The 213312-nt window shown below is 43.1% G+C and overlaps 4 protein-coding genes and 152 non-coding genes across 156 annotated transcripts; all 156 read left to right on the forward strand.

Annotated features, from left to right (window-relative positions):
- Nucleotides 1-3281: 3281 nt before the first annotated feature.
- Nucleotides 3282-4263, forward strand: LOC149644259 (uncharacterized). Its single transcript, XM_089850337.1, has 3 exons — nt 3282-3307; nt 3393-3537; nt 3658-4263. The coding sequence occupies exons 1-3, from the start codon at nt 3282-3284 to the stop codon at nt 4261-4263; spliced, it is 777 nt and encodes a 258-aa protein (XP_089706463.1).
- A 25-nt stretch (nt 4264-4288) lies between these two features.
- Nucleotides 4289-6544, forward strand: LOC149644260 (uncharacterized). The gene is made up of 5 exons (XM_089850338.1): nt 4289-4293; nt 4359-5422; nt 5489-5607; nt 5666-6364; nt 6521-6544. Exons 1-5 carry the CDS (start codon nt 4289-4291, stop codon nt 6542-6544), a joined length of 1911 nt encoding a protein of 636 aa, XP_089706464.1.
- Nucleotides 6545-41622: 35078 nt separating this feature from the next.
- Nucleotides 41623-41694, forward strand: TRNAP-AGG (transfer RNA proline (anticodon AGG)). Its single transcript has one exon. It is a non-coding gene; the product is annotated as a tRNA-Pro (tRNA).
- Nucleotides 41695-42428: 734 nt separating this feature from the next.
- Nucleotides 42429-42500, forward strand: TRNAP-AGG (transfer RNA proline (anticodon AGG)). Its single transcript has one exon. It is a non-coding gene; the product is annotated as a tRNA-Pro (tRNA).
- Nucleotides 42501-42749: 249 nt separating this feature from the next.
- TRNAP-CGG (transfer RNA proline (anticodon CGG)) lies at nt 42750-42821 on the forward strand. Its single transcript has one exon. It is a non-coding gene; the product is annotated as a tRNA-Pro (tRNA).
- A 414-nt stretch (nt 42822-43235) lies between these two features.
- TRNAP-AGG (transfer RNA proline (anticodon AGG)) lies at nt 43236-43307 on the forward strand. Its single transcript has one exon. It is a non-coding gene; the product is annotated as a tRNA-Pro (tRNA).
- A 411-nt stretch (nt 43308-43718) lies between these two features.
- On the forward strand, nt 43719-43790 carry TRNAP-AGG (transfer RNA proline (anticodon AGG)). The gene has a single exon. It is a non-coding gene; the product is annotated as a tRNA-Pro (tRNA).
- A 734-nt stretch (nt 43791-44524) lies between these two features.
- Nucleotides 44525-44596, forward strand: TRNAP-AGG (transfer RNA proline (anticodon AGG)). The gene has a single exon. It is a non-coding gene; the product is annotated as a tRNA-Pro (tRNA).
- A 249-nt stretch (nt 44597-44845) lies between these two features.
- On the forward strand, nt 44846-44917 carry TRNAP-CGG (transfer RNA proline (anticodon CGG)). Its single transcript has one exon. It is a non-coding gene; the product is annotated as a tRNA-Pro (tRNA).
- Nucleotides 44918-45492: 575 nt separating this feature from the next.
- TRNAP-AGG (transfer RNA proline (anticodon AGG)) lies at nt 45493-45564 on the forward strand. Its single transcript has one exon. It is a non-coding gene; the product is annotated as a tRNA-Pro (tRNA).
- Nucleotides 45565-45975: 411 nt separating this feature from the next.
- On the forward strand, nt 45976-46047 carry TRNAP-CGG (transfer RNA proline (anticodon CGG)). The gene has a single exon. It is a non-coding gene; the product is annotated as a tRNA-Pro (tRNA).
- Nucleotides 46048-46459: 412 nt separating this feature from the next.
- Nucleotides 46460-46531, forward strand: TRNAP-AGG (transfer RNA proline (anticodon AGG)). The gene has a single exon. It is a non-coding gene; the product is annotated as a tRNA-Pro (tRNA).
- A 1216-nt stretch (nt 46532-47747) lies between these two features.
- On the forward strand, nt 47748-47819 carry TRNAP-CGG (transfer RNA proline (anticodon CGG)). Its single transcript has one exon. It is a non-coding gene; the product is annotated as a tRNA-Pro (tRNA).
- A 412-nt stretch (nt 47820-48231) lies between these two features.
- TRNAP-AGG (transfer RNA proline (anticodon AGG)) lies at nt 48232-48303 on the forward strand. The gene has a single exon. It is a non-coding gene; the product is annotated as a tRNA-Pro (tRNA).
- A 411-nt stretch (nt 48304-48714) lies between these two features.
- Nucleotides 48715-48786, forward strand: TRNAP-CGG (transfer RNA proline (anticodon CGG)). Its single transcript has one exon. It is a non-coding gene; the product is annotated as a tRNA-Pro (tRNA).
- A 412-nt stretch (nt 48787-49198) lies between these two features.
- Nucleotides 49199-49270, forward strand: TRNAP-AGG (transfer RNA proline (anticodon AGG)). The gene has a single exon. It is a non-coding gene; the product is annotated as a tRNA-Pro (tRNA).
- A 411-nt stretch (nt 49271-49681) lies between these two features.
- On the forward strand, nt 49682-49753 carry TRNAP-CGG (transfer RNA proline (anticodon CGG)). Its single transcript has one exon. It is a non-coding gene; the product is annotated as a tRNA-Pro (tRNA).
- A 412-nt stretch (nt 49754-50165) lies between these two features.
- TRNAP-AGG (transfer RNA proline (anticodon AGG)) lies at nt 50166-50237 on the forward strand. Its single transcript has one exon. It is a non-coding gene; the product is annotated as a tRNA-Pro (tRNA).
- A 1975-nt stretch (nt 50238-52212) lies between these two features.
- Nucleotides 52213-52286, forward strand: TRNAP-AGG (transfer RNA proline (anticodon AGG)). Its single transcript has one exon. It is a non-coding gene; the product is annotated as a tRNA-Pro (tRNA).
- A 2294-nt stretch (nt 52287-54580) lies between these two features.
- On the forward strand, nt 54581-54654 carry TRNAP-AGG (transfer RNA proline (anticodon AGG)). The gene has a single exon. It is a non-coding gene; the product is annotated as a tRNA-Pro (tRNA).
- A 2474-nt stretch (nt 54655-57128) lies between these two features.
- Nucleotides 57129-57202, forward strand: TRNAP-AGG (transfer RNA proline (anticodon AGG)). Its single transcript has one exon. It is a non-coding gene; the product is annotated as a tRNA-Pro (tRNA).
- A 1670-nt stretch (nt 57203-58872) lies between these two features.
- Nucleotides 58873-58946, forward strand: TRNAP-AGG (transfer RNA proline (anticodon AGG)). The gene has a single exon. It is a non-coding gene; the product is annotated as a tRNA-Pro (tRNA).
- A 2794-nt stretch (nt 58947-61740) lies between these two features.
- On the forward strand, nt 61741-61814 carry TRNAP-AGG (transfer RNA proline (anticodon AGG)). The gene has a single exon. It is a non-coding gene; the product is annotated as a tRNA-Pro (tRNA).
- A 1051-nt stretch (nt 61815-62865) lies between these two features.
- TRNAP-AGG (transfer RNA proline (anticodon AGG)) lies at nt 62866-62939 on the forward strand. The gene has a single exon. It is a non-coding gene; the product is annotated as a tRNA-Pro (tRNA).
- A 1349-nt stretch (nt 62940-64288) lies between these two features.
- On the forward strand, nt 64289-64362 carry TRNAP-AGG (transfer RNA proline (anticodon AGG)). The gene has a single exon. It is a non-coding gene; the product is annotated as a tRNA-Pro (tRNA).
- Nucleotides 64363-65413: 1051 nt separating this feature from the next.
- TRNAP-AGG (transfer RNA proline (anticodon AGG)) lies at nt 65414-65487 on the forward strand. Its single transcript has one exon. It is a non-coding gene; the product is annotated as a tRNA-Pro (tRNA).
- An 890-nt stretch (nt 65488-66377) lies between these two features.
- On the forward strand, nt 66378-66451 carry TRNAP-AGG (transfer RNA proline (anticodon AGG)). The gene has a single exon. It is a non-coding gene; the product is annotated as a tRNA-Pro (tRNA).
- Nucleotides 66452-67503: 1052 nt separating this feature from the next.
- Nucleotides 67504-67577, forward strand: TRNAP-AGG (transfer RNA proline (anticodon AGG)). The gene has a single exon. It is a non-coding gene; the product is annotated as a tRNA-Pro (tRNA).
- Nucleotides 67578-72001: 4424 nt separating this feature from the next.
- On the forward strand, nt 72002-72073 carry TRNAP-CGG (transfer RNA proline (anticodon CGG)). Its single transcript has one exon. It is a non-coding gene; the product is annotated as a tRNA-Pro (tRNA).
- Nucleotides 72074-73449: 1376 nt separating this feature from the next.
- Nucleotides 73450-73523, forward strand: TRNAP-AGG (transfer RNA proline (anticodon AGG)). The gene has a single exon. It is a non-coding gene; the product is annotated as a tRNA-Pro (tRNA).
- Nucleotides 73524-79878: 6355 nt separating this feature from the next.
- TRNAP-AGG (transfer RNA proline (anticodon AGG)) lies at nt 79879-79951 on the forward strand. Its single transcript has one exon. It is a non-coding gene; the product is annotated as a tRNA-Pro (tRNA).
- Nucleotides 79952-80091: 140 nt separating this feature from the next.
- Nucleotides 80092-80164, forward strand: TRNAP-AGG (transfer RNA proline (anticodon AGG)). Its single transcript has one exon. It is a non-coding gene; the product is annotated as a tRNA-Pro (tRNA).
- Nucleotides 80165-80251: 87 nt separating this feature from the next.
- Nucleotides 80252-80324, forward strand: TRNAP-AGG (transfer RNA proline (anticodon AGG)). The gene has a single exon. It is a non-coding gene; the product is annotated as a tRNA-Pro (tRNA).
- Nucleotides 80325-82017: 1693 nt separating this feature from the next.
- TRNAP-AGG (transfer RNA proline (anticodon AGG)) lies at nt 82018-82090 on the forward strand. The gene has a single exon. It is a non-coding gene; the product is annotated as a tRNA-Pro (tRNA).
- Nucleotides 82091-82230: 140 nt separating this feature from the next.
- Nucleotides 82231-82303, forward strand: TRNAP-AGG (transfer RNA proline (anticodon AGG)). Its single transcript has one exon. It is a non-coding gene; the product is annotated as a tRNA-Pro (tRNA).
- A 729-nt stretch (nt 82304-83032) lies between these two features.
- TRNAP-AGG (transfer RNA proline (anticodon AGG)) lies at nt 83033-83105 on the forward strand. The gene has a single exon. It is a non-coding gene; the product is annotated as a tRNA-Pro (tRNA).
- Nucleotides 83106-83245: 140 nt separating this feature from the next.
- TRNAP-AGG (transfer RNA proline (anticodon AGG)) lies at nt 83246-83318 on the forward strand. The gene has a single exon. It is a non-coding gene; the product is annotated as a tRNA-Pro (tRNA).
- An 87-nt stretch (nt 83319-83405) lies between these two features.
- Nucleotides 83406-83478, forward strand: TRNAP-AGG (transfer RNA proline (anticodon AGG)). Its single transcript has one exon. It is a non-coding gene; the product is annotated as a tRNA-Pro (tRNA).
- A 1693-nt stretch (nt 83479-85171) lies between these two features.
- Nucleotides 85172-85244, forward strand: TRNAP-AGG (transfer RNA proline (anticodon AGG)). The gene has a single exon. It is a non-coding gene; the product is annotated as a tRNA-Pro (tRNA).
- A 140-nt stretch (nt 85245-85384) lies between these two features.
- On the forward strand, nt 85385-85457 carry TRNAP-AGG (transfer RNA proline (anticodon AGG)). The gene has a single exon. It is a non-coding gene; the product is annotated as a tRNA-Pro (tRNA).
- Nucleotides 85458-86186: 729 nt separating this feature from the next.
- TRNAP-AGG (transfer RNA proline (anticodon AGG)) lies at nt 86187-86259 on the forward strand. Its single transcript has one exon. It is a non-coding gene; the product is annotated as a tRNA-Pro (tRNA).
- A 140-nt stretch (nt 86260-86399) lies between these two features.
- TRNAP-AGG (transfer RNA proline (anticodon AGG)) lies at nt 86400-86472 on the forward strand. The gene has a single exon. It is a non-coding gene; the product is annotated as a tRNA-Pro (tRNA).
- An 87-nt stretch (nt 86473-86559) lies between these two features.
- TRNAP-AGG (transfer RNA proline (anticodon AGG)) lies at nt 86560-86632 on the forward strand. Its single transcript has one exon. It is a non-coding gene; the product is annotated as a tRNA-Pro (tRNA).
- A 729-nt stretch (nt 86633-87361) lies between these two features.
- Nucleotides 87362-87434, forward strand: TRNAP-AGG (transfer RNA proline (anticodon AGG)). The gene has a single exon. It is a non-coding gene; the product is annotated as a tRNA-Pro (tRNA).
- A 140-nt stretch (nt 87435-87574) lies between these two features.
- On the forward strand, nt 87575-87647 carry TRNAP-AGG (transfer RNA proline (anticodon AGG)). Its single transcript has one exon. It is a non-coding gene; the product is annotated as a tRNA-Pro (tRNA).
- An 87-nt stretch (nt 87648-87734) lies between these two features.
- TRNAP-AGG (transfer RNA proline (anticodon AGG)) lies at nt 87735-87807 on the forward strand. The gene has a single exon. It is a non-coding gene; the product is annotated as a tRNA-Pro (tRNA).
- Nucleotides 87808-87894: 87 nt separating this feature from the next.
- TRNAP-CGG (transfer RNA proline (anticodon CGG)) lies at nt 87895-87966 on the forward strand. Its single transcript has one exon. It is a non-coding gene; the product is annotated as a tRNA-Pro (tRNA).
- A 1375-nt stretch (nt 87967-89341) lies between these two features.
- On the forward strand, nt 89342-89414 carry TRNAP-AGG (transfer RNA proline (anticodon AGG)). The gene has a single exon. It is a non-coding gene; the product is annotated as a tRNA-Pro (tRNA).
- Nucleotides 89415-89501: 87 nt separating this feature from the next.
- TRNAP-AGG (transfer RNA proline (anticodon AGG)) lies at nt 89502-89574 on the forward strand. The gene has a single exon. It is a non-coding gene; the product is annotated as a tRNA-Pro (tRNA).
- Nucleotides 89575-89661: 87 nt separating this feature from the next.
- TRNAP-CGG (transfer RNA proline (anticodon CGG)) lies at nt 89662-89733 on the forward strand. The gene has a single exon. It is a non-coding gene; the product is annotated as a tRNA-Pro (tRNA).
- Nucleotides 89734-90198: 465 nt separating this feature from the next.
- TRNAP-AGG (transfer RNA proline (anticodon AGG)) lies at nt 90199-90271 on the forward strand. The gene has a single exon. It is a non-coding gene; the product is annotated as a tRNA-Pro (tRNA).
- An 87-nt stretch (nt 90272-90358) lies between these two features.
- Nucleotides 90359-90431, forward strand: TRNAP-AGG (transfer RNA proline (anticodon AGG)). The gene has a single exon. It is a non-coding gene; the product is annotated as a tRNA-Pro (tRNA).
- An 87-nt stretch (nt 90432-90518) lies between these two features.
- On the forward strand, nt 90519-90590 carry TRNAP-CGG (transfer RNA proline (anticodon CGG)). Its single transcript has one exon. It is a non-coding gene; the product is annotated as a tRNA-Pro (tRNA).
- Nucleotides 90591-90842: 252 nt separating this feature from the next.
- Nucleotides 90843-90915, forward strand: TRNAP-AGG (transfer RNA proline (anticodon AGG)). The gene has a single exon. It is a non-coding gene; the product is annotated as a tRNA-Pro (tRNA).
- Nucleotides 90916-91055: 140 nt separating this feature from the next.
- Nucleotides 91056-91128, forward strand: TRNAP-AGG (transfer RNA proline (anticodon AGG)). Its single transcript has one exon. It is a non-coding gene; the product is annotated as a tRNA-Pro (tRNA).
- Nucleotides 91129-91268: 140 nt separating this feature from the next.
- On the forward strand, nt 91269-91341 carry TRNAP-AGG (transfer RNA proline (anticodon AGG)). The gene has a single exon. It is a non-coding gene; the product is annotated as a tRNA-Pro (tRNA).
- Nucleotides 91342-91751: 410 nt separating this feature from the next.
- On the forward strand, nt 91752-91824 carry TRNAP-AGG (transfer RNA proline (anticodon AGG)). The gene has a single exon. It is a non-coding gene; the product is annotated as a tRNA-Pro (tRNA).
- Nucleotides 91825-91911: 87 nt separating this feature from the next.
- On the forward strand, nt 91912-91984 carry TRNAP-AGG (transfer RNA proline (anticodon AGG)). Its single transcript has one exon. It is a non-coding gene; the product is annotated as a tRNA-Pro (tRNA).
- An 87-nt stretch (nt 91985-92071) lies between these two features.
- TRNAP-CGG (transfer RNA proline (anticodon CGG)) lies at nt 92072-92143 on the forward strand. Its single transcript has one exon. It is a non-coding gene; the product is annotated as a tRNA-Pro (tRNA).
- Nucleotides 92144-92608: 465 nt separating this feature from the next.
- TRNAP-AGG (transfer RNA proline (anticodon AGG)) lies at nt 92609-92681 on the forward strand. Its single transcript has one exon. It is a non-coding gene; the product is annotated as a tRNA-Pro (tRNA).
- An 87-nt stretch (nt 92682-92768) lies between these two features.
- On the forward strand, nt 92769-92841 carry TRNAP-AGG (transfer RNA proline (anticodon AGG)). The gene has a single exon. It is a non-coding gene; the product is annotated as a tRNA-Pro (tRNA).
- Nucleotides 92842-92928: 87 nt separating this feature from the next.
- Nucleotides 92929-93000, forward strand: TRNAP-CGG (transfer RNA proline (anticodon CGG)). Its single transcript has one exon. It is a non-coding gene; the product is annotated as a tRNA-Pro (tRNA).
- A 465-nt stretch (nt 93001-93465) lies between these two features.
- TRNAP-AGG (transfer RNA proline (anticodon AGG)) lies at nt 93466-93538 on the forward strand. The gene has a single exon. It is a non-coding gene; the product is annotated as a tRNA-Pro (tRNA).
- A 140-nt stretch (nt 93539-93678) lies between these two features.
- On the forward strand, nt 93679-93751 carry TRNAP-AGG (transfer RNA proline (anticodon AGG)). The gene has a single exon. It is a non-coding gene; the product is annotated as a tRNA-Pro (tRNA).
- An 87-nt stretch (nt 93752-93838) lies between these two features.
- Nucleotides 93839-93911, forward strand: TRNAP-AGG (transfer RNA proline (anticodon AGG)). Its single transcript has one exon. It is a non-coding gene; the product is annotated as a tRNA-Pro (tRNA).
- Nucleotides 93912-93998: 87 nt separating this feature from the next.
- TRNAP-CGG (transfer RNA proline (anticodon CGG)) lies at nt 93999-94070 on the forward strand. Its single transcript has one exon. It is a non-coding gene; the product is annotated as a tRNA-Pro (tRNA).
- Nucleotides 94071-94696: 626 nt separating this feature from the next.
- TRNAP-AGG (transfer RNA proline (anticodon AGG)) lies at nt 94697-94770 on the forward strand. Its single transcript has one exon. It is a non-coding gene; the product is annotated as a tRNA-Pro (tRNA).
- Nucleotides 94771-95711: 941 nt separating this feature from the next.
- TRNAP-AGG (transfer RNA proline (anticodon AGG)) lies at nt 95712-95784 on the forward strand. Its single transcript has one exon. It is a non-coding gene; the product is annotated as a tRNA-Pro (tRNA).
- Nucleotides 95785-95924: 140 nt separating this feature from the next.
- Nucleotides 95925-95997, forward strand: TRNAP-AGG (transfer RNA proline (anticodon AGG)). Its single transcript has one exon. It is a non-coding gene; the product is annotated as a tRNA-Pro (tRNA).
- An 87-nt stretch (nt 95998-96084) lies between these two features.
- TRNAP-AGG (transfer RNA proline (anticodon AGG)) lies at nt 96085-96157 on the forward strand. Its single transcript has one exon. It is a non-coding gene; the product is annotated as a tRNA-Pro (tRNA).
- An 87-nt stretch (nt 96158-96244) lies between these two features.
- Nucleotides 96245-96316, forward strand: TRNAP-CGG (transfer RNA proline (anticodon CGG)). Its single transcript has one exon. It is a non-coding gene; the product is annotated as a tRNA-Pro (tRNA).
- Nucleotides 96317-96781: 465 nt separating this feature from the next.
- On the forward strand, nt 96782-96854 carry TRNAP-AGG (transfer RNA proline (anticodon AGG)). Its single transcript has one exon. It is a non-coding gene; the product is annotated as a tRNA-Pro (tRNA).
- An 87-nt stretch (nt 96855-96941) lies between these two features.
- On the forward strand, nt 96942-97014 carry TRNAP-AGG (transfer RNA proline (anticodon AGG)). The gene has a single exon. It is a non-coding gene; the product is annotated as a tRNA-Pro (tRNA).
- An 87-nt stretch (nt 97015-97101) lies between these two features.
- On the forward strand, nt 97102-97173 carry TRNAP-CGG (transfer RNA proline (anticodon CGG)). The gene has a single exon. It is a non-coding gene; the product is annotated as a tRNA-Pro (tRNA).
- Nucleotides 97174-97425: 252 nt separating this feature from the next.
- Nucleotides 97426-97498, forward strand: TRNAP-AGG (transfer RNA proline (anticodon AGG)). The gene has a single exon. It is a non-coding gene; the product is annotated as a tRNA-Pro (tRNA).
- A 140-nt stretch (nt 97499-97638) lies between these two features.
- TRNAP-AGG (transfer RNA proline (anticodon AGG)) lies at nt 97639-97711 on the forward strand. Its single transcript has one exon. It is a non-coding gene; the product is annotated as a tRNA-Pro (tRNA).
- Nucleotides 97712-97851: 140 nt separating this feature from the next.
- Nucleotides 97852-97924, forward strand: TRNAP-AGG (transfer RNA proline (anticodon AGG)). The gene has a single exon. It is a non-coding gene; the product is annotated as a tRNA-Pro (tRNA).
- Nucleotides 97925-98011: 87 nt separating this feature from the next.
- TRNAP-AGG (transfer RNA proline (anticodon AGG)) lies at nt 98012-98084 on the forward strand. The gene has a single exon. It is a non-coding gene; the product is annotated as a tRNA-Pro (tRNA).
- Nucleotides 98085-98171: 87 nt separating this feature from the next.
- TRNAP-CGG (transfer RNA proline (anticodon CGG)) lies at nt 98172-98243 on the forward strand. The gene has a single exon. It is a non-coding gene; the product is annotated as a tRNA-Pro (tRNA).
- Nucleotides 98244-98495: 252 nt separating this feature from the next.
- TRNAP-AGG (transfer RNA proline (anticodon AGG)) lies at nt 98496-98568 on the forward strand. Its single transcript has one exon. It is a non-coding gene; the product is annotated as a tRNA-Pro (tRNA).
- Nucleotides 98569-98708: 140 nt separating this feature from the next.
- TRNAP-AGG (transfer RNA proline (anticodon AGG)) lies at nt 98709-98781 on the forward strand. The gene has a single exon. It is a non-coding gene; the product is annotated as a tRNA-Pro (tRNA).
- Nucleotides 98782-98921: 140 nt separating this feature from the next.
- TRNAP-AGG (transfer RNA proline (anticodon AGG)) lies at nt 98922-98994 on the forward strand. The gene has a single exon. It is a non-coding gene; the product is annotated as a tRNA-Pro (tRNA).
- An 87-nt stretch (nt 98995-99081) lies between these two features.
- TRNAP-AGG (transfer RNA proline (anticodon AGG)) lies at nt 99082-99154 on the forward strand. Its single transcript has one exon. It is a non-coding gene; the product is annotated as a tRNA-Pro (tRNA).
- An 87-nt stretch (nt 99155-99241) lies between these two features.
- TRNAP-CGG (transfer RNA proline (anticodon CGG)) lies at nt 99242-99313 on the forward strand. Its single transcript has one exon. It is a non-coding gene; the product is annotated as a tRNA-Pro (tRNA).
- Nucleotides 99314-99565: 252 nt separating this feature from the next.
- TRNAP-AGG (transfer RNA proline (anticodon AGG)) lies at nt 99566-99638 on the forward strand. The gene has a single exon. It is a non-coding gene; the product is annotated as a tRNA-Pro (tRNA).
- A 140-nt stretch (nt 99639-99778) lies between these two features.
- On the forward strand, nt 99779-99851 carry TRNAP-AGG (transfer RNA proline (anticodon AGG)). Its single transcript has one exon. It is a non-coding gene; the product is annotated as a tRNA-Pro (tRNA).
- Nucleotides 99852-99991: 140 nt separating this feature from the next.
- On the forward strand, nt 99992-100064 carry TRNAP-AGG (transfer RNA proline (anticodon AGG)). Its single transcript has one exon. It is a non-coding gene; the product is annotated as a tRNA-Pro (tRNA).
- An 87-nt stretch (nt 100065-100151) lies between these two features.
- TRNAP-AGG (transfer RNA proline (anticodon AGG)) lies at nt 100152-100224 on the forward strand. The gene has a single exon. It is a non-coding gene; the product is annotated as a tRNA-Pro (tRNA).
- An 87-nt stretch (nt 100225-100311) lies between these two features.
- On the forward strand, nt 100312-100383 carry TRNAP-CGG (transfer RNA proline (anticodon CGG)). Its single transcript has one exon. It is a non-coding gene; the product is annotated as a tRNA-Pro (tRNA).
- A 626-nt stretch (nt 100384-101009) lies between these two features.
- TRNAP-AGG (transfer RNA proline (anticodon AGG)) lies at nt 101010-101083 on the forward strand. Its single transcript has one exon. It is a non-coding gene; the product is annotated as a tRNA-Pro (tRNA).
- Nucleotides 101084-102024: 941 nt separating this feature from the next.
- Nucleotides 102025-102097, forward strand: TRNAP-AGG (transfer RNA proline (anticodon AGG)). The gene has a single exon. It is a non-coding gene; the product is annotated as a tRNA-Pro (tRNA).
- Nucleotides 102098-103039: 942 nt separating this feature from the next.
- TRNAP-AGG (transfer RNA proline (anticodon AGG)) lies at nt 103040-103112 on the forward strand. The gene has a single exon. It is a non-coding gene; the product is annotated as a tRNA-Pro (tRNA).
- A 247-nt stretch (nt 103113-103359) lies between these two features.
- On the forward strand, nt 103360-103431 carry TRNAP-CGG (transfer RNA proline (anticodon CGG)). Its single transcript has one exon. It is a non-coding gene; the product is annotated as a tRNA-Pro (tRNA).
- A 2017-nt stretch (nt 103432-105448) lies between these two features.
- Nucleotides 105449-105520, forward strand: TRNAP-CGG (transfer RNA proline (anticodon CGG)). Its single transcript has one exon. It is a non-coding gene; the product is annotated as a tRNA-Pro (tRNA).
- Nucleotides 105521-106094: 574 nt separating this feature from the next.
- On the forward strand, nt 106095-106166 carry TRNAP-CGG (transfer RNA proline (anticodon CGG)). Its single transcript has one exon. It is a non-coding gene; the product is annotated as a tRNA-Pro (tRNA).
- A 256-nt stretch (nt 106167-106422) lies between these two features.
- TRNAP-CGG (transfer RNA proline (anticodon CGG)) lies at nt 106423-106492 on the forward strand. Its single transcript has one exon. It is a non-coding gene; the product is annotated as a tRNA-Pro (tRNA).
- A 571-nt stretch (nt 106493-107063) lies between these two features.
- On the forward strand, nt 107064-107135 carry TRNAP-CGG (transfer RNA proline (anticodon CGG)). Its single transcript has one exon. It is a non-coding gene; the product is annotated as a tRNA-Pro (tRNA).
- Nucleotides 107136-107224: 89 nt separating this feature from the next.
- TRNAP-CGG (transfer RNA proline (anticodon CGG)) lies at nt 107225-107298 on the forward strand. The gene has a single exon. It is a non-coding gene; the product is annotated as a tRNA-Pro (tRNA).
- Nucleotides 107299-108670: 1372 nt separating this feature from the next.
- On the forward strand, nt 108671-108743 carry TRNAP-AGG (transfer RNA proline (anticodon AGG)). Its single transcript has one exon. It is a non-coding gene; the product is annotated as a tRNA-Pro (tRNA).
- A 410-nt stretch (nt 108744-109153) lies between these two features.
- Nucleotides 109154-109226, forward strand: TRNAS-AGA (transfer RNA serine (anticodon AGA)). Its single transcript has one exon. It is a non-coding gene; the product is annotated as a tRNA-Ser (tRNA).
- Nucleotides 109227-109313: 87 nt separating this feature from the next.
- TRNAP-CGG (transfer RNA proline (anticodon CGG)) lies at nt 109314-109385 on the forward strand. The gene has a single exon. It is a non-coding gene; the product is annotated as a tRNA-Pro (tRNA).
- A 1217-nt stretch (nt 109386-110602) lies between these two features.
- TRNAP-AGG (transfer RNA proline (anticodon AGG)) lies at nt 110603-110675 on the forward strand. The gene has a single exon. It is a non-coding gene; the product is annotated as a tRNA-Pro (tRNA).
- An 87-nt stretch (nt 110676-110762) lies between these two features.
- TRNAP-CGG (transfer RNA proline (anticodon CGG)) lies at nt 110763-110834 on the forward strand. Its single transcript has one exon. It is a non-coding gene; the product is annotated as a tRNA-Pro (tRNA).
- A 574-nt stretch (nt 110835-111408) lies between these two features.
- TRNAP-CGG (transfer RNA proline (anticodon CGG)) lies at nt 111409-111480 on the forward strand. The gene has a single exon. It is a non-coding gene; the product is annotated as a tRNA-Pro (tRNA).
- A 737-nt stretch (nt 111481-112217) lies between these two features.
- Nucleotides 112218-112289, forward strand: TRNAP-CGG (transfer RNA proline (anticodon CGG)). The gene has a single exon. It is a non-coding gene; the product is annotated as a tRNA-Pro (tRNA).
- Nucleotides 112290-112863: 574 nt separating this feature from the next.
- TRNAP-CGG (transfer RNA proline (anticodon CGG)) lies at nt 112864-112935 on the forward strand. Its single transcript has one exon. It is a non-coding gene; the product is annotated as a tRNA-Pro (tRNA).
- A 1700-nt stretch (nt 112936-114635) lies between these two features.
- Nucleotides 114636-114708, forward strand: TRNAP-AGG (transfer RNA proline (anticodon AGG)). The gene has a single exon. It is a non-coding gene; the product is annotated as a tRNA-Pro (tRNA).
- Nucleotides 114709-114795: 87 nt separating this feature from the next.
- TRNAP-CGG (transfer RNA proline (anticodon CGG)) lies at nt 114796-114867 on the forward strand. The gene has a single exon. It is a non-coding gene; the product is annotated as a tRNA-Pro (tRNA).
- Nucleotides 114868-115441: 574 nt separating this feature from the next.
- On the forward strand, nt 115442-115513 carry TRNAP-CGG (transfer RNA proline (anticodon CGG)). Its single transcript has one exon. It is a non-coding gene; the product is annotated as a tRNA-Pro (tRNA).
- A 737-nt stretch (nt 115514-116250) lies between these two features.
- TRNAP-CGG (transfer RNA proline (anticodon CGG)) lies at nt 116251-116322 on the forward strand. Its single transcript has one exon. It is a non-coding gene; the product is annotated as a tRNA-Pro (tRNA).
- Nucleotides 116323-116896: 574 nt separating this feature from the next.
- TRNAP-CGG (transfer RNA proline (anticodon CGG)) lies at nt 116897-116968 on the forward strand. Its single transcript has one exon. It is a non-coding gene; the product is annotated as a tRNA-Pro (tRNA).
- A 1701-nt stretch (nt 116969-118669) lies between these two features.
- TRNAP-AGG (transfer RNA proline (anticodon AGG)) lies at nt 118670-118742 on the forward strand. Its single transcript has one exon. It is a non-coding gene; the product is annotated as a tRNA-Pro (tRNA).
- An 87-nt stretch (nt 118743-118829) lies between these two features.
- Nucleotides 118830-118903, forward strand: TRNAP-AGG (transfer RNA proline (anticodon AGG)). Its single transcript has one exon. It is a non-coding gene; the product is annotated as a tRNA-Pro (tRNA).
- Nucleotides 118904-119959: 1056 nt separating this feature from the next.
- TRNAP-AGG (transfer RNA proline (anticodon AGG)) lies at nt 119960-120032 on the forward strand. The gene has a single exon. It is a non-coding gene; the product is annotated as a tRNA-Pro (tRNA).
- Nucleotides 120033-121248: 1216 nt separating this feature from the next.
- Nucleotides 121249-121320, forward strand: TRNAP-AGG (transfer RNA proline (anticodon AGG)). Its single transcript has one exon. It is a non-coding gene; the product is annotated as a tRNA-Pro (tRNA).
- Nucleotides 121321-121408: 88 nt separating this feature from the next.
- Nucleotides 121409-121480, forward strand: TRNAP-CGG (transfer RNA proline (anticodon CGG)). The gene has a single exon. It is a non-coding gene; the product is annotated as a tRNA-Pro (tRNA).
- An 89-nt stretch (nt 121481-121569) lies between these two features.
- Nucleotides 121570-121643, forward strand: TRNAP-AGG (transfer RNA proline (anticodon AGG)). The gene has a single exon. It is a non-coding gene; the product is annotated as a tRNA-Pro (tRNA).
- Nucleotides 121644-123658: 2015 nt separating this feature from the next.
- TRNAP-CGG (transfer RNA proline (anticodon CGG)) lies at nt 123659-123731 on the forward strand. Its single transcript has one exon. It is a non-coding gene; the product is annotated as a tRNA-Pro (tRNA).
- Nucleotides 123732-123979: 248 nt separating this feature from the next.
- TRNAP-CGG (transfer RNA proline (anticodon CGG)) lies at nt 123980-124052 on the forward strand. Its single transcript has one exon. It is a non-coding gene; the product is annotated as a tRNA-Pro (tRNA).
- Nucleotides 124053-124301: 249 nt separating this feature from the next.
- TRNAP-AGG (transfer RNA proline (anticodon AGG)) lies at nt 124302-124375 on the forward strand. The gene has a single exon. It is a non-coding gene; the product is annotated as a tRNA-Pro (tRNA).
- Nucleotides 124376-124781: 406 nt separating this feature from the next.
- TRNAP-CGG (transfer RNA proline (anticodon CGG)) lies at nt 124782-124853 on the forward strand. The gene has a single exon. It is a non-coding gene; the product is annotated as a tRNA-Pro (tRNA).
- Nucleotides 124854-125582: 729 nt separating this feature from the next.
- Nucleotides 125583-125655, forward strand: TRNAP-AGG (transfer RNA proline (anticodon AGG)). Its single transcript has one exon. It is a non-coding gene; the product is annotated as a tRNA-Pro (tRNA).
- Nucleotides 125656-126223: 568 nt separating this feature from the next.
- TRNAP-AGG (transfer RNA proline (anticodon AGG)) lies at nt 126224-126295 on the forward strand. Its single transcript has one exon. It is a non-coding gene; the product is annotated as a tRNA-Pro (tRNA).
- A 409-nt stretch (nt 126296-126704) lies between these two features.
- Nucleotides 126705-126776, forward strand: TRNAP-CGG (transfer RNA proline (anticodon CGG)). Its single transcript has one exon. It is a non-coding gene; the product is annotated as a tRNA-Pro (tRNA).
- Nucleotides 126777-127505: 729 nt separating this feature from the next.
- On the forward strand, nt 127506-127578 carry TRNAP-AGG (transfer RNA proline (anticodon AGG)). The gene has a single exon. It is a non-coding gene; the product is annotated as a tRNA-Pro (tRNA).
- A 569-nt stretch (nt 127579-128147) lies between these two features.
- TRNAP-AGG (transfer RNA proline (anticodon AGG)) lies at nt 128148-128219 on the forward strand. The gene has a single exon. It is a non-coding gene; the product is annotated as a tRNA-Pro (tRNA).
- Nucleotides 128220-130531: 2312 nt separating this feature from the next.
- Nucleotides 130532-130605, forward strand: TRNAP-AGG (transfer RNA proline (anticodon AGG)). The gene has a single exon. It is a non-coding gene; the product is annotated as a tRNA-Pro (tRNA).
- A 1047-nt stretch (nt 130606-131652) lies between these two features.
- TRNAP-AGG (transfer RNA proline (anticodon AGG)) lies at nt 131653-131726 on the forward strand. Its single transcript has one exon. It is a non-coding gene; the product is annotated as a tRNA-Pro (tRNA).
- Nucleotides 131727-134051: 2325 nt separating this feature from the next.
- On the forward strand, nt 134052-134125 carry TRNAP-AGG (transfer RNA proline (anticodon AGG)). The gene has a single exon. It is a non-coding gene; the product is annotated as a tRNA-Pro (tRNA).
- Nucleotides 134126-135491: 1366 nt separating this feature from the next.
- On the forward strand, nt 135492-135565 carry TRNAP-AGG (transfer RNA proline (anticodon AGG)). Its single transcript has one exon. It is a non-coding gene; the product is annotated as a tRNA-Pro (tRNA).
- Nucleotides 135566-139482: 3917 nt separating this feature from the next.
- TRNAP-AGG (transfer RNA proline (anticodon AGG)) lies at nt 139483-139556 on the forward strand. The gene has a single exon. It is a non-coding gene; the product is annotated as a tRNA-Pro (tRNA).
- A 2161-nt stretch (nt 139557-141717) lies between these two features.
- On the forward strand, nt 141718-141791 carry TRNAP-AGG (transfer RNA proline (anticodon AGG)). The gene has a single exon. It is a non-coding gene; the product is annotated as a tRNA-Pro (tRNA).
- Nucleotides 141792-142359: 568 nt separating this feature from the next.
- Nucleotides 142360-142433, forward strand: TRNAP-AGG (transfer RNA proline (anticodon AGG)). Its single transcript has one exon. It is a non-coding gene; the product is annotated as a tRNA-Pro (tRNA).
- Nucleotides 142434-151186: 8753 nt separating this feature from the next.
- Nucleotides 151187-151258, forward strand: TRNAP-AGG (transfer RNA proline (anticodon AGG)). The gene has a single exon. It is a non-coding gene; the product is annotated as a tRNA-Pro (tRNA).
- Nucleotides 151259-153923: 2665 nt separating this feature from the next.
- TRNAP-AGG (transfer RNA proline (anticodon AGG)) lies at nt 153924-153995 on the forward strand. Its single transcript has one exon. It is a non-coding gene; the product is annotated as a tRNA-Pro (tRNA).
- Nucleotides 153996-156177: 2182 nt separating this feature from the next.
- TRNAP-AGG (transfer RNA proline (anticodon AGG)) lies at nt 156178-156249 on the forward strand. Its single transcript has one exon. It is a non-coding gene; the product is annotated as a tRNA-Pro (tRNA).
- Nucleotides 156250-157301: 1052 nt separating this feature from the next.
- Nucleotides 157302-157373, forward strand: TRNAP-AGG (transfer RNA proline (anticodon AGG)). Its single transcript has one exon. It is a non-coding gene; the product is annotated as a tRNA-Pro (tRNA).
- A 1213-nt stretch (nt 157374-158586) lies between these two features.
- On the forward strand, nt 158587-158658 carry TRNAP-AGG (transfer RNA proline (anticodon AGG)). Its single transcript has one exon. It is a non-coding gene; the product is annotated as a tRNA-Pro (tRNA).
- Nucleotides 158659-161635: 2977 nt separating this feature from the next.
- On the forward strand, nt 161636-161709 carry TRNAP-AGG (transfer RNA proline (anticodon AGG)). The gene has a single exon. It is a non-coding gene; the product is annotated as a tRNA-Pro (tRNA).
- An 85-nt stretch (nt 161710-161794) lies between these two features.
- On the forward strand, nt 161795-161866 carry TRNAP-AGG (transfer RNA proline (anticodon AGG)). The gene has a single exon. It is a non-coding gene; the product is annotated as a tRNA-Pro (tRNA).
- A 732-nt stretch (nt 161867-162598) lies between these two features.
- Nucleotides 162599-162670, forward strand: TRNAP-AGG (transfer RNA proline (anticodon AGG)). The gene has a single exon. It is a non-coding gene; the product is annotated as a tRNA-Pro (tRNA).
- Nucleotides 162671-163722: 1052 nt separating this feature from the next.
- Nucleotides 163723-163794, forward strand: TRNAP-AGG (transfer RNA proline (anticodon AGG)). The gene has a single exon. It is a non-coding gene; the product is annotated as a tRNA-Pro (tRNA).
- Nucleotides 163795-165970: 2176 nt separating this feature from the next.
- Nucleotides 165971-166042, forward strand: TRNAL-AAG (transfer RNA leucine (anticodon AAG)). Its single transcript has one exon. It is a non-coding gene; the product is annotated as a tRNA-Leu (tRNA).
- A 1530-nt stretch (nt 166043-167572) lies between these two features.
- Nucleotides 167573-167646, forward strand: TRNAP-AGG (transfer RNA proline (anticodon AGG)). Its single transcript has one exon. It is a non-coding gene; the product is annotated as a tRNA-Pro (tRNA).
- An 85-nt stretch (nt 167647-167731) lies between these two features.
- TRNAP-AGG (transfer RNA proline (anticodon AGG)) lies at nt 167732-167803 on the forward strand. The gene has a single exon. It is a non-coding gene; the product is annotated as a tRNA-Pro (tRNA).
- A 570-nt stretch (nt 167804-168373) lies between these two features.
- Nucleotides 168374-168447, forward strand: TRNAP-AGG (transfer RNA proline (anticodon AGG)). Its single transcript has one exon. It is a non-coding gene; the product is annotated as a tRNA-Pro (tRNA).
- Nucleotides 168448-168692: 245 nt separating this feature from the next.
- Nucleotides 168693-168764, forward strand: TRNAP-AGG (transfer RNA proline (anticodon AGG)). The gene has a single exon. It is a non-coding gene; the product is annotated as a tRNA-Pro (tRNA).
- A 1692-nt stretch (nt 168765-170456) lies between these two features.
- On the forward strand, nt 170457-170528 carry TRNAP-AGG (transfer RNA proline (anticodon AGG)). The gene has a single exon. It is a non-coding gene; the product is annotated as a tRNA-Pro (tRNA).
- A 4137-nt stretch (nt 170529-174665) lies between these two features.
- On the forward strand, nt 174666-175612 carry LOC149644407 (uncharacterized). The gene is made up of 4 exons (XM_089850339.1): nt 174666-174916; nt 174979-175164; nt 175225-175287; nt 175345-175612. The coding sequence occupies exons 1-4, from the start codon at nt 174864-174866 to the stop codon at nt 175610-175612; spliced, it is 570 nt and encodes a 189-aa protein (XP_089706465.1). The 5' UTR covers nt 174666-174863.
- Nucleotides 175613-189639: 14027 nt separating this feature from the next.
- Nucleotides 189640-189711, forward strand: TRNAS-AGA (transfer RNA serine (anticodon AGA)). The gene has a single exon. It is a non-coding gene; the product is annotated as a tRNA-Ser (tRNA).
- Nucleotides 189712-191548: 1837 nt separating this feature from the next.
- On the forward strand, nt 191549-191620 carry TRNAS-AGA (transfer RNA serine (anticodon AGA)). The gene has a single exon. It is a non-coding gene; the product is annotated as a tRNA-Ser (tRNA).
- A 3852-nt stretch (nt 191621-195472) lies between these two features.
- On the forward strand, nt 195473-195544 carry TRNAR-UCG (transfer RNA arginine (anticodon UCG)). The gene has a single exon. It is a non-coding gene; the product is annotated as a tRNA-Arg (tRNA).
- Nucleotides 195545-197996: 2452 nt separating this feature from the next.
- On the forward strand, nt 197997-198068 carry TRNAR-UCG (transfer RNA arginine (anticodon UCG)). The gene has a single exon. It is a non-coding gene; the product is annotated as a tRNA-Arg (tRNA).
- Nucleotides 198069-200522: 2454 nt separating this feature from the next.
- TRNAR-UCG (transfer RNA arginine (anticodon UCG)) lies at nt 200523-200594 on the forward strand. The gene has a single exon. It is a non-coding gene; the product is annotated as a tRNA-Arg (tRNA).
- A 714-nt stretch (nt 200595-201308) lies between these two features.
- TRNAP-AGG (transfer RNA proline (anticodon AGG)) lies at nt 201309-201380 on the forward strand. Its single transcript has one exon. It is a non-coding gene; the product is annotated as a tRNA-Pro (tRNA).
- Nucleotides 201381-206061: 4681 nt separating this feature from the next.
- LOC149644414 (ATP-binding cassette sub-family C member 2-like) lies at nt 206062-209277 on the forward strand. The gene is made up of 9 exons (XM_089850340.1): nt 206062-206091; nt 206203-206727; nt 207213-207412; nt 207578-207704; nt 208138-208154; nt 208384-208712; nt 208779-208954; nt 208999-209138; nt 209208-209277. The coding sequence occupies exons 1-9, from the start codon at nt 206062-206064 to the stop codon at nt 209275-209277; spliced, it is 1614 nt and encodes a 537-aa protein (XP_089706466.1).
- The last annotated feature ends 4035 nt before the right edge of the window (nt 209278-213312 follow it).

Below are 213312 nucleotides of genomic sequence, written 5' to 3' on the forward strand. Positions count from 1 at the left end.
ACGCGTATGATTAGATGCACGAGAGAGGGAGAGAGTTTGCTACGGTTATCATTATAGAGTACATTATCATTGATAACATGTTTTTTCTATTCTCACAGGTTAAGTACGTCATCTACGCTGACTTCGAGTCGATTCTCCGCAAAGTTCACCGATGCGACCCCGACAGTGACCTCTCTTCTACCACGAAAACTTCGCAGCACATCTCCTGTGGGTTCAGTTATGTGATCGTTGGTCACGATGGTTCGGTGTCCAAACCGGTTACTTATCGTGGGGTAGAAAACCTTTTACGTGAAGATGCAATTATTCAGGGTAAAATTAAAGTTAACACTCCCATGAATTTATCGGACTTGGAAAAGGCGCAGTTTGTCGCGGCTCGAGACTGCTACGTTTGTAATGAGGTCTTTACCGTAAATTACTGTAAAGTACGTGACCACGATCATACTACCGGGGCCTACAGGGGCGCCGCTCATAATTCGTTTAACCTGAAGCTGAGGACCAGGAATTTCGTTCCGGTTTTTATGCATAATCTCTCTCGTTACGACGCCCATCTTATAATGGATAAAATAGGGCTGGTTAAAGATCATGAGATTAAGTGCTTTCCGACAAATTCGGAAATTTATATTTCATTTTCTCTTGGTAATCTTAGGTTTTTAGATTCCATTAGGTTCATGCCTGCATCGCTGGAGACACTCGTGGCAAGTCTGGCTAGAGGAGGAGCTGACAAGTTTAAGTGTTTAAACTCTGTGTTCAGCGCCGAGGAAGTACCACACCTATTGAAGAAACAGGTCTACCCATACGACTACTTTGACTGCGAGACGAAATTCAGCGAGACGGAGCTACCACCCAAGGATGGCATTTTCAATACCCTGACGGACGAGGAGATTAGCGATGCGGATTATTCCCAGGCTCAAACAATTTGGGAGAAATTCCAAATCGCTAATCTGGGCGTGTGGAAACTTTCTTAGAATTTGGTATTTTTATCTTTCTTTAAATATCTGTTGTTTAAATATCACTTGTTTTGGACAAGGCCTTGGGTTAGGAAAATTTTTGAATGACCCCCGTAATACAGGTGCAGCGGGTCACCGGCCGGTCATGCTATATTTTTTTAAGCATGTTTGTCGAGAGAGAGTTCCTCTGGCTCGAGGCTTTCCCCTAAAGTGAAAGTGTTTGCTCACCTGACCTTTGGGCTTGTCCAATGAAAGTGAGTCTTTTGAATGTTATTGTTCAAATAAGGGGTAGGAATCTCTTCGTGTGGAGGGTATTTTTGCTTTACTCTCGCTTTAGCTGTTACTCGGGCTAGTTCGCTACCCAAAATAAACCCTTTTTATTCAGTCTAAATTTCAACATGTAATTTAATTATATTTATTAACATTAAAATTTCACTTGTTATTCAAATCTCAAGTTGAGCTAGTTGCGATGTTTTTTATTCACATATAATTAACAAAAAATATATCGCGAAGGAGAAGTTACGACATAATTTGGTGCCGAAACCCGGGATAGGGCCACTTTAGATTTAACTAAAGTATTATCAAGTATGTGTAAACGTTTTCGTGTTATAATCGGCGGCGGATAGAGTAACAGAACCTTGCGGATACGTATCATAATAAAGTACGGAGCTTTATTTAATCTAAACAACGGCGGAACTTTTGAACTTTAATTTAATCGGTAAATTAAATCGGAACTATGGCAACGGAACAAGCCAAACAAATACGGAAGCGTGCGGTAATTAGAGGACAAATTACCACTAGCTTAAAAAAGATAAAATCCTTACTTCAGTCGGTACCAGTGGACAGGGACGAGTTGGAAGAAGGACTAAACGTTATATTAAGGAAGGAAGCGGCCCTTCGACCTTTGGATGATATAGTACAGGCTCATATAACAGACCCGGATCAAATGAAAGATGATGTGGAACAATGCGAGAAAATATACGACGACATTTCTGTATGTAAAACAAAGTGTTCTCGTAAAATTCGAGAAATAGATGCCACCCTAGCTACCGGAGGGGCAAGCGGTTCTAGCACCCCATTAACTCTCTCCAGTTCCGGCAGGAGTAACGGAAGCTCGGTTAAACTACCGAAGCTAGAGCTCGCCAAGTTTGACGACGAAATGACGAAATGGCCAAATTTTTGGAATCAATTCAGCTCCACTGTACACCAGAACGTGGATTTGGATGGGACGAAGAAGTTCTCGTACCTAAAAACTTGCTTGGAAGGTCTAGCAGCTACCGCAATCAAGGGTCTCACCGTCTCCGACGCCAACTATATCGCGGCTATAGATATTTTGGAAAGAAGATTCGGACGCAGAGATCAAACAGTGAACACCCACTTGGATAACCTGGCAACGATTGACCCTGTTACCAGAACTTCGGATACCGCGGCATTACGAAAGCTTTACGACTCGCTAACGGTAGAAATGCGCAGTTTAAGTGCTCTCGGAATAAGTGAAGATAAATACGGTATATTATTGTGCACGATTCTGCTGAAACGGATCCCAAAGGATATAAATCTTGAATTTAGTAAAAAGCAAGATGGGCAGCGCGAGTATGATATCACGGAGCTTGTCCAATTCCTCGGGGACGAAGTATCAAGTCGCGAGCGGGCGTTCATTATGAGTGAACCGGTTCGAGTCGCAACGGCGGGCGCCAAGGAGCCAAATTCGAAAACGTGGGAAGAGCGTAAGCCTAAACCTAAAGGTTTTCAACAACGTAGCGGCGGGTCTACGTCATCGGCCATGGCTTTACATACGGGTGTAGCACCTTTGTCGAAAGGTTGCATATTTTGTAGTGACACCGGTCATTTTTCGGGTGAATGTGATAAAATATCGGTTCCGCGAAAACGGGAAATAGTGCGGGAAAAGGATCTTTGTTTTGTATGCCTCAAATCGGGTCACAGTTCGAAGTCATGCTTCAAAAGGAATAAAGTTTGTAAACATTGCGGCTATAAACATCATTCAAGTATTTGTGAAACTCAATACAAGAAGGATGAAGGAGCGGATTCCACTGAAATCACAGCTTGCCATCTAAGCACTAAGGGGGATAAAATGTCTTCTTGAAACGGCCCAAGTAGATTTGTCCAACGGCGGAAACGGAAAACCCCTAAGAGTGAGATGTCTCATGGATGGAGGAAGTAGAGCTCGGCATTTTCGATCAATTATCCACAAATTGGTGGATAACCGATTATTTATAAACAAATGTGCGGATTATAATACGATTTAACATGTTAGTTCTGTGGATAATTTTCGGGTATGGATAAAGATAAAATAAAGTAGATAATTGATCGAAAATGCCGAGCTCTAGGAGGAAGCCAACGTACCTTCATTAGAACGGAAGTTTCACGCCAGCTAAACTTGCCGGTAGTAGGGGAGGAAAATTTGAGGGTCGTAACCTTCAATAGCGATAATGCTAAGGAAGAAACAAGACGTCGCGTGCGACTAACCCTCACTAACGTTCGGGATCCCTCAAAGAAGATAGAGCTAGAGGCTCTAGAATCCCCGTCCATCAGTTGCAGCAGAATTTGCGTATCACAAAAAGAAGCCATAGTAAATCTTCAAAATAAGGGATTTCAACTGGCAGATAACATGAATGATAATTCATCAGGAGAGCTTCAATTGCTCATTGGAGCTGATTATTATTGGATGATCGTTACGGGCAAAATATAGCGCTTGGGTCCAGCATTAGTAGCACTAGAAACGCTCTTTGGTTGGACCATTTCGGGCCCCACGGATACATCGGAGGTAGTCGGTGCGCATACGGTCGCGGTTTCGAAAGTCCTTATCTATAATACTGAAGCCAAGATCTCGGAACAAGTCGAGAGATTCTGGAGTCTTGACGCAATGGGCATACAGGATTCTGGAGTCAAGGAGGATGTCACTGAAATGAAAGTTCTAGAGATCTTCGAAGTCTGTCTACCTTGGAAGCCAAATCGAGACAATCTTGGTGACAATTATAAGGAAGCAAGGAAAAGGGCTCAAGGCTTTTTCATGAAATATCGGGAGATCATACATGATCAGAAAAAACGTGGTGTCATTGAGAAGGTCGAAGCCATGGACCAGGGTTTCACCGGGAATCGTCGCTACTACTTGCCACATCATGGTGTAGTTAGAGAAGACAAACAAACGACGCCATTACGAGTAGTATACGACGGTTCGGCTCATGAGTGCCTGGAAATCGGGCCCAACTTAAACCCGGATATCTTGGAGGTTCTCCTACGATTTCGCAATTTCAAAATCGCGTTCGTAGCAGATATTGAACAGGCCTTCCTGTAGATCTCATTAACAGCGACGGATCGAGATGCAGTAAGATTCTTATGGCCGGAAAACCCTTCTAAACCTAACGAGCTAACGGAATATCGCATCACGAGAGTTCCATTCGGAGTCGCCTCAAGTCCGTTTCTTTTAACGGCCACTATTCGGCATCATCTCAAACAAAATGAAGAGAAATATCCAGAAGTTTGCGAGCTTATAAGATCTGGGCTTTACTACGACGACCTGGCTTCTGGATCGTCGGAAGTATCGGAGGGTATAGCGTCAGCAACCGAAGCAAAGGAGCTAATTCTGGGAGCAGGTATGAACTTGCGGAAATGGCTGTCAAATTCACGGGAACTCCAAGAGACAATGAACGGGAAAAGCTCATTGGCTGGAGAATCAGTAAACTTCAGTATTGACAGCAGCCAAGGCCCAAACGTCAGTCAAAAGGTTTTAGGCCTAGCTTGGAACAACTCCGAAGATCATTTCTCGTTTGATTTAAAGGGATTGCTCCAATTTCAAACTACCAGAGTAAACACGAAGCGTTTCATACTACAATGTGTAGCACGAATCTTTGCTCCCATTGGCTTCTTAGCCCCTTTCGTTATCAGGATGAAAGTTCTCTTCCAAAGCCTCTGGAGAAGCGGGGCAAATTGGGATACCAAGCTAGGGTTTGAAATCACGGACGAATTTGATCGATGGTTTGAAGAGCTCCCACAGCTTCACCAGTTGAAGATACCTAGGCATTACTATGATGGTATTTCTGAAGATGAAATTGAAAGTCGTCAACTAATCGTGTTCTGTGACGCAAGTAAACAAGCATACGCGGCGGTCGCGTACATTCGGTACATTCAGACGGACGGTACAATCGGAATAAATTTCGTGTCGGCAAAATCTCGCGTCGCTCCTTTAAATGAGATGACAATCGCGCGGCTTGAGTTAATGGGAGCACTCCTAGGCGCACGGCTTCTTAATTACTTGAAGCCAATCTTCACGGAAAAACGGTCCGACATTCGGCTTTTTAGGGACAATACCGCAGCACTCTATTGGATTAGGGGTTCTCCATCACGTTGGAAACCTTTTGTGGCTAATAGAGTCACGGAGATTCAAGGGCTAACGGAGCCACGAATTTGGAGTCACGTCAGGGGACCCGAAAATCCCGCAGATCTTGCTACCAGAGGCAAGTCGGTAGACCAGCTGATCTAGTGCGAGTTGTGGTGGAGTGGACCGGAATGGCTTCGGTTAGACGAAACTGAATGGCCTTCTACATCAGGGGCGGAGCAAGTTCAGGAGGATCTGGAGGTAGAACAACGGGTGCAGTTGCATTGTAAACGCTGGGAGCGAGCCATTGTTGGACGTAGGAAAGTACAGCTCTCTTTCCAAGGTCAAAAGAATTATGTCCTACGTAATCCGTTTCACTGAGAACTGTAGAAAACATAAGAATCTACAACAGCGGGGAGCGCTCACAACGGAAGAAATTCTACAGGCAGAGAAGGTCCTGATACGCGAGGCCCAATCACTGGACTTCCGGGAAGAGAAGACACGGCTTCAATTGAAGGAAAGAGTTTCGCCTCAGTCCAACATCTCCAATTTGAACCCCATAATGGACGAAGATGGGATAATGCGCGTCGGTGAACGTTTGGAAAAAACGAGATTGACTTTTGGTGAGAAACACCCAATCATTTTAAACTTAAAAAACAAGTTATCGGAGCTAATCGCTGGGTTCCATCATGCTAGGTTAATGCACTCAGGTTTAAGGGACACTATTACCGAGATAAGGGAACGGTTTTGGATAAATCGCGGCAGGCAAATGGTAAAGAAATTAATAGGGTCTTGCGTCACCTGCAAACGCTTTTCGGTGAAGCCTGGCGCCGCGGTTGTAGCCCCTCTCCCTAGCGATAGGATCAACGAAGCGCCTCCTTTCAAAATTGTAGGAGTAGATTTCGCTGGTCCAGTTATAGTAAGAGTTGGAAAGCGTGGTACTCAAAAGGCTTACATAGCTTTGTTTACATGCGGAGTAACCCGAGCCGTGCATCTAGAGCTGGTTTCTGACCAAAGCACGGACTCCTTCCTCATGTCGTTCAGGCGGTTTATCTCGCGTAGGGGTGTACCTAGTACTAGAGTGGGATATAGACCGAGTGGGGAAAGGTGAAGCCCCGCCCATTGACATGCGCGGTAACTACTGGATGTTTTACTTCCAACAGTAACAGGTAGATGGCGGGAAAATTTGGTCTTTGGCGCGAAATTTAAAATACTTTTTTTAAGATCGTCTGCTTAGGAGTCTGCTCAACATTATGTGTAATCTGAGACTGTACTATAGAATTTGGGCAATAGTGGCATGTCACGCACCAAGTGCATTACAAGACTTTTATTATATGCATATTACAGAGCTGATGATCTGGTGTAATGTAGAACATCTTTTTTCATTTTAAAGGTAAGGAATTTGTTTCTAATGTGCATTCTTAGCCTTACAAACAAGTTTACAATTTTTCGCTCGATATTGCAACAACTTAGCTCAACCTCCAATTGATTGTGGAGCATTCTAGTTATGAAAGAACTTAATTCTTCAAGTGGAGATTTCATGCTTGTAATGTTTTGTAGAACTGTGTCCAGGAATTGTTCAGACAGGCTAACGAAGTCTAATAGTCTCGATAAAGGATGTTTGAGGTTACCAAAAGCCTTGTGCTGTGTAACAACTGATGATGAAGGCAATTCGTACGTTTTATTTTCATGTGAAATTACGTTATAAGAGGATTCGAAAATGTGTTTCTGGAGTTTAAAACAAATATATCCTGCTATATGGTAAATTGTCAACTCTTTTGCCTTTTCCTTTGGGTCTATGCTCTCTACTTTAGTAATTTTTAGGTCTTTTTGTGCCAAGCCTGCAAGTCCAAGGAATTCCACCAAGTCTTCTAAATTATCACGGCATGTAAACAAAATTTAACTAGCGCCACGACCAATTTTTAAAAAATATCGCTTTAAATCTCATTTGACATTTAGAGTGTCAAGTGAATTTTGTTATCGAGAAGGCAGGGCGTTACGCGATTGTTCAGAGGAGCTAATTTCAAATCGTCGATGAGATTTCAAACTAATTTGAATTTTAAAATCATTCGTAGCTGGTATTCCCTCGACATTTCACTGCGCAGATTTACCTTATAATTAGTAGAAGAATCGATTAAAATTGATTCATTTTCCTTTTTACCTTCCCTTTAAAACAGGATATAAGTAAATACACAACTTATTTATTTTCCACGAACTGTATTGCGAGAAACAATTGCCTCGAGTTGAATCGACCTTGTTAGGCAGAGTAATGGTATTTAAACGGTATGTAACGTTTCCAGTCTGGTCTTTATATATAACAAAACTATTGTTTTCTATTTAATTATTCAAAATTTTCATTTCAGTTACCGTGGCAACTGAAACATTTGCAAACAAAATAGACCTGGCAGTTAAAATTATACATCAGTTTCGTTACGCAAACTCTGTCCTTTACGAGACTATAGGCATATCTTACAAGCCACATCGGTACTCAAAGGAGATTACTAAATTGTCTTAAAATTATATTAAATTGTTGGATCGTTGTACTTTGTGTCTTCGCCTTTCAGATTTAATACGTTATGATTTAAGTGGACCCCAAAATGGCGCTGAACAAAATGGAATTTCGGGGAAATAATCGATATTTCAAATACAGGTATATAATTTGCATTTTCAAATCGGAAATTTTATTTATACCACATTTAAAAAAAGCGTCAATTGGGTAGTGATTTTAGACTAAAAGAAGAACACTTTAATCATAATTTAACAAGAAGGCAGGGAGTTACGCCATTAGTTTGATTTGCTAATTTCAATTAATAATCAAAGAAATCTCAACGTAATTTCAATTTTAAAATCATTCGGAGGTATAATTTCCCGTATGTTTCATTATGCAGAATGGTTTTATAATTATAGTAGAAGAATCGATAAAATAAATCCATTGATTTTACTTTTCACCCTCCCTCGATCAAAACCGCGTAATAATTAAAGCCAAAACTTATTATTTTGTCACGAACTGTAACTTACGAGAACACTTTCCTCGAGATTGTTGAACAACCGACCAAACGTAATGGTCTTTAAATGGTACGTAACACGAGCCTGTCTATAGCAGAATTCAGTCTTAGAAGGGGGAAAACCCGTTCCCTTCTACGCCTAAGCTTTCCAACAGTAACTCTTCTAATCTTGGAGTTATTAAATTACCAGGAATATTGACCACCTTCTCTGGGTTTAAGACGCCACGCAAAGGATTAATACAACTCCAATTAAATTCTAAATTGAGTCAAGCTTCGAGATTTCTTTCAATTACGCACTTACGCTTTTAGCTCCAAAAGCTCAAGAACCATGTGGGGTATAGCGGGAAATACCCAGATTCCAAAATACTATTCAACGCCAAGTACAAAATATTCTTATAATTCTGTTAAATTATTCTCCCTAAGCACTATTAACAATCTCATTAATAATTAACAATCGAAAATCTATCAGGAACAATTTACAGTCTTTGAAGATTTCGGATTGTAGATGCTAGAAAAACCTGGGCTCCAAAATGGCGCGATTTTCTTGATGACAATTTCACTTTTATTTCTTATCAGGAAAAATGGAACGCAAAAACCCGGGTCGAAATGATGGCGGATTATTTAAAACGATCCCTGAACATGAAGTAAATTCCATACTTTGTACTTTATTAAACGACTATTAATTGGGGGCGAGCGGGAAAGAATCGCCTTAAGGCGCTCGTTTAACTTTGACATAATGGTTCTGAGAAAACTGAAAAACTCGAAGGGTGAACCCGTTAAGTTGCGATTATAGACAAAAATATATGAAAAATTCTTTAATTGTAATCTCAACTATCTCTCAGAAACAAATATAATTCAGTTTATGAATACTCGTGAGGTTATGTTATGTTCATTATATAATTCATTTTGCCGATTCAATAATACAGGGTCAAGTGGGAAAAAGTTGCCATTTCTGTAAGTAATTCTACGCCTAATATTAAAACGCTTTGATTATTTCCCGATTAACTAAGTCAAAATATTTAATCTTTATGATGGTTTTAGAAAACTCACATCTTCACGGTAGACACGCCACGCTCATTTTTCGACACTCGACTGGAAAATTACACTCCGTCTTCTCCCTATGGAACGACCGACATAAAAATCCTTTCGGGTGCCCAGAAGAGAGTCACGTCCACTTCATTGTCCTTCTTAAATATGGACACTCCCGTAAATTTCCCTCAATAAACATTCCATTCACCACACAATTCATTAATTTCCATTCTCGGTTCAATTAGGTGGTGATTTTAATTGTGTTCACTTTGGTCCTTCTGTCTCTTTTGCTCGTCGTTCACTCCATCGTAACCAACAAATACAAATCGGTGCCCATCAAGAGAAGGGCCAAGAAAATGGCCCGAGACACCCTGGAAAATGTTTGGAAGAACGCGTCGCTGTTATGCCTCGAACGTAAGCGATTAAGCGCACCCCAAACAGTTGATAACAATTCACCCTCGCGTGAGCCAGTTTCGCATGAAGGATTCAATTACCAAAGATTTTCTTCAAAGCAAATGATTTCTGGCGCTTTAATCAGACATAAAGACTGGATAATTTTGTTCCCCCACAGCGATTCCCTCCATTTTTCCCCACATCACTTGTCGTCTGCTGGCTTCGTCGTGGCTGATCGGAGTGACTTTCATTCTGTTCTACTTGGGTTTCTTCTTGCGGACGGAGTTCACGATAGAAAGCTACAATCGCATCGACGCTCTCGCGGACTTGGTCAAATCGGGAATTCCAACAGGAATGATGCCGAGTACATACAAACGCCTCCAATTTTTGGTGAATATCCTTCTGTATGTTAAATTTCTCAATTCTTTTGCAATGTTCCGTATCTATAGGCAGCCCAGGACCCCTCTGTTAAGGAATGGCTAGGCGAACTAGATCAGAATAAATGTTTGACCGATTTTAAAGATATCTCCGGAAATGCTTTCATTCCCATTGTTTCCGGGCAGAAAGCTGCAATCATGAAGGTCGAAAATTTTAATACTTTCTTCGAACTCATTATGAGATACGAAAAAGATATGTTATACGCGATGAAAGCGGGACTTTATTTTTCGGAAGAAGACGTCGAGTTCGACTGCCTACACACCATATTCAACACCTCTTGGGTGAGAAGCAGCCCCCAACTGCACGAGTCCCTCCAACTGAGGTCGGTAACAATCGTGTGGTAAAATTATGAAGGGGTTTTGACAAATGTTCTATCGCAGCCTTATTCGAAACGAAAGTTTTCAAATTCCTGGACTTTGAGCTCGATTACATGATTGAACAGCTGAAGTGGGAGAAACCGCCGGAAAGCGTGACTGATTTGGACCTGAAGAGCGTCTGCGTTCCTTTCTACTTTCTTCTCATGTTGTTGTCGGGAACAGTAGGCGTCGCCATCACCGAAATTATCTTCTATTATTTAACATGAACTCGTAAAATGTAATACGTCACCACACTAGAGACCAGATCTAACACAAACTTTGAATTTACTTCGAAATGTATAGTTCACCAACGAAATCACTGCGTGTTGCGATCTACTCTTGAACTTATTGAGGGTAATTATGCACTTATGACACGAATGCGATTAAATATTTACTCACTCTCGTGTGAATTTAAATAAAATTAATTAAACTTTTAAAATATATGGATCTGTGGTTTTCGTTTCATCAAGAAACTATAGCGAATAGAATAGTTTGTCGTCATTTTTGAAAATTTTAACTATTATTGAAAAAGTACAGTTGTGGTTTCCGTTTGAAAGTTAAAAACAATTGCGAAAATTAAAATTTTGTTTCTTGTAAATAAGCGATAAAATATATTTTTTTTTTCAAATCTAAAATGTTATCAACGATTAAAAAATATAAATAGATGCATCAGAAGCTTAATTACGATTAAACACTTTCGCACGAGTAAAGTTAGTTAAAAATATTGTATTTTCAAAGATTAAAATTGTAATAAGGGCTTGAAAGCATTCGATAAAGGCCTGATCTATAATAATTATTCAATCCACAATTCTAATCGTCATGGTTTGAATTCATGGGATTATCATGTTAATATTCTCGAGTTACTGAAATTAACCTAACCTAAGCTTCAAAACAATTGACTACCAATTATTTAGATGAAGACCACAAATCAAATTTGATTGATGTATATTAAACTGAAATGATACTGATATTTCATCGGGGGCTATAATTTGCTCCCTGCCCTCAAAATTCTCGTTTACACCATTACTGTTAAATTTCAAATTCCGTCTGTAATCATTAATCTTATTGTGGGTGAAATAAAAAGTTAATTTGACGCGAGATATTTTCGCAGTTGCCAATCATTTTTTATTAAACCTTATTGTCCATTTAATTCTTTAACAACAAAGGTTTTCGGGGAATTATTTATGTTAAAATCAAATATGCTATAATTAAGTCAACCCATAAGTGCATCTACCACATCCACAACCAATTGCAAATGAGGGAACTACAAGGTGGCCAAGTCAAAATCTTACAATTCTATTCTACAATATTTTTCGTCTGCTACATGCATTTAGAGAACGATTAATCGTTTCGAAACGAATATTTTGAAAAACGAGTAATATTCGTTTAAACGAATACTCTATTCGGATTTCGAATAGGAGATCTGATAAAACCGAGGGGATAGACACTTGAGAACTCAGGTGTTCATTATGTCTTGAACCATGAGTGAATCATATACTAGCTCCCTATAAGTTACTCAGCCACACTGGCCTAATGTATCCAGCGTTTTCTTCTCGCCAAAAAAGTGTTACCTATATGCGACCTACAGTGAGAGAAAATAACACTTCTCCCGGCGCTTACGTATTTCCGGTAAAAAACCGGAAAAGGAGATCAACCAATGAAACTTTGAACTGAAAGGTAGTTAGTATAAGCATACGACGTTTTAGAAATGTTGTGATTGTTTGTGGACGGTTCAGAGTCGTATTTTATCTTTGAAATTATTTTAATGGGTTAGGGTTGGCGCAATAGGAAGTTTTATTTTTTTCGCATTAAAATGGCAGAATTTTGGATATTTTTTGACAAAGCCCAAATGATAGAAACTCATTTAAATTCAGACTTCAGAGCGTTGCCTACGGAATAAAAATTTTTATTCCGTAGGCAACATTCAGAGGCAGGAACTATTTATGGAGAGAGAACCAAACTTTATCAAAAAAAAAGAGCTAAACAACAACTTAATAGTCATCTCGAAAACCTTACTAAACGTTTTAATAATGCGTCTAAAGAACTAATAGAAAAACTTAAAGACAGGCCCAACCCATTTTTAACGAAGCCTGTTGTGAAACCAAATTATTTTTCAATAAGCAAAAGAATGAATGTGACGCAAAGAAGTCAAACCTCCAAAACCGTTAATACCATTTGGAACTATCATCACTTTCAAGTTCTCGATATATTAATTTCAAAGCCCTAAGAGAGAGCGCCGTCTACTATCACTTTCACCCGCCTCCCCTCCTCTCGACTACTATTCGGAAGAAAATGCTGGAAACATTAGGCCAGTGTGACTCAGTAACTTATAGGGAGCTAGTATATGATTCACTCATGCTTGAACTCAATGTACTGTCGAAGCTGAACTCTGAGTTCCGAAGGCTTTGAACTCAATGCATTGTCAAAGCTGAACTCTGAGTTCCGAAGGCTTTGAACTCAATGCACTGTCAAAGCTGAACTCTTTTGACCTCGGGTGTACACGGAGATCCAAAGTGTCTTCCCCCTCGGATAAAACGTTTAATACAAACACGCGAGCGACGATGTTTGGCTCCTTCAAGTCTCGAATTGAATAATAAAGCCATAGGAAAATATTATATAGCTTCCTATAAGTATGAAACGTACTTCATTTTCATACTACAGCATTTGTTTCCAGATTTAACGCGCTTACGCTTTTACGCCCCCTGCGGGACGTTTTAGAACTACGAGTAAAAGGGGGGGGGTTAAACCGCCACCAAACTCATTACCTCCTACCAGTGTATTGGCTCTGGCCTTGATCGTCCAAATCAAAAAATTCCAAGCTAGTTTTTCGCGTCATCTATTATTATTATTACGATAATATTGTCAAGCACTTAATCACTTATAATTATCATAATAATAAGTTCAAGACCTTTAACGATTTAATTAAAATATGAATTTTAATAAACAAATATTTAATTTTTTTAACGTCAGACAATCTCTAAAGGTCGCAATGGAAATATTTTTACAAATTTTAACCGAAGAAACTGCTGTTTACATGGCTTAAATGAAGAGATTCATACTTATATTATTTTCTTATGATAAAACCAAACTCTATTACGAGAATAATAAATAACTTAGTTGAAATAGAACCTGTTCTCTTCCAAACGAAATATTTCCAAAATTCAATTGTTCTAGTCTGGTCTTTATTTTTAATAAAAATCGTTTAGATAGCTTAATTATCTTCATTTCCGTTACCCTGGCAACCGAAACATTAGCAGGTGTGTTTTGTTTGGCACAAATAGCTGTAAAAATGATATTTTAAATTGATTGGGCAAACTCTGTTCAGCATGAAGCCTGACTGTTATATTAGGGATATGAAAATTAGGGAAAAAAGTCAGGGATTTAAACGTTTTTCCTAAAAAGTCAGGGATATGTCGGGGATTTCGTTTCGTATATCAATCCATGCTTCGAGCGATAATAAATATGAGACAGATGTGAAAAAGTGGGCTCTGGTAAACTCGTACTTAAAATGGTCAGGGATATTGGCATAATTTGGTCAGGGATAACCTTGAAAAGACAGGGATTTTCAATGTAAAAATTTCGTACGAACCCTGCTATACTTTTGGAGCTATTATCCTATATTTTCGACGAAAAGATCCTAAAGTAATTAATATATTTTTTAACCCATTTTTATATAATTTTGCAAAATATCCTTTAGAATTCTATTAGTTTAACCAGAAGGGGATAATTGAAGAAGGGTGACACTCGGTGTCCTTTTAAAAGTTTGGTTTATGTAACAAGATTCTTCAAAGGCTGACTCACCCTTTCTCGTTGGCCCTTCACCTTATCAAACTTCAGATGGGTAACTATCGTATCCTGCTAGGCTGAATTCTATGATTGTTTGACACTAAATGCCCAGCAATCAACCCATAAACCTTGTCTTGATGTGGGACACAAATGCACTAACGCATGCGCATAGGCAAAACGTTAAGCAGCGCTAATAGAGTAGTCATGAGGGGGAACTATTTATCGCGTATGTGATTGGGTTTAGTAACCTCTCGCACTCCCAATTTAAAATTATGTTGGGAAGCATCATGTTACAATTAGCCACCCGCTTTGTGGTACATATACTTCTCTTGAAGAGAAGTATTATATACCTTTCATTTAACTCATTCACCTTTGATTTCATCAGGGATAGATATAATTTTAGAAGTAGGAACGGAGAACAGAGTAACGTGGGCCCGCGTCAAAGTCCCGGACCCCTTTCCCCTTCCCCGTAACGGGACGGGATGGGGTATGAAAGAAGAGGCGGGTCATAGCGACAGAGGTAAAAAGGAGTTATGTGTATTTTTTGCCGTCCCCGTCAGCAACATCATCAAAACGTAGTTTAATCGAGCTGCGAGCCAGCCAATGAGATAATGTATACTTTTCGTTACGTCTTGGAGCGAGGGGCTCTATACTGGGCGGTCTATGAGTAGAGACTTGAGTTGGTAATTTACCATCCGTAATATACCGGTAATTTACCAAATAAATTACATATTTATATCTTACCGTAATTTTTGAATGGTAATTTACCGGTAAATTACAAAATTACCGCGGTAATAAGCCTATTAAAGCATAAAATACCATATATGACGGTAATTTTTGTAATTTGAAAATTTTAATCGGTCGGTAATTTTTCGGTAATTAACCCCGTAAATTACCATTTTTAAAAATTACGGTAATTTCACATCTCTATCTATGAGTCGGACTGAGGTAAATTCTAACCGTTCGCCATTCCTACATTCTATAATTAAATCTATCCCTTATTTCACTTAATATCCTTTTTTCGTTTGTCAAGTCTAACTTTCTAGTTTAATTATTTTAGCAGGGATTAATTTATTTAATCCACGCTATCCGAAGTTAGGCTTAGCACGGGATTTAATGGGGGTGAGTAACGGGAAGAAATTGGTCTGTCGTCCGCTACAGCACACATTTTTGGCTTTTGTAGCAGACGACAGAAGGCGAAGTATTTTTCGAAAGGTCCGCTTCTTTCGTTCTTGGCGTCTTGGGACTCTAAAAAGGGCATCAACAGGTTGGTAGAAGCTATTTCAATTACGACACAGGCACCACATGACGCAGAGATACAAGGACTCCACATGGAGTGGGACTGGATGCACCTAGCCCTTTTTTTACCAGTCTGTGACCATGGTAACTTGACGCTTAAGAGTAATAGTTTACCGCTTTGGAACCAAATCCTTATTTGGGAGTTGCTTTAGTATCCCTTTTAATTATCTGACGTTTGTCACGTGACAATTAGTAATGAGTCGCTGTTAGGCACGGTGCTTGAAATATCATAACAATGTCAAGTGCTCGTAATCTGACCAATTCAGATGAGAAAGTTAAGAAGCGAACGAACGAATGCACTTCTTTCTTATCTCTCTTTCTTTCATTAATTATTAAAATTGGGGACAATTACTTATTTCCGCTTGTAATAGATTAAATACTTGCAGAAAACCAACACACAGGTCGGAGGATATTTCACTTGTGCCAAACAAGAGGCAACGCCAGACAGATCCAGAGTTCAGTACAAGCTGAGAGAGGCAAGCCGACCTGTAGTGCCTCTAGCGATAGGTAACCCAAGATGGGGACCCCACCCCTGTGGTGTTTGCTTCTCTAGTGGCATTAAAGGGAGGGTGAAATGAAAATTAATTAAGTTTCTTTTATCGATTCTTCCAGTAAGACCAATCTGTATAGTGGAACATTCATGAAATACAGTCTCCGAATGATTTTAGAATTAAATTCAAAGTCTAATTATTATTAAACAATTTAAAATCCTACTTCACGTATTTGAAACTAAGGCCCAGAGGTCCGTTCATGCACTCGAGCTTAAAAACTCCTAAAGTTTTTCGTCTCTTGACAGCACGAAACAAATCTAAGTTGAATAGGGACGTAGCTTTGCTCGTGCTGACAACCGATGTTGTAACAGCATATACAGAATAAGCTGTCTTTCGAGATAGGGAGTTGCCTATCCTGTAGAGTGAAAACATTTTTTTTCACGTGCATTCTTTATCCATGGTATAATGCTTCTGCCTCGGCGTGCTGTACGTATTTTGAGGGGTTTTATTTCTACGGGGCTAACGCCCTGACCCAACCCCCTCACAGCTTTTAGAGAGAGAAAAATAGTTCCCGCTAAACTAGCTACGAGCTTAGAGGCCCCAGGATCCCTTAAGCAGTGCTACTTTCCGTAAAGTACAATATCAAACATCTAGCCTCCTGATTGGCTACTTGGAGTTGGGGGGGGGGGTAAAAACCGGACGACCCTCAAACGAGGTAGAAAGCGGGGGTAAGGTTTTTGACCCAAGTGTTATACTCTCTTCTATTTTCTCTTGCTATCGATGATATTTATTGATATTTTCCTGAAATTCTTTTATTGAGGTGAAAACACCGGAGTCAGTTGAAAAACGAAAAACGAAAAAATGCCTTGAAATGAGAATATCATATCGAATATTTTCCTTAAAATTTCTGATATTTTGGATATCTGGAAAAAAATGCCAGGAAACAGGGCCAATTAAATGCCAGGAAACTGGACCAATTAAATGCCAGGAAACTGGACCAATTAAATGCCAGTAAACTGGACCAATTGAATGCCAGGAAACTGGACCAATTAAATGGTAGGAAACTGGACCAATTAAATGCCATTAAACTGGACCAATTAATTGCCAGGAAACTGGACCAATTAAATGTAAGAAATATGGAATAGAAATCGTAAGCGGCGTCAGGGAAGATTTTTTGCTTTTAATTATGGTAAAATAATATTTCAGTTGGAATTCTGAATGAACTACCCCCTCCCCTCGACACTAATAGTTGAGTACAGAACTAATTTTGCTTGTACAACAAAAAGGTGATAAAGAGGTCATTTCAGTAATTTTAAAATATAGGGAAAATACGCAAAATATCCCATATGATAACATGACTATGTTTTCAAAGCGTACTTACGATTTTATTAATAATCCTGTTAAACCTAATATTACAAATAATTTCATATAAAATCCATCAAAGTCTCATATTTGTAGACATACTCTAACTTTTTCTTATAATAGTTGTGCTAACTTAGCAAAGTAAATAATTGACGTATCCCTCCGCGTATGAGACGAATGTCATTCATTGCTCAATCTACTTCCCCCTACACACGTGAACTAATTAAGTATGTAAACCAAATCCATCATTTCTTGTTCAAAGTAAATATCGGTGTCTTTTGATCGATCTTAGGTTAACGAAGAAATATTCGGATTTTCTATCATGAAGTGTCTGTCACGCTTTTAAACATTTGTACATTTACTCCCACCATGGTCAACAAATTCAATTTATATGATTCGGCTACTGTATCCAATCAATATATCAGAAACAAAATTTACTTCCTATTGGCATAACAGCCTAAACAACTTAAAGGAAAAGAGCGGGTAAAGGGAAAATATTACAAAAAATCACTGATCTTTTATAACAAAATTACTAGCATTTAATTAGTCTTAAAAATAATCAAGGACTACTGCGCCATCCACCATTGATTTAGTGCAGGCGTCTGCTAAATCTAACCTACCTTGCCCCTACGGGATTGGTTGAATTGTCACAGGCTGAGAGATGTAAGGGCTAAGAGGTTCGAATTAGCAGACGCCATAAAAGCAATGTCTTTGATTTTTTTAAGACTAATTAAATGATAATTATCGTTTGTAATATGAGATGATTTATTTTTTTATATATATTTAATTCCTTGTATATTTTGAAAAAGGCCATTATTTTAAGGTGTAATCAGTTATGTTATGCGTTCTTTTCCTTTAAACGTTTTGTCAGTCTGTTTAAGGTGTTTAAAATTTCAATAGAGTTTCCTCATCTTTATAAGATATCAGATATTGAACCGATAGATTAAGGAGATAATAAAGTTAGGTCTGTCAAGGTAATTGGACTTTTGCGCCGAAATATTTATTTCGTTGTTATAAGTTAATATTATCGAGCCATCAATTGGTGAAGCAAATTTTTCTATCGAAGCATTATATTAAATAATATTCCCATTAAAAATAAATCGTATATTCTTACCTTGAGCGGTGTTAAGCGTAAATACCAGTGGGTTAGCGAGGACTAGAATGACTCTAGTCCTGGAGTCCATCGTGTCTTGTTAAAAACCAACTTAAGTGAACGCCGAACAAACCTTTGCCCAACTTTCAATATATTATCCGAACCCTAAACGGTAAATTCTATGGAATGGCATTAACAAGCTAGAGTTGCGTTTAAAAGAAAATGCAACGCTACCGTAAGTAACGTACTAACCATAAGTGTGCACTCTTGCCATCCATTTCCCTCACGGTATATTTCTTAGAGGTTTTGTTTGTGTCCTGTTATCCAAAAATGTGGGATTTTTAGTTGATAATATTCTGTGGCATTAATGGACGCCCCCAAATCAAGTTATGAAAACTGCAGTGTTTTACTGCTGACCCCCTCAAATTTTAATATAGAAACTGAGCAGAGAATGCTAATTAGAAAGCACACTAATCATACCTTGTTTAGAGTCACCATGGGTGCATAAATTTCTTAAAAGCATAAGTTCATGAGATATGTTGGCCATAAGTATGTCACTGGTAACTTAGAAACTGGAGCTTGAAATTTTGAGGTGAGTGAGGTAGGTTATAGATTAGATAGAGTCGCTGATGTCATAAGCCTAAATAGTAATGCGGACTAAATAGGACCTAGATGGAAGTCCTGCAAAATTGATTAATCATCGAGTGTTGTCAATTCAATTGACTCGCTTCGGTCGTTCTCCCTCGAACTAGTTTTCTCGAGCCATAAGTCTCTCAGTAACATTACCAAGTATTTGTAGTGTCATTCTATGGAACATATAAGCTTATGGCACAAGTTATACATTTTTCACTCAAGATCTCTCACAGAACTCTTGGTACTACGATTCTCTCTATATAGAGCTATCTCAGAATCCTTAGTGTGACGTCACACATGTTATTTGCCCATAGAACCAATCAAAGCGGTACCAAACATGGCCACCGCCCACTGCTAAAGTTAAGCCCGTGACGTTTTACCTAGACACTGACGTCACAACCGAGATAGCTCTTAATTATTAGTCTCCTTTTTTAATTTTATTAGTTGAAGATAGTGTTAGTGTTAGTTGAATCTTTATATTTAATTTCATTTCATACTTTTAGTTGCTACGTTATTTGTGAGTGATATTGTCATTTTGTCGCTCTTTGCTCTCGAGGGGAAATCAGGGATCGAATAATCTTTCTCTGTCGTCGTCGTTCGAGCGCGTGTCATCAATTGAAAACCCTTCAAGGAACCTCCTTATCTTTAAAGAGAAATTACCAAACACCGATTTGGAGTATTCGTAAGAAAACACCAACGCCGTTTTGAATCGCTGCAAATCTTGTTCAGGCTCTGTCAGACGATCCAACTTTTTGACTCATCTCGATGGTTCAATAAGTTGTATAGTATATGTACCATAAGTTTATGCTATATGTTCCATGAGTTTATAGTAATGTTCCATGAGTATATAGTATAGGTTCCGTGAGTTTATAGTATATATACCATGAGTTTATAGTTTATGTACCATGAGTTTATAGTATAGGTTCCACGAGTTTAAAGTATAGGTTCCATGAGTTTATAGTATAGGTACCATGAGTTTATAGTATATATACCCTGAGTTTATAGTATATGTACCCTGAGTTTATAGTATATGTTCCATGAATTTATGGTATATGTTTCATGAATTTATGGTATATGTTCCATGAGTTTATAGTATAGGTTCCATGAGTTTATAGTATATGTATATACCATGAGTTTATAGTATATGTATATACCATGAGTTTATAGTATATGTACCATGAGTTTATAGTGTATGTACCAAGAGTTTATAGTATATGTTCCATGAGTTTATAGTATAGCTTCCGTGAGTTTATAGTATATGTACTACGAGTTTAGAGTATATGTACTACGAGTTTAAAGTATAGGTTCCATGAGTTTATAGTATAGGTACCATGAGTATATAGTATATGTACCCTGAGTTTATAGTATATTTTCCATGAATTTATGGTATATGTTTCATGAATTTCTGGTATATGTTCCATGAGTTTATAGTATATGTTCCATGAGCTTATAGTATATGTTCCATGAATTTATGTTATAGTTCCATGAGTTTATAGTATATGTTCCATGAGTTTTTAGTATATGTTTCATGAGTTTATAGTATAGGTTCCATGAGTTTATAGCATAGGTTCCATGAGTTTATAGTATAGGAGACGTTAATTTTGGGGGAAACTTCTAAAGGGGGATCACACTCGACAGAATGTCGCCTTCCAAGTCCTATCGTATGGATTGAGGACTCTATTTAGGGGTTAAAGGTCACCTTCCGAACATTCTTGAACTTTCTCTATTTTTCCAAGTTTGTTTTTTGAGGCGATATATTTCTAAGCAACTTTGAAAGAAAATTGAGCGTTACGAAGTTTTTGTAAATTAAAATTAAAATTCAATTGAAATAATGAATCGTTAGAAATCCATCGTTACAACCAGAAGAATTTTAAGAATCGTCTATTTGTTTCGAAAGTGGGCGTGGTTTTGCTCTCCCGCAACTTGAACCCAAAATAATAAAAGAAGCAATTGACCATTGGAGAAAAAATTCCAAATAAATTTTTAATTAAATGATCAGGACAATTGTAAGAACGGAACCGTCCCTGGCCTGGCCAAGTTAAGATTAGGTTTGGTTAGGTTAGGTAAGGTTTAGTTAGGTTAGGTCTGGGAGTGGGTCCTTGGGTTTGAAATTGACAGAATTTCCATTAAAATTGAACGAAAATGAAACTTAAAAAAATAACATTGGAAATAATTAATTCCAATATAATTCAAAATGTCCTGGAATAATTTGGAAAATCCCAGGAAACTAAAGGGACAGTAGCACTCAATTTCAACAACAATAAATAAAGGTTTTCAAATAATTTAATATATTACACACTGATAAATTAAGTTTGTTCAATTCTTCTTTGAAACAAAATTTAAATATCGATTATTGCTCTCCATTCTCTTTAAGTTAAATTTAATCGTTAAAAAAGATATTTTAATTTTCATAGAAAAATACTCGCAAATTCATGATAAAAAGGTGAATATACCTAGCAAATAATTTGATTCATTAGTTCTTGAAAATGCCCATTAAGTGTACTAGACATTATTTAAAGTCAACAGAAAATAAAATCTTCGTTGCATTTGTGAGACTCGCCAATAAAAAGGCTAATGAACTATTTACAAGGTTGAAATAATTGGCGAAAAAGTTAATTCAAAATGCATGAATGAATTATTTGGTCCGGAATTATCACGAAACCTTACACGGGAAGTTCTTGAAAATGTTCACCAAGACTCGCAACACAAATTGATAAAATGTTAAATATGAAAAACTCCTTTAAATATTTTAAAATCCGTAAATGGTTTTAAACGTTCGTGAATCTCGTCACTAATTCTTGAAATTGTTCAAAATAAATAAAGACTAAATTGGTAATGGCGTCAAATCGTCCAAGTCAAATTGTTGAATCCCGAACTGAGGAAAGAAGTAACTGAAGTTGGTGATTTACTGGAAGGCAGTCCAATGATGAGGAAGGTCAAAGGTCGATTGTGGTCAAAGTATAGAAGAGGGAACACTTTTTCGCGGACACCGTTTAGTCGGAGGAAGAAGGTGGTGTCCAGTTGTCGGGACAGTGGTCGAATTGGCCGATAACAATTCCAGATGAAGGGAAAGTGAACGGAACCACGAGAAAGAACTGCGAGAAGATATTTAAAGGGAGAATGAACTGTCCACTATTATCAAAAGAGATTTAATAATGGTCGTCTGTTCATTTCCCTTTATCAACCTTTACAGGTTTCTTATTTCTTGACCACCATGTCCTTAATCTCAAGCAGAGCCTGTCTCCTCAATAGAAGGGGAGGCGATAGGTTGGATTAAGGTAAATATTAGGTTTAGGTTAATTATGAGGATAGGCTAGATGCGGGGTAAAGGTGGTTTGGTTTAGGATTAAGGTTGGTGGGTTCTAAGAGGTTTCCGCTTCCCAAAGCTCAGACTTCCTAAGTTAGTGGTCACATTGCTTGTCTTAAGAACTGGGTCAAAAATTCGAAACGTAGTTCTTTCCCGTGGTACTTCACTCACTAAATTTCTTACGGTTCATTTCCCTTCATTAGATAGTTCAGCGACTTCCGTCTGACGTCTGACTTGAAGTCGTTAAACTTGTGGCGTTTCACGTCTGGAATGCTGCCCCGCGTACGCGTACACGTTCTTTCTTCTCCGCCAAATTGATCCTAAAAAGAAAGGGAAGGACGCGTCATTACGAGAAGATGAAATTGTTTTTCTTCCCTCACATAAAAGGCTCGACGAACAATGTTACGTTTTGTGCCTTATGAAAATTTTCAAAATATATCCTATTATTTGGGTGCATTGCAAACACCATTCAGTATTTGTTAATTTTGGTAGCAACTAGGGATGCGCGAATACTCGAGTTTTCGAATAGTATTCGTTTAATTCGAATCGATTATTCGATTCGACGGATCGAATTTGCCATTTGGAGAAAAACGAGTATTCGAATTAAGAAACGATTATTCGAAAAGAAATTTCAATAACCGATTTACATACGAATACAGCTCCCTAAACCGAGTAAACGCTTCCAAGGGGCTAAATTCGAATAAAAAACGAGTATTCGATTGGAAATGGGATGGACTGTGGTCACATGACATATATGAAGCTGTTTCGTTTATGGAATTTCATTGCGATTGCGCAATTCGCGATGTTTGGTTTTTCTCTCACCAATTACTCAGTCTTAGGAAAAAATCCATTCTATGTGGAACTACAATATTTTTAGACTGCTATAGATGTATTTAGAAAACGATTAATCGCTTTGAAACGAATATTCGTCTTGTAAAACCGATTAATAGAAAAAAACGAGTACTCGAACCAGAATTTTTGAAAAACGAGTAATATTCGTTTGAACGAGTACTCGATTCGGATTTCGAATAGGAGATTTACTATTCGATTCGGTTTGAAAAACCACTATTCGCACAGCCCTAGTAACAACTTTAGTTGTGTGAACTGAACCAAAGGAAATATTGAATAGTTTGAACGCGCCTCAACTCACCATTAAGATGAAATTCAACGCTTGTTTGATGAGATGTTGATGTTGGCTTGTCTGGCGTTGGGTGCCGCGTTGTAGCTGTTTACTTGCACTGGCGCGTAGACGTAGGTAAAGTTTGTCTCCATTTCTTGTTTCATGTTCATCAAAACAATTTTTTCCCTTCTTTTTCAACGGAATCATCCGCGCAGGACAAAGCGGTTCGGCCATCACAGTCAGTCAAGTGAACGTCGGCGCCGTTTTCCAGCAACAATCTGACGATATCCAAGTGGCCCCTCACAGAAGCGGACAAAAAGAATGTCCAGCCATTTTTCAGTGCCTGATTGACTTGCGCCCCCTTTTGGATCAGGTGAGTCACGACATTCAAGTGACCATTAAGGGAAGCGATGGACAAGGGTGTCCAGCCATCTTTCTGCGCCTGATTGAATAGCGCCCCGTTTTCCAGCAGGTGTCTGACGATATCCAATTTGCCTTCTTGGGATGCCCAGTATAAGGGTGTTCTGCCTTCATTGTCGATCGTTCCGATTCGAGCTCCTTTTTCAAGAAGTAGTGTGACGATTTCTACATGTCCATTTTCGGAAGCGACGTTTAATGCCGTAAAACCATCATCCCGCTTGTCGGGGTCTTCTCTATTCAACAAGGCCTTTACTCTTTTTACGTCACCATCCCGCGAAGCTTCGTGTAAGTTCGGTGAATGCCGTTTTCTTCTGAACCACTCCATCGGTTTCCAAACGTTTGATTCCTAAGAAACTTCTTGTTTCATTTCGAGAGGGCGATTGTGGACCTTAATTTTAAGGACGGCTGATTGGTGACTGCATAATTCGGGACAAGATTATGTTTTAAGAAAATAACTGGAAGAGATGTAATTTTAAAACGTCCAAATTACACAAAACCACGTCAGGAGGGCCGAGCGTTCTAAGGCGCTGGACTCAAAGGGATTAGCTTCCTTCGTTCACGATGTGAATCTCTGTATTCTGGTCCTCGTATGAGGGCGTGGGTTCGAATCCCACTTCTAACACGATATGTTTTACGAAAATAAATGGATGTGATGTAATTTTAAAACGTCCAAAATACACAAAAACACGTCAGGATGGCCGAGCGGTCTAAGGCTCCAGACTGAAGGGGCTTAGCTTCCTTCGTTCACGATGTGAATTTGTGCACTCTAAGAAATCGAAGTGTTAAAAATGTGTTAAAAGGGTGTAAATTTAGAATACTCTTTTTTTTACACCGTAAAAACACCCAAAAGAGAGTTTTTATTACCTTGAGTTTTTGTGGCCAATTTAAGGTGTAAATACAGTGTAAAGTAACACTTTAAAAACACCCTTTGAAATTAAACATGGAAATTTATAATATGGCTGGTTTCTTAAATAAGGTCTTTTATTTCCATTAATGTTTGAATATAAGAGTAAAAAATTATTTGTTAAACATTTATTTAAAGATGATATTCATGAAAGAACATATCTTGCCTTTAAATAAAATAACTAAGAAATTGGTAATCAGGCGGTATTGTACCATTATAAAACACTGCTAAACGTGTTAAGCGACACTCTTACAGGTGTTAGGCGACACTCTTAACGGTGTTAGGCGACACTCTTAACGGTGTTAGGCGACACTCTTAACGGTGTTAGGCGACACTCTTAACGGTGTTAGGCGACACTCTTAACGGTGTTAGGCGACACTCTTAACGGTGTTAGGCGACACTCTTAACGGTGTTAGGCGACACTCTTAACGGTGTTAGGCGACACTCTTAACGGTGTTAGGCGAGAATCTTAATAGTGCTAGGCGACACTCTTAATAGTGTTAGGTGACCTTCTTAACGGTGTTAGGCGACACTCGTGCTAGGCGACACTCTTAATAGTGTTAGGCGACACTCCTAATAGTGTTAGGCGACACTCCTAATAGTGTTAGGCGACACTCCTAATAGTGTTAGGCGACACTTTTAATAGTTTTTGGCGACACTCCTAATAGTGTTAGGCGACACTCTTAATTGTGCTAGGCGACACTCTTAATAGTGTTAGGCGACACTCTTAATAGTGTTAGGCGACACTCTTAATAGTGTTAGGCGACACTCTTAATAGTGTTAGGCGACACTCTTAATAGTGTTAGGCGACACTCTTAATAGTGTTAGGCGACACTCTTAATAGTGTTAGGCGACACTCTTAATAGTGTTAGGCGACACTCTTAATAGTGTTAGGCGACACTCTTAATAGTGTTAGGCGACACTCTTAATAGTGTTAGGCGACACTCCTAATAGTGTAAGGCGACACTCTTAATGAGATAAAATAAAAAACTTACTAGAAAAATTAAACGAATAGAAAGGGTTTTTACCTCTCCGTGTGACGTAGTCCAGGAGAGGTTCTGTAACGGCCGTGTCTGTGTGTGTGTCTGTCTGGGTGTGTGTCTGTGTGTCTGTCTGTGTGTCTGTCTGTCCGTTGTTACACCCACGTGACCGCGTCGCAGTTTGCGTATCGGAGCAAACGTGTTCGCCATTTCCGAACTGCTTTCACAGTCACGGAAATGGCTCCTCTACTTGAGTTCTCACACCACCATCTTCTGGTCTTTGTCCATCCCACACGAACACCAGTCTGTACTTACTGGCTTCTAATCACCCCACCATCTTCTGGTCTTCGTCCATTCCACTTGGACACCAGTCTGTACATACTGGCTTCTAAGCACCACCATCTTCTGCTGGTCTTTGTCCATCCCACTTGGACACCAGTCTGTACATACTGGCTCCTAAACACCACCATCCACTGGTCTTCCGTCTACTCCACATAGACACCAATCTGTATCATTGGCTTCTAACACCACCATCCACTGGTCTTCCGTCTATTCCACATAGACACAAATCTGTATCATTGGCTTCTACTCCATTATCATCGTTTGGTTTTAGGATATACGCGGCGATCAGCTAGGGTTACGAGAAACGTCTAGCCTCCCTAAGGTGGGATCGCCACCAAAGGTTTTCGCAATTGCGCTTTTTCCTTACTATTATAATGGAAACGAATCGTATATATACCCCAAAATCTGAAGAAAGCGGGCAAGAGGGGTACCCTTCACTTTAAACGTCAATATTAGCAAAGTTTGAGATGATAATAGGTATAACTTTATTTTAAACGATTTAACTATTATTAATGTTAAATATTGAAGATTAAAATAATTAAAAATAATTATATTTATTTAATTATTAAAGATAAACCTCTCGTGCAAAGAGAGAGATTATCATTGCCTCCTATATCTACCAAGGCCCGTGCATGCGATATATTTCCTTCATTGCCTCCTATATCTTTCAAGGCCCGTGCATTGTGATATATTTCATTCATTGCCTCCTATATCTATCAAGGCGCGTGCATTGTGATATATTTCATTCATTGCCTCCTTTATTTATCAAGGCCCGTGCATTGCGATATATTTTTCAAAACAACAACAAAAATGGGAACCTCCTCTCAAAAACATAATAATTTCTTTTCTCTGTATATGAAATGAAAATATGGATAATATTGCGCTCCTTCTTTAACGGTATGAATCCTTGCCTGTCTATTAATATTTTACGTAGGAGTAAAACGTTTTTAGCGAAGTCTAGAGAGGATAAACGTAAGCGAAATTGTTTCGAAAAAAAAATACTGCTTCCACTAATGGGTTTATACTCCTTGTTACTGTTGTATAGAGTAATCATGATAAAAGCTTAAAAAATACGAGAGGACCATGGATTAACTAACGCTAGGGATAGTTCGTTCCCCCAAAAAGATAACGCACGCATGTTCCAAACGCCCCCTAGCAGCAGCTACTATCCCTAACAGGAAGTTATAAGAAAATTGGACCAAATATCACGTGATCTATGACGTCAAAATTGAAATACTGCCTAAATTGGGCAAAAACGATTTATTTTGCCGAGAGATGGCGCTATATCTACATCCGCTTTGGTCCAATAAATTGGGGGAATGAAGAGGGGAATCAAGGAATAATTCGGAACATGTAGTTGGCGATAGAATTACATGGGAAACCTAGTTAGTGAACAATCCCTAGCGTTAGTTAATCCATGAGAGGACAGACCTTTTTTATCCTCTTGTTTTATTCTTAATAAGAATATAAAACATCTATTTTTTTATGCTAAGATTGCTTTAAAAAAATCCAAACGGTTAGGCATTGGTAAAAAAGACAAATGATATTTTTCAAATCTAATGAGATAACGCCCACCTAGTTGAAAATTGGCCTTTTTTATCCGCGGGAGCCATTCTTAATGAGAATTTCGATGCTAGTAGGTTGTCAATTAAACTACCGGTATATTATTGTTGTTGGAAATTGGATATTAAGTCAAATTAAGTGGTTGTAAAGAGCCAGCAGGTTTTTGCCACTTCTTTTTGTGAGTATTTGATTTTTGTTTGTAAGATAATGTAAATAAGATAATGTTGAGAGTAAGGATGAAATGCGGAAGCGCAAAGCGCGGGAAAGGATGAGGGCAAAAAGGTCGACGTTTTCATTGGATACTTAAGTTTATATAATCTTCTCGACACGGAGAGGTAATATTTTGGTTTTCCCAACTTGTTTCATTCTTAAATTCCTTATTTTATATTTAGAAGTTACAACGATTCCATCCCTAAAAATCTAATAATTCTTGATGTTCTATTATCTAATCTCATCCCTCAGCCCTTTAAAAAAAGAATGACCATCGTCTACTATATGGATATTCACGCCAAGTTTTGCTGCGTTTCAAATTTCGCGGGAAATTTAGGTTCTAAAGCGTGCCCCTTGCGGACGCATTCGGCGAATTAAAGGGTACTGAAAAAAATTGTCGAAATAGGCCTGAATTAATAATGTTGGCGAAGTTACAAGGTCAGGTTTTCTGGTTGTTTAACGTTAAAGAGTTACCAATAATGAAAATATTTCTCTGATGGTCGTGTTTTTTCCCTACCCTTGAACAGAATTTACAATGGAAACCAACCTTGGGACGTACCATTTAACCGAACTCCCGCGCCTAGTTCGGCTTTACCAAAGTACGAAATAGCGTCAAAAGACGGCACTTACTGAGTGTGTATAATGCTAATATATCTCCGATAATAATAGAGTAGTAAAGAGATACCTTGTTTAACGATTTGCTAGCTTATCTATATATAAAAGAAAGGTGAAATAAGCCATAATCAATAACATATCCTTTGATATTATTGCAAAATGATGCTTAAAAGGATAAACTTATATTTAAATCGGGGAAAATAAACAATTTACAGTAAATTGTTGTGATTTTAATGGATTTTTAATGAAAGTTTTGTTTGTATTTCAAATTTATATCAGCAGAAGCAAGCAATTTTAGATCAGAATAAATTTTGTTATTATTAGGGTTTTCTAAAAAATTTTTATTCGACCGAAGCCCAGCACTTTGAGCCTTTTAGGAAGAGTGTGGGCGCCGTGTACACTTTAAATTAAATTAACCTTCTTTGTTGCACCATCTATAATTAGTTCAGCTTTTGATGATTTTTTTATATTCATTTCCTTGGTTTTGAGTAAATATAGACATAGTTCATTATTATTGGCATTAGGCAACACCAGACGAAGCCCCGGTCACTACACGCAAGCTACACGCGGAAGGCTGGCCAACTCCCACTGCCTCTAACGGTGCTTCTTGGTGCGAGGGAAACCACCTCCGATGGCAGCCCTGCCCTGTTGTGTTTGCTAATCTTATGGCAATAATCAAATGGTCTCTGATGGTCTCTAGGTTTTAAAACCACAACGGTAGTATTTTTATTCTATAAAAATTAGGATTGAAGTGATATCATAAGTAGCGCCATGAACGCTGAATCTGTAAAGGGACTGGTAAACGGGATAGATTTTTCTCTATAGCACGTTTCCTTTGTAAAAAAATAAACCATAATACACCTAAATTTAAACTACTACTGGTATGATGTTTAAGTTTAAACCATGTAGAGACCATTTTCAGACCTCTAGTCTAGTGTTGACAGGCCAACTTGTGGGGCACTTGCCTTTTTGACATGTTTTATCATCATTTTGAGAAAAATTAGAGTACAAAAAGGGTTTTGCTTTTGTAAATGTTGTAGAGTAAATTAGATTAAACGCGTTTCTGGTGCTCGAAAAACTCTTAGTGAAAAGAGATTATTAAATTTAAGAAGAACGTCTAAATCTACTGCCTGAATATTATGGCCTCAAAAACCAATTTAATTTCCATTGCATTTGTACAAATCGCAAACTGTCTGCCTTTTTTCAAAAGGTTTAATACGGGAAAATTTACCGATTTTTCCATGCAATTTTACACTGCATTTTAAGATGATCAAATGGCTGACTTAATGCATATTAAGTTAGCCATTAGCACACTTCACTCCTGAAATACACTAACTTAAAGGGGTATAGTTCTGCACGTGAGAAATATTCCTCCTATGCGACACTCCGAGAGGTGTTAAACGACATTCTGAAAGGTGTTAAGCGACACTCTTAAAGGTGTTAAGCGACACTCTTAAAGATGTTAAGCGACACTCTTAAAGGTGTTAAGCGACACTATTAAAGGTGTTAAGCGACACTCTTAAAGGTGTTAAGCGACACTCTTAGAGGTGTTATGCGACACTCTTAGAGGTGTTATGCGACACTCTTAGAGGTGTTATGCGACACTCTTAAAGGTGTTATGCGACACTCCGAGAGGTGTTATGCGACAATCTTAAGGTGTTATGCGACACTCTGAAAGGTGTTAAGCGACACTCTGAAAGGTGTTAAGCGACACTCTGAAAGGTGTTAAGCGACACTCTTAAAGATGTTTTGCGACACTCTTAAAGGTGTTAAGCGACACTCTGAAAGATGTTATGCGACACTCTTAAATGTGTTATGCGACACTCTTAAGGGTGTTATGGAACACTCTTAAAGGTGTTATGCAACACTCTTAAAGGTGTTATGCAACACTCTTAAAGGTTTTATGCAACACTCTTAAAGGTTTTATGCAACACTCTTAAAGGTGTTATGCAACACTCTTAAAGGTTTTATGCAACACTCTTAAAGGTTTTATGCAACACTCTTAAAGGTTTTATGCAACACTCTTAAAGGTTTTATGCAACACTCTTAAAGGTGTTATGCAACACTCCGAGAGGTGTTAAGCGACAATCTTAAGGTGTTATGCGACACTCTGAAAGGTGTTAAGCGACACTCTGAAAGGTGTTAAGCGACACTCTGAAAGGTGTTAAGCGACACTCTTAAAGATGTTTTGCGACACTCTTAAAGGTGTTAAGCGACACTCTGAAAGGTGTTAAGCGACACTCTTAAAGATGTTTTGCGACACTCTTAAAGGTGTTTTGCGACACTCTTAAAGGTGTTTTGCGACACTCTGAAAGGTGTTAAGCGACACTCTTAAAGGTGTTAAGCGACACTCTGAAAGATGTTATGCGACACTCTTAAATGTGTTATGCGACACTCTTAAATGTGTTATGCGACACTCTTAAGGGTGTTATGGAACACTCTTAAAGGTGTTATGCAACACTCTTAAAGGTGTTATGCAACACTCTTAAAGGTTGCATTGACACCCATTGCTTAAAAGTGTTATTAAATCCTTTCAGGGGTGTAAAGAAACAACTGAAACGGTGTCAAATTTCGATCCATATAAACTTATTTTAAAGGTGTTAAAGAACACCTTAGAGTGTGTAATTTAACACCCTTTGGGTTGTAAACCAACACTGGAAATGGTGTTGAATTTAGCACCATCAAAAAGAGTTAAAAAGGTGTAGACTTACACCTCTATTTCTTAGAGTGTGTATTCTGGTCCTCGTTTGACGGCGTGGGTTCGAATCGAGGAGGCTGGAAACCAAGGCGGGATTTAATATTTTATCTTACTCTATATTTTCCACCAGCTATCTCTTTTACCTTTTCGTTAAGCCTTGGTTTGGTTTTTGGAACTCACGAAATCATAAGTATAGTACACTTGATTCGATTTAGAAATAATTATAGAACGAACGATTTTCACGTAGAGACACGTATTCAAAATCCACCAAGTTAGGTTCAAAACCTTTATCTAACTTGTTAATGCCAATTAAAAACCATTCCCAAACCGTTTCAGCACCGCTGACAGCCTCCATTTTCTGTTTACTTTGCTCGAGGTTTCTTTTCTCTATTCGGAATACGTCAATCGCGTCTGTATGACCTATCCCCACGGGATCCAATAGGAAAGCGCAGAGCAATGACGAACATGAAAGGGGTGGGGCTTATTTGTCCACTAACACCGGCGTGAGAGTAGAAGCGTAAAATCTAGTGACTTAGGCATTCTTATAGTAAATTAATTCTTGATTCTACAATAGCATAAAAAAGGTTAAACAAGATAGTACGTATTAGATGGAAGTACTATAATATCGAAATATTGCAACTAGTAAGTGTAACGCATGGAGATGCAAGTCGGTAATTTGCCGTCGGTATATTACCAGTAATTTACCAAATACCGAGTAAATTACCGTTTTATATCTTACCGCAATTTTATAATGGCAATTTACTGGTAAATAACGGCGGTTAATTACCAAACATTTTTATAACGCATTAAAAGTTCATTTTACACTTAAATGATCAATTATTTCTGTGTTTACTTCCAAAATGACTCACCAGACGCTATTCGCTAGTCAGTACTTACAAAGTTGCGGTGGAAATTAGTCCTTGAATAAATCTTTAGTTAGAGATCAGATTAGAAAGCCACTGCTGCCGCTTTGGTAGCAAAAGCCGCAAATACGTGTAAAGCAGTCAAGATAGTGCTCACAATTAAACGTTGTTTAAAGTAAAGGATTGTAACACGGGATAATATAAATTACCAAAAATTACCAATTGAGAGGTAGCTTTTGTTTTCCCAAAATTTCAATCGGTAATTTATCGTTAAATTTAAAATTACCGTTTTTAAAAAATACGGTAATTTCTTATATCTAACAATGAATAAGACATGAGTTATTTGAACTTTTAAAGTAAATTGTAATAACGCGTGGTTCAGAATTATCTAGAGAACTATAACTCGTTGAATTACGTTTTTGAGTACCTTCAGTCTTCAGAGCTGGTGTAATATTGGAAATAACGGGTTGAAAAAGTAAGTATATTCGTAGTATAGTGTAATATTTGAAGTTGGGAGAATATTCCATAAATTGTGTAATTTCGAAATATCCAGTAATATTTTGAATTCTCCCGTAATATTTGGAAATATCGCGTAATATTTAGAAGTAAATTCGTAGTATGACGAATTATCGTGAAATATCTGGAAGTATATTCGTAGTACCGTGTATTATTTGTAGTACCAAGAATTTCGTAATATATTCGTAGTACCGAGTAATATTTAGTATGGTGTACGTTGAAAACGCTAATGGTTACCCCCTCGTTTCATTGCCTCTTAAAGGTGCATCAGACTGCACAAAAGGAACTATCTTATCACAGGTATATTTTAAAAAATCAAATGCTAGTTTTGACAAATATAACAACCCTCCTCTATCTTGAGTTGCAGTCCACTGGTGATTTGCTTCGGTTGCATCACTTTTATGCGTTATAAAAATGTTTGGTAATTAACCGCCGTTATTTACCAGTAAATTGCCATTATAAAATTGCGGTAAGATATAAAACGGTAATTTACTCGGTATTTGGTAAATTACTGGTAATATACCGACGGCAAATTACCGACTTGCATCTCCATGCGTTACACTTACTAGTTGCAATATTTCGATATTATAGTACTTCCATCTAATACGTACTATCTTGTTTAACCTTTTTTATGCTATTGTAGAATCAAGAATTAATTTACTATAAGAATGCCTAAGTCACTAGATTTTACGCTTCTACTCTCACGCCGGTGTTAGTGGACAAATAAGCCCCACCCCTTTCATGTTCGTCATTGCTCTGCGCTTTCCTATTGGATCCCGTGGGGATAGGTCATACAGACGCGATTGACGTATTCCGAATAGAGAAAAGAAACCTCGAGCAAAGTAAACAGAAAATGGAGGCTGTCAGCGGTGCTGAAACGGTTTGGGAATGGTTTTTAATTGGCATTAACAAGTTAGATAAAGGTTTTGAACCTAACTTGGTGGATTTTGAATACGTGTCTCTACGTGAAAATCGTTCGTTCTATAATTATTTCTAAATCGAATCAAGTGTACTATACTTATGATTTCGTGAGTTCCAAAAACCAAACCAAGGCTTAACGAAAAGGTAAAAGAGATAGCTGGTGGAAAATATAGAGTAAGATAAAATATTAAATCCCGCCTTGGTTTCCAGCCTCCTCCAACCCATGAGGGGGGATTGTCGACTATCACGCGCACACCGGACGCCTTTTTAGACCTTCTTATAGTAGATTCCTTCTTAGTAGAATATAACTTTGTTTTTGGGTAGAAAAACTGATGGTTCGTCGATCGTGTTTTCATAGAATTTTTGGCTTTTTCCTAAGGCGCTCATGGGCTCATAATTACAGCCAAGTTATAATTAGGAGTTATGTGAGTTGGATCGTATTTTAATAAAACCTTGTTTCTAACTAGAAAAACCAACCCTTAAGCTACCCTGCTCCATATTTAGGTTTAGATTGAGGTTGTGATTAGATTAGCCGTTAATATTAACCCTGATGAGGTTTAGGTTAGAGCTTGCCTAAGATCTGATCACAAAATCTATTCAAACGATAGTATGGATTCTCGATGAACTCATGGGCGCAATGCTACTTTTTTGTCCGAAAATCTCGCAAAAACTAGTGTCATTGCTTAGTCAAGAAGACCGAAATAAATCGAGACTAAAATTACAAGCCTTTAACACGTATAGATAATAGACAGATTAAGTATAGGGCGAAAATACGTCTGTAAGCTCAAGCTCACTTTATGTAATAGAGATATGATTTCGTATTCATATCTTTATTACGTTAAGCGAGCTAAAGCTTATAGTGATGTTAAATATCACAGGAATTAATGATCATGTGCGCCCGAACATAAAATTAGGAATCAAGCATCTTGCTTAACCTCTCTCTTTAAAGCTTCCCTTTACCATTATATGCGGCTTTAAAGTGTAGGTGGAAAAGGGGTGAAACTCCCCAACTAAACGTCAGATCACAGCTTAAGCCAATCGAAAACCTTGCCTTACCACTCTCCTACTCTGTAAAGCTATATGCTCGGTATCTACCGCGAGAAAGTTCGGGAATTTGGACTAAAATCCAAGATACTCTGTTTCCCACCGTTATAATATGGGATGGAAACATAAAATTCTGCGAGACTTCTCGATTTTATAAAATATTACACTAAGATTCTTAATATTCGTAACGATTCGCGAAATACTTTGAATATTTACATCATACTTTTCATATTCTCAGTATACTCTTCGTATTACATGTATTAATCTTAATACACCATACTTTGCAATATTTCAATATTTCGAATATACTTCACAATACTTTTCGATATTTTTTAATACTTAAAATATTACAAAACCAAATGTACACCTACTTCACGTAGTGGCTACCCCCTCGCTTAAAACGCCTGTCGGTTAAGTTCTTGAATGGTTCTAATTAGAGTTCCTTCTTTGTAAAGAATGCGTAGGTGTTAGAAATATTCAAGATGTCTCTTCCGCTTTATCTCCAACCAATTGCTCGACAGCGTTGGCGGTAGTACTGCTCAGGATTTGGGTTGAAAGCTTTACTCTCATACAACTGTGTGCATTAGGATACACATGATTGTATGTCAACTTAGGCGCTGACCTTAGCAAGGACTTTGAATCAATTTCATAAGCATCAACTATATGCTGCCATTGCAAATGTTTTCCATTTTATTTAAAAAAAATCTGATTGGTTTAACTGAACCATCTTTGTGTTCCTTCATTTTACCTTTGTTGTTTAGTCCATTTTTAGATGTTTTTTGTGACAAACATCCGACACGAAATACAAAGGTTCACAGTTATTGAAAGGATTTTTGGTTTTATACCCCACTCTGTGATTGTTTACTTCTCTATCAATCTCCGTACAAATTTTAATTTATTTAATATTCGTGGAAGCTTTATCACATACCACAGCGATATTTGAAATCCCGCTGCCTGTAAATTCTCGATCCCCTCCCAAATTAAGGAATATAACTCTTCTGCGTGTAGATTTCCACAAGGAAAAAACGCGAATGGATATTTAAAATTGGTCGTCAGTCCTCGGTCCATGAACTGGAGAATGTGATTGCCAAGTTTGTGTTTGCAATTTCAACCTTTCCTTTAAAGTTATTTTCTAATTCAATCATTTTATTTCGGAATTCATTAAGATTTGCAGCTTCAATTAATTCTCCTGTACTGCTGTTGAATACCAGGTTCTGTTTTATTTGAATTTCGTCAAGGATTACCGTGAAATACTTTTGGTGTTCGTCCAATATTTCTATATCAATTTTTCCTCTCATTTCCAAGAGACTGGCATCGTTAAATCCACTTTTTGTAGTTAGGTCCACAGAGTAATTATAAAGTGTTCGCTGAGAAGGCAATGAAATTACTTGACGCACGGCTTCGTATGCACAAGGAACCTAGCCTTTATTGAAATACACCACTTTATTATTGCTGGATGCCATTTTCTTGGCCTGGATGTTTTGGTTTGGAGTAATTACAATTGTTCGCGCATCAATAACTTTTGGAAAACCGATTTGCTCTCAAATGGATTTTTTCTGATTATTTCTTCAAAATCAAGACTTGCCTCTTCAGACATAAAACTTGCGTCCTTTTTAAAGCTCTTCTGTACCTTCAATTCCAATACATTATTCCTTTTTTTAACGCCTTATTTTTTATTTAATATTTTAATTCTGTCTTTCATCTGCACCGCCGTGATGTTAAGAAAATTGGCACGTTTTCCAAAGAATTTAACCCTTCGTTTCCGATTCTCTAAAACAATCTTCGTTTTCTGGCAAGACCGGCAAAGTCTTGAAAATTGGCTAAGAAATAATTTCTCACAATTTTGGGATCGAATTGATTGGGTTACCATGCAAACATATGCAGGCTTTAGATTTTTGTCTTTTAAACACGTAAGCAATTCTCCATCAATGCCTTGACGAGTTTGCCAATTTTCAATTTCAAGTAACACATCCAGCAGATCTTTGAAACACGTAATGGAGTTGCTGAATTTTACAGAACTTGACGAGAAAACCAAATGATCGGCAGGAATTTTTGAATTGCAAAAAAATGTTTGGTGTAAGATTTTTCGATAATTCAACTACAAATAAACTATTTCCACTTCTTCTAAATCTTAGGCATTTTAAATCATGTACATTGGCTTCAGATTCGTGCAAAATTTCCTAGAACCAATCACATGTATCTATGTTTTCCATCTGATAACTTAAACATTCTCGGGCTAGTTTTTTCTGAGAATATACTTCCATTTCAAGTGTAGGAACTCTGATTCCGAAGTGCGCTCATTTATCAAAAATGATGCAGTTTCTGTATTTGTGAAATTTGAAGGTTGATCTAAAACTGGAGTTGTTCCACTCAGCGGTAATGTAGCAGTTGTAGCCCAAACTGTACTTTTTTCAGAAGATTCTTCATTTTCTACCATTGGCTCAGTTTTATTTAACGGTGTTCCAATATTCTTCTCAGATAGCAGGCCTAGGCCATAGATTTGGTCACCTGAAGCTCAATTTCGAACAACTTGAAAAATTTGAACCCTGTTAAAATATGCACAACCTAGGTTAACTATTAGGAAACTTACGTATTCATTGGGCTTGCTGAGAATTTGAATAAGAACTGCTTTCCAAAGTAATGTTCGCCTATCATAAATGGTTATGATTGTAATTTTAGTAGTACAGTAGTACAATTTTAGACTAAAACAATTACCTGCAGGTTATCATTGTAGGGATCAGGATAATCACCTGTGGGCCCATTCCCACCAATAAAATGCATAGAGCAGGCATAATGATGTGACTTAACATCATTATGAGTTCTTATATCCTCACGGTTTATAGCCATAAGCAACCGCATACATTTGAAACAGTTTTTCCTGGGTTTTGGAACTGGATAATATTTTATGCCTTGAGTACGGGACTCAACTGACGTGTTGTAGTTTTTATAACTTTTGTACACACAATATTTTTCCATTTTCACATTAAAAATTTGTTGGAAAAACTTTCAATCAAAGACAGATGAAGACCTTGCCAAACCCAAAACCGCCAAAACTAAGCCTTTTTTCTATTTTATCATTATATCTCCAAACCGCGGCACTAGATGGCGCGAGCTACAGAGTTCTGGCAAGAGGTTTGGTTTCTATGGTAACGTAGAACTTGGGTAAACGTTTTACTAGTATGCGATCTACACTTTTTCAACGCACCCCGTTCACCCGTTGTGGGAGTTCACATCACAGCTAGGTACGATTTCTACTCTTCAAAACGACTCCGTACCCCATTCTCCTTGGCCCGGTAAAGGAGAATTTCAAGTAACGAGTGACGCAAATTCAATTATAAGATGAATGATTACATGCTCACCAATTCTCTTCAATGACGTTACTATTGAAGATTCCAACAAATAAATTAACTGGTGAAGAACTCCACCAGCAAGTGAACAAGCAAAAAAAAGAAATACGGCAGCGAGAAACGGCGCGAGGCAAAAAGGAGACTTAAGAGAGAACCCACATCGCCTGCCACCGGATAGCCAGCACCCATTTTGTCTTCCACCGGATATCCAGCACCCAATTTGCCTGCCACCGGATCGCCAACATCTTCTTCGCCTGCCACCGGATCGCCAACATCTTCTTCGCCTGCCACCGGATCGCCAACACCCTCTTCGTCTGCCACCGGATCGCCAAGATCTTCTTCGCCTGCCACCGGATCGCCAACATCTTCTTCGCCTGCCACCGGATCGCCAACATCTTCTTCGCCTGCCACCGGATCGCCAACATCTTCTTCGCCTGCCACCGGATCGCCAACATCTTCTTCGCCTGCCACCGGATCGCCAACATCTTCTTCGCCTGCCACCGGATCGCCAACATCTTCTTCGCCTGCCACCGGATCGCCAACATCTTCTTCGCCTGCCACCGGATCGCCAGCCTCCATTTTGCCTGCCACCGGATCGCCAGCCTCCATTTTGCCTGCCACCGGATCGCCAGCCTCCATTTTGCCTGCCACCGGATCGCCAGCCTCCATTTTGCCCTGCCACCGGATCGCCAGCCTCCATTTTGCCTGCCACCGGATCGCCAGCCTCCATTTTGCCTGCCACCTGATCGCCAGCCTCCATTTTGCCTGCCACCGGATCGCCAGCCTCCATTTTTCCTGCCACCGGATCGCCAGCCTCCATTTTGCCTGCCACCGGATCGCTAGCGCCCATTTTGCCTACCACCGGATCGCCAACACCCATTTTGCCTGCCACCGCATCGCCAGACCCATTTCGCCAGCACCGATTTCATCTGCCACCGCATCGCCAGCACCCATTTTGCCTGCCACCGCATCGCCAACATCTTCTTCGCCCGCCACCGCATCGCCAACATCTTCTTCGCCCGCCACCGCATCGCCAACATCTTCTTCGCCCGCCACCGCATCACCAACATCTTCTTCGCCCGCCACGAAATTGTTTATTATGGTGTAAGCTTGCCCAGCTGGGTTATATGAACTCAAAAAGAACTAGGTTGATATTTTGGTTAGGTTAAAGTTCATTATTTCAACTAAATATTAATAGGTCAGGTTAGGTTAGGTTTTGATTCGTTTAGTTAGACTTAGGTTAGTAATATTTTGGAAATGGTGCAACAATGTTACACTTTTTCCAAAAACTTAATGTTTTCAATTATCTATTTCTGAAATAAAATAACCCTTCTCGAATTATAATATGCCATTTCCAAAACATTACTATTTGCAATTATCTTCTTCCGAAATAAAATAACCTTTCTCGAATTATAATATGCCTTTTCAAAAATAATACTGTTTAGAAATATCTAATTCCGAAATAAAACAACCTTTCTCGAATTTAATTATGCCTTTTCCAAATTATTGTAAACTGATACAGCCTGAAGAATAGTACAATATTTAAATGTACTTTTAAAAAAAATCATAAACACGATCCGTTAGTAGGTCACATTACTATATAATAATCACAGAAAAAGGTTGTTTTAGAAACCAACGAATACAACTGTATTGTTAAAAAATGCTCAAAACCCAACACAAAAACTGCTATTTCCCAAAACAGCAGCCGCTATTTCTAAAACAGCAGTTTTTAAAAACTCCGCTGTTTTTTTTGGAATCGTGGTTGCTATTTCGAGAACTGCTCTACAGAGAACTCCTCATATGAGGTACACCCGGATCGCCAACACCCTCTTCGCTTGCCACTGGATCGCCAACACCCTATTAACCTGCCATCGGATCGCCAACACCCTCTTAACCTGCCACCGAATCGCCAACACCCTCTTAACCTGCCACCGGATCGCCAAGACCCTCTACGCCATGCATCGGATCGCCATCACCCTCTACGCCATCCATAGGATCGGCATCACCCTCTACGCCAGCCACCGGATCGCCAGCGCCCTTTTCGCCTGCCACCCAATCGCCAGCGCCCTTTTCGCCTGCCACCGGATCGCCAGCACCCTCTTATCCTGCCACCTAATCGCCAACACCCACTACGTCAGCCATCGGATCGCCAGCACCCTTTTCGCCTGCCACCGGATCGCCAGCACCCTTTTCGCCTGCCACCGGATCGCCAGCACCCTTTTCGCCTGCCACCGGATCGCCAGCATCCTCTCCTCCTGCCATCGGATCGCCAGCATCCTCTCCTCCTGCCATCGGATCGCCAGCACCCTCTTATCCTGCCACCTAATCGCCAACACCCACTACGTCAGCCATCGGATCGCCAGCACCCTTTTCGCCTGCCACCGGATCGCCAGCACCCTTTTCGCCTGCCACCGGATCGCCAGCACCCTTTTCGCCTGCCACCGGATCGCCAGCATCCTCTCCTCCTGCCATCGGATCGCCAGCATCCTCTCCTCCTGCCATCGGATCGCCAGCACCCTCTTCTCCTGCCATCACAAGAGCGGATTTCATAATAGCGGTCCTCATAGCAACAGTTCTCTAAATAGCGGTTCCCGAAATGGCAGTTTTCCCCATACAGCAATTACCGTTACAGCAGTTGTCTAAAGAGTGGGAAAATAGATATGCGAAAAACCATAGTTGTTTATCATGGTGTAAGCTTGCCCAGCTGGGTTATATGAACTCAAAAAGAACTAGGTTGATATTTTGGTTAGGTTTAAGTTGATTATTTCAACTAAATATTATTAGGTCAGGTTAGGTTAGGTTTTGATTCGTTTAGTTAGACTTAGGTTAGTAATATTTTGGAAATGGTGCAACAATGTTACACTTTTTCCAAAAACTTAATCTAGACCTAGAACATTTGAACATAAAGATGAAAATTGGTACATGTGCTGTTTTTGACCCAACAAAAAATATACTAAAAGTCCCTTGCTGTAGGGCGCGAGCTTTCGCCGCCATCTTGGAAAATGGCCGTCGGGAATGCCAGCATCAATTATAAGCCTTTTCTTTATGCTCTTTAAGATTTTATGGGGGTAAGGTGGGGTGTTCTACGTCTTACTAGAGGGGTTAGGAAGATGCAAGACAAACACCTACCTCTTTTCACTTATGATTCAACCTCGCTAACGCTAGACAAAATGTTAGAATGCAGTCAGTTGTGGAGAGTTAGGCCTTTTAACGGGAACGAGGGGCTTATAAAATTTCTGAATCAAAAGTGACCGCGTTTTGATGGTATGTGTCAATTGAGAGTCAAAATAGATTCTAATCCAAATTTTAATATTCAACATAATATTCAATCTGGTTCATAAATTTTCACACACTTTTTAAGGGGTCAAAATAAAAAAATTAAACAAAAATCAAAAGTTAAGATTTTAAAAAATGAATCAATCCGTCAACCATAATCTCAATTCTTTAACCATTTGTAAGGGTATGATACTCGCTTAGGGTGTGAGTGGTCCTGGGTTCAAATCCCGGACGGACCCAAGTTTTACCAGAAGTAATTCAGTGACTATTTAAATGCAACTAACATCAAGGTAGGCCTACGGGATGAGCATGTTTCAGGGTCATACATGGTCCGTTGGTCTAGGGGTATGATACTCGCTTAGGGTGTGAGTGGTCCCGGGTTCAAATCCCGGACGGACCCGAGTTTTTCCAGAAGTAATTTAGCGACTATTTAAATGCAACTAATTAAATTGCAGGCCAACGAGCTGAGCATGTTTCATTGTCATACTTCGTCCGTTGGTCTAAAGGTATGATACTCGCTTCGGGTGTGAGTGGTCCCGGGTTCTAATCCCGGACGGACACGAGTTTTTCCAGAAGTAATTTAGCGACTATTTAAATGCAACTAGTTAAATTGTAGGCCTACGAGCTGAGCATGTTTCATTGTCATTTTTCGTCCGTTGGTCTAGAGGTATGATACTCGCTTCGGGTGTGAGTGGTCCCGGGTTCAAATCCTGGACGGAAACGAGTTGTGCAGAAGTAATTTAGCGTCTATTTAAATGCAACTAATTAAATTGCAGGCCAACGAGCTGAGCATGTTTCATTGTCTTACTTCGTCCGTTGGTCTAAAGGTATGATACTCGCTTCGGGTGTGAGTGGTCCCGGGTTCAAATCCCGGACGGACCCGAGTTTTTGCAGAAGTAAATTAGTGACTATTTAAATGCAACTAACTATAGGGTAGGCCTATAAGTTGAGCGGGTTGTTATTTAGCACACATGGTCCGTTGGTCTAGGGGTATGATACTCGCCTTGGGTGTGAGTGGTCCTTGGTTCAAATCCCGGACGGACCCGAGTTTTACCAGAGGAAATTAAGTGACTATTTGAACGCAACTAACATCAAGGTAGGCCTACGGGATGAGCATGTTTCAGGGTCATACATGGTCCGTTGGTCTAGGGGTATGATACTCGCTTAGGGTGTGAGTGGTCCCGGGTTCAAATCCCGGACGGGCCCTGAGTTTTTGCAGAAGTAAATTAGTGACTATTTAAACGCAACGAACTACAGGGTAGGCCTATCAGTTGAGCATGTTTCTGTTAAACACATGGACCGTTGGTCTAGGGGTATGATGCTCGCTTAGGGTGCGAGTGGACCCGGGTTCAAATCACGGACGGACCCGAGTTTTGCAGAAGTAATTTAGTGACTTTTTAAATCAACTAACTACAGGGTAGGCCTATGAGTTGAGCATGTTTTAGTTACACACGTGGTCCGTTGGTCTAGGGGTATGATACTCGCTTCGGGTGTGAGTGGTCCCGGGTTCAAATCCCGGACGGACCCGAGTTTTTGCAGAAGTAAATTAGTGACTATTTAAATGCAACTAACTACAGGGTAGACCTATAAGTTGAGCGGGTTGTTATTTAGCACGCATGGTCCGTTGGTCTAGGGGTATGATACTCGCTTCGGGTGTGAGTGGTCCCGGGTTCAAATCCTGGACGGAACCGAGTTTTGCAGAAGTAATTTAGCGACTATTTAAATGCACCTAATTAAATTGTAGGCCTACGAGCTGAGCATGTTTCATTGTCATACTTCGTCCGTTGGTCTAAGGGTATGGTACTCGCTTCGGGTGTGAGTGGTCCCGGGTTCAAATCCCGGACGGACCCGAGTTTTTGCAGAAGTAAATTAGTGACTATTTAAATGCTACTAACTACAGGGTAGGCCTATAAGTTGAGCGGGTTGTTATGTAACACACATGGTCCGTTGGTCTAGGGGTATGATATTCGCTTAGGGTGTGAGTGGTCCCGGGTTCAAATCCCGGACGGACCCGAGTTTTTCCAGAAGTAATTTAGCGTCTATTTAAATGCACCTAATTAAATTGTAGGCCTACGATCTGAGCATATTTCATTGTCATACTTCGTCCGTTGGTCTAAGGGTATGATACTCGCTTAGGGTGTGAGTGGTCCCGGGTTCAAATCCCGGACGGACACGAGTTTTTCCAGAAGTAATTTAGCGACTATTTAAATGCAACTAGTTAAATTGTAGGCCTACGAGCTGAGCATGTTTTATTGTCATTTTTCGTCCGTTGGTCTAAGGGTATGGTACTCGCTTAGGGTGTGAGTGGTCCTGGGTTCAAATCCCGGACGGACCCAAGTTTTACCAGAAGTAATTCAGTGACTATTTAAATGCAACTAACATCAAGGTAGGCCTACGGGATGAGCATGTTTCAGGGTCATACATGGTCCGTTGGTCTAGGGGTATGATACTCGCTTAGGGTGTGAGTGGTCCCGGGTTCAAATCCCGGACGGACCCGAGTTTTTCCAGAAGTAATTTAGCGACTATTTAAATGCAACTAATTAAATTGCAGGCCAACGAGCTGAGCATGTTTCATTGTCATACTTCGTCCGTTGGTCTAAAGGTATGATACTCGCTTCGGGTGTGAGTGGTCCCGGGTTCTAATCCCGGACGGACACGAGTTTTTCCAGAAGTAATTTAGCGACTATTTAAATGCAACTAGTTAAATTGTAGGCCTACGAGCTGAGCATGTTTCATTGTCATTTTTCGTCCGTTGGTCTAGAGGTATGATACTCGCTTCGGGTGTGAGTGGTCCCGGGTTCAAATCCTGGACGGAAACGAGTTGTGCAGAAGTAATTTAGCGTCTATTTAAATGCAACTAATTAAATTGCAGGCCAACGAGCTGAGCATGTTTCATTGTCATACTTCGTCCGTTGGTCTAAAGGTATGATACTCGCTTCGGGTGTGAGTGGTCCCGGGTTCAAATCCCGGACGGACCCGAGTTTTTGCAGAAGTAAATTAGTGACTATTTAAATGCAACTAACTATAGGGTAGGCCTATAAGTTGAGCGGGTTGTTATTTAGCACACATGGTCCGTTGGTCTAGGGGTATGATACTCGCCTTGGGTGTGAGTGGTCCTTGGTTCAAATCCCGGACGGACCCGAGTTTTACCAGAGGAAATTAAGTGACTATTTGAACGCAACTAACATCAAGGTAGGCCTACGGGATGAGCATGTTTCAGGGTCATACATGGTCCGTTGGTCTAGGGGTATGATACTCGCTTAGGGTGTGAGTGGTCCCGGGTTCAAATCCCGGACGGGCCCTGAGTTTTTGCAGAAGTAAATTAGTGACTATTTAAACGCAACGAACTACAGGGTAGGCCTATCAGTTGAGCATGTTTCTGTTAAACACATGGACCGTTGGTCTAGGGGTATGATGCTCGCTTAGGGTGCGAGTGGACCCGGGTTCAAATCACGGACGGACCCGAGTTTTGCAGAAGTAATTTAGTGACTTTTTAAATCAACTAACTACAGGGTAGGCCTATGAGTTGAGCATGTTTTAGTTACACACGTGGTCCGTTGGTCTAGGGGTATGATACTCGCTTCGGGTGTGAGTGGTCCCGGGTTCAAATCCCGGACGGACCCGAGTTTTTGCAGAAGTAAATTAGTGACTATTTAAATGCAACTAACTACAGGGTAGACCTATAAGTTGAGCGGGTTGTTATTTAGCACGCATGGTCCGTTGGTCTAGGGGTATGATACTCGCTTCGGGTGTGAGTGGTCCCGGGTTCAAATCCTGGACGGAACCGAGTTTTGCAGAAGTAATTTAGCGACTATTTAAATGCACCTAATTAAATTGTAGGCCTACGAGCTGAGCATGTTTCATTGTCATACTTCGTCCATTGGTCTAAGGGTATGATACTCGCTTAGGGTGTGAGTGGTCCCGGGTTCAAATCCCGGACGGACACGAGTTTTTCCAGAAGTAATTTAGCAACTATTTAAATGCAACTAGTTAAATTGTAGGCCTACGAGCTGAGCATGTTTCATTGTCATTTTTCGTCCGTTGGTCTAAGGGTATGGTACTCGCTTCGGGTGTGAGTGGTCCCGGGTTCAAATCCCGGACGGACCCGAGTTTTTGCAGAAGTAAATTAGTGACTATTTAAATGCTACTAACTACAGGGTAGGCCTATAAGTTGAGCGGGTTGTTATGTAACACACATGGTCCGTTGGTCTAGGGGTATGATATTCGCTTAGGGTGTGAGTGGTCCCGGGTTCAAATCCCGGACGGACCCGAGTTTTTCCAGAAGTAATTTAGCGTCTATTTAAATGCACCTAATTAAATTGTAGGCCTACGATCTGAGCATATTTCATTGTCATACTTCGTCCGTTGGTCTAAGGGTATGATACTCGCTTAGGGTGTGAGTGGTCCCGGGTTCAAATCCCGGACGGACACGAGTTTTTCCAGAAGTAATTTAGCGACTATTTAAATGCAACTAGTTAAATTGTAGGCCTACGAGCTGAGCATGTTTTATTGTCATTTTTCGTCCGTTGGTCTAAGGGTATGGTACTCGCTTAGGGTGTGAGTGGTCCCGGGTTCAAATCCCGGACGGACCCGAGTTTTACCAGAAGTAATTTAGTGACTATTTAAACGCAACTAACATCAAGGTAGGCCTAGGGGATGAGCATGTTTCAGGGTTCTACATGGTCCGTTGGTCTAGGGGTATGATACTCGCTTCGGGTGTGAGTGGTCCCGGGTTCAAATCCTGGACGGACCCGAGTTTTTGCAGAAGTAAATTAGTGACTATTTAAACGCAACTAACATCAAGGTAGGCCTAGGGGATGAGCATGTTTCAGGGTCATACATGGTCCGTTGGTCTAGGGGTATGATACTCGCTTCGGGTGTGAGTGGTCCCTGGTTCAAATCCTGGACGGAACCGAGTTTTGCAGAAGTAATTTAGCGACTATTTAAATGCACCTAATTAAATTGTAGGCCTACGAGCTGAGCATGTTTCATTGTCATACTTCGTCCATTGGTCTAAGGGTATGATACTCGCTGAGGGTGTGAGTTGTCCCGGGTTCAAATCCCGGACGAACCCGAGTTTTTGCAGAAGTAAATTAGTGACTATTTAAATGCTACTAACTACAGGGTAGGCCTATAAGTTGAGCGGGTTGTTATGTAACACACATGGTCCGTTGGTCTAGGGGTATGATATTCGCTTAGGGTGTGAGTGGTCCCGGGTTCAAATCCCGGACGGACCCGAGTTTTTCCAGAAGTAATTTAGCGACTCTTTAAATGCAACTAGTTAAATTGTAGGCCTACGAGCTGAGCATGTTTCATTGTCATACTTCGTCCATTGGTCTAAGGGTATGATACTCGCTTAGGGTGTGAGTGGTCCCGGGTTCAAATCCCGGACGGACACGAGTTTTTCCAGAAGTAATTTAGCAACTATTTAAATGCAACTAGTTAAATTGTAGGCCTACGAGCTGAGCATGTTTCATTGTCATTTTTCGTCCGTTGGTCTAAGCGTATGGTACTCGCTTAGGGTGTGAGTGGTCCCGGGTTCAAATCCCGGACGGACCCGAGTTTTACCAGAAGTAATTTAGTGACTATTTAAACGCAACTAACTACAGGGTAGGCCTATAAGTTGAGCGGGTTGTTATTTAGCACACATGGTCCGTTGGTCTAGGGGTATGATACTCGCTTCGGGTGTGAGTGGTCCCGGGTTCAAATCCTGGACGGAACCGAGTTTTGCAGAAGTAATTTAGCGACTATTTAAATGCACCTAATTAAATTGTAGGCCTACGAGCTGAGCATGTTTCATTGTCATACTTCGTCCATTGGTCTAAGGGTATGATACTCGCTTAGGGTGTGAGTGGTCCCGGGTTCAAATCCCGGACGGACCCGAGTTTTTGCAGAAGTAATTTAGCGTCTATTGAAATGCACCTAATTAAATTGTAGGCCTACGAGCTGAGAATATTTCATTGTCATACTTCGTCCGTTGGTCTAAGGGTATGATACTCGCTTAGGGTGTGAGTGGTCCCGGGTTCAAATCCCGGACGGACACGAGTTTTTCCAGAAGTAATTTAGCGACTATTTAAATGCAACTAATTAAATTGCAGGCCTTCGAGCTGAGCATGTTTCAGGGTCATACATGGTCCGTTGGTCTAGGGGTATGATACTCGCTTCGGGTGTGAGTGGTCCCGGGTTCAAATCCTGGACGGAACCGAGTTTTGCAGAAGTAATTTAGCGACTATTTAAATGCAACTAGTTAAATTGTAGGCCTACGAGCTGAGCATGTTTTATTGTCATTTTTCGTCCGTTGGTCTAAGGGTATGGTACTCGCTTAGGGTGTGAGTGGTCCCGGGTTCAAATCCCGGACGGACCCGAATTTTACCAGAAGTAATTTAGTGACTATTTAAACGCAACTAACATCAAGGTAGGCCTAGGGGATGAGCATGTTTCAGGGTTCTACATGGTCCGTTGGTCTAGGGGTATGATACTCGCTTCGGGTGTGAGTGGTCCCGGGTTCAAATCCTGGACGGACCCGAGTTTTTACAGAAGTAAATTAGTGACTATTTAAACGCAACTAACATCAAAGTAGGCCTAGGGGATGAGCATGTTTCAGGGTCATACATGGTCCGTTGGTCTAGGGGTATGATACTCGCTTCGGGTGTCAGTGGTCCCTGGTTCAAATCCTGGACGGAACCGAGTTTTGCAGAAGTAATTTAGCGACTATTTAAATGCACCTAATTAAATTGTAGGCCTACGAGCTGAGCATGTTTCATTGTCATACTGCGTCCATTGGTCTAAGGGTATGATACTCGCTGAGGGTGTGAGTGGTCCCGGGTTCAAATCCCGGACGGACCCGAGTTTTTGCAGAAGTAAATTAGTGACTATTTAAATGCTACTAACTACAGGGTAGGCCTATAAGTTGAGCGGGTTGTTATGTAACACACATGGTCCGTTGGTCTAGGGGTATGATATTCGCTTAGGGTGTGAGTGGTCCCGGGTTCAAATCCCGGACGGACCCGAGTTTTTCCAGAAGTAATTTAGCGACTCTTTAAATGCAACTAGTTAAATTGTAGGCCTACGAGCTGAGCATGTTTCATTGTCATACTTCGTCCATTGGTCTAAGGGTATGATACTCGCTTAGGGTGTGAGTGGTCCCGGGTTCAAATCCCGGACGGACACGAGTTTTTCCAGAAGTAATTTAGCAACTATTTAAATGCAACTAGTTAAATTGTAGGCCTACGAGCTGAGCATGTTTCATTGTCATTTTTCGTCCGTTGGTCTAAGCGTATGGTACTCGCTTAGGGTGTGAGTGGTCCCGGGTTCAAATCCCGGACGGACCCGAGTTTTACCAGAAGTAATTTAGTGACTATTTAAACGCAACTAACATCAAGGTAGGCCTAGGGGATGAGCATGTTTCAGGGTTCTACATGGTCCGTTGGTCTAGGGGTATGATACTCGCTTCGGGTGTGAGTGGTCCCGGGTTCAAATCCTGGACGGACCCGAGTTTTTGCAGAAGTAAATTAGTGACTATTTAAACGCAACTAACATCAAAGTAGGCCTAGGGGATGAGCATGTTTCAGGGTCATACATGGTCCGTTGGTCTAGGGGTATGATACTCGCTTCGGGTGTCAGTGGTCCCTGGTTCAAATCCTGGACGGAACCGAGTTTTGCAGAAGTAATTTAGCGACTATTTAAATGCACCTAATTAAATTGTAGGCCTACGAGCTGAGCATGTTTCATTGTCATACTGCGTCCATTGGTCTAAGGGTATGATACTCGCTGAGGGTGTGAGTGGTCCCGAGTTCAAATCCCGGACGGACCCGAGTTTTTGCAGAAGTAAATTAGTGACTCTTTAAATGCTACTAACTACAGGGTAGGCCTATAAGTTGAGCGGGTTGTTATGTAACACACATGGTCCGTTGGTCTAGGGGTATGATATTCGCTTAGGGTGTGAGTGGTCCCGGGTTCAAATCCCGGACGGACCCGAGTTTTTCCAGAAGTAATTTAGCGACTCTTTAAATGCAACTAGTTAAATTGTAGGCCTACGAGCTGAGCATGTTTCATTGTCATACTTCGTCCATTGGTCTAAGGGTATGATACTCGCTTAGGGTGTGAGTGGTCCCGGGTTCAAATCCCGGACGGACACGAGTTTTTCCAGAAGTAATTTAGCAACTATTTAAATGCAACTAGTTAAATTGTAGGCCTACGAGCTGAGCATGTTTCATTGTCATTTTTCGTCCGTTGGTCTAAGGGTATGGTACTCGCTTAGGGTGTGAGTGGTCCCGGGTTCAAATCCCGGACGGACCCGAGTTTTACCAGAAGTAATTTAGTGACTATTTAAACGCAACTAACATCAAGGTAGGCCTAGGGGATGAGCATGTTTCAGGGTTCTACATGGTCCGTTGGTCTAGGGGTATGATACTCGCTTCGGGTGTGAGTGGTCCTGGGTTCAAATCCTGGACGGACCCGAGTTTTTGCAGAAGTAAATTAGTGACTATTTAAACGCAACTAACATCAAGGTAGGCCTAGGAGATGAGCATGTTTCAGGGTCATACATGGTCCGTTGGTCTAGGGGTATGATACTCGCTTCGGGTGTTAGTGGTCCCTGGTTCAAATCCTGGACGGAACCGAGTTTTGCAGAAGTAATTTAGCGACTATTTAAATGCACCTAATTAAATTGTAGGCCTACGAGCTGAGCATGTTTCATTGTCATACTTCGTCCATTGGTCTAAGGATATGATACTCGCTGAGGGTGTGAGTGGTCCCGGGTTCAAATCCCGGACGGACCCGAGTTTTTGCAGAAGTAAATTAGTGACTATTTAAATGCTACTAACTACAGGGTAGGCCTATAAGTTGATCGGGTTGTTATGTAACACACATGGTCCGTTGGTCTAGGGGTATGATATTCGCTTAGGGTGTGAGTGGTCCCGGGTTCAAATCCCGGACGGACCCGAGTTTTTCCAGAAGTAATTTAGCGACTCTTTAAATGCAACTAGTTAAATTGTAGGCCTACGAGCTGAGCATGTTTTATTGTCATTTTTCGTCCGTTGGTCTAAGGGTATGGTACTCGCTTCGGGTGTGAGTGGTCCCGGGTTCAAATCCTGGACGGAAACGAGTTTTGCAGAAGTAATTTAGCGTCTATTTAAATGCACCTAATTAAATTGTAGGCCTACGAGCTGAGCATGTTTCATTGTCATACTTCGTCCGTTGGTCTAAGGGTATGATACTCGCTTAGGGTGTGAGTGGTCCCGGGTTCAAATCCAGGACGGACACGAGTTTTTCCAGAAGTAATTTAGCGACTATTTAAATGCAACTAGTTAAATTGTAGGCCTACGAGCTGAGCATGTTTTATTGTCATTTTTCGTCCGTTGGTCTAAGGGTATGGTACTCGCTTAGGGTGTGAGTGGTCCCGGGTTCTAATCCCGGACGGACCCGAGTTTTACCAGAAGTAATTTAGTGACTATTTAAACGCGACTAACATCAAGGTAGGCCTAGGGGATGAGCATGTTTCAGGGTCATACATGGTCCGTTGGTCTAGGGGTATAATGCTCGCTTCGGGTGTGAGTGGTCCCGGGTTCAAATCCTGGACGGAACCGAGTTTTGCAGAAGAAATTTAGAGTCTATTTAAATGCAACTAATTACATTGCAGGCCTACGAGCTGAGCATGTTTCAGGGTCATACATGGTCCGTTGGTCTAGGGGTATGATACTCGCTTGTTTTTGCAGAAGTCAATTAGTGACTATTTAAATGCAACTAACTACAGGGTAGGCCTATGAGTTGAGCATGTTTTAGTTACACACGTGGTCCGTTGGTCTAGGGGTATGATACTCGCTTCGGGTGTGAGTGGTCCCGGGTTCAAATCCTGGACGGAAACGAGTTTTGCAGAAGTAATTTAGCGTCTATTTAAATGCAACTAATTAAATTGCAGGCCTACGAGCTGAGCATGTTTTATTGTCATACTTCGTCCGTTGGTCTAGGGGTATGATACTCACTTCGGGCGTGAGTGGTCCCGGGATCAAATCCCGCACGGACCCGAGTTTTTGCAGAAGTGAATTAGTGACTATTTAAATGCAACTAACTACAGGGTAGGCCTATAGGTTGAGCGGGTTTTTATGTAACACACATGTCCGTTGGTCTAGGGGTACGATACTCGCTTAGGGTGCGAGTGGTCCCGGGTTCAAATCCCGGAGGAAGCCGACTTTTGCAGATGTAATTTAGCGACTATTTAAATGCACCTAATTAAATTGTAGGCCTACGAGCTGAGCATGTTTCATTGTCATTTTTCGTCCGTTGGTCTAAGGGTATGATACTCGCTTAGGGTGTGAGTGGTCCCGGGTTCAAATCCCGGACGGACCCGAGTTTTTCCAGAAGTAATTTAGCGACTATTTAAATGCACCTAATTAAATTGTAGGCCTACGAGCTGAGCATGTTTCATTGTCATTTTTCGTCCGTTGGTCTAAGGGTATGATACTCGCTTAGGGTGTGAGTGGTCCCGGGTTCAAATCCCGGACGGACCCGAGTTTTTCCAGAAGTAATTTAGCGACTATTTAAATGCACCTAATTAAATTGTAGGCCTACGAGCTGAGCATGTTTCTGTGTCATACTTCGTCCGTTGGTCTAAGGGTATGATACTCGCTTACGGTGTGAGTGGTCCCGGGTTCAAATCCCGGACGGATCCGAGTTTTTCCAGAAGTAATTTAGCGACTATTTAAATGCAACTAGTTAAATTGTAGGCCTACGAGCTGAGCATGTTTTATTGTCATTTTTCGTCCGTTGGTCTTAGGGTATGGTACTCACTTCGGGTGTGAGTGGTCCCGGGTTCAAATCCTGGACGGAAACGAGTTTTGCAGAAGTAATTTAGCGTCTATTTAAATGCAACTAATTAAATTGCAGGCCTACGAGCTGAGCATGTTTCATTGTCATACTTCGTCCGTTGGTCTAGGGGTATGATACTCGCTTAGGGTGTGAGTGGTCCCGGGTTCAAGTCCCGGACGGACCCGAGTTTTTCCAGAAGTAATTTAGTGACTATTTAAACGCAACTAACATCAAGGTAGGCCTAGGGGATGAGCATGTTTCAGGGTCATACATGGTCCGTTGGTGTAGGGGTATGATACTCGCTTCGGGTGTGAGTGGTCCCGGGTTCAAATCCTTGACGGAACCGAGTTTTGCAGAAGTAATTTAGCGACTATTTAAATGCAACTAGTTAAATTGTAGGCCTACGAGCTGAGCATGTTTTATTGTCATTTTTCGTCCGTTGGTCTAAGGGTATGGTACTCGCTTCGGGTGTGAGTGGTCCCGGGTTCAAATCCTGGACGGAAACGAGTTTTGCAGAAGTAATTTAGCGTCTATTTAAATGCAACTAACATCAAGGTAGGCCTAGGGGATGAGCATGTTTCAGGGTCATACATGGTCCGTTGGTGTAGGGGTATGATACTCGCTTCGGGTGTGAGTGGTCCCGGGTTCAAATTCTTGACGGAACCGAGTTTTGCAGAAGTAATTTAGCGTCTATTTAAATGCAACTAATTCAATTGCAGGCCTACGAGCTGAGCATGTTTTATTGACATACTTCGTCCGTTGGTCTAGGGGTATGATACTCGCTTCGGGCGTGAGTGGTCCCGGGATCAAATCCCGCACGGACCCGAGTTTTTGCAGAAGTGAATTAGTGACTATTTAAATGCAACTAACTACAGGGTAGGCCTATAAGTTGAGCGGGTTGTTATGTAACACACATGGTCCGTTGGTCTAGGGGTACGATACTCGCTTAGGGTGCGAGTGGTCCCGGGTTCAAATCCCGGAGGAAGCCGAGTTTTGCAGAAGTAATTTAGCGTCTATTTAAATGCAACTAATTCAATTGCAGGCCTACGAGCTGAGCATGTTTCAGGGTCATACGTGGTCCGTTGGTCTAGGGGTATGATACTCGCTTCGGGTGTGAGTGTTCAAGGGTTCAAATCCTGGACGGAACCGAGTTTTGCAGAAGTAATTTAGCGACTATTTAAATGCAACTAGTTAAATTGTAGGCGTACGAGCTGAGCATGTTTTATTGTCATTTTTCGTCCGTTGGTCTAAGGGTATGGTACTCGCTTAGGGTGTGAGTGGTCCCGGGTTCAAATCCCGGACGGACCCGAGTTTTACCAGATGTAATTTAGTGACTATTTAAACGCAACTAACATCAAGGTAGGCCTAGGGGATGAGCATGTTTCAGGGTCATACATGGTCCGTTGGTCTAGGGGTATAATACTCGCTTCGGGTGTGAGTGGTCCCGGGTTCAAATCCTGGACGGAACCGAGTTTTGCAGAAGTAATTTAGAGTCTATTTAAATGCAACTAATTACATTGCAGGCCTACGAGCTGAGCATGTTTCAGGGTCATACATGGTCCGTTGGTCTAGGGGTATGATACTCGCTTGTTTTTGCAGAAGTCAATTAGTGACTATTTAAATGCAACTAACTACAGGGTAGGCCTATGAGTTGAGCATGTTTTAGTTACACACGTGGTCCGTTGGTCTAGGGGTATGATACTCGCTTCGGGTGTGAGTGGTCCCGGGTTCAAATCCTGGACGGAAACGAGTTTTGCAGAGGTAATTGAGCGTCTATTTAAATGCAACTAATTAAATTGCAGGCCTACGAGCTGAGCATGTTTTATTGTCATACTTCGTCCGTTGGTCTAGGGGTATGATACTCGCTTCGGGCGTGAGTGGTCCCGGGATCAAATCCCGCACGGACCCGAGTTTTTGCAGAAGTGAATTAGTGACTATTTAAATGCAACTAACTACAGATTAGGCCTATCAGTTGAGCGGGTTGTTATGTAACACACATGGTCCGTTGGTCTAGGGGTACGATACTCGCTTAGGGTGCGAGTGGTCCCGGGTTCAAATCCCGGAGGAAGCCGAATTTTGCAGATGTAATTTAGCGACTATTTAAATGCACCTAATTAAATTGTAGGCCTACGAGCTGAGCATGTTTCATTGTCATTTTTCGTCCGTTGGTCTAAGGGTATGATACTCGCTTAGGGTGTGAGTGGTCCCGGGTTCAAATCCCGGACGGACCCGAGTTTTTCCAGAAGTAATTTAGCGACTATTTAAATGCAACTAGTTAAATTGTAGGCCTACGAGCTGAGCATGTTTTATTGTCATTTTTCGTCCGTTGGTCTAAGGGTATGGTACTCGCTTCGGGTGTGAGTGGTCCCGGGTTCAAATCCTGGACGGAAACGAGTTTTGCAGAAGTAATTTAGCGTCTATTTAAATGCAACTAATTAAATTGCAGGCCTTCGAGCTGAGCATGTTTCATTGTCATACTTCGTCCGTTGGTCTAGGGGTATGATACTCGCTTAGGGTGTGAGTGGTCCCGGGTTCAAGTCCCGGACGGACCCGAGTTTTTCCAGAAGTAATTTAGCGACTATTTAAATGCAACTAGTTAAATTGTAGGCCTACGAGCTAAGCATGTTTTATTGTCATTTTTCGTCCGTTGGTCTAGGGGTATGATACTCGCTTAGGGTGTGAGTGGTCCCGGGTTCAAGTCCCGGACGTACCCGAGTTTTTCCAGAAGTAATTTAGCGACTATTTAAATGCAACTAGTTAAATTGTAGGCCTACGAGCTGAGCATGTTTTATTGTCATTTTTCGTCCGTTGTTCTAGGGGTATGATACTCGCTTAGGGTGTGAGTGGTCCAGGGTTCAAGTCCCGGACGTACCCGAGTTTTACCAGAAGTAATTTAGTGACTATTTAAACGCAACTAACATCAAGGTAGGCCTATGGGATGAGCATGTTTCAGGGTCATACATGGTCCGTTGGTGTAGGGGTATGATACTCGCTTCGGGTGTGAGTGGTCCCGGGTTCAAATCCTGGACGGAAACGAGTTTTGCAGAAGTAATTTAGCGTCTATTTAAATGCAACTAATTAAATTGCAGGCCTACGAGCTGAGCATGTTTCATTGTCATACTTCGTCCGTTGGTCTAGGGGTATGATACTCGCTTCGGGTTTGAGTGGTCCCGGGATCAAATCCCGGACGGACCCGAGTTTTTCCAGAAGTAATTTAGCGACTATTTAAATGCAACTAGTTAAATTATAGGCCTACGAGCTGAGCATGTTTTATTGTCATTTTTCGTCCGTTGGTCTAAGGGTATGGTACTCGCTTAGGGTGTGAGTGGTCCCGGGTTCAAATCCCGGACGGACCCGAGTTTTACCAGAAGTAATTTAGTGACTATTTAAACGCAACTAACATCAAGGTAGGCCTAGGGGATGAGCATGTTTCAGGGTCATACATGGTCCGTTGGTGTAGGGGTATGATACTCGCTTCGGGTGTGAGTGGTCCCGGGTTCAAATCCTTGACGGAACCGAGTTTTGCAGAAGTAATTTAGCGTCTATTAAAATGCAACTAATTAAATTGCAGGCCTACGAGCTGAGCATGTTTCATTGTCATACTTCGTCCGTTGGTCTAGGGGTATGATACTCGCTTAGGGTGTGAGTGGTCCCGGGTTCAAGTCCCGGACGAACCCGAGTTTTTCCAGAAGTAATTTAGCGACTATTTAAATGCAACTAGTTAAATTGTAGGCCTACGAGCTGAGCATGTTTTATTGTCATTTTTCGTCCGTTGGTCTAAGGGTATGGTACTCGCTTAGGGTGTGAGTGGTCCCGGGTTCAAATCCCGGACGGACCCGAGTTTTACCAGAAGTAATTTAGTGACTATTTAAACGCAACTAACATCAAGGTAGGCCTAGGGGATGAGCATGTTTCAGGGTCATACATGGTCCGTTGGTCTAGGGGTATAATACTCGCTTCGGGTGTGAGTGGTCCCGGGTTCAAATCCTGGACGGAACCGAGTTTTGCAGAAGTAATTTAGAGTCTATTTAAATGCAACTAATTACATTGCAGGCCTACGAGCTGAGCATGTTTCAGGGTCATACATGGTCCGTTGGTCTAGGGGTATGATACTCGCTTGTTTTTGCAGAAGTCAATTAGTGACTATTTAAATGCAACTAACTACAGGGTAGGCCTATGAGTTGAGCATGTTTTAGTTACACACGTGGTCCGTTGGTCTAGGGGTATGATACTCGCTTCGGGTATGATACTCGCTTCGGGTGTGAGTGGTCCCGGGTTCAAATCCTGGACGGAAACGAGTTTTGCAGAGGTAATTGAGCGTCTATTTAAATGCAACTAATTAAATTGCAGGCCTACGAGCTGAGCATGTTTTATTGTCATACTTCGTCCGTTGGTCTAGGGGTATGATACTCGCTTCGGGCGTGAGTGGTCCCGGGATCAAATCCCGCACGGACCCGAGTTTTTGCAGAAGTGAATTAGTGATTATTTAAATGCAACTAACTACAGATTAGGCCTATAAGTTGAGCGGGTTGTTATGTAACACACATGGTCCGTTGGTCTAGGGGTACGATACTCGCTTAGGGTGCGAGTGGTCCCGGGTTCAAATCCCGGAGGAAGCCGAATTTTGCAGATGTAATTTAGCGACTATTTAAATGCACCTAATTAAATTGTAGGCCTACGAGCTGAGCATGTTTCATTGTCATTTTTCGTCCGTTGGTCTAAGGGTATGATACTCGCTTAGGGTGTGAGTGGTCCCGGGTTCAAATCCCGGACGGACCCGAGTTTTTCCAGAAGTAATTTAGCGACTATTTAAATGCAACTAGTTAAATTGTAGGCCTACGAGCTGAGCATGTTTTATTGTCATTTTTCGTCCGTTGGTCTAAGGGTATGGTACTCGCTTCGGGTGTGAGTGGTCCCGGGTTCAAATCCTGGACGGAAACGAGTTTTGCAGAAGTAATTTAGCGTCTATTTAAATGCAACTAATTAAATTGCAGGCCTTCGAGCTGAGCATGTTTCATTGTCATACTTCGTCCGTTGGTCTAGGGGTATGATACTCGCTTAGGGTGTGAGTGGTCCCGGGTTCAAGTCCCGGACGGACCCGAGTTTTTCCAGAAGTAATTTAGCGACTATTTAAATGCAACTAGTTAAATTGTAGGCCTACGAGCTAAGCATGTTTTATTGTCATTTTTCGTCCGTTGGTCTAGGGGTATGATACTCGCTTAGGGTGTGAGTGGTCCCGGGTTCAAGTCCCGGACGTACCCGAGTTTTTCCAGAAGTAATTTAGCGACTATTTAAATGCAACTAGTTAAATTGTAGGCCTACGAGCTGAGCATGTTTTATTGTCATTTTTCGTCCGTTGGTCTAGGGGTATGATACTCGCTTAGGGTGTGAGTGGTCCAGGGTTCAAGTCCCGGACGTACCCGAGTTTTACCAGAAGTAATTTAGTGACTATTTAAACGCAACTAACATCAAGGTAGGCCTAGGGGATGAGCATGTTTCAGGGTCATACATGGTCCGTTGGTGTAGGGGTATGATACTCGCTTCGGGTGTGAGTGGTCCCGGGTTCAAATCCTGGACGGAAACGAGTTTTGCAGAAGTAATTTAGCGTCTATTTAAATGCAACTAATTAAATTGCAGGCCTACGAGCTGAGCATGTTTCATTGTCATACTTCTTCCGTTGGTCTAGGGGTATAATACTCGCTTCGGGTGTGAGTGGTCCCGGGTTCAAATCCTGGACGGAACCGAGTTTTGCAGAAGTAATTTAGAGTCTATTTAAATGCAACTAATTACATTGCAGGCCTACGAGCTGAGCATGTTTCAGGGTCATACATGGTCCGTTGGTCTAGGGGTATGATACTCGCTTGTTTTTGCAGAAGTCAATTAGTGACTATTTAAATGCAACTAACTACAGGGTAGGCCTATGAGTTGAGCATGTTTTAGTTACACACGTGGTCCGTTGGTCTAGGGGTATGATACTCGCTTCGGGTATGATACTCGCTTCGGGTGTGAGTGGTCCCGGGTTCAAATCCTGGACGGAAACGAGTTTTGCAGAGGTAATTGAGCGTCTATTTAAATGCAACTAATTAAATTGCAGGCCTACGAGCTGAGCATGTTTTATTGTCATACTTCGTCCGTTGGTCTAGGGGTATGATACTCGCTTCGGGCGTGAGTGGTCCCGGGATCAAATCCCGCACGGACCCGAGTTTTTGCAGAAGTGAATTAGTGACTATTTAAATGCAACTAACTACAGATTAGGCCTATAAGTTGAGCGGGTTGTTATGTAACACACATGGTCCGTTGGTCTAGGGGTACGATACTCGCTTAGGGTGCGAGTGGTCCCGGGTTCAAATCCCGGAGGAAGCCGAATTTTGCAGATGTAATTTAGCGACTATTTAAATGCACCTAATTAAATTGTAGGCCTACGAGCTGAGCATGTTTCATTGTCATTTTTCGTCCGTTGGTCTAAGGGTATGATACTCGCTTAGGGTGTGAGTGGTCCCGGGTTCAAATCCCGGACGGATCCGAGTTTTTCCAGAAGTAATTTAGCGACTATTTAAATGCAACTAGTTAAATTGTAGGCCTACGAGCTGAGCATGTTTTATTGTCATTTTTCGTCCGTTGGTCTAAGGGTATGGTACTCGCTTCGGGTGTGAGTGGTCCCGGGTTCAAATCCTGGACGGAAACGAGTTTTGCAGAAGTAATTTAGCGTCTATTTAAATGCAACTAATTAAATTGCAGGCCTACGAGCTGAGCATGTTTCATTGTCATACTTCGTCCGTTGGTCTAGGGGTATGATACTCGCTTAGGGTGTGAGTGGTCCCGGGTTCAAGTCCCGGACGGACCCGAGTTTTTCCAGAAGTAATTTAGCGACTATTTAAATGCAACTAGTTAAATTGTAGGCCTACGAGCTGAGCATGTTTTATTGTCATTTTTCGTCCGTTGGTCTAAGGGTATGGTACTCGCTTAGGGTGTGAGTGGTCCCGGGTTCAAATCCCGGACGGACCCGAGTTTTACCAGAAGTAATTTAGTGACTATTTAAACGCAACTAACATCAAGGTAGGCCTAGGGGATGAGCATGTTTCAGGGTCATACATGGTCCGTTGGTGTAGGGGTATGATACTCGCTTCGGGTGTGAGTGGTCCCGGGTTCAAATTCTTGACGGAACCGAGTTTTGCAGAAGTAATTTAGCGTCTATTTAAATGCACCTAATTAAATTGTAGGCCTACGAGCTGAGCATGTTTCTGTGTCATACTTCGTCCGTTGGTCTAAGGGTATGATACTCGCTTACGGTGTGAGTGGTCCCGGGTTCAAATCCCGGACGGATCCGAGTTTTTCCAGAAGTAATTTAGCGACTATTTATATGCAACTAGTTAAATTGTAGGCCTACGAGCTGAGCATGTTTTATTGTCATTTTTCGTCCGTTGGTCTAAGGGTATGGTACTCGCTTCGGGTGTGAGTGGTCCCGGGTTCAAATCCTGGACGGAAACGAGTTTTGCAGAAGTAATTTAGCGTCTATTTAAATGCAACTAATTAAATTGCAGGCCTACGAGCTGAGCATGTTTCATTGTCATACTTCGTCCGTTGGTCTAGGGGTATGATACTCGCTTCGGGCGTGAGTGGTCCCGGGATCAAATCCCGGACGGACCCGAGTTTTTCCAGAAGTAATTTAGCGACTATTTAAATGCAACTAGTTAAATTGTAGGCCTACGAGCTGAGCATGTTTTATTGTCATTTTTCGTCCGTTGGTCTAAGGGTATGGTACTCGCTTAGGGTGTGAGTGGTCCCGGGTTCAAATCCCGGACGGACCCGAGTTTTACCAGAAGTAATTTAGTGACTATTTAAACGCAACGAACATCAAGGTAGGCCTAGGGGATGAGCATGTTTCAGGGTCATACATGGTCCGTTGGTGTAGGGGTATGATACTCGCTTCGGGTGTGAGTGGTCCCGGGTTCAAATCCTTGACGGAACCGAGTTTTGCAGAAGTAATTTAGCGTCTATTTAAATGCAACTAATTAAATTGCAGGCCTACGAGCTGAGCATGTTTCAGGGTCATACATGGTCCGTTGGTCTAGGGGTATGATACTCGCTTCGGGTGTGAGTGGTCCCGGGTTCAAATCCTGGACGGAAACTAGTTTTGCAGAAGTAATTTAGCGTCTATGTAAATGCACCTAATTAAATTGTAGGCCTACGAGCTGAGCATGTTTCTGTGTCATACTTCGTCCGTTGGTCTAAGGGTATGATACTCGCTTCGGGCGTGAGTGGTCCCGGGATCAAATTCCGGACGGACCCGAGTTTTTCCAGAAGTAATTTAGCGACTATTTAAATGCAACTAGTTAAATTGTAGGCCTACGAGCTGAGCATGTTTTATTGTCATTTTTCGTCCGTTGGTCTAACGGTATGGTACTCGCTTAGGGTGTGAGTGGTCCCGGGTTCAAATCCCGGACGGACCCGAGTTTTACCAGAAGTAATTTAGTGACTATTTAAACGCAACTAACATCAAGGTAGGCCTAGGGGATGAGCATGTTTCAGGGTCATACATGGTCCGTTGGTGTAGGGGTATGATACTCGCTTCGGGTGTGAGTGGTCCCGGGTTCAAATCCTGGACGGAACCGAGTTTTGCAGAAGTAATTTAGAGTCTATTTAAATGCAACTAATTACATTGCAGGCCTACGAGCTGAGCATGTTTCAGGGTCATACATGGTCCGTTGGTCTAGGGGTATGATACTCGCTTGTTTTTGCAGAAGTCAATTAGTGACTATTTAAATGCAACTAACTACAGGGTAGGCCTATGAGTTGAGCATGTTTTAGTTACACACGTGGTCCGTTGGTCTAGGGGTATGATACTCGCTTCGGGTATGATACTCGCTTCGGGTGTGAGTGGTCCCGGGTTCAAATCCTGGACGGAAACGAGTTTTGCAGAGGTAATTGAGCGTCTATTTAAATGCAACTAATTAAATTGCAGGCCTACGAGCTGAGCATGTTTTATTGTCATACTTCGTCCGTTGGTCTAGGGGTATGATACTCGCTTCGGGCGTGAGTGGTCCCGGGATCAAATCCCGCACGGACCCGAGTTTTTGCAGAAGTGAATTAGTGACTATTTAAATGCAACTAACTACAGATTAGGCCTATAAGTTGAGCGGGTTGTTATGTAACACACATGGTCCGTTGGTCTAGGGGTACGATACTCGCTTAGGGTGCGAGTGGTCCCGGGTTCAAATCCCGGAGGAAGCCGAATTTTGCAGATGTAATTTAGCGACTATTTAAATGCACCTAATTAAATTGTAGGCCTACGAGCTGAGCATGTTTCATTGTCATTTTTCGTCCGTTGGTCTAAGGGTATGATACTCGCTTAGGGTGTGAGTGGTCCCGGGTTCAAATCCCGGACGGACCCGAGTTTTTCCAGAAGTAATTTAGCGACTATTTAAATGCAACTAGTTAAATTGTAGGCCTACGAGCTGAGCATGTTTTATTGTCATTTTTCGTCCGTTGGTCTAAGGGTATGGTACTCGCTTCGGGTGTGAGTGGTCCCGGGTTCAAATCCTGGACGGAAACGAGTTTTGCAGAAGTAATTTAGCGTCTATTTAAATGCAACTAATTAAATTGCAGGCCTTCGAGCTGAGCATGTTTCATTGTCATACTTCGTCCGTTGGTCTAGGGGTATGATACTCGCTTAGGGTGTGAGTGGTCCCGGGTTCAAGTCCCGGACGGACCCGAGTTTTTCCAGAAGTAAATTAGCGACTATTTAAATGCAACTAGTTAAATTGTAGGCCTACGAGCTAAGCATGTTTTATTGTCATTTTTCGTCCGTTGGTCTAGGGGTATGATACTCGCTTAGGGTGTGAGTGGTCCCGGGTTCAAGTTCCGGACGTACCCGAGTTTTTCCAGAAGTAATTTAGCGACTATTTAAATGCAACTAGTTAAATTGTAGGCCTACGAGCTGAGCATGTTTTATTGTCATTTTTCGTCCGTTGGTCTAGGGGTATGATACTCGCTTAGGGTGTGAGTGGTCCAGGGTTCAAGTCCCGGACGTACCCGAGTTTTACCAGAAGTAATTTAGTGACTATTTAAACGCAACTAACATCAAGGTAGGCCTAGGGGATGAGCATGTTTCAGGGTCATACATGGTCCGTTGGTGTAGGGGTATGATACTCGCTTCGGGTGTGAGTGGTCCCGGGTTCAAATCCTGGACGGAAACGAGTTTTGCAGAAGTAATTTAGCGTCTATTTAAATGCAACTAATTAAATTGCAGGCCTACGAGCTGAGCATGTTTCATTGTCATACTTCGTCCGTTGGTCTAGGGGTATGATACTCGCTTCGGGTTTGAGTGGTCCCGGGATCAAATCCCGGACGGACCCGAGTTTTTCCAGAAGTAATTTAGCGACTATTTAAATGCAACTAGTTAAATTATAGGCCTACGAGCTGAGCATGTTTTATTGTCATTTTTCGTCCGTTGGTCTAAGGGTATGGTACTCGCTTAGGGTGTGAGTGGTCCCGGGTTCAAATCCCGGACGGACCCGAGTTTTACCAGAAGTAATTTAGTGACTATTTAAACGCAACTAACATCAAGGTAGGCCTAGGGGATGAGCATGTTTCAGGGTCATATATGGTCCGTTGGTGTAGGGGTATGATACTCGCTTCGGGTGTGAGTGGTCCCGGGTTCAAATCCTTGACGGAACCGAGTTTTGCAGAAGTAATTTAGCGTCTATTTAAATGCAACTAATTAAATTGCAGGCCTACGAGCTGAGCATGTTTCATTGTCATACTTCGTCCGTTGGTCTAGGGGTATGATACTCGCTTAGGGTGTGAGTGGTCCCGGGTTCAAGTCCCGGACGGACCCGAGTTTTTCCAGAAGTAATTTAGCGACTATTTAAATGCAACTAGTTAAATTGTAGGCCTACGAGCTGAGCTTGTTTTATTGTCATTTTTCGTCCGTTGGTCTAAGGGTATGGTACTCGCTTAGGGTGTGAGTGGTCCCGGGTTCAAATCCCGGACGGACCCGAGTTTTACCAGAAGTAATTTAGTGACTATTTAAACGCAACTAACATCAAGGTAGGCCTAGGGGATGAGCATGTTTCAGGGTCATACATGGTCCGTTGGTCTAGGGGTATAATACTCGCTTCGGGTGTGAGTGGTCCCGGGTTCAAATCCTGGACGGAACCGAGTTTTGCAGAAGTAATTTAGAGTCTATTTAAATGCAACTAATTACATTGCAGGCCTACGAGCTGAGCATGTTTCAGGGTCATACATGGTCCGTTGGTCTAGGGGTATGATACTCGCTTGTTTTTGCAGAAGTCAATTAGTGACTATTTAAATGCAACTAACTACAGGGTAGGCCTATGAGTTGAGCATGTTTTAGTTACACACGTGGTCCGTTGGTCTAGGGGTATGATACTCGCTTCGGGTATGATACTCGCTTCGGGTGTGAGTGGTCCCGGGTTCAAATCCTGGACGGAAACGAGTTTTGCAGAGGTAATTGAGCGTCTATTTAAATGCAACTAATTAAATTGCAGGCCTACGAGCTGAGCATGTTTTATTGTCATACTTCGTCCGTTGGTCTAGGGGTATGATACTCGCTTCGGGCGTGAGTGGTCCCGGGATCAAATCCCGCACGGACCCGAGTTTTTGCAGAAGTGAATTAGTGACTATTTAAATGCAACTAACTACAGATTAGGCCTATAAGTTGAGCGGGTTGTTATGTAACACACATGGTCCGTTGGTCTAGGGGTACGATACTCGCTTAGGGTGCGAGTGGTCCCGGGTTCAAATCCCGGAGGAAGCCGAATTTTGCAGATGTAATTTAGCGACTATTTAAATGCACCTAATTAAATTGTAGGCCTACGAGCTGAGCATGTTTCATTGTCATTTTTCGTCCGTTGGTCTAAGGGTATGATACTCGCTTAGGGTGTGAGTGGTCCCGGGTTCAAATCCCGGACGGACCCGAGTTTTTCCAGAAGTAATTTAGCGACTATTTAAATGCAACTAGTTAAATTGTAGGCCTACGAGCTGAGCATGTTTTATTGTCATTTTTCGTCCGTTGGTCTAAGGGTATGGTACTCGCTTCGTTTGTGAGTGGTCCCGGGTTCAAATCCTGGACGGAAACGAGTTTTGCAGAAGTAATTTAGCGTCTATTTAAATGCAACTAATTAAATTGCAGGCCTTCGAGCTGAGCAAGTTTCATTGTCATACTTCGTCCGTTGGTCTAGGGGTATGATACTCGCTTAGGGTGTGAGTGGTCCCGGGTTCAAGTCCCGGACGGACCCGAGTTTTTCCAGAAGTAATTTAGCGACTATTTAAATGCAACTAGTTAAATTGTAGGCCTACGAGCTAAGCATGTTTTATTGTCATTTTTCGTCCGTTGGTCTAGGGGTATGATACTCGCTTAGGGTGTGAGTGGTCCCGGGTTCAAGTCCCGGACGTACCCGAGTTTTTCCAGAAGTAATTTAGCGATTATTTAAATGCAACTAGTTAAATTGTAGGCCTACGAGCTGAGCATGTTTTATTGTCATTTTTCGTCCGTTGGTCTAGGGGTATGATACTCGCTTAGGGTGTGAGTGGTCCAGGGTTCAAGTCCCGGACGTACCCGAGTTTTACCAGAAGTAATTTAGTGACTATTTAAACGCAACTAACATCAAGGTAGGCCTAGGGGATGAGCATGTTTCAGGGTCATACATGGTCCGTTGGTGTAGGGGTATGATACTCGCTTCGGGTGTGAGTGGTCCCGGGTTCAAATCCTGGACGGAAACGAGTTTTGCAGAAGTAATTTAGCGTCTATTTAAATGCAACTAATTAAATTGCAGACCTACGAGCTGAGCATGTTTCATTGTCATACTTCGTCCGTTGGTCTAGGGGTATGATACTCGCTTCGGGTTTGAGTGGTCCCGGGATCAAATCCCGGACGGACCCGAGTTTTTCAAGAAGTAATTTAGCGACTATTTAAATGCAACTAGTTAAATTATAGGCCTACGAGCTGAGCATGTTTTATTGTCATTTTTCGTCCGTTGGTCTAAGGGTATGGTACTCGCTTAGGGTGTGAGTGGTCCCGGGTTCAAATCCCGGACGGACCCGAGTTTTACCAGAAGTAATTTAGTGACTATTTAAACGCAACTAACATCAAGGTAGGCCTAGGGGATGAGCATGTTTCAGGGTCATACATGGTCCGTTGGTCTAAGGGTATGGTACTCGCTTCGGGTGTGAGTGGTCCCGGGTTCAAATCCTGGACGGAAACGAGTTTTGCAGAAGTAATTTAGCGTCTATTTAAATGCAACTAATTAAATTGCAGGCCTACGAGCTGAGCATGTTTCATTGTCATACTTCGTCCGTTGGTCTAGGGGTATGATACTCGCTTAGGGTGTGAGTGGTCCCGGGTTCAAGTCCCGGACGGACCCGAGTTTTTCCAGAAGTAATTTAGCGACTATTTAAATGCAACTAGTTAAATTGTAGGCCTACGAGCTGAGCATGTTTTATTGTCATTTTTCGTCCGTTGGTCTAAGGGTATGGTACTCGCTTAGGGTGTGAGTGGTCCCGGGTTCAAATCCCGGACGTACCCGAGTTTTACCAGAAGTAATTTAGTGACTATTTAAACGCAACTAACATCAAGGTAGGCCTAGGGGATGAGCTAGTTTCAGGGTCATACATGGTCCGTTGGTGTAGGGGTATGATACTCGCTTCGGGTGTGAGTGGTCCCGGGTTCAAATCCTTGACGGAACCGAGTTTTGCAGAAGTAATTTAGCGTCTATTTAAATGCAACTAATTAAATTGCAGGCCTACGAGCTGAGCATGTTTCATTGTCATACTTCGTCCGTTGGTCTAGGGGTATGATACTCGCTTCGGGTTTGAGTGGTCCCGGGATCAAATCCCGGACGGACCCGAGTTTTTCCAGAAGTAATTTAGCGACTATTTAAATGCAACTAGTTAAATTATAGGCCTACGAGCTGAGCATGTTTTATTGTCATTTTTCGTCCGTTGGTCTAAGGGTATGGTACTCGCTTAGGGTGTGAGTGGTCCCGGGTTCAAATCCCGGACGGACCCGAGTTTTACCAGAAGTAATTTAGTGACTATTTAAACGCAACTAACATCAAGGTAGGCCTAGGGGATGAGCATGTTTCAGGGTCATACATGGTCCGTTGGTGTAGGGGTATGATACTCGCTTCGGGTGTGAGTGGTCCCGGGTTCAAATCCTTGACGGAACCGAGTTTTGCAGAAGTAATTTAGCGTCTATTTAAATGCAACTAATTAAATTGCAGGCCTACGAGCTGAGCATGTTTCATTGTCATACTTCGTCCGTTGGTCTAGGGGTATGATACTCGCTTAGGGTGTGAGTGGTCCCGGGTTCAAGTCCCGGACGGACCCGAGTTTTTCCAGAAGTAATTTAGCGACTATTTAAATGCAACTAGTTAAATTGTAGGCCTACGAGCTGAGCATGTTTTATTGTCATTTTTCGTCCGTTGGTCTAAGGGTATGGTACTCGCTTAGGGTGTGAGTGGTCCCGGGTTCAAATCCCGGACGGACCCGAGTTTTACCAGAAGTAATTTAGTGACTATTTAAACGCAACTAACATCAAGGTAGGCCTAGGGGATGAGCATGTTTCACGGTCATACATGGTCCGTTGGTGTAGGGGTATGATACTCGCTTCGGGTGTGAGTGGTCCCGGGTTCAAATTCTTGACGGAACCGAGTTTTGCAGAAGTAATTTAGCGTCTATTTAAATGCAACTAATTAAATTGCAGGCCTACCATCTGAGCATGTTTTATTGTCATACTTCGTCCGTTGGTCTAGGGGTATGATACTCGCTTCGGGCGTGAGTGGTCCCGGGATAAAATCCCGCACGGACCCGAGTTTTTGCAGAAGTGAATTAGTGACTATTTAAATGCAACTAACTACAGGGTAGGCCTATAAGTTGAGCGGGTTGTTATGTAACACACATGGTCCGTTGGTCTAGGGGTACGATACTCGCTTAGGGTGCGAGTGGTCCCGGGTTCAAATCCCGGAGGAAGCCGACTTTTGCAGATGTAATTTAGCGACTATTTAAATGCACCTAATTAAATTGTAGGCCTACGAGCTGAGCATGTTTCATTGTCATTTTTCGTCCGTTGGTCTAAGGGTATGATACTCGCTTAGGGTGTGAGTGGTCCCGGGTTCAAATCCCGGACGGACCCGAGTTTTTCCAGAAGTAATTTAGCGACTATTTAAATGCAACTAGTTAAATTGTAGGCCTACGAGCTGAGCATGTTTTATTATCATTTTTCGTCCGTTGGTCTAAGGGTATGGTACTCGCTTCGGGTGTGAGTGGTCCCGGGTTCAAATCCTGGAAGGAAACGAGTTTTGCAGAAGTAATTTAGCGTCTATTTAAATGCAACTAATTAAATTGGAGGCCTACGAGCTGAGCATGTTTCATTGTCATACTTCGTCCGTTGGTCTAGGGGTATGATACTCGCTTAGGGTGTGAGTGGTCCCGGGTTCAAGTCCCGGACGGACCCGAGTTTTTCCAGAAGAAATTTAGCGACTATTTAAATGCAACTAGTTAAATTGTAGGCCTACGAGCTGAGCATGTTTTATTGTCATTTTTCGTCCGTTGGTCTAAGGGTATGGTACTCGCTTAGGGTGTGAGTGGTCCCGGGTTCAAATCCCGGACGGACCCGAGTTTTACCAGAAGTAATTTAGTGACTATTTAAACGCAACTAACATCAAGGTAGGCCTAGGGGATGAGCTAGTTTCAGGGTCATACATGGTCCGTTGGTGTAGGGGTATGATACTCGCTTCGGGTGTGAGTGGTCCCGGGTTCAAATCCTTGACGGAACCGAGTTTTGCAGAAGTAATTTAGCGTCTATTTAAATGCAACTAATTAAATTGCAGGCCTACGAGCTGAGCATGTTTCATTGTCATACTTCGTCCGTTGGTCTAAGGGTATGATACTCGCTTACGGTGTGAGTGGTCCCGGGTTCAAATCCCGGACGGATCCGAGTTTTTCCAGAAGTAATTTAGCGACTATTTAAATGCAACTAGTTAAATTGTAGGCCTACGAGCTGAGCATGTTTTATTGTCATTTTTCGTCCGTTGGTCTAAGGGTATGGTACTCGCTTCGGGTGTGAGTGGTCCCGGGTTCAAATCCTGGGTTGGAAACGAGTTTTGCAGAAGTAATTTAGCGTCTATTTAAATGCAACTAATTAAATTGCAGGCCTACGAGCTGAGCATGTTTCATTGTCATACTTCGTCCGTTGGTCTAGGGGTATGATACTCGCTTCGGGCGTGAGTGGTCCCGGGATCAAATCCCGGACGGACCCGAGTTTTTCCAGAAGTAATTTAGCGACTATTTAAATGCAACTAGTTAAATTGTAGGCCTACGAGCTGAGCATGTTTTATTGTCATTTTTCGTCCGTTGGTCTAAGGGTATGGTACTCGCTTAGGGTGTGAGTGGTCCCGGGTTCAAATCCCGGACGGACCCGAGTTTTACCAGAAGTAATTTAGTGACTATTTAAACGCAACGAACATCAAGGTAGGCCTAGGGGATGAGCATGTTTCAGGGTCATACATGGTCCGTTGGTGTAGGGGTATGATACTCGCTTCGGGTGTGAGTGGTCCCGGGTTCAAATCCTTGACGGAACCGAGTTTTGCAGAAGTAATTTAGCGTCTATTTAAATGCAACTAATTAAATTGCAGGCCTACGAGCTGAGCATGTTTCAGGGTCATACATGGTCCGTTGGTCTAGGGGTATGATACTCGCTTCGGGTGTGAGTGGTCCCGGGTTCAAATCCTGGACGGAAACTAGTTTTGCAGAAGTAATTTAGCGTCTATGTAAATGCACCTAATTAAATTGTAGGCCTACGAGCTGAGCATGTTTCTGTGTCATACTTCGTCCGTTGGTCTAAGGGTATGATACTCGCTTAGGGTGTGAGTGGTCCCGGGTTCAAATCCCGGACGGACCCGAGTTTTTCCAGAAGTAATTTAGCGACTAATTAAATGCAACTAGTTAAATTGTAGGCCTACGAGCTGAGCATGTTTTATTGTCATTTTTCGTCCGTTGGTCTAAGGGTATGGTACTCGCTTAGGGTGTGAGTGGTCCCGGGTTCAAATCCCGGACGGACCCGAGTTTTACCAGATGTAATTTAGTGACTATTTAAACGCAACTTACATCAAGGTAGGCCTAGGGGATGAGCATGTTTCAGGGTCATACATGGTCCGTTGGTGTAGGGGTATGATACTCGCTTTGGGTGTGAGTGGTCCCGGGTTCAAATCCTTGACGGAACCGAGTTTTGCAGAAGTAATTTAGCGTCTATTTAAATGCAACTAATTAAATTGCAGGCCTACGAGCTGAGTATGTTTCATTGTCATACTTCGTCCGTTGGTCTAGGGGTATGATACTCGCTTCGGGCGTGAGTGGTCCCGGGATCAAATCCCGGACGGACCCGAGTTTTTCCAGAAGTAATTTAGCGACTATTTAAATGCAACTAGTTAAATTGTAGGCCTACGAGCTGAGCATGTTTTATTGTCATTTTTCGTCCGTTGGTCTAAGGATATGGTACTCGCTTAGGGTGTGAGTGGACCCGGGTTCAAATCCCGGACGGACCCGAGTTTTACCAGAAGTAATTTAGTGACTATTTAAACGCAACTAACATCAAGGTAGGCCCAGGGGATGAGCATGTTTCAGGGTCATACATGGTCCGTTGGTGTAGGGGTATGATACTCGCTTCGGGTGTGAGTGGTCCCGGGTTCAAATCCTGGACGGAAACTAGTTTTGCAGAAGTAATTTAGCGTCTATTTAAATGCACCTAATTAAATTGTAGGCCTACGAGCTGAGCATGTTTCTGTGTCATACTTCGTCCGTTGGTCTAGGAGTATGATACTCGCTTCGGGCGTTAGTGGTCCCGGGATCAAATCCCGGACGGACCCGAGTTTTTCCAGAATTAATTTAGCGACTATTTAAATGCAACTAGTTAAATTGTAGGCCTACGAGCTGAGCATGTTTTATTGTCATATTTCGTCCGTTGGTCTAAGGGTATGGTACTCGCTTCGGGTGTGAGTGGTCCCGGGTTCAAATCCTGGACGGAAACGAGTTTTGCAGAAGTAATTTAGCGTCTATTTAAATGCAACTAATTAAATTGCAGGCCTACGAGCTGAGCATGTTTCATTGTCATACTTCGTCCGTTGGTCTAGGGGTATGATACTCGCTTCGGGCGTGAGTGGTCCCGGGATCAAATCCCGGACGGACCCGAGTTTTTCCAGAAGTAATTTAGCGACTATTTAAATGCAACTAGTTAAATTGTAGGCCTACGAGCTGAGCATGTTTTATTGTCATTTTTCGTCCGTTGGTCTAAGGATATGGTACTCGCTTAGGGTGTGAGTGGACCCGGGTTCAAATCCCGGACGGACCCGAGTTTTACCAGAAGTAATTTAGTGACTATTTAAACGCAACTAACATCAAGGTAGGCCTAGGGGATGAGCATGTTTCAGGGTCATACATGGTCCGTTGGTGTAGGGGTATGATACTCGCTTCGGGTGTGAGTGGTCCCGGGTTCAAATCCTGGACGGAAACTAGTTTTGCAGAAGTAATTTAGCGTCTATTTAAATGCACCTAATTAAATTGTAGGCCTACGAGCTGAGCATGTTTCTGTGTCATACTTCGTCCGTTGGTCTAGGAGTATGATACTCGCTTCGGGCGTTAGTGGTCCCGGGATCAAATCCCGGACGGACCCGAGTTTTTCCAGAAGTAATTTAGCGACTATTTAAATGCAACTAGTTAAATTTTAGGCCTACGAGCTGAGCATGTTTTATTGTCATTTTTCGTCCGTTGGTCTAAGGGTATGGTACTCGCTTAGGGTGTGAGTGGTCCCGGGTTCAAATCCCGGACGGACCCGAGTTTTACCAGAAGTAATTTAGTGACTATTTAAACGCAACTAACATCAAGGTAGGCCTAGGGGATGAGCATGTTTCAGGGTCATACATGGTCCGTTGGTGTAGGGGTATGATACTCGCTTCGGGTGTGAGTGGTCCCGGGTTCAAATCCTTGACGGAACCGAGTTTTGCAGAAGTAATTTAGCGTCTATTTAAATGCACCTAATTAAATTGTGGGCCTACGAGCTGAGCATGTTTCTGTGTCACACTTCGTCCGTTTGTCTAAGGGTATGATACTCGCTTAGGGTGTGAGTGGTCCCGGGTTCAAATCCCGGACGGATCCGAGTTTTTCCAGAAGTAATTTAGCGACTATTTAAATGCAACTAGTTAAATTGTAGGCCTACGAGCTGAGCATGTTTTATTGTCATTTTTCGTCCGTTGGTCTAAGGGTATGGTACTCGCTTCGGGTGTGAGTGGTCCCGGGTTCAAATCCTGGACGGAAACGAGTTTTGCAGAAGTAATTTAGCGTCTATTTAAATGCAACTAATTAAATTGCAGGCCTACGAGCTGAGCATGTTTCATTGTCATACTTCGTCCGTTGGTCTAGGGGTATGATACTCGCTTCGGGCGTGAGTGGTCCCGGGATCAAATCCCGGACGGACCCGAGTTTTTCCAGAAGTAATTTAGCGACTATTTAAATGCAACTAGTTAAATTGTAGGCCTACGAGCTGAGCATGTTTTGTTGTCATTTTTCGTCCGTTGGTCTAAGGGTATGGTACTCGCTTAGGGTGTGAGCGGTCCCGGGTTCAAATCCCGGACGGACCCGAGTTCTACCAGAAGTAATTTAGTGACTATTTAAACGCAACTAACATCAAGGTAGGCCTAGGGGATGAGCATGTTTCAGGGTCATACATGGTCCGTTGTTGTAGGGGTATGATACTCGCTTCGGGTGTGAGTGGTCCCGGGTTCAAATCCTTGACGGAACCGAGTTTTGCAGAAGTAATTTAGCGTCTATTTAAATGCAACTAATTAAATTGCAGGCCTACGAGCTGAGCATGTTTCAGGGTCATACATGGTCCGTTGGTCTAGGGGTATGATACTCGCTTCGGGTGTGAGTGGTCCCGGGTTCAAATCCCGGACGGACCCGAGTTTTACCAGAAGTAATTTAGTGACTATTTAAACGCAACTAACATCAAGGTAGGCCTAGGGGATGAGCATGTTTCAGGGTCATACATGGTCCGTTGGTGTAGGGGTATGATACTCGCTTCGGGTGTGAGTGGTCCCGGGTTCAAATCCTAGACGGAACCGAGTTTTGCAGAAGTAATTTAGCGTCTATTTAAATGCACCTAATTAAATTGTAGGCCTACGAGCTGAGCATGTTTCTGTGTCACACTTCGTCCGTTTGTCTAAGGGTATGATACTCGCTTAGGGTGTGAGTGGTCCCGGGTTCAAATCCCGGACGGATCCGAGTTTTTCCAGAAGTAATTTAGCGACTATTTAAATGCAACTAGTTAAATTGTAGGCCTACGAGCTGAGCATGTTTTATTGTCATTTTTCGTCCGTTGGTCTAAGGGTATGATACTCGCTTAGGGTGTGAGTGGTCCCGGGTTCAAATCCTGGACGGACGGACCCGAGTTTTTCCAGAAGTAATTTAGCGACTATTTAAATGCAACTAGTTAAATTGTAGGCCTACGAGCTGAGCATGTTTCATTGTCATATTTCGTCCGTTGGTCAAAGGGTATGATACTCGCTTAGGGTGTGAGTGGTCCCGGGTTCAAATCCCGGACGGAAACGAGTTTTGCAGAAGTAATTTAGTGACTATTTAAACGCAACTAACATCAAGGTAGGCCTACGGGATGAGCATGTTTCAGGGTCATACATGGTCCGTTGGTCTAGGAGTATGATACTCGCTTCGGGTGTGAGTGGTCCCGGGTTCAAATCCTTGACGGAACCGAGTTTTGCAGAAGTAATTTAGCGTCTATTTAAATGCAACTAATTAAATTGCAGGCCTACGAGCTGAGCATGTTTCAGGGTCATACATGGTCCGTTGGTCTAGGGGTATGATACTCGCTTCGGGTGTGAGTGGTCTCGGGTTCAAATCCTGGACGGAAACGAGTTTTGCAGAAGTAATTTAGCGTCTATTTAAATGCACCTAATTAAATTGTAGGCCTACGAGCTGAGCATGTTTCTGTGTCATACTTCGTCCGTTGGTCTAGGGGTATGATACTCGCTTCGGGCGTGAGTGGTCCCGGGATCAAATCCCGGACGGACCCGAGTTTTTCCAGAAGTAATTTAGCGACTATTTAAACGCAACTAACATCAAGGTAGGCCTAGGGGATGAGCATGTTTCAGGGTCATACATGGTCCGTTGGTGTAGGGGTATGATACTCGCTTCGGGTGTGAGTGGTCCCGGGTTCAAATCCTGGACGGAAACGAGTTTTGCAGAAGTAATTTAGCGTCTATTTAAATGCAACTAATTAAATTGCAGGCCTACGAGCTGAGCATGTTTCATTGTCATACTTCGTCCGTTGGTCTAGGGGTATGATACTCGCTTAGGGTGTGAGTGGTCCCGGGTTCAAATCCCGGACGGACCCGAGTTTTTCCAGAAGTAATTTAGCGACTAATTAAATGCAACTAGTTAAATTGTAGGCCTACGAGCTGAGCATGTTTTATTGTCATTTTTCGTCCGTTGGTCTAAGGGTATGGTACTCGCTTAGGGTGTGAGTGGTCCCGGGTTCAAATCCCGGACGGACCCGAGTTTTACCAGAAGTAATTTAGTGACTATTTAAACGCAACTAACATCAAGGTAGGCCTAGGGGATGAGCATGTTTCAGGGTCATACATGGTCCGTTGGTGTAGGGGTATGATACTCGCTTTGGGTGTGAGTGGTCCCGGGTTCAAATCCTTGACGGAACCGAGTTTTGCAGAAGTAATTTAGCGTCTATTTAAATGCAACTAATTAAATTGCAGGCCTACGAGCTGAGCATGTTTCATTGTCATACTTCGTCCGTTGGTCTAGGGGTATGATACTCGCTTCGGGCGTGAGTGGTCCCGGGATCAAATCCTGGACGGAAACTAGTTTTGCAGAAGTAGTTTAGCGTCTATTTAAATGCACCTAATTAAATTGTAGGCCTACGAGCTGAGCATGTTTCTGTGTCATACTTCGTCCGTTGGTCTAGGAGTATGATACTCGCTTCGGGCGTTAGTGGTCCCGGGATCAAATCCCGGACGGACCCGAGTTTTTCCAGAATTAATTTAGCGACTATTTAAATGCAACTAGTTAAATTGTAGGCCTACGAGCTGAGCATGTTTTATTGTCATATTTCGTCCGTTGGTCTAAGGGTATGGTACTCGCTTCAGGTGTGAGTGGTCCCGGGTTCAAATCCTGGACGGAAACGAGTTTTGCAGAAGTAATTTAGCGTCTATTTAAATGCAACTAATTAAATTGCAGGCCTACGAGCTGAGCATGTTTCATTGTCATACTTCGTCCGTTGGTCTAGGGGTATGATACTCGATTAGGGTGTGAGTGGTCCCGGGTTCAAATCCCGGACGGACCCGAGTTTTTCCAGAAGTAATTTAGCGACTATTTAAATGCAACTAGTTAAATTTTAGGCCTACGAGCTGAGCATGTTTTATTGTCATTTTTCGTCCGTTGGTCTAAGGGTATGGTACTCGCTTAGGGTGTGAGTGGTCCCGGGTTCAAATCCCGGACGGACCCGAGTTTTACCAGAAGTAATTTAGTGACTATTTAAACGCAACTAACATCAAGGTAGGCCTAGGGGATGAGCATGTTTCAGGGTCATACATGGTCCGTTGGTGTAGGGGTATGATACTCGCTTTGGGTGTGAGTGGTCCCGGGTTCAAATCCTTGACGGAACCGAGTTTTGCAGAAGTAATTTAGCGTCTATTTAAATGCAACTAATTAAATTGCAGGCCTACGAGCTGAGCATGTTTCATTGTCATACTTCGTCCGTTGGTCTAGGGGTATGATACTCGCTTCGGGCGTGAGTGGTCCCGGGATCAAATCCCGGACGGACCCGAGTTTTTCCAGAAGTAATTTAGCGACTATTTAAATGCAACTAGTTAAATTTTAGGCCTACGAGCTGAGCATGTTTTATTGTCATTTTTCGTCCGTTGGTCTAAGGGTATGGTACTCGCTTAGGGTGTGAGTGGTCCCGGGTTCAAATCCCGGACGGACCCGAGTTTTACCAGAAGTAATTTAGTGACTATTTAAACGCAACTAACATCAAGGTAGGCCTAGGGGATGAGCATGTTTCAGGGTCATACATGGTCCGTTGGTGTAGGGGTATGATACTCGCTTTGGGTGTGAGTGGTCCCGGGTTCAAATCCTTGACGGAACCGAGTTTTGCAGAAGTAATTTAGCGTCTATTTAAATGCAACTAATTAAATTGCAGGCCTACGAGCTGAGCATGTTTCATTGTCATACTTCGTCCGTTGGTCTAGGGGTATGATACTCGCTTCGGGCGTGAGTGGTCCCGGGTTCAAATCCTGGACGGAAACGAGTTTTGCAGAAGTAATTTAGCGTCTATTTAAATGCACCTAATTAAATTGTAGGCCTACGAGCTGAGCATGTTTCTGTGTCATACTTCGTCCGTTGGTCTAAGGGTATGATACTCGCTTAGGGTGTGAGTGGTCCCGGGTTCAAATCCCGGACGGATCCGAGTTTTTCCAGAAGTAATTTAGCGACTATTTAAATGCAACTAGTTAAATTGTAGGCCTACGAGCTGAACATGTTTCATTGTCATTTTTCGTCCGTTGGTCTAAGGGTATGATACGCGCTTAGGGTGTGAGTGGTCCCGGGTTCAAATCCTGGACGGACGGACCCGAGTTTTTCCAGAAGTAATTTAGCGACTATTTAAATGCAACTAGTTAAATTGTAGGCCTACGAGCTGAGCATGTTTCATTGTCATTTTTCGTCCGTTGGTCAAAGGGTATGATACTCGCTTAGGGTGTGAGTGGTCCCGGTTTCAAATCCCGGACGGAAACGAGTTTTGCAGAAGTAATTTAGTGACTATTTAAACGCAACTAACATCAAGGTAGGCCTACGGGATGAGCATGTTTCAGGGTCATACATGGTCCGTTGGTCTAGGGGTATGATACTCGCTTCGGGTGTGAGTGGTCCCGGGTTCAAATCCTTGACGGAACCGAGTTTTGCAGAAGTAATTTAGCGTCTATTTAAATGCAACTAATTAAATTGCAGGCCTACGAGCTGAGCATGTTTCAGGGTCATACATGGTCCGTTGGTCTAGGGGTATGATACTCGCTTCGGGTGTGAGTGGTCCCGGGTTCAAATCCTGGACGGAAACGAGTTTTGCAGAAGTAATTTAGCGTCTATTTAAATGCAACTAATTAAATTGCAGGCCTACGAGCTGAGCATGTTTCATTGTCATACTTCGTCCGTTGGTCTAGGGGTATGATACTCGCTTCGGGCGTGAGTGGTCCCGGGATCAAATCCCGGACGGACCTGAGTTTTTGCAGAAGTCAATTAGTGACTATTTAAATGCAACTAACTACAGGGTAGGCCTATAAGTTGAGCGGGTTGTTATGTAACACACATGGTCCGTTGGTCTAGGGGTGTGATACTCGCTTAGGATGCGAGTGGTCCCGGGTTCAAATCCCGGACGGAGTCGAGTTTTGCAGAAGTAATTTAGCGACTATTTAAATGCACCTAATTAAATTGTAGGCCTACGATCTGAGCATGTTTCATTGTCATTTTTCGTCCGTTTGTCTAAGGGTATGGTACTCGCTTAGGGTGTGAGAGGTCCCGGGTTCAAATCCCGGACGGACCCGAGTTTTACCAGAAGTAATTTAGTGACTATTTAAACGCAACTAACATCAAGGTAGGCCTAGGGGATGAGCATGTTTCAGGGTCATACATGGTCCGTTGGTGTAGGGGTATGATACTCGCTTCGGGTGTGAGTGGTCCCGGGTTCAAATCCTTGACGGAGTCGAGTTTTGCAGAAGTAATTTAGCGTCTATTTAAATGCAACTAATTAAATTGCAGGCCTACGAGCTGAGCATGTTTCAGGGTCATACATGGTCCGTTGGTCTAGGGGTATGATACTCGCTTCGGGTGTGAGTGGTCCCGGGTTCAAATCCTGGACGGAAACGAGTTTTGCAGAAGTAATTTAGCGTCTATGTAAATGCACCTAATTAAATTGTAGGCCTACGAGCTGAGCATGTTTCTGTGTCATACTTCGTCCGTTGGTCTAAGGGTATGATACTCGCTTAGGGTGTGAGTGGTCCCGGGTTCAAATCCCGGACGGATCCGAGTTTTTCCAGAAGTAATTTAGCGACTATTTAAATGCAACTAGTTAAATTGTAGGCCTACGAGCTGAGCATGTTTCATTGTCATTTTTCGTCCGTTGGTCAAAGGGTATGATACTCGCTTAGGGTGTGAGTGGTCCCGGGTTCAAATCCCGGACGGAAACGAGTTTTGCAGAAGTAATTTTGTGACTATTTAAACGCAACTAACATCAAGGTAGGCCTACGGGATGAGCATGTTTCAGGGTCATACATGGTCCGTTGGTCTAGGGGTATGATACTCGCTTCGGGTGTGAGTGGTCCCGGGTACAAATCCTGGACGGAAACGAGTTTTGCAGTAGTAATTTAGCGTCTATTTAAATGCACCTAAATAAATTGTAGGCCTACGAGCTGAGCATGTTTCTGTGTCATACTTCGTCCGTTGGTCTAAGGGTATGATACTCGCTTAGGGTGTGAGTGGTCCCGGGTTCATTCCCGGACGGAAACGAGTTTTGCAGAAGTAATTTAGTGACTATTTGAACGCAACTAACATCAAGGTAGGCCTACAGGATGAGCATGTTTCAGGGTCATACGTGGTCCGTTGGTCTAGGGGTATGATTCTCGCTTCGGGTGTGAGTGGTCCCGGGTTCGAATCCTGGACGGAAACGAGTTTTTCCAGAAGTAATTTAGCGACTATTTAAATGCAGCTAGTTAAATTGTAGGCCTACGAGCTGAGCATGTTTCATTGTCATTTTTCGTCCGTTGGTCTAAGGGTATGATACGCGCTTAGGCTGTGAGTGGTCCCGGGTTCAAATCCTGGACGGACGGACCCGAGTTTTTCCAGAAGTAATTTAGCGACTATTTAAATGCAACTAGTTAAATTGTAGGCCTACGAGCTGAGCATGTTTCATTGTCATTTTTCGTCCGTTGGTCAAAGGGTATGATACTCGCTTAGGGTGTGAGTGGTCCCGGGTTCAAATCCCGGACGGAAACGAGTTTTGCAGAAGTAATTTAGTGACTATTTAAACGCAACTAACATCAAGGTAGGCCTACGGGATGAGCATGTTTCAGGGTCATACATGGTCCGTTGGTCTAGGGGTATGATACTCGCTTCGGGTGTGAGTGGTCCCGGGTTCAAATCCTTGACGGAACCGAGTTTTGCAGAAGTAATTTAACGTCTATTTAAATGCAACTAGTTAAATTGCAGGCCTACGAGCTGAGCATGTTTCAGGGTCATACATGGTCCGTTGGTCTAGGGGTATGATACTCGCTTCGGGTGTGAGTGGTCCCGGGTTCAAATCCTGGACGGAAACGAGTTTTGCAGAAGTAATTTAGCGTCTATTTAAATGCAACTAATTAAATTGCAGGCCTACGAGCTGAGCATGTTTCATTGTCATACTTCGTCCGTTGGTCTAGGGGTATGATACTCGCTTCGGGCGTGAGTGGTCCCGGGATCAAATCCCGGACGGACCTGAGTTTTTGCAGAAGTCAATTAGTGACTATTTAAATGCAACTAACTACAGGGTAGGCCTATAAGTTGAGCGGGTTGTTATGTAACACACATGGTCCGTTGGTCTAGGGGTGTGATACTCGCTTAGGATGCGAGTGGTCCCGGGTTCAAATCCCGGACGGAGTCGAGTTTTGCAGAAGTAATTTAGCGACTATTTAAATGCACCTAATTAAATTGTAGGCCTACGATCTGAGCATGTTTCATTGTCATTTTTCGTCCGTTGGTCTAAGGGTATGGTACTCGCTTAGGGTGTGAGAGGTCCCGGGTTCAAATCCCGGACGGACCCGAGTTTTACCAGAAGTAATTTAGTGACTATTTAAACGCAACTAACATCAAGGTAGGCCTAGGGGATGAGCATGTTTCAGGGTCATACATGGTCCGTTGGTGTAGGGGTATGATACTCGCTTCGGGTGTGAGTAGTCCCGGGTTCAAATCCTTGACGGAACCGAGTTTTGCAGAAGTAATTTAGCGTCTATTTAAATGCAACTAATTAAATTGCAGGCATACGAGCTGAGCATGTTTCAGGGTCATACATGGTCCGTTGGTCTAGGGGTATGATACTCGCTTCGGGTGTGAGTGGTCCCGGGATCAAATCCTGGACGGAAACGAGTTTTGCAGTAGTAATTTAGCGTCTATTTAAATGCACCTAATTAAATTGTAGGCCTACGAGCTGAGCATGTTTCTGTGTCATACTTCGTCCGTTGGTCTAAGGGTATGATACTCGCTTAGGGTGTGAGTGGTCCCGGGTTCATTCCCGGACGGAAACGAGTTTTGCAGAAGTAATTTAGTGACTATTTGAACGCAACTAACATCAAGGTAGGCCTACAGGATGAGCATGTTTCAGGGTCATACGTGGTCCGTTGGTCTAGGGGTATGATACTCGCTTCGGGTGTGAGTGGTCCCGGGTTCGAATCCTGGACGGAAACGAGTTTTGCAGAAGTAATTTAGCGTCTATTTAAATGCAACTAATTAAATTGCAGGCCTACGAGCTGAGCATGTTTCATTGTCATACTTCGTCCGTTGGTCTAGGGGTATGATACTCGCTTCGGGCGTGAGTGGTCCCGGGATCAAATCCCGGACGGACCCGAGTTTTTGCAGAAGTCAATTAGTGACTATTTAAATGCAACTAACTACAGGGTAGGCCTATAAGTTGAGCGGGTTGTTATGTAACACACATGGTCCGTTGGTCTAGGGGTTTGATACTCGCTTAGGATGCGAGTGGTCCCGGGTTCAAATCCCGGACGGAGTCGAGTTTTGCAGAAGTAATTTAGCGACGATTTAAATGCACCTAATTAAATTGTAGGCCTACGATCTGAGCATGTTTCAGGGTCATACATGGTCCGTTGGTCTAGGGGTATGATACTCGCTTAGGATGCGAGTGGTCACACATGGTCCGTTGGTCTAGGGGTTTGATACTCGCTTAGGATGCGAGTGGTCCCGGGTTCAAATCCCGGACGGAGTCGAGTTTTGCAGAAGTAATTTAGCGACTATTTAAATGCACCTAATTAAATTGTAGGCCTACGATCTGAGCATGTTTCAGGGTCATACATGGTCCGTTGGTCTAGGGGTATGATACTCGCTTAGGATGCGAGTGGTCCCGGGTTCAAATCCCGGACGGAGTCGAGTTTTGCAGAAGTAATTTAGCGACTATTTAAATGCACCTAATTAAATTGTAGGCCTACGATCTGAGCATGTTTCAGGGTCATACATGGTCCGTTGGTCTAGGGGTATGATACTCGCTTCGGGTGTGAGTGGTCCCGGGTTCAAATCCTTGACGGAACCGAGTTTTGCAGAAGTAATTTAACGTCTATTTAAATGCAACTAGTTAAATTGCAGGCCTACGAGCTGAGCATGTTTCAGGGTCATACATGGTCCGTTGGTCTAGGGGTATGATACTCGCTTCGGGTGTGAGTGGTCCCGGGTTCAAATCCTGGACGGAAACGAGTTTTGCAGAAGTAATTTAGCGTCTATTTAAATGCAACTAATTAAATTGCAGGCCTACGAGCTGAGCATGTTTCATTGTCATACTTCGTCCGTTGGTCTAGGGGTATGATACTCGCTTCGGGCGTGAGTGGTCCCGGGATCAAATCCCGGACGGACCTGAGTTTTTGCAGAAGTCAATTAGTGACTATTTAAATGCAACTAACTACAGGGTAGGCCTATAAGTTGAGCGGGTTGTTATGTAACACACATGGTCCGTTGGTCTAGGGGTGTGATACTCGCTTAGGATGCGAGTGGTCCCGGGTTCAAATCCCGGACGGAGTCGAGTTTTGCAGAAGTAATTTAGCGACTATTTAAATGCACCTAATTAAATTGTAGGCCTACGATCTGAGCATGTTTCATTGTCATTTTTCGTCCGTTGGTCTAAGGGTATGGTACTCGCTTAGGGTGTGAGAGGTCCCGGGTTCAAATCCCGGACGGACCCGAGTTTTACCAGAAGTAATTTAGTGACTATTTAAACGCAACTAACATCAAGGTAGGCCTAGGGGATGAGCATGTTTCAGGGTCATACATGGTCCGTTGGTGTAGGGGTATGATACTCGCTTCGGGTGTGAGTAGTCCCGGGTTCAAATCCTTGACGGAACCGAGTTTTGCAGAAGTAATTTAGCGTCTATTTAAATGCAACTAATTAAATTGCAGGCATACGAGCTGAGCATGTTTCAGGGTCATACATGGTCCGTTGGTCTAGGGGTATGATACTCGCTTCGGGTGTGAGTGGTCCCGGGATCAAATCCTGGACGGAAACGAGTTTTGCAGTAGTAATTTAGCGTCTATTTAAATGCACCTAATTAAATTGTAGGCCTACGAGCTGAGCATGTTTCTGTGTCATACTTCGTCCGTTGGTCTAAGGGTATGATACTCGCTTAGGGTGTGAGTGGTCCCGGGTTCATTCCCGGACGGAAACGAGTTTTGCAGAAGTAATTTAGTGACTATTTGAACGCAACTAACATCAAGGTAGGCCTACAGGATGAGCATGTTTCAGGGTCATACGTGGTCCGTTGGTCTAGGGGTATGATACTCGCTTCGGGTGTGAGTGGTCCCGGGTTCGAATCCTGGACGGAAACGAGTTTTGCAGAAGTAATTTAGCGTCTATTTAAATGCAACTAATTAAATTGCAGACCTACGAGCTAAGCATGTTTCATTGTCATACTTCGTCCGTTGGTCTAGGGGTATGATACTCGCTTCGGGTGTGAGTGGTCCCGGGATCAAATCCCGGACGGACCCGAGTTTTTGCAGAAGTCAATTAGTGACTATTTAAATGCAACTAACTACAGGGTAGGCCTATAAGTTGAGCGGGTTGTTATGTAACACACATGGTCCGTTGGTCTAGGGGTTTGATACTCGCTTAGGATGCGAGTGGTCCCGGGTTCAAATCCCGGACGGAGTCGAGTTTTGCAGAAGTAATTTAGCGACGATTTAAATGCACCTAATTAAATTGTAGGCCTACGATCTGAGCATGTTTCAGGGTCATACATGGTCCGTTGGTCTAGGGGTATGATACTCGCTTAGGATGCGAGTGGTCACACATGGTCCGTTGGTCTAGGGGTTTGATACTCGCTTAGGATGCGAGTGGTCCCGGGTTCAAATCCCGGACGGAGTCGAGTTTTGCAGAAGTAATTTAGCGACTATTTAAATGCACCTAATTAAATTGTAGGCCTACGATCTGAGCATGTTTCAGGGTCATACATGGTCCGTTGGTCTAGGGGTATGATACTCGCTTAGGATGCGAGTGGTCCCGGGTTCAAATCCTGGACGGAAACGAGTTTTGCAGTAGTAATTTAGCGTCTATTTAAATGCACCTAATTAAATTGTAGGCCTACGAGCTGAGCATGTTTCTGTGTCATACTTCGTCCGTTGGTCTAAGGGTATGATACTCGCTTAGGGCGTGAGTGGTCCCGGGTTCATTCCCGGACGGAAACGAGTTTTGCAGAAGTAATTTAGTGACTATTTGAACGCAACTAACATCAAGGTAGGTCTACAGGATGAGCATGTTTCAGGGTCATACGTGGTCCGTTGGTCTAGGGGTATGATACTCGCTTCGGGTGTGAGTGGTCCCGGGTTCGAATCCTGGACGGAAACGAGTTTTGCAGAAGTAATTTAGCGTCTATTTAAATGCAACTAATTAAATTGCAGACCTACGAGCTAAGCATGTTTCATTGTCATACTTCGTCCGTTGGTCTAGGGGTATGATACTCGCTTCGGGTGTGAGTGGTCCCGGGATCAAATCCCGGACGGACCCGAGTTTTTGCAGAAGTCAATTAGTGACTATTTAAATGCAACTAACTACAGGGTAGGCCTATAAGTTGAGCGGGTTGTTATGTAACACACATGGTCCGTTGGTCTAGGGGTTTGATACTCGCTTAGGATGCGAGTGGCCCCGGGTTCAAATCCCGGACGGAGTCGAGTTTTGCAGAAGTAATTTAGCGACTATTTAAATGCACCTAATTAAATTGTAGGCCTACGATCTGAGCATGTTTCAGGATCATACATGGTCCGTTGGTCTAGGGGTATGATACTCGCTTAGGATGCGAGTGGTCACACATGGTCCGTTGGTCTAGGGGTTTGATACTCGCTTAGGATGCGAGTGGTCCCGGGTTCAAATCCCGGACGGAGTCGAGTTTTGCAGAAGTAATTTAGCGACTATTTAAATGCACCTAATTAAATTGTAGGCCTACGATCTGAGCATGTTTCAGGGTCATACATGGTCCGTTGGTCTAGGGGTATGATACTCGCTTAGGATGCGAGTGGTCCCGGGTTCAAATCCCGGACGGAGTCGAGTTTTGCAGAAGTAATTTAGCGACTATTTAAATGCACCTAATTAAATTGTAGGCCTACGATCTGAGCATGTTTCAGGGTCATACATGGTCCGTTGGTCTAGGGGTATGATACTCGCTTCGGGTGTGAGTGGTCCCGGGTTCAAATCCTTGACGGAACCGAGTTTTGCAGAAGTAATTTAACGTCTATTTAAATGCAACTAGTTAAATTGCAGGCCTACGAGCTGAGCATGTTTCAGGGTCATACATGGTCCGTTGGTCTAGGGGTATGATACTCGCTTCGGGTGTGAGTGGTCCCGGGTTCAAATCCTGGACGGAAACGAGTTTTGCAGAAGTAATTTAGCGTCTATTTAAATGCAACTAATTAAATTGCAGGCCTACGAGCTGAGCATGTTTCATTGTCATACTTCGTCCGTTGGTCTAGGGGTATGATACTCGCTTCGGGCGTGAGTGGTCCCGGGATCAAATCCCGGACGGACCTGAGTTTTTGCAGAAGTCAATTAGTGACTATTTAAATGCAACTAACTACAGGGTAGGCCTATAAGTTGAGCGGGTTGTTATGTAACACACATGGTCCGTTGGTCTAGGGGTGTGATACTCGCTTAGGATGCGAGTGGTCCCGGGTTCAAATCCCGGACGGAGTCGAGTTTTGCAGAAGTAATTTAGCGACTATTTAAATGCACCTAATTAAATTGTAGGCCTACGATCTGAGCATGTTTCATTGTCATTTTTCGTCCGTTGGTCTAAGGGTATGGTACTCGCTTAGGGTGTGAGAGGTCCCGGGTTCAAATCCCGGACGGACCCGAGTTTTACCAGAAGTAATTTAGTGACTATTTAAACGCAACTAACATCAAGGTAGGCCTAGGGGATGAGCATGTTTCAGGGTCATACATGGTCCGTTGGTGTAGGGGTATGATACTCGCTTCGGGTGTGAGTAGTCCCGGGTTCAAATCCTTGACGGAACCGAGTTTTGCAGAAGTAATTTAGCGTCTATTTAAATGCAACTAATTAAATTGCAGGCATACGAGCTGAGCATGTTTCAGGGTCATACATGGTCCGTTGGTCTAGGGGTATGATACTCGCTTCGGGTGTGAGTGGTCCCGGGATCAAATCCTGGACGGAAACGAGTTTTGCAGTAGTAATTTAGCGTCTATTTAAATGCACCTAATTAAATTGTAGGCCTACGAGCTGAGCATGTTTCTGTGTCATACTTCGTCCGTTGGTCTAAGGGTATGATACTCGCTTAGGGTGTGAGTGGTCCCGGGTTCATTCCCGGACGGAAACGAGTTTTGCAGAAGTAATTTAGTGACTATTTGAACGCAACTAACATCAAGGTAGGCCTACAGGATGAGCATGTTTCAGGGTCATACGTGGTCCGTTGGTCTAGGGGTATGATACTCGCTTCGGGTGTGAGTGGTCCCGGGTTCGAATCCTGGACGGAAACGAGTTTTGCAGAAGTAATTTAGCGTCTATTTAAATGCAACTAATTAAATTGCAGGCCTACGAGCTGAGCATGTTTCATTGTCATACTTCGTCCGTTGGTCTAGGGGTATGATACTCGCTTCGGGCGTGAGTGGTCCCGGGATCAAATCCCGGACGGACCCGAGTTTTTGCAGAAGTCAATTAGTGACTATTTAAATGCAACTAACTACAGGGTAGGCCTATAAGTTGAGCGGGTTGTTATGTAACACACATGGTCCGTTGGTCTAGGGGTTTGATACTCGCTTAGGATGCGAGTGGTCCCGGGTTCAAATCCCGGACGGAGTCGAGTTTTGCAGAAGTAATTTAGCGACGATTTAAATGCACCTAATTAAATTGTAGGCCTACGATCTGAGCATGTTTCAGGGTCATACATGGTCCGTTGGTCTAGGGGTATGATACTCGCTTAGGATGCGAGTGGTCACACATGGTCCGTTGGTCTAGGGGTTTGATACTCGCTTAGGATGCGAGTGGTCCCGGGTTCAAATCCCGGACGGAGTCGAGTTTTGCAGAAGTAATTTAGCGACTATTTAAATGCACCTAATTAAATTGTAGGCCTACGATCTGAGCATGTTTCAGGGTCATACATGGTCCGTTGGTCTAGGGGTATGATACTCGCTTAGGATGCGAGTGGTCCCGGGTTCAAATCCTGGACGGAAACGAGTTTTGCAGTAGTAATTTAGCGTCTATTTAAATGCACCTAATTAAATTGTAGGCCTACGAGCTGAGCATGTTTCTGTGTCATACTTCGTCCGTTGGTCTAAGGGTATGATACTCGCTTAGGGCGTGAGTGGTCCCGGGTTCATTCCCGGACGGAAACGAGTTTTGCAGAAGTAATTTAGTGACTATTTGAACGCAACTAACATCAAGGTAGGTCTACAGGATGAGCATGTTTCAGGGTCATACGTGGTCCGTTGGTCTAGGGGTATGATACTCGCTTCGGGTGTGAGTGGTCCCGGGTTCGAATCCTGGACGGAAACGAGTTTTGCAGAAGTAATTTAGCGTCTATTTAAATGCAACTAATTAAATTGCAGACCTACGAGCTAAGCATGTTTCATTGTCATACTTCGTCCGTTGGTCTAGGGGTATGATACTCGCTTCGGGTGTGAGTGGTCCCGGGATCAAATCCCGGACGGACCCGAGTTTTTGCAGAAGTCAATTAGTGACTATTTAAATGCAACTAACTACAGGGTAGGCCTATAAGTTGAGCGGGTTGTTATGTAACACACATGGTCCGTTGGTCTAGGGGTTTGATACTCGCTTAGGATGCGAGTGGCCCCGGGTTCAAATCCCGGACGGAGTCGAGTTTTGCAGAAGTAATTTAGCGACTATTTAAATGCACCTAATTAAATTGTAGGCCTACGATCTGAGCATGTTTCAGGGTCATACATGGTCCGTTGGTCTAGGGGTATGATACTCGCTTAGGATGCGAGTGGTCACACATGGTCCGTTGGTCTAGGGGTTTGATACTCGCTTAGGATGCGAGTGGTCCCGGGTTCAAATCCCGGACGGAGTCGAGTTTTGCAGAAGTAATTTAGCGACTATTTAAATGCACCTAATTAAATTGTAGGCCTACGATCTGAGCATGTTTCAGGGTCATACATGGTCCGTTGGTCTAGGGGTATGATACTCGCTTAGGATGCGAGTGGTCCCGGGTTCAAATCCCGGACGGAGTCGAGTTTTGCAGAAGTAATTTAGCGACTATTTAAATGCACCTAATTAAATTGTAGGCCTACGATCTGAGCATGTTTCAGGGTCATACATGGTCCGTTGGTCTAGGGGTATGATACTCGCTTCGGGTGTGAGTGGTCCCGGGTTCAAATCCTGGACGGAAACGAGTTTTGCAGTAGTAATTTAGCGTCTATTTAAATGCACCTAATTAAATTGTAGGCCTACGAGCTGAGCATGTTTCTGTGTCATACTTCGTCCGTTGGTCTAAGGGTATGATACTCGCTTAGGGTGTGAGTGGTCCCGGGTTCATTCCCGGACGGAAACGAGTTTTGCAGAAGTAATTTAGTGACTATTTGAACGCAACTAACATCAAGGTAGGTCTACAGGATGAGCATGTTTCAGGGTCATACGTGGTCCGTTGGTCTAGGGGTATGATACTCGCTTCGGGTGTGAGTGGTCCCGGGTTCGAATCCTGGACGGAAACGAGTTTTGCAGAAGTAATTTAGCGTCTATTTAAATGCAACTAATTAAATTGCAGACCTACGAGCTAAGCATGTTTCATTGTCATACTTCGTCCGTTGGTCTAGGGGTATGATACTCGCTTCGGGTGTGAGTGGTCCCGGGATCAAATCCCGGACGGACCCGAGTTTTTGCAGAAGTCAATTAGTGACTATTTAAATGCAACTAACTACAGGGTAGACCTATAAGTTGAGCGGGTTTTTATGTAACACACATGGTCCGTTGGTCTAGGGGTTTGATACTCGCTTAGGATGCGAGTGGCCCCGGGTTCAAATCCCGGACGGAGTCGAGTTTTTCAGAAGTAATTTAGCGACTATTTAAATGCACCTAATTAAATTGTAGGCCTACGATCTGAGCATGTTTCAGGGTCATACATGGTCCGTTGGTCTAGGGGTATGATACTCGCTTAGGATGCGAGTGGTCACACATGGTCCGTTGGTCTAGGGGTTTGATACTCGCTTAGGATGCGAGTGGTCCCGGGTTCAAATCCCGGACGGAGTCGAGTTTTGCAGAAGTAATTTAGCGACTATTTAAATGCACCTAATTAAATTGTAGGCCAACGATCTGAGCATGTTTCAGGGTCATACATGGTCCGTTGGTCTAGGGGTATGATACTCGCTTAGGATGCGAGTGGTCCCGGGTTCAAATCCCGGACGGAGTCGAGTTTTGCAGAAGTAATTTAGCGACTATTTAAATGCACCTAATTAAATTGTAGGCCTACGATCTGAGCATGTTTCAGGGTCATACATGGTCCGTTGGTCTAGGGGTATGATACTCGCTTCGGATGTGAGTGGTCCCGGGTTCAAATCCTGGACGGATCCGAGTTTTTCCAGAAGTAATTTAGCGACTATTTAAATGCAACTAATTAAATTGCAGGCCTACGAGCGGAGCATGTTTCATTGTCATACTTCGTCCGTTGGTCTAGGGGTATGATACTCGCTTCGGGCGTGAGTGGTCCCGGGATCAAATCCCGGACGGACCCGAGTTTTTGCAGAAGTCAATTAGTGACTATTTAAATGCAACTAACTACAGGGTAGGCCTATAAGTTGAGCGGGTTGTTATGTAACACACATGGTCCGTTGGTCTAGGGGTGTGATACTCGCTTAGGATGCGAGTGGTCCCGGGTTCAAATCCCGGACGGAGTCGAGTTTTGCAGAAGTAATTTAGCGACTATTTAAATGCACCTAATTAAATTGTAGGCCTACGATCTGAGCATGTTTCATTGTCATTTTTCGTCCGTTGGTCTAAGGGTATGGTACTCGCTTAGGGTAAGAGAGGTCCCGGGTTCAAATCCCGGACGGACCCGAGTTTTACCAGAAGTAATTTAGTGACTATTTAAACGCAACTAACATCAAGGTAGGCCTAGGGGATGAGCATGTTTCAGGGTCATACATGGTCCGTTGGTGTAGGGGTATGATACTCGCTTCGGGTGTGAGTGGTCCCGGGTTCAAATCCTTGACGGAACCGAGTTTTGCAGAAGTAATTTAGCGTCTATTTAAATGCAACTAATTAAATTGCAGGCCTACGAGCTGAGCATGTTTCAGGGTCATACATGGTCCGTTGGTCTAGGGGTATGATACTCGCTTCGGGTGTGAGTGGTCCCGGGTTCAAATCCTGGACGGAAACGAGTTTTGCAGTAGTAATTTAGCGTCTATTTAAATGCACCTAATTAAATTGTAGGCCTACGAGCTGAGCATGTTTCTGTGTCATACTTCGTCCGTTGGTCTAAGGGTATGATACTCGCTTAGGGTGTGAGTGGTCCCGGGTTCATTCCCGGACGGAAACGAGTTTTGCAGAAGTAATTTAGTGAATATTTGAAAGCAACTAACATCAAGGTAGGCCTACAGGATGAGCATGTTTCAGGGTCATACGTGGTCCGTTGGTCTAGGGGTATGATACTCGCTTCGGGTGTGAGTGGTCCCGGGTTCAAATCCTGGACGGAAACGAGTTTTGCAGAAGTAATTTAGCGTCTATTTAAATGCAACTAATTAAATTGCAGACCTACGAGCTAAGCATGTTTCACTGTCATACTTCGTCCGTTGGTCTAGGGGTATGATACTCGCTTCGGGCGTGAGTGGTCCCGGGATCAAATCCCGGACGGACCCGAGTTTTTGCAGAAGTCAATTAGTGACTATTTAAATGCAACTAACTACAGGGTAGGCCTATAAGTTGAGCGGGTTGTTATGTAACACACATGGTCCGTTGGTCTAGGGGTTTGATTCTCGCTTAGGATGCGAGTGGTCCCGGGTTCAAATCCCGGACGGAGTCGAGTTTTGCAGAAGTAATTTAGCGACTATTTAAATGCACCTAATTAAATTGTAGGCCTACGATCTGAGCATGTTTCAGGGTCATACAGGGTCCGTTGGTCTAGGGGTAAGATACTCGCTTAGGATGCGAGTGGTCCCGGGTTCAAATCCCGGACGGAGTCGAGTTTTGCAGAAGTAATTTAGCGACTATTTAAATGCACCTAATTAAATTGTAGGCCTACGATCTGAGCATGTTTCAGGGTCATACATGGTCCGTTGGTCTAGGGGTATGATACTCGCTTCGGATGTGAGTGGTCCCGGGTTCAAATCCTGGACGGATCCGAGTTTTTCCAGAAGTAATTTAGCGACTATTTAAATGCAACTAATTAAATTGCAGGCCTACGAGCTGAGCATGTTTCATTGTCATACTTCGTCCGTTGGTCTAGGGGTATGATACTCGCTTCGGGCGTGAGTGGTCCCGGGATCAAATCCCGGACGGACCCGAGTTTTTGCAGAAGTCAATTAGTGACTATTTAAATGCAACTAACTACAGGGTAGGCCTATAAGTTGAGCGGGTTGTTATGTAACACACATGGTCCGTTGGTCTAGGGGTGTGATACTCGCTTAGGATGCGAGTGGTCCCGGGTTCAAATCCCGGACGGAGTCGAGTTTTACAGAAGTAATTTAGCGACTATTTAAATGCACCTAATTAAATTGTAGGCCTACGATCTGAGCATGTTTCAGGGTCATACATGGTCCGTTGGTCTAGTGGTATGATACTCGCTTAGGATGCGAGTGGTCACACATGGTCCGTTGGTCTAGGGGTTTGATACTCGCTTAGGATGCGAGTGGTCCCGGGTTCAAATCCCGGACGGAGTCGAGTTTTGCAGAAGTAATTTAGCGACTATTTAAATGCACCTAATTAAATTGTAGGCCTACGATCTGAGCATGTTTCAGGGTCATACATGGTCCGTTGGTCTAGGGGTATGATACTCGCTTAGGATGCGAGTGGTCCCGGGTTCAAATCCCGGACGGAGTCGAGTTTTGCAGAAGTAATTTAGCGACTATTTAAATGCACCTAATTAAATTGTAGGCCTACGATCTGAGCATGTTTCAGGGTCATACATGGTCCGTTGGTCTAGGGGTATGATACTCGCTTCGGATGTGAGTGGTCCCGGGTTCAAATCCTGGACGGATCCGAGTTTTTCCAGAAGTAATTTAGCGACTATTTAAATGCAACTAATTAAATTGCAGGCCTACGAGCTGAGCATGTTTCATTGTCATACTTCGTCCGTTGGTCTAGGGGTATGATACTCGCTTCGGGCGTGAGTGGTCCCGGGATCAAATCCCGGACGGACCAGAGTTTTTGCAGAAGTCAATTAGTGACTATTTAAATGCAACTAACTACAGGGTAGGCCTATGAGTTGAGCGGGTTGTTATGTAACACACATGGTCCGTTGGTCTAGGGGTTTGATACTCGCTTAGGATGCGAGTGGTCCCGGGTTCAAATCCCGGACGGAGTCGAGTTTTGCAGAAGTAATTTAGCGACTATTTAAATGCACCTAATTAAATTGTAGGCCTACGATCTGAGCATGTTTCAGGGTCATACATGGTCCGTTGGTCTAGTGGTATGATACTCGCTTAGGATGCGAGTGGTCACACATGGTCCGTTGGTCTAGGGGTTTGATACTCGCTTAGGATGCGAGTGGTCCCGGGTTCAAATCCCGGACGGAGTCGAGTTTTGCAGAAGTAATTTAGCGACTATTTAAATGCACCTAATTAAATTGTAGGCCTACGATCTGAGCATGTTTCAGGGTCATACATGGTCCGTTGGTCTAGTGGTATGATACTCGCTTAGGATGCGAGTGGTCACACATGGTCCGTTGGTCTAGGGGTTTGATACTCGCTTAGGATGCGAGTGGTCCCGGGTTCAAATCCCGGACGGAGTCGAGTTTTGCAGAAGTAATTTAGTGACTATTTGAAAGCAACTAACATCAAGGTAGGCCTACAGGATGAGCATGTTTCAGGGTCATACGTGGTCCGTTGGTCTAGGGGTATGATACTCGCTTCGGGTGTGAGTGGTCCCGGGTTCAAATCCTGGACGGAAACGAGTTTTGCAGAAGTAATTTAGCGTCTATTTAAATGCAACTAATTAAATTGCAGACCTACGAGCTAAGCATGTTTCACTGTCATACTTCGTCCGTTGGTCTAGGGGTATGATACTCGCTTCGGGCGTGAGTGGTCCCGGGATCAAATCCCGGACGGACCCGAGTTTTTGCAGAAGTCAATTAGTGACTATTTAAATGCAACTAACTACAGGGTAGGCCTATAAGTTGAGCGGGTTGTTATGTAACACACATGGTCCGTTGGTCTAGGGGTTTGATTCTCGCTTAGGATGCGAGTGGTCCCGGGTTCAAATCCCGGACGGAGTCGAGTTTTGCAGAAGTAATTTAGCGACTATTTAAATGCACCTAATTAAATTGTAGGCCTACGATCTGAGCATGTTTCAGGGTCATACAGGGTCCGTTGGTCTAGGGGTAAGATACTCGCTTAGGATGCGAGTGGTCCCGGGTTCAAATCCCGGACGGAGTCGAGTTTTGCAGAAGTAATTTAGCGACTATTTAAATGCACCTAATTAAATTGTAGGCCTACGATCTGAGCATGTTTCAGGGTCATACATGGTCCGTTGGTCTAGGGGTATGATACTCGCTTCGGATGTGAGTGGTCCCGGGTTCAAATCCTGGACGGATCCGAGTTTTTCCAGAAGTAATTTAGCGACTATTTAAATGCAACTAATTAAATTGCAGGCCTACGAGCTGAGCATGTTTCATTGTCATACTTCGTCCGTTGGTCTAGGGGTATGATACTCGCTTCGGGCGTGAGTGGTCCCGGGATCAAATCCCGGACGGACCCGAGTTTTTGCAGAAGTCAATTAGTGACTATTTAAATGCAACTAACTACAGGGTAGGCCTATAAGTTGAGCGGGTTGTTATGTAACACACATGGTCCGTTGGTCTAGGGGTGTGATACTCGCTTAGGATGCGAGTGGTCCCGGGTTCAAATCCCGGACGGAGTCGAGTTTTACAGAAGTAATTTAGCGACTATTTAAATGCACCTAATTAAATTGTAGGCCTACGATCTGAGCATGTTTCAGGGTCATACATGGTCCGTTGGTCTAGTGGTATGATACTCGCTTAGGATGCGAGTGGTCACACATGGTCCGTTGGTCTAGGGGTTTGATACTCGCTTAGGATGCGAGTGGTCCCGGGTTCAAATCCCGGACGGAGTCGAGTTTTGCAGAAGTAATTTAGCGACTATTTAAATGCACCTAATTAAATTGTAGGCCTACGATCTGAGCATGTTTCAGGGTCATACATGGTCCGTTGGTCTAGGGGTATGATACTCGCTTAGGATGCGAGTGGTCCCGGGTTCAAATCCCGGACGGAGTCGAGTTTTGCAGAAGTAATTTAGCGACTATTTAAATGCACCTAATTAAATTGTAGGCCTACGATCTGAGCATGTTTCAGGGTCATACATGGTCCGTTGGTCTAGGGGTATGATACTCGCTTCGGATGTGAGTGGTCCCGGGTTCAAATCCTGGACGGATCCGAGTTTTTCCAGAAGTAATTTAGCGACTATTTAAATGCAACTAATTAAATTGCAGGCCTACGAGCTGAGCATGTTTCATTGTCATACTTCGTCCGTTGGTCTAGGGGTATGATACTCGCTTCGGGCGTGAGTGGTCCCGGGATCAAATCCCGGACGGACCAGAGTTTTTGCAGAAGTCAATTAGTGACTATTTAAATGCAACTAACTACAGGGTAGGCCTATGAGTTGAGCGGGTTGTTATGTAACACACATGGTCCGTTGGTCTATTGGTTTGATACTCGCTTAGGATGCGAGTGGTCCCGGGTTCAAATCCCGGACGGAGTCGAGTTTTGCAGAAGTAATTTAGCGACTATTTAAATGCACCTAATTAAATTGTAGGCCTACGATCTGAGCATGTTTCAGGGTCATACATGGTCCGTTGGTCTAGTGGTATGATACTCGCTTAGGATGCGAGTGGTCACACATGGTCCGTTGGTCTAGGGGTTTGATACTCGCTTAGGATGCGAGTGGTCCCGGGTTCAAATCCCGGACGGAGTCGAGTTTTGCAGAAGTAATTTAGCGACTATTTAAATGCACCTAATTAAATTGTAGGCCTACGATCTGAGCATGTTTCAGGGTCATACATGGTCCGTTGGTCTAGTGGTATGATACTCGCTTAGGATGCGAGTGGTCACACATGGTCCGTTGGTCTAGGGGTTTGATACTCGCTTAGGATGCGAGTGGTCCCGGGTTCAAATCCCGGACGGAGTCGAGTTTTGCAGAAGTAATTTAGCGACTATTTAAATGCACCTAATTAAATTGTAGGCCTACGATCTGAGCATGTTTCAGGGTCATACATGGTCCGTTGGTCTAGGGGTATGATACTCGCTTAGGATGCGAGTGGTCCCGGGTTCAAATCCCGGACGGAGTCGAGTTTTGCAGAAGTAGTTTAGCGACTATTTAAATGCACCTAATTAAATTGTAGGCCTACGATCTGAGCATGTTTCAGGGTCATACATGGTCCGTTGGTCTAGGGGTATGATACTCGCTTCGGATGTGAGTGGTCCCGGGTTCAAATCCTGGACGGATCCGAGTTTTTCCAGAAGTAATTTAGCGACTATTTAAATGCAACTAATTAAATTGCAGGCCTACGAGCTGAGCATGTTTCATTGTCATACTTCGTCCGTTGGTCTAGGGGTATGATACTCGCTTCGGGCGTGAGTGGTCCCGGGATCAAATCCCGGACGGACCCGAGTTTTTGCAGAAGTCAATTAGTGACTATTTAAATGCAACTAACTACAGCGTAGGCCTATAAGTTGAGCAGGTTGTTATGTAACACACATGGTCCGTTGGTCTAGGGGTGTGATACTCGCTTAGGATGCGAGTGGTCCCGGGTTCAAATCCCGGACGGAGTCGAGTTTTGCAGAAGTAATTTAGCGACTATTTAAATGCACCTAATTAAATTGTAGGCCTACGATCTGAGCATGTTTCATTGTCATTTTTCGTCCGTTGGTCTAAGGGTATGGTACTCGCTTAGGGTAAGAGAGGTCCCGGGTTCAAATCCCGGACGGACCCGAGTTTTACCAGAAGTAATTTAGTGACTATTTAAACGCAACTAACATCAAGATAGGCCTAGGGGATGAGCATGTTTCAGGGTCATACATGGTCCGTTGGTGTAGGGGTATGATACTCGCTTCGGGTGTGAGTGGTCACACATGGTCCGTTGGTCTAGGGGTTTGATACTCGCTTAGGATGCGAGTGGTCCCGGGTTCAAATCCCGGACGGAGTCCAGTTTTGCAGAAGTAATTTAGCGACTATTTAAATGCACCTAATTAAATTGTAGGCCTACGATCTGAGCATGTTTCAGGGTCATACATGGTCCGTTGGTCTAGTGGTATGATACTCGCTTAGGATGCGAGTGGTCACACATGGTCCGTTGGTGTAGGGGTATGATACTCGCTTCGGGTGTGAGTGGTCCCGGGTTCAAATCCTTGACGGAACCGAGTTTTGCAGAAGTAATTTAGCGTCTATTTAAATGCAACTAATTAAATTGCAGGCCTACGAGCTGAGCATGTTTCAGGGTCATACATGGTCCGTTGGTCTAGGGGTATGATACTCGCTTCGGGTGTGAGTGGTCCCGGGTTCAAATCCTGGACGGAAACGAGTTTTGCAGTAGTAATTTAGCGTCTATTTAAATGCACCTAATTAAATTGTAGGCCTACGAGCTGAGCATGTTTCTGTGTCATACTTCGTCCGTTGGTCTAAGGGTATGATACTCGCTTAGGGTGTGAGTGGTCCCGGGTTCATTCCCGGACGGAAACGAGTTTTGCAGAAGTAATTTAGTGACTATTTGAACGCAACTAACATCAAGGTAGGCCTACAGGATGAGCATGTTTCAGGGTCATACGTGGTCCGTTGGTCTAGGGGTATGATACTCGCTTCGGGTGTGAGTGGTCCCGGGTTCAAATCCTGGACGGAAACGAGTTTTGCAGAAGTAATTTAGCGTCTATTTAAATGCAACTAATTAAATTGCAGACTTACGAGCTAAGCATGTTTCACTGTCATACTTCGTCCGTTGGTCTAGGGGTATGATACTCGCTTCGGGCGTGAGTGGTCCCGGGATCAAATCCCGGACGGACCCGAGTTTTTGCAGAAGTCAATTAGTGACTATTTAAATGCAACTAACTACAGGGTAGGCCTATAAGTTGAGCGGGTTGTTATGTAACACACATGGTCCGTTGGTCTAGGGGTTTGATTCTCGCTTAGGATGCGAGTGGTCCCGGGTTCAAATCCCGGACGGAGTCGAGTTTTGCAGAAGTAATTTAGCGACTATTTAAATGCACCTAATTAAATTGTAGGCCTACGATCTGAGCATGTTTCAGGGTCATACATGGTCCGTTGGTCTAGGGGTATGATACTCGCTTAGGATGCGAGTGGTCACACATGGTCCGTTGGTCTAGGGGTTTGATACTCGCTTAGGATGCGAGTGGTCCCGGGTTCAAATCCCGGACGGAGTCGAGTTTTGCAGAAGTAATTTAGCGACTATTTAAATGCACCTAATTAAATTGTAGGCCTACGATCTGAGCATGTTTCAGGGTCATACATGGTCCGTTGGTCTAGGGGTAAGATACTCGCTTAGGATGCGAGTGGTCCCGGGTTCAAATCCCGGACGGAGTCGAGTTTTGCAGAAGTAATTTAGCGACTATTTAAATGCACCTAATTAAATTGTAGGCCTACGATCTGAGCATGTTTCAGGGTCATACATGGTCCGTTGGTCTAGGGGTATGATACTCGCTTCGGATGTGAGTGGTCCCGGGTTCAAATCCTGGACGGATCCGAGTTTTTCCAGAAGTAATTTAGCGACTATTTAAATGCAACTAATTAAATTGCAGGCCTACGAGCTGAGCATTTTTCATTGTCATACTTCGTCCGTTGGTCTAGGGGTATGATACTCGCTTCGGGCGTGAGTGGTCCCGGGATCAAATCCCGGACGGACCCGAGTTTTTGCAGAAGTCAATTAGTGACTATTTAAATGCAACTAACTACAGGGTAGGCCTATAAGTTGAGCGGGTTGTTATGTAACACACATGGTCCGTTGGTCTAGGGGTGTGATACTCGCTTAGGATGCGAGTGGTCCCGGGTTCAAATCCCGGACGGAGTCGAGTTTTACAGAAGTAATTTAGCGACTATTTAAATGCACCTAATTAAATTGTAGGCCTACGATCTGAGCATGTTTCAGGGTCATACATGGTCCGTTGGTCTAGTGGTATGATACTCGCTTAGGATGCGAGTGGTCACACATGGTCCGTTGGTCTAGGGGTTTGATACTCGCTTAGGATGCGAGTGGTCCCGGGTTCAAATCCCGGACGGAGTCGAGTTTTGCAGAAGTAATTTAGCGACTATTTAAATGCACCTAATTAAATTGTAGGCCTACGATCTGAGCATGTTTCAGGGTCATACATGGTCCGTTGGTCTAGGGGTATGATACTCGCTTAGGATGCGAGTGGTCCCGGGTTCAAATCCCGGACGGAGTCGAGTTTTGCAGAAGTAATTTAGCGACTATTTAAATGCACCTAATTAAATTGTAGGCCTACGATCTGAGCATGTTTCAGGGTCATACATGGTCCGTTGGTCTAGGGGTATGATACTCGCTTCGGATGTGAGTGGTCCCGGGTTCAAATCCTGGACGGATCCGAGTTTTTCCAGAAGTAATTTAGCGACTATTTAAATGCAACTAATTAAATTGCAGGCCTACGAGCTGAGCATGTTTCATTGTCATACTTCGTCCGTTGGTCTAGGGGTATGATACTCGCTTCGGGCGTGAGTGGTCCCGGGATCAAATCCCGGACGGACCAGAGTTTTTGCAGAAGTCAATTAGTGACTATTTAAATGCAACTAACTACAGGGTAGGCCTATGAGTTGAGCGGGTTGTTATGTAACACACATGGTCCGTTGGTCTAGGGGTTTGATACTCGCTTAGGATGCGAGTGGTCCCGGGTTCAAATCCCGGACGGAGTCGAGTTTTGCAGAAGTAATTTAGCGACTATTTAAATGCACCTAATTAAATTGTAGGCCTACGATCTGAGCATGTTTCAGGGTCATACATGGTCCGTTGGTCTAGTGGTATGATACTCGCTTAGGATGCGAGTGGTCACACATGGTCCGTTGGTCTAGGGGTTTGATACTCGCTTAGGATGCGAGTGGTCCCGGGTTCAAATCCCGGACGGAGTCGAGTTTTGCAGAAGTAATTTAGCGACTATTTAAATGCACCTAATTAAATTGTAGGCCTACGATCTGAGCATGTTTCAGGGTCATACATGGTCCGTTGGTCTAGTGGTATGATACTCGCTTAGGATGCGAGTGGTCACACATGGTCCGTTGGTCTAGGGGTTTGATACTCGCTTAGGATGCGAGTGGTCCCGGGTTCAAATCCCGGACGGAGTCGAGTTTTGCAGAAGTAATTTAGCGACTATTTAAATGCACCTAATTAAATTGTAGGCCTACGATCTGAGCATGTTTCAGGGTCATACATGGTCCGTTGGTCTAGGGGTATGATACTCGCTTAGGATGCGAGTGGTCCCGGGTTCAAATCCCGGACGGAGTCGAGTTTTGCAGAAGTAATTTAGCGACTATTTAAATGCACCTAATTAAATTGTAGGCCTACGATCTGAGCATGTTTCAGGGTCATACATGGTCCGTTGGTCTAGGGGTATGATACTCGCTTCGGATGTGAGTGGTCCCGGGTTCAAATCCTGGACGGATCCGAGTTTTTCCAGAAGTAATTTAGCGACTATTTAAATGCAACTAATTAAATTGCAGGCCTACGAGCTGAGCATGTTTCATTGTCATACTTCGTCCGTTGGTCTAGGGGTATGATACTCGCTTCGGGCGTGAGTGGTCCCGGGATCAAATCCCGGACGGACCAGAGTTTTTGCAGAAGTCAATTAGTGACTATTTAAATGCAACTAACTACAGGGTAGGCCTATGAGTTGAGCGGGTTGTTATGTAACACACATGGTCCGTTGGTCTAGGGGTTTGATACTCGCTTAGGATGCGAGTGGTCCCGGGTTCAAATCCCGGACGGAGTCGAGTTTTGCAGAAGTAATTTAGCGACTATTTAAATGCACCTAATTAAATTGTAGGCCTACGATCTGAGCATGTTTCAGGGTCATACATGGTCCGTTGGTCTAGTGGTATGATACTCGCTTAGGATGCGAGTGGTCACACATGGTCCGTTGGTCTAGGGGTTTGATACTCGCTTAGGATGCGAGTGGTCCCGGGTTCAAATCCCGGACGGAGTCGAGTTTTGCAGAAGTAATTTAGCGACTATTTAAATGCACCTAATTAAATTGTAGGCCTACGATCTGAGCATGTTTCAGGGTCATACATGGTCCGTTGGTCTAGTGGTATGATACTCGCTTAGGATGCGAGTGGTCACACATGGTCCGTTGGTCTAGGGGTTTGATACTCGCTTAGGATGCGAGTGGTCCCGGGTTCAAATCCCGGACGGAGTCGAGTTTTGCAGAAGTAATTTAGCGACTATTTAAATGCACCTAATTAAATTGTAGGCCTACGATCTGAGCATGTTTCAGGGTCATACATGGTCCGTTGGTCTAGGGGTATGATACTCGCTTAGGATGCGAGTGGTCCCGGGTTCAAATCCCGGACGGAGTCGAGTTTTGCAGAAGTAGTTTAGCGACTATTTAAATGCACCTAATTAAATTGTAGGCCTACGATCTGAGCATGTTTCAGGGTCATACATGGTCCGTTGGTCTAGGGGTATGATACTCGCTTCGGATGTGAGTGGTCCCGGGTTCAAATCCTGGACGGATCCGAGTTTTTCCAGAAGTAATTTAGCGACTATTTAAATGCAACTAATTAAATTGCAGGCCTACGAGCTGAGCATGTTTCATTGTCATACTTCGTCCGTTGGTCTAGGGGTATGATACTCGCTTCGGGCGTGAGTGGTCCCGGGATCAAATCCCGGACGGACCAGAGTTTTTGCAGAAGTCAATTAGTGACTATTTAAATGCAACTAACTACAAGGTAGGCCTATGAGTTGAGCGGGTTGTTATGTAACACACATGGTCCGTTGGTCTAGGGGTTTGATACTCGCTTAGGATGCGAGTGGTCCCGGGTTCAAATCCCGGACGGAGTCGAGTTTTGCAGAAGTAATTTAGCGACTATTTAAATGCACCTAATTAAATTGTAGGCCTACGATCTGAGCATGTTTCAGGGTCATACATGGTCCGTTGGTCTAGTGGTATGATACTCGCTTAGGATGCGAGTGGTCACACATGGTCCGTTGGTCTAGGGGTTTGATACTCGCTTAGGATGCGAGTGGTCCCGGGTTCAAATCCCGGACGGAGTCGAGTTTTGCAGAAGTAATTTAGCGACTATTTAAATGCACCTAATTAAATTGTAGGCCTACGATCTGAGCATGTTTCAGGGTCATACATGGTCCGTTGGTCTAGTGGTATGATACTCGCTTAGGATGCGAGTGGTCACACATGGTCCGTTGGTCTAGGGGTTTGATACTCGCTTAGGATGCGAGTGGTCCCGGGTTCAAATCCCGGACGGAGTCGAGTTTTGCAGAAGTAATTTAGCGACTATTTAAATGCACCTAATTAAATTGTAGGCCTACGATCTGAGCATGTTTCAGGGTCATACATGGTCCGTTGGTCTAGGGGTATGATACTCGCTTAGGATGCGAGTGGTCCCGGGTTCAAATCCCGGACGGAGTCGAGTTTTGCAGAAGTAGTTTAGCGACTATTTAAATGCACCTAATTAAATTGTAGGCCTACGATCTGAGCATGTTTCAGGGTCATACATGGTCCGTTGGTCTAGGGGTATGATACTCGCTTCGGATGTGAGTGGTCCCGGGTTCAAATCCTGGACGGATCCGAGTTTTTCCAGAAGTAATTTAGCGACTATTTAAATGCAACTAATTAAATTGCAGGCCTACGAGCTGAGCATGTTTCATTGTCATACTTCGTCCGTTGGTCTAGGGGTATGATACTCGCTTCGGGCGTGAGTGGTCCCGGGATCAAATCCCGGACGGACCCGAGTTTTTGCAGAAGTCAATTAGTGACTATTTAAATGCAACTAACTACAGCGTAGGCCTATAAGTTGAGCAGGTTGTTATGTAACACACATGGTCCGTTGGTCTAGGGGTGTGATACTCGCTTAGGATGCGAGTGGTCCCGGGTTCAAATCCCGGACGGAGTCGAGTTTTGCAGAAGTAATTTAGCGACTATTTAAATGCACCTAATTAAATTGTAGGCCTACGATCTGAGCATGTTTCATTGTCATTTTTCGTCCGTTGGTCTAAGGGTATGGTACTCGCTTAGGGTAAGAGAGGTCCCGGGTTCAAATCCCGGACGGACCCGAGTTTTACCAGAAGTAATTTAGTGACTATTTAAACGCAACTAACATCAAGATAGGCCTAGGGGATGAGCATGTTTCAGGGTCATACATGGTCCGTTGGTGTAGGGGTATGATACTCGCTTCGGGTGTGAGTGGTCACACATGGTCCGTTGGTCTAGGGGTTTGATACTCGCTTAGGATGCGAGTGGTCCCGGGTTCAAATCCCGGACGGAGTCCAGTTTTGCAGAAGTAATTTAGCGACTATTTAAATGCACCTAATTAAATTGTAGGCCTACGATCTGAGCATGTTTCAGGGTCATACATGGTCCGTTGGTCTAGTGGTATGATACTCGCTTAGGATGCGAGTGGTCACACATGGTCCGTTGGTGTAGGGGTATGATACTCGCTTCGGGTGTGAGTGGTCCCGGGTTCAAATCCTTGACGGAACCGAGTTTTGCAGAAGTAATTTAGCGTCTATTTAAATGCAACTAATTAAATTGCAGGCCTACGAGCTGAGCATGTTTCAGGGTCATACATGGTCCGTTGGTCTAGGGGTATGATACTCGCTTCGGGTGTGAGTGGTCCCGGGTTCAAATCCTGGACGGAAACGAGTTTTGCAGTAGTAATTTAGCGTCTATTTAAATGCACCTAATTAAATTGTAGGCCTACGAGCTGAGCATGTTTCTGTGTCATACTTCGTCCGTTGGTCTAAGGGTATGATACTCGCTTAGGGTGTGAGTGGTCCCGGGTTCATTCCCGGACGGAAACGAGTTTTGCAGAAGTAATTTAGTGACTATTTGAACGCAACTAACATCAAGGTAGGCCTACAGGATGAGCATGTTTCAGGGTCATACGTGGTCCGTTGGTCTAGGGGTATGATACTCGCTTCGGGTGTGAGTGGTCCCGGGTTCGAATCCTGGACGGAAACGAGTTTTGCAGAAGTAATTTAGCGTCTATTTAAATGCAACTAATTAAATTGCAGACCTACGAGCTAAGCATGTTTCATTGTCATACTTCGTCCGTTGGTCTAGGGGTATGATACTCGCTTCGGGTGTGAGTGGTCCCGGGATCAAATCCCGGACGGACCCGAGTTTTTGCAGAAGTCAATTAGTGACTATTTAAATGCAACTAACTACAGGGTAGGCCTATAAGTTGAGCGGGTTGTTATGTAACACACATGGTCCGTTGGTCTAGGGGTTTGATTCTCGCTTAGGATGCGAGTGGTCCCGGGTTCAAATCCCGGACGGAGTCGAGTTTTGCAGAAGTAATTTAGCGACTATTTAAATGCACCTAATTAAATTGTAGGCCTACGATCTGAGCATGTTTCAGGGTCATACATGGTCCGTTGGTCTAGTGGTATGATACTCGCTTAGGATGCGAGTGGTCACACATGGTCCGTTGGTGTAGGGGTATGATACTCGCTTCGGGTGTGAGTGGTCCCGGGTTCAAATCCTTGACGGAACCGAGTTTTGCAGAAGTAATTTAGCGTCTATTTAAATGCAACTAATTAAATTGCAGGCCTACGAGCTGAGCATGTTTCAGGGTCATACATGGTCCGTTGGTCTAGGGGTATGATACTCGCTTCGGGTGTGAGTGGTCCCGGGTTCAAATCCTGGACGGAAACGAGTTTTGCAGTAGTAATTTAGCGTCTATTTAAATGCACCTAATTAAATTGTAGGCCTACGAGCTGAGCATGTTTCTGTGTCATACTTCGTCCGTTGGTCTAAGGGTATGATACTCGCTTAGGGTGTGAGTGGTCCCGGGTTCATTCCCGGACGGAAACGAGTTTTGCAGAAGTAATTTAGTGACTATTTGAACGCAACTAACATCAAGGTAGGCCTACAGGATGAGCATGTTTCAGGGTCATACGTGGTCCGTTGGTCTAGGGGTATGATACTCGCTTCGGGTGTGAGTGGTCCCGGGTTCGAATCCTGGACGGAAACGAGTTTTGCAGAAGTAATTTAGCGTCTATTTAAATGCAACTAATTAAATTGCAGACCTACGAGCTAAGCATGTTTCATTGTCATACTTCGTCCGTTGGTCTAGGGGTATGATACTCGCTTCGGGTGTGAGTGGTCCCGGGATCAAATCCCGGACGGACCCGAGTTTTTGCAGAAGTCAATTAGTGACTATTTAAATGCAACTAACTACAGGGTAGGCCTATAAGTTGAGCGGGTTGTTATGTAACACACATGGTCCGTTGGTCTAGGGGTTTGATTCTCGCTTAGGATGCGAGTGGTCCCGGGTTCAAATCCCGGACGGAGTCGAGTTTTGCAGAAGTAATTTAGCGACTATTTAAATGCACCTAATTAAATTGTAGGCCTACGATCTGAGCATGTTTCAGGGTCATACATGGTCCGTTGGTCTAGGGGTAAGATACTCGCTTAGTATGCGAGTGGTCCCGGGTTCAAATCCCGGACGGAGTCGAGTTTTGCAGAAGTAATTTAGTGACTATTTAAATGCACCTAATTAAATTGTAGGCCTACGATCTGAGCATGTTTCAGGGTCATACATGGTCCGTTGGTCTAGGGGTATGATACTCGCTTCGGATGTGAGTGGTCCCGGGTTCAAATCCTGGACGGATCCGAGTTTTTCCAGAAGTAATTTAGCGACTATTTAAATGCAACTAATTAAATTGCAGGCCTACGAGCTGAGCATGTTTCATTGTCATACTTCGTCCGTTGGTCTAGGGGTATGATACTCGCTTCGGGCGTGAGTGGTCCCGGGATCAAATCCCGGACGGACCCGAGTTTTTGCAGAAGTCAATTAGTGACTATTTAAATGCAACTAACTACAGGGTAGGCCTATAAGTTGAGCGGGTTGTTATGTAACACACATGGTCCGTTGGTCTAGGGGTGTGATACTCGCTTAGGATGCGAGTGGTCCCGGGTTCAAATCCCGGACGGAGTCGAGTTTTGCAGAAGTAATTTAGCGACTATTTAAATGCACCTACTTAAATTGTAGGCCTACGATCTGAGCATGTTTCATTGTCATTTTTCGTCCGTTGGTCTAAGGGTATGGTACTCGCTTAGGGTAAGAGAGGTCCCGGGTTCAAATCCCGGACGGACCCGAGTTTTACGAGAAGTAATTTAGTGACTATTTAAACGCAACTAACATCAAGGTAGGCCTAGGGGATGAGCATGTTTCAGGGTCATACATGGTCCGTTGGTGTAGGGGTATGATACTCGCTTCGGGTGTGAGTGGTCCCGGGTTCAAATCCTTGACGGAACCGAGTTTTGCAGAAGTAATTTAGCGTCTATTTAAATGCAACTAATTAAATTGCAGGCCTACGAGCTGAGCATGTTTCAGGGTCATACATGGTCCGTTTGTCTAGGGGTATGATACTCGCTTCGGGTGTTAGTGGCCCGGGTTCAAATCCTGGACGGAAACGAGTTTTGCAGTAGTAATTTAGCGTCTATTTAAATGCACCTAATTAAATTGTAGGCCTACGAGCTGAGCATGTTTCTGTGTCATACTTCGTCCGTTGGTCTAAGGGTATGATACTCGCTTAGGGTGTGAGTGGTCCCGGGTTCATTCCCGGACGGAAACGAGTTTTGCAGAAGTAATTTAGTGACTATTTGAACGCAACTAACATCAAGGTAGGCCTACAGGATGAGCATGTTTCAGGGTCATACGTGGTCCGTTGGTCTAGGGGTATGATACTCGCTTCGGGTGTGAGTGGTCCCGGGTTCGAATCCTGGACGGAAACGAGTTTTGCAGAAGTAATTTAGCGTCTATTTAAATGCAACTAATTAAATTGCAGGCCTACGAGCTGAGCATGTTTCATTGTCATACTTCGTCCGTTGGTCTAGGGGTATGATACTCGCTTCGGGCGTGAGTGGTCCCGGGATCAAATCCCGGACGGACCAGAGTTTTTGCAGAAGTCAATTAGTGACTATTTAAATGCAACTAACTACAGGGTAGGCCTATAAGTTGAGCGGGTTGTTATGTAACACACATGGTCCGTTGGTCTAGGGGTTTGATACTCGCTTAGGATGCTAGTGGTCCCGGGTTCAAATCCCGGACGGAGTCGAGTTTTGCAGAAGTAATTTAGCGACTATTTAAATGCACCTAATTAAATTGTAGGCCTACGATCTGAGCATGTTTCAGGGTCATACATGGTCCGTTGGTCTAGGGGTATGATACTCGCTTCGGATGTGAGTGGTCCCGGGTTCAAATCCTGCACGGAAACGAGTTTTGCAGAAGTAATTTAGCGTCTATTTAAATGCAACTAATTAAATTGCAGGCCTACGAGCTGAGCATGTTTCATTGTCATACTTCGTCCGTTGGTCTAGGGGTATGATACTCGCTTCGGGCGTGAGTGGTCCCGGAATCAAATCCCGGACGGACCCGAGTTTTTGCAGAAGTCAATTAGTGACTATTTAAATGCAACTAACTACAGGGTAGGCCTATAAGTTGAGCGGATTGTTATGTAACACACATGGTCCGTTGGTCTAGGGGTGTGATACTCGCTTAGGATGCGAGTGGTCCCGGGTTCAAATCCCGGACGGAGTCGAGTTTTGCAGAAGTAATTTAGCGACTATTTAAATGCACCTAATTAAATTGTAGGCCTACGATCTGAGCATGTTTCAGGGTCATACATGGTCCGTTGGTCTAGGGGTATGATACTCGCTTCGGATGTGAGTGGTCCCGGGTTCAAATCCTGGACGGATCCGAGTTTTTCCAGAAGTAATTTAGCGACTATTTAAATGCAACTAGTTAAATTGTAGGCCTACGAGCTGAGCATGTTTCATTGTCATTTTTCGTCCGTTGGTCTAAGGGTATGATACTCGCTTAGGGTGTGAGTGGTCCCGGTTTCAAATCCTGGACGGACGGACCCGAGTTTTGCCAGAAGTAATTTAGCGACTATTTAAATGCAACTAGTTAAATTGTAGGCCTACGAGCTGAGCATGTTTCATTGTCATTTTTCGTCCGTTGGTCAAAGGGTATGATACTCGCTTAGGGTGTGAGTGGTCCCGGGTTCAAATCCCGGACGGAAACGAGTTTTGCAGAAGTAATTTAGTGACTATTTAAACGCAACTAACATCAAGGTAGGCCTACGGGATGAGCATGTTTCAGGGTCATACATGGTCCGTTGGTCTAGGGGTATGATACTCGCTTCGGGTGTGAGTGGTCCCGGGTTCAAATCCTTGACGGAACCGAGTTTTGCAGAAGTAATTTAGCGTCTATTTAAATGCAACTAATTAAATTGCAGGCCTACGAGCTGAGCATGTTTCAGGGTCATACATGGTCCGTTGGTCTAGGGGTATGATACTCGCTTCGGGTGTGAGTGGTCCCGGGTTCAAATCCTGGACGGATCCGAGTTTTTCCAGAAGTAATTTAGCGACTATTTAAATGCAACTAGTTAAATTGTAGGCCTACGAGCTGAGCATGTTTCATTGTCATTTTTCGTCCGTTGGTCTAAGGGTATGATACTCGCTTAGGGTGTGAGTGGTCCCGGGTTCAAATCCTGGACGGACGGACCCGAGTTTTTCCAGAAGTAATTTAGCGACTATTTAAATGCAACTAGTTAAATTGAAGGCCTACGAGCTGAGCATGTTTCAGGGTCATACATGGTCCGTTGGTCTAGGGGTATGATACTCGCTTCGGATGTGAGTGGTCCCGGGTTCAAATCCCGGACGGAAAAGAGTTTTGCAGAAGTAATTTAGCGTCTATTTAAATGCAACTAATTAAATTGCAGGCCTACGAGCTGAGCATGTTTCATTGTCATACTTCGTCCGTTGGTCTAGGGGTATGATACTCTCTTCGGGTGTGAGTGGTCCCGGGTTCAAATCCTTGACGGAACCGAGTTTTGCAGAAGTAATTTAGCGTCTATTTAAATGCAACTAATTAAATTGCAGGCCTACGAGCTGAGCATGTTTCATTGTCATACTTCGTCCGTTGGTCTAGGGGTATGATACTCGCTTCGGGCGTGAGTGGTCTCGGGATCAAATCCCGGACGGACCTGAGTTTTTGCAGAAGTCAATTAGTGACTATTTAAATGCAACTAACTACAGGGTAGTCCTATAAGTTGAGCGGGTTGTTATGTAACACACATGGTCCTATGGTCTAGGGGTTTGATACTCGCTTAGGATGCGAGTGGTCCCGGGTTCAAATCCCGGACGGAGTCGAGTTTTGCAGAAGTAATTTAGCGACTATTTAAATGCACCTAATTAAATTGTAGGCCTACGATCTGAGCAAGTTTCAGGGTCATACATGGTCCGTTGGTCTAGGGGTATGATACTCGCTTCGGATGTGAGTGGTCCCGGGTTCAAATCCTGGACGGATCCGAGTTTTTCCAGAAGTAATTTAGCGACTATTTAAATGCAACTATTTAAATTGTAGGCCTACGAGCTGAGCATGTTTCATTGTAATTTTTCGTCCGTTGGTCTAGGGGTATGATACTCGCTTCGGATGTGAGTGGTCCCGGGTTCAAATCCCGGACGGACCCGAGTTTTGCAGAAGTAATTTAGCGTCTATTTAAATGCAACTAATTAAATTGCAGGCGTACGAGCTGAGCATGTTTCATTGTCATACTTCGTCCGTTGGTCTAGGGGTATGATACTCGCTTCGGGCGTGAGTGGTCTCGGGATCAAATCCCGGACGGACCTGAGTTTTTGCAGAAGTCAATTAGTGACTATTTAAATGCAACTAACTACAGGGTAGGCCTATAAGTTGAGCGGGTTGTTATGTAACACACATGGTCCGTTGGTCTAGGGGTGTGATACTCGCTTAGGATGCGAGTGGTCCCGGGTTCAAATCCCGGACGGAGTCGAGTTTTGCAGAAGTAGTTTAGCGACTATTTAAATGCACCTAATTAAATTGTAGGCCTACGATCTGAGCATGTTTCATTGTCATTTTTCGTCCGTTGGTCTAAGGGTATGGTACTCGCTTAGGGTGTGAGAGGTCCCGGGTTCAAATCCCGGACGGACCCGAGTTTTACCAGAAGTAATTTAGTGACTATTTAAACGCAACTAACATCAAGGTAGGCCTAGGGGATGAGCATGTTTCAGGGTCATACATGGTCCGTTGGTGTAGGGGTATGATACTCGCTTCGGGTGTGAGTGGTCCCGGGTTCAAATCCTTGACGGAACCGAGTTTTGCAGAAGTAATTTAGCGTCTATTTAAATGCAACTAATTAAATTGCAGGCCTACGAGCTGAGCATGTTTCAGGGTCATACATGGTCCGTTGGTCTAGGGGTATGATACTCGCTTCGGGTGTGAGTGGTCCCGGGTTCACATCCTGGACGGAAACGAGTTTTGCAGTAGTAATTTAGCGTCTATTTAAATGCACCTAATTAAATTGTAGGCCTACGAGCTGAGCATGTTTCTGTGTCATACTTCGTCCGTTGGTCTAAGGGTATGATACTCGCTTAGGGTGTGAGTGGTCCCGGGTTCATTCCCGGACGGAAACGAGTTTTGCTGAAGTAATTTAGTGACTATTTGAACGCAACTAACATCAAGGTAGGTCTACGGGATGAGCATGTTTCAGGGTCATACATGGTCCGTTGGTCTAGGGGTATGATACTCGCTTCGGGTGTGAGTGGTCCCGGGTTCGAATCCTGGACGGAAACGAGTTTTGCAGAAGTAATTTAGCGTCTATTTAAATGCAACTCATTAAATTGCAGGCCTACGAGCTGAGCATGTTTCATTGTCATACTTCGTCCGTTGGTCTAGGGGTATGATACTCGCTTCGGGCGTGAGTGGTCCCGGGATCAAATCCCGGACGGACCCGAGTTTTTGCAGAAGTCAATTAGTGACTATTAAAATGCAACTAACTACAGGGTAGGCCTAAAAGTTGAGCGGGTTGTTATGTAACACAAATGGTCCGTTGGTCTAGGGGTTTGATACTCGCTTAGGATGCGAGTGGTCCCGGGTTCAAATCCCGGACGGAGTCGAGTTTTGCAGAAGTAATTTAGCGACTATTTAAATGCACCTAATTAAATTGTAGGCCTACGAGCTGAGCATGTTTCATTGTCATTTTTCGTCCGTTGGTCTAAGGGTATGATACTCGCTTAGGGTGGGAGAGGTCCCGGGTTCAAATCCCGGACGGACCCGAGTTTTACCAGAAGTAATTTAGTGACTATTTAAACGCAACTAACATCAAGGTAGGCCTAGGGGATGAGCATGTTTCAGGGTCATACATGGTCCGTTGGTGTAGGGGTATGATACTCGCTTCGGGTGTGAGTGGTCCCGGGTTCAAATCCTTGACGGAACCGAGTTTTGCAGAAGTCAATTAGTGACTATTTAAATGCAACTAACTACAGGGTAGGCCTATAATTTGAGCGGGTTGTTATGTAACACACATGGTCCGTTGGTCTAGGGGTTTGATACTCGCTTAGAATGCGAGTGGTCCCGGGTTCAAATCCCGGACGGCGTCGAGTTTTGCAGAAGTAATTTAGCGACTATTTAAATGCACCTAATTAAATTGTAGGCCTACGATCTGAGCATGTTTCAGGGTCATACATGGTCCGTTGGTCTAGGGGTATGATACTCGCTTCGGATGTGAGTGGTCCCGGGTTCAAATCCTGGACGGATCCGAGTTTTTCCAGAAGTAATTTAGCGACTATTTAAATGCAACTAGTTAAATTGTAGGCCTACGAGCTGAGCATGTTTCATTGTCATTTTTCGTCCGTTGGTCTAAGGGTATGATACTCGCTTAGGGTGTCAGTGGTCCCGGGTTCAAATCCTGGACGGACGGACCCGAGTTTTTCCAGAAGTAATTTAGCGACTATTTAAATGCACCTAATTAAATTGTAGGCCTACGATCTGAGCATGTTTCATTGTCATTTTTCGTCCGTTGGTCTAAGGGTATGGTACTCGCTTAGGGTGTGAGAGGTCCCGGGTTCAAATCCCGGACGGACCCGAGTTTTACCAGAAGTAATTTAGTGACTATTTAAACGCAACTAACATCAAGGTAGGCCTAGGGGATGAGCATGTTTCAGGGTCATACATGGTCCGTTGGTGTAGGGGTATGATACTCGCTTCGGGTGTGAGTGGTCCCGGGTTCAAATCCTTGACGGAACCGAGTTTTGCAGAAGTAATTTAGCGTCTATTTAAATGCAATTAATTAAATTGCAGGCCTACGAGCTGAGCATGTTTCAGGGTCATACATGGTACGTTGGTCTAGGGGTATGATACTCGCTTCGGGTGTGAGTGGTCCCGGGTTCAAATCCTGGACGGAAACGAGTTTTTCAGTAGAAATTTAGCGTCTATTTAAATGCACCTAATTAAATTGTAGGCCTACGAGCTGAGCATGTTTCTGTGTCATACTTCGTCCGTTGGTCTAAGGGTATGATACTCGCTTAGGGTGTGAGTGGTCCCGGGTTCATTCCCGGACGGAAACGAGTTTTGCTGAAGTAATTTAGTGACTATTTGAACGCAACTAACATCAAGGTAGGTCTACGGGATGAGCATGTTTCAGGGTCATACATGGTCCGTTGGTCTAGGGGTATGATACTCGCTTCGGGTGTGAGTGGTCCCGGGTTCGAATCCTGGACGGAAACGAGTTTTGCAGAAGTAATTTAGCGTCTATTTAAATGCAACTAATTAAATTGCAGGCCTACGAGCTGAGCATGTTTCATTGTCATACTTCGTCCGTTGGTCTAGGGGTATGATACTCGCTTCGGGCGTGAGTGGTCCCGGGATCAAATCCCGGACGGACCCGAGTTTTTGCAGAAGTCAATTAGTGACTATTTAAATGCAACTAACTACAGGGTAGGCCTATAATTTGAGCGGGTTGTTATGTAACACACATGGTCCGTTGGTCTAGGGGTTTGATACTCGCTTAGGATGCGAGTGGTCCCGGGTTCAAATCCCGGACGGAGTCGAGTTTTGCAGAAGTAATTTAGCGACTATTTAAATGCACCTAATTAAATTGTAGGCCTACGATCTGAGCATTTTTCAGGGTCATACATGGTCCGTTGGTCTAGGGGTATGATACTCGCTTCGGATGTGAGTGGTCCCGGGTTCAAATCCTGGACGGATCCGAGTTTTTCCAGAAGTAATTTAGCGACTATTTAAATGCAACTAGTTAAATTGTAGGCCTACGAGCTGAGCATGTTTCATTGTCATTTTTCGTCCGTTGGTCTAAGGGTATGATACTCGCTTAGGGTGTCAGTGGTCCCGGGTTCAAATCCTGGACGGACGGACCCGAGTTTTTCCAGAAGTAATTTAGCGACTATTTAAATGCAACTAGTTAAATTGTAGGCCTACGAGCTGAGCATGTTTCATTGTCATTTTTCGTCCGTTGGTCAAAGGGTATGATACTCGCTTAGGGTGTGAGTGGTCCCGGGTTCAAATCCCGGACGGAAACGAGTTTTGCAGAAGTAATTTAGTGACTATTTAAACGCAACTAACATCAAGGTAGGCCTACGGGATGAGCATGTTTCAGGGTCATACATGGTCCGTTGGTCTAGGGGTATGATACTCGCTTCGGGTGTGAGTGGTCCCGGGTTCAAATCCTTGACGGAACCGAGTTTTGCAGAAGTAATTTAGCGTCTATTTAAATGCAACTAATTAAATTGCAGGCCTACGAGCTGAGCATGTTTCAGGGTCATACATGGTCCGTTGGTCTAGGGGTATGATACTCGCTTCGGGTGTGAGTGGTCCCGGGTTCAAATCCTGGACGGATCCGAGTTTTTCCAGAAGTAATTTAGCGACTATTTAAATGCAACTAGTTAAATTGTAGGCCTACGAGCTGAGCATGTTTCATTGTCATTTTTCGTCCGTTGGCCTAAGGGTATGATACTCGCTTAGGGTGTGAGTGGTCCCGGGTTCAAATCCTGGACGGACGGACCCGAGTTTTTCCAGAAGTAATTTAGCGACTATTTAAATGCAACTAGTTAAATTGTAGGCCTACGAGCTGAGCATGTTTCATTGTCATTTTTCGTCCGTTGGTCAAAGGGTATGATACTCGCTTAGGGTGTGAGTGGTCCCGGGTTCAAATCCTGGACGGAAACGAGTTTTGCAGATGTAATTTAGCGTCTATTTAAATGCAACTAATTAAATTGCAGGCCTACGAGCTGAGCATGTTTCATTGTCATACTTCGTCCGTTGGTCTAGGGGTATGATACTCGCTTCGGGCGTGAGTGGTCCCGGGATCAAATCCCGGACGGACCCGAGTTTTTGCAGAAGTCAATTAGTGACTATTTAAATGCAACTAACTACAGGGTAGGCCTATAAGTTGAGCGGGTTGTTATGTAACACACATGGTCCGTTGGTCTAGGGGTGTGATACTCGCTTAGGATGCGAGTGGTCCCGGGTTCAAATCCCGGACGGAGTCGAGTTTTGCAGAAGTAATTTAGCGACTATTTAAATGCACCTAATTAAATTGTAGGCCTACGATCTGAGCATTTTTCAGGGTCATACATGGTCCGTTGGTCTAGGGGTATGATACTCGCTTCGGATGTGAGTGGTCCCGGGTTCAAATCCTGGACGGATCCGAGTTTTTCCAGAAGTAATTTAGCGACTATTTAAATGCAACTAGTTAAATTGTAGGCCTACGAGCTGAGCATGTTTCATTGTCATTTTTCGTCCGTTGGTCTAAGGGTATGATACTCGCTTAGGGTGTCAGTGGTCCCGGGTTCAAATCCTGGACGGACGGACCCGAGTTTTTCCAGAAGTAATTTAGCGACTATTTAAATGCAACTAGTTAAATTGTAGGCCTACGAGCTGAGCATGTTTCATTGTCATTTTTCGTCCGTTGGTCAAAGGGTATGATACTCGCTTAGGGTGTGAGTGGTCCCGGGTTCAAATCCCGGACGGAAACGAGTTTTGCAGAAGTAATTTAGTGACTATTTAAACGCAACTAACATCAAGGTAGGCCTACGGGATGAGCATGTTTCAGGGTCATACATGGTCCGTTGGTCTAGGGGTATGATACTCGCTTCGGGTGTGAGTGGTCCCGGGTTCAAATCCTTGACGGAACCGAGTTTTGCAGAAGTAATTTAGCGTCTATTTAAATGCAACTAATTAAATTGCAGGCCTACGAGCTGAGCATGTTTCAGGGTCATACATGGTCCGTTGGTCTAGGGGTATGATACTCGCTTCGGGTGTGAGTGGTCCCGGGTTCAAATCCTGGACGGATCCGAGTTTTTCCAGAAGTAATTTAGCGACTATTTAAATGCAACTAGTTAAATTGTAGGCCTACGAGCTGAGCATGTTTCATTGTCATTTTTCGTCCGTTGGCCTAAGGGTATGATACTCGCTTAGGGTGTGAGTGGTCCCGGGTTCAAATCCTGGACGGACGGACCCGAGTTTTTCCAGAAGTAATTTAGCGACTATTTAAATGCAACTAGTTAAATTGTAGGCCTACGAGCTGAGCATGTTTCATTGTCATTTTTCGTCCGTTGGTCAAAGGGTATGATACTCGCTTAGGGTGTGAGTGGTCCCGGGTTCAAATCCTGGACGGAAACGAGTTTTGCAGATGTAATTTAGCGTCTATTTAAATGCAACTAATTAAATTGCAGGCCTACGAGCTGAGCATGTTTCATTGTCATACTTCGTCCGTTGGTCTAGGGGTATGATACTCGCTTCGGGCGTGAGTGGTCCCGGGATCAAATCCCGGACGGACCCGAGTTTTTGCAGAAGTCAATTAGTGACTATTTAAATGCAACTAACTACAGGGTAGGCCTATAAGTTGAGCGGGTTGTTATGTAACACACATGGTCCGTTGGTCTAGGGGTGTGATACTCGCTTAGGATGCGAGTGGTCCCGGGTTCAAATCCCGGACGGAGTCGAGTTTTGCAGAAGTAATTTAGCGACTATTTAAATGCACCTAATTAAATTGTAGGCCTACGATCTGAGCATGTTTCATTGTCATTTTTCGTCCGTTGGTCTAAGGGTATGGTACTCGCTTAGGGTGTGAGAGGTCCCGGGTTCAAATCCCGGACGGACCCGAGTTTTACCAGAAGTAATTTAGTGACTATTTAAACGCAACTAACATCAAGGTAGGCCTAGGGGATGAGCATGTTTCAGGGTCATACATGGTCCGTTGGTGTAGGGGTATGATACTCGCTTCGGGTGTGAGTGGTCCCGGGTTCAAATCCTTGACGGAACCGAGTTTTGCAGAAGTAATTTAGCGTCTATTTAAATGCAACTAATTAAATTGCAGGCCTACGAGCTGAGCATGTTTCAGGATCATACATGGTCCGTTGGTCTAGGGGTATGATACTCGCTTCGGGTGTGAGTGGTCCCGGGTTCAAATCCTGGACGGAAACGAGTTTTGCAGTAGTAATTTAGCGTCTATTTAAATGCACCTAATTAAATTTTAGGCCTACGAGCTGAGCATGTTTCTGTGTCATACTTCGACCGTTGGTCTAAGGGTATGATACTCGCTTAGGGTGTGAGTGGTCCCGGGTTCATTCCCGGACGGAAACGAGTTTTGCTGAAGTAATTTAGTGACTATTTGAACGCAACTAACATCAAGGTAGGTCTACGGGATGAGCATGTTTCAGGGTCATACATGGTCCGTTGGTCTAGGGGTATGATACTCGCTTCGGGTGTGAGTGGTCCCGGGTTCGAATCCTGGACGGAAACGAGTTTTGCAGAAGTAATTTAGCGTCTATTTAAATGCAACTAATTAAATTGCAGGCCTACGAGCTGAGCATGTTTCATTGTCATACTTCGTCCGTTGGTCTAGGGGTATGATACTCGCTTCGGGCGTGAGTGGTCCCGGGATCAAATCCCGGACGGACCCGAGTTTTTGCAGAAGTCAATTAGTGACTATTTAAATGCAACTAACTACAGGGTAGGCCTATAATTTGAGCGGGTTGTTATGTAACACACATGGTCCGTTGGTCTAGGGGTTTGATACTCGCTTAGGATGCGAGTGGTCCCGGGTTCAAATCCCGGACGGAGTCGAGTTTTGCAGAAGTAATTTAGCGACTATTTAAATGCACCTAATTAAATTGTAGGCCTACGATCTGAGCATTTTTCAGGGTCATACATGGTCCGTTGGTCTAGGGGTATGATACTCGCTTCGGATGTGAGTGGTCCCGGGTTCAAATCCTGGACGGATCCGAGTTTTTCCAGAAGTAATTTAGCGACTATTTAAATGCAACTAGTTAAATTGTAGGCCTACGAGCTGAGCATGTTTCATTGTCATTTTTCGTCCGTTGGTCTAAGGGTATGATACTCGCTTAGGGTGTCAGTGGTCCCGGGTTCAAATCCTGGACGGACGGACCCGAGTTTTTCCAGAAGTAATTTAGCGACTATTTAAATGCAACTAGTTAAATTGTAGGCCTACGAGCTGAGCATGTTTCATTGTCATTTTTCGTCCGTTGGTCAAAGGGTATGATACTCGCTTAGGGTGTGAGTGGTCCCGGGTTCAAATCCCGGACGGAAACGAGTTTTGCAGAAGTAATTTAGTGACTATTTAAACGCAACTAACATCAAGGTAGGCCTACGGGATGAGCATGTTTCAGGGTCATACATGGTCCGTTGGTCTAGGGGTATGATACTCGCTTCGGGTGTGAGTGGTCCCGGGTTCAAATCCTTGACGGAACCGAGTTTTGCAGAAGTAATTTAGCGTCTATTTAAATGCAACTAATTAAATTGCAGGCCTACGAGCTGAGCATGTTTCAGGGTCATACATGGTCCGTTGGTCTAGGGGTATGATACTCGCTTCGGGTGTGAGTGGTCCCGGGTTCAAATCCTGGACGGATCCGAGTTTTTCCAGAAGTAATTTAGCGACTATTTAAATGCAACTAGTTAAATTGTAGGCCTACGAGCTGAGCATGTTTCATTGTCATTTTTCGTCCGTTGGCCTAAGGGTATGATACTCGCTTAGGGTGTGAGTGGTCCCGGGTTCAAATCCTGGACGGACGGACCCGAGTTTTTCCAGAAGTAATTTAGCGACTATTTAAATGCAACTAGTTAAATTGTAGGCCTACGAGCTGAGCATGTTTCATTGTCATTTTTCGTCCGTTGGTCAAAGGGTATGATACTCGCTTAGGGTGTGAGTGGTCCCGGGTTCAAATCCTGGACGGAAACGAGTTTTGCAGATGTAATTTAGCGTCTATTTAAATGCAACTAATTAAATTGCAGGCCTACGAGCTGAGCATGTTTCATTGTCATACTTCGTCCGTTGGTCTAGGGGTATGATACTCGCTTCGGGCGTGAGTGGTCCCGGGATCAAATCCCGGACGGACCCGAGTTTTTGCAGAAGTCAATTAGTGACTATTTAAATGCAACTAACTACAGGGTAGGCCTATAAGTTGAGCGGGTTGTTATGTAACACACATGGTCCGTTGGTCTAGGGGTGTGATACTCGCTTAGGATGCGAGTGGTCCCGGGTTCAAATCCCGGACGGAGTCGAGTTTTGCAGAAGTAATTTAGCGACTATTTAAATGCACCTAATTAAATTGTAGGCCTACGATCTGAGCATTTTTCAGGGTCATACATGGTCCGTTGGTCTAGGGGTATGATACTCGCTTCGGATGTGAGTGGTCCCGGGTTCAAATCCTGGACGGATCCGAGTTTTTCCAGAAGTAATTTAGCGACTATTTAAATGCAACTAGTTAAATTGTAGGCCTACGAGCTGAGCATGTTTCATTGTCATTTTTCGTCCGTTGGTCTAAGGGTATGATACTCGCTTAGGGTGTCAGTGGTCCCGGGTTCAAATCCTGGACGGACGGACCCGAGTTTTTCCAGAAGTAATTTAGCGACTATTTAAATGCAACTAGTTAAATTGTAGGCCTACGAGCTGAGCATGTTTCATTGTCATTTTTCGTCCGTTGGTCAAAGGGTATGATACTCGCTTAGGGTGTGAGTGGTCCCGGGTTCAAATCCCGGACGGAAACGAGTTTTGCAGAAGTAATTTAGTGACTATTTAAACGCAACTAACATCAAGGTAGGCCTACGGGATGAGCATGTTTCAGGGTCATACATGGTCCGTTGGTCTAGGGGTATGATACTCGCTTCGGGTGTGAGTGGTCCCGGGTTCAAATCCTTGACGGAACCGAGTTTTGCAGAAGTAATTTAGCGTCTATTTAAATGCAACTAATTAAATTGCAGGCCTACGAGCTGAGCATGTTTCAGGGTCATACATGGTCCGTTGGTCTAGGGGTATGATACTCGCTTCGGGTGTGAGTGGTCCCGGGTTCAAATCCTGGACGGATCCGAGTTTTTCCAGAAGTAATTTAGCGACTATTTAAATGCAACTAGTTAAATTGTAGGCCTACGAGCTGAGCATGTTTCATTGTCATTTTTCGTCCGTTGGCCTAAGGGTATGATACTCGCTTAGGGTGTGAGTGGTCCCGGGTTCAAATCCTGGACGGACGGACCCGAGTTTTTCCAGAAGTAATTTAGCGACTATTTAAATGCAACTAGTTAAATTGTAGGCCTACGAGCTGAGCATGTTTCATTGTCATTTTTCGTCCGTTGGTCAAAGGGTATGATACTCGCTTAGGGTGTGAGTGGTCCCGGGTTCAAATCCTGGACGGAAACGAGTTTTGCAGATGTAATTTAGCGTCTATTTAAATGCAACTAATTAAATTGCAGGCCTACGAGCTGAGCATGTTTCATTGTCATACTTCGTCCGTTGGTCTAGGGGTATGATACTCGCTTCGGGCGTGAGTGGTCCCGGGATCAAATCCCGGACGGACCCGAGTTTTTGCAGAAGTCAATTAGTGACTATTTAAATGCAACTAACTACAGGGTAGGCCTATAAGTTGAGCGGGTTGTTATGTAACACACATGGTCCGTTGGTCTAGGGGTGTGATACTCGCTTAGGATGCGAGTGGTCCCGGGTTCAAATCCCGGACGGAGTCGAGTTTTGCAGAAGTAATTTAGCGACTATTTAAATGCACCTAATTAAATTGTAGGCCTACGATCTGAGCATGTTTCATTGCCATTTTTCGTCCGTTGGTCTAAGGGTATGGTACTCGCTTAGGGTGTGAGAGGTCCCGGGTTCAAATCCCGGACGGACCCGAGTTTTACCAGAAGTAATTTAGTGACTATTTAAACGCAACTAACATCAAGGTAGGCCTAGGGGATGAGCATGTTTCAGGGTCATACATGGTCCGTTGGTGTAGGGGTATGATACTCGCTTCGGGTGTGAGTGGTCCCGGGTTCAAATCCTTGACGGAACCGAGTTTTGCAGAAGTAATTTAGCGTCTATTTAAATGCAACTAATTAAATTGCAGGCCTACGAGCTGAGCATGTTTCAGGATCATACATGGTCCGTTGGTCTAGGGGTATGATACTCGCTTCGGGTGTGAGTGGTCCCGGGTTCAAATCCTGGACGGAAACGAGTTTTGCAGTAGTAATTTAGCGTCTATTTAAATGCACCTAATTAAATTTTAGGCCTACGAGCTGAGCATGTTTCTGTGTCATACTTCGACCGTTGGTCTAAGGGTATGATACTCGCTTAGGGTGTGAGTGGTCCCGGGTTCAAATCCCGGACGGAAACGAGTTTTGCAGAAGTAATTTAGTGACTATTTGAACGCAACTAACATCAAGGTAGGCCTACGGGATGAGCATGTTTCAGGGTCATACATGGTCCGTTGGTCTAGGGGTATGATACTCGCTTCGGGTGTGAGTGGTCCCGGGTTCGAATCCTGGACGGAAACGAGTTTTGCAGAAGTAATTTAGCGTCTATTTAAATGCAACTAATTAAATTGCAGGCCTACGAGCTGAGCATGTTTCATTGTCATACTTCGTCCGTTGGTCTAGGGGTATGATACTCGCTTCGGGCGTGAGTGGTCCCGGGATCAAATCCCGGACGGACCCGAGTTTTTGCAGAAGTCAATTAGTGACTATTTAAATGCAACTAACTACAGGGTAGGCCTATAAGTTGAGCGGTTTGTTATGTAACACACATGGTCCGTTGGTCTAGGGGTTTGATACTCGCTTAGGATGCGAGTGGTCCCGGGTTCAAATCCCGGACGGAGTCGAGTTTTGCAGAAGTAATTTAGCGTCTATTTAAATGCAACTAATTAAATTGCAGGCCTACGAGCTGGGCATGTTTGATTGTCATTTTTCGTCCGTTGGTCTAAGGGTATGATACTCGCTTAGGGTGCGAGTGGTCCCGGGTTCAAATCCCGGACGGACCCGAGTTTTTGCAGAAGTCAATTAGTGACTATTTAAATGCAACTAACTACAGGGTAGGCCTATAAGTTGAGCAGGTTGCTATGTAACACACATAGTCCGTTGGTATTGGGGTATGATAATCGCTCAGGGTGCGAGAGGTCCCGGGTTCAAATCCCGGATTGACCCGAGTTTTGCAGAAGTAATTTAGTGACTATTTAAATCAACTAACTACAGGGTAGGCTTATAAGTTGAGCGTGTTTTTGTTAAACTCATGGTCCGTTGGTCTAGGGATATGATACTCGCTTAGGGTGCGAGTGGTCCCGGGTTCAAATCGCGGACGGAACCGAGTTTTACCAGAAGTAATTTAGTGACTATTAAAACGCAACTAACATCAAGGTAGGCCTAGGGATGAGCATGTTTCAGGGTCATACATGGTCCGTTGGTCTAGGGGTATGATACTTGCTTCGGGTGTGAGTGGTCCCGGGTTCAAATCCTTGACGGCACCGAGTTTTGCAGAAGTAATTTAGCGTCTATTTAAATGCAACTAATTAAATTGCAGGCCTAAGAGCTGAGCATGTTTCAGGGTCATACTTCGTCCGTTGGTCTAAGGCTATGATACTCGCTTAGGGTGTGAGTGGTCCCGGGTTCAAATCCTGGACGGACGGACCCGAGTTTTTCCAGAAGTAATTTAGCGACTATTTAAATGCAACTAGTTAAATTGTAGGCCTACGAGCTGAGCATGTTTCATTGTCATTTTTCGTCCGTTGGTCAAAGGGTATGATACTCGCTTAGGGTGTGAGTGGTCCCGGGTTCAAATCCCGGACGGAAACGAGTTTTGCAGAAGTAATTTAGTGACTATTTAAATGCAACTAACATCAAGGTAGGCCTACGGGATGAGCATGTTTCATTGTCATACTTCGTCCGTTGGTCTAGGGGTATGATACTCGCTTCGGGCGTGAGTGGTCCCGGGATCAAATCCCGGACGGACCCGAGTTTTTGCAGAAGTCAATTAGTGACTATTTAAATGGAACTAACTACAGGGTAATCCTATAAGTTGAGCGGGTTGTTATGTAACACACATGGTCCGTTGGTCTAGGGGTTTGATACTCGCTTAGGGTGCGAGTGGTCCCGGGTTCAAATCCCGGACGGAGTCGAGTTTTGCAGAAGTAATTTAGCGACTATTTAAATGCACCTAATTAAATTGTAGGCCTACGATCTGAGCATGTTTCATTGTCATACTTCGTCCGTTGGTCTATGGGTATGATACTCGCTTAGAGTGTGAGTGGTCCCGGGTTCAAATCCCGGACGGACCCGAGTTTTTCCAGAAGTAATTTAGCGACTATTTAAATGCAACTAGTTAAATTGTAGGCCTACGAGCTGAGCATGTTTCATTGTCATTTTTCTTCCGTTGGTCTAAGGGTATGATACTCGCTTAGGGTGTGAGTGGTCCCGGGTTCAAATCCTGGACGGACGGACCCGAGTTTTTCCAGAAGTAATTTAGCGACTATTTAAATGCAACTAGTTAAATTGTAGGCCTACGAGCTGAGCATGTTTCATTGTCATTTTTCGTCCGTTGGTCAAAGGGTATGATACTCGCTTAGGGTGTGAGTGGTCCCGGGTTCAAATCCCGGACGGAAACGAGTTTTGCAGAAGTAATTTAGTGACTATTTAAATGCAACTAACATCAAGGTAGGCCTACGGGATGAGCATGTTTCATTGTCATACTTCGTCCGTTGGTCTAGGGGTATGATACTCGCTCAGGGTGCGAGTGGTCCCGGGTTCAAATCCCGGATTGACCCGAGTTTTGCAGAAGTAATTTAGTGACTATTTATATCAACTAACTACAGGGTAGGCTTATAAGTTGAGCGTGTTTTTGTTACACTCATGGTCCGTTGGTCTAGGGATATGATACTCGCTTAGGGTGCGAGTGGTCCCGGGTTCAAATCGCGGACGGACCCGAGTTTTACCAGAAGTAATTTAGTGACTATTAAAACGCAACTAACATCAAGGTAGGCCTAGGGGATGAGCATGTTTCAGGGTCATACATGGTCCGTTGGTGTACGGGTATGATACTTGCTTCGGGTGTGAGTGGTCCCGGGTTCAAATCCTGGACGGAAACGAGTTTTGCAGAAGTAATTTAGCGTCTATTTAAATGCAACTAATTAAATTGCAGGCCTACGAGCTGAGCATGTTTCATTGTCATACTTCGTCCGTTGGTCTAGGGGTATGATACTCGCTTCGGGCGTGAGTGGTCCCGGGATCAAATCCCGGACGGACCCGAGTTTTTGCAGAAGTCAATTAGTGACTATTTAAATGCAACTAAATACAGGGTAGGCCTATAAGTTGAGCGGGTTGTTATGTAACACACATGGTCCGTTGGTCTAGGGGTTTGATACTCGCTTAGGATGCGAGTGGTCCCGGGTTCAAATCCCGGACGGACCCGAGTTTTGCAGAAGTAATTTAGCGTCTATTTAAATGCAACTAATTAAATTGCAGGCCTACGAACTGAGAATGTTTCAGGGTCATACATGGTCCGTTGGTCTAGGGGTATGATACTCGCTTCGGATGTGAGTGGTCCCGGGTTCAAATCCCGAACGGACCCGAGTTTTTCCAGAAGTAATTTAGCGACTATTTAAATGCAACTAGTTAAATTGTAGGCCTACGAGCTGGGCATGTTTGATTGTCATTTTTCGTCCGTTGGTCTAAGGGTATGATACTCGCTTAGGGTGCGAGTGGTCCCGGGTTCAAATCCCGGACGGACCCGAGTTTTTGCAGAAGTCAATTAGTGACTATTTAAATGCAACTAACTACAGGGTAGGCCTATAAGTTGAGCAGGTTGCTATGTAACACACATAGTCCGTTGGTATTGGGGTATGATACTCGCTCAGGGTGCGAGAGGTCCCGGGTTCAAATCCCGGATTGACCCGAGTTTTGCAGAAGTAATTTAGTGACTATTTAAATCAACTAACTACAGGGTAGGCTTATAAGTTGAGCGTGTTTTTGTTACACTCATGGTCCGTTGGTCTAGGGATATGATACTCGCTTAGGGTGCGAGTGGTCCCGGGTTCAAATCGCGGACGGAACCGAGTTTTACCAGAAGTAATTTAGTTACTATTAAAACGCAACTAACATCAAGGTAGGCCTAGGGATGAGCATGTTTCAGGGTCATACATGGTCCGTTGGTCTAGGGGTATGATACTTGCTTCGGGTCTGAGTGGTCCCGGGTTCAAATCCTTGACGGCACCGAGTTTTGCAGAAGTAATTTAGCGTCTATTTAAATGCAACTAATTAAATTGCAGGCCTAAGAGCTGAGCATGTTTCAGGGTCATACTTCGTCCGTTGGTCTAAGGGTATGATACTCGCTTAGGGTGTGAGTGGTCCCGGGTTCAAATCCTGGACGGACGGACCCGAGTTTTTCCAGAAGTAATTTAGCGACTATTTAAATGCAACTAGTTAAATTGTAGGCCTACGAGCTGAGCATGTTTCATTGTCATTTTTCGTCCGTTGGTCTAAGGGTATGATACTCGCTTAGGGTGTGAGTGGTCCCGGGTTCAAATCCTGGACGGATGGACCCGAGTTTTTCCAGAAGTAATTTAGCGACTATTTAAATGCAACTAGTTAAATTGTAGGCCTACGAGCTGAGCATGTTTCATTGTCATTTTTCGTCCGTTGGTCTAAGGGTATAATACTCGCTTCGGGTGTGAGTGGTCCCGGGTTCGAATCCTGGACGGAACCGAGTTTTGCAGAAGTAATTTAGCGTCTATTTAAATGCAACTAATTAAATTGCAGGCCAACGAGCTGAGCATGTTTCATTGTCATACTTCGTCCGTTGGTCTAGGGGTATGATACTCGCTTCGGGTGTGAGTGGTCCCGGGTTCAAATCTCGGACGGACCCGAGTTTTGCAGAAGTAATTAGTGACTATTTAAATCAACTAACTACAGGGTAGGCCTATGAGTTGAGCATGTTTTAGTTACATACGTGGTCCGTTGGTCTGGGGGTATGATACTCGCTTCGGGTGTGAGTGGTCCCGGGTTCAAATCCCGGAAGGACCTAAATTTTGCAGAAGTAATTTAGCGACTATTTAAATGCACCTAATTAAATTGTAGGCCTACGAGCTGAGCATGTTTCTTTGTCATACTTCGTCCGTTGGTCTAAGGGTATGATACTCGCTTAGGGTGTGAGTGGTCCCGGGTTCAAATCTCGGACGGACCCGAGTTTTGCAGAAGTAATTAGTGACTATTTAAATCAACTAACTACAGGGTAGGGCTATGAGTTGAGCATGTTCTAGTTACACACGTGGTACGTTGGTCTAGGGCTATGATACTCGCTTAGGGTGCGAGTGGTCCCGGGTTCAAATCCCGGATGGAGCCGAGTTTTGCAGAAGTAACTTAGCGACTATTTAAATGCACCTAATTAAATTGTAGGCCTACGAGCTGAGCATGTTTAATTGTCATATTTCGTCCGTTGGTCTAAGGGTATGATACTCGCTTAGGGTGTGAGTGGTCCCGGGTTCAAATCCCGGACGGACCCGAGTTTTACCAGAAGTAATTAAGTGACTATTTAAACGCAACTAACATCAAGGTAGGCCTACGGGATGAGCATGTTTCAGGGTCATACATGGTTCGTTGGTCTAGGGGTATGATGTTCGCTTCGGGTGTGAGTGGTCCCTGGTTCAAATCCCGGACGGAGTCGAGTTTTGCAGAAGTAGTTTAGCGACTATTTAAATGCACCTAATTAAATTGTAGGCCTACGATCTGAGCATGTTTCAGGGTCATACATGGTCCGTTGGTCTAGGGGTATGATGCTCGCTTCGGGTGTGAGTGGTCCCGGGTTCAAATCCCGGACGGAGCCGAGTTTTGCAGAAGAAATTTAGCAACTATTTAAATGCACCTAATTAAATTGTAGGCCTACGAGCTGAGCATGTTTTATTGTCATTTTTCGTCCGTTGGTCTAAGGGTATGATACTCGCTTAGGGTGTGAATGGTTCTGGGTTTAAATCCCGGACGGACCCGAGTTTTACCAGAAGTAATTAAGTGACTATTTAAACGCAACTAACATCAAGGTAGGCCTACGGGATGAGCATGTTTCAGAATCATACATGGTCCGTTGGTCTAGGGGTATGATACTCGCTTCGGGTGTGAGTGGTCCCGGGTTCAAATCCTGGACGGAACCAAGTTTTACCAGAAAAAATTTAGTGACTATTTAAACGCAACTATCATCAAGGTAGGCCTACGGGATGAGCATGTTTCAGGGTCATACATGGCCCGTTGGTCTAGGGGTATGATACTCGCTTCGGGTGTGAGTGGTCCCGGGTTCAAATCCTGGACGGAACCAATTTTTTCCAGAAGTAAATTAGCGACAATTTAAATGCAACTAATTAAATTGTAGGCCTACGAGCTGAGCATGTTTCATTGTCATTTTTCGTCCGTTGGTCTAAGGGTATGATACTCGCTTAGGGTGCGAGTGGTCCCGGGTTCAAATCCCGGACGGACCCGAGTTATGTAGAAGTAATTTAGTGACTATTTAAATCAACTAACTACAGGGTAGGCCTATAAATTGAGCGTGTTTTTGATACAATCATGGTCCGTTGGTCTAAGGGTATGATACTCGCTTAGGGTGTGAGTGGTCCCGGGTTCAAATCGCGGACGGACCCGAATTTTACCAGAAGTAATGAAGTGACTATTTAAACGCAACTAACATCAAGATAGGCCTACGGGATGAGCATGTTTCAGGGTCATACATGGTCCGTTGGTCTGGGAGTATGATACTCGCTTCGGGTGTGAGTGGTCCCGGGTTCAAATCTTCGACGGAACCGAGTTTTCCAGAAGTAATTTAGCGTCTTTTTAAATGCAACTAAATACATGGTAGGCCTATGAGTTGAGCATGTTTTAGTTACTTACGTGGTCCGTTGGTCTAGGGGTATGATACTCGCTTCGGGTGTGAGTGGTCCCGGGTTCAAATCCCGAACGGACCCAAATTTTTCAGAAGTAATTTAGAGACTATTTAAATGCACCTAATTAAATTGTAGGCCTACGAGCTGAGCATGTTTCTTTGTCATACTTCGTCCGTTGGTCTAAGGGTATGATACTCGCTTAGGGTGTGAGTGGTCCCGGGTTCAAATCCCGGACGGACCCAAGTTTTACCAGAAGTAATTTAGTGAATATTTAAACGCAACTAACATCAAGGTAGGCCTAGGGGATGAGCATGTTTCAGGGTCATACATGGTCCGTTGGTCTAGGGGTATGATACTCGCTTCGGGTGTGTGTGGTCCCGGGTTCAAATGCTGGACGGAACCGAGTTTTGCAGAAGTAATTTAGCGTCTATTTAAATGCAACTAATTAAATTGCAGGCCTACGAGCTGAGCATGTCTCATTGTCATACTTCGTCCGTTGGTCTAGGGGTATGATACTCGCTTCGGGTGTGAGTGGTCCCGGGTTCAAATCTCGGACGGACCCGAGTTTTTTCAGAAGTAATTAGTGACTATTTAAATCAACTAACTACAGGGTAGGCCTATGAGTTGAGCATGTTTTAGTTACACACGTGGTCCGTTGGTCTAGGGGTATGATACTCGCTTCGTGTGTGAATGGTCACGGGTTCAAATCCCGGACGGACCCGAGTTTTTGCAGACGTAAATTAGTGACTATTTAAATTCAACTAACTACAGGGTAGGCCTATAAGTTCAGCGTGTTTTTGTTACACACATGGTCCGTTGGTCTAGGGGTATGATACTCGCTTAGGGTGCGGGTGGTCCCGGGTTCAAATCCCGGACGGAGCCGAGTTTTGCAGAAGTAACTTAGCGACTATTTAAATGCACCTAATTAAATTGTAGGACTACGAGCTGAGCATGTTTAATTGTCATACTTCGTCCGTTGGTCTAAGGGTATGATACTCGCTTCGGTTGTGAGTGGTCCTGGGTTCAAATCCCGGACGGACCCGAGTTTTTGCAGAAGTAAATTAGTGACTATTTAAATGCAACTAACTGCAGGGTAGGCCTATAAGTTGAGCGTGTTTTTGTTACACACACGGTCCGTTGGTCTAGGGGTATGATAATCGCATAGGGTGCGAGTGTTCCCGGGTTCAAATCCCGGACGTACCCAAATTTTCCAGAAGTAATTTAGCGACTATATAAATGCACCTAATTAAATTGTAGGCCTACGAGCTGAGCATGTTTCTTTGTCATACTTCGTCCGTTGGTCTAAGGGTATGATACTCGCTTAGGGTGTGAGTGGTCCCGGGTTCAAATCCCGGACGGACTCGAGTTTTAACAGAAGTAATTAAGTGACTATTTAGCGCAACTAACATCAAGGTAGGCCTACGGGATGAGCATGTTTCAGGGTCATTCATGGTCCGTTGGTCTAGTGGTATGATACTCGCTTAGGGTGCGAGTGGTCCCGGGTTCAAATCCCGGACGGGCCCGAGTTTTACAGAAGTAATTTAGTGACTATTTAAATGCACCTAATTAAATTGTAGGCCTACGAGCTGAGCATGTTTCATTGTCATTTTTCGTCCGTTGGTCTAAGGGTATGATACTCGCTTAGGGTGTGAGTGGTCCCGGGTTCAAATCGCGGACGGACCCGAATTTTACCAGAAGTAATGAAGTGACTATTTAAACGCAACTAACATCAAGATAGGCCTACGGGATGAGCATGTTTCAGGGTCATACATGGTCCGTTGGTCTGGGAGTATGATACTCGCTTCGGGTGTGAGTGGTCCCGGGTTCAAATCTTCGACGGAACCGAGTTTTCCAGAAGTAATTTAGCGTCTTTTTAAATGCAACTAAATACATGGTAGGCCTATGAGTTGAGCATGTTTTAGTTACTTACGTGGTCCGTTGGTCTAGGGGTATGATACTCGCTTCGGGTGTGAGTGGTCCCGGGTTCAAATCCCGAACGGACCCAAATTTTTCAGAAGTAATTTAGAGACTATTTAAATGCACCTAATTAAATTGTAGGCCTACGAGCTGAGCATGTTTCTTTGTCATACTTCGTCCGTTGGTCTAAGGGTATGATACTCGCTTAGGGTGTGAGTGGTCCCGGGTTCAAATCCCGGACGGACCCAAGTTTTACCAGAAGTAATTTAGTGAATATTTAAACGCAACTAACATCAAGGTAGGCCTAGGGGATGAGCATGTTTCAGGGTCATACATGGTCCGTTGGTCTAGGGGTATGATACTCGCTTCGGGTGTGTGTGGTCCCGGGTTCAAATGCTGGACGGAACCGAGTTTTGCAGAAGTAATTTAGCGTCTATTTAAATGCAACTAATTAAATTGCAGGCCTACGAGCTGAGCATGTCTCATTGTCATACTTCGTCCGTTGGTCTAGGGGTATGATACTCGCTTCGGGTGTGAGTGGTCCCGGGTTCAAATCTCGGACGGACCCGAGTTTTTTCAGAAGTAATTAGTGACTATTTAAATCAACTAACTACAGGGTAGGCCTATGAGTTGAGCATGTTTTAGTTACACACGTGGTCCGTTGGTCTAGGGGTATGATACTCGCTTCGTGTGTGAATGGTCACGGGTTCAAATCCCGGACGGACCCGAGTTTTTGCAGACGTAAATTAGTGACTATTTAAATTCAACTAACTACAGGGTAGGCCTATAAGTTCAGCGTGTTTTTGTTACACACATGGTCCGTTGGTCTAGCGGTATGATACTCGCTTAGGGTGCGGGTGGTCCCGGGTTCAAATCCCGGACGGAGCCGAGTTTTGCAGAAGTAACTTAGCGACTATTTAAATGCACCTAATTAAATTGTAGGACTACGAGCTGAGCATGTTTAATTGTCATACTTCGTCCGTTGGTCTAAGGGTATGATACTCGCTTCGGTTGTGAGTGGTCCTGGGTTCAAATCCCGGACGGACCCGAGTTTTTGCAGAAGTAAATTAGTGACTATTTAAATGCAACTAACTGCAGGGTAGGCCTATAAGTTGAGCGTGTTTTTGTTACACACACGGTCCGTTGGTCTAGGGGTATGATAATCGCATAGGGTGCGAGTGTTCCCGGGTTCAAATCCCGGACGTACCCAAATTTTCCAGAAGTAATTTAGCGACTATATAAATGCACCTAATTAAATTGTAGGCCTACGAGCTGAGCATGTTTCTTTGTCATACTTCGTCCGTTGGTCTAAGGGTATGATACTCGCTTAGGGTGTGAGTGGTCCCGGGTTCAAATCCCGGACGGACTCGAGTTTTAACAGAAGTAATTAAGTGACTATTTAAACGCAACTAACATCAAGGTAGGCCTACGGGATGAGCATGTTTCAGGGTCATTCATGGTCCGTTGGTCTAGTGGTATGATACTCGCTTAGGGTGCGAGTGGTCCCGGGTTCAAATCCCGGACGGGCCCGAGTTTTACAGAAGTAATTTAGTGACTATTTAAATGCACCTAATTAAATTGTAGGCCTACGAGCTGAGCATGTTTCATTGTCATTTTTCGTCCGTTGGTCTAAGGGTATGATACTCGCTTAGGGTGTGAGTGGTCCCGGGTTCAAATCCCGGACGGAGCCGAGTTTTGCAGAAGTAATTTAGCAACTATTTAAATGCACCTAATTAAATTGTAGGCCTACGAGCTGAGCATGTTTGTGTCATACTTCGTCCGTTGGTCTAAGGGTATGATGCTCGCTTAGGGTGTGAGTGGTCCTGGGTTCAAATCCCGGACGGACCCAAGTTTTTGCAGAAGTAAATTAGTGACTATTTAAATGCAACTAGTTAAATTGTAGGCCTACGAGCTGAGCATGTTTCATTGTCATTTTTCGTCCGTAGGTCTAAGGGTATGATACTCGATTAGGGTGCGAGTGGTCCCGGGTTCAAATCCCGGACGGAGCCGAGTTTTGCAGAAGTAATTTAGCAACTATTTAAATGCACCTAATAAAATTGTAGGCCTACGAGCTGAGCATGTTTATGTCATACTTCGACCGTTGGTCTAAGGGTTTGATACTCGCTTTGGGTTTGAGTGGTCCCGGGTTCAAATTCCGGACGGACCCGAGTTTTACCAGAAGTAATTGACTATTTAAACGCAACTAACATCAAGGTAGGCCTACGGGATGAGCATGTTTCAGGGTCATACATGGTCCGTTGGTCTAGGGGTATGATACTCGCTCAGGGTGCGAGTGGTCCCGGGTTCAAATCCCGGATTGACCCGAGTTTTTCCAGAAGTAATTTATTTTAATGCAACTAGTTAAATTGTAGGCCTACGAGCTGAGCATGTTTTATTGTCATTTTTCGTCCGTTGGTCTAAGCGTATGGTACTCGCTTAGGGTTTGAGTGGTCCCGGGTTCAAATCCTGGACGGAACCAATTTTTTCCAGAAGTAAATTAGCGATAATTTAAATGCAACTAATTAAATTGTAGGCCTACGAGCTGAGCATGTTTCATTGTCATTTTTCGTCCGTTGGTCTAAGGGTATGATACTCGCTTAGGGTGTGAGTGGTTCTGGGTTCAAATCCCGGACGGACCCGAGTTTTACCAGAAGTAATTAAGTGACTATTTAAACGCAACTAACATCAAGGTAGGCCTACGGGATGAGCATGTTTCAGGGTCATACATGGTCCGTTGGTCAAAGGGTATGATACTCGCTTCGGGTGTGAGTGGTCCCGGGTTCAAATCCTGGACGGAACCGAGTTTTCCAGAAGTAATTTAGCGTCTATTTAAATGCAACTAATTAAATTGCAGGCCTACGAGCCGAGCATGTTTCATTGTCATACTTCGTCTGTTGGTCTAAGGGTATGATACTCGCTTAGGGTGTGAGTGGTTCTGGGTTCAAATCCCGGACGGACCCGAGTTTTACCAGAAGTAATTAAGTGACTATTTAAACGCAAGTAACATCAAGGTAGGCCTACGGGATGAGCATGTTTCATTGTCATTTTTCGTCCGTTGGTCTAAGGGTATGATACTCGCTTTGGGTGTGAGTGGTTCTGGGTTCAAATCCCGGACGGACCCGAGTTTTACCAGAAGTAATTAAGTGACTATTTAAACGCAAGTAACATCAAGGTAGGCCTACGGGATGAGCATGTTTCAGGGTCATACATGGTCGGTTGGTCTAGGGGTATGATACTCGCTTCGGTTGTGAGTGGTCCCGGGTTCAAATTCCGGACGGACCCGAGTTTTACCAGAAGTAATTGACTATTTAAACGCAACTAACATCAAGGTAGGCCTACGGGATGAGCATGTTTCAGGGTCATACATCGTCCGTTGGTCTAGGGGTATGATACTCGCTCAGGGTGCGAGTGGTCCCGGGTTCAAATCCCGGATTGACCCGAGTTTTTCCAGAAGTAATTTATTTTAATGCAACTAGTTAAATTGTAGGCCTACGAGCTGAGCATGTTTTATTGTCATTTTTCGTCCGTTGGTCTAAGCGTATGGTACTCGCTTAGGGTTTGAGTGGTCCCGGGTTCAAATCCCGGACGGACCCGAGTTTTTTCAGAAGTAATTTAGCGAATATTTAAATGCAACTAGTTTTATTGTAGGCCTACGAGCTGAGCATGTTTCATTGTCATTTTTCGTCCGTTGGTCTAAGGGTATGATACTCGCTTAGGGTGTGAGTGGTCCCGGGTTTAAGTCCTGGACGGAACCGAGTTTTCCAGAAGTAATCTAGCGTCTATTTAAATGCAACTAATTAAATTGCAGGCCTACGAGCTGAGCATGTTTTATTGTCATACTTCGTCCGTTGGTCTAGGGGTATGATACTCGCTTAGGGTGCGAGTGGTCCCGGGTTCAAAACCCGGACGGATCCGAGTTTTTGCAGAAGTCAATTAGTGACTATTTAAATGCAACTAACTACAGGGTAGGCCTATAAGTTGAGCGGGTTGTTATGTAACACACATGGTCCGTTGGTATTGGGGTATGATACTCGCTTAGGGTGCGAGTGGTCCCGGGTTCAAATCCCGGACGGAGCCGAGTTTTGCAGAAGTAATTTAGCAACTATTTAAATGCACCTAATTAAATTGTAGGCCTACGAGCTGAGCATGTTTATGTCATACTTCGTCCGTTGGTCTAAGGGTTTGATACTCGCTTTGGGTGTGAGTGGTCCCGGGTTCAAATTCCGGACGGACCCGAGTTTTACCAGAAGTAATTGACTATTTAAACGCAACTAACATCAAGGTAGGCCTACGGGATGAGCATGTTTCAGTATCATACATGGTCCGTTGGTCTAGGGGTATGATACTCGCTTCGGGTGTGAGTGGTCCCGGGTTCAAATCCTGAACGGAACCGAGTTTTCCAGAAGTAATTTAGCGTCTATTTAAATGCAACTAATTAAATTGCAGGCCTACGAGCTGAGCATATTTCATTGTCATACTTCGTCCGTTGGTCTAAGGGGATGATACTCGCTTAGGGTGTGAGTGGTCCCAGGTTCAAATCCCGGACGGGCCCTGAGTTTTTGCAGAAGTAAATTAGTGACAATTTAAACGCAACTAACTACAGGGTAGACCTATAAGTTGAGCATGTTTCTGTTACACACATGGACCGTTGGTCTAGGGGTATGATACTCGCTTCGGGTGTGAGTGGTCCCGGGTTCAAATCCTGGACGGAACCGAGTTTTCCAGAAGTATTTTAGCGTCTATTTAAATGCAACTAATTAAATTGCAGGCCTACGAGCCGAGCATGTTTCATTGTCATACTTCGTCCGTTGGTCTAAGGGTATGATACTCGCTTAGGGTGTGAGTGGTTCTGGGTTCAAATCCCGGACGGACCCGAGTTTTACCAGAAGTAATTAAGTGACTATTGAAACGCAACTAACATCAAGGCAGGCCTACGGGATGAGCATGTTTCATTGTCATTTTTCGTCCGTTGGTCTAAGGGTATGATACTCGCTTAGGGTGCGAGTGGTCCCGGGTTCAAATCCCGGACGGACCCGAGTTTTTGCAGAAGTAAATTAGTGACTATTTAAATGCAACTAGTTAAATTGTAGGCCTACGAGCTGAGCATGTTTCATTGTCATTTTTCGTCCGTTGGTCTAAGGGTATGATACTCGCTTAGGGTGTGAGTGGTCCTGGGTACAAATCCCGGACGGAGCCGAGTTTTGCAGAAGTAATTTAGCAACTATTTAAATGCACCTAATTAAATTGTAGGCCAACGAGCTGAGCATGTTTCATTGTCATTTTTCGTCCGTTGGTCTAAGGGTATGATACTCGCTTTGGGTGTGAGTGGTTCTGGGTTCAAATCCCGGACGGACCCGAGTTTTACCAGAAGTAATTAAGTGACTTTTTAAACGCAACTAACATCAAGGTAGGCCTACGGGATGAGCATGTTTCAGAATCATACATGGTCCTTTGGTCTAGGGGTATGATACTCGCTTCGGGTGTGAGTGGTCCCGGGTTCAAATCCTGAACGGAACCGAGTTTTCCAGAAGTAATTTAGCGTCTATTTAAATGCAACTAATTAAATTGCAGGCCTACGAGCTGAGCGTGTTTCATTGTCATACTTCGTCCGTTGGTCTAAGGGTATGATACTCGCTTAGGGTGTGAGTGGTCCTGGGTTCAAATCCCGGATGGACCCGAGTTTTACCAGAAGTAATTGACTATTTAAACGCAACTATCATCAAGGTAGGCCTACGGGATGAGCATGTTTCAGCGTCATACATGGTCCGTTGGTCTAGGGGTATGATACTCGCTTCGGGTGTGAGTGGTCCCGGGTTCAAATCCTGGACGGAACCGAGTTTTCCAGAAGTATTTTAGCGTCTATTTAAATGCAACTAATTAAATTGCAGGCCTACGAGCCGAGCATGTTTCATTGTCATACTTCGTCCGTTGGTCTAAGGGTATGATACTCGCTTAGGGTGTGAGTGGTTCTGGGTTCAAATCCCGGACGGACCCGAGTTTTACCAGAAGTAATTAAGTGACTATTGAAACGCAACTAACATCAAGGCAGGCCTACGGGATGAGCATGTTTCATTGTCATTTTTCGTCCGTTGGTCTAAGGGTATGATACTCGCTAAGGGTGTGAGTGGTCCCGGGTTCAAATCCAGGACGGACCCAAATTTTGAGGAAGTAATTTAGCGACAATTTAAATGCACCTAATTAAATTGTAGGCCAACGAGCTGAGCATGTTTCTTTGTCATACTTCGTCCGTTGGTCTAAGGGTATGATACTCGCTTAGGGTGTGAGTGGTCCTGGGTTCAAATCCCGGATGGACCCGAGTTTTACCAGAAGTAATTGACTATTTAAACGCAACTATCATCAAGGTAGGCCTACGGGATGAGCATGTTTCAGCGTCATACATGGTCCGTTGGTCTAGGGGTATGATACTCGCTCAGGGTGCGAGTGGTCCCTGGTTCAAATCCCGGATTGACCCGAGTTTTGCAGAAGTAATTTAGTGACTATTTAAATCAACTAACTACAGGGTAGGCTTATAAGTTGAGCGTGTTTTTTTACACTCATGGTCCGTTGGTCTAGGGGTATGGTACTCGCTTAGTGTGCGAGTGGTCCCGGGTTCAAATCCCGGACGGACCCGAGTTTTTCCAGAAGTAATTTAGCGTCTATTTAATTGCAACTAATTAAATTGCAGGCCTACGAGCCGAGCATGTTTCATTGTCATACTTCGTCCGTTGGTCTAAGGGTATGATACTCGCTTAGGGTGTGAGTGGTTCTGGGTTCAAATCCCGGACGGACCCGAGTTTTACCAGAAGTAATTAAGTGACTATTTAAACGCAACTAACATCAAGGTAGGCCTACGGGATGAGCATGTTTCATTGTCATTTTTCGTCCGTTGGTCTAAGGGTATGATACTCGATTTGGGTGTGAGTGGTTCTGGGTTCAAATCCCGGACGGACCCGAGTTTTACCAGAAGTAATTAAGTGACTATTTAAACGCAACTAACATCAAGGTAGGCCTACGGGATGAGCATGTTTCAGGGTCATACATGGTCGGTTGGTCTAGGGGTATGATACTCGCTTCGGGTGTGAGTGGTCCCGGGTTCAAATCCTGGACGGAACCGAGTTTTCCAGAAGTATTTTAGCGTCTATTTAAATGCAACTAATTAAATTGCAGGCCTACGAGCCGAGCATGTTTCATTGTCATACTTCGTCCGTTGGTCTAAGGGTATGATACTCGCTTAGGGTGTGAGTGGTTCTGGGTTCAAATCCCGGACGGACCCGAGTTTTACCAGAAGTAATTAAGTGACTATTGAAACGCAACTAACATCAAGGCAGGCCTACGGGATGAGCATGTTTCATTGTCATTTTTCGTCCGTTGATCTAAGGGTATGATACTCGCTTAGGGTGCGAGTGGTCCCGGGTTCAAATCCCGGACGGACCCGAGTTTTTGCAGAAGTAAATTAGTGACTATTTAAATGCAACTAGTTAAATTGTAGGCCTACGAGCTGAGCATGTTTCATTGTCATTTTTCGTCCGTTGGTCTAAGGGTATGATACTCGCTAAGGGTGTGAGTGGTCCCGGGTTCAAATCCAGGACGGACCCAAATTTTGCAGAAGTAATTTAGCGACAATTTAAATGCACCTAATTAAATTGTAGGCCAACGAGCTGAGCATGTTTCTTTGTCATACTTCGTCCGTTGGTCTAAGGGTATGATACTCGCTTAGGGTGTGAGTGGTCCTGGGTTCAAATCCCGGATGGACCCGAGTTTTACCAGAAGTAATTGACTATTTAAACGCAACTATCATCAAGGTAGGCCTACGGGATGAGCATGTTTCAGCGTCATACATGGTCCGTTGGTCTAGGGGTATGATACTCGCTCAGGGTGCGAGTGGTCCCTGGTTCAAATCCCGGATTGACCCGAGTTTTGCAGAAGTAATTTAGTGACTATTTAAATCAACTAACTACAGGGTAGGCTTATAAGTTGAGCGTGTTTTTTTACACTCATGATCCGTTGGTCTAGGGGTATGGTACTCGCTTAGTGTGCGAGTGGTCCCGGGTTCAAATCCCGGACGGACCCGAGTTTTTCCAGAAGTAATTTAGCGTGTATTTAATTGCAACTAATTAAATTGCAGGCCTACGAGCCGAGCATGTTTCATTGTCATACTTCGTCCGTTGGTCTAAGGGTATGATACTCGCTTAGGGTGTGAGTGGTTCTGGGTTCAAATCCCGGACGGACCCGAGTTTTACCAGAAGTAATTAAGTGACTATTTAAACGCAACTAACATCAAGGTAGGCCTACGGGATGAGCATGTTTCATTGTCATTTTTCGTCCGTTGGTCTAAGGGTATGATACTCGATTTGGGTGTGAGTGGTTCTGGGTTCAAATCCCGGACGGACCCGAGTTTTACCAGAAGTAATTAAGTGACTATTTAAACGCAACTAACATCAAGGTAGGCCTACGGGATGAGCATGATTCAGGGTCATACATGGTCGGTTGGTCTAGGGGTATGATACTCGCTTCGGGTGTGAGTGGTCCCGGGTTCAAATCCTGGACGGAACCGAGTTTTCCAGAAGTATTTTAGCGTCTATTTAAATGCAACTAATTAAATTGCAGGCCTACGAGCCGAGCATGTTTCATTGTCATACTTCGTCCGTTGGTCTAAGGGTATGATACTCGCTTAGGGTGTGAGTGGTTCTGGGTTCAAATCCCGGACGGACCCCAGTTTTACCAGAAGTAATTAAGTGACTATTGAAACGCAACTAACATCAAGGCAGGCCTACGGGATGAGCATGTTTCATTGTCATTTTTCGTCCGTTGGTCTAAGGGTATGATACTCGCTTAGGGTGCGAGTGGTCCCGGGTTCAAATCCCGGACGGACCCGAGTTTTTGCAGAAGTAAATTAGTGACTATTTAAATGCAACTAGTTAAATTGTAGGCCTACGAGCTGAGCATGTTTCATTGTCATTTTTCGTCCGTTGGTCTAAGGGTATGATACTCGCTAAGGGTGTGAGTGGTCCCGGGTTCAAATCCAGGACGGACCCAAATTTTGCAGAAGTAATTTAGCGACAATTTAAATGCACCTAATTAAATTGTAGGCCAACGAGCTGAGCATGTTTATTTGTCATACTTCGTCCGTTGGTCTAAGGGTATGATACTCGCTTAGGGTGTGAGTGGTCCCGGGTTCAAATCCCGGACGGAGCCGAGTTTTGCAGAAGTAATTTAGCAACTATTTAAATGCTCCTAATTAAATTGTAGGCCAACGAGATGAGCATGTTTATGTCATACTTCGTCCGTTGGTCTAAGGGTATGATACTCGCTTAGGGTGTGAGTGGTCCTGGGTACAAATCCCGGACGGAGCCGAGTTTTGCAGAAGTAATTTAGCAACTATTTAAATGCACCTAATTAAATTGTAGGCCAACGAGCTGAGCATGTTTCATTGTCATTTTTCGTCCGTTGGTCTAAGGGTATGATACTCGCTTTGGGTGTGAGTGGTTCTGGGTTCAAATCCCGGACGGACCCGAGTTTTACCAGAAGTAATTAAGTGACTATTTAAACGCAACTAACATCAAGGTAGGCCTACGGGATGAGCATGTTTCAGAATCATACATGGTCCTTTGGTCTAGGGGTATGATACTCGCTTCAGGTGTGAGTGGTCCCGGGTTCAAATCCTGAACGGAACCGAGTTTTCCAGAAGTAATTTAGCGTCTATTTAAATGCAACTAATTAAATTGCAGGCCTACGAGCTGAGCGTGTTTCATTGTCATACTTCGTCCGTTGGTCTAAGGGTATGATACTCGCTTAGGGTGTGAGTGGTCTTGGGTTCAAATCCCGGATGGACCCGAGTTTTACCAGAAGTAATTGACTATTTAAACGCAACTATCATCAAGGTAGGCCTACGGGATGAGCATGTTTCAGCGTCATACATGGTCCGTTGGTCTAGGGGTATGATACTCGCTCAGGGTGCGAGTGGTCCCTGGTTCAAATCCCGGATTGACCCGAGTTTTGCAGAAGTAATTTAGTGACTATTTAAATCAACTAACTACAGGGTAGGCTTATAAGTTGAGCGTGTTTTTTTACACTCATGGTCCGTTGGTCTAGGGGTATGGTACTCGCTTAGTGTGCGAGTGGTCCCGGGTTCAAATCCCGGACGGACCCGAGTTTTACCAGAAGTAATTAAGTGACTATTTAAACGCAACTAACATCAAGGTAGGCCTACGGGATGAGCATGCTTCAGGGTCATACATGGTCGGTTGGTCTAGGGGTATGATACTCGCTTCGGGTGTGAGTGGTCCCGGCTTCAAATCCTGGACGGAACCGAGTTTTCCAGAAGTATTTTAGCTTATATTTAAATGCAACTAATTAAATTGCAGGCCTACGAGCCGAGCATGTTTCATTGTCATACTTCGTCCGTTGGTCTAAGGGTATGATACTCGCTTAGGGTGTGAGTGGTCCCGGGTTCAAATCCCGGACGGAGCCGAGTTTTGCAGAAGTAATTTAGTGACTATTGAAACGCAACTAACATCAAGGCAGGCCTACGGGATGAGCATGTTTCATTGTCATTTTTCGTCCGTTGGTCTAAGGGTATGATACTCGCTAAGGGTGTGAGTGGTCCCGGCTTCAAATCCTGAACGGAACCGAGTTTTCCAGAAGTAATTTAGCGTCTATTTAAATGCAACTAATTAAATTGCAGGCCTACGAGCTAAGCGTGTTTCATTGTCATACTTCGTCCGTTGGTCTAAGGGTATGATACTCGCTTAGGGTGTGAGTGGTCTTGGGTTCAAATCCCGGACGGACCCGAGTTTTACCAGAAGTAATTAAGTGACTATTTAAACGCAACTAACATCAAGGTAGGCCTACGGGATGAGCATGTTTCAGGGTCATACATGGTCGGTTGGTCTAGGGGTATGATACTCGCTTCGGGTGTGAGTGGTCCCGGCTTCAAATCCTGGACGGAACCGAGTTTTCCAGAAGTATTTTAGCGTCTATTTAAATGCAACTAATTAAATTGCAGGCCTACGAGCCGAGCATGTTTCATTGTCATACTTCGTCCGTTGGTCTAAGGGTATGATACTCGCTTAGGGTGTGAGTGGTCCCGGGTTCAAATCCCGGACGGAGCCGAGTTTTGCAGAAGTAATTTAGCAACTATTTAAATGCTCCTAATTAAATTGTAGGCCAACGAGATGAGCATGTTTATGTCATACTTCGTCCGTTGGTCTAAGGGTATGATACTCGCTTAGGGTGTGAGTGGTCCTGGGTACAAATCCCGGACGGAGCCGAGTTTTGCAGAAGTAATTTAGCAACTATTTAAATGCACCTAATTAAATTGTAGGCCAACGAGCTGAGCATGTTTCTTTGTCATACTTCGTCCGTTGGTCTAAGGGGATGATACTCGCTTAGGGTGTGAGTGGTCCCGGGTTCAAATCCCGGACGGAGCCGAGTTTTGCAGAAGTAATTTAGCAACTATTTAAATGCTCCTAATTAAATTGTAGGCCAACGAGATGAGCATGTTTATGTCATACTTCGTCCGTTGGTCTAAGGGTATGATACTCGCTTAGGGTGTGAGTGGTCCTGGGTACAAATCCCGGACGGAGCCGAGTTTTGCAGAAGTAATTTAGCAACTATTTAAATGCACCTAATTAAATTGTAGGCCAACGAGCTGAGCATGTTTCATTGTCATTTTTCGTCCGTTGGTCTAAGGGTATGATACTCGCTTTGGGTGTGAGTGGTTCTGGGTTCAAATCCCGGACGGACCCGAGTTTTACCAGAAGTAATTAAGTGACTATTTAAACGCAACTAACATCAAGGTAGGCCTACGGGATGAGCATGTTTCAGAATCATACATGGTCCTTTGGTCTAGGTGTATGATACTCGCTTCGGGTGTGAGTGGTCCCGGGTTCAAATCCTGAACGGAACCGAGTTTTCCAGAAGTAATTTAGCGTCTATTTAAATGCAACTAATTAAATTGCAGGCGTACGAGCTGAGCGTGTTTCATTGTCATACTTCGTCCGTTGGTCTAAGGGTATGATACTCGCTTAGGGTGTGAGTGGTCCTGGGTTCAAATCCCGGATGGACCCGAGTTTTACCAGAAGTAATTGACTATTTAAACGCAACTATCATCAAGGTAGGCCTACGGGATGAGCATGTTTCAGCGTCATACATGGTCCGTTGGTCTAGGGGTATGATACTCGCTCAGGGTGCGAGTGGTCCCTGGTTCAAATCCCGGATTGACCCGAGTTTTGCAGAAGTAATTTAGTGACTATTTAAATCAACTAACTACAGGGTAGGCTTATAAGTTGAGCGTGTTTTTTTACACTCATGGTCCGTTGGTCTAGGGGTATGGTACTCGCTTAGTGTGCGAGTGGTCCCGGGTTCAAATCCCGGACGGACCCGAGTTTTACCAGAAGTAATTAAGTGACTATTTAAACGCAACTAACATCAAGGTAGGCCTACGGGATGAGCATGTTTCAGGGTCATACATGGTCGGTTGGTCTAGGGGTATGATACTCGCTTCGGGTGTGAGTGGTCCCGGCTTCAAATCCTGGACGGAACCGAGTTTTCCAGAAGTATTTTAGCGTCTATTTAAATGCAACTAATTAAATTGCAGGCCTACGAGCCGAGCATGTTTCATTGTCATACTTCGTCCGTTGGTCTAAGGGTATGATACTCGCTTAGGGTGTGAGTGGTTCTGGGTTCAAATCCCGGACGGACCCGAGTTTTACCAGAAGTAATTAAGTGACTATTGAAACGCAACTAACATCAAGGCAGGCCTACGGGATGAGCATGTTTCATTGTCATTTTTCGTCCGTTGGTCTAAGGGTATGATACTCGCTTAGGGTGCGAGTGGTCCCGGGTTCAAATCCCGGACGGACCCGAGTTTTGCAGAAGTAATTTAGCAACTATTTAAATGCACCTAATTAAATTGTAGGCCAACGAGCTGAGCATGTTTCATTGTCATACTTCGTCCGTTGGTCTAAGGGTATGATACTCGCTTAGGGTGTGAGTGGTCTTGGGTTCAAATCCCGGACGGACCCGAGTTTTACCAGAAGTAATTAAGTGACTATTTAAACGCAACTAACATCAAGGTAGGCCTACGGGATGAGCATGTTTCAGGGTCATACATGGTCGGTTGGTCTAGGGGTATGATACTCGCTTCGGGTGTGAGTGGTCCCGGCTTCAAATCCTGGACGGAACCGAGTTTTCCAGAAGTATTTTAGCGTCTATTTAAATGCAACTAATTAAATTGCAGGCCTACGAGCCGAGCATGTTTCATTGTCATACTTCGTCCGTTGGTCTAAGGGTATGATACTCGCTTAGGGTGTGAGTGGTCCCGGGTTCAAATCCCGGACGGAGCCGAGTTTTGCAGAAGTAATTTAGCAACTATTTAAATGCTCCTAATTAAATTGTAGGCCAACGAGATGAGCATGTTTATGTCATACTTCGTCCGTTGGTCTAAGGGTATGATACTCGCTTAGGGTGTGAGTGGTCCTGGGTACAAATCCCGGACGAAGCCGAGTTTTGCAGAAGTAATTTAGCAACTATTTAAATGCACCTAATTAAATTGTAGGCCAACGAGCTGAGCATGTTTCTTTGTCATACTTCGTCCGTTGGTCTAAGGGGATGATACTCGCTTAGGGTGTGAGTGGTCCCGGGTTCAAATCCCGGACGGAGCCGAGTTTTGCAGAAGTAATTTAGCAACTATTTAAATGCTCCTAATTAAATTGTAGGCCAACGAGATGAGCATGTTTATGTCATACTTCGTCCGTTGGTCTAAGGGTATGATACTCGCTTAGGGTGTGAGTGGTCCTGGGTACAAATCCCGGACGGAGCCGAGTTTTGCAGAAGTAATTTAGCAACTATTTAAATGCACCTAATTAAATTGTAGGCCAACGAGCTGAGCATGTTTCATTGTCATTTTTCGTCCGTTGGTCTAAGGGTATGATACTCGCTTTGGGTGTGAGTGGTTCTGGGTTCAAATCCCGGACGGACCCGAGTTTTACCAGAAGTAATTAAGTGACTATTTAAACGCAACTAACATCAAGGTAGGCCTACGGGATGAGCATGTTTCAGAATCATACATGGTCCTTTGGTCTAGGTGTATGATACTCGCTTCGGGTGTGAGTGGTCCCGGGTTCAAATCCTGAACGGAACCGAGTTTTCCAGAAGTAATTTAGCGTCTATTTAAATGCAACTAATTAAATTGCAGGCGTACGAGCTGAGCGGGTTTCATTGTCATACTTCGTCCGTTGGTCTAAGGGTATGATACTCGCTTAGGGTGTGAGTGGTCCTGGGTTCAAATCCCGGATGGACCCGAGTTTTACCAGAAGTAATTGACTATTTAAACGCAACTATCATCAAGGTAGGCCTACGGGATGAGCATGTTTCAGCGTCATACATGGTCCGTTGGTCTAGGGGTATGATACTCGCTCAGGGTGCGAGTGGTCCCTGGTTCAAATCCCGGATTGACCCGAGTTTTGCAGAAGTAATTTAGTGACTATTTAAATCAACTAACTACAGGGTAGGCTTATAAGTTGAGCGTGTTTTTTTACACTCATGGTCCGTTGGTCTAGGGGTATGGTACTCGCTTAGTGTGCGAGTGGTCCCGGGTTCAAATCCCGGACGGACCCGAGTTTTACCAGAAGTAATTAAGTGACTATTTAAACGCAACTAACATCAAGGTAGGCCTACGGGATGAGCATGTTTCAGGGTCATACATGGTCGGTTGGTCTAGGGGTATGATACTCGCTTCGGGTGTGAGTGGTCCCGGCTTCAAATCCTGGACGGAACCGAGTTTTCCAGAAGTATTTTAGCGTCTATTTAAATGCAACTAATTAAATTGCAGGCCTACGAGCCGAGCATGTTTCATTGTCATACTTCGTCCGTTGGTCTAAGGGTATGATACTCGCTTAGGGTGTGAGTGGTTCTGGGTTCAAATCCCGGACGGACCCGAGTTTTACCAGAAGTAATTAAGTGACTATTGAAACGCAACTAACATCAAGGCAGGCCTACGGGATGAGCATGTTTCATTGTCATTTTTCGTCCGTTGGTCTAAGGGTATGATACTCGCTTAGGGTGCGAGTGGTCCCGGGTTCAAATCCCGGACGGACCCGAGTTTTGCAGAAGTAATTTAGCAACTATTTAAATGCACCTAATTAAATTGTAGGCCAACGAGCTGAGCATGTTTCATTGTCATACTTCGTCCGTTGGTCTAAGGGTATGATACTCGCTTAGGGTGTGAGTGGTTCTGGGTTCAAATCCCGGACGGACCCGAGTTTTACCAGAAGTAATTAAGTGACTATTGAAACGCAACTAACATCAAGGCAGGCCTACGGGATGAGCATGTTTCATTGTCATTTTTCGTCCGTTGGTCTAAGGGTATGATACTCGCTTAGGGTGTGAGTGGTCCTGGGTACAAATCCCGGACGGAGCCGAGTTTTGCAGAAGTAATTTAGCAACTATTTAAATGCACCTAATTAAATTGTAGGCCTACGAGCCGAGCATGTTTCATTGTCATACTTCGTCCGTTGGTCTAAGGGTATGATACTCGCTTAGGGTGTGAGTGGTTCTGGGTTCAAATCCCGGACGGACCCGAGTTTTACCAGAAGTAATTAAGTGACTATTGAAACGCAACTAACATCAAGGCAGGCCTACGGGATGAGCATGTTTCATTGTCATTTTTCGTCCGTTGGTCTAAGGGTATGATACTCGCTTAGGGTGCGAGTGGTCCCGGGTTCAAATCCCGGACGGACCCGAGTTTTTGCAGAAGTAAACTAGTGACTATTTAAATGCAACTAGTTAAATTGTAGGCCTACGAGCTGAGCATGTTTCATTGTCATTTTTCGTCCGTTGGTCTAAGGGTATGATACTCGCTAAGGGTGTGAGTGGTCCCGGGTTCAAATCCAGGACGGACCCAAATTTTGCAGAAGTAATTTAGCGACAATTTAAATGCACCTAATTAAATTGTAGGCCAACGAGCTGAGCATGTTTCTTTGTCATACTTCGTCCGTTGGTCTAAGGGTATGATACTCGCTTAGGGTGTGAGTGGTCCCGGGTTCAAATCCCGGACGGAGCCGAGTTTTGCAGAAGTAATTTAGCAACTATTTAAATGCTCCTAATTAAATTGTAGGCCAACGAGATGAGCATGTTTATGTCATACTTCGTCCGTTGGTCTAAGGGTATGATACTCGCTTAGGGTGTGAGTGGTCCTGGGTACAAATCCCGGACGGAGCCGAGTTTTGCAGAAGTAATTTAGCAACTATTTAAATGCACCTAATTAAATTGTAGGCCAACGAGCTGAGCATGTTTCATTGTCATTTTTCGTCCGTTGGTCTAAGGGTATGATACTCGCTTTGGGTGTGAGTGGTTCTGGGTTCAAATCCCGGACGGACCCGAGTTTTACCAGAAGTAATTAAGTGACTATTTAAACGCAACTAACATCAAGGTAGTCCTACGGGATGAGCATGTTTCAGAATCATACATGGTCCTTAGGTCTAGGGGTATGATACTCGCTTCGGGTGTGAGTGGTCCCGGGTTCAAATCCTGAACGGAACCGAGTTTTCCAGAAGTAATTTAGCGTCTATTTAAATGCAACTAATTAAATTGCAGGCCTACGAGCTGAGCGTGTTTCATTGTCATACTTCGTCCGTTGGTCTAAGGGTATGATACTCGCTTAGGGTGTGAGTGGTCCTGGGTTCAAATCCCGGATGGACCCGAGTTTTACCAGAAGTAATTGACTATTTAAACGCAACTATCATCAAGGTAGGCCTACGGGATGAGCATGTTTCAGCGTCATACATGGTCCGTTGGTCTAGGGGTATGGTACTCGCTTAGTGTGCGAGTGGTCCCGGGTTCAAATCCCGGACGGACCCGAGTTTTTCCAGAAGTAATTTAGCGACTATTTTAATGCAACTAGTTAAATTGTAGGCCTACGAGCTGAGCATGTTTCATTGTCATTTTTCGTCCGTTGGTCTAAGGGTATGATACTCGCTTAGGGTGTGAGTGGTCCCGGGTTCAAATCCCGGACGGACCCGAGTTTTTCCAGAAGTAATCTAGCGTCTATTTGATTGCAACTAATTAAATTGCAGGCCTACGAGCTGAGCATGTTTCATTGTCATACTTCGTTCGTTGGTCTAGGGGTATGATACTCGCTTAGGGTGCGAGTGGTCCCGGGTTCAAATCCTTGACGGAACCGAGTTTTCCAGAAGTAATTTAGTGACTATTTAAACGCAACTAACATCAAGGTAGGCCTACGGGATGAGCATGATTCAGGGTCACACATGGTCCGTTGGTCTAGGGGTATGATACTCGCTTCGGGTGTGAGTGGTCCCGGGTTTAAGTCCTGGACGGAACCGAGTTTTCCAGAAGTAATCTAGCGTCTATTTAAATGCAACTAATTAAATTGTAGGCCTACGAGCTGAGCATGTTTCATTGTCATTTTTCTTCCGTTTGTCTAAGGGTATGATACTCGCTTAGGGTGTGAGTGGTCCCGGGTTCAAATCCTGGACGGAACCGATTTTTTCCAGAAGTAAATTAGCGATAATTTAAATGCAACTAATTAAATTGTAGGCCTACGAGCTGAGCATGTTTCATTGTCATTTTTCGTCCGTTGGTCTAAGGGTATGATACTCGCTTAGGGTGTGAGTGGTTCGGGGTTCAAATCCCGGACGGACCCGAGTTTTACCAGTAGTAATTAAGTGACTATTTAAACGCAACTAACATCAAGGTAGGCCTACGGGATGAGCATGCTTCATTGTCATTTTTCGTCCGTTGGTCTAAGGGTATGATACTCGCTTAGGGTGTGAGTGGTTCTGATTTCAAATCCCGGACGGACCCGAGTTTTTGCAGAAGTAAATTAGTGACTATTTAAATGCAACTAACTACAGGGTAGGCCTATAAGTTGAGCATGTTTCTGTTACACACATGGACCGTTGGTCTAAGGGTATGATACTCGCTTAGGGTGTGAGTGGTCCCGGGTTCAAATCCTGGACGGAACCGATTTTTTCCAGAAGTAAATTAGCGACAATTTAAATGCAACTAATTAAATTGTAGGCCTACGAGCTAACCATGTTTCATTGTCATTTTTCGTCCGTTGGTCTAAGGGTATGATACTCGCTTAGGGTGTGAGTGGTCCTGGGTTCCAATCCCGGACGGACCCGAGTTTTACCAGTAGTAATTAAGTGACTATTTAAACGCAACTAACATCAAGGTAGGCCTACGGGATGAGCATGTTTCGGGGTCATACATGGTCGGTTGGTCAACGGGTATGATACTCGCTTCGGGTGTGTGTGGTCCCGGGTTCAAATCCTGGACGGAACCGAGTTTTCTAGAAGTAATTTAGCGTCTATTTAAATGCAACTAATTAAATTGCAGGCCTACGAGCAGAGCATGTTTCATTGTCATACTTCGTCCGTTGGTCTAAGGGTATGATACTCGCTTAGGGTGTGAGTGGTCCCGGGTTCAAATCCGGGACGTGCCCTGAGTTTTTGCAGAAGTAAATTTGTGACTATTTAAACGCAACTAACTAAAGGGTAGGCCTATAAGTTGAGCATGTTTCTGTTAGACAGATGGACCGTTGGTCTAGGGGTATGATACTCGCTTAGGGTGTGAGTGGTCCCGGGTTCAAATCCCGGACGGACCCGAGTTTTTCCAGAAGTAATCTAGCGTCTATTTAATTGCAACTAATTAAATTGCAGGCCTACGAGCTGAGCATGTTTTATTGTCATTTTTCGTCCGTTGGTCTAAGCGTATGGTACTCGCTTAGGGTTTGAGTGGTCCCGGGTTCAAATCCCGGACGGACCCGAGTTTTACCAGAAGTAATTGACTATTTAAACGCAACTATCATCAAGGTAGGCCTACGGGATGAGCATGTTTCAGCGTCATACATGGTCCGTTGGTCTAGGGGTATGATACTCGCTCAGGGTGCGAGTGGTCCCTGGTTCAAATCCCGGATTGACCCGAGTTTTGCAGAAGTAATTTAGTGACTATTTAAATCAACTAACTACAGGGTAGGCTTATAAGTTGAGCGTGTTTTTTTTACACTCATGGTCCGTTGGTCTAGGGGTATGGTACTCGCTTAGTGTGCGAGTGGTCCCGGGTTCAAAACCCGGACGGACCCGAGTTTTTCCAGAAGTAATTTAGCGACTATTTTAATGCAACTAGTTAAATTGTAGGCCTACGAGCTGAGCATGTTTTATTGTCATTTTTCGTCCGTTGGTCTAAGCGTATGGTACTCGCTTAGGGTTTGAGTAGTCCCGGGTTCAAATCCCGGACGGACCCGAGTTTTCCAGAAGTAATTTAGCGACTATTTAAATGCAACTAGTTTAATTGTAGGCCTACGAGCTGAGCATGTTTCATTGTCATTTTTCGTCCGTTGGTCTAAGGGTATGATACTCGCTTAGGGTGTGAGTGGTCCCGGGTTCAAATCCCGGACGGACCCAAGTTTTTCCAGAAGTAATCTAGCGTCTATTTAATTGCAACTAATTAAATTGCAGGCCTACGAGCTGAGCATGTTTCATTGTCATACTTCGTCCGTTGGTCTAGGGGTATGATACTCGCTTAAGGTGCGAGTGGTCCCGGGTTCAAATCCTTGACGGAACCGAGTTTTCCAGAAGTAATTTAGTGACTATTTAATCGCAACTAACATCAAGGTAGGCCTACGGGATGAGCATGTTTCGGGGTCATACATGGTCGGTTGGTCAACGGGTATGATACTCGCTTCGGGTGTGTGTGGTCCCGGGTTCAAATCCTGGACGGAACCGAGTTTTCTAGAAGTAATTTAGCGTCTATTTAAATGCAACTAATTAAATTGCAGGCCTACGAGCAGAGCATGTTTCATTGTCATACTTCGTCCGTTGGTCTAAGGGTATGATACTCGCTTAGGGTGTGAGTGGTCCCGGGTTCAAATCCGGGACGTGCCCTGAGTTTTTGCAGAAGTAAATTTGTGACTATTTAAACGCAACTAACTAAAGGGTAGGCCTATAAGTTGAGCATGTTTCTGTTACACAGATGGACCGTTGGTCTAGGGGTATGATACTCGCTTAGGGTGTGAGTGGTCCCGGGTTCAAATCCCGGACGGACCCGAGTTTTTCCAGAAGTAATCTAGCGTCTATTTAATTGCAACTAATTAAATTGCAGGCCTACGAGCTGAGCATGTTTTATTGTCATTTTTCGTCCGTTGGTCTAAGCGTATGGTACTCGCTTAGGGTTTGAGTGGTCCCGGGTTCAAATCCCGGACGGACCCGAGTTTTACCAGAAGTAATTGACTATTTAAATGCAACTATCATCAAGGTAGGCCTACGGGATGAGCATGTTTCAGCGTCATACATGGTCCGTTGGTCTAGGGGTATGATACTCGCTCAGGGTGCGAGTGGTCCCTGGTTCAAATCCCGGATTGACCCGAGTTTTGCAGAAGTAATTTAGTGACTATTTAAATCAACTAACTACAGGGTAGGCTTATAAGTTGAGCGTGTTTTTTTTACACTCATGGTCCGTTGGTCTAGGGGTATGGTACTCGCTTAGTGTGCGAGTGGTCCCGGGTTCAAAACCCGGACGGACCCGAGTTTTTCCAGAAGTAATTTAGCGACTATTTTAATGCAACTAGTTAAATTGTAGGCCTACGAGCTGAGCATGTTTTATTGTCATTTTTCGTCCGTTGGTCTAAGCGTATGGTACTCGCTTAGGGTTTGAGTGGTCCCGGGTTCAAATCCCGGACGGACCCGAGTTTTCCAGAAGTAATTTAGCGACTATTTAAATGCAACTAGTTTAATTGTAGGCCTACGAGCTGAGCATGTTTCATTGTCATTTTTCGTCCGTTGGTCTAAGGGTATGATACTCGCTTAGGGTGTGAGTGGTCCCGGGTTCAAATCCCGGACGGACCCAAGTTTTTCCAGAAGTAATCTAGCGTCTATTTAATTGCAACTAATTAAATTGCAGGCCTACGAGCTGAGCATGTTTCATTGTCATACTTCGTCCGTTGGTCTAGGGGTATGATACTCGCTTAAGGTGCGAGTGGTCCCGGGTTCAAATCCTTGACGGAACCGAGTTTTCCAGAAGTAATTTAGTGACTATTTAATCGCAACTAACATCAAGGTAGGCCTACGGGATGAGCATGATTCAGGGTCACACATGGTCCGTTGGTCTAGGGGTATGATACTCGCTTCGGGTGTGAGTGGTCCCGGGTTTAAGTCCTGGACGGAACCGAGTTTTCCAGAAGTAATCTAGCGTCTATTTAAATGCAACTAATTAAATTGTAGGCCTACGAGCTGAGCATGTTTCATTGTCATTGTTCGTCCGTTGGTCTAAGGGTATGATACTCGCTTAGGGTGTGAGTGGTCCCGGGTTCAAATCCTGGACGGAACCGATTTTTTCCAGAAGTTAATTAGCGATAATTTAAATGCAACTAATTAAATTGTAGGCCTACGAGCTGAGCATGTTTCATTGTCATTTTTCGTCCGTTGGTCTAAGGGTATGATACTCGCTTAGGGTGTGAGTGGTTCGGGGTTCAAATCCCGGACGGACCCGAGTTTTACCAGAAGTAATTAAGTGACTATTTAAACGCAACTAACATCAAGGTAGGCCTACGGGATGAGCATGCTTCATTGTCATTTTTCGTCCGTTGGTCTAAGGGTATGATACTCGCTTAGGGTGTGAGTGGTTCTGGGTTCAAATCCCGGACGGACCCGAGTTTTTGCAGAAGTAAATTAGTGACTATTTAAATGCAACTAACTACAGGGTAGGCCTATAAGTTGAGCATGTTTCTGTTACACACATGGACCGTTGGTCTAAGGGTATGATACTCGCTTAGGGTGTGAGTGGTCCCGAGTTCAAATCCTGGACGGAACCGATTTTTTCCAGAAGTAAATTAGCGACAATTTAAATGCAACTAATTAAATTGTAGGCCTACGAGCTAAGCATGTTTCATTGTCATTTTTCGTCCGTTGGTCTAAGGGTATGATACTCGCTTAGGGTGTGAGTGGTCCTGGGTTCCAATCCCGGACGGACCCGAGTTTTACCAGAAGTAATTAAGTGACTATTTAAACGCAACTAACATCAAGGTAGGCCTACGGGATGAGCATGTTTCATTGTCATACTTCGTCCGTTGGTCTAAGGGTATGATACTCGCTTAGGGTGTGAGTGGTCCCGGGTTCAAATCCGGGACGGGCCCTGAGTTTTTGCAGAAGTAAATTTGTGACTATTTAAACGCAACTAACTACAGGGTAGGCCTATAAGTTAAGCATGTTTCTGTTACACAGATGGACCGTTGGTCTAGGGGTATGATACTCGCTTAGGGTGCGAGTGGTCCCGGGTTCAAATCCTGGACGGAACCGATTTTTTCCAGAAGTAATCTAGCGTCTATTTAAATGCAACTAATTAAATTGTAGGCCTACGAGCTGAGCATGTTTCATTGTCATTTTTCGTCCGTTGGTCTAAGGGTATGATACTCGCTAAGGGTGTGAGTGGTCTCGGGTTCAAATCCTGGACGGAACCGATTTTTTCCAGAAGTAAATTAGCGATAATTTAAATGCAACTGATTAAATTGTAGGCCTACGAGCTGAGCATGTTTCATTGTCATTTTTCGTCCGTTGGTCTAAGGGTATGATACTCGCTTAGGGTGTGAGTGGTTCGGGGTTCAAATCCCGGACGGACCCGAGTTTTACCAGAAGTAATTAAGTGACTATTTAAACGCAACTAACATCAAGGTAGGCCTACGGGATGAGCATGTTTCATTGTAATTTTTCGTCCGTTGGTCTAAGGGTATGATACTCGCTTAGGGTGTGAGTGGTTCTGGGTTCAAATCCCGGACGGACCCGAGTTTTTGCAGAAGTAAATTAGTGACTATTTAAATGCAACTAATTAAATTGTAGGCCAACGAGCTAAGCATGTTTCATTGTCATTTTTCGTCCGTTGGTCTAAGGGTATGATACTCGCTTAGGGTGTGAGTGGTCCTGGGTTCCAATCCCGGACGGACCCGAGTTTTACCAGAAGTAATTAAGTGACTATTTAAACGCAACTAACATCAAGGTAGGCCTACGGGATGAGCATGTTTCAGGGTCATACATGGTCGGTTGGTCAAGGGGTATGATACTCGCTTCGGGTGTGTGTGGTCCCGGGTTCAAATCCTGGACGGAACCGAGTTTTCCAGAAGTAATTTAGCGTCTATTTAAATGCAACTAATTAAATTGCAGGCCTACGAGCAGAGCATGTTTCATTGTCATACTTCGTCCGTTGGTCTAAGGGTATGATACTCGCTTAGGGTGTGAGTGGTCCCGGGTTCAAATCCGGGACGGGCCCTGAGTTTTTGCAGAAGTAAATTTGTGACTATTTAAACGCAACTAACTACAGGGTAGGCCTATAAGTTAAGCATGTTTCTGTTACACAGATGGACCGTTGGTCTAGGGGTATGATACTCGCTTAGGGTGCGAGTGGTCCCGGGTTCAAATCCTGGACGGAACCGATTTTTTCCAGAAGTAATCTAGCGTCTATTTAAATGCAACTAATTAAATTGTAGGCCTACGAGCTGAGCATGTTTCATTGTCATTTTTCGTCCGTTGGTCTAAGGGTTTGATACTCGCTAAGGGTGTGAGTGGTCCCGGGTTCAAATCCTGGACGGAACCGATTTTTTCCAGAAGTAAATTAGCGATAATTTAAATGCAACTGATTAAATTGTAGGCCTACGAGCTGAGCATGTTTCATTGTCATTTTTCGTCCGTTGGTCTAAGGGTATGATACTCGCTTAGGGTGTGAGTGGTTCGGGGTTCAAATCCCGGACGGACCCCAGTTTTACCAGAAGTAATTAAGTGACTATTTAAACGCAACTAACATCAAGGTAGGCCTACGGGATGAGCATGTTTCATTGTAATTTTTCGTCCGTTGGTCTAAGGGTATGATACTCGCTTAGGGTGTGAGTGGTTCTGGGTTCAAATCCCGGACGGACCCGAGTTTTTGCAGAAGTAAATTAGTGACTATTAAAATGCAACTAATTAAATTGTAGGCCAACGAGCTAAGCATGTTTCATTGTCATTTTTCGTCCGTTGGTCTAAGGGTATGATACTCGCTTAGGGTGTGAGTGGTCCTGGGTTCCAATCCCGGACGGACCCTAGTTTTACCAGAAGTAATTAAGTGACTATTTAAACGCAACTAACATCAAGGTAGGCCTACGGGATGAGCATGTTTCAGGGTCATACATGGTCGGTTGGTCAAGGGATATGATACTCGCTTCGGGTGTGTGTGGTCCCGGGTTCAAATCCTGGACGGAACCGAGTTTTCCAGAAGTAATTTAGCGTCTATTTAAATGCAATTAATTAAATTGCAGGCCTACGAGCAGAGCATGTTTCATTGTCATACTTCGCCCGTTGGTCTAAGGGTATGATACTCGCTTAGGGTGTGAGTGGTCCCGGGTTCAAATCCGGGACGGGCCCTGAGTTTTTGCAGAAGTAAATTTGTGACTATTTAAACGCAACTAACTACAGGGTAGGCCTATAAGTTGAGCATGTTTCTGTTACACAGATGGACCGTTGGTCTAGGGGTATGATACTCGCTTAGGGTGCGAGTGGTCCCGGGTTCAAATCCCGGACGGACCCGAGTTTTTCCAGAAGTAATTTAGCGACTATTTTAATGCAACTAGTTAAATTGTAGGCCTACGAGCTGAGCATGTTCTATTGTCATTTTTCGTCCGTTGGTCTAAGGGTATGATACTCGCTTAGGGTGTGAGTGGTTCTGGGTTCAAATCCCGGACGGACCCGAGTTTTTGCAGAAGTAAATTAGTGACTATTTAAATGCAACTAACTACAGGGTAGGCCTATAAGTTGAGCATGTTTCTGTTACACACATGGACCGTTGGTCTAAGGGTATGATACTCGCTTAGGGTGTGAGTGGTCCAGGGTTCAAATCCTGGACGGAACCGATTTTTCCCAGAAGTAAATTAGCGACAATTTAAATGCAACTAATTAAATTGTAGGCCTACGAGCTAAGCATGTTTCATTGTCATTTTTCGTCCGTTGGTCTAAGGGTATGATACTCGCTTAGGGTGTGAGTGGTCCTGGGTTCCAATCCCAGACGGACCCGAGTTTTACCAGAAGTAATTAAGTGACTATTTAAACGCAACTAACATCAAGGTAGGCCTACGGGATGAGCATGTTTCAGGGTCATACATGGTCGGTTGGTCAAGGGGTATGATACTCGCTTCGGGTGTGTGTGGTCCCGGGTTCAAATCCTGGACGGAACCGAGTTTTCCAGAAGTAATTTAGCGTCTATTTAAATGCAACTAATTAAATTGCAGGCCTACGAGCAGAGCATGTTTCATTGTCATACTTCGTCCGTTGGTCTAAGGGTATGATACTCGCTTAGGGTGTGAGTGGTCCCGGGTTCAAATCCGGGACGGGCCCTGAGTTTTTGCAGAAGTAAATTTGTGACTATTTAAACGCAACTAACTACAGGGTAGGCCTATAAGTTAAGCATGTTTCTGTTACACAGATGGACCGTTGGTCTAGGGGTATGATACTCGCTTAGGGTGCGAGTGGTCCCGGGTTCAAATCCTGGACGGAACCAATTTTTTCCAGAAGTAATCTAGCGTCTATTTAAATGCAACTAATTAAATTGTAGGCCTACGAGCTGAGCATGTTTCATTGTCATTTTTCGTCCGTTGGTCTAAGGGTATGATACTCGCTAAGGGTGTGAGTGGTCCCGGGTTCAAATCCTGGACGGAACCGATTTTTTCCAGAAGTAAATTAGCGATAATTTAAATGCAACTGATTAAATTGTAGGCCTACGAGCTGAGCATGTTTCATTGTCATTTTTCGTCCGTTGGTCTAAGGGTATGATACTCGCTTAGGGTGTGAGTGGTTCGGGGTTCAAATCCCGGACGGACCCGAGTTTTACCAGAAGTAATTAAGTGACTATTTAAACGCAACTAACATCAAGGTAGGCCTACGGGATGAGCATGTTTCATTGTAATTTTTCGTCCGTTGGTCTAAGGGTATGATACTCGCTTAGGGTGTGAGTGGTTCTGGGTTCAAATCCCGGACGGACCCGAGTTTTTGCAGAAGTAAATTAGTGACTATTTAAATGCAACTAATTAAATTGTAGGCCAACGAGCTAAGCATGTTTCATTGTCATTTTTCGTCCGTTGGTCTAAGGGTATGATACTCGCTTAGGGTGTGAGTGGTCCTGGGTTCCAATCCCGGACGGACCCTAGTTTTACCAGAAGTAATTAAGTGACTATTTAAACGCAACTAACATCAAGGTAGGCCTACGGGATGAGCATGTTTCAGGGTCATACATGGTCGGTTGGTCAAGGGGTATGATACTCGCTTCGGGTGTGTGTGGTCCCGGGTTCAAATCCTGGACGGAACCGAGTTTTCCAGAAGTAATTTAGCGTCTATTTAAATGCAACTAATTAAATTGCAGGCCTACGAGCAGAGCATGTTTCATTGTCATACTTCGTCCGTTGGTCTAAGGGTATGATACTCGCTTAGGGTGTGAGTGGTCCCGGGTTCAAATCCGGGACGGGCCCTGAGTTTTTGCAGAAGTAAATTTGTGACTATTTAAACGCAACTAACTACAGGGTAGGCCTATAAGTTAAGCATGTTTCTGTTACACAGATGGACCGTTGGTCTAGGGGTATGATACTCGCTTAGGGTGCGAGTGGTCCCGGGTTCAAATCCTGGACGGAACCGATTTTTTCCAGAAGTAATCTAGCGTCTATTTAAATGCAACTAATTAAATTGTAGGCCTACGAGCTGAGCATGTTTCATTGTCATTTTTCGTCCGTTGGTCTAAGGGTATGATACTCGCTAAGGGTGTGAGTGGTCCCGGGTTCAAATCCTGGACGGAACCGATTTTTTCCAGAAGTAAATTAGCGATAATTTAAATGCAACTGATTAAATTGTAGGCCTACGAGCTGAGCATGTTTCATTGTCATTTTTCGTCCGTTGGTCTAAGGGTATGATACTCGCTTAGGGTGTGAGTGGTTCGGGGTTCAAATCCCGGACGGACCCGAGTTTTACCAGAAGTAATTAAGTGACTATTTAAACGCAACTAACATCAAGGTAGGCCTACGGGATGAGCATGTTTCATTGTAATTTTTCGTCCGTTGGTCTAAGGGTATGATACTCGCTTAGGGTGTGAGTGGTTCTGGGTTCAAATCCCGGACGGACCCGAGTTTTTGCAGAAGTAAATTAGTGACTATTTAAACGCAACTAACTACAGGGTAGGCCTATAAGTTGAGCATGTTTCTGTTACACAGATGGACCGTTGGTCTAGGGGTATGATACTCGCTTAGGGTGCGAGTGGTCCCGGGTTCAAATCCCGGACGGACCCGAGTTTTTCCAGAAGTAATTTAGCGACTATTTTAATGCAACTAGTTAAATTGTAGGCCTACGAGCTGAGCATGTTCTATTGTCATTTTTCGTCCGTTGGTCTAAGGGTATGATACTCGCTTAGGGTGTGAGTGGTTCTGGGTTCAAATCCCGGACGGACCCGAGTTTTTGCAGAAGTAAATTAGTGACTATTTAAATGCAACTAACTACAGGGTAGGCCTATAAGTTGAGCATGTTTCTGTTACACACATGGACCGTTGGTCTAAGGGTATGATACTCGCTTAGGGTGTGAGTGGTCCAGGGTTCAAATCCTGGACGGAACCGATTTTTCCCAGAAGTAAATTAGCGACAATTTAAATGCAACTAATTAAATTGTAGGCCTACGAGCTAAGCATGTTTCATTGTCATTTTTCGTCCGTTGGTCTAAGGGTATGATACTCGCTTAGGGTGTGAGTGGTCCTGGGTTCCAATCCCAGACGGACCCGAGTTTTACCAGAAGTAATTAAGTGACTATTTAAACGCAACTAACATCAAGGTAGGCCTACGGGATGAGCATGTTTCAGGGTCATACATGGTCGGTTGGTCAAGGGGTATGATACTCGCTTCGGGTGTGTGTGGTCCTGGGTTCAAATCCTGGATGGAACCGATTTTTTCCAGAAGTAATCTAGCGTCTATTTAAATGCAACTAATTAATTTGTAGGCCTACGAGCTGAGCATGTTTCATTGTCATTTTTCGTCCGTTGGTCTAAGGGTATGATACTCGCTAAGGGTGTGAGTGGTCCCGGGTTCAAATCCTGGACGGAACCGATTTTTTCCAGAAGTAAATTAGCGATAATTTAAATGCAACTGATTAAATTGTAGGCCTACGAGCTGAGCATGTTTCATTGTCATTTTTCGTCCGTTGGTCTAAGGGTATGATACTCGCTTAGGGTGTGAGTGGTTCGGGGTTCAAATCCCGGACGGACCCGAGTTTTACCAGAAGTAATTAAGTGACTATTTAAACGCAACTAACATCATGGTAGGCCTACGGGATGAGCATGTTTCATTGTCATTTTTCGTCCGTTGGTCTAAGGGTATGATACTCGCTTAGGGTGTGAGTGGTTCTGGGTTCATATCCCGGACGGACCCGATTTTTTCCAGAAGTAAATTAGCGATAATTTAAATGCAACTGATTAAATTGTAGGCCTACGAGCTGACTATGTTTCATTGTCATTTTTCGTCCGTTGGTCTAAGGGTATGATACTCGCTTAGGGTGTCAGTGGTTCGGGGTTCAAATCCCGGACGGACCCGAGTTTTACCAGAAGTAATTAAGTGACTATTTAAACGCAACTAACATCAAGGTAGGCCTACGGGATGAGCATGTTTCATTGTCATTTTTCGTCCGTTGGTCTAAGGGTATGATACTCGCTTAGGGTGTGAGTGGTTCTGGGTTCAAATCCCGGACGGACCCGAGTTTTTGCAGAAGTAGATTAGTGACTATTTAAATGCAACTAACTACAGGGTAGGCCTATAAGTTGAGCATGTTTCTGTTACACACATGGACCGTTGGTCTAAGGGTATGATACTCGCTTAGGGTGTGAGTGGTCCCGGGTTCAAATCCTGGACGGAACCGATTTTTTCCAGAAGTAAATTAGCGACAATTTAAATGCAACTAATTAAATTGTAGGCCTACGAGCTAAGCATGTTTCATTGTCATTTTTCGTCCGTTGGTCTAAGGGTATGATACTCGCTTAGGGTGTGAGTGGTCCTGGGTTCCAATCCCGGACGGACCCGAGTTTTACCAGAAGTAATTAAGTGACTATTTAAACGCAACTAACATCAAGGTAGGCCTACGGGATGAGCATGTTTCAGGGTCATACATGGTCGGTTGGTCAAGGGGTATGATACTCGCTTCGGGTGTGTGTGGTCCCGGGTTCAAATCCTGGACGGAACCGAGTTTTCCAGAAGTAATTTAGCGTCTATTTAAATGCAACTAATTAAATTGCAGGCCTACGAGCAGAGCATGTTTCATTGTCATACTTCGTCCGTTGGTCTAAGGGTATGATACTCGCTTAGGGTGTGAGTGGTCCCGGGTTCAAATCCGGGACGGGCCCTGAGTTTTTGCAGAAGTAAATTTGTGACTATTTAAACGCAACTAACTACAGGGTAGGCCTATAAGTTGAGCATGTTTCTGTTACACAGATGGACCGTTGGTCTAGGGGTATGATACTCGCTTAGGGTGCGAGTGGTCCCGGGTTCAAATCCCGGACGGACCCGAGTTTTTCCAGAAGTAATTTAGCGACTATTTTAATGCAACTAGTTAAATTGTAGGCCTACGAGCTGAGCATGTTTTATTGTCATTTTTCGTCCGTTGGTCTAAGCGTATGGTACTCGCTTAGGGTTTGAGTGGTCCCCGGTTCAAATCCCGGACGGACCCGAGTTTTTCCAGAAGTAATTTAGCGACTATTTAAATGCAACTTGTTTAATTGTAGGCCTACGAGCTGAGCATGTTTCATTGTCATTTTTCGTCCGTTGGTCTAAGGGTATGATACTCGCTTAGGGTGTGAGTGGTCCCGGGTTTAAGTCCTGGACGGAACCGAGTTTTCCAGAAGTAATCTAGCGTCTATTTAATTGCAACTAATTAAATTGCAGGCCTACGAGCTGAGCATGTTTCATTGTCATACTTCGTCCGTTGGTCTAGGGGTATGATACTCGCTTAGGGTGCGAGTGGTCCCGGGTTCAAATCCTTTACGGAACCGAGTTTTCCAGAAGTAATTTAGCGTCTATTTAAATGCAACTAATTAAATTGCAGGCCTACGAGCAGAGCATGTTTCATTGTCATACTTCGTCCGTTGGTCTAAGGGTATGATACTCGCTTAGGGTGTGAGTGGTCCCGGGTTTAAGTCCTGGACGGAACCGAGTTTTCCAGAAGTAATCTAGCGTCTATTTAATTGCAACTAATTAAATTGCAGGCCTACGAGCTGAGCATGTTTCATTGTCATACTTCGTCCGTTGGTCTAGGGGTATGATACTCGCTTAGGGTGTTTGTGGTCCCGGGTTCAAATCCTGGACGGAACCGAGTTTTCCAGAAGTAATTTAGCGTCTATTTAAATGCAACTAATTAAATTGAGGGCCTACGAGCAGAGCATGTTTCATTGTCATACTTCGTCCGTTGGTCTAAGGGTATGATACTCGCTTAGGGTGTGAGTGGTCCCGGGTTCAAATCCGGGACGGGCCCTGAGTTTTTGCAGAAGTAAATTTGTGACTATTTAAACGCAACTAACTACAGGGTAGGCCTATAAGTTGAGCATGTTTCTGTTACACAGATGGACCGTTGGTCTAGGGGTATGATACTCGCTTAGGGTGCGAGTGGTCCCGGGTTCAAATCCCGGACGGACCCGAGTTTTTCCAGAAGTAATTTAGCGACTATTTTAATGCAACTAGTTAAATTGTAGGCCTACGAGCTGAGCATGTTTTATTGTCATTTTTCGTCCGTTGGTCTAAGCGTATGGTACTCGCTTAGGGTTTGAGTGGTCCCGGGTTCAAATCCCGGACGGACCCGAGTTTTTCCAGAAGTAAATTAGCGATAATTTAAATGCAACTAATTAAATTGTAGGCCTACGAGCTGAGCATGTTTCATTGTCATTTTTCGTCCGTTGGTCTGAGGGTATGATACTCGCTTAGGGTGTGAGTGGTCCTTGGTTCCAATCCCGGACGGACCCGAGTTTTACCAGAAGTAATTAAGTGACTATTTAAACGCAACTAACATCAAGGTAGGCCTACGGGATGAGCATGTTTCAGGGTCATACATGGTCGGTTGGTCAAGGGTTATGATATTCGCTTCGGGTGTGTGTGGTCCCGGGTTCAAATCCTGGACGGAACCGAGTTTTCCAGAAGTAATTTAGCGTCTATTTAAATGCAACTAATTAAATTGCAGACCTACGAGCCGAGCATGTTTCATTGTTATACTTCGTCCGTTGGTCTAAGGGTATGATACTCGCTTAGGGTGTGAGTGGTCCCGGGTTCAAATCCGGGACGGGCCCTGAGTTTTTGCAGAAGTAATTTAGTGACTATTTAAATCAACTAACTACAGGGTAGGCCTAAAAGTTGAGCGTGTTTTTGTTACACTCATGGTCCGTTGGTCTAGGGGTGTGATACTTGCTTAGGGTGCGAGTAGTCCCGGGTTCAAATCCCGGACGGACCCGAGTTTTGCAGAAGTAATTTAGCGACTATTTAAATGCAACTAGTTAAATTGTAGGCCTACGAGCTGAGCATGTTTCATTGTCATTTTTCGTCCGTTGGTCTAAGGGTATGATATTCGCTTAGGGTGTGAGTGGTCCCGGGTTCAAATCCTGGACGGAACCGATTTTTTCCAGAAGTAAATTAGCGACAATTTAAATGCAACTAATTAAATTGTAGGCCTACGAGCTAGCATGTTTCATTGTCATTTTTCGTCCGTTGGTCTAAGGGTATGATACTCGCTTAGGGTGTGAGTGGTCCTGGGTTCCAATCCCGGACGGACCCAAGTTTTACCAGAAGTAATTAAGTGACTATTTAAACGCAACTAACATCAAGGTAGGCCTACGGGATGAGCATGTTTCAGGGTCATACATGGTCGGTTGGTCTAGGGGTATGATACTGGCTTAGGGTGCGAGTGGTCCCGGGTTCAAATCCCGGACGGACCCGAGTTTTACCAGAAGTAATTTAGCGACTATTTTAATGCAACTAGTTAAATTGTAGGCCTACGAGCTGAGCATGTTTTATTGTCATTTTTCGTCCGTTGGTCTAAGCGTATGGTACTCGCTTAGGGTTTGAGTGGTCCCGGGTTCAAATCCCCGACGGACCCGAGTTTTTCCAGAAGTAATTTAGCGACTATTTAAATGCAACTTGTTTAATTGTAGGCCTACGAGCTGAGCATGTTTCATTGTCATTTTTCGTCCGTTGGTCTAAGGGTATGATACTCGCTTAGGGTGTGAGTGGTCCCGGGTTTAAGTCCTGGACGGAACCGAGTTTTCCAGAAGTAATCTAGCGTCTATTTAAATGCAACTAATTAAATTGCAGGCCTACGAGCTGAGCATGTTTCATTGTCATTTTTCGTCCGTTGGTCTACGGGTATGATACTCGCTTAGGGTGTGAGTGGTTTGGGGTTCAAATCCCGGACGGACCCGAGTTTTACCAGAAGTAATTAAGTGACTATTTAAGAGCAACTAACATCAAGGTAGTCCTACGGGATGAGCATGTTTCATTGTCATTTTTTGTCCGTTGGTCTAAGGGTATGATACTCGCTTAGGGTGTGAGTGGTTCTGGGTTCAAATCCCGGACGGACCCGAGTTTTTGCAGAAGTAAATTAGTGACTATTTAAATGCAACTAACTACAGGGTAGGCCTATAAGTTGAGCATGTTTCTGTTACACACATGGACCGTTGGTCTAAGGGTATGATACTCGCTTAGGGTGTGAGTGGTCCCGGGTTCAAATCAGGGACGGAACCGATTTTTTCCAGAAGTAAATTAACGACAATTTAAATGCAACTAATTAAATTGTAGGCCTACGAGCTAAGCATGTTTCATTGTCATTTTTCGTCCGTTGGTCTAAGGGTATGATACTCGCTTAGGGTGTGAGTGGTCCTTGGTTCCAATCCCGGACGTACCCGAGTTTTACCAGAAGTAATTAAGTGACTATTTAAACGCAACTAACATCAAGGTAGGCCTACGGGATGAGCATGTTTCAGGGTCATACATGGTCGGTTGGTCAAGGGGTATGATACTCGCTTCGGGTGTGTGTGGTCCCGGGTTCAAATCCTGGACGGAACCGAGTTTCCAGAAGTAATTTAGCGTCTATTTAAATGCAACTAATTAAATTGCAGGCCTACGAGCCGAGCATGTTTCATTGTCATACTTCGTCCGTTGGTCTAAGGGTATGATACTCGCTTAGGGTGTGAGTGGTCCCGGGTTCAAATCCGGGACGGGCCCTGAGTTTTTGCAGAAGTAAATTTGTGACTATTTAAACGCAACTAACTACAGGGTAGGCCTATAAGTTGAGCATGTTTCTGTTACACAGATGGACCGTTGGTCTAGGGGTATGATACACGCTTAGGGTGCGAGTGGTCCCGGGTTCAAATCCCGGACGGACCCGAGTTATGCAGAAGTAATTTAGTGACTATTTAAATCAACTAACTACAGGGTAGGCCTATAAGTTGAGCGTGTTTTTGTTACACTCATGGTCCGTTGGTCTAGGGGTGTGATACTCGCTTCGGGTGTGAGTGTTCAAGGGTTCAAATCCTGGACGGAACCGAGTTTTGCAGAAGTAATTTAGCGACTATTTAAATGCAACTAGTTAAATTGTAGGCCTACGAGCTGAGCATGTTTCATTGTCATTTTTCGTCCGTTGGTCTAAGGGTATGATATTCGCTTAGGGTGTGAGTGGTCCCGGGTTCAAATCCTGGACGGAACCAATTTTTTCCAGAAGTAAATTAGCGACAATTTAAATGCAACTAATTAAATTGTAGGCCTACGAGCTGAGCATGTTTCATTGTCATTTTTCGTCCGTTGGTCTAAGGGTATGATACTCGCTTAGGATGTGAGTGGTCCCGGGTTCAAATCCCGGACGGACCCGAGTTTTACCAGAAGTAATTTAGTGACTATTTAAACGCAACTAACATCAAGGTAGGCCTAGGGGATGAGCATGTTTCAGGGTCATACATGGTCCGTTGGTCTAGGGGTATTATACTCGCTTCGGGTGTGTGTAGTCCCGGGTTCAAATGCTGGACGGAACCGAGTTTTGCAGAAGTAATTTAGCGTCTATTTAAATGCAACTAATTAAATTGCAGGCCTACGAGCTGAGCATGGTTCATTGTCATACTTCGTCCGTTGGTCTAGGGGTATGATTCTCGCTTAGGGTGCGAGTGGTCCCGGGTTCAAATCCCGGACGGTCCCGAGTTATGCAGAAGTAATTTAGTGACAATTTAAATCAACTAACTACAGGGTAGGCCTATAAGTTGAGCGTGTTTTTGTTACACTCATGGTCCGTTGCTCTAGGGGTGTGATACTCGCTTAGGGTGCGAGTGGTCCCGGGTTCAAATCCCGGACGGACCCGAGTTTTGCAGAAGTAATTTAGCGACTATTTAAATGCAACTAGTTAAATTGTAGGCCTACGAGCTGAGCATGTTTCATTGTCATTTTTCGTCCGTTGGTCTAAGGGTATGATATTCGCTTAGGGTGTGAGTGGTCCCGGGTTCAAATCCTGGACGGAACCAATTTTTTCCAGAAGTAAATTAGCGACAATTTAAATGCAACTAATTAAATTGTAGGCCTACGAGCTGAGCATGTTTCATTGTCATTTTTCGTCCGTTGGTCTAAGGGTATGATACTCGCTTAGGATGTGAGTGGTCCCGGGTTCAAATCCCGGACGGACCCGAGTTTTACCAGAAGTAATTTCGTGACTATTTAAACGCAACTAACATCAAGGTAGGCCTAGGGGATGAGCATGTTTCAGGGTCATACATAATCCGTTGGTCTAGGGGTATGATACTCTATTCGGGTGTGTGTAGTCCCGGGTTCAAAAGCTGGACGGAACCGAGTTTTGCAGAAGTAAATTAGCGTCTATTTAAATGCAACTAATTAAATTGCAGGCCTACGAGCTGAGCATGGTTCATTGTCATACTTCGTCCGTTGGTCTAGGGGTATGATACTCGCTTAGGGTGCGAGTGGTCCCGGGTTCAAATCCCGGACGGACCCGAGTTATGCAGGAGTAATTTAGTGACTATTTAAATCAACTAACTACAGGGTAGGCCTATAAGTTGAGCGTGTTTTTGTTACACTCATGGTCCGTTGGTCTAGGGGTGTGATACTCGCTTAGGGTGCGAGTGGTCCCGGGTTCAAATCCCGGACGGACCCGAGTTTTGCAGAAGTAATTTAGCGACTATTTAAATGCAACTAGTTAAATTGTCGGCCTACGAGCTGAGCCTGTTTCATTGTCATTTTTCGTCCGTTGGTCTAAGGGTATGATATTCGCTTAGGGTGTGAGTGGTCCCGGGTTCAAATCCTGGACGGAACCAATTTTTTCCAGAAGTAAATTAGCGACAATTTAAATGCAACTAATTAAATTGTAGGCCTACGAGCTAAGCATGTTTCATTGTCATTTTTCGTCCGTTGGTCTAAGGGTATGATACTCGCTTAGGGTGTGAGTGGTCCTGGGTTCCAATCCCGGACGGACCCGAGTTTTACCAGAAGTAATTAAGTGACTATTTAAACGCAACTAACATCAAGGTAGGCCTACGGGATGAGCATGTTTCAGGGTCATACATGGTCGGTTGGTCAAGGGGTATGATACTCGCTTCGGGTGTGTGTGGTCCCGGGTTCAAATCCTGGACGGAACCGAGTTTTCCAGAAGTAATTTAGCGTCTATTTAAATGCAACTAATTAAATTGCAGGCCTACGAGCAGAGCATGTTTCATTGTCATACTTCGTCCGTTGGTCTAAGGGTATGATACTCGCTTAGGGTGTGAGTGGTCCCGGGTTCAAATCCGGGACGGGCCCTGAGTTTTTGCAGAAGTAAATTTGTGACTATTTAAACGCAACTAACTACAGGGTAGGCCTATAAGTTGAGCATGTTTCTGTTACACAGATGGACCGTTGGTCTAGGGGTATGATACTCGCTTAGGGTGCGAGTGGTCCCGGGTTCAAATCCCGGACGGACCCGAGTTTTTCCAGAAGTAATTTAGCGACTATTTTAATGCAACTAGTTAAATTGTAGGCCTACGAGCTGAGCATGTTTTATTGTCATTTTTCGTCCGTTGGTCTAAGCGTATGGTACTCGCTTAGGGTTTGAGTGGTCCCGGGTTCAAATCCCGGACGGACCCGAGTTTTTCCAGAAGTAATTTAGCGACTATTTAAATGCAACTTGTTTAATTGTAGGCCTACGAGCTGAGCATGTTTCATTGTCATTTTTCGTCCGTTGGTCTAAGGGTATGATACTCGCTTAGGGTGTGAGTGGTCCCGGGTTTAAGTCCTGGACGGAACCGAGTTTTCCAGAAGTAATCTAGCGTCTATTTAATTGCAACTAATTAAATTGCAGGCCTACGAGCTGAGCATGTTTCATTGTCATACTTCGTCCGTTGGTCTAGGGGTATGATACTCGCTTAGGGTGCGAGTGGTCCCGGGTTCAAATCCTTTACGGAACCGAGTTTTCCAGAAGTAATTTAGCGTCTATTTAAATGCAACTAATTAAATTGCAGGCCTACGAGCAGAGCATGTTTCATTGTCATACTTCGTCCGTTGGTCTAAGGGTATGATACTCGCTTAGGGTGTGAGTGGTCCCGGGTTTAAGTCCTGGACGGAACCGAGTTTTCCAGAAGAAATCTAGCGTCTATTTAATTGCAACTAATTAAATTGCAGGCCTACGAGCTGAGCATGTTTCATTGTCATACTTCGTCCGTTGGTCTAGGGGTATGACACTCGCTTAGGGTGTGTGTGGTCCCGGGTTCAAATCCTGGACGGAACCGAGTTTTCCAGAAGTAATTTAGCGTCTATTTAAATGCAACTAATTAAATTGCAGGCCTACGAGCAGAGCATGTTTCATTGTCATACTTCGTCCGTTGGTCTAAGGGTATGATACTCGCTTAGGGTGTGAGTGGTCCCGGGTTCAAATCCGGGACGGGCCCTGAGTTTTTGCAGAAGTAAATTTGTGACTATTTAAACGCAACTAACTACAGGGTAGGCCTATAAGTTGAGCATGTTTCTGTTACACAGATGGACCGTTGGTCTAGGGGTATGATACTCGCTTAGGGTGCGAGTGGTCCCGGGTTCAAATCCCGGACGGACCCGAGTTTTTCCAGAAGTAATTTAGCGACTATTTTAATGCAACTAGTTAAATTGTAGGCCTACGAGCTGAGCATGTTTTATTGTCATTTTTCGTCCGTTGGTCTAAGCGTATGGTACTCGCTTAGGGTTTGAGTGGTCCCGGGTTCAAATCCCGGACGGACCCGAGTTTTTCCAGAAGTAATTTAGCGACTATTTAAATGCAACTTGTTTAATTGTAGGCCTACGAGCTGAGCATGTTTCATTGTCATTTTTTGTCCGTTGGTCTAAGGGTATGATACTCGCTTAGGGTGTGAGTGGTCCCGGGTTTAAGTCCTGGACGGAACCGAGTTTTCCAGAAGTAATCTAGCGTCTATTTAATTGCAACTAATTAAATTGCAGGCCTACGAGCTGAGCATGTTTCATTGTCATACTTCGTCCGTTGGTCTAGGGGTATGATACTCGCTTAGGGTGCGAGTGGTCCCGGGTTCAAATCCTTTACGGAACCGAGTTTTCCAGAAGTAATTTAGTGACTATTTAAACGCAACTAACATCAAGGTAGGCCTACGGGATGAGCATGTTTCAGGGTCACACATGGTCCGTTGGTCTAGGGGTATGATACTCGCTTCGGGTGTGAGTGGTCCCGGGTTTAAGTCCTGGACGGAACCGAGCTTTCCAGAAGTAATCTAGCGTCTATTTAAATGCAACTAATTAATTGTAGGCCTACGAGCTGAGCATGTTTCATTGTCATTTTTCGTCCGTTGGTCTAAGGGTATGATACTCGCTTAGGGTGTGAGTGGTCCCGGGTTCAAATCCTGGACGGAACCGATTTTTTCCAGAAGTAAATTAGCGATAATTTAAATGCAACTAATTAAATTGTAGGCCTACGAGCTGAGCATGTTTCATTGTCATTTTTCGTCCGTTGGTCTAAGGGTATGATACTCGCTTAGGGTGTGAGTGGTCCTTGGTTCCAATCCCGGACGGACCCGAGTTTTACCAGAAGTAATTAAGTGACTATTTAAACGCAACTAACATCAAGGTAGGCCTACGGGATGAGCATGTTTCAGGGTCATACATGGTCGGTTGGTCAAGGGTTATGATATTCGCTTCGGGTGTGTGTGGTCCCGGGTTCAAATCCTGGACGGAACCGAGTTTTCCAGAAGTAGTTTAGCGTCTATTTAAATGCAACTAATTAAATTGCAGACCTACGAGCCGAGCATGTTTCATTGTTATACTTCGTCCGTTGGTCTAAGGGTATGATACTCGCTTAGGGTGTGAGTGGTCCCGGGTTCAAATCCGGGACGGGCCCTGAGTTTTTGCAGAAGTAATTTAGTGACTATTTAAATCAACTAACTACAGGGTAGGCCTATAAGTTGAGCGTGTTTTTGTTACACTCATGGTCCGTTGGTCTAGGGGTGTGATACTTGCTTAGGGTGCGAGTAGTCCCGGGTTCAAATCCCGGACGGACCCGAGTTTTGCAGAAGTAATTTAGCGACTATTTAAATGCAACTAGTTAAATTGTAGGCCTACGAGCTGAGCATGTTTCATTGTCATTTTTCGTCCGTTGGTCTAAGGGTATGATACTCGCTTAGGGTGTGAGTGGTCCCGGGTTCAAATCAGGGACGGAACCGATTTTTTCCAGAAGTAAATTAACGACAATTTAAATGCAACTAATTAAATTGTAGGCCTACGAGCTAAGCATGTTTCATTGTCATTTTTCGTCCGTTGGTCTAAGGGTATGATACTCGCTTAGGGTGTGAGTGGTCCTTGGTTCCAATCCCGGACGTACCCGAGTTTTACCAGAAGTAATTAAGTGACTATTTAAACGCAACTAACATCAAGGTAGGCCTACGGGATGAGCATGTTTCAGGGTCATACATGGTCGGTTGGTCAAGGGGTATGATACTCGCTTCGGGTGTGTGTGGTCCCGGGTTCAAATCCTGGACGGAACCGAGTTTTCCAGAAGTAATTTAGCGTCTATTTAAATGCAACTAATTAAATTGCAGGCCTACGAGCCGAGCATGTTTCATTGTCATACTTCGTCCGTTGGTCTAAGGGTATGATACTCGCTTAGGGTGTGAGTGGTCCCGGGTTCAAATCCGGGACGGGCCCTGAGTTTTTGCAGAAGTAAATTTGTGACTATTTAAACGCAACTAACTACAGGGTAGGCCTATAAGTTGAGCATGTTTCTGTTACACAGATGGACCGTTGGTCTAGGGGTATGATACTCGCTTAAGGTGCGAGTGGTCCCGGGTTCAAATCCCGGACGGACCCGAGTTATGCAGAAGTAATTTAGTGACTATTTAAATCAACTAACTACAGGGTAGGCCTATAAGTTGAGCGTGTTTTTGTTACTCTCATGGTCCGTTGGTCTAGGGGTGTGATACTCGCTTCGGGTGTGAGTGTTCAAGGGTTCAAATCCTGGGCGGAACCGAGTTTTGCAGAAGTAATTTAGCGACTATTTAAATGCAACTAGTTAAATTGTAGGCCTACGAGCTGAGCATGTTTCATTGTCATTTTTCGTCCGTTGGTCTAAGGGTATGATATTCGCTTAGGGTGTGAGTGGTCCCGGGTTCAAATCCTGGACGGAACCAATTTTTTCCAGAAGTAAATTAGCGACAATTTAAATGCAACTAATTAAATTGTAGGCCTACGAGCTGAGCATGTTTCATTGTCATTTTTCGTCCGTTGGTCTAAGGGTATGATACTCGCTTAGGATGTGAGTGGTCCCGGGTTCAAATCCCGGACGGACCCGAGTTTTACCAGAAGTAATTTAGTGACTATTTAAACGCAACTAACATCAAGGTAGGCCTAGGGGATGAGCATGTTTCAGGGTCATACATGGTCCGTTGGTCTAGGGGTATTATACTCGCTTCGGGTGTGTGTAGTCCCGGGTTCAAATGCTGGACGGAACCGAGTTTTGCAGAAGTAATTTAGCGTCTATTTAAATGCAACTAATTAAATTGCAGGCCTACGAGCTGAGCATGGTTCATTGTCATACTTCGTCCGTTGGTCTAGGGGTATGATTCTCGCTTAGGGTGCGAGTGGTCCCGGGTTCAAATCCCGGACGGTCCCGAGTTATGCAGAAGTAATTTAGTGACAATTTAAATCAACTAACTACAGGGTAGGCCTATAAGTTGAGCGTGTTTTTGTTACACTCATGGTCCGTTGCTCTAGGGGTGTGATACTCGCTTAGGGTGCGAGTGGTCCCGGGTTCAAATCCCGGACGGACCCGAGTTTTGCAGAAGTAATTTAGCGACTATTTAAATGCAACTAGTTAAATTGTAGGCCTACGAGCTGAGCATGTTTCATTGTCATTTTTCGTCCGTTGGTCTAAGGGTATGATATTCGCTTAGGGTGTGAGTGGTCCCGGGTTCAAATCCTGGACGGAACCAATTTTTTCCAGAAGTAAATTAGCGACAATTTAAATGCAACTAATTAAATTGTAGGGCTACGAGCTGAGCATGTTTCATTGTCATTTTTCGTCCGTTGGTCTAAGGGTATGATACTCGCTTAGGATGTGAGTGGTCCCGGGTTCAAATCCCGGACGGACCCGAGTTTTACCAGAAGTAATTTAGTGACTATTTAAACGCAACTAACATCAAGGTAGGCCTAGGGGATGAGCATGTTTCAGGGTCATACATAATCCGTTGGTCTAGGGGTATGATACTCTCTTCGGGTGTGTGTAGTCCCGGGTTCAAAAGCTGGACGGAACCGAGTTTTGCAGAAGTAAATTAGCGTCTATTTAAATGCAACAAATTAAATTGCAGGCCTACGAGCTGAGCATGGTTCATTGTCATACTTCGTCCGTTGGTCTAGGGGTATGATACTCGCTTAGGGTGCGAGTGGTCCCGGGTTCAAATCCCGGACGGACCCGAGTTATGCAGGAGTAATTTAGTGACTATTTAAATCAACTAACTACAGGGTAGGCCTATAAGTTGAGCGTGTTTTTGTTACACTCATGGTCCGTTGGTCTAGGGGTGTGATACTCGCTTAGGGTGCGAGTGGTCCCGGGTTCAAATCCCGGACGGACCCGAGTTTTGCAGAACTAATTTAGCGACTATTTAAATGCAACTAGTTAAATTGTCGGCCTACGAGCTGAGCCTGTTTCATTGTCATTTTTCGTCCGTTGGTCTAAGGGTATGATATTCGCTTAGGGTGTGAGTGGTCCCGGGTTCAAATCCTGGACGGAACCAATTTTTTCCAGAAGTAAATTAGCGACAATTTAAATGCAACTAATTAAATTGTAGGCCTACGAGCTGAGCATGTTTCATTGTCATTTTTCGTCCGTTGGCCTAAGGGTATGATACTCGCTTAGGATGTGAGTGGTCCCGGGTTCAAATCCCGGACGGACCCGAGTTTTACCAGAAGTAATTTAGTGACTATTTAAACGCAACTAACATCAAGGTAGGCCTAGGGGATGAGCATGTTTCAGGGTCATACATGGTCCGTTGGTCTAGGGGTATGATACTCGCTTCGGGTGTGTGTAGTCCCGGGTTCAAATGCTGGACGGAACCGAGTTTTGCAGAAGTAATTTAGCGTCTATTTAAATGCAACTAATTAAATTGCAGGCCTACGAGCTGAGCATGGTTCATTGTCATACTTCGTCCGTTGGTCTAGGGGTATGATACTCGCTTAGGGTGCGAGTGGTCCCGGGTTCAAATCCCGGACGGACCCGAGTTATGCAGAAGTAATTTAGTGACTATTTAAATCAACTAACTACAGGGTAGGCCTATAAGTTGAGCGTGTTTTTGTTACACTCATGGTCCGTTGGTCTAGGGGTGTGATACTCGCTTAGGGTGCCAGTGGTCCCGGGTTCAAATCCCGGACGGACCCGAGTTTTGCAGAAGTAATTTAGCGACTATTTAAATGAAACTAACTACAGGTTAGGCCTATAAGTTGAGCGTGTTTTTGTTACACTCATGGTCCGTTGGTCTAGGGGTATGATACTCGCTTAGGGTGCGAGTGGTCCCGGGTTCAAATCCCGGACGGGCTCGAGTTTTGCAGAAGTAATTTAGCGACTATTTAAAAGCAACTAGTTAAATTGTAGGCCTACGAGCTGAGCATGTTTCATTGTCATTTTTCGTCCGTTTATCTAAGGGTATGATACTCGCTTAGGGTGCGAGTGGTCCCGGGTTCAAATCTCGGACGGACCCGAGTTTTTCCAGAAGTAATTTAGTGACTTATTAAACACAACTAACAACATGGTAGGCCTACGGGATGGCATGTTTCAGGGTCATACATGATCTGTTGGTCTAGGAGTATGATACTCGTTTCGGGTGTGAGTGGTCCCGGGTTCAAATCCCGGACGGACCCGAGTTTTTGCAGAAGTAAATTAGTGACTATTTAAATGCAACTAACTAAAGATTAGGCCTATAAGTTGAGCTTGTTTGTGTTACACTCATGGTCCGTTGGTCTAGGGGTATGATACTCGCTTAGGGTGCGAGTGGTCACGGGTTCAGATCCCGGACGGACCTGAGTTTTGCAGAAGTAATTTAGCGACTATTTAAATGCACCTAATTAAATTGTAGGCCTACGAGCTGAGCATGTTTCATTGTCATACTTCGTCCGTTGGTCTAAGGGTATGATACTCGCTTAGGGTGTGAGTGGTCCCGGGTTCAAATCCCGGACGGACCCGAGTTTTGCAGAAGTAATTGAGCGACTATTTAAATGAAACTAGTTAAAGTGTAGGCCTACGAGCTGAGCAAGTTTCATTGTCATTTTTCGTCCGTTGGTCTAAGGGTATGATACTCTCTTAGGGTGTGAGTATTCCCGGGTCAAATCCCGGACGGACCCGAGTTTTTCCAGAAGTAATTTAGCGACTATTTAAAAGCAACTAGTTAAATTGTAGGCCTACGAGCTGAGCATGTTTCATTGTCATTTTTCGTCCGTTGGTCTAAGGGTATGATACTCGCTTAGGGTGTGAGTGGTCCCGGGTTCAAATCTCGCACGGACCCGAGTTTTTCCAGAAGTAGTTTAGTGACTATTTAAACACAACTAACAACATGGTAGGCCTACGGGATGGCATGTTTCAGGGTCATACATGGTCCGTTGGTCTAGGGGTAAGATACTCGCTTCGGGTGTGTGTGGTCCCAGGTTAAAATCCCGGACGGACCCGAGTTTTTGCAGAATTAAAATAGTCACTATTTAAATGCAACTAACTACAGGGAAGGCCAATAAGTTGAGCGTTTTTTTGTTACACACATGGTCCGTTGGTCTAGGGGTATAATACTCGCTTTGGGTGCGAGTGGTCCCGGGTTCAAATCCCGGACGGGCCCGAGTTTTGCAGAAGTAATTTAGCAACTATTTAAAAGCAACTAGTTAAATTGTAGGCCTACGAGCTTAGCATGTTTCATTGTCATTTTTCGTCCGTTGGTCTAAGAATATGATACTCGCTTTGGGTGTGAGTGGTCCCGCGTTCAAATCCCGGACGGACCCGAGTTTTTCCAGAAGTAATTTAGCGACTATTTGAATGCAACTAGTTAAATTGTAGGCCTACGAGCTGAGCATGTTTCATTGTCATTTTTCGTCCGTTGGTCTAAGGGTATGATACTCGCTTCGGGTGTGAGTGGTCCCGGGTTCAAATCCCGGACGGACCCGAATTTTTGCAGAAGTAAATTAGTGACTATTTAAATGCAACTAACTACAGGTTAGGCCTATAAGTTGAGCGTGTTTTTGTTACACTCATGGTCCGTTGGTCTAGGGGTATGATACTCGCTTAGGGTGCGAGTGGTCCCGGGTTCAAATCCCGGACGGGCCCGAGTTTTAGTAGTATGTTACCCCACTTTTGACTATGCAAATGAGGTAAAAATTATCAAAATTTGCATAACTCAGAAATCCCACTTTTAACTATACAAATTAGGCGAAAACGATCCTAATTTGTATAATTCAGAGATCCGACCTTAAACATGTAAATGAACCGAAAATGATTATAATTTGCATAATTCAGAATCACACCTCTCAATCAAATGCGAGTCACGTGTGAGTCACGTGTAGTGTTGTGACGTAGGTAAAATTTGTAAGATATATCCGCAACAGGGTTTGAAATTATATTAGTTCGGGACAAAACGTAAAGCTATAATGAACTGGGAAAAACTACGGCTCGAAACTTTTAAAGATTACCCCGTTAGTAATATAAATCCGTCAGAGTTTGCGAAACATGGTTTTTATTATTTAAAGAAGGGCGACGCCGTTAAATGTTTTTATTGCGATATAACATTACATAGTTGGAAAGCTAATGATAAAGTAAATGAGGAACATCGAAAATATTCCCCGGAATGCCCAATTGTTAAAGGGTTTTCGACATGCAACATACCCATACATTGTTCTAACGACGAGTCAGGGAGAGATGTACCACCAACGGAGAAATACGTTTCAACTACAAGCAAACCCAAGACTGAAGAATATTGTAATAATAGATGTTGTACGCGGCGTGCTTTACAGGTTGTAAAAGAAAATGTCTGTTTAGGTGGGTTATTACTTATCCTTCCCATAACTGTACCTGTAGGAATTATTTGTGGAATTTTATCTATGAACCCAGCAGTAGCGCTTCTTGGTTTCTATCCTCTACTCTTACCGATTTTAGATCAGAATTTTTTTAAAACAGGATTGTGTCAATGGTGTAAAAAACAAATCAAAGGATGAAATAAATTTTTTAAAAAACAATGTTTATTTGTATTGATTACATCATGATTAAATTCTACGATAAACATTCCAAAAATTTGGAAATAAATTTAAAAACCTTCCTTCCATCTACTCCAAGTCTTGACGATAATAATAATCAATAGCGTCTTTTGAAAATACATTAAAAGTGGGGTCATACGCTAATCTGACGTTTCCATCTTCCAAAATACTTGTAATAATCTTCTTGTAATAAGTCTAAATTTATTTTTAAATTTTTCGAAAGTGAAAGTTAAATCCATTAAAGAATGTCTATATTTATGCAATTGTTCAATAACTACGTTAATATATAGTAACTTTAACAAATTAATAGTATAACTAATAGGTGTAATAATATATTTATTATGGGGGGTGTCATTGTATTGTCTGTTCTTTATGATCAAACTAGTGTTGAATTCATACAAAAGTTTTATAATTGCAGTATTTAATACCGATTCAGCACTCGCTTGATCATGACAAACGTATCCTAAAATGTACATTCCGTACAAAAAATGAAGCGTCCACAATCTCTGGTGTCGATAGAGGTCCATTCGAACCATTCACCATTTCGTAAGTGGTAAGATACACTTCGGTAGTAAGATATTTTAACAATGTGGTTGGTCCACAAGTTTTTTAACATTTCGCGACGTACAAGTTGATTAATAACATCCTTCGATATTTGATTGTTTCCTTCAAACTTTATACGATTGTTCTCAATTTCGATCAAACATAATGTACCTAATCGAGGTATCGCGTTTGCACCTTCTGATTTAATACTAAAAGGTTTGTAACACACGTATCTCGAAAACCGATGATTTATATTTTTACGCGATTCAATACCAAAAACGTTCTCCATTTTTTGAGAATTTTTATTTCACCAAATTGTGATGGTTCACTATCTCGTGAATTATTAATTAAAAATAACTTCTTTCTGGGGTTAAATTCTGCGAAAATAATTCCAAAAACTTGGAAATGAATATATCATTTTTTGTTCTATTTTTTGCAACTCTAGGCGTGCATAATCAATAGCGTCTTTTGAAAATACTTTAAAAGTGGGGTCATATATTAAACCGATTTTATCTCTCAAAATTCTTGGAATATTTTTAGATTTTGTAAAGAGATTAAATTTTATTTTCATTTTTTCGAAAGTGAAAGTTAAATCCATTAACGAATGATTAAATTTATGCAATTCTTCAATAACTACGTTAATATATAATAACTTTATCACATTAACAGTATAACTAATACGGGGATCACCATTAATATAATAGTAGTAATCATCATTGTCATTTTTGTTCTTTATGATCAAACGAGTGTTAAATTCATACAAAAGTTTTATAATTGCTGTATTTAATACCGATTCAACACTCGCTTGATCGTGACACACATACCCTAAAACGTTCGCTGCTTGACTCGAATGTTGACATTGGGCAAGTTCATGAGGGTTGTATTTATGTAAACGTCCTAGTTTACACTCCGTAGTCAAGATGTAACGTCCGCAATCCCTGGTATCGATCGAGACTACATCTTTCCAATAATCATATCGGTTACGAGATACTTTAACAATGTTGTTGGTGCACAAGTTTTTTAACATTTCACTGTGTACAAGTTGAGCAATAGCATACTTCGATATTCGATTGTTTCCTTCAAACTTTTTACGATTGTCCTCAATTTCGATCAGGCATAACGTACCTAACCGAGGTATCGCGTTCGAAGCTTGTGAATTAATACAAAAAGCTTCGCCACACGCGTAACTCGAAAATCGATAATTTATATTGTTACTTGAACCAAAAACCATGTGATGCATGCATTCTCCAAACCCGGAATCCATTTTTTGAATTTTTATTTCACTAAAAGGTAAATGATGGTTCACTATCTTGCAAATCCTTACCAATCCCACTCTTCACCTTCAAGTTCTAGGAAAGATGGATTGGCATTTTGAAAATCTTCGTAAGATTTATTGGTGGCATTCTTTGAAAAAATCACTTCAGACACGTTATCAAGTGTTTCTTCGTCACAAAATTCATCGTTTATAAAAATACAGTATCGAGTCAAATAAAATTTGCTCTTAAATGTAGACAAATTATCTGATAAGGACGATAAAGAGTAATTGCCGAACCGTAAAGAATTGATTACAACTTTTATATATAACAGCTTCAATAAATTTGTGGTGAAGCTGTTAGATGTTGCGTAATTCCTACGAAATGGGTTTTTATACGTCAGCGTAGAGTTGAATTCGTAAGTGATTTTAACAATAGCCGTGTTAAGCACTGCTTGAACAGCGTCGCTGTCGTGAAAAACGTATCCCAGAACGTAGGCCGCCTCTTTCCGATGTTGACAACGCCAGTTTTGTTTTTTATAGTACTTGTGAATCCGACCTAATTTACATGTAGTAGTCGGTACGTGCTGACCACAATTTACCGTATCAATTGGTTTTAGAAATGTCCAAGCATATCTATAAGAATACCAAGATAGTTCTACAACAAAACACTCAAACTTGTTTTTCAAAATTTCTTCGCAAACGAGTTTTCTAATCACGGTATGGGTTATTTTATACTTTTGCGCAAATTTCTGACGATTGTCTTCAATTTCGATTAAACATAATGTACCCAACCGAGGTACAATAGTTTTGCAATCGTTATCGACTCTTAAAATGTTTGATAGGTTAAACGAACAAATTTCCTTCATTTGTGTTTACGGAAAGAGCAGAGATAGTAATTTGGTTCCTCTTCACTATCCCGATATGAACACTCTTTTTCTTGACGTTGGTTTTTGTAACAAAACTGATTACAGTTTATACAAAAAAACTATTGTCCAAAATCGCGTAAGCGTTTTCAATATTGCTAATTAACACTTTACCGTACTGTTTGTATATAGCCCGTTTAAATTTAACGCACTCGGTATTCACACAGTAATGAATATCACCACCAATAGATGAAAAACTAGCGATATCGTCTTTTTTACAAAAATGACAGATTAGATCTTGACCACTCTGTAAAGTAGTCTCTCCTCTTGTTTTCAATTCTGATAATTGCGATTCGTTCAAGTCTGTTAAAAGTAATAATATCTTATAAGAATCACGTACGTTGCGAGGGTCTCTTTTAAAATTATACACCCCATAATAGAGGTCTTTCTTTTCATATTAATATGCACCCTTCTTAAAAAACGACCTCGACAGGGAAAAAAATCGACGCTCATTTATATGGACCCTTCTTTAAAATTGTTAATACATAAAAAACCAACAGTTAAATATTTTTCAAAGAAAACCAGGGATGATCTCGACGCTCATTACAAATTCCTAACTAGACTTCTTAAGCTAACAACCTTGAAAATTTCTTATATAAACTGAACGGATTTCAAAGTTGCACATCATAACACAAAAAACTTTAAGTTTGAAAATATCTTCATAGATAAAGTCTAGATTACTACTAGAAAAATGTGTCCACCAAAATCTTTTGACTCAAACGCTGTTCAACCGGTTGAGGAATTGTAAGTTAATTTAGCTAGCAAGTTAAAATTATTTTTTAATACCGGATCTATTTTATATATAGCGCTCTACCCCAACTCTGGGATCTCGATGATGAATTGGAAGTAGAACCAATCATCATCCACGAGGAGCATGATATCACAGATGGGATGGAGGAGGAAATAAACGAATTAATCGCGAGTATTGATATGTTCGCCGAAGCGGACGACCCCGATGTGGTCTCTACCGAATCATCCTCGGATGATGAAACGTAAGGTTTTAAATAAGTTTGAGGAATTGTAAGATACCTAACAAGAAATTTTTAAAACAGCGAAAGCGAAGAACTTTACAACGCAATGATTCAAGAATACCCATCCATGCAAATTGATTTAAAGTAAAGCAAAATAAATTATTATCTAAAAATTAATAAACTAATACATGTTTTATACAGTCTTAAATATCCCTATCCTACATTGTGTTCTTGTTGTTTTTCCGCCGAATTTAATTCTCATGTCATTTTTCGTACTATTGAGTCCCGCTATATTTTATACTTTTGCGCTACTCCTAATTGCCCTCTTTTCCGAACTATCATCTGCCTTACCTGGGATCAGTCTAATTTCTATCCCATTAACATTTTCCTAGACACCTATTTCCTTTCTAAATATAAATCACACGGACTTCCCCTATACGAAAAAGATCTACAAATTGACTTAAACTAAGTTGGAAATGAGTCTTATTTTATATAAAAAACTAATTTTAACCTTATTTTATAGTTCTACCTACGATATTCCTACTCGCTGCCCTAATTGTTATTGCCGTACTCCAAACCACTACACTATCAGGGAAACTGTCTGCGTTCCGGAATGACGTACAACTGTCTACAAGCTCTACTTCTGTCCTATTTGAGACTGTCCTTTATACCAACATCTCATCTGCTTCTCCTATCATCAAAAATATTATCCTGTTCATATTTTAAATAATTCCCATTTCTGTTTTCTTATTGATCGTAGACGCTTACCTAAATTATTATCTCAAATTAATTCTCAATAAAAATATATATATTATAACGAAACTTGTCTCTTATCTTTTTATATTAAGCTTAAACACTCTATAAGAATCCCCTCTTTAAACAACCGTAATGCCAAACATTTCTTAAAAAAGTAGTTAACCATGACAACGCCCAATAATAATTCTTTAAAATAGTAGATATCTCGGAGAAAACTTTATCATTTTCTTTTAACGCTTCATCCGAGAAAGTCTTTTAAAAAACATGGGTCTCCCTAGCAATAACGAAGAAGCTTCCGAAAACTAGTACGTTATTCTATCTTGGTAGTTTCATATAGATTTTAAAGATTTGTCTTTTATACTATAGTTCTCAAACTCCGGCTACTTTGGATTTTCCGCGTCAAAATGAAATGGAATTGGCTAGTATCTATCGGTAAGCGAAAAAATCTATTTTTTACTATAAATTTAAAAAATTAATAGTTATATACATTTTGTAGATTTAACTGTTCTTTTTCTGAAATCATGCCTTGCTCTAACTGTTTTTCGTCGCAATATCATATTGTATCCTATACTGTATTAGCTATTAATGGAATTGTTGACGCTTACTATTGTACTAATGTTAATTGTGTTTATTATTTAAAATTATTTTGCTATTGTGGACACTCCATTTATTTTATTCCTTGTCGCGGGTATTACGACGATTGGAGTACGCGATTTGCCCAAGAATTGGGCTTACCACTATTTTTATAATGTTTAAATATATTTTTACCATTTTTTCAAAAAACATATATTTTTATTATTGTAATTTACAAGTGATTAAAAAGGATTTTTTAAAATTCCATTAAACAGTACGAAATCATTTGATGAATGCTTAAAACACATTGAATATTTTGAGGATTAAGTAAATTATTTTCGAAAGATTTTAACAGATCGGTTAAATTTAACGTGCTGCAAAATGCGTGTAAGGTAGTTTTACTCTCACGTTTAACATCCAATAGTTTTTTTTCAAAATCACCCAAAAGAATTCGAAAGGTGAGTAGCATATTTTTTATGAAAATTCTTTGATTTATAATAAAGTTAATATGGGTTGAAATAAACCCGTTCACGGGGTCTTGCATAATAAGCGTAAATACTTCGGGTGTAATATTCACCGGAACACTTTCATCATAGGTAAAGGCAAGACCGAAACTCGTAATAGAAATGTATACTGTCTTATTACAAAAAAATTTAATTGAAGATTTTAGCATACACGCAGAGAAATCAGTTTTATGTTTGTTCAATAGCTGCCATATTTTGTACGGTATTAAAATAAAGTTTTCGGCTTTTTCTACTATAATTGTTGGCTCAACGTCTCGTCCCCGTGGACAGACAGTCACTGTTACACCACTTTTTGTTAAGTGTAAATTTAAATCGCGTAACATAGCCATAATAAAAAAGTATTACTCACAACACACCACGGATATTTTTTCAGGATCGAGCAGTTTCAAACATGTACTTTCGATTGACTTTCCGAACAAAAACTTAGGGTCTTTTTATACCAAAATATCTCCACTTAAAAATTCCATAATATTACCCTTAAGCGATAGAAAAGTCTTATACCTAATAATTACTGGAAATTAAAAACCTTCAAGCGTGACTTAAGTATAATTAACTACGACAGAAGAAATGACCCTTCGACCTTTTTTCCAAAAAATATCATCCATTTTAAGATCGGAGCACCTTTCCCACGAAAAATACCCTGTTTAAATTTCGTTTTTTATAAACCATTAAATGGTACTTCTCGGTAATTACACCCAGGTGGATTGTATAAAAAAGCAGTTATTTTTTGAATGTATTTCAAAAAATATATTTTGTACCCTAGGGGAATTCAGGTGTTCCAATCGTATATTTTATCTACTATCATTAAAAAGACTAAAAAAGTATAGCCGCAGCTTATGCCTGATAAAAAAAGCAATTATTTTTTGATACATTGTAAAAATATATATTTTTTATATAATTAACTACGAGAATTCTCGGTAAATTACTTTTCAAAAAATTTAATAACCTAGGGGTATCCAGGTGTTCCAATCGTTAATCTACCTATCATTAAAAAAGTATACCCACAGCCGGATAAAAAAAGCAATTATTTTCGATGAATTCAAAAAATATAACCTAGAGGGGTATTATTAAGTATAATTATCTACGAGAAATCAAAAAATATATTTTATAACCAAGAGGGGTATCATTAAGTATAATTATCTGCAAAAAAATATATTTTTTGAATGTATCCAGGTGGTGGGAAAATGAGAATTCTAACTTTCAAAAAATATATAGAGGATATAATTATCTACGAGAAAATATTTTTAACCGTATAATTAGGCGTTCCCCGCGCGCTAGCGCGCGGGGACGCCGTGTGTCACCCCCTCCCCCGGGGGCGGCGGGGACGGTGTATATAAACTCTCGGGATTTTCGGATATTTCATTCGTTCTTCACTCGACGTTCGTTATGGCATCTTCATCTTCACTCGGTAAGCGAAAAATTAATATATCTGATGATGAGGAGGAAATAGATATTTTAGAGCAAATTAAAAACGTTAAAGAGGAAACTACTATCGAAAAAACCGGCATTGTCCCTCGATACGATATTAAACGAGGTTTAGCTAGTTACGTTACTTCTTTACCAGCGTCGCGTGACGATATTTATTTCGATATTCAAATATACAAGTACGAGGATATAAAAGATAGAGATAATAAAGATATTTGGCAATGCGATGGAAGAAGATTGAGATTTCTCGCGTCTAAAGATATTCGATCTATCGTGAACAAGATCGCCAAGCATATGATCGATAATCCCGACAAGATCACGAAAAATTATTCGTTTTTTAACAAAAACGAATAATCAACAATATGGAATCCCAATATCTATTACTCGTATATCTATTAACGTATTTATATATACTATATACCCAATATATCAATTACCACTACTATTTAATATAAAAAAGAAGACAATATTTACCTGGTTGATGGGATGGATATGAGACTCGAAGTAAACAGATTATCTACGTTCAAGATATGGTCTGTCGAAGGTATTAGCGTGGATGACATGGCAGCCAGCGGTTTTTATTGAACTAGCCCTAAAACCGTTCGTTGTTTTTCATGCCTTACCGCGTTGACTGGATTGAGAGCCGACAATCATCCATTGGGTGTTCATTAGCGCGAACAACCGTTATGCAGTTTTCTCCGTGGGGAAGGAAAGAGGTGTGGAAACGTCCCTATCATTGGACGTAATTTTTTCGAGGAAATTGAAAGGAAATTCTCGGGACCGGAAATGATCGCAGCAGAGTTTGTAAACTATCACCTTACGCGTGCATGTTACAACACAGAGTCGAAATCGATTTAAAAGAAAAAGAAGAAAAACGAAAAAAAAATATATAAAACTCTAAACAATTTGATAAACTTACTCATTTTAAGATGAGTAGTTCGAGCGATTCCGAAAATGAAGAACCGCTAAATTTAAGTGTTAAAGCTAATCCTAAACAATTTTATACTTGCGAAAAAATATTAGATAAAAAATCTCGAACATACAAATGTAACCAAGTAGAATGTAAAATTAAATTTAAAAATTTAGAACGTATTAAATTAACCGAAGTAAACGAAACGTTTGTTAGTATAATTAATTCCATACTCTTTGAATTATTACGCAATCATCAAGGATATAATAGAGTTAGATTTTGTATTCGTTCGGATGAGTTGGATAGTCCGATAAATTTAAGGTTTATGAATATTAATGAATTAACGGCTGAAAGAGTAATAGGAGCTATAAGTCAAGTTGCCCAATCAAATCGAAATTTCCATTTACAAAGCTCTTTAGTTTTTGACGTTATTTTTTTACATTGCGACGTACCCGTTGGACGTCGATCAAAATCGTTAAAAAATAGAAATATAGTAATTTTGGATACGTTTATAAAAACGAGTTCAAATTATATTTACATTGACAATACCGATAACTTATGTTTTGGAAGAGCTTTGGTGATAGGAATTTATTTGGCTGATAAGAGATTCGAAAAGAATACGAATGAAAAGTATCAAACAACGAACGAGTCACTTTTTTATTTTAGAAAGATAAAAAATTGTAATCACCCCCTCCAAAAAGAAAAAGCGGAGCAATTATATAAAAACGCTAATATTTCTCCGGATACCGTTAATTTATTAGATATTCAAAATTTTCAAACTTACTTAAACGAATATCAAATTATTATATTCAGAGCTGATAATTTAGAAAAATATTTTGTCGGACCTTTCAAGGAAAAACAAATTTTTTTATTGTTAGTTAATGATCACGTGCATGTAATTAAGGAATTGCATACAATGTTTGGCGGCAAATCGTATTGTTCTAAATGTTTAAAAGTATTTCACGGATATAATCAAAAGAATAATCACTTTTGCGAAAATCGAGTTAAATGTAGTAGATGTAGAACTTTTTTATTCCACGAAGATAAACTAATTAAACCTGTTAAATGTCGAAAATGCCATCGTTATTTTAAAGGAGAAGAATGTTTGAATTTTCATATATCTAACGGAACGTGCGATAACTTTAAAAGGTGTTTAAAATGCGGACTAGAACTGAAAGAAAAACACTCTTGCTCGAAACCATGTAAAAACTGTTTACGCGTACACGAGACGAACCGTTGTTACGTTATGCCTCTTTCGAGAACGTACGAAAAAACCAGATATTGTTATTTCGATACCGAATCAATCGTTAAAAATAACGAACACGTCCCTGTCTTACTCGTTAGTGCTATGCAAGAAAATAAAGGGAACAATTACGAGTACGAGATATTTCGGGGGTTCGACTGCGTCGATAAATTTCTTAATTATTTATTCGGGACGAAAGAAATGGTTTTCCAACACGCGACAAAACGGCTTAAAACAACTAAACCGGTTTTTGAAAATATTACGTTGTTAGCCCATAACAGTAAAGGTTTCGATTCGTTCTTTATTCTTCGTGGGTTATTAAAATTGAACATCATACCGGATATTGTTTTTGACGGAAGTAAAATGTTGGCAATTTTTTGGAAAAATCAAAAAATGAAATTTACTGACTCTTTCAATTTCGTCTCGCAACCATTAAGATCGTTCCCCGCGACGTTTTCTTTGGGTGAAAATAGAAAAGAATTTTTCCCTTACATATTCCACACCGAAGAAACTTTAGATTATGTCGGTCCACTACCGCCGAAAGAGTATTTTCAACCGGAACATATGAAAGAAAAAGATTATAAAGATTTTCTCGAATGGTACGCGACGAAATCGAGACAATCGGTCCATAATTTACGCGAAGAACTGGAATATTATACTATCATGGATGTTAAAGTTTTACAACAGGGTATGGATAAATTTAGACAATTGTTCGAGAAGGAAACTGGTTTCGATGTTTTAAATATGAACGCTTTAACCATAGCGGGGGCCTGCACGAATATTTTCCTTCATAAATACTTGGAAGAATTTACACTCGGAGTAGTACCGTGTAACGGGTACAGGAATAACTACAATCAAAGCAAATCTGCTTTAAAATGGTTGGCGTGGGAAGAAAAAGAACGCGGAATAAAAATTCAATCGGTTCTCTCGTTGGAAGGCGAAAAAAAGATTGGACGATACCCGGTAGATGGTTATTCTTCTCAACCCGAAATAATATTTCAATTTGACGGAGATTTTATTCACGGATGTCCGAAACATACGAAAGGAGGCGAATGGAATCCGTTATTGCAAGATACGTTTAAAAATTTATACGAGAGAACTCTGGATCGAGATGATGATATCATGTGTAATGCACCGAACGCTGAATATGTTAGAATATGGAGTTGCGAGTTTGACGAAATGTTGAAAAACAGAATCGAGGTAAGAAAGTTTTGCGATTCGTTACACTTTCGAGATCCGATAGGACCAAGATCGGCATTATACGGTGGTCGTACTGAATGCTTCAGGCTGTATCATAAAACAAAACCAAACGAAAAAATCCTATATTACGATGTTTGTAGTTTGTACCCCTTTGTATGTAAAAACAGAGACTATCCTAAAAATCACCCGGAGATTATTACGAAAGATTTTTCATTCGATTTGAATCATTACTTTGGGGTAATGTCTTGTAAAATATTAGCTCCGAAAGACGCTTACATACCGGCATTACCAATTCGAACCAGAAAAAAACTATTTTTCGCTTTGTGTCGTACTTGCGTGGAAAACGATATACAAACCGCCTGCGCCCATAACGACTCCGAACGAGCTTTCTATGGGATTTGGCCCACCCCAGAAATATACATGGCGGTCGAAACCGGTTACGTTATATTGGAAATCTTCGAGGTTCACCATTACCCCGAAAGGTGCACCTATATCAAGAATAAAGATCCTGGTTTTTTCGGAAGTTACATTAATACATTTTTGAAACTAAAAATTCAAAACTCTGGCTGGCCTCGCAACGTTACCACCGACGAGGAAAAAACGGAATATTTAAGACAAATTAAAGAACGAGAAGATATCGAGATTAGACCCGAAGATGTAACAAACAATTCAGCTCTACGCGCGTTGGCGAAATTAGCTTTAAACTCGTTATGGGGTCGACATTGTTTAAACAACGATAAACCAAAATCGGTTTTCGTCAAGGATTATCAAGATTTCATTAAAATTATAATGGATCCGACATTGGAATTAACGGATATGCGGCCGATTAACGACGATGACGTTTGTTTAATGACCTACAAATTCAAAAAAGATTTTTGCCCGACATATTACAAAGGATCGGCAGTGTTGGGGAGTTTCGTTAGTTCGTACGGTCGGATCGAATTATTTCGAACTCTGAATAAATTAAAAGAAAGGGTTTTGTACTGCGATACGGATAGTATTATATTTATTCACAAAGAAAGTGACGAATTTCTTCCACCCGTCGGACAATTTATGGGTGATTGGACCGACGAAGTTCCAAATGGGTATATATCGGAATTCGTTACTTCGGGTCCGAAATCGTACAGTTACAAAACAAATACCGGGCATTGCGTTACGAAAATGAAAGGAATTTCGTTAAACAGGAAAAACGAACAGATAATTAACTTTGATTCGATCAAATCGGCTTTAGACACTCCGGGAACTAGTTACACTTTGGAAATCCCCTTTAACGTTGTGCGTGACAAAGCTCGCGCGAAACTACTTTTAGGAAATCTGAAAAAAAGTTTCGGCGTGACTTTTAATAAGAGAATAATCGCGGACAATTTTTTAACATATCCGTTTGGATACTCGTTAAAGCAAGATGCATCGTGAAAGTCTACGTTTAAAATCATTCAATGGTCATTGGACTTCCAATTCGTCGGAGTTGGAAGTTATCCCCGCGGAACTAGCAGCGTCGGGTCTCTTTTACTTGAACGACGGTTTAAAAACCATGTGTTTCAGCTGTCATAACTTATTCGATTGGGGAGGATCGAATGAGAGTAATCCTCACGAAGTGCATCAAAAACAAGCTCCATTTTGTAATTATATTCTCGGACTCGATATTACTAACGTGAGTCTGGCTGATGAAGAAGGGGAAAAGAGACGATTAAAGGAAGAAATCGTGGAATATTTTGACGAATCCATCAAAACGTTTACGTCGAGTTTCGTCGATTTAATTCTCGAATCGTCGATAGATGCTTTCAACACGGAATTTCAACTCTAAAAGAAAAAAAGTGACTTTCGACGATATCCCCGTGGTTTTTATTATTCCGTACGAAGATCGCGTTAATTGGAGAGAAATAAACAAACTCCATTTTCAAAAACGGATTGACGATTTTAATAAACTTTTTGAGAAATGTTTGATTCGTGCGCTTGTAGAATAAAATACCAAGCCCCCATGCAAATTTTACTGGCCGGTAGTACTATGGCTGGTAAAACGACGTGGATATTTAACCTTTTGAAACACGCCCATTGTTTGATCGAACCACCTCCGGACAGGATAGTGTACTGTTATAAAGAATATCAACCGAAATTTGACATTGCGAAAAAAGAAATTAAAAACATTGAATTTTTGGAAGGACTCCCCCCAGATGATTCTTCATTTAGGGATGAAAATATTAATAATTTTCTAATAATAGATGATCTGGCATTCTCTTGTTATAATAGTTCCCATATCGCTAATATATTTTGCGTCGGCTCTCATCATAAAAATTTATCCGTCGCTCTTTTAACTCAAAATCTTTTTGGTCAAGGTAAAGAGAGTCGAACCATTTGTCTTAACTCTTCGTACATAATTGTTTTTAAAAATCCGCGAGACGGGTCTCAAATAACTTACTTGAGCAGACAAATATTTCCGAATAATAAAATCCTCGTAACTAGAGCGTATGATTTTGTTACCAAGGGTACTCCCTATTCTTACTTGTGTATCGATTTAAAACAAAACATTCACGATGATTTGCGTTTAAGAACAAATATTTTTCCGCATGAAGGAAATATGATTATTGTATGTGATGACAAATAAAATTTTGTATATAAAACTATTTATCGTTTCCGTATGTCTTTTATTTCGCGTTGGAACGTTCGAGGAGTTGGAATGGTTAAGAGAAAGCGTAAATCGAGTTTGTTAAAAAAGTATTAAAAAGAAATTTTAAACGAAAAATTCGAAAGAGAGGACGTCATCCGCTACATAGACATTTACCATTTTTTCGTGGATTGGTACGCGCCAGTCAAAGTGGCGGAGGAAAATTAACCAAGGTACTGAAAAAAGCCAAGCAAAGTCAAATCAAAGCCGTTCACAACACGTTTTATAATTTGTTCCATTACCCGAAAAGGATAGAATTTATATTAAAAAACATCGAGTATATATAAGAAAAATCGCTAATAAAAGAGGTCTGGCTAAAAACAAACGGAAACTTCTTATAAAACATGCTGGAGGATTTTTACCCGGGTTAATAGCTGCTTTGGTACCGACCTTGATATCTACCATCACTTCATTAGCGAGACGAAACGAATGGTTTTACTACCCGAATCCGCTGTTTTATCGGGAGCTGAAAAAGAAGCGACAGAGTTGGATCGTGAAATGAGTCGGATTTTAAAACAAAACACCTCTTCGGAGGATAAACTTCGACATAATTTATTAACTTTACAAAAGTATTTGACTATGAAGAGCCTGATAGAACCTCCTAACGTCAACGTTGCAAATATTCCACCAGTTTTCCAAGTTCAACAACAACAACAACAACCCGTTCAACCACCGCAATTTCTAACACCTAATCCGTTTTCAGTATTGCAACAGCCGCCTTCGCAACAACAATCACCTCAAGGGACCCCCCTGGCCCTCTCACGGTCAACACCGAGGTCACCCTCGAGGGTGCCCTCGACGATTAGGAAGTCATTCCCACGGCCTAAACTCACGTCGACTCCGAAAACGAAGAGACATCGACGATATACCAGAGGTGTACCAGAGGCGGAGGAGGGTGATGATGGTGATGGTCATCCTTATCGCCCGAGACGTCTCCTTACGGGTATGAAGTTGCGAAAAGTCAAAACACCGATAAAATGGTCTAAATGAAAATTTACCAATTTTTTAAAAATAAAATAATATTTTATTTCATTTTTTCTCTTGATTCACTAAATGTATACACATATTTAACATAATAATAACGTCGTTGTAAGGTTTATCTTTCACATCGTACAATTCTCGTATTATTTCATTATAGGAAAATCCGTGACACAAACTTGTTAAAACAAAAATAACGTGTCCCCCGCATGTAAATGAACTATTCGGTTGTATTTGACAATTATTGTAATACCAATTGGAAGCGTAGCTTGATAGATTAAAACCGTAATAACTAGGGTCTTTACCGTACGAGCAAAAGAAATAACCGTTATCGTTAGTATCGATATAGACTCCTAACCAATGCAATCCTTCGTTTGAGGATGGTTCCGAATTGACTACGAAACAATAGGGTTTCCGTTCTGGTGGGTCGGGTAAAATATCTTTCGGGAACACTCCTATGAAGTAGGGTCTCGTTCGAGGATCTGTGCTTAAAAAAAGGTTTAATTCTTCCGTGTTCATTTAGCAACTTTTTGAAATTCCGGCTCGTAGAATGATCCTTTTATTATTTCGTCGTTTAGTCTTTTATTATGTAAGCAGTTGGAGTACGTAGTAGTACATTGTGTACGACAAAAATTTCATTCGTCCAATATCCAGTGTATCCTTTACCAAAGGCGCCTTTGTCGGACGTAATTCTCACCAAATCACCCTTTCGTAATTTTGGCTTGTTAATTGTACGTTTCTTCTTGTAGTATAATCGTTTCCATATTAAATGTTCGTTATTTATATTTACGTTTTTCGGAGCTATACCGATTGTTGAATGAACAGTGGCGTTATATCCATTTACAATTTTTTGTAAATGTTTCGTGTAATTATAATTCTTATTTCTCGTCATTAATCGAAACATTCGCGTTTTCAATGTTCTATTCCATCTTTCTATCAGGGCGCATTTTAAATTACCGTAACTAGCGTACCAATGGATATCCCTACTTTTAAGATAGGCTTGCACTTTTTTGTTTTTAAACTCGCTTCCTTCGTCAGAATTTAACCTCGAAGGTGTACGTTGCTTAAAGATTGTACTGAGAGCTTTTATAATTTCTTTCGCTCCCTTTGTTTTTAACGGTAAAGCCCACGCGTATCTCGACAAGACGTCAATGACGGTTAGAATATAACGATATTTGTTATTTTATTTAGACAATTGGGGTAAATCAATTAAATCGCATTGGAAAACTTCGTTCATACTAGTGACGTACGTTTGATTTCTAGGATATAATTTTCTTCTTGGTTTATGTTTCGTATACGCGGGCTGGGAAATCAACCATTGTTCGATATCTTCCTTTGATACATTTGTAGGACCCTGAGTCAAGCATGTTTCAGAGCCAAACATGGTCCGTTGGTCTAGGGGTATGAAACTCGCTTAGGGTGCGAGTGGTCCCCAGTTCAAATCCCGGACGGTATGTAGTTTTAGCAGAAGTAATTTAGAGACTATTTAAATGCAACTAGTTAAATTGGAGGACCATGAGTCGAGCATGCTTGAGTTATACAAATGGTCCGTATGTCTAGGGGTATGATACTCGGTTTGGGTGCGAGTGGTTCCGGGTTCAAATCCCGGACGAACCCGAGCTTTTGCAGAAGGAACTTAGAGACTATATAAATGCAACAAAATATATTGTAGGACTATGAGTCAAGCATGTTTCAGAGCCAAACATGGTCCGTTGGTCTAGGGGTATGAAACTCGCTTAGGGTGCGAGTGGTCCCCAGTTCAAATCCCGGACGGTATGTAGTTTTAGCAGAAGTAATTTAGAGACTATTTAAATGCAACTAGTTAAATTGGAGGTCCATGAGTCGAGCATTTTTCAGAAACACATGGTGTGTTGGTCTTGGGGTATGATATTCGCTTAGGGTAAGAGTAGTCCCCGGACGGACCCGAGCTTTTGCAGTAGTAATTTAGGGACAATTTAAATGCAACTAGTTAAATTGGAGGACCTTGAGTCGAGCATGTTTCAAATATACGCATGGTCCGTTGGTCTAGGTGTATGACACTCGCTTAGGGTGCGAATGGTCCCCGGTTCAAATCCCGGACGGACCCGAACTTTTGCAGAAGTAATTTAGAGACTATTGAAATGCAACTAGTTAAATTGGAGGACCATGAGTCAAGCATATTTCAGAGCCAAACATGGTCCGTTGGTCTAGGGGTATGATACTCGCTTAGGGTGCGAGTGCTCCAGGGTTCAAATCCTGAACGGACACGAGTTTTTGCAGAAGTAATTTAGAGACTATTGAAATGCAACTAGTTAAATTGGAGGACCACGAGTCGAGCATGTTTCAGATACACACATGGTCCGTTGGTCTAGGGGTATGATACTCGCTTTGGGTGCGAGTGGTCCCCGCTTCAAATGTCGGACGGACCCGAGCTTTTGCAGAAGTAATTTAGAGACTATTTAAATGCAACTAGTTAAATTGTAGGACCATGAGTCGAGCTTGCTTAAGTTACACACATGGTCCGTTGGTCTAGGGGTATGAAACTCTCTTAGGGTGCGAGTGGTCCCGAGTTCAAATCCCGGACGGTATGTAGTTTTAGCAGAAGTAATTTAGAGACTATTTAAATGCAACTAGTTAAATTGGAGGTCCATGAGTCGAGCATTTTTCAGAAACACATGGTGTGTTGGTCTTGGGGTATGATACTCGCTTAGGGTAAGAGTAGTCCCCAGACGGACCCGAGCTTTTGCAGTAGTAATTTAGGGACTATTTAAATGCAACTAGTTAAATTGGAGGACCTTGAGTCGAGCATGTTTCAAATACACGCATGATCCGTTGGTCTAGGTGTATGACACTCGCTTAGGGTGCGAATGGTCCCCGGTTCAAATCCCGGACGGACCCGAACTTTTGCAGAAGTAATTTAGAGACTATTGAAATGCAACTAGTTATATTGGAGGACCATGAGTCAAGCATATTTCAGAGCCAAACATGGTCCGTTGGTCTAGGGGTATGAAACTCGCTTAGGGTGCGAGTGGCCCCAGTTCAAATCCCGGACGGTATGTAGTTTTAGCAGAAGTAATTTAGAGACTATTTAAATGCAACTAGTTAAATTGGAGGTCCATGAGTCGAGCATTTTTCAAAAACACATGGTGTGTTGGTCTTGGGGTATGATACTCGCTTAGGGTAAGAGTAGTCCCCGGACGGACCCGAGCTTTTGCAGTAGTAATTTAGGGACTATTTAAATGCATTTAGTTAAATTGGAGGACCTTGAGTCGAGCATGTTTCAAATATACGCATGGTCCGTTGGTCTAGGTGTATGACACTCGCTTAGGGTGCGAATGGTCCCCGGTTCAAATCCCGGACGGACCCGAACTTTTGCAGAAGTAATTTAGAGACTATTGAAATGCAACTAGTTAAATTGGAGGACCACGAGTCGAGCATGTTTCAGATACACACATGGTCCGTTGGTCTAGGGGTATGATACTCGCTTTGGGTGCGAGTGGTCCCCGCTTCAAATCCCGGACGGACCCGAGCTTTTGCAGAAGTAATTTAGAGACTATTTAAATGCAACTAGTTAAATTGTAGGACCATGAGTCGAGCATGCTTAAGTTACACACATGGTCCGTTGGTCTAGGGGTATGAAACTCGCTTAGGGTGCGAGTGGTCCCAAGTTCAAATCCCGGACGGTATGTAGTTTTAGCAGAAGTAATTTAGAGACTATTTAAATGCAACTAGTTAAATTGGAGGTCCATGAGTCGAGCATTTTTCAGAAACACATGGTGTGTTGGTCTTGGGGTATGATACTCGCTTAGGGTAAGAGTAGTCCCCGGACGGACCCGAGCTTTTGCAGTAGTAATTTAGGGACTATTTAAATGCAACTAGTTAAATTGGAGGACCTTGAGTCGAGCATGTTTCAAATACACGCATGGTCCGTTGGTCTAGGTGTATGACACTCGCTTAGGGTGCGAATGGTCCCCGGTTCAAATCCCGGACGGACCCGAACTTTTGCAGAAGTAATTTAGAGACTATTGAAATGCAACTAGTTAAATTGGAGGACCATGAGTCAAGCATATTTCAGATACACACATGGTCCGATGGTCTAGGGGTATGATACTCGCTTTGGGTGCGAGAGGTCCCCGCTTCAAATCCCGGACGGACCCGAGCTTTTGCAGAAGTAAATTAGAGACTATTGAAATGCAACTATTTAAATTAAAGGACCATGAGTCGAGCATGTTTCAGATACGCACATGGTCCGTTGGTTTAGGGGTATGATACTCGCTTAGAGTGCGAGTGGTCCCGGGTTCAAGGCCCGGACGGACCGGAGTTTTGCAGAAGTAATTTAGAGACTATATAAATGCAACTAGTTATATTGTAGGACCATGAGTCGAGCATGTTTCAAAAACACATGGTGTGTTGGTCTCGCTTAGGATGCGAGTGCTCCAGAATTCAAATCCTGAACGGACACGAGTTTTTGCAGAAGTAATTTAGAGACCATTGGAATGCAACTAGTTAAATTGGAGGACCAGGAGTCGAGCATGTTTCTGATACACACATGGTCCGTTGGTCTAGGGGTATGATACTCGCTTAGGGTGCGAGAGCTCCAGGGTTCAAATCCTGAACGGACACGAGTTTTTGCAGAAGTAATTTAGGGACTATTTAAATGCAACTAGTTAAATTGGAGGACCTTGAGTTGAGCATGTTTCAAATACACGCATGGTCCGTTGGTCTAGGGGTATGATACTCGCTTTGGGTGCGAGTGGTCCCCGCTTCAAATCCCGGACGGTATGTAGTTTTAGCAGAAGTAATTTAGAGACCATTTAAATACAACTAGTTAAATTGGAGGTCCATGAGTCGAGAATTTTTCAGAAACACATGGTGTGTTGGTCTAGGAGTATGATACTCGCTTAGGGTAAGAGTGGTCCCCGCTTCAAATCCCGGACGGACCCGAGTTTTTGCAGAAGTAATTTACAGACTATTTAAATGCAACTAGTTAAATTGGAGGACCAGGAGTTGAGCATGTTTCTGATACACACATGGTCCGTTGGTCTAGGGGTATGATACTAGCTTAGGGTGCGAGTGGTCCAGGGTTCAAATCCCGGTAGGACCCGAGCTTTTGCAGTAGTAATTTAGGGACTATTTAAATGCAACTAGTTAAATTGGAGGACCTTGAGTTGAGCATGTTTCAAATACACGCATGGTCCGTTGGTCTAGGTGTATGACACTCGCTTAGGGTGCGAATGGTCCCCGGTTCAAATCCCGGACGGACCCGAACTTTTGCAGAAGTAATTTAGAGACCATTGAAATGCAACTAGTTAAATTGGAGGACCAGGAGTCGAGCATGTTTCTGATACACATATGGTCCGTTGGTCTAGGGGTATGATACTCGCTTAGGGTGCGAGAGCTCCAGGGTTCAAATCCTGAACGGACACGAGTTTTTGCAGAAGTAATTTAGAGACTATTGAAATGCAATTAGTTAAATTGGAGGACCACGAGTCGAGAATGTTTCAGATACACACAAGGTCCGTTGGTCTAGGGGTATGATACTCGCTTTGGGTGCGAGTGGTCCCCGCTTCAAATCCCGGACGGTATGTAGTTTTAGCAGAAGTAATTTAGAGACCATTTAAATACAACTAGTTAAATTGGAGGTCCATGAGTCGAGAATTTTTCAGAAACACATGGTGTGTTGGTCTAGGAGTATGATACTCGCTTAGGGTAAGAGTGGTCCCCGCTTCAAATCCCGGACGGACCCGAGTTTTTGCAGAAGTAATTTACAGACTATTTAAATGCAACTAGTTAAATTGTAGGACCATGAGTCGAGCATGCTTGAGTTATGCACATGGTCCGTTGGTCTAGGGGTATGATACTCGGTTTGGGTGCGAGTGGTCCCCGCTTCAAATCCCGGACGGACCCTAGTTTTTGCAGAAGTAATTTAGAGACTATTTAAATGCAACTTGTTAAATTGTAGGACCATGAATCGAGCATGTTTCAAAAACACATGGTGTGTTGGTCTAGGGCTATGATACTCGCTTAAGGTGCGAGTGGTCCCCGGTTCAGATCCCGAACGGACCCTAGTTTTTTTAGAAGTAATTTAGAGACTATTGAAATGCAACTATTTAAATTAAAGGACAATGAGTCGAGCATGCTTCAGATACGCACATGGTCCGTTGGTTTAGGGGTATGATACTCGCTTAGAGTGCGAGTGGTCCCGGGTTCAAAGCCCGGACGGACCGGAGTTTTGCAGAAGTAATTTAGAGACTATGTAAATGCAACTAGTTATATTGTAGGACCATGAGTCGAGCATGTTTCAAAAACACATGGTGTGTTGGTCTCGCTTAGGGTGCGAGTGGTCCAGGGTTCAAATCCCGAACGGACCCGAGTTTTTGCAGAAGCAATTTAGACACTATTGAAATGCAACTTTTTACATTAAAGGACCATGAGTCGAGCATGTTTCAGATACGCACATGGTCCGTTAGTCTAGGGGAATGATACTCGCTTTGGGTGCGACTGATCCCGGGTTCAAATCCCGGTAGGACCCGAGCTTTTGCAGTAGTAATTTTGGGACTATTTAAATGCAACTAGTTAAATTGGAGGACCTTGAGTTGAGCATGTTTCAAATACACGCATGGTCCGTTGGTCTAGGTGTATGACACTCGCTTAGGGTGCGAATGGTCCCCGGTTCAAATCCCGGACGGACCCGAACTTTTGCAGAAGTAATTTAGAGACTATTGAAATGCAACTAGTTAAATAGGAGGACCATAAGTCAAGCATATTTCAGAGCCAAACATGGTCCGTTGGTCTAGGGGTATGATACTCGCTTAGGGTGCGAGAGCTCCAGGGTTCAAATCCTGAACGGACACGAGTTTTTGCAGAAGTAATTTAGAGACTATTAAAATGCAACTAGTTAAATTGGAGGACCACGAGTCGAGCATGTTTCAGATACACACATGGTCCGTTGGTCTAGGGGTATGATCCCTCTTTGGGTGCGAGTGGTCCCCGCTTCAAATCCCGGACGGACCCGAGCTTTTGCAGAAGCAATTTAGAGACTATTTAAATGCAACTAGTTAAATTGTAGGACCATGAGTCGAGCATGCTTAAGTTACACACATGGTCCGTTGGTCTAGGGGTATGAAACTCGCTTAGGGTGCGAGTGGTCCCCAGTTCAAATCCCGGACGGTTTGTAATTTTAGCAGAAGTAATTTAGAGACTATTTAAATGTAACTAGTTAAATTGGAGGTCCATGAGTCGAGCATTTTTCAGAAACACATGGTGTGTTGGTCTTGGGGTATGATACTCGCTTAGGGTAAGAGTAGTCCCCGGACGGACCCGAGCTTTTGCAGTAGTAATTTAGGGACTATTTAAATGCAACTAGTTAAATTGGAGGACCTTGAGTCGAGCATGTTTCAAATGCACGCATGGTCCGTTGGTCTAGGTGTATGACACTCGCTTAGGGTGCGAATGGTCCCGGGTTCAAAGCCCGGACGGACCGGAGTTTTGCAGAAGTAATTTAGAGACTATATAAATGCAACTAGTTATATTGTAGGACCATGAGTCGAGCATGTTTCAAAAACACATGGTGTGTTGGTCTCGCTTAGGGTGCGAGTGGTCCAGGGTTCAAATCCCGAACGGACCCGAGTTTTTGCAGAAGCAATTTAGACACTATTGAAATGCAACTTTTTACTTTAAAGGACCATGAGTCGAGCATGTTTCAGATACGCACATGGTCCGTTAGTCTAGGGGTATGATACTCGCTTTGGGTGCGACTGATCCCGGGTTCAAATCCCGGTAGGACCCGAGCTTTTGCAGAAATAATTTAGAGACTATTTAAATGCAACTAGTAAAATTGTAGGACCATGAGCAGAGAATGCTTAAGTTACACACATGGTCTGTTGGTCTAGGGGTAAGATACTCGCTTAGGGTGCGAGTTGTCCCCTGATCAAATCCCGGACGGACCCTAGTCTTTGCAGATGTAATTTAGAGACTATTTAAATGCAACTAGTTAAATTGTAGGACCATGAGTGGAGCATGCTTTAGTTACACAAATGGTTCGTTGGTCTAGAGGTATGATCCTCGCTTTCGGTGCGAGTGGTCCCGGGTTCAAGTCCCGAACGGACCCGAGTTTTAGCAGAAGTAATTTAGAGACTATTTAAATGCAGGACCATGAGTCGAGCTTGTTTCATAAACACATGGTGTGTTGGTCTAGGGTTATGATACTCGCTTAGGGTGCGAGTGGTCCCCGGTTCAAATCCCGGACGGTGAGTAGTTTTAGCAGAAGTAATTTAGAGACTATTTAAATGCAACTAGTTAAACTGGAGGTCCATGAGTCGAGCATTTTTCAGAAACACATGGTGTGTTGGTCTTGGGGTATGATACTTGCTTAGGGTAAGAGTGGTCCCCGGTTAAAATCCCGGACGGACCCGAGATTTTGCAGGAGTAATTTAGAGACTATTTAAATGCAACTAGTTAAACTGGAGGTCCATGAGTCGAGCATTTTTCAGAAACACATGGTGTGTTGGTCTTGGGGTATGATACTTGCTTAGGGTAAAAGTGGTCCACGGTTAAAATCCCGGACGGACCCGAGCTTTTGCAGTAGTAATTTAGAGACTATTTAAATCAAACTAGTTAAATTTTTGGACCCTGAGTCGAGCATGTTTTAAATACACACATGGTCCGTTGGTCTAGGTGTATGATACTCGCTTCTGATGCGAGTGGTCCCGGGTTCTAATCCTGGACGAACCCATGTTTTTGAAGAAATAATTTAGAGACTATACAAATGCAACTAGTTAAATTGGAGGACCACGAGTCAAGCATATTTCAGAGCCAAACATGGTCCGTTGGTCTAGGGGTATGATACTCGCTTAGGGTGCGAGTGCTCCAGGGTTCAAATCCTGAACGGACACGAGTTTTTGCAGAAGTAATTTAGAGACTATTAAAATGCAACTAGTTAAATTGGAGGACCACGAGTCGAGCATGTTTCAGATACACACATGGTCCGTTGGTCTAGGGGTATGATACTCGCTTTGGGTGCGAGTGGTCCCCGCTTCAAATCCCGGACGGACCCGAGCTTTTGCAGAAGCAATTTAGAGACTATTTAAATGCAACTAGTTAAATTGTAGGACCATGAGTCGAGCATGCTTAAGTTACACACATGGTCTGTTGGTCTAGGTTTATGAAACTCGCTTAGGGTGCGAGTGGTCCCCAGTTCAAATCCCGGACGGTTTGTAATTTTAGCAGAAGTAATTTAGAGACTATTTAAATGCAACTAGTTAAATTGGAGGTCCATGAGTCGAGCATTTTTCAGAAACACATGGTGTGTTGGTCTTGGGGTATGATACTCGCTTAGGGTAAGACTAGTCCCCGGACGGATCCGAGCTTTTGCAGTAGTAATTTAGGGACTATTTAAATGCAACTAGTTAAATTGGAGGACCTTGAGTCGAGCATGTTTCAAATACACACATGGTCCGTTGGTCTAGGTGTATGACACTCGCTTAGGGTGCGAATGGTCCCGGGTTCAAAGCCCGGACGGACCGGAGTTTTGCAGAAGTAATTTAGAGACTATAAAAATGCAACTAGTTATATTGTAGGACCATGAGTCGAGCATGTTTCAAAAACACATGGTGTGTTGGTCTCGCTTAGGGTGCGAGTGGTCCAGGGTTCAAATCCCGAACGGACCCGAGTTTTTGCAGAAGCAATTTAGACACTATTGAAATGCAACTTTTTACTTTAAAGGACCATGAGTCGAGCATGTTTCAGATACGCACATGGTCCGTTAGTCTAGGGGTATGATACTCGCTTTGGGTGCGACTGATCCCGGGTTCAAATCCCGGTAGGACCCGAGCTTTTGCAGAAATAATTTAGAGACTATTTAAATGCAACTAGTAAAATTGTAGGACCATGAGCAGAGAATGCTTAAGTTACACACATGGTCTGTTGGTCTAGGGGTAAGATACTCGCTTAGGGTGCGAGTTGTCCCCTGATCAAATCCCGGACGGACCCTAGTTTTTGCAGATGTAATTTAGAGAGTATTTAAATGCAACTAGTTAAATTGTAGGACCATTAATGGAGCATGCTTTAGTTACACAAATGGTTCGTTGGTCTAGGGGTATGATACTCGCTTTCGGTGCGAGTGGTCCCGGGTTCAAGTCCCGGACGGACCCGAGTTTTAGCAGAAGTAATTTAGAGACTATTTAAATGCAGGACCATGAGTCGAGCTTGTTTCATAAACACATGGTGTGTTGGTCTAGGGTTATGATACTCGCTTAGGGTGCGAGTGGTCCCCGGTTAAAATCCCGGACGGACCCGAGATTTTGCAGGAGTAATTTAGAGACTATTTAAATGCAACTAGTTAAACTGGAGGTCCATGAGTCGAGCATTTTTCAGAAACACATGGTGTGTTGGTCTTGGGGTATGATACTTGATTAGAGTAAAAGTGGTCCCCGGTTAAAATCCCGGACGGACCCGAGCTTTTGCAGTAGTAATTTAGAGACTATTTAAATCAAACTAGTTAAATTTTAGGACCCTGAGTCGAGCATGTTTCAAATACACACATGGTCCGTTGGTCTAGGTGTATGATACTCGCTTCTGATGCGAGTGGTCCCGGGTTCTAATCCTGGACGAACCCATGTTTTTGAAGAAATAATTTAGAGACTATACAAATGCAACTACTTATATTGTAGGACCATGAGTCAAGCATGTTTCAGAGCCAAACATGGTTCGTTGGTCTAGGGGTGTGACACTCGCTTAGGGTGCGAGTGGTCCACGGTTCAAATCCCGGACGGACCCGAGCTTTTGCAGAAGTATTTTAGAGACTATATAAATGCAACTAGTTAAATTGGAGGACCACGAGTCAAGCATATTTCAGAGCCAAACATGGTCCGTTGGTCTAGGGGTATGATACTCGCTTAGGGTGCGAGTTCTCCAGGGTTCAAATCCCGGACGGACCCGAGCTTTTGCAGAAGTAATTTAGAGACTATATAAATGCAACTAGTTAAATTGGAGGACCAGGAGTTGAGCATGTTTCTGATACACACATGGTCCGTTGGTCTAGGGGTATGATACTAGCTTAGGGTGCGAGTGGTCCAGGGTTCAAATCCCGGACGGACCCGAGCATTTGCAGAAGTAATTAAGAGACTATTTAAATGCAACTAGTTAAAATGTAGGACCATGAGTCGAGCTTGTTTCATAAACACATGGTGTGTTGGTCTAGGGTTATGATACTTGCTTAGGGTGCGAGTGGTCCACGGTTCAAATCCCGGACGGTATGTAGTTTTAGCAGAAGTAATTTAGAGACTATTTAAATGCAACTAGTTAAACTGGAGGACCATAAGTCAAGCATATTTCAGAGCCAAACATGGTCCGTTGGTCTAAGGGTATGATACTCGCTTAGGGTGCGAGTGCTCCAGGGTTCAAATCCTGAACGGACACGAGTTTTTGCAGAAGTAATTTAGAGAATATGAAAATGCAACTAGTTAAATTGGAGGACCACGAGTCGAGCATGTTTCAGATACACACATGGTCCGTTGGTCTAGGGGTATGATACTCGCTTTGGGTGCGAGTGGTCCCCGCTTCAAATCCCGGACGGACCCGAGCTTTTGCAGAAGCAATTTAGAGACTATTTAAATGCAACTAGTTAAATTGTAGGACCATGAGTCGAGCATGCTTAAGTTACACACATGGTCCGTTGGTCTAGGGTTATGAAACTCGCTTAGGGTGCGAGTGGTCCCAAGTTCAAATCCCGGACGGTTTGTAATTTTAGCAGAAGTAATTTAGAGACTATTTAAATGCAACTAGTTAAATTGGAGGTCCATGAGTCGAGCATTTTTCAGAAACACATGGTGTGTTGGTCTTGGGGTATGATACTCGCTTAGGGTAAGACTAGTCCCCGGACGGACCCGAGCTTTTGCAGTAGTAATTTAGGGACTATTTAAATGCAACTAGTTAAATTGGAGGACCTTGAGTCGAGCATGTTTCAAATACACACATGGTCCGTTGGTCTAGGTGTATGACACTCGCTTAGGGTGCGAATGGTCCCGGGTTCAAAGCCCGGAAGGACCGGAGTTTTGCAGAAGTAATTTAGAGACTATAAAAATGCAACTAGTTATATTGTAGGACCATGAGTCGAGCATGTTTCAAAAACACATGGTGTGTTGGTCTCGCTTAGGGTGCAAGTGGTCCAGGGTTCAAATCCCGAACGGACCCGAGTTTTTGCAGAAGCAATTTAGACACTATTGAAATGCAACTTTTTACTTTAAAGGACCATGAGTCGAGCATGTTTCAAATACGCACATGGTCCGTTAGTCTAGGGGTATGATACTCGCTTTGGGTGCGACTGATCCCGGGTTCAAATCCCGGTAGGACCCGAGCTTTTGCAGAAATAATTTAGAGACTATTTAAATGCAACTAGTAAAATTGTAGGACCATGAGCAGAGAATGCTTAAGTTACACACATGGTCTGTTGGTCTAGGGGTAAGATACTCGCTTAGGGTGCGAGTTGTCCCCTGATCAAATCCCGGACGGACCCTAGTTTTTGCAGATGTAATTTAGAGACTATTTAAATGCAACTAGTTAAATTGTAGGACCATGAATGGAGCATGCTTTAGTTACACAAATGGTTCGTTGGTCTAGGGGTATGATACTCGCTTTCGGTGCGAGTGGTCCCGGGTTCAAGTCCCGGACGGACCCGAGTTTTAGCAGAAGTAATTTAGAGACTATTTAAATGCAGGACCATGAGTCGAGCTTGTTTCATAAACACATGGTGTGTTGGTCTAGGGTTATGATACTCGCTTAGGGTGCGAGTGGTCCCCGGTTAAAATCCCGGACGGACCCGAGATTTTGCAGGAGTAATTTAGAGACTATTTAAATGCAACTAGTTAAACTGGAGGTCCATGAGTCGAGCATTTTTCAGAAACACATGGTGTGTTGGTCTTGAGGTATGATACTTGCTTAGAGTAAAAGTGGTCCCCGGTTAAAATCCCGGACGGACCCGAGCTTTTGCAGTAGTAATTTAGAGACTATTTAAATCAAACTAGTTAAATTTTAGGACCCTGAGTCGAGCATGTTTCAAATACACACATGGTCCGTTGGTCTAGGTGTATGATACTCGCTTCTGATGCGAGTGGTCCCGGGTTCTAATCCTGGACGAACCCATGTTTTTGAAGAAATAATTTAGAGACTATACAAATGCTACTACTTATATTGTAGGACCATGAGTCAAGCATGTTTCAGAGCCAAACATGGTTCGTTGGTCTAGGGGTGTGACACTCGCTTAGGGTGCGAGTGGTCCACGGTTCAAATCCCGGACGGACCCGAGCTTTTGCAGAAGTATTTTAGAGACTATATAATAGCAACTAGTTAAATTGGAGGACCACGAGTCAAGCATATTTCAGAGCCAAACATGGTCCGTTGGTCTAGGGGTATGATACTCGCTTAGGGTGCGAGTTCTCCAGGGTTCAAATCCTGAACGGACACGAGTTTTTCCAGAAGTAATTTAGAGACTATTAAAATGCAACTAGTTAAATTGGAGGACCACGAGTCGAGCATGTTTCAGATACACACATGGTCCGTTGGTCTAGGGGTATGATACTCGCTTCTGATGCGAGTGGTCCCGGGTTCTAATCCTGGACGAACCCATGTTTTTGAAGAAATAATTTAGAGACTATACAAATGCAACTACTTATATTGTAGGACCATGAGTCAAGCATGTTTCAGAGCCAAACATGGTTCGTTGGTCTAGGGGTGTGACACTCGCTTAGGGTGCGAGTGGTCCACGGTTCAAATCCCGGACGGACCCGAGCTTTTGCAGAAGTATTTTAGAGACTATATAAATGCAACTAGTTAAATTGGAGGACCACGAGTAAAGCATATTTCAGAGCCAAACATGGTCCGTTGGTCTAGGGGTATGATACTCGCTTAGGGTGCGAGTTCTCCAGGGTTCAAATCCTGAACGGACACGAGTTTTTGCAGAAGTAATTTAGAGACTATTAAAATGCAACTAGTTAAATTGGAGGACCACGAGTCGAGCATGTTTCAGATACACACATGGTCCGTTGGTCTAGGGGTATGATACTCGCTTTGGGTGCGAGTGGTCCCCGCTTCAAATCCCGGACGGACCCGAGCTTTTGCAGAAGCAATTTAGAGACTATTTAAATGCAACTAGTTAAATTGTAGGACCATGAGTCGAGCATGCTTAAGTTACACACATGGTCCGTTGGTCTAGGGTTATGAAACTCGCTTAGGGTGCGAGTGGTCCCAAGTTCAAATCCCGGACGGTTTGTAATTTTAGCAGAAGTAATTTAGAGACTATTTAAATGCAACTAGTTAAATTGGAGGTCCATGAGTCGAGCATTTTTCAGAAACACATGGTGTGTTGGTCTTGGGGTATGATACTCGCTTAGGGTAAGACTAGTCCCCGGACGGACCCGAGCTTTTGCAGTAGTAATTTAGGGACTATTTAAATGCAACTAGTTAAATTGGAGGACCTTGAGTCGAGCATGTTTCAAATACACACATGGTCCGTTGGTCTAGGTGTATGACACTCGCTTAGGGTGCGAATGGTCCCGGGTTCAAAGCCCGGACGGACCGGAGTTTTGCAGAAGTAATTTAGAGACTATAAAAATGCAACTAGTTATATTGTAGGACCATGAGTCGAGCATGTTTCAAAAACACATGGTGTGTTGGTCTCGCTTAGGGTGCAAGTGGTCCAGGGTTCAAATCCCGAACGGACCCGAGTTTTTGCAGAAGCAATTTAGACACTATTGAAATGCAACTTTTTACTTTAAAGGACCATGAGTCGAGCATGTTTCAGATACGCACATGGTCCGTTAGTCTAGGGGTATGATACTCGCTTTGGGTGCGACTGATCCCGGGTTCAAATCCCGGTAGGACCCGAGCTTTTGCAGAAATAATTTAGAGACTATTTAAATGCAACTAGTAAAATTGTAGGACCATGAGCAGAGAATGCTTAAGTTACACACATGGTCTGTTGGTCTAGGGGTAAGATACTCGCTTAGGGTGCGAGTTGTCCCCTGATCAAATCCCGGACGGACCCTAGTTTTTGCAGATGTAATTTAGAGACTATTTAAATGCAACTAGTTAAATTGTAGGACCATGAATGGAGCATGCTTTAGTTACACAAATGGTTCGTTGGTCTAGGGGTATGATACTCGCTTTCGGTGCGAGTGGTCCCGGGTTCAAGTCCCGGACGGACCCGAGTTTTAGCAGAAGTAATTTAGAGACTATTTAAATGCAGGACCATGAGTCGAGCTTGTTTCATAAACACATGGTGTGTTGGTCTAGGGTTATGATACTCGCTTAGGGTGCGAGTGGTCCCCGGTTAAAATCCCGGACGGACCCGAGATTTTGCAGGAGTAATTTAGAGACTATTTAAATGCAACTAGTTAAACTGGAGGTCCATGAGTCGAGCATTTTTCAGAAACACATGGTGTGTTGGTCTTGAGGTATGATACTTGCTTAGAGTAAAAGTGGTCCCCGGTTAAAATCCCGGACGGACCCGAGCTTTTGCAGTAGTAATTTAGAGACTATTTAAATCAAACTAGTTAAATTTTAGGACCCTGAGTCGAGCATGTTTCAAATACACACATGGTCCGTTGGTCTAGGTGTATGATACTCGCTTCAGATGCGAGTGGTCCCGGGTTCTAATCCTGGACGAACCCATGTTTTTGAAGAAATAATTTAGAGACTATACAAATGCAACTACTTATATTGTAGGACCATGAGTCAAGCATGTTTCAGAGCCAAACATGGTTCGTTGGTCTAGGGGTGTGACACTCGCTTAGGGTGCGAGTGGTCCACGGTTCAAATCCCGGACGGACCCGAGCTTTTGCAGAAGTATTTTAGAGACTATATAAATGCAACTAGTTAAATTGGAGGACCACGAGTCAAGCATATTTCAGAGCCAAACATGGTCCGTTGGTCTAGGGGTATGATACTCGCTTAGGGTGCGAATGGTCCAGGGTTCAAATCCCGGACGGACCCGAGCATTTGCAGAAGTAATTAAGAGACTATTTAAATGCAACTAGTTAAAATGTAGGACCATGAGTCGAGCTTGTTTCATAAACACATGGTGTGTTGGTCTAGGGTTATGATACTTGCTTAGGGTGCGAGTGGTCCACGGTTCAAATCCCGGACGGTATGTAGTTTTAGCAGAAGTAATTTAGAGACTATTTAAATTCAACTAGTTAAACTGGAGGACCATAAGTCAAGCATATTTCAGAGCCAAACATGGTCCGTTGGTCTAAGGGTATGATACTCGCTTAGGGTGCGAGTGCTCCAGGGTTCAAATCCTGAACGGACACGAGTTTTTGCAGAAGTAATTTAGAGACTATTAAAATGCAACTAGTTAAATTGGAGGACCACGAGTCGAGCATGTTTCAGATACACACATGGTCCGTTGGTCTAGGGGTATGATACTCGCTTCTGATGCGAGTGGTCCCGGGTTCTAATCCTGGACGAACCCATGTTTTTGAAGAAATAATTTAGAGACTATACAAATGCAACTACTTATATTGTAGGACCATGAGTCAAGCATGTTTCAGAGCCAAACATGGTTCGTTGGTCTAGGGGTGTGACACTCGCTTAGGGTGCGAGTGGTCCACGGTTCAAATCCCGGACGGACCCGAGCTTTTGCAGAAGTATTTTAGAGACTATATAAATGCAACTAGTTAAATTGGAGGACCACGAGTCAAGCATATTTCAGAGCCAAACATGGTCCGTTGGTCTAGGGGTATGATACTCGCTTAGGGTGCGAGTTCTCCAGGGTTCAAATCCTGAACGGACACGAGTTTTTGCAGAAGTAATTTAGAGACTATTGAAATGCAACTAGTTAAATTGGAGGACCACAAGTCGAGCATGTTCCAGATACACACATGGTCCGTTGGTCTAGGGGTATGATACTCGCTTTGGGTGCGAGTGGTCCCCGCTTCAAATCCCGGACGGACCCGAGCTTTTGCAGAAGCAATTTAGAGACTATTTAAATGCAACTAGTTAAATTGTAGGACCATGAGTCGAGCATGCTTAAGTTACACACATGGTCCGTTGGTCTAGGGTTATGAAACTCGCTTAGGGTGCGAGTGGTCCCCAGTTCAAATCCCGGACGGTTTGTAATTTTAGCAGAAGTAATTTAGAGACTATTTAAATGCAACTAGTTAAATTGGAGGTCCATGAGTCGAGCATTTTTCAGAAACACATGGTGTGTTGGTCTTGGGGTATGATACTCGCTTAGGGTAAGACTAGTCCCCGGACGGACCCGAGCTTTTGCAGTAGTAATTTAGGGACTATTTAAATGCAACTAGTTAAATTGGAGGACCTTGAGTCGAGCATGTTTCAAATACACACATGGTCCGTTGGTCTAGGTGTATGACACTCGCTGAGGGTGCGAATGGTCCCGGGTTCAAAGCCCGGACGGACCGGAGTTTTGCAGAAGTAATTTAGAGACTATAAAAATGCAACTAGTTATATTGTAGGACCATGAGTCGAGCATGTTTCAAAAACACATGGTGTGTTGGTCTCGCTTAGGGTGCGAGTGGTCCAGGGTTCAAATCCCGAACGGACCCGAGTTTTTGCAGAAGCAATTTAGACACTATTGAAATGCAACTTTTTACTTTAAAGGACCATGAGTCGAGCATGTTTCAGATACGCACATGGTCCGTTAGTCTAGGGGTATGATACTCGCTTTGGGTGCGACTGATCCCGGGTTCAAATCCCGGTAGGACCCGAGCTTTTGCAGAAATAATTTAGAGACTATTTAAATGCAACTAGTAAAATTGTAGGACCATGAGCAGAGAATGCTTAAGTTACACACATGGTCTGTTGGTCTAGGGGTAAGATACTCGCTTAGGGTGCGAGTTGTCCCCTGATCAAATCCCGGACGGACCCTAGTTTTTGCAGAAGTAATTTAGAGACTATTTAAATGCAGGACCATGAGTCGAGCTTGTTTCATAAACACATGGTGGGTTGGTCTAGGGTTATGATACTTGCTTAGGGTGCGAGTGGTCCCCGGTTCAAATCCCGGACGGTGAGTAGTTTTAGCAGAAGTAATTTAGAGACTATTTAAATGCAACTAGTTAAACTGGAGGTCCATGAGTCGAGCATTTTTCAGAAACACATGGTGGGTTGGTCTTGGGGTATGATACTTGCTTAGGGTAAGAGTGGTCCCCGGTTAAAATCCCGGACGGACCCGAGATTTTGCAGGAGTAATTTAGAGACTATTTAAATGCAACTAGTTAAACTGGAGGTCCATGAGTCGAGCATTTTTCAGAAACACATGGTGTGTTGGTCTTGGGGTATGATACTTGCTTAGGGTAAAAGTGGTCCCCGGTTAAAATCCCGGACAGACCCGAGCTTTTGCAGTAGTAATTTAGAGACTATTTAAATCAAACTAGTTAAATTTTAGGACCCTGAGTCGAGCATGTTTCAAATACACACATGGTCCGTTGGTCTAGGTGTATGATACTCGCTTCTGATGCGAGTGGTCCCGGGTTTTAATCCTGGACGAACCCATGTTTTTGAAGAAATAATTTAGAGACTATACAAATGCAACTAGTTATATTGTAGGACCATGAGTCAAGCATGTTTCAGAGCCAAACATGGTTCGTTGGTCTAGGGGTGTGACACTCGCTTAGGGTGCGAGTGGTCCCCGGTTCAAATCCCGGACGGACCCGAGCTTTTGCAGAAGTATTTTAGAGACTATATAAATGCAACTAGTTAAATTGGAGGACCACGAGTCAAGCATATTTCAGAGCCAAACATGGTCCGTTGGTCTAGGGGTATGATACTCGCTTAGGGTGCGAGTTCTCCAGGGTTCAAATCCTGAACGGACACGAGTTTTTGCAGAAGTAATTTAGAGACTATTGAAATGCAACTAGTTAAATTGGAGGACCACGAGTCGAGCATGTTTTAGATACACACATGATCCGTTGGTCTAGGGGTATGATACTCGCTTTGGGTGCGAGTGGTCCCCGCTTCAAATCCCGGACGGACCCGAGCTTTTGCAGAAGTAATTTAGAGACTATATAAATGCAACTAGTTAAATTGGAGGACCAGGAGTTGAGCATGTTTCTGATACACACATGGTCCGTTGGTCTAGGGGTATGATACTAGCTTAGGGTGCGAGTGGTCCAGGGTTCAAATCCCGGACGGACCCGAGCATTTGCAGAAGTAATTAAGAGACTATTTAAATGCAACTAGTTAAAATGTAGGACCATGAGTCGAGCTTGTTTCATAAACACATGGTGTGTTGGTCTAGGGTTATGATACTTGCTTAGGGTGCGAGTGGTCCACGGTTCAAATCCCGGACGGTATGTAGTTTTAGCAGAAGTAATTTAGAGACTATTTAAATGCAACTTGTGAAACTGGAGGTCCATGAGTCGAGCATTTTTCAGAAACACATGGTGTGTTGTTCTTGAGGTATGATACTCGCTTATCCACATTTAATATACTACTACAACTCGTAGAAGCAATAGTGCATCGAACTTGCTCAACAGAATTATCGTCAACGTTAACTGTTTCTTCGAGGCTTATATCTCTACTAGCATAGTCATGAAATTGTAGCGAAAGTTTCAGTCGCTGCTTTTCTTTCATTCGGCTTTTAAAACATTTGCAGGTTTCTTCCTATTAATTCATTATAAATTTAGTTTCCCGCTTGACAAAGGCTTAGTAAATCACACTATGGTCTATTATGTTTACAAATCTGCAAATAATTTGGTAACATACCGATTTTTTACTTCTTTCTTTACACCTGCTAGCCCATTCTTTGATTAATTTTAGTTTAGAATCGGATATGATTCTGCTTGGTCGTAAATTCAAGGACGGTACCCAGTCATGTTCACTTGGCTCCCACCCTGGATAACCAGAGACAAAATGTCTGCTACATACGCGCGAACTTGGCAAAGGTTTCCTACTTTTACGATTAATTATTTTTGCCCAAAGATTATATCTTTTGATGGGGAAACGATGGAATTTGATTTCTAGAGTTCCAAATTTACTACGACAACCGACGAAACTACAACAAACCATGATTAAATTATCCTTTTAATGGTTTAAAGTAACCACGAACAATATCCCATAGGAAAAAGCTGGTGCCATTTCAAAACGTACCGTCGATTCAGACTTGTAAATAGGGGGTACCAGGGAGCCTGTGACAACCAAGAAAATTCACAGGACACCCTGAAAAAATATTTATGGGGGGTCGGTTACCACCCGGGTACCCTGAAAATTTCGATGCGATGAGAACTCTCCCCCATAACTTCAGACCAAAACAGCGCTCAAAAAAGGGTGAAAATAAATTGGCGAATATTTACCCTCAAATTTGTAGCCGGAATGCATCCTTCTCTCCCTCAAATTTTGTTTTGTGCTTGCTCCCTTACTCCTTAGCCTCTGTTCCCTTCCCCAGGCGAGATGTGACGCAGTTTCTAGGATCAAGAGTTCAAGGCTCAGTTGTCCACTAGGGAGCCCTGGGTACCCAAGAAAATTGGGCTTTGGGGGGTCGGGAACCCGCAGGGCTCCCGAAGAAATTATCACTATTTACAAGTCTGCGTCGAATGATACAAATATGATAAGGCGCGTGCGTATATTTCCCCCCTTTCCCCCCTTTTTTTAGTGAAAAAGGAGTCTTCGTGCAACCCAAGGAAAATCCTCTCATGAAGATGAGGCAAAGCTCATGACTAAAGAGACACTCAAAGAAGGAAAGGTATGCGCTCTATAATATACGAGGAGAGTTTGGACGTTTCTTGTCTATTTGAGAACTTAAACTCTCTACACACATATTTTTCCTCGTGATAAGGTTATTGCGCATTTGCAGATATCCGTATCAAAATACAAACAATATTTTAAAGCCTACGGTATAACATGGAACGCGATCTTCGAAGCAATAATCACCGGTGTTGTAGTCCTTAATTTCACGTCAGTGTACTGGCTGTCTTTGTGGTGCGCAGACTCCAAGAAAGATTTTCAAGCAAACCTAGACTTAAAGGCAGCCCGTATAGCGGTCTTAGTCGCTCTAGGTCTAACCCAAGCCATTCAAACATTTTTGTACGTTATCATCAGCGTTCTTCGCTGTCTACGAGCTGCAAACTGTCTACATGGGAAAATGCTCGATAGAGTATTTCGCTCTCCCATGTTCTTCATCGACACGACCCCCCTTGGAAGGATACTCAATCGCTTCTCCCAAGATATCGACGCCCTAGACCAGCAATTTTCTCCGATGTTAAGAGCAACCAATGTCGGATTAATATTTTTAGTTGTTAACGCCTTAGCAATTGCAATATATTTACCGTTATTCATAATTCCCTGCATTGTCGTGTTAGTTGGATACCTTTTACTTCAGGTAGGAACTCGAATTTAGTCTCCAGTCATAAGTAATAATCTAGTATCACCCTCAATATTAATTGTTGTGGTTAAACACGGAATTCGTAACGATTATGGGGTAGCCACTTTTGATTTTTAGTAATTTGGGCGTTGGTTGCATTGGAGGCTATGGTAAAATAGAAAACATAAAAATAAACATTGAAAAAAGGCTATATTATTTTGGGCATTTAATGATCTTCATAGGCATTACAATTACAGTATTATTAAGCGTAGAAAATCCCTAAAAGCGACGGGAAAGATGACTTGGTGCCACGACTTCTTAACCCAGCGAAATAACATTCCTTCCATTATTAAATCTTAAAATGTTTTGTCTTTTACGTATTTTATTGCAACATGTTGTAGAAGGCACCCGCATCTTAACCGCGGAGTGCTCGAGCCCACTTCTGGAATGAATTGCTTCACTATATATCATTTAAACCGAAGCTTTTCCCATATATTTGGCAGCGTTTCTTGATGTCGAGCAATCGTCAATTCAAGCGGATAACCAGCGTGAGAAATTCCTTCTTGTTTTCGCATGTGGGAGGATCAGTGGCTGGCAGCACTGTCATCAGAGCGTGTGACGCCGCACAGAACTTCGAAGGACACTTTTTAAAACTGATCGACGAATGCACTGCCGCTAACTACATGATGAACATGGCACAAATGTAATTTTGCAATTGCGTCAATAAAGCCTGGTTTCAATCGCGTCTTTTTCGTTTTGGGATGACAGCCTGCTATCCGCACCTACACTTCATTATTACCTTTGGATTGAAACCTTAATGTGGATGCAAAGCAATTCGGACATTCAATAAAATGCAATTTCTTTCCAGATGGCTGACAGTACGACACAATATCTTGAGCAATTGCTTGATGTTTTGCACCGCAATTTTCATCATTTTGAGCAAAGAGACTCTGTCATCTGATTTTTTAGGATTGATCTTGGCTAATGCCGATCGGGTAAGTGGAGACGAAGCCAGTATGACAAAATATCAGCTGGTTTTTCTTTTAACTCTTGAACCTAGCTTGATTGTGAAACATCTCAAAAGTGGGACGAATAAAAAGGACTAATTAACAAAGAGATGGAATTGCATGCGGGGGTTTGAATGACAGATTAAATGAGCAAAATATCACAGCAACCAGACGACAATGTAATTTTAAACCTAGGGCCGCATTTTTGTATGTTTTTCTTTATTTTTGTAGATTGTAGAAGCTATAGATTGGATAACATTTTGATACGTTTTCAAGAAACCGTTTAATTGCCATTTCATGACATGGCATTGACAAGCTTTATTACTTTTCCGAGTGACGTAAACGTCACGGAGGGGTACTATAATGTATGTGTAATGTCAGGATGGTAACACCTCCTGGAATGAGGGTACGAAATTTTTAGGAAACGTGCATGACCAGGTACCTTATCCCCTACTTGATCGGAACTTTTGTTTTAATTTGTATACTTTAGGTGAAATATCATTATCATTACACTTAAGGCTTTATCAGATCATATTTATGAATGAAATATATTATTTTTTTAATTTAAATGTCTCACGAAAAATTCCCTTGATTATTAAATCACCAAATTGCGCTAATTATTCATTTTCTGCAAATTAAGTACTAATTTAATATTTTGATCTAACAGCTTGTGCAATACCAAAAAATTCTTCATCGCTGGCTCTACGGTTTTTGAATCAAATCTCGTCTCCATAGAAAGAGTTGACGAATACTGTCGTTTGGAGTCCGAGGCCGAGTGGGAGAAACCAGAATCACAACCACCTGCTGACTGGCCTCAACGAGGACAAATCATATTCCAGAACTACAGCACCAGATACCGCAAAGGATTGGATTTGGTCTTGAAGGACATTGATGTCAGTATTGAGGCTGGAGAGAAGGTGGGCGTGGTGGGGCGGACAGGTACCGGAAAGTCGTCGCTGACGCTGGCGCTCTTCCGTCTCATCGAAGGGGTGCACGGTTAGATCGTCGTGGAGGGATTGGGCTTGTCCGATTTTCGTTCGCGACTGACCATCATCCCCCAAGAGCCCGTCCTCTTCTCGGGCACGCTCAGACTCAACCTGGATCCTTTCGGGCAAAAAGACGACCAGCAACTGTGGGCCGCCCTGGAATACTCGCACCTGAAATCCTTCGTGACGTCACTCGAGCAGGGACTGGATCACCCCGTGGCCGAAGGAGGTAACAACATGGAGGTGGTCAGCGTCAGTTGGTCTACTTGGCTCGAGCCTTGTTGAGGAACACCAAGATCCTGATCTTGGATGAAACGACGGCCTCGGTTAACATGGACACCGACGATCTTATTCAAGAGACCATCAAGAAGGAATTCGCCAACTCTACCATCATCACCATCGCCCACAGAATAAACACCATCTTGGACTACGACAAGTTGGTTTACCTACCTATTAAACCTGCTTAAAATGATTGGCTAATTTTATGTTACTCAACTCTTCATAGGGTGATAGTTCTCGATCAGGGCCGAATTGTGGAATTCAACTCTCCAGCTGCTCTCTTGAAGAAGGGATAATCTATGTTCTACGATTTGGCGAAAGATGCCAAAATAATCTAGATCACTTTTAAATTAAAAACTTTTAATATTATGTACAGTCATAAGTGGATCATATTACAGCTCCCCATAAGTACTGGACGTAGGTTATGCTTTTGTAAACAGCGTTTTCTTCCAAGATATCCAAGCCCGCCATCTAGCTCAGTTTTAAAGGCATAGTTTGCCCATTAACCTGGATCTGGAGTTACCTTAACCTTCGAAAGTTCCGGTTGATGGTCATTGCTGTCAGACCGCCGTCAGTGTCGTGATTAGTGTGAAGCTTGTTATTGCGTTATAATTTTGATTTAGATTGACTTATGTTTCTTTGCTATTTGGGAAAAACGCCTAGGATCAATGTAGCTAATTACAATCGTCGCATGCCCAAATGAAAGATATTAAAAGCACTTAACCGCACGAGACTAAAACGTTTTGTGAAACTGAAAAATATTGACCAGCATCTTTCGCAAACGGAAAACGTTAAAGTATTGTAAAAAATTGTCGTACTTAAGAAAAGGAAAACAAATTTCCAAGTCGACGCACATTACCTAATTATATAAAAAGGACTTGGTTTGCCCAAGCCTAAAAAACAAAACGATAAGAGTTTTTTCCAGTTGACTGAAGCTCGGATATTTTATTTTTCTATATAATTTTAAAGACAATCCGTATTTTACTACTCTTTAGAATTTAATTCAATCTCCTGATTTTACTGGTAATGGATATATTTCCTATAAATTAATTGAAATAAAAAATTACTTATCTCAGATTTTTCAACAATAATTCCATTTTCGTAACATTTTATCATGAAAAATCTGAGACAAGTAATTTTTTATATCAATTAATTTATAGGAAATAAATCCATTACCAGTAAAATCAGGAGATTGAATTAAATTCTAAAGAGTAGTAAAATACGGATTGTCTTTAAAATTATATAGAAAAATAAAATATCCGAGCTTCAGTCAACTGGAAAAAACTCTTATCGTTTTGTTTTTTAGGCTTGGGCAAACCAAGTCCTTTTTATATAATATCTGTTCCTTCAGTCTGCATTTGTATTAATCTATTATAAAACCATTTTTTGCCTGAAATGCGAAATTTTTCACTTCTAGGACGAGGTTAAAAATGGTTCTACACTTCTACTAATTCTTATAAGATACGGCTCACAATTTGTTTTAGAACCCGAGCTTTATAGTCAACTTTAAAACCAACATCCTGCCACGATTTTTAAACTATCAAAGCCGTATCTTTTACAGTCCACTTTACGATTGCAATTATCCATGACATTGCGTTCACTGCCGTTGTACGTTTACAGTGAGTGGCACCGTGGCCAGTTATTTTACTTAAAACACCTAGGCCAAAGGTCCAGTTTTAAGAAAATCCTTATTTCCAACACTGATCCATCTATCCTTGAAGCTTTTACAATCACCCATTGCATAGACCATAGCCCCCTGGATCACGCGACTCGCGGACGCAAGCTGCTCGCGCTATAGAAGCCCGCCCAAAAATTATTTTCCTATGTTAAAGCGCGTATCGGGGATTTTTGCTCGAAAAATCAGAGCCGTCAGCTTTTAACATGGTCGTCTATGGGAGGAACACCGTTTTTTGGGCCTAATTTGGCAAATAATGGCTCAAATCTCTTGAAATTTTAATGAGAGGTGTACTTAAGGATTTTTTATGATCGGGCAAAGTTTTGAAGCTCTAAAACCAATAGTTTTCCCCTGAAATTCAATAAAGCTTTGTTTGTACATGAGATAACCAGAAGATCCAGAATGCTTCCGGTGATCTTTGACACCTGTCGGCTTTTTTCAGAGCGTGTTTGGTCAAAAACCTATATGATAATCATTTCTTCCTAGATGCTATTGAAAAGATAGGAATTAACATACGGAATTCAGGTGTTTGCCAATGAACTGATGTGGTTCAGTTTAATTTTAAGAGGAAAATTCACAGCTGACACAACGTTTTTCTAACTGAAATTTCCCAACTATTTGAAGGGAAAACGAACCAATTTCTAAGATTTTAATGCTTTAACCATGCAAATATAAATCTAGGGAACTTCTAACTGTGGATACTAATTAGCATTTCAGGAATTATAACAAATTGTATGTGCTTATGAATTTTTTATTATCACTAGAAAATTACAAATTCTCTCTGGAAGGATGGAGGATTGAAGGGGAAGGAGAGTGGGAGATAAAGTGAAAACCAGTTTCAACAGCTAGTAACCAGTTTTTCTCACCAATATTTCGCGCCGAAATCTTACCGGGAAATTTAAAATGTGCTCATGTACAAACAAAGCTTTATTGAATCTCAGGGAAAAACTATTGGTTTTAGAGCTTTCAAACTTTGATCGGTCATTAATATTCCCTCAGTACACCTCGCACTAAAATGTCAAGAAATTTGAGTCAGTATTTTCAAAATTAGGGGAAAAAACCTGGTTCCCCCATAGACGGCTAAGTTTTAATTTTTTTTTACAAAAAAACTACTTAATATAATCTTTTGAAACTTTGCACAAAAATCAGAAACCTTAATTTACACCTCTCATTAAATTTTCAAGAAATTTGAGCCAGTATTTGCCAAATTAGGGCGAAAAAATGGTGTTCCTTCCATAGACGGCCATGTTAAAAGCCGACGGCTTTTATTTTCGGCCAAGTTTTATTTTTTTACAAAAAAACTACAAGATGTAATCTTTTGAAACTTTGCACAAAAATGACAAACCTTATTTTACACCTCTCATTAAAATTGCAAGGGATTTGAGCCAGTATTTGCCAAATTAGGGCCAAAAAACTTAGTTCCCCCATAGCCGACCATGTTAAAAGCTGACGGCTTGGATTTTCGGCTAAGTTTTAATTTTTTTTACAAAAAACTACACGATATAATCTTTTGAAATTTTGCACAAAAATCACAAACCTTATTTTACACATCCGATTAAAATTTCAAGAGATTTGAGCCACTATTTGCAAAATTAGGGCCAAAAAAGGGTGTTCCTCCCATAGACGACCATGTTAGAAGCTGACGGCTTTGATTTTCGACTTAAAATGCTTGATACGCGTTTTAAGGCCCATTGGGCGGGCTTCTACAGCGCGAGCCGCCTGCGTCCGCGAGTCGCGTGATCCAGGGGGCTATGCATAGACTCACACAATAGTCTGCCTAAGCATGGATTTATAATAGAAGCTTACGCTTCCTTGATATTTCACTCACCTTAAAACGCGCACAACATTTATTCCTCGTCTGAAATAGTACCAGCCCTCCCCTCAGTTCGAATAAATAAATAAATAATTAAATAAATAGCCTGGCACGCGCGATTGCGACGTAAAATTTGAGGCAAATTCAGAGGGGGGTTGAAGTTTTTCACGTGATCGAGTTCTAATTTTTAATAGCGCGCACGAAATTATTTTTAGAAAAGCGCGCGCGCACGCGCACCGAAAGAAAAAAGTTTGCCTCAATTTCTACGTCATCAGGCCCCGAGTCCCCACCCGCGCGAATTTTTATGACATAATTGTGTTTAAAATCAAATGCCTTACTGAAGGCTACAGTGAAATATCCATGAAGCGTAAGCTTCTATTATAAATCCATGGCCTAAGTAAGGCAACTTAAGCCTTGGTCGAAACTAACATCTAAAATATAAATTAAAAAGGTAGTTTAAGTAGAGAATTTCAACTTAGACACATAATTAAACGAAAATTAGACCCGCCAGTGAAGTTTTTAAAAGTTTTAGTGTTATATTTATTGAAAAATATAGAGTTAAAGTTTCAAGGCGGTGAAATGGCAAATTAGCGTCGTCTACTGTAGAGTAATGAACAATTAGCGTCGTCTGCTGTAGCATAATCTTTTGAGGTACTTACATTTTTAATTAAATTAACATACTTAGGCTTAATTAATTTTGATGAAACTTGAAAAAGGCACACCTTGAATAGTTACTTGTTAATTTGAAAGTATTCCGAAACGTAACTTCGCTTTAGTTTTTAAATGATTCGATGTGCAGGAGCACCAAAAAACCCATGTTATTCCTATGGGAAAATAGGCGAA

This window comes from Phalangium opilio, unplaced genomic scaffold (genome assembly GCF_054372755.1).
Source record: "Phalangium opilio isolate 3A_F unplaced genomic scaffold, DU_Popi_V2 ptg000090l_1, whole genome shotgun sequence".
NCBI lineage: Eukaryota > Metazoa > Arthropoda > Arachnida > Opiliones > Phalangiidae > Phalangium > Phalangium opilio.

Bases quoted from the DNA above. Each gene is read 5' to 3' on its own strand.
- LOC149644259 (XM_089850337.1), top strand. From the start codon at position 3,282: ATGCCGAGCTCTAGGAGGAAGCCAAC. The intron at 3,308-3,392 runs GTACCTTCATTA...AACCTTCAATAG, and splicing joins AGCTCTAGGAGGAAGCCAAC to CGATAATGCTAAGGAAGAAA. The intron at 3,538-3,657 runs GTAAATCTTCAA...GGCAAAATATAG, and splicing joins TATCACAAAAAGAAGCCATA to CGCTTGGGTCCAGCATTAGT.
- LOC149644260 (XM_089850338.1), top strand. The intron at 5,423-5,488 runs GCAAGTCGGTAG...GGCTTCGGTTAG, and splicing joins CGCAGATCTTGCTACCAGAG to ACGAAACTGAATGGCCTTCT. The intron at 5,608-5,665 runs GTACAGCTCTCT...CGTTTCACTGAG, and splicing joins CCATTGTTGGACGTAGGAAA to AACTGTAGAAAACATAAGAA.
- LOC149644407 (XM_089850339.1), top strand. From the start codon at position 174,864: ATGTGTCCACCAAAATCTTTTGACTCAAACGCTGTTCAACCGGTTGAG. The intron at 174,917-174,978 runs GTAAGTTAATTT...TTTTATATATAG, and splicing joins GTTCAACCGGTTGAGGAATT to CGCTCTACCCCAACTCTGGG. The intron at 175,165-175,224 runs GTAAGGTTTTAA...TTTTTAAAACAG, and splicing joins TCATCCTCGGATGATGAAAC to CGAAAGCGAAGAACTTTACA.
- LOC149644414 (XM_089850340.1), top strand. From the start codon at position 206,062: ATGACTAAAGAGACACTCAAAGAAGGAAAG. The intron at 206,728-207,212 runs GTAGGAACTCGA...TATATTTGGCAG, and splicing joins TTGGATACCTTTTACTTCAG to CGTTTCTTGATGTCGAGCAA. The intron at 208,955-208,998 runs GTCAGTTGGTCT...AGGAACACCAAG, and splicing joins ACAACATGGAGGTGGTCAGC to ATCCTGATCTTGGATGAAAC.